This window comes from Phocoena sinus, chromosome 8 (genome assembly GCF_008692025.1).
Source record: "Phocoena sinus isolate mPhoSin1 chromosome 8, mPhoSin1.pri, whole genome shotgun sequence".
NCBI lineage: Eukaryota > Metazoa > Chordata > Mammalia > Artiodactyla > Phocoenidae > Phocoena > Phocoena sinus.
Window position 1 is genome coordinate 62996495 of NC_045770.1, and position 243793 is coordinate 63240287.

The 243793-nt window shown below is 41.9% G+C and overlaps 1 protein-coding gene across 5 annotated transcripts; it reads right to left on the minus strand.

The window, feature by feature from the left end:
- Nucleotides 1-69774: 69774 nt before the first annotated feature.
- Nucleotides 69775-240475, minus strand: STK33 (serine/threonine kinase 33). 5 transcript variants are annotated; one of them, XM_032641443.1, is made up of 13 exons: nt 146626-146864; nt 145430-145543; nt 144297-144320; nt 141563-141676; nt 138833-138937; nt 133984-134122; nt 131639-131727; nt 129676-129760; nt 119278-119353; nt 115110-115222; nt 114569-114654; nt 87266-87460; nt 69775-70588 (listed from the first exon to the last, which is right to left on the minus strand). In XM_032641443.1, the coding sequence occupies exons 1-13, from the start codon at nt 146848-146850 to the stop codon at nt 70370-70372; spliced, it is 1584 nt and encodes a 527-aa protein (XP_032497334.1). In that variant the 5' UTR covers nt 146851-146864; the 3' UTR covers nt 69775-70369. The 5 variants fall into 5 exon arrangements, with proteins under 5 accessions (XP_032497334.1, XP_032497335.1, XP_032497336.1 ...); XM_032641444.1 differs by lacking the exon at nt 144297-144320; XM_032641448.1 differs by lacking the exons at nt 69775-70588; nt 144297-144320 and adding an exon at nt 240376-240475 and having other exon boundaries at nt 86611-87460; nt 146626-147016.
- Nucleotides 240476-243793: the final 3318 nt, after the last annotated feature.

Sequence of the window (243793 nt, forward strand, 5' to 3'; positions counted from 1 at the left end):
TGACACTTCATAACCGTGTGCAAATAAGCATTCTTAAAGTGCTCGGCTCAATTAACCATTGTTGCGAAGGCCGGTCTGCTCCTGGTGCGCCAGAATCCACCCGACTGGGGCGCAAGTTTGGAGGGGAAAAATCTAAAATCGGGAGGGCGCAGGGGATGGGGAGGGCCAGGAGCCACAGCTGTGCTTTCCAGATCGTCCTGTGTCACTGGAGACAACACAGGTGGGTTCCTCTCTGTTCCCAACAGAGTTTAGGGCGGCCCTCTCGGCCAGAGAGGGGAGAAAGGTGAGGGTGGGGAGCCGCTTGGGAAGAATAAACCTCGAATATTGTACGCCTCTGATGCCTTCTCTCAGACGGCATTCTAGACAGGATTTCCTCTTCTTGAGATGGCTAAGGTCACCGTTATGTTTGAAAGTGGGATATCTAGATGCACTCAGAGGCTCTGAGGGCTGTTAGTCCTTGCACAGAACGCCCCAGCGCCATGGTTTCTGAGCCCTGTGTGTACGGTGTGGATGTGTACGGTGTGGATGTGTACGGTGTGTGTAGCCGCCAGGGTGTCTGTCCCTAGCATCTTCACTTCTTGCGCTAGGTGCAAGGTGACAGCCCCTGGGCTCCCAGGTACTGTGAAACAAACCAGGGGTCCCAGAGCAATGTGTTCACCAGGCTTGTCAGCCTGCACAGAGATTAGGGCTGGGACCGTGGCCAGAGAAACGTCTCGGTCCCCAGCAGCACAGAGGAAGCGCGACATGTAATGAAAAGTAGTAGCCCAGCACTGAAAGTGGAAAACGGTATTGATTTTCCAGTGCTTGGTTGCTCAGGGGAGCTCATCAGGTACAACCTCCCAGGCGTCCACCACCCTAGAGGGGTCTGTGGCGCCCCCTGCCTGCCTTGCTTCTCCACTCCACAGAGGCCAGCTCCCCAGCCCAGACTTTGCAAACCCCGTGAAATGCCTTGTCCTCTGTCTCAGGGGTTCAGCTCAGACAGTGGAAGGACAGGTGACAGTGAGCAGAAAAGGCCTGGGAGGACACAGCTCTCAGCTCTGGGAAGTGTGACCAGAGGGCAGGCCACTACCCACAGGCCAGGCTGTGGCCCTGGCTTTAGATCCCTACCTTCACCAATCACTGTGGCGTCCAGGCACTCAGGTGAGTGCCCAGCATTGGAGCCTGTCCTTACACAGATCGAGAGCCATGTAAAGGAAAAGCAAGCTCTACCCTGGAGTGAGAAGCAAGGAATAGAGGCAGAAACTACAGTGAGTGGCCCTGGATACAAGGCCGATGCAGCCCCACAGGCTCATACCCCTAAGCAGGGGTTACCAACTGAGAAGGTGATATAGTGCAGCTGTTAAGAGTGGGGTGTTTGGAGTCATCCAGGCTTGGACTGGCATCCTGGCTCCTTCATTCGCCAAGTATGTGAACCCAGACAAATTATTTAACTTTCTTCAGCCTCAGTCGTCCCATCTACTGAGAATGGGGATTATAGTTGTCTCCTTAAGGGTTTAACGTGAGGACACCATCAGATAAAGCAAGTAAAGCACTTGGCACGTGTTTGGCTCTATAGTGTTCCAGATTATTAGCTAAAACAACAGCAACAATAAATATCAAGGATTTAGGGTAGGGCTGAGGCTCACACCTGTTCCCCACCCTGCCTGGTTTTTGCTTCACCAGTGGTACCACCATCCCCTCATTGCCTGATGCAGAAACCTTGGAGTCATCCTAGACTCTTCCCTTGTACCCCATGCTAATTAGTCACCCAGTCCTGCCCATTCCATTTTCTGGACACCCCTCCATTCTCGTGGCCTCCTCGCCCATCCAGGCCCCGTGATTTCTCTCCTGGATGACTGCGGTAGCTCCAGACTGGCCTCCCCAAATCCACTCTTGCCCTTTCCACTGCATTTGATGCCCAAAGTCTGAAGCAAATCAGGATTCTATCACACTCTGATTTTCCGGCTTCAGTGGTTCCTCTTTATTCTGTACTTGCTTACCTTCCCTTCTATCTCCCCCAGGGGGCCAGTGAGCTCCTCCAGGGAAGAACCCTTGGATTTTAAACCACTGTAACCCCAGTGCCTATCCCAGTGCTTGGAATGAAACAGGCTCGTGGAATGATTGTTGAGTGAATACATGAATGTATACCTCCCCAGGCCCATCTCTACTGATGTTTGAAGTCAACACTTTGGACCAGCATCTGACCACAATGTGTTAGAGTCATGAAGCAGTGGCCTTTTGTGGGTGGGGTGGGCATTGAGGAGTAGGGTGATTGGGGCAGAGCTGCAGAGGTGGGAGAGGCAGAGGAAGAAGAAATAGTGCACAGGGGTGAGATCGTGAAGAGCCTGGGATATCTGGTAAGGGTTATGCACTTTACTTTGTAGGCAATGGGGGAGCCGTGGACAGTTTCAGGCAGTTCAAAGGCATGCTTTGATTTCTGTCTTAGAAAGGTTGCTCTGGATTGGGGGCATGTGGAGCAGAAACAGGAAGACCAGACAGGATCAGGGTGGTGATGGTAGTGGAGAATGGGAACCAGATTCAAGAGGCACTAAAGAGGTAAAATCAATAGACCTTGGTGACTTTGTGTTTGAAGGAAAAGAGAAAGAGAAGTGGGGGGCCTAGTAGGAGAATTACCCGGCAGCTGTGCGACGGTTAGTGTCACTCACCAGGACGCTGAATATGGGAGGAGAGGGCCGTTTGGACCAGGGATTGTTGGGGGTAGAAGGTGATGGGATAAATTTTGAATGTGGGACATCACGTGAAGATGATGGAATCTCTTGGCTATGAGGGTCTGGAGCCCAGGAGACAGCTCAGTGCTTTAGACAGAGGTGAGGGGTCCTCAGTGTACAGCTCAACAGTGGAAGAAAGTCAGGGACAGGCCAGATTGTAAGGAGGTGTGTTTAATGAGAGGAGAAGTCCTGGGGAACACTGACATCTAGGAGGTCACTGGAGGAAGAAGAGAGAGAAGGGAGTGAGGACGAGCAGCCAGAGAGGAAGGAAGGGTCAGGGAAGATGAGAGGAAAAGAATTCATGGAAGTGTGGTCAGCCGTGTGGCCCACAGAACCTTGACAAGAAGGGAGGAAGTTCATGATGCCTCGGGCGGGATGCCAGAGGGGATGAAATACTTAAATTTTTTTGGTGTGTGTAATGATTGAGGAGACTTGCATATATATAGTTACCTATTGATTTTAATTTATATCGGCCTCCTTTCTAAAACAATTTAAGACAGCTGAGGAAAATGTGACCTTATTTAGAGCAAGGGAAGGACATATAAGTGTGGCCAGGCCCACGTCTTCCATGATCACCTCAGAGAAAGGCCTGCACTGAAATGCCCCCTTGGTTAGTCATGAGGGTCTGAGTCATGAGGACGAAATCAGTTACATGAGGTCAAGGTGAGGTCAAGACGTGAAGTCAGGGACGGGTCACTTTGGTGTGGGAGGCGAGGTCACGGTCAGATGAAAACAGTGACGGGGAGAGGACTGGAGGGTCGGGGTGTTGAGGGAGTGAGATCTGGGCGCATGAAATCCCGGTGGGAACAGGGTGCGGTCAGAATCGCCCACTGAGGGAGTGAGGCCAGGGTGGGATCAGGCCAGTGGGACATCAGCAGGAGCATAGGGGCGTGGTCACTCTGGGTGGTGACAACGACGACGATGAGAGCCGTCCTGTCCCTGTGCCCACCCCCAAGTATGTGCATAGGCACACGTTTGGGTACTATGTGTGCCCAGAGCACATGGCCTGCATGTGTGCACATGTGTGACGTGCCCTTTTTGAGCGTATGTGTGTGCTCACTTGTGGGCGTGGCACATGAGTGCATATTCTGTACAGTGTATCTGTGGTTATGTTATGTTTTCTAAAAGCACACAACGGACTGAGGATTATAATCAGAAACTAGATACAAATCCCTCAAAGCTATGGCCAAGGGGCTTCCCTGGTGGTGCGGTGGTTGAGAGTCTGCCTGCCGATGCAGAGGACACGGGTTCGTGCCCCGGTCCGGGAAGATTCCACGTGCCACGGAGCCGCTGGGTCCGTGAGCCATGGCCGCTGAGCCTGCGCGTCCGGAGCCTGTGCTCCACAACGGGAGAGGCCACAGCAGTGAGAGGCCCGTGTACCGCAAAAAAAAAAAAAAAAAAAAAGCTATGGCCAAACATCCCATGCTATTTCCTGATAACTTCTCAAGGCTGAAGAGCTTTGGAAGCCATGTGGAGAAAGAAGAGCTCTGGTCCTTGTTGGCCTCAGGAGGATGCATTCCCAGTTGGTGGAAATAGGGTGGGGGGCAACTGGTAAAGCAGGGGTCCCCAGCCCCTGGGCCGCACAGCGGGAGGTGAGCGGCGGGCAACCGAGCGAAGCTTCATCTGCCGTTCCCCACCGCTCGCATTACCGCCTGAACCAGCCCCCGCCCCAAGGTCCATGGAAAAACTGTCTTCCATGAAACTGGTCCCTGGCGCCAAAAAGATTGGGGACCACCGTGGTAAAGAACTGACCCCCCTGAGTCTGGAATGTTCCCACCCTGCAGCTCTCATGCCCTGGCAGCTAACCTCACTGAGCCCAAACTCTTCCCCCACCTATGTCAGCACTGGAGTGAATGTCACTGTCCCCAGTCCATCCTATGACAGCAGTCACAGTGACCTTATTAAGATGGAATCAAGTCACTAGAGTGTCTGAACCCTTCAGTGGCTCCCCATCACCCACAGAGTAAAGTGCAAAACCCTTACCAGAACATTCCAGGCCCTTCATGATCCAGCCCCTGCCCACCTATTCTTCTGCTTCTGCCTCCCCAACGCCCACCCCATTCCCAGCAGGCCACTGCTTCATGCCTCCCAGGCTGTGTCACCAGATGCAGGTTGAAAAAGCTGGCTTCAAATACCAGTAGACAATGGGGCCAGGAGTGGCCTCAGGTGGACCTTCCTTCTTTCCTTCCCTCTTTCTTTAATTCGACAAATATTTATTAGTTGCTTCTAGGCCCTGAAGATATAGAAATGAGTAGACAGTGATCTTTGGGGGCTGGTTAACCTTCAAACGAGAGCGTTAGCGAGGCTGTAACTGAACATAATAGATGCTCAATAAATATGTATTAAATAAATAAGTGAACAAATGTAATAAGTACCACAATAGGTTATCGCAGGATAAAGCACAAGGAGAGAAAAGAAAAGAAGCCTCTTTACCTCTTCCTGGAGATAGGAAAGACTTCACGAGGCCAGTGACGAGCTAGATGAACTCGGAAGTGTTGACTCAGAGCTTGCAGGTGGCGCTGGGAAGGGCGCTGAGCACAGGCACAGGCAAAGGCTGGAGAACAGAAAAGGGCCACAGAGTGTAAGTAGATTGACACAACCAGGGCACAGGTGCAGTGGCAACAGGCGGGGCTGGGGAGGAAGCGGGCTCTGGTCACAGAAGGCCAGTAAGCAAGGACTCCCTCCTGGAGTTGAAGGGGACTCTTCCAACTAGTCAGGAGGGAAATGACTGTGCAGGAGACCTGGTGAAGAGGCATTTGGATGTGGATCCGTGGGACCTGGCTGTTGAACAGACAGCTGTGTCCTGGATGTAGTGGCCCAGGCTCAGAAGGGCCTCATGCTTGGGGTTTAATGCTCTGTGGTTGCTGCCTTGGAATTCTTCTAATTTTATCTATGAATCTGTGTTTTGTGTGTGAAGGCTACTGGGACAGTGGCGCATGTGCCAGGGGCTTGGAGCACAGTCTAGCTTTGACCCCCTCCCGGGGACGAGCTCTGGACCTGCTCCCTACCCCTGGCGCCCCAGGCGGGAGCCGTCACAACCTAAGCCTTCACTACTCTGTGCTGTGATTCAGGGCAAAAGTCCCGAGTGTGGGCTCCACGGAGGGAGTAAGAGGCGGAGGCGCGAACCTCTCCTCACGTCCCAGGTGACTGGGCCTCTGGCCCTGACGCCACACCTCCAGGGACTGGGTGCACACTGCCTCCTGGGGTAGCTGTGAGAATGCCACTCATCAGACCAGCACCACCATCCTCCTGCCTGTAGCTCCTCCCCCCAGGGGCTAACTGGGTCCTCTGAAGCCTCTCTGGGTTTGAATAATCCTCTCACACTCACTAGAGCTCAAAAGCCTCCTCTTGAGACTTAGCATGCTCCAGGTCAACACCCTTCCCGGTTCCGGCCCCTCAGACCCCCTCAAACAGTCACTCCAACAGCAGCCAGGCCTGGGATGGAAGACACAGGGTCCTGCAGCCTGCAAGAGCCAATTACTAAATATGCAGGAATTCTGCAAGTCAGTTGTTAAACTGTCGGTAGCTTAAAATCTGCCATCGAGGAAACTGGCAAACACTACGAATCAGGGCCTGTTTTTCCCTTGGAGAGCAGTTTACTAACTCACCACAGCCCGGAGGCCTGATTCCCAGGGGCCAAGTGTTTGGAAAGGCCTAGGGTGATTCCTAGTATGTGTGCGTGTGTGTGTGTGTGTACATATGTGCATGTGTGTGTTTGCTCTTGTGCGTGTCTCTATAGGAGTTTACATGTGCATACGTGGGTGTGTGTGTCCTTCTGTATGTTTCAGCACAGGGACTGGCAGTGTGGGTTCTCTGACAACCAAAACCGTCCATGTAGCAAGAGTTTCCCACTGTAGGGGAAATGTCCCCCAGAGATCCAGCAAGAGGCTCCACTCTACGACCATGCAGGCTCTCCTGCCTGACCCCAGGGGCCTCAGGTCCCCACCTGAATTGTATAGTAAAGGGCTGGGGATTCTGTGCACATAAGCGCCTTAGCAGCCCCAGAATCCCTGCACCTGGTGTAGCTCTGTTCAAAAACTGTTCTGTTTCCTTTGGCTGTTTATATTTCATTTTAATATTGATAGAAAACAATATTTGGTCCCTTTGGAAAGTCTTAAGTCTGAAACAGTTAAAAACAAAATAAAACAAAACAACAAACTACTAGAAGTTAGTTAGGAGATAATCTTTAGCTTGTCATGCAAAGTTATGCTCATACCAAATCCAGAGAAGACCAGTGAGAAGGAAGAACTGGAAGGACATGGTACTATGGGCAACTCCAGCCTGATGAGGAGAAAGACAGTGTATGAAATGAGCTCAGTGTACTACCAGGGCTGGGGCTCAGCTCAGCCAGGCACTGGTAGAAGAAGGTGGGACTGTTTCTCTCAGTCAACAGAGGTCATGAGGCAGACCTGGGTGCACCTCAAATGGGAAGGCTGACAATTAAGTAACACTGCCATGTCTCCGTGCTGGCCAGGCACAGAAGGTACTCAATCAGTGTTTTTTATTGTTCTTTTATATGGGGGGGGGGTGTCTTTCTTTCTCCTTCCTCCCTCCCTTCTCTCTCTCTCTCTCTCTCTCTCTCTCTCTCTCTCTCTCTCGCTTTCTTTCACATGACGACTGAATATGTCTGCATACCCTTCACCTCCTGGTCACTGGTTGGAGCCCAGAATGTGAAGATAATCATTCAGGCCCCTTTCCCATCTTCCCTGAAGTTCTGAGAGGGAAGGACTATGTTGCTATGTCCCCAAAGGAAAGAAGCCAAGAAAGGAATCTACCTGCACAATGGATGACCAAGAGGGTTAGGACCTCAGGCCAGGACCCTCTCACTCTCTAGTTTTAACTGGCCCCTCCTTCTGGGGAACTCTCAGAAAGGTACCTTATAAAGTTTCTCAGCCCTTCTGGCCACAGCAGCTGTCCTCAGTAGCACTTGGAGGAACTTGGCTGTGTCCCCACTCACTCCCTGACCATCCCAGGCATTTCAGCCACATTCAGCTGGCTGTACCCACTGATGGGAGCCCCTCAGGAGGAGTCCCTGGGAACCACAAACTAGAGGCTCAGCTTCCTGGTGCCTAGGTGGCTGCCCCCTGGTAGAATTCTGGGGGTTCTCCCAGATGCCTCAGAATAGGGGGTAGGGGAGTGGCAATTAAGACATTTAACTTGAGTTCTGTTATCTGCTTTGCATAATAGCCTTGTTTGTACAAAAGATTTTGTTTGAAGAAAGGGTTCAGCTACTTTTTAAGAATTGCAAATCATTGTTCTAGGAGTAGCAATTTCATTAGGTAGGTTTGTTAATAACCTTTAGGGGATTCCACATGGGGGTGGAGGGCTTGTGTGTATTTTGTAAAAGATTCTCTGGGGCCCTGATTTGCCCTGTGTGAGAACCAGTAGCCTAGCGGGTCAGAGAAGGTCAAGCTGGGCGGGTCCCACAGATCATGTCCTTTCTGTGTCCTCACACCATCGTCCTCTGACTGGATGCGGGCCTGATGCCTGCCTGCCTGTCTTGTGCTTATCTGGGCGCTGTTTTGGTGGCCTGGGCAGGCCTTCCTATGACTGCAGCCTCAGTGGGTCGTGCTGGAGAGAGGAGGTTGGACCACCCTCCACCCCATCCTCCCTGCCCTCGGGTGTGCCTCTCAGAGGCTGAAGGAGAGACAAGGGGGCTCCCTTCAACCCAGGGGACAGGGAGTCGTCCCCCATGGCTGGGGCCACGGAGATTCCTCAGGACAAGGGAGGGGACCATTGCAGAGGGTGACTCGGCCCCTGGATTCCCCACCTTCCCCCATCTACCCTCTCAGTGCTTTGGGAGTTGGAACCTAATGGAAGGGGTTACTTAAGAGAAAGAGGGAAAGGGGGCCTGCCCTGGAGGAAGCTGTGCCTAAGGTTGGTCCTGGGACTTGGAATTGGAACGCTGAGGGGCAGGGGGGTGGGGTGGAACCAGACAGGAGGTCCTGGTCCTGAAACTGTCCCCCCTCCCGGGGCCTGCAGGCTTTACCGGCCCCTGCCTACCCACAGACTACCATCCCCAGGCCCCTTCTTTCAGCTCCCCTTGCCTGACTGTCCCAGTTTGGGCCCACGATCTTCTCCCCCTCCACCCTCTGTCCTCTCTGCAGACCCAGCCTCTCACTCCTGGGCTGACACAGGGGCTCCTGCCCTGTTCTCCCTCTATTCCTGCGCAGGTCTCTGCACCTGCCCTGGTGAGCCTGTGCCAGCAGCCCGGGGCCTCTAGGGGGCAGCAGAGAGAGGATGAACAGGCTGAGCGGCCAAAGAGCCCTGTTCCAGATGCATTTCTGTCTCTGAACTGCTGCGTGCCTTGGGACAATCCACTGACCTCTCTGGGCCTCCGTTTCTACATTGGCTTTTCTGAGGAGATGACTCACAGGCCCCTTCCTATCGGGTATTCTGCTGTGGTTAAGCCGCTGCAGAGAATCTAAGGAGGAGGTGGAGAAGGGAGTGTTCAGGCTGTCAGGAAGGAGTGTAGGAGGCTAAGCGGTGGGGAGGCCCCAGCAGGTGTGTGTGCCTCCACTCATTACCCCCCAACCCGAGGACAGCAGACCAGAGGCTACAGACAGGCCAGGAAAGCACGGTGGGGGAGCATGGTGGCTGGGGACCTAGCTCTAGGCACGGGGCCCTAAGAACCAGAGACTGCTCTGTGCCTGGAGGAACCCAGCACCCCCGCGGCCTCGCGGGTCCACGAATTGCCCCTCCCTCTGCCACCCCTGCCCGGGTTTTCTCAGCTCTGATTGTAGGACTAATAGATTTGTGATTTCTCTTTGTGAAGAAATACAACCCCAGTGCACCAGGCTGGGGAGGTCCCTAGCCCACCCAGATGCCCAGAATCCCACGTGCCCCACCTTCCCTGGGGAGGGCTGGAGTTTGGGCTTGGCGGCAGCTTGGCCGGCCCTGCCCAGGAAGGGCTGGGAAGTCAAGGAGGCTGGAGGGGCCTGTACCCGGCTCTGGCCTCTGCCAAGCTGCACTGGGGAGGCCCAGAGGGGTTTATTTGGATTTTTTAATTATCATATTTACTTTTTTTCTCCTCATGAAAAAGTTTTAATATACACAGTAAATTAAGCTCAGAAAAAAAGGAGGGGGGCACATTTCATCTTTAATCTATTTACTTCTGAATATTTAACATACAATTCTGGCACCAATCACCAAATTTAACTGGAAAATTACTCACTAATCTGTTTGCTTATTTGGAATAATTGGGTCGGCTGCCAGCGCGAGGATTTCCCCCCGTTTAATATCTCAGTTAGTAGTCCAATTTCAGCTTGGCGGCATAATTACTCTGACAGAGCTGTAGCCATGGGGCCTGTGAGTGGGGCTGCTTTTAAACCGTAAATTATGAAGGATTAGCATTTATGAATTTTAAATCAGGGCTGGGGTAGGAGACACTAAAGCTGCTTAATGCTGGGGAACAGCAGCCTTCACTCAGCAGCAGAAGCCGTAACCCTTCCGCTCCCAGGACGGGCCGCAGGATGTGGGAGCCTGGGACGTGGCAGGTGGTGACCCAGAAGGTGTGGGAACACAAAGGACACAGGGGTGGGGGACGCTGCCACAGTGATGGAACCCCCAGGAGTTAGAAAACCTGGGGTGATGTGAGCAAGGGCTTTGGCCTCTCCCCCTGCCCCACCCCGGTCCATAGGGTGCAGTCTCCCCCCCTGGTTAGTAACAGTTCACTTCCCCCCTGCCCTAGAGGAAGCGCAGAGCAATGACCTAACTAGGAGTTGAGGTCACTCCCTTCAGCCCCCTGCCTGCACGCAGGAAGGGTCCCTGCTGCTCTTAAGCATCCCCATCTGGCCGTGAGCCAGTCTGACTCAGCATCCTTTGGCTCTAAGTGTGACTTCCTGGTGTACCCAGCTCTGGCCAGCTGCAGAATGGCTGCCAAGGTTTCCCCAGGTATGTCACTCTCAGTTCTCCCCTTCCCTCCCCTCTTCCTCCATCCGCACCCCACCCTCTGGCACACGATGGCCTTAGACCCGCCTTTGAAAACATATGAACTTGGGTTTGAAACACAGCTATGCTCTTTACAAGCTGTGTGACCATGGACAAGTAACTTAACCTTTCTGAGTCTCCATCTTATTCATCAGTTAAATGGAGACAGTAATTCCTACCTTACAGGGCTGCTGGAGACTTTTATTAGATACTGTGGGTGAAGTGCCAGGCACAGTGCCCGGCACACGGCAGGTGTTTTTTCTGTCAGCTCCATGCTCCTTGGGCTCTCCCCAAACCTGAGTCAATGCCCTGCATCCACTGCCCTCTCCCTGTGTCTCATCTCTCACAGCACAGGGAAATCTCAGCCTCTGGTCACTCAACCTGCCCTCATGGTAGATGCCAGGGATGGATCTCAGGACTCTACTGGACTCCAGGCATCAGTGGTCACTAGAGCACAGACTCTGGGGCCACGCTGGCTGGATTTGAACTCTTACTCTATCATTCACTAGCTTGGTGACCTTGACCAAGTTATTTAGCCTCTCTATGCCTCAGTTTTCCTAACCTGCAAAATGGGAATCATAACAATAGTGTCTCATCGTAGTACTGTTAAGATTTGGTAAGTTAATGTACGGCATTCAGAATCATGCCTGCCACACAGTAAACACTAGCTGTGCTGGTTATTATTTATTATTCGTATGAGGAAGATGACTGTGGCCCTCTCTGTGGAACTTGAGGGTCCAGGTTGACCTCCCTTGAGCCTGAGGGATCTTTAGGTAGCCTACAAAAATAGGAGGAAAAGAGGCAGGATCTGAGTGGGCAGGACCAGGCTACCTGGCACCTCATTGAGGACCAGTCTGGAGCACATGTCTCTGAGATAAGCAGTCCCTACAGTGGCCAGACCTCCACCTGTCCCATCTACGGGTGATGGGATCTTCCCATGACCTGCAGCTCTGGAAGAACCTCCTGATGTGCCTGATGGGGCAGATTTCTGGGGTAGAGGCCAGCAGTGTGGGCAGCAGAGGCCGGAGGGGCAGGAATGAGACCATAGGGGCACATCAGCCCAGAGAGACCCTCTGCATGGGTCAGCCCTCTTTCCCAAGCTGACCAAGATCTCTGTCCTCTGGGTCCCCAGGCCTGGGCTAGACCAGGTCAGTGGGTGGCCAGGGAAGGAAGAGTGGGGGTGACTCCAGGCATTCCAGCCTGCAGGGTGAGCAGGTCAGGCTGAGCCCAGAGCCTCACTCTAGGCCTCCAGGGCTAACCTGTAGGCCCAGCCCTTCCCACTGCCCCTCACCAGCTTCAACGACAGTCTGTCCTAGCTCATCACGTCCACCGTGTGACAGCTGCCAGTGCCTTAATGTGAGTCCTCCAGCAGTTCACTTCCCCTTCGGGGACCTGATTTTGCACATCTGAAAGAAGAACAGGAGGGTCTTGCCCGCCTAGGGGTCTATGATTCAAGTTCATAGCCTGTTATCTCAGCAGAATGGACACAGCGTGCCATTCACCTGTTCTCTGCAGAGCAGGTCCCACAGCCCACCCACAAGTCCAGGCTGGGTGCACTTTGGCTTCATGTGACATACTGGATGGATGCGGCAGCCCAACACCATCCATGACCCTAGGCTTAATGACAGACCAAGCCGCAGCCTCAGCTCCCGGGTGCAGGCTAGCCATGGGAGTTCCCGGGGAAATGCTGCAGCCCAGCGGGGGCTCACGGGCCCTCACGTGGTATTAATGCTCTTTTTAAAAATGCCCTGAATGATAATTTTGCTTTGGCAAATAAATCCTGAAGTGCCCCCCCCACTCCTTGTACCTCCATATACCCCACGCCACCACCCTCAGCCACCTGGCCCTTGAGGACTATGACTTGTGGGAGGAGTAAAGGGGGAAGGAAACCCGCCAGGGCTGCCTCTGCTCGTGCAGCTGAGGGAGGGCTGCATTCCCAGGGGACCCACAGGACTTCTAGTGCGGCTGGTCTGCCTGCACGCTGGGATGCTTGATGGAGGGGAAGGGCCCGGTTTGTCGAGTCCTTGCTGAGCTTTGTGATAACTCATTATATTTCTTTCTTTACAAATTGGCCCATTAGTACTCCTGAATTGAACGGAATTCTAACGCCAGGAGCCTCCCAGCCTGGGCTGAGCCTGGGCCAGGAATTACCTGCGGCACGAAGGCCTGCATTCTGGGGAGGAAGCCTGGGACGGATGTCTGGAGCGGGCCCTACATTCTGCAAGGGAAGTGGGTTTGTTTTCTTTAAACTCTAGAGAATGAAAGAGTTCTAACCAAGCCCTGCTGGATTTAAATAGCAAGATCTGCCTCACTGCTCACTGGCTTTCAAGCTGGGGGCTCTGATCCCTGTTTGAGGGGTTAAACTCTAACCCCATTAAGCCATTTATGGAAAGCTGACCACCAGGGAGGGAGGCGGCCCCTCTTCCTGCAGCCTCCCTAAACCCCACAGATTCTGAAATTGGTTGTCACTGTCAGTCTGAGGATTCTAAACAAGTAGGCACTAATCCCCTCTGTTAAGGAGATACTTATTTTGTCTGAAAAACTTCAAAGAGCCCATGACAGACACTCAAAATCAAAATTAGCATATTCCAATGCAGATTTAAACAATAATAACTTACAGTTCTGCTCAGCAGAGGAGGAGAGGGGAAGTGCTTGGCCGGGAGGCTGGGGGAGGCAGTGGGGGCAGTGACTTTCATCTGCCTACCCTCAGGAGCTCTGGGGATCTGCCCCTGCTGGCTGAGATGCTGAAGCCCCCTCCCCAAAGGGGCAAAGGCTAGGCCGTAGCCTGGGCCCTCCAGGGTGGGCAGGAAGTGGCAAACCCCAAGGATTGTGCAGATGAGAAGTTCACATCTCAGGGAGGGAGGCAGCATCCGGGGCCATCAGCTACCAGTGCTGCAGCTAGAGCCAGGCAGTCGGACCCAGGTGGGCCTCGGGTCTGCCTGCCTGAGGCCTCAATGGTGCTCGCGGCTCACAGGACTAGTAGGAGTGCAGAGAGGCTGACAGGTGTCCTGAGGCAGCTCAGCGGCAGAGTGTGGAGCCCCACGGTCTTGCCAACGTACCTGTCCATGTTACGGCCATGTCTGGAGCCACTGCAGGGTCCTAACGTTCCCTCCAGTCCCAGCAGCCTCTTTTCTGGAACCTGGTGAGCCCCCTGCCACCCCCAGGCCTGACCTCTCCCTTTGCTGGACTAGTGCCCCCAGCCCAGCCTCACCCTGGCCTGTCCCACCCCACAACCCAGCCTACCCCAGAAGGTCTCCCTCATCAGAGTCATTCTGGCATTTCCATCTCTCAAGGGACCCTCCTGTTCCAGATTCCAGATTCCAGATTCCCAGGCCAGGAGGAGGCCCCCATCTCCAGACAGGGGGCTCTTCTCTCCCAGTCTCTATAGCCCCTTTCTTTCTGAAGTCCCTTAGGTGCCTGCAGGACCTCCTGGGCCCCTCTCAGCTCCTGGACCAAATCCCCCACTTCCTCTATTGGCTCCTGCTTGGCCTTCCCAGGAAGCCAGGGGTCAGGACCTAACCTTCCCGCTCCCCTTAGCCAGGCTGCCCTAAGCCTGTTTGGTGTCATCCCCTCCAGGGAGGACCTCACACCTCAAAGACTGTTAATGGAAGATCCTGGACTCTCAGTCTTCCCCCGCCTCCCCCAGTTCACACTGCTTTTCTGCATCACCCCCAAGTTCTATCCATCACCTGCCCAGTCCCCACTAAGCACTGTGCCCCATTCCAAGGCTGATCTGGAACCAGATTCTGTCCATTCACTCAAACTCTCCTTCAACGTGTAGACCTGCTCTGTGCCTGGTCCCATGTGAGTGCTGGAGCACAGGGACCGGACTCTGTTCTTGGGGTGCTTCCAGCCAAATAGGAATGCTGGTCCATCACAGTACAGACGGATCAGAGAACTCCATCTGCGGGGCTCCCTGAGGAGGTGCCAATGAGCTTCAATAGGAAGTCACCAGGTGGGCAAAAGAGCAAAGGGCCTTCTAGGAGGTGGAGAGGCCAGGGAAGCCTGGGAACCAGGCAGAACCCCGACTCTAAGCCCAGTACCCCTTCCTGATCCGTAGTCCGGGTCCCCAGGCCCTTCGTGAAGACCATGAGGTCCTGGTCGCCTGTTCTAGTAACAGTACTGCACAGTACGTGAACCTCAGAGAGAGAAAGAAGGAAGTGCCCATGACACCCTGGGCCACCAATGAGAGAGACCCCTTGAAAGCACTGCCTCATCCATGACAATGGTCCCTGGCTTCTGGTACTAGAAAAGCCTGAAGGAGATATCCAAAAGGCCCAGCTTTGGGCAATAACTGTTCCCGAGGCAGGCCTGGTCCCTCCTGGCTGCCGGTATTATCCCTGTGAAAACTGGCTCTGTTCAAAGCACTTTCCCACCCATATCTCATCATAGATTTCTAGAACATTCATGCTCAGAACCCACATAGACTGGTGTTGTCCGATAGAAATACACTGCAAGCCACATACATGATTTTTAAAGTTTCTAGTAGTCACACTGAAAAGATTAAACTAATTTAATAATATATTTTCCTTAGCCCCATATTATTATTGGGTTTATGTAACCCAAAACACTATCATTTCAACATGTAATCAGCATAAAATTATTACTGAGGTGTATAATCTTTTACACTGACAGCACATCTCAATTCCAACTAGGCACATTTCAAGTGCTCCATGGCCACAAGCGGCTAGTGGCTACTATACTGGACAGCACAGAGACCAGCCCAGCGTGTCTCCAGAGGAAGAAACTGGGAAGGAGGGGAATGGACTTTGCTATCAACTGAATGTTTGTTGTCTCCCCAAAATTCATATGTTGAAACCATACCCTCAGTGTGACGGTATTAGGAGGTGGGGCCTTTGGGAGGTAATTAGGATTAGATGAGATCACAAGGGTGGAGCCCTCAGGAGTGGGATTAGTGTCCTTATAGGAGACACAAGAGAGCTTGCTTCTTCTCTCTGCTGGCCACCCTGTGAGACGTTGGCAGTCAGCAACCCAGAAGAGGGCCCTCTCCAGAACCCAACCATGCAGGCGCCCAGATCTTGGACTTCCAGACTCCAGAACTGTGAGAAACAAAGTTATTTTGTTTATAAGCCACCCAGTTTATGGTATTCTATTACAGCTAAGGCAGACTTGCTCAGGATCAAACGCAAACCAGGCTGTGGGATGAAGTCCCCTGACTCCAACTTCTGTCCCTCCCACAGTCCTGCTGGACCCTGAGAGGGCCCAGGGCGCTGAAGCAGAAGACACTGGGCTGGGGCTAGAGGCGGGCATCATGTGCTGGGTCTGCTGCTAACCTTCCCCACACATGGCCTTGGGTGGATCAGGAACTGCATTGAACGTGGGGACCTCCTGCTGGCTGTGAAAGGGGGTCAAATGAAGAGGCACCAGAGTGGCAGACATTTCCGGCGCCTGCTCTGTGCCCGGCCCCGTGTGGTGGCTGGGGGCTGTCCTCAACCTGAGGAGCTTGCGGGTGGGGATGGGACAGTGACAGCATAGGTGATGAGGCCCACAACGGGGCAAGCACGGGGCCCTATGGAGGCACTGAGGACAGGGTGTTTGGGAGAGGCAAAACTTGAACTGGGTCTGGGGAGAGGAGCACAGGATCTACCTGGAGGCTGGGACACCACCCCAACGCCCCAGCTTCCTAAGACCCTGGGACCCCAGCTGCCCCTGAAGGGTGAGGAGAGCCCACTCAGGTAGCCCAGCCCTGCCCGTCAGGCAACACCCAGCCTCAGCGGTGGCTGGTGCTGTGACCTCCTCAGGGGAGCCCCGAGGAGTCCGGCCTCGGCCCTTCGCCTTTTCCTTCAGGCATTCCAGACTTCTTTGGGATGAACTGGGTCTGCCCGTGGGCCAAGCTGGAGCCAGAGAGGCGGCCTGAGTCCTGCCTGCCAAAAGCCAGGGAAGCCACCGCCTGCGGGGAGAGCTGAGCTGCCTCCGGGGCTAAGGCTGGGTGGCAGCCCACGGGGCCTGTGGGGCTTGCGGTCTGCAGTCAGGGCCTCGCTGCCTCTTGCCCCCCACCTGGCCACGAAGCCCCAGAGCCGGTAATGAGCACCTCCAGCTCCACGGTGGCTCAGAGGAGGCCTCCCGGCAGCCCGGCCTTGTTCTCATTGTCCCGCTCCAGCCCAAATGCACCAGGCCCAGGCCTCAATCATGATCAATGGGCCGAGGATGTGCTGAAGCGGCACTTTCATCTTTTCTCAAGGCCGGTGTTTGAACTTCTCCGAGCAAGCGGCCTTCCCAAACGGGCTTGTCTTCTAAGAAGGCGGCCAATCTCCTTTCCCTTGCTTCCTAAGCAGGCTGATCCGAGAGTTACTGAGGCACAAAAAAAGAGACGTTCAAAGGCAAATCTAAATTACCGTCCTCTTCAAACTGGTGAAAAGTCTTATTAAGTCACCTGCGTGTGAATCCCGGCCTATTTCTGTCTGCAGACCTTTCTTCCTTTGTGCCACATAAATGGACACATCTTATTGATTTTCTTTCAACCTGGATCACCTCCATCGCTGTGAATATGGGCAGACAAATCCTGCTCCTTCCTTCCTGGTGGGGCTGAGGAAGAATGGGGGTGGCAGCTAGAGCGGCCCCGCACGATGGGGGCCACTGCACCCTCCTCGCCACCCCCTGTGTGCCTTCCCATAGAACTCAGCAGAGTGGCCCGGAGCAGCATTTTCCTGGGGGAGCCGGGGAGGCACGGTGGGCCCGTAGGGAGGCTCTGTGACTACAGCCAGCAGATGGGGCCTCGCCAATCCTTCCTGGGTTGGGAGGACAGCTCCAGGGACGCTTGAACTCACCCCGCGCTGCCCTCAGCCTGTCTTCTCGTGTCCTTGGCCTCCTACTGCTTGTCCTCTGTGACTCCCATCCCCAAACGCTCCCCACTCTGCTCGCTCCATTCCAGCCTTGACCTCTTTGCTGAACAAGCCACACACATGCCCACCTCAGGGCCTTAGCACTGCTGTTCCCACGCCCAGAAGGATCCTCAAGCCTCTTCCCCTCACCGCCTTCAAGTCTCCACTCAAATGTCAACTTCTCAGTGAAACTTTCTCAGGCCACCCCATGTAAAACGGTACCCATCCCCTTAGGCTCCCCAGCACCCTCCCCACTTTACTTTCCTGCATGGCACTTACCATAATTCACACGCTCTATGTTTTACTTGCTTGTGTTGGTTGGTTATCTGCCCTCTCTAAAGTCTAAACTCCATGCCAACAGAGCTGTTTGCCCCTTTGGTTCACTACATTGTCACTGCTACCTAGAACAGTGTTCAGTATACCAACGTGCTCTATAAATGATTGTTCAACGCAGGCCATGCAGGGGCCCAGCGCCAGCACCCCACCTTCTGATCCAGTCCCCAGCCTCCAGAGGACACCACACAGTATGTCCGGACCGCATCCTCACTTCACCATCGTCTCTATTGAAGTGACCTCAGGCTCCCAGACAAAAGTATCCTCCCCCTAGGCCTGCAGCTTGGCCTGGACACTAGCTGGTCAGGCTTTGGTCTCAGGACAGATAGTTTCTAAGCCCATGACCACACCTCTGAGCCCATCAGTCTCCTCCTACTGGGGACAGGCCCCTGTGTGAGGGTATTTCACCCCATCAGATCCAGCTGACCAGGGCAGAACCACAGAAATACTCTGGGTCCTTAGCTGCCCTCCCCAAGCCACTCCCAGAGGACGGATCCTCCTGTGGGGACCCCAGGGCTTCCGCCCATCTCCCTCACTACATCCCTAGGCTGGGCAAGTGGTATACTAATTACTGTACACTACGGTCTGAATGTTTATGTTCCCCCCAAATTCAAATGCAAAAATTTAAATTCCCAAGGTAATTAGGAAGAGGGGACTTTGGGAGGTGATTATAAAATGGGCCCCTCCCTAGCCCATTCCACCACATGAGGACACAGCGAGAAGTTGCAGTCTACAACATGGAAGAGGGCCTACCCTGGAACCTGATCACGTTGGCACCCTGATCTTGGACTCCCAGCCTCCAGAACTGTGAGAAATGCATTTCTATAGTGTGTAAGCCACCCAGTCTGTGGTATTGTGTTCCGTCAGCCCAAAGAGACTAAGATGCTGTATAAACACCCTGGCTGGCCACTGGGAGCCCTGGGGCTGGCCTTGGCTTTGCAGTTACTCTCTGTATGGCCCCGAGGGACTTTCTTCCATCTCCTGACTTGAGTTTCCCCATCTACAATATGGAAGGAGTGATCCAGAGAACCTGAGGACCCCTTTGTAGGTCAGAGCCCTCTCTGGCTCATTCTGGGGAAAATCAGACCCGCCAACTGGAGGTGCTGGGGCTACAGGCAGGGCAAGCCCACCAGCTAGATGGACCTTCTTAGGGCAATTCGCATCTTTGGGCTGCACTGGGCCAGGAGGATGGGTTGAGAGCCTGGGGCAGGGTGGAGCCTTGGGTCTGTAGCAGTGCTCTGGACAGGTCACAGGGCGGTGGTGAGGGACACACGCCAAGTCCTTACTTCATTCCCCTTTGTTCCTGGGCCTCAAATGGGCCACAAGGTCAGGTGGTAGGGCTGTGAGCATCAAAAAGCCACCAAACCTGACCGCAGCCCTCAAGGGGACTTTACTCTGATCAGTTCCTCACGGTAGGGATAGGGGTTCACAGGGTGGTGGCCAGGGGTCCCCCTGGCCCTGGGGTCTCCCCTTCAACGAGCCCGAATATGTTGAACAGAATCCTGGTCACCAGCTCAGTCCTGAGCTTGTCCCTATCACTGACCCTGACCCTGGACCAGGCCCAGCCAAGACCTCCTAGCCCAGTGGCCATGCTACCCTTCAGGCTGCCAGCCTCCTGGCTGAGCTGAGCTGCAGGGAGCATGGCTGTCTCCCTGCATCCACCTCCACCAGATTTCGTCTTGAGGCCATGCAGGTGGCAGCTTTGCCCGCAGTGATACACCCCCCCACCAGGCTCCAGGATGCCCGTGTCTCTCATTAGTCTGTGGACTCTCCCAGTGAGGCCCATCGTGATTCCTCCTGTCTGGTCTGCCTGAGCACGGCCCCTCCCCCATTCTCCCTGCCTCCCCTTGATTGAGGTGTTCTCCTCTCCCTGGGACCCTTGCAGTCACTTCCTAACTGGCCTCCCTGACCCTGACCCTGACCCTAACCCTTGGGCTGCACTGGGCTGGGAGGATGAGTTCTAGCATACAGCCGCCAATAATCTTTCTATAAAACAGTTTGTTCCCATCTCTCTCGGAAACCTTCCATTGCCCCAAGACCCAGATTGGGTGCAAAATTTAAGAATGCACTCGTCCTCTGGTTGTGCAAGTGTAGGGTCAACCTTAAATAGCAATGCCTCCTTAAATCCCTAGGGGCCCTGCTGGACTCACCCAGTCCTAGCCTGGCATTACCCTTAAATCCAGGTAAACTCCAGATTCCTTCTCTAGGTTCAAGGCATCACCACATCCCAGCTCTGGCCCTTTCCTGCCGATTTCCTACCAAACCCCACATGACTGCACCTGTCCACACCAAAGCACCTAGGGCTATTCCCCTCAGTGCCCTCCCACTCTGCGTTTCTGCACATTCCTGATGCATCCTCTCCTTTCCTAGGCCTCTTTTTGTCCTTCTAGGCCTCACTTGGCTGTCACTTTCTCCAGGTAAGCCTTTGACCAGGGCCCCCTTGGGAGCAGAACACAGCACGAACCACATTGAACCACTCAGGCCCATTTTTGGGTCCCTCTCTCTCAATGGGCCGAGTCATCTTTGAGGGCCAGAGCAACATCTGGTTTTTCCCCTTTCCAGCGCAGGGCAGGGCCCAGAGTAAGTTCTCAGTAGGTGTTTGTTGAATGAATGACTGGAGGAATGAAAGAAGAAACCACAGGTCCCCAGGCCCATAAAGGAACCATCCCGAGGAGAAGCCTCACGTATCTGCTTGCTAGAGAGAAGCAGACAGACAGATGGAAACGAGTGAAGCCGAGGAATTCTTTGCGGAAAAGCAGCTCATTTCCAAATGGGAGGCATATAGACCATGGGAAGACAAAATAATTTCTCAAAATTAAACCAAAGGAGGGGTCTGGGGAGCGATGGGGCTCCCAGGGATTTATTAATGCACGCCTCCAAGTGATTCTTCCTCCTGTGATCAAGGCACTGGGTTAGAACTGACTTCCAAATTATATTTAATTGGACAATTATTCAAACTGAAAAACCTGCACAGGAAACGAAGGCGGTCCTTAATAAACACCTTGTCTCCTCAGCCCCAAACAGGCAAGTCGTTTACTGACCCAAGAGGCACAATTTTGTCTTTGGTAAATTTATTTTGAAGTAATTGCCGACTCCGAGAGTAACCATTTTTCAAAGGGAAACTTGGCTCTAGCCAGCAGAATAACAAATTGTTCCGTGACCCGTGTGAAGCCTAATCCCTTTAGAAAGATGTGCGCTTAGAGGGTGGCGGGCCTTGGCGGAGAGGGACGACCCAGCCGCATCACTGCTGTCCCGCCCTGGACAGGTGGGAGCCTCCCAGGCAGACCAGGGTGCACGCACAAGGACCAGCGCAGACTTTCTCTGCAGGAGGGGCTGCGAGGCCTGGGCTGGAGATGGTCACCCGGCCATGGTCCACAAGGTTGGGGAGAGAAGGCTCACACTTCCCCAGCCACCCCTGGGCCCGCCTGGAGCCCGGTGCAGCCCTGATGCTCAAGCCTCCCCCTCGGGGCTCCCCACCCGCCCTCCACATCCCTCCGCATCCCTTCTCCAGACTGTCCTCATCTCCACCCTCCCAGCCCTGCGGGCCCCAGACCTGGCCCCGCCCCCTTCTCTGCACACCTGGTGAGGTTGTGCAAAGCCCTGCACGGTGGATGCACCTTTCACGCAGAAGGTGCACCGCAGGCCAGCCCCCACCTTGTTGAGCAGCTGAGGGCCTTGGGGAACCTGCTTTAATGAATAGGAGTGCATTTATAAATAGCATATCCAAATGCAAATGAGCACCTCCAACAGCACGGAAACTGGCTGGGCTCTGGTCCCTTTCTGTTAAGCAAACACAGTTGATAAAAACTGGGTTCTTTTTTTCAGGAGCGTCATAAAGGGACTTCCCTTGATTTACAAAGGGATTCCAGCTTGGTTTCCTGGAAGATCAAGGTCGCTTCCTTCACATATAGTATAACTCAGGGCCTCCAAACCCATGCTTGGCCTAACAGGGGACTCTACCAGGGATCTTTTTGTTCACTGATGCATCCAAGTGCCCACAACAGTGTCTGCCAGGAGACGGTGTGCAACAAATATTGTTTACAGATATGTAGTCCTAGAGAACCTAACCTGTGGAGAAGCCAAGCACCCCTCCTCAGCGGCCTCTCACAGCCTGTCCTCAGACCTTGAGCAAAGTAGAGCTGACAAGACACCAGAGTTGGAAAGACTCTTTGCGTGTTGTCATTTTTCCTCTTCCCCTTTCTTCCAGTCTGGGAAGCAAGCTCTGAGAGACTTAAGTGTTAGGCCCAACGGCAAAGCCGGTCAGAGGCGGAAGCAGGGCTAGAACCTGGGTCTCCAATTTCCAGAGCCCCATCCCTCCTGGAGTCCAGGCTGCCTCCCAACATCAGCCCGGCCCCATCAGACAGCAAACATCATCAAAAGAGCCCTAGCAGTGAGCAGGCCCCCTGAGAGCACTTTTGGCTACATACCTCTGGTTAACAGGGAAACTGAGGCTCACAGAGTGGGGAGTCTTGCCCCAGGTCACACCTTGAGGGGGCTGTTTCCCAGACTCTTAGACATCAACATGCGGCCTAGGAGTTAGGGCCAGGCACCCCATCACCACCTTGGGTCTTCTTGGGGGTCACAAGGCTTGGGCCCCTCTATCTAGCAAGGCCCCTTTGTCAGAGGACAGGGACCCCATGGGACAGGGAGGCTGCCTCTTTGGCTTCTAATTCCTGGGTCATTCTACTGTCCCCATCCCATTCCAGGCGGCTTTTGGAACACCTAAGGGGGCCGCTCCCACACGGCTCCCGTGGTCTCCCCAAAACCTTCTTTGCTCCTGCCCCTGGGCTCCCAGACCAGCTCCCCCACCACCTGCCCAGTCGCATTCCCCCCACGCCCAGCACTGGCTTCCTTGTGGATTTCAGTGAATGTGGCCTCATCTTCCGCTTAAGGGAGAAGAAACAAATTGTTCAACAATAACAATCTGAGGGCAACAGCTGGAAGAACTGGAGGCATTTTGCTTCGCAAGACCAAAAGCAAAGAGAGTTTCCAGAGCGGGCTGTGTGGGGAAGCAGTTCAATAGTTGGGGGTTCGGAGAGTGGGTCCTGAAATAACCCTTGTCCCTCTTTTAACCAACTGTGTGGCTTCTGAAAGTCACACCATCTCTCACAGACTGTTTCCTTGCCTGGAAAGTGGCACGATAAATAGCACCTAAGTCATTAAATTGTTTGATAATGAGAGCTAACATTTTTTTGAACACTTGCTACCTACCAAGCACTATTCTAAACAAACACTTTACTGTTACTCATTCATTTGATCTGCACGACACAGAAGAAGGTAGTTATTATTTCCCCATTTTACAGATCAGGAAAATGAGCCCCAGAGAGGTTAGGTTACTTGCCCAAGGTCACACAGCTAGTAGGCATTCTTCCAATGGATGTAATAGACTTGGCACGCTGTAAGCACTCAATAAATATTATTATTGCTATCATTAAGACTTGACTTTCTTTGTACCAGTCCAAAGAGCAGAATGAGGGCCACAGGGAGGTCAAGAGAGGAAGTTGTGTGGTAGGGAAAGTGTAATAGAGCAGGGAAGGGGCGGGAGGTGGGGTGGGGAGGCAAGAGCTACCTCTGATACTTCTGATGGGAGCACTGAGGCACATCCCCATGGAAGCATTTTCATCCAAGATTTACATAAGAGCCAAGAAGTATAAGGGGAAAAGGCCTTGAATTTAGACCACATACAATCATTTTCTATGGGCTCCAGGGCCCTGACAGAGAGCAATGGTACTAAGTAAGAGCTCACCCAAAGAAGTGATGGTGGCTGGAATGAGGGCGAGCCCAGCCAGATCAGAGCCCCAGTGGGGATGTGGGGTCTGGCCCTGAAGCTGGGGGAGGAATATAGCTTAGCTGGCCACCCGGGGAGCACGCGTGTGCTGTGCCCTTTATGGAGAAAACCATCACAGACTGAGTCGCTACACTTATACCCTGAAGCCAAGCCACCAGTTGTAGGACCCCTAACTGGACATGGCTGGAGGCGGGGCACCCCTCACTTGGAAAGGGAGGTCTAGAAGACACAGGTTTCATTTCCCATGTGACTGGCAGTAGGGGCAGCAGCAAATGCCTGGCACAATGAGCTCCGAGGTGACAGTAGTGGTGGCTGAGGCAGTGAAATCTTGGCCAGGATTCTGGCTCAGTTGGCTGCCCCTGTGAGTACAAATCATGTGACGTACTTCCAGAAATTCCCCCAAAACACTTGCGAAAGGGAGGTCTACAGACACCTGAACTGGAGTGGGGCCATGGAGATCCAGATGTTTTGCTAAGGCCCGGAACATACAGGGAAGAACTTGCTAACTTCAGAGAGTCTAACAATAAATCCAGCAACCTGAAACGGGAATAAGCTCCCCATCGCTGGGAGTATGCAAATAGAGGGTAAGCCACTGTCTGCCAGAGTTGTTGAGGAGAGGTTTGCAGTCCTGTCCAGAGAGGTGTAAGATGAGCCTTCCTGACTCATCCCACCCAATGCTCTTCTCTCCCAGAGCTTCACTGCTCATGCCTCATCGGGCCCCTGTATGGCCACAGAGCACAAAAAGATGACAGACACAGTGAGCTAACACTTACGCAGGGGAACTGTGTGCTACAACTCTGCAGGTCCTGACCCATTCCTGGCCTCATGACAGATCAGCCAGGTGTCGTGAGCTCCATTTCACAGATGGGGAAACTGAGACCCAGAGAGGCTCAGCATTACACAGCTAGGAAGTGGTGGCACCAGGATCAGACCCAGGTGGCCTGGCCCCAGGTCCACACACTCAGCCCCTTTCCAGGCTGCCTCCCAACACATGGGGCAGTGCCCCTGTGGGTCCTGCATGGCTGGGCTAAGGCCTAGAGACCTGGGTGGGGCCCAGCCTGGAGAGGGGCCCTCTGGAGTGTCCTCTTGGGGCCAAGAAGGCCCTGGGTGTCCTGGCTAGGTGGCCTCTTCCTGTTGGATAAGGGTCTACGGCCCACGGTCAGGCGGGTCTGGGAGGAGTGAGGGTGGGCTCCTTCTGCAGGAGGGTAGCCGAAGGCGAGGCCCGGTGGGGTCTCAACCTCCATGTCGGCGGCCAGCAGAGCTGTAGCCAGGCAGCCGGCCTGTCAGGGCTCTGGGAACCTGTGGCTGCCTCCGCTGTGACTTCTGCCACTGTCTGCAGGAAATCCCTCCGAGTAGGCTGAGCCAGGGGTCTCGTTGGGGGTTATGAAGAAAAGTGACAGTTGCGGAAACAGATGGTTTCTCACCCTGCAACCCAGGAAGGAAAGAATGCCCAGGACCAGAGCAGACGAGGGCAGCTCCGCAGAGGAGCGGCTGAGCCCTGGGCTACGCCTCAAGCAAAGGGAGAAGGGTCGGAGGCCTGGGAACCGGGAAGCACCCTCCCCATCCCAGTTCAGAGGGCTGCTTCCATTTCACGCTCCGGGGGCCCCTGTCCTCACCAAAGCTGGGGGCAAGCCTCGTAACTGGCCTCCCTGTCCCACCCCTACTCCATAATTCCCTCACCCAACAGCCCCTTATTCTCCACTGCCCTAGACTGATTCCAGAACATACTTCTGCCCATGCCTTGACCCTGGTAACAGCCTTCTGGAGGCTTCTTAGCACCCCGAGGGCAGAGCCCAATCCCTCAGCCTGGTCTCATCTCACACCACATCTCTTCTCCCTCCCTGGGTCCCCATCACCTCACGCCCTTACCATTCCCCTAAAGGGCAATCTAATTACCAACTCAAACTCTGCCCTCAGCTTTGAAGGCCCTTCCACTCTCTTGTCCTCCGTGGGAAATTGTATTAGTCCTTCAAAGCCCCAACCCATCGCTCCTTCCATGAAGCCAGTTCCAATCTCCATTTTTCCTCCCTTGAGCTTCCAGACAATAAGTACAAAAGTGACAGCAACCACTTCTATGGCACTGACTCTGTGCCAGCACTATTCCAAAAGCTTTACCCCACTAACTCTTTTCACCCTTACAGCTGTATGAGGTAAATATTATATCAGTCCCATTTCACAGATTAGAAGACTGAGTACAGAATAGGTTAAGTAATGCACCCAGGGTCACACAGCTTGTATGGAGTGGAGCTGATATTCAAACCTCGACAGTCTGGCTCCAGAGTCTTAACCATTATTTGAGACTCATAGGTTTGGGTGTTGGTTATAGGCTTTGTTTCCTTCTAGGGTATGAAGAGGAGTGCTTGGGCCTATGTCTACTTCACTGCAAAGCCCTTTGCCTGAGAGTGGGATTGAATCCCACAGTTGGCTGATGACCTGGCTGGGCAGGGGGCTCTGATCCCCACCCCCAAGACCAAGCTGCATCATCAGGAGCATCCCATAAGGGCAGGTCCCCCCCACCGGGCACCATCTTCAGCCTCCATCCCTCTCTCCCAGCACCTGGCTCTTCACAGCATTTCCCGTGTGTCTCTGGAGCTGCCTGGCAAAGACCCCCCAGTTGGATCCGACAGTCCTCAAATCAGCTCAGGCTCTCTAGCAGAAGGGTCAGTCCAGAAACTTTCCCCTCCAAATCCCTTCACTCTCCCACCTCTACCCTCCACCATGTTCAGCCCCAGACAAGGGTGAGGTTGGAGCCCAAGACAACAGGCATCTCCAAAACTTCCCTAAGAGGCCTTGCAGAGTTCAATTCAAATTCTATTATCCTGCTCTAGTCCTAATTCCAACTATTGACAATCCCAACCTCGTAATCTTAACACCCCTTAGAAAGTTATGGCTAATATTAGTCATAAAACCACTACATCTATGTTACCACTGTTAAAGGCCAGCAACTCTTATGCCAAGAGAAGGTAATGTGCCCAGGGCCTGGCACAGAGAAGATGCCATTAAACTTTAGTCTCCCTTCCTTCCTTCCACAATTATATATTGAGCACCTGCTGTGAGCCAAGGCCTGTGCTGGCTGCTGGGGGAAGTGCTGAAAGCCAGAACACTGATCTTTGCGGTTAACATCCATCCATGGCACGAGGTTTGAGAACACTAGCAGAGGGAAGCCCAGAGAGCTGAGGACGCAGTCCCCCATCTGGAGGTGGGGTGTGTGTGTGTGTGTGTGAGTGAGAGTGAGTGATGGGCAGGGACAGGCAGGAAGGGTCTGTGGGCCAGGCTGAGCAGCTTGGACTCCACCAAGGTGCTCAAGGAAGTGCTCTGTTCTAGGAAGGAAGTGCTCTGTCCTAGGAGGCAGGCAGACCAAGGAGGACAACTAAAATGGTCAGGAGAGAGATAATGGCCACCTCTCCTAGCGAAGTGGCAACCAGGTCGGAGATAAATGACTCTTTGACAGTGTTTAGTAGGTTACAGTTAATTATAGCTTCTAGTTATCGAGCGACAACTGTGTCCTCGGTGTTAGACCTTTGTGCCTTATATCCATTATCTCCATCCTTATAGAAATCCTTCCACCAAGGATTTATCAGCCACACCCTGGCAGAAAGCAGATGGCACCCTCAGACTCAGCGCCATGAGAAGAGTTTTATCAACGGACTGTTTCACAGATGTGAGCAGGGTGAAGGAAAGCTCTAAAGAATGGTGTTGTACCCTAGAGCTTGGAACCATGGGGAGCCATTACCAGCCCAGGTCAGAAAGGAGATGGGGAGGGAGCAGCTACTGGGACCCAGAGAGAGGAGAGCTGTGGGGTGCCACCATGGAGGTGGGCTGCTTCAGCTGGGGGACACAGTGAGCCCGTGGTGACCCTGCAGGAAGGAGAACTAGGAGAAATGTAACAACACATGAAGGCAGACCAGGTGACGAGCCTCCTGGGCATGGGGTGGGAGAGGACAGGCCTAGAGGGCTGGAGCACATGGTCAAGGCCAGAGGGCCTGGGGACTGAATGCAGAGTCAAGGCTGACCCAGTTTCTGGTTGGACGTTAGTGGCAGATGGTGGTGTGATGCTCAGAGACGGAGTCAAAGGGAAAGGAGGGCAGGACCTCTGTGGCGGGAACGCTCCTGCCTCCACCCCGAGGCTCCCACGTGGCCTGCACTGGCTCTGTGGCGTGGAGGACCTGCCTTGTCTTACCCCTGGTCTCCTTCTTTCTAAAACAAAGCACTTAACCAGCTACTTGAAATGGCCTCCTCATGTCCCCCCACCCAGCTCTCATCTTTCTTGCTGCCACAACTCTGGGCTGGCACATGGCACCTGGAGCCATGTTTTAGGGAACATGAGCTATCTGGGGAGAGTAAGGCCCAGCCTCTGGAGTCGGGAAGAACTGAGCTGGGCAGGCACAAAATGGCAGAATTGTATACATTCAGATGTGCAAAAGCACAGACCTTTATTTTCTATGACTCATCTCGCTCTTGCACTTATATTCCCACCGATGCCTGGGAAAGGAGTGGGGGAGATCCTTTAACTCATCAATTAAAGATAGCTCAGCCTTTTCCTGTTTAAAACAGTCTCTTTCAGGTTAACTCAACATCTTTTGCATAAATACTCAGTCTTTCAAAATTCAAGCTCTCAGGACACTCTCCTCTTTCATTATGTCTTCATTCTACTCCCTTCTTGCAAAGACGGCAGCCAACTACAGGGGGCAGCTGGCACCTCTCATGGGGGCACAGGGAAAGGCATTAGGAACCCATGCTGCCCGTTGTGCTCTCTGGTCTCAGACAGTGTGACCAGCTCCTGGTGTTCACTGAGGTGCTGAGTCCTTGAGTCCCATCTTGGCTTCTAGTCATGAAGCCTGTATCAGCCAGTGTAAGCTAGGTTATGCCATGACAACAAACAGCCCCCAAATCTCAGGGACGTATTTCTCACTGTGTTACGTGTCCATCACAAGTCAGCCACGGGCTCTGATCCATATCATCACCGTCCTCCCTCCAGGACTCAGGCTGATGGAGCAGCCACCACCCAGAACATCGTGAATGACGCAGCAGAGGGAAGCTAGGGCTGCGGAGGGTTTCACTTCAGTGGCTAAGTGCTCTGTCCTAGAAGAGGCACTTTTGCTCGTGATGTTTTGACTAGCACTAGACACGTGGTCCCACCATGGAGCCAGGACCTCAGACCTGCCCCATGCCAGGAAGGGGAAAGAAAGAAACTGGAACGCTTAAGACCCCTATCCTGTAGCCTCCAGTACGTGACCAACACCAGACCTACTTGAATGTGCCATCACTCTTCCCAGCATGCCCTCTGTGGGCTGGGAACACAAACTGGCTTTCTCTACCTCCCCCGCCCCCCCATGACAGAGTGCTGGAGGTCCTGTGAGGCTGTCTTTCGGCTTAGTCACCCGGGTACCTTCCTGGGCCATTTTTTTAAAAAAAATGTATGTATGTATTACATTTATTGAAGTATAGTTAATTTACAATATCGTGTTACTTTCAGGTGTACAGCAAAGTAATTCGGTTATACATGTATATGTATACATCTATATTCTTTTCTTCTATTCCTTTCCATTATAGTTTATTACAAGATATTGAATACGGTTCCCTGTGCTATACAGTAAGTCCTTGTTGTTTATCTATTTTATATATGGTAGTGTGTATCTGTTAATCCCATACTCCCAACTTCTCCCTCCCCCCCCTTCCCCTTTGGTAACCATAACTTTGTTCTCTATGCCTGTGAGTGTGTTTCTGTTTTGTAAAGAATTTCATTTGTACTACTTTTTAGATTCCACATATAAGTGATATCACATATTTGGAAAAGACAAAAGCTGCAATTCAAAAAGACACATGCACCCCAGTGTTCATTGCAACACTATTTGCAATAGCCAGGACATGGAAGCAACCTAAGTGCTCATCGGCACATGAATGGGTGAAGATGTGGTGGGGCTTCCCTGGTGGCGCAGTGGCTGAGAATCTGCCTGCTAATGCAGGGGACATGGGTTCGAGCCCTGGTCTGGGAGGATCCCACGTGCCGTGGAGCAACTGGGCCCGTGAGCCACAACTACTGAGCCTGCGCGTCTGGAGCCTGTGCTCCGCAACAAGAGAGGCCGCGATAGTGAGAGGCCCGCGCACCGTGATGAAGAGTGGCCCCCGCTTGCCACAACTAGAGAAAGCCCTCGCACAGAAACGAAGACCCAACACAGCAAAAATAAATAAATTAATAAACTCCTACCCCCAACATCTTCTTAAAAAAAAAAAAAAGTCTCCCCAGCTGTAAACCAGGGACAATAGCGCCTACCTCATAAAGTCACTGCACTCAATAAAAAATATCAGCCTTCTAAAAAAAAATTAAAAAAAGGATGTGGTACATATGTACAACGGAACATTACTCAGCCATAAAAATGAATGAAATAATGTCACGTGCAGCAACATGGGCGGACCTAGAGATTAGCATACATGGAGACTCCCAGCCCCATCTGGGTGACCAACTCCACTTCCCTGGTGCTTACTCTCCAGGAGCAACCAGGGTGTTGACACTTTGCCTCTCTTCCTACTCGCCATTTCAGTGGTGCCCGTCCCTTAACTTCCTCTGCCTGTGGAGGGGAACTTCCTCTGTGTAACATCCTCCAGCCTCCGTCCTCCCCTCCCACACACCAGCTTGGCTTCTCCCTCCTGGCCCTCTGCCCCCTCCTCCACTTCACAGGCTTGTCCTGGGAACACCTACTTCATAAACCACTTGTACACGATTTCTCATCTCAGGGTCCACTGCTGAGAACCCAGCCTGAGACAGCACAGGCCCCATGGCTGTAAGCAGGCACAGGGAAGGCTGAGAGTATCAGCTACTTACTGAGCGCCTACAGTGTGCACGGCCCTTCACGTGCGTGTCTCATTTAATCCTCACAACTGAACTTCCAGCTAGGAGGTATTATTATCCCCATTTTACAGATGAGGAAACGGAAGCTTAGAGCAGTCATGTGACTCGCTGAAGGCCATCTGGCCAGTCCACGGCGGAACGGGATTTGGATCCAAGGCTGTGGGACCCTGTAGTCAACCTCCCTAAAACACACCCCACCCCAGGATGCACAGTGGGTGAACGCAGCCGAGAGTCCCGTGACAAGAGGTAAGGTAGTTAGTGTGAGGGAAGACCAAGATCCTTTTTGGAGGAATTATGGAAGAGCAAAACAGAAAGAGCTCAAAGTGGGGATATGGGTGGAGAGGCAGACCCCAGCCAGCACGTGGGATTGGGAAGGGGCTGGGCTGAGCCAGCCCACGGGCACTAGAAGAAAGAAGCGTCAGACTGCACGCCGCTCCCTCTCCCGCCCACGCCGACACACACGCCCCCACCAGGATACGCAGTGTGGCACGTGAACGCGCTACTGTGACACAGACACGCCAGGGACGCCCGGGGGATTACAGCTCACATGTCACCATTCCCTTGCAGAGACCCTGGTTACACCACGTCACTCTCCTGGTTTCGGCCACCTCCTCTTGTACTAGAACACTCCAAGCATGGCTCCAGCCCCCAGGGAGGAAGGGATAGGCCCACTGGGAGACCCAGGGCAGGAGGGTCTGCTCAGAGAGGGTCCTGGGTTGAGCTTGGAAACACAACCCCTACAGGACATGTTTGGATCTGAATTGGGAGAGGGATTACCCTGATCCAGCCCCTGATGAGGAAGCCAGGGGAATAGCATGGACCTCAGCTGGGCGGTGAGGGTCAGGAGGGGAAGACAGGAGTGGCCCTGTGTTCCCCTCCTGTGACGACGGGACCTGTCACAGAGCAGCTTCTGCCTAAGACCTCGGAGGCCGCAGGAGTGGCTGTAAGTCAAGTGCAGCCAACCCGGGAGTTCAAAGTTCCCCTTCCTAAGATCTGGGGCCAAGCTTCCACCTGAGCTGTGGACAGGGCTTACAGCTAATGGCAGGCGTGGGTGGGTGGCCATGGCTGTGGGCAGGAGAGAGAGAAGAAGGAAGCCCAAGGTCACTGTCCTTTGGAGATGGTGCCGCACCGCCCACACCGGCAGCAATGGAAGTGACTGGGGACCTTCGGTTTCAGGCTTCCATGGCGTCACCAGCCCCTAATACCCTTAGTCTCAGAAAATGGTTGGGGCAGGAAAGGGGACAGGGAAAGGAGAGAGAAAGCACAGAACACTGGGCTAGAAGCAAGAGAAGGAGACTTCTGGGTGTCCCCCGAGGGTGAGCTGGAGTGGACTCTGGGCATGTCATGCCTGGTCTTGGCCTCTGTCTGGGTCCCTAGATGGTACCCCCCAAATGAGGAAATCCTACACCCTGACACGTACATAATCCCAACTGCACCCTCATCCAGGAAAAAATCCTTTCCCCCAAACCGAACTCCAGCTCTATTCCCTAACCTGACCTCTCTCCTAATCTCCCGTGGAAGCCTCTCTTGACCCCTGACCTGAATCCAGCCTTACGTCCAGCCTCCCCTGACTGAGTGCAGACCCAACTGGAAACCTCACTCTTGCTCTGCCCCGACCTTGAACATCCTCCACGAGCCTGCGACCTCGGTCCTGACAGCTCCACGCTTGCCTTGGCCTGTGCACGTCCAGGGACGCAGCTTTGTTACAGTAAGCCCCCTACATACGCAAGAGTTCCATTCCATGCTGAGAGCGCATCTGTAAGTCCAATTTGTTCGTAAATCCAACAAAGTTAACCTAGGTACCCAACCAACACAATTGGCTATACTGTCCTGTACTGTAATAGGTTTATAACACTTTTCACACGCATAATACATAAAAAAGAAACAAAAAATAAAGAAAACATTTTCAATCTTACAGCACAGTACCTTGAAAAGTACAGTACAACAGGTGGCATCCAGGGGCTGGCATCGAGTGAACAGGCAAGAGGAGTTACTGACTGGAGGAGGGAGAGGAAGTGGGAGATGGTAGAGCTGAAGGATCATCCGCAGGGGACTTACTGTAGTTTAAAAGGACCGTGCCCGGCACCTGGCGGCTGCCAGCCTCTGCCCGCCCCACCCTGAGCGCCGCAGGGAACCACCCTAGAGTGGTCGGGGCTCTGAATTTTTCTGGCCATGCCTGCGCGTGACGGATGAGCCCTGCCGTCATCAGCACCACGGGAGGGATTCACCCATTTCCCCGCCTGTCACCTCGTCATACTTTCTAAAGCACAGTAAGCTGACGCCATCTCTCAACATCATTTGACTCCGTCCCGGCCCCAGAGGGCTTCCTTGGGGCCAGGACCTAGAAGGGGTAGCCTGGTGCGATTATTTCGCAGACACGGACAGGCAGGCTGCATCAGCTGTCACACATTCTGCTGGCCTCCTGGACGGATGTCACTCCAGGCCCCCTCTGCCTCAGCCCCAGCACTCCCGGCTCATCTGAGGCCTCCCTGTCACCATGAGCATCCCCATTGCCTTGGAGCGTGAAGGAGGCAGGTGAGGCAGAGACCACCAGGGGTCCCTGTCACACTGTGCCTCCAGCCCCTCAGGAAGGTGACGGAAATCCTAAAATCCTCAGCGGTGCTCAGGGACCTGTCCTCACAGGCAGGAGGGACATAAGCAGCGCCTGCTGTGGCCCCTCTCCCATCGCCTTCCCCACCTGCAACTGTCCCAACAGACTGACCATGAGCTGCCTCTACTGCTGTCACGGGACCCCACAGGCAGTGGGTGGTTAGTGGCTGCATGACCCATTGCAGAGTTGGGTGCTGGTGTGGCGGAAAGTGGTTCAGGAAGAAGCCTGCAGGTAACAGGGAGGAGGGATGCTGTGGCAGAGCCTGACAGGATCACCCCCTGGGACCTGAAAATGTTGAAGGCACAGCCCCCCGGAAGATTGGTGTTTACCACAGACAGAACGCTAGGGTTGCAGCCCAGGGCTCAGAGGCAGAACCCTGCCAGGGGGAGACGGAGAAGCATTTCCAGACCTGGGGCCCCAGCCTGTGGGGTTGTCCGGTGGTATAACTCCCAAGGTGCAAGGTAGGTGCTAGGGTGCCCCCCAGCCGCACTGGGTCCACAGGCTCTCACAGGGCCCTGTGCCTGACCGGACCACGTGCCCCAGCCTGGCACAGTGGGAGGAAAGTAGGGTGTTGACGGGAAGGTTTCTCCTCAATATAAGAAACGACTTCCTAACCATCACAGTATCCAATTTAAAAGAAAATCTAAAAAGAAGACATGACATCAACTCTCTGATTGTTTATGGGCTTTGAAGACTGACTGTAAAACCTCCTCGGTAATTAAGTAGAATGACTCCATTTTGCCACATAAGTATGGTTATTGCTCCTGGGTGGCTGCAGTTAATATAAAAGCAGCTTAAGGAAGCCATCATCAAGGCATAATGAGTTTTTAAATATTAATTCATATGTTAATAACCATTCTAGGTTAAGGGTGAGGTTTTGTGCTGTTAGCTTACTGCCAGGGACCCAGGAATGCCTGCATCCTACCCTACGTAACCTCCACTTCCTGGCGGGACTCCTGGGGGAGCGAGAGCACAGCACAGATCAGAGCCCTGCTTTGTTCATAGCTACGTGACGTGTGATGCCTAATGCCCAGCACAGCGCTCTGAGTGGCCAGAACCCGGAACACGGAGCATCGGCTTCAGTGGGCCCGAGCACTTCCCCAAAACTAAATGTGGCATCAACACCTCCCAAGGAAAGAGAGTGAGGCCCCGGGAGAGGTTCTCAGTCCACTTCTCCTCCCAGGATGTACAATCAGAGGGGATGCTGAGGAGGGGTGGTCGCAGGACCCAGGGCTCATGCCCTGCCTGGGTCAGCGAGATGCCGTGAACTTAAATCAGGGTCCACTAAGGCCATGACCTTGGCCCAGCCGACGTCCTGAGTTCTGACCATGCAAGTTGGCAGAGCCCTCCTTCGGTGGGAGGTCAGTAGTCAGAGGAAGGTCTAGGAAGGGGAAAGTGGAGGGGTGAAGCACCCTGTTTTTATTCTCTCTTGACTTTCTGGTCTACCTAGTGGGGGGCGTGACTGCCTCCTAAGGGAGGGGGCCACAACCAGTAGCCCATTGGTACAGTTCCATTCCCAGCTCACGAAGGCCCCTTGGTCAATACCTACTGGAGGGATTTCCCTGGCGGTCCAGTGGTTAAGACTCTGTGCTTCCACTGCAGGGGGCACGGGTTCGATCCCTGATCTCACATGCCGTGAGGCACGGTGTGGCCAAAAAAAAAAAAAAACCTACGGGAGAGCTGCAGGTCCAGAGGTCTCTGAATAGGTTAGAACAGGACATTAATTGATAATTGAATAACCCAAGGTTGTCCCACACACTTAAGTCAAAATTTCACACACCCTTCTATTTCCCTACCTTAAGTTCTGACCAGCCCCACTGCCCCAGCTAGTTCAACGAAGGGGGCGCCACAGACAGCACAGGCGGCAGCAGAAAAGTCCCCCCAAGTCTGAGCCTCACCTCATCATCAAGTTCTTACAGAGAAACTAACGTCCAAAATGAAATCCCTTTCTATGTGTTAATCCATATTCAAAATTCTCCCTTCCTATCGTTTTCCGGCTGTCTCAGAGAGAGGGGGCCTTCCTCGGAGGCCTGGGGGGTGTTGAGGGTACCTCTTTACCGTTGCAGCCTTGACCAAATTTCTTGGGAGTGGTTTTCAAAGTTATGTAGAGCGAATTCAAACTCTCTCATCTGTGCCATTTTCCCTAAAACTCCTAAAAAACTTCAGCCACAGCCCCAATTCCAGGCCATCTGGAAACAAATGCGGCCACTTCAGCAATAAATAACATTCCCCAAGGTAAGTGAAGTGAAGGTCTGACATTTCTATAGTCAGCCATGGACCACAGCCCATATTAGAGCCCTGGGCTGGGGAGTGAGAGGACAAAGGTCAGCTTTCAACTCCAGCTCTGACCCTGTGCGGCCTTGAGCAAATCAATTCCCCACTGTGGGCCTCAGTTTTCCCCTTCTGCAGAATGGGAATGACAGTCCCACCTCACTTCTTTCCCAGAGCTGTGGGGATAAACCAAGAGGAAGCATTTTGGAACTGTAAAAGGAGATGCAAGATGAGGATGGTCTGTAAATGTAGCCCCTCCTCCCTTCCTTGGTTTTCCTCCATGTGGATCAGCTCCAAGGACATGGTGGCATCAGTGAGGAAAAACCCCTGCCAGGCCCAGCCTGAGCCAACTCCCAGAGGCTTCCCACCCCGCCCCCATCTCCACTCTCACCCTCAGGCCTTATCTCCCTTCCTAATCCACCCCACCCCCCATCTTTGCTTTCCCTGATAGAGTACCCTAAGGCACAGGCTTAAGGATACCTAGTTGTCAGGGTCTGAACCCAAGCACAGAAGCACACCCCTCAGACGCCCCACACCGAACCCAGCCCCGCCCAGGGCAGTGCAGGTTACATCTTGTCAAGGAGCTTTCTCTCCCAGCAATCTGCCCGGGGGGCGTGAAGAAAGTCCTGAATGCTGTGAACACGGGTCTCCCACCTTCTGTCCAGATGGTTTCAAACTTGCTGGGACAGAGGGCTGAGCCCCTTTCTGGGGAGGAGCGGCAGCTGGGCCCATGGAGCAAGGGGAGCACTGCCGAGCAACCCCTGCGTCAATTAGGACCTGATTAGCTGGGAGGGGGCCAGGTGGGCTGCTGGCTGGGCGCCGGCCACTCTGTGGCCGCAGCCTAGCTTCCCTAATTAGAAGCGGAGCCTGGCAGGGCTGGGCAGACTTCACGCCGAGAGAGAGGAGAGCGCCAGGCAAGGCCTGAATGCTTCTGTTTCTGATCTCTTCTTGCAGGAAAAAGAGCAAAGCTGCTGCAAGCTGCTTGCCTTTGGGAGGAGGGGAACGAATGGCAGGTTTAAGCAGGGGCCCCTGTCTGCTAATTGCAGCTCCTGATGCTTGCCTGGGGGCTGCAGAGGCAGGTGTAAGGGTAGGGCTCTCATGCTTTCCCACACAGCCCCTTCCCACTCTGTCCCTGCCAGGTGTTCATGCTCTGAGTCCCTGATGGGCACCCGGGAGAAGATTCCTGAAGGTTGCTGACTCTGAGTTCTACCCCCAAGCTAGGAAGGCCACTGGCATTCTGTATGGGGTGACTGATAACAGGGGAGGTTAATATTCCACATCTGACTACTGAACACCGAAATGCGGCTGGCATGACTGAGGAACCCAATTTGTAATTTTGTTTGAGTTCATTTAAATAGCCACATGGGGTTAGAGGCTACAGCACTGGACAGCACAGATCTAGACTGAAGAGAGGAAAATGTTGCCCAAATTCCTCCCAGGTTGCTTCGGGAACCTGAGGAATGGCATGACTGTCCCCTGACCCCATCTTCTCCAACCGCCAAAGGACTTTCTTTTCTCTCCATGTCAGCCTGGGTCCCTGCCCCAGGAGCTCCAGGCCCTGCTGGCTGGGCTTCCAGGAGCAGTTGAGGATTGAGGTTAGAAGCACAGGCTTTGGGGCCAAACAGACTGGAGTTCAAATCCATCCCTGCTCTGCCACTTACGAACAAACCACCAAGCTTTCCTGAACCTCGATCTCCTCATCTGTAAAATGGGTATCATAAACAATACTAATATCCACTTCGGTTACTGTGAGGATTGAATGAGTTAATACATGTGAAGCTCCAAGACTAGTGCCTAGCGCACAGGAAGCACTCAAATAAGTGGGAGTTTTTGTTGCTATTACCACCACCACAATCATCACTAGTTAGCATGCAAAGCAGCAGCTGGAATTAGAAGGAAGTACTGACAACTACCTTCTGGAGGGAGACCACAGACCTTAAAAACGCAGCTTGTGGGCTTCCCTGGTGGCGCAGTGGTTGAGGGTCCGCCTGCCGATGCGGGGGACATGGGTTCGTGTCACGGTCCGGGAAGATTCCACATGCCGTGGAGCGGCTGGGCCCATGAGCCATGGCCACTGAGCCTGTGGGTTCAGAGCCTGTGTTCCGCAGCGAGAGAGGCCACAGCGGTGAGAGGCCCGCATACTACAAAAAAAGAAAAAGAAAAACGCAGCTTGAGTCACAAGCTTCTCCTTGAGCAACAGAGAGTAAAGGCCATCAGGAAAAAAACCCAAACACCCAATAATGGGGAGAGGGGCCAACACCTCTTGCTAGTTGAGGAAGTGGTCAGAGTATGGATTCAGACCTAACAATTGCTACCACCTGGGTGGGGCTGGGGGCGGGATGCACCAGCTGAATGGGATCTGTCAGATGTTATAGGTACAGTCAGGCCTGAAGCTCACCCCGGTGGGGAGAGAGACAGGACAATGCCCCCAGAAGCCCCCACGTCCACTTTTGACCATGGGCCTAGCGCTCTTCCTGCCCACAGCTGTCCTGGGAGACCTGGGTGGCACTGGACCTTAAAGGGGAGGGTGGGGGAGGAGGAGTGTCTCTTCCCCCTCCCCCGTAGGTGCTCTGAAATGCATGACTGATGTGAGACTCTGCCCCAGGCCACAAGGACAGACGCCAGCTGGTAGTGGTGAGGTTTCCCTGAGAGAGGTGGGTGGGATTTCAGGCGGAGGTTTGCAGAAGACCCCTGGTGGCGCCGTGGCCTTGGAGCTGGGGGAGGCAGATGAGGACTGAAGAGCACCCAGGCATCAACGCCTCCTCTTAGGGTCTGAGGCCTGCGGTGACACGCCTGGGAAATTCTGGAGGAAGTCCTGTTGGCAAGGGCTCTAAACCGCGGCCCCCCCACCTCCATGTGGCACAGCTCTTGTCAGTGCCAGCCCGGGTGTCTGGGGGAGCCTGAAGCCCTCCATCTCCTCTGGCTCCGGGAAAGAGCAACAACAGCTGTCAGGTGGCTGGATCGTTGACCCACCGTTCTGGGCTGGCTGTCGGGGAGAGCCAAGGCCCTGGGTGGCGCTGGGAGTGCCCAGGGACGACCCGCCAGGCCAGGGGAGCACTCTGGAGAGACAGGAGCCCGAGCCCAAGGTGACCCCGAGGGAAAGGAAGCTGTCCCGGGAGGGGGAGGGCGAGCGCGCACAGCTTGATTGCGTTGAACAAAATGAGGGCGGCGCCCCGCCCCCTGGGCACTGCGGAGGTTTGGGCCAGCGGCTCGCTTCTCCCTCCCTCCCACCCACGCCGCCCCCGCCCGCCTCCGGGCAGGGCTGTCATCAGACTCATTGGCTCCCAAGTTCTGAAATGAACTCTGCTCCAAGTAATTACAGCTCTTCAAGTTTCCCGTCCTCTGTTTAAAGAATTCGTCCTCTCGCCCTCAATGCCCCATCAGCTCCCTAATTAGCAGCGCGCGGCGCGATTACACATTCTCCGCAGCTCGCTGGGTCCGGCCCCTAATGAGTGTTTGTGGACAGCTGGGAGCCGGGCCGCCGCCGCCGCCCCGCCGAGCCAGGAGTCAGGGCCCAGGAGCGCGAGCTGTCAGCTCCGTGATGGGGCTGGAGCTGGTCGCAGCCCCGCGGGCCTCCGGGAGGAAAGGCCTTGAAATATAAATGAAGATGAATATTCATATTTGGTTCAATAAGTGCCAACTATTAATATACATGTCTGTCGGGAAGAGGCGGCAGCGCGGAGCCAATTCTGCCGGGCATAATTGGGCTCCTAATTCACAATTAGCCTGGAGCTCCAGGCCTGTGCACCGCAGGAACCCGGGCTCTAACGGTGACAGGGGCAGGGACCGGCCTGCAGGGAAGACCCTGCACACTCCAGGGTGCTTCTGCCCTGAGACCCCTCCCCGCTAGAAGAAGGCAGCCTGCAATCCCCTCCGGGAATCCCACAGGCATTAACGCGAACTGCGATCTTCAGGTGGACCCGAGAGTCACATTTGAACCACACACACTGCTCCTCTGTGAGGCTGTCAGCCCAGAGGGCTCACGCCCAGTCTGTAACCAGAGCTCCACACCAGGAAATGTCTAGAGATGCATGAGAATTGAAGCCAGAAAATTGTAGGGACTCAGCCCAGCATGGCTGTTGTTCACCCTAAAGGCTGGCTTTCTGGGGGTCCAGCCTATGTAGCCAGAGGGACTCCAGGCACCGCCCCACCCAGGCTCCTGGTGTCACTCAGCCTCTCTTCTTCACCCTCTCTCGTTTCCCCAGACTCTGCTCAGATGTCCTCCATTATGACACAGTTGCCACCAGGCCTTCTCTGCATCCTAAAAAATCATAGACCGCCTGCAGGTGGCCGCAGAGCCACGCTGAGCATTACCCTCGCCTGCAAAGTATCCTCAACTCGGAGACAACAGGGAAGAAGACCTCAGGGCCAGGGACTGGGCGGAGTCACAGCCCAGGAGGAGGGCATGTCTGAGCCCTGGGAATGAGCCCACACCAGCGGCAGCTGTGCAGAACCCCTTTGAGCCAATAGCCCATCCTGCCTCCAGCACACTGGTGGGTGGGGTGCCAGGAGGTCCCTGGCTCAGCCCCAGATCTGCTTCAGCCAGGGTCAGGGGCTGAGGTCTGCCACCGGGCTAAGGGCCTGCCTCTGCCCTCCAGCGAAGATCCAAACCTGTCCAGACTCAGCTCCAGTGGGGATGAGAGATGGGCGCTCATCATGCCAGCCTGAGAGTGAATGAAGGAGGGTGGAAGCTTGGACTTTAAGCTTGTCCAGGGACATCCTGGGCAACAACCAGGAACAGGTTGGAACAGTGAGGGGGAGGTGGGAGCTGTGACAAGGCCCTGGGGCAGGCCCCCCAGAAGGTCTGGTATGATCAGGGCCTGGAGCATTGCATCGTCTCAACAGCGTGTGAGGTGGACGCTGCTGTAATCTGCCTTCTACACATGAGAAGGCTGAGGCACAGAGAAGTTAAATAGAGGGAGTAGAGAGGAAGGCTGAGCACAAGCAAAGCCACTCACCAGTCTGATTCCCAAGGTCTGCAAAATGGCAACGCCACATGGAGCCTGCGGGGAAGGGGGTGGTTTCCCATGGCAGGCAAATGAGAATGATTTTAAATGGATTTTCTACTCTTTCTCTTCTTCTTCCTCTTCCTCTTTCCTCCCTTCCCCTCCCTCCCCTGCCCACTCCTTCCCTTTCCTTCCTTTTATGAACAACTTTGCCCCAAAGCCATTAGGTGAGGCCAAGCAAGGTCACTGTCTGCACCGAAGGCCAGGGGAGGCCACAGTGGCCCAGAGCAGGATGCCATGTTGGAGCCTGAGCAGATGAGCCGGACTCCCACGTGAAGGGGAGTGTCTGCCTCGGTGGGTCAGAACACAGGGTGAGGAAGCCACCTGGGAGGGTGCTGCAACAGGGGGAGCCTGATTACATACAGGGTATCAAATGCATAAATATACGGAGGCTAATGGGATCCGTGTTTCACGCTATGGGGGAAGGGAGTTACAAATAAGGAAAGAGAGAAAACTAGAACGATCCTGGGTCGGAGCTGGAGTTGGCGATGGGAACTCACAGTTCTCGGTAGAAACAGATGAGACAGATAGATGATAGATTGACAGATAGAAGCAAAAACAGACATAAACATGATCTGTCAATCAATTGACCTATATTCATCTATTCCTTTGCTCAGTCCACCAGGAGGACCTGGGAACAGTGACACACCAACAGCAAAGAGCATACCTTGCACCCAGTTCTTGAATTCTAAATATAGTTGTCCCCTAAAATGAACCAGGATTTCTTGGAGGAATGCCCGATTCCAGGGCGAGAGCAGGGAAAGTACCAGATGAACCTAGGACATCTTATTGTGCCAAAAAGCCAGTGTACTCAAAAGGAAACAGAAGTCAGCTTGAAGGGGCTCCCATGGGCCAAATCTGGGACAAAATAAATAATGATGGTAGCAGTTTACAGCCCATTGAATAAAGTAGGAAACCATGAATCCATACTGACATAAATGAATAAATGGAAAATTTAATGAGGAATGGGATATTTACATAGTCTCAAAGTACCTTCCCACATAGTTATTAATTACAAAGGGAAAAAGAGTGATTTTGCAATGGAGGAGTCCAGCAGACACCATCTTAAACAAGTGATCAAAGTGAATGTCAGTAATGGAACAAATCAAAACTAGGCACCACCTGATTGGAGACAATGAGAAGAGCCTTACATCACGTCTGTCGTATTTCTGCCAAAAATGCTCCGTCTGAACTGAATCTTGAAAAACGTTGTACAAACCCAAACTGAGGGACATTCTACCAAAGAACTAGCCTGTAGTCTCAAAAGTGACAATGCAAGCAGAGGTTGAGGAACTGTTTCTAGATTGAAGTAGACAAAAGAAATATGACAACTAAATGAGACGTGATCCCCCAAACCTGGATCCTTTTGCTATAAAGAGCATTAGTGGGACAACTGGTGAAGCTTGAGTGGGATCTGAAGACTAAATGGTAGTTAGGTGTTGATGTTAACTTACCGATTTTGCTGGCTGGCTGGTGGTTATGTAGGAGAATGTCCCTCTTGGTAGGAAATGTACTGTAACCCATGGGGATGGGAGGTGATGGGGCATAATGTAAGGAACTTATTTTCAAATGGTTCAGGGAAAAAGACAGTCATGTGTTCTGTAGTTGTCACTTTTCTGTAAAGTTGAGGTTATTTCAAAATAAGAATTAAACTTTATAACAAATGCTGGAGAGGGTGTGGAGAAAAGGGAACCCTCCCACACTGTTGGTGGGAATGTAAATTGGTGCAGCCACTAGGAAAAACAGTATGGACTTTCCTTAAAAAAAGCAAAAACAAAAAATAGAGCTACCATATGATACAGCAATCCCACTCCTGGGCATATATCTGGAGAAAACCATACTTTGAAAATATACTTGCACCCCTATGTTCATAGCAGCACTGTTCACAATAGCCAAGACATGGAAACAACCTAAGTGTCCATTGACAGAGGAATACCTAAAGATGTGGAATATACGTACAATGGAATACTACTCAGCCATAAAAAAGAATGAAATAATGCCATTTGCAGCAACATGGATGGACCTAGAGATTATCATACTAAGTGAAGTAAGTCAGAAAGAGAAAGACAAATACCGTATGATATCACTTACATGTGGAATCTAAAAAATAGGACACAAATGAACTTATCTACAAAACAGAAATAGACTCACAGATAGAACAGACTTGTGGCTGCTGGGTGGGCATGTTGCAGAAGGGAAGGTCTGGGAGTGCGGAGTTAGCAGATGCAAACTAGTATATATAGGATGGATAAACAACAAGGTCCTACTGTATAGCACAGGGAACTATATTCAATCTCCTGTGATACACCATAATGGAAAAGAATATGAAAAAGAATATATAGGCATGTATAACTGAATCACTTTGCTGTACAGCAGAAATAAATGCAACATTGTAAATCAACTATACTTCGGTAAAATAAATTTTTTTAAAAAGAATTAAATTTGAAAAATGTTGGGAAGGTCCTGCTCTGGGCTGAGGCCCAAAGCTGGACGAAACAAGACCACAGTTGCCCATGTTCTAGGGGAGGTGCTAGATGCTCCAGGCAAGGCTTGCCAAGGGGAGGCCCAAATCGGCCCAGGTGCCTCACCCAGTCACTTGCTTCCAGATGGTCGGAGGGAGAAGCCAGAGACCAAAGAAAGATTTGGGAGCCAGGAATTCTCTGGAGAGATCACGTATTGCTGCTTACCTTCCACCTGCCCCAACGGTGGGAAAGGGCTGCCAGGCCATCGAGGGGGTTCTTGAGGGAACATGGCCTGTCCCTTGAGTTTGAGGGCAGGTTTCTGACATCTTCCAGGAAAGTTTGAAGGTCAGAGGTCAGCTGCAGCCATCTGTGCTGCAGAGAGAAGAGAACTCACCACCCCGGGTGGTCCAGGCACGCTGGTGGAGTTTGGCTGGACGAAGGTGAGGGTGTCCCTAGGAGCAAGGGAAAGGTCACAGGGCTCAGCTTTCTTGGAAGAATCCTCCCCAAGGAGACTGCCTGGCGGGGCACAGCACGGTGACTTCAGGAGGTGACTCCAACAGGAAGGGCACACAGAAGCCCAGGGTGGTTGAAAGGACACAGTGAGCTGAGTTCTGAGTGCCCTAAGTCCATGGGTCAAAGTGAGCGCTTACTCAGCACCGGTCCGCAGCCTCCAGGGCTCATTTTGCATGAGAGTCCTGCTCCAGAACCTTAACACAGCCCCTGCCTCCTACACCAGCTTGTTCCAGCTGCTGCTCAGATACAGATGCTTGTAACAGCCAACAACTGCCGTGACCTCACTGTGACAAACCCCTCCAGAAGTGCACGGAGACAGCAACATTTCTTTCCTCTCTCTCAGGTCGACAGGTGAGGTGGGTGGCTACTTCAGGATGCAGACTGGCTGGGCTGGCTGCAGGTCGTTGTTGGCTTTAAGCCCGCTCCTTGGGCCCAGCAGAAGGGGTAACAGCTCCCTAGGCACGTGCTTGTTACCCCATCAAAGGAGACAGGAGGCTGAGCAGAAACACAGGGCCCTGTCGCAGAGCCCACACACTGTCGCTTCCACTGTCCAGACAACTCACAGGATGCGTTAGTCTTCTACTGCTGTGTAACAAACTACCATAAACCCAGCCACCTAAAACAACATCCATTTATTAGCTCGCAGTCTGTAGGTCAGAAGCCAGGCTTGGCGTGACGGGTTCTCTGCTCAGGCTGATATCAGGGTGTGAGCTGACTGTGTTCTCATCTAGAGCCCGGGATCCTCTTCCAAGCTCATTCCTGCTGTTGTGGTTGTAGGATGGTTCCTTGAGCCTATTGAAGTCCCCACTTCCTTGCTGGCTGGCAGCCAGAGCTGTTCTCTGCTTCTGGAGGCCGCCCACATTCCTTGTCACATGGCCTTCTCCATCCTCAATATAGCAACGTTGCAACAAATTCATCTCGCGCTTTGAACCTTTCTGACTTCCCTTTCTGCTGCTGACCAGAGAAACTGCTCTGCTTTTAAAGGGCTCACTTGACTGGGTCAGGCCCACCTGCATAATCTCTGCATTGTAAGATCAGCTGACCTGGGACTTTAATTACCTCTGCAAAATCCCTCCATAGCAGCACCTAGATTCATGTTTCATTGAATAACTCGTGGTCAGGAGACTCGGGGGTTGGAGGGCATCTTTAGAATTCTGCTTAGCACACATGGCCAAGTCCAGCATCTATGGGTGGGAAAACATGCACCTCCCCAGAGAGGCAAGTGAAATGTTACTGAACCATTATCTTATCTATCACGTGTTCCTGAAAAACCTTCTCCAAATCCACTCATCTGACCACTAGACAATCTTCAGCAGTACCTGGGCAGAACCCCACAGAAAGGGAGGGCCCCAGGCCTGTTCCCAAGATGCTCCATCACTGTTCTCTTCCCAGGATGGACTTGGGTGTCTGAGGCCCACGCAGGCCCCGGGACCCTTCTGAACCCCCTTCCTCTGGCCCCCTATCCTGTCTCACTGCGGGCGGTTGTCCAGCCTTCACTTCACCTGGGTGAGCCAGGCCCTCCAGTCCTGACTAGGCCCCTTGATCTCCCAAGACACTCTCCCCATGCTGGGACAGAGGCTGAGGTCCAGTCCCTTCCTCCTGGTCCCCAGGCCATCTGCCTCTCTCCAGCCTTTGCTCTCTGCAGTGCCCTTGAGCACCAGGCTCGTGCAACCTCCAGGCCTTTCATCACGCTGGCTGCCCCTCCTGCTGAGTTTCAGGGCTTTTCCTCTTTGACCCCTTTACCCACATCCTTCCAATCCTTCAAGGCCTAGTTTACTCACTCTTTCAGGAAGCCCTACCAGACTACCCCCTGGCCCCTGTCTTACTCTGCTCCAGGGCTGGGTGGAACTCCTTCTGGAAGGGTCAGGACAGGGTGGGGGGAGCCCTGCCCAGTGGTAGCACAGTTACATATGGGGGTTGTTCCTTGAAAGGGAGTAAGCACCCTAAAATGACGGTGTTGCCCTACGTGATACTCTGCCCTTCACGAGGGGGTGTCCAGCAGGGGCAGCTGCCCCCAAGCCCACACGGCCCCATAACCACCCCCCTCCAGTGTCCCACACCACCCTCTCACATGCCTGCCCGGGCTGCTGTGCTCTCTGTCACACACTCTGGGACCCCCGCCCAGAATGGTTCAGTATTTGGGCTGCCTCTGTTTCCCTAGGTGTGATGTGTTTTTGAAGTGTCTATACCTCCTGGGACTCAGGACCTGGACTCAGTTTGAACAGAGAGGGTGAGCTAGCTCCCTGGGCTCTGGCTCTGACCATTCTCTGGCTGGCAGAGTCTTGGGAAGGGAGGGCCTAGCGGAGCAGCTGAGGGGCCTTGAGCACAAGGTCACAACTTGGCAACCGAAAGCCAGTCGAGCGCCTTCCATCAAGTTTTTAACCAGAAAAATAGTGTGCCCATTTCTCTGTAATACACCTCTGGGCCTTTTTATTATGACTTCATTTCCCCTTGTAATATTGGAACGTCTCTATAATTGTAAAAGTGTAATAGAATTTCATTTGGCGCCCGGAATGCTCCGTGCCATGGCCGCTCATTCAGAGTGAAATAATGATGTCTAATGCCCACACATGGCTCCCCGTGACCTTATTCAATCTTGGGGCTGATCGGGAAATACATTGATTCAATTATACACTCATGACAAATGAACTCAAAGAAAGAGGAAAAAAAGGTCAGCATATATTTGAAAATGTAAATCTTAGCAATGTCTTTGGGGTTCGCCCCAAAAAAAGAAAAAAGCCATTTCAAAATGCCATTTGTGGCTAACAGTGTGGAGTTCCAGGCTCAATCAGTGAGACGCATTGGGTGGCTGAAAAGGCATTAATGGGGTGCTGCTTCTTTAGAGCAGGGATCAGGCCCAAATCCACCGTGAGCAGCTGCTGCCTGCACAACCTCTCCCGGCACTCCCTCTTCCCCCAGAGCCAGACCTCCCTTCCTCCCTCCCTCCTCCCTCCCTTCCTCCCTACTCCCTCTCTCCTCCCTCTCCTTGCTCTCTCCTCCCTCCTCCCTCCCTTCCTCCCTACTCCCTCTCTCCTCTCTCTCTCCTTCTTCCCTCCTCCCTTCCTCTCTCCTCCCTCCTCCCTCCCTCCCTCCCTCCTCCTGCCCTTTCTCCCTCCTCCCTCCCTCCTTTCCTCCTCCCTCCTCCCTCCCTCCTCCCTCCCTTCCTCCCTCCCTCTGGGGAGAGGGTGAGGAGGCAGGGTGGCAGGGTCAAACCACGGGCCATCTGGACAGAGTGAGGGCAGAGAGGGTTCTGGGTGTGCTTGGGCTCCAAGGTGGAGGGTGGTGCCCCCCAGCAGGGCAGCACAGCAGACGAAGAACAACACCCACAGCCAGGTAGTGGTGGACAAGGAGTGCCCAGAGGAAGGAGGAACACCAGGAGAACTGGATCACACGAGTCAGGCAAGGGAAGAGTTTGAAGCAGGGGAAAAAGACCAGTCATATCAAATACTGTCAAATTCTAGAAGATGGAGACACATAAAACTCCAAGGCATTCACAGAATTTCTCCAATCAAAAAAATTTTAAATTACGACTGTCTTACAGCAAAGTACATAAATATGAAGTGTGCAGCTCGATGAGAGTTTTAGAAATTTATATATGCCTGTAACCACCACCCAGATGGACATATGGAACACAGTTGGCCCTCCGTATCCATGGCTTCTGCATCCGCAGATTCAGAATATTTGTGCATTGACAATATTTGGAAAAAATAATTCCAGAAAGTTTCAAAGAGCAAAATTTGAATTTGCCACATGCTGACAACTATTTATATAGCCTTTACATTGTATTTGCAACTACTTACATAGCATTTACATTGTATTAGGTATTATAAGTAATCTAGAGACAATTTAAAGTATACGGGAGAATGTACATAGGTTTTATACAAATACTGCACCATTTTATATAAGGGACTTGAGCACCCTTGGATTTTGGTATCCAAGGGAGGGCCCTGGAACAAATCCCCCACGGATACCGAAGGACGACCGTATTTCCAGCACCCCAGCGGCCTTCCTCATGATTCCTCAGAATTAATAACCCTGCATCCCCCTAGGTAAACACCATTCTGGCTTCTATCCCCATACGTTAGTTTTGCCTGCCTTTGCACTTCTTATAAATGGAATCATAAAGTATGTACTTTTCTGCCACTGGCTTCTTTCCTTCAACGTTGTATCTGTGAGATTCATCCATGCTGTATGTACCGGCAGTCCTTGCTCTGCACAGCAGGACTGTGAAATGAATATGCAGGCTGAAACCATGCAAAGCAATCTTGATGATCAATGGGGAGTATTATGATTGCTCTGTGACTTTTAAAATTTTTCATCAAAACATTAAAAACTCTCTTCCTGTTGGTTATAAATGTATAGGGAAATGAAAAAATAGGAACACTAATATTTAGTAACCTGTCGTTTAAAGCATTAAAAATTAAAGTGTTGTATTTCTTTGTAAAAAAACTTATCAAGAGCCGTTTGAACAGTCCTCGCCTCCTTCTGCTCGCGTTATGTAACTTACAATACAGAGCGAGCGCCTTTTCTGTGCCTTGGCAGACTGTCCTGCTGTTTTCTAAGTCTGGATCAGCTTCCAACGTTGTGCCTTTGTGCTTTCAGTGTGGTGAAATATCTCTGAAAGTTCCTTTAATTCGAAGTTTTGTGTGAGCTTCACTTTCTCTGGGCCATCTTCATCCTTTCAGTCACAATCAGGTTCAAACAGTGGCTATGTCAGCATTCTCATGATCAGCTATTTCTTCTGTAGCTCCACTTAACATCTGAGTCAAATTTCAATTCCATCATTATCGATTTTCATTTCTTTGTTGCACTTTCATCTTTGTGACTAATTCCTTCTTTCACTTAACGCGTTTTGTAAAGTGTTGCGTGTATTTATAATTTGGAGATGAGGAGGCAACACAATGGCACACTTTGCTGTCTGTTCGTGACATAAACAGCAGATGCCCGGTGGCTAGTCACCCACAGACTCCCAAAGAAGTGACACGGCTGGTCACAGATCGTGATTTGCAGACTGAAGACCAGGTAGGGAAGTTTGTATTCTACGCGGTCACAGTTAATATACCATGGTAACTAAAATTTGAACTGTGTTATTGGGAAACTGGTATTATCCAACTAAACTGTGGTAACTGAAATTTGTGCATATTGGAACCGTGTCAAAGGAAGCCTGCTTGTATAAATAGTTGGTTCTTTTTCACTGCTGTGTACTACTCCATTGTATGACTATGCCCCAATCTATTTGTTCCTCTCGCTGTTGATGGACACTTGGGTTGTTTCCAGTTTGCCTCTATTATGAATAAAGCTGCTACGAATATCCTTGCACCTGTCTCTGTCAACATATGAACTCATTTTGGTTGGTTAAAGATTTTTCTACCCAATTATCTCATGTGTCCCCAGGCAAGTCCCCATCCCCACAGAGCTGGGGCATCTGAGCAACATCTGTAAAGAAAGAGGGATCACAGGGTCATAATTGCACTGAGATGGGAGGTCCTTCCCCTCTTCCAGACCCATTTTACAGATAGGAAGATAGACTCTAGATCCAGAGGGACTTGCTTGAGGTCACACAGAGTCAGATCTATGGGGCCCCATTCAACCTGCCCTCCAGGAGGCCTGCCTGCCCTGCCGAGGGCTGCCCTTGAGGGTCAGCCGTCCCAGCTGTGGAGCTAGAGTTTGCCTTATTCTGGGGCTAGTGGGACTCTCTCTATCTCAATGGGAAAATACCTTCATCCCATCCGCATGGGGCTGAGGTCAAATCAGGTGTATGGGGCCGGGAGGCCCAAAATGGGAACCTTACCTTCTCCTGATACCCCAGAAGCTCTCAGTAAAAGCTCAGCCGGCCTGGCTGCCCCATTTAATTTTCATAATTAGCTGACAGCTCATTAGCAACTCATTAGAAGCCCTGAATGCAGTGACAGTAACAAATTCGGTGCAACCAGGCAGTCCGGGGGTGTCCCCAGGGGAGTGACCCAGGCTGGGCTTCAGAGTGGGGGGCTACTGGGAATGAGCTCAGCCACTGTGCCCATGTCTGAATCCTCAGTCTGAATCCTAGTCCTTGGATACCATTAAAATATCCCCTCCCCCAACCACCTGCCCACTGACACTTTCCAGCCCTGCCCCCAGCTTCAGGACCCTTAGCTACCCTCCCCTGCGCTCCTCTCCTGTGAGGACCACATAGGAGAAGGCAGTCTGGCTCCAAGATAGGAAGGGGGACCCCAAAGCTACGAGGGACCCCAGAGAGCCCAGACTCTCTGCCCAACACTGGGCACCAGGCCAAGCCTGGGAGACTCAAGTGCCCCCCGTCCACTCACTGAGTCCTGGGGCGTATGCTCTCTAAACCCTTCTCCACTCGTCCCTCCAGCTCCGGTCGCAGCTCTGTCTGTCGGTCTGTCTCAGACTATCTCCATTCATTCAACATTCACTAGGCACCTATGATTTGCCTGTTCTGGGCTAAGTCTGAAGCAGCTACAAAGCTAGGTTACGTCAAGTCCCTAATAAAGGACTCATGACACAGCGGGAAGGAGAGGAGTAAACAGACATTACAATCCTGTGAGGTAAAGGCTGGATAAAGGCTGGAGTAAAAACTACAGACGCATCAGAAGAGGGGACTCCAGGACCCCAGGGGTTGGACCTGTCAGGGGAGGCTTCCTGGAGGAGGCAGCATCTGAACCAGGAGCAGGAGTTTGCTGCTTGCTCTTCAGACCACCACCTCTGTGCCTTCACCCTTCTCGCTGCAGCCCAGGCCTCCCCTCCTTACGGCTGAGCCCCTCCACCACAGGGTCTCGGACCCACTGAAGGCTCCAGGGGCAGAGGCCAGAGACTGGGGATGGAGCCAGCCCCATGGGAGACAGCTAGAGCCTGGAAGGGGCAAGGAGAGACAGAGTGACTTTTCCTACGGAGGGCATGGGAGAAAGAGAAGAGAAAACGGGGTGGGAGGGGGCGGGAGGAGGGAGGAAAGTCAGAGGGGAAGAGCCCAGGTGGTCCCAGGCTCCCACAGCCCTGTGACCTTGGGCAAGTCGCTTCTCTCCCCTGGATTTCAGTTCTGTCTCCCCACTGCGCTCCAAGGGAACCTTGCAAGGTAGGGCCTCACCATGGCCTGGGTGAGGCCAGGGCTGCCTGGTGTGGCCACCAAAGTTCAGGGCTCTGCACGGCCGGCCTGCCTCCCAATCCTGAGTTCCCAACTCCACCTCAGGGTGGCCATACGTCTGCCACTGGGATCAACGGGAAGCCATTATCATCACCACATCTTAATGACACCAATTAATTCCCCATCTGTGGGTCCCCTGCAGCCTTCAGTGCTGAAGGTTAAAGGGAGGGGCACTGGCTCAGGGTGGCTCTTCTCCAGGATGAGTTACAGGCTGGTCTGTGTGGCATGTGTGTATAAGCATGTGTGTTCATTACCCTTGCGTTGCCTGTGTATAAAGGCAATGTTCATCTTTTACTGGTTTACGTGTGTACACGTGTGCACTCTGTATGTGTGCATTGTCTGTATACAAAATGTTTATGGGTACAAAGTGTAAATCATTATATATGTGCAAAGTACGGTATGTTGTTATGTGTACAAAGTATGTGCATATAAATTATGCCTCTATATTACGTTTGTACATAATGTAACGTTTATCTGTGTGCATTGTGTGTGTATGAAGTTTCTGTGTGTGAGTCCTGTGTTGGTGAACACCAAGAACACAAAGGATTTGCACCTCTGTATCCACTCGGATTGTGTGTAAGGTTGCATTCTGTGTCTGCCTGCCTCACTGTACACGTGCCTGTGAATGTGTGCTTGTACATTCGTGTGCTGACTGTGAGGGGCCCTGGCCAGCAGATTCCCCCTCTGCTGCATGGGCGTGGGGTAGGGGGCAGAGGCTCCTCTCTGCTTCTTTGGGGACTAGGGTTCTGCTCTTGAGCCCAGGGTTCTCAAGGGTAGATCTTCTTGCACTCTGACATGGACCTGATGCTGCCTGAGCTTCGTCTGTGTTTTGAAGGATGAATAGGAGTTCACCAAGTAGTAGAGGAGGGAAGGGGTTCCAGGCTAAATGTTCTAAGTGTGTTACACACATATTCATATAATCTTCACAGCAACCCTATGGAGTGAGCACTATCATTATTTCCATTTTACAGATGTGGAAAATGAGGCAAAGAGATGTTTAGTAGCTTGCCCAAAGACACATAGCTTAAAAGTGGGACAATCAGGATTCGAACAGACACACACTCACACCCACATTGGCACATATACACAATGCTCATGTAGACAAGACTATGGACACACACTCATGATCACACACACATGCTGGGCACACACTTATGCACCTACACACATTGCACACGCCCATATCCAGGCCGTGTCCAGTGTCCCCAGCTGTCCAGAGTGACCCAGACCAGAGCAGAGCTCTAGCTCAGCCCTGGCTTTGCTGGGGTGGGCATCTGAGGGGAGGAAGGCGGTGAGCATGAGATGAAGGAGGACCAGAGGGAGGTGCCTGGGGGTTTTCTCTGCCTTGTAACCCTACCCATGCAGCCCAAGAATGGAGGGCAGGGTCCTCCCCACGCAGCACACCCGAACAAACACACCTGCTTTGCAGATCTCAGCATGGCCTCACTTTCTCCAGCAGCCGTGGGGGAAGAACGCTGCCCACCCTGTCCCTGCCCAAGCCTGTGGAAAGGACTCTCTGGGAAATGGGAACCCCCATCCCACCCAAGCCTCACATGTCCCCAGTCCCCTCAAGGGCCAGCAGCCACCTAGGTTCAAAAAGATAAAAACTAAAGCTGCTGCCTGCCCCGTGCACGATGCTTTCTCTGGCCCAAGGAGGCTCCCTGAGGGCCAGGCTGTCCCTAGCCTGTGCCCTCAAGGTCAAGCAGTGCCCCGGCCGCACCCTCACACCCAGAAGGCCCCGGACAGCTTGCCCTGCCTGCCTGTGCCAGAAAGCCGGCTTGCCATCCCTCCCCTGGGCTCTCTCTCTTCTTAATTAACAGGAAGCCATTGTGAATACTAAAGAAGAAATTAGCACCTGTCAGTCATTTCTGGGTGTTTTTAGATTTCTCAAGCCCTCTTTAATTAACCCCTCCAGTTCCAAAGCCCTGCCCCCCCTTGGAAGGGAGCCCGGCCCCTGCCCTTAAGGACCCCAGGCTAGCTGGTCTTGACTCCCTGTTTAACAGCAGCTTCCCATTCATCTCAGGCCCCCAGTGGGGGCCCGAGCCACCCCAAGATGTCGGGCAGTCAGATCAAGACATGAAATATACATGACTTTTCACCTTCCACTCCACATCCGGGAATTTATGGAAAGGAGCTGATCACACAAATGAGCAACATGTAGAAGGAGCTCCATCACAGAGCTGATTGTCACAACCCAAAGTCACAACTACGTCCATGGGTACAGGATGGCTTTTTATGGGCAAACAGTCCTGTAGACAGTGACACAATAACAGTGACATAAATCGGTAGTTACTGCCATGGAAACTGTCCTTTATACACTGCTTTGGCAAAGCTGTAGGTTACTAAAGTGCGTTGATAACATGACATTTACAGAAAATCTTATTCTTTGAGAGAGAGTGAGAGAAAGGAAGAAGGCTCAAGAGACGGATGTTTTGAAGTTCCCAAAATGTTAACAGATATTATCTCTCAGTGGTGAAATCAGGTTGTTTTTTTTTAATTTCCTTTTTTTCCATTTCTTTGTGGTGAAATATATATTTGAATATGTCTATTTCTATATTTCTATATATACATATATATATTCAAATCATAAAGTCCCGCAGAGGTGCACTGATTTGATGGAGGGCGCTGACTGAAAGGTTGCATGCAGATAGGCGGGCACTCGGGGCCCCAGGGGCGGCTGGTGGGATCTTCTAACTGAAGAGGGCCCGGGAGGAGCCTCCAGAGGGCAGGGGAGCTGAGCAAGTCCTGCCAGAAGAAACTTCTTCATTTGCGTGGAAAGCAAGACTATTTGGGACAGAGGGTGGGGTGGGGGACGGGAGGGGCCTGGAGGAGAGGTCTGGAGCTGGCAAACAGGCCCAGCCTCTCTTTTCCTGTCCCTCCTCTCCCCCACTCCAGCAGGGGAGAGAGTACTGCTGGCTTGTGCAGGGAGGGAAAGCCCGGGGGCTGGAGCTCGCAGGCCTTGGTTCCCATTCTGTTGACCTCAGTTTCTTAATTGGAAAATTCTGAACTCTCAGAGCGTGGAGACTCCTTAGAGGCTGGCCTAGCAAGGCCCCAGGACTTGGGGAGAAGCAGACGGCCCCCTGAACAGCTGAGGGTTTGGGTCAAGCCTGGTCCACCTTGCTCTGGAGGCCTCAAGGGTCATTTAGGCCTTAGAGGCTGGAGCTTTATTTAACCTCAAGGCCAAGCCCGAGGAATGCCATGGGCAGACCAAGCACCCAATCCTGTGTGTCTGTTTTCTTCAATGAGGACTCAGAGCCCTGGGTTGGGGGGGACCCCAAGCAGAGGCAGGTGTCTGTTATCTCTGAGTTTCTGACTGGGGTCCTTCAGCTTTAGGAACAGAATAGCCCACGGGCTCCAGCTGCAGCTGTGGCCAGTGAAGGCAGGAGGAGGCCAGCCCAGGCCACCTGCCCCTCCCATAGGCCAGGTCTGAGTTTGGACTGGCTTGGGGATGCCTGGAGCAGAGTTAAGGGTCGGGAGGGGAGAAAAAACAGCCTATTCAGGCCCAAGTCATGAAAAGCTGAGCGTTTAGACAACTCTCCTCAGTGCTTTCCCCAAGCGAGGCCTTAAGGGAGAAGCACAGGGCAACACCAGGCCAAAATTCTCCATTCTTGAGGCCGAAGTACCACATCCAGACCTTCAAGATGGGACCTCACAGGGGCAAATGCAACATCCTGAATTTCTGGTCAAAAAATTAACTGCTGGAGGCACATGAAAAGATGCTCAACATAGCTAATCATCAGGGAAATGCAGATCAAAGCCACAATGAGATATATCACCTCACACCGGTCAGAATGGCTACCATCAAAAAGAACACAAAAAATGTCGGCAAGGATGTGGAGAAAAGGGAAACCTAGTACACTGTTGGTAGAAATGTAAACTGGTGCAGTCACTGTGGAAAACAGTATGGAAGTTCCTCAAAAAACTAAAAATAGAACTAGCATATGACCCAGCAATTCCACTCCTGGGTATTAAAAAAAAAAAACAACCCAAAACACTAATTCTAAAAGATACGTGCACCCCAATGTTCATAGCAGCATTGTTTATAATTCCCAAGATATAGAAGAAACCTAAGCATCCATGAACAGATAAATGAATAAAGGAGATATATATACACACACAATGGAATACTACTCAGCCACAAAAAAGAATGACATTTTGCCATTGGCAGCAACATGGATGGACTTGGAGGGCATTATGCTAAGTGAAAGAAGTCAGAGAAAGACAAATACTGTATGATATCACATATGTGGAATCTAAAATATACAACAAACTAATTAATAACAAAAAGGAAGCAGACTCACGGATATAGAGGACAAACTCGTGGTTACCAGTGGGGAGAGGGAAGGAGGGAGGGATAAAGTAGGGGGACGGGATTAAGAGGTACAAACTATTAGGTATAAAATAAGCTACAAGGATATATTGCACAACATGGGGAATGTAGCTGATATTTCATAATAACTATAAATGGAGTATAACTTTTAAAATTTGTGAATCATTATATTGTATACCTGTAACTCATAATATTGTAGAGCAACTATACTTCAATAAAAAAAATGAACTGCTGGAGTTGAAGACGGAGGAGACCAGGCAGCTCACATGAAAAACGGGGCTGGAGAAAGACCCTAGAAGCCCCGGGCAAGTGTGCCGTGACCACAGGCATCCAGTGCCAGAGTGCGCCCAGCCACGAGGAGTGGCCGTGAGGTTTGCTTCAGTCCCACTGTTCAGCCATGGCTTCAATGATGGGCTCAGTTTCAAGGACCATATTTTCAGAGGCTTTGACACCCTGGGTGGTCCAGAGTGGGATGAACAGGAGAGTGATGGGTCTGGAGACCATGAACTGGGATGAGGAGAGGAGACAGTGAGAGAAGCAGTGGGGCAGCTTGTTGTGAAACAAAGCCAGGGGCATGGCTGATGTTGTCAGATCTCCGTTGGGCTGACAGGGGCAGAGGATGGACCACGGGGTTGAATTGTGTCCCCCCCACCCCTGAAATTCATGTCCACCTGGAACCTTAGAATGTGACCATATTTGGAAATAGGGAGGGTCTTTGCAGTATAATTAATGAAGGCTCTCTAGATTAAACCGTAGCCCTAAATCCTATAAGAAGAGGAGAGGACACACAGAGTCTCAGGGAGGAGGCCAAGTGAAGAGGGAGGCAGAGATTGGAGTGATGCTGCCACAAGCCAAGAAGCACCAGGAGCCACCAGAAGCCAGAGGGCGCAAGGAAGCATCCTCCTCTAGAGACAGCATGGCCCTACCAACACCTTGATTTGGACTCCTGGCCTCCTGAACCGTGAGAATTCTGTCGTTTTAAGCTACCGGCTTTGTGGTCACTTGCTTCGGCCGCCCTAGGAAACTGATACAGGGAGATGGATGGGAGGAAGATTTTAGAGTAATAAGAAGGCTTTTCTGCCCTGCAAACCGGTTCATCTGTACCAGTTTTCTAGGTTCCACATATATGCATTAGTATATGATATTTGTCTTTCTCTTTCTGACTTACTTCACTCTGTATGACAGTCTCTAGAAATAGAGACACAGATGTAGAGAACAAACGTATGGACACCAAGGGGAAAGTGGCAGGGGAGGTGGCGGTGGTGGGATGAATTGGGAGATTGGGATTGACATGTATACACTAATATGTATAAAATAGATAAGTAATAAGAACCTGCTGTATAAAAAAATAAATTAAATTAAAAAAAAAAAGTCTTTTCTAACAGCTGGAATCACACAGAAAAGCAGATTGCCCTGTAAGGTAATGAGCTCCCTGTTGCCGTAAGGGCTCAGGCCAAGTTCTGTGAACACCATCAGGCCATTGTAGGGGTGGAGGAACCCACTCTGGAAAGGGTGGGGGCTTCTGGTGACCCACATAGGTTAATCAGACCAAGATCTGGTATTTCTGACCTGGGCTGATGCTTGGCCTGGGAAGGAGTGGGTGGGAGTGGGGCAGGGGAAGCTTGCCCCATACTTTGCATTCTCACTACGCCTGGGCTCCAACGCGAGCAGTAGACACCGCGGTCTGTCAGGAAGACCCTTGCCACCCAGTTAGAAACTAGTAGAAATGCAGGCACTCAGAAGAGGGGTCTGGAGACAGTGTGCCTTTCTTTGGTGCCGGGCATTGGGGTTTGAGGCCTGCTCCTCATGCAGCCCGGTCGCTGGCAACCCCACAGGCCTGGGCGAAGGTCAGCCGGTCTTGCGCCCACGGTCTGCACGACTCAGACAGGCGCCATTTCCCCCACTGCCCCAAGCTGCGCTCAGGGTCACCCACTGCAGGCTCTTACGATGGCCTCTCACAGCCAAGAGCACCTCTTCACTTTTAACACCTTCCTCTGGAAAAGGCGCACCAAGATCACATCTAACTGAGCTTGCTCTGGTAACTGCAGAGAGCATGCAGGCCAAGCGGCCAGAGAGGCGGAGACCGTGCCAGACCAGCCTGGGTGCCGGACCCTCCACATGCTCTGGGACCCTCTCACCGGCCAGTCACTCTGGGAGAAGCCCTGCACGGCCCTTGGGAAGATGAGGGCCGGCATGGAGGCAGCCAGGAGGGCTCACCAGGAAACTGAAGGTCAGCGGGAAAGATGGCCCCAGAGCAGGGGGTTTGCACAAGTGCTCTGACAGCGGCAGAGTCTGTGTGTCACTCCCCCCGCCAAGAGCCCCGTAGGCAGGCCCAAGTCTGAGGGCCTCCACTGACCTTGACTGGGCCCTCGGTTTAGATGACTGGGCTCCATGCCGCGTGGTCTCTCATCCTCCAGGAGGCTGATCTGGGCTCGTTCTGATGGGAAGGCAGGGGAGCAAGAGTGTGAATGGACGCACACGAGGCCTCTGGAAGCTTCAGCTCAGAAATGACATGAGTCACCTCCAGCCACATTCGACTGGCTGAAGCACGTCACAGGCCAGCCCGGGCTCAGGGGCAGGGAGATAGACAGTAAAGCCACGCTGCGAGGGTGCGGCTACACGTGGAGAGCCCAGCCACACATGGATGCTGAGAAAGCTTCCCAGGTGATGTTGGTAAGACATCCCTACTGCCACCCTCCTGGGAACCCCGGGGATAAAGGCACAGGGATGGAGGGGGGGCAGTGCCTGGCAGAGGATGGCAGTGACAGTGTGAGGGCCGGGCTGAGGCCAGGCATGGCTGGGAAGAATATGAAGGAAGAAAGGTAGGGAACGGGCAGGGGGTGGGCCTGCCACAAGGAGCCTAGGATGGCCTCAGGTCCGATGGCTCAAAGCATCACCAGGTCACACTGGCTCCACTGCCACTGGGACAGACCCTCTTCGCAGGTGGCTCATCCCAGCGGCAGAGGCCCAGGCAGCAGGAAGTGGGGCCTGGAGCCCCTGGAAAAGCACAACTGTCCTGAGCTGGAAGAGCCCAAGCTGCTTCCCTCCTAGGTACATCCCGGGACTCCTACCTTCCAGCACTGGTTGTCAAGCGGGGCTGTGACTGCAGCCTCGGGAGCTCAGGGTCCTCCTCTTGCCACCAGTCCAAGCGCGCAGGCCCTTTTCTGGCTCTTAGCCACGAATCACATGCATTCCCCTCCTCCCTGTCTTGCTTCACCCCAGGCTTCTTTACCCATGCGAAGCGTTGTAAGCCTTCGAGGTTAATGCTAATACTTATGTGTGCCTCCTGGCTCCCACCTGAGCTCCCAGCTGCCTCACATTTCAGTTACACGGCCTGTGGGAGGGATTCCAGAGCCCTCTCCAAGCTCCCGTGCCTCTCTCTGCCTCTGGGCTCCCACCACCTCTCACTCTGCTCTTGGGTCTACCTGAGCCCACCTCAGGGGCACTCAGAGCACAGAGCCCAGCCCATCTGGCTCCATCCCCACCCCTTGCACTCAGGCACTTTGCAAGTTGGGAGGAGGGGGAGATCAATAGAGGCAGGGGATTGAATTAGTCTGCTTGGGCTACCATAATGAAATAACACAGACCATGTAACCATGTAAAATAAAGAAATTTATTTTCTCACCGTTCTGGAGGCTGGGAAGTCTAAGATCAAGGCCCAGCAGGGTTGGTTCCCAGTGAGGGCCCTCTTCCTGGCTTGCAGACTGTGCCTTCTCACTGTGGCCTCATACAGCAGGGAGAGACAGGGAGTTCTCCTATGTCTCCTCTTATAAGGACCTCCATCCCATTGGATCAGGGCCCACCCGTATGACCTCATTTAACCTAATTACCTCCCTCCAGACCCCACAACCACACACAGTCGCATTAGGGATTGGGGCTTCAATATATGAATTGGGAGGGGGGATACAATTCAGTCCATAACAGGGATGTTGACGCAGAGGTCACGTTACAAATGGAGGGTTTCGACCATCTCGTGCTCCTCTCACTTCCTTTCTCAGAGCGATGGGCGCGCCTCCCCGACCTCGTATCTCCCTCAACACTTCCCCCTGATTCAGGCCTGTCGCTCTCTTCTTCTAGTCAAGGACCCACCAAGCAGTGTTTTGCAAACAAGTGGAGGACTTTCAGTGAATAACATCTTCCCCATCACGTAGCCTAAATGAAATTTCTTAGTGTGTTTCCAGAGTCTGTGAAAGATCCTGATGCCCAGCCCCCCTGAGAGTCCACGGCACCTGAGTGCACTTGCAGGGTCCAAGCTTTCCTGAGTGGTTGTGGTTTTAATTAGCTACAGGCTACTCTTAATTTAGCTTCATCATTATCCATTCAGTTGCTTGTTGGTTAACCCTGCAATGTGTAGGGATACATAGTTGCAAAAACAGGGTTCCCGGCATAAAACTTCCCACTGCCGAGGGCTGGAGGTGGGCATTCACGTTGGTGCAAACATGGAACATTTCCATCCTGTTCCTACCTTGGAGGTACATGTTACTCACCATCCCTCCCCACATTGCTGCACAGAAAGAAACTCATTACTGGTAATGAAACCCTAGAATCTGTATTAGTTGAATAACTAGCAGTGCACCATCAAGGTAAGAATAATAGAACTACTGCATGATTTTCAAGTTCACAGAGAATTGTTTTATAATCTGTTTAAGCTTATATTCATTAATAGTAAATATGCAGTTCATACATGCTGCCAGCAGCCAGTTGTCTGCAACTTACTTACTTGAGAATTCTCTTTGCCTAGAAAATGGAAGCAGGTGGGTGAGCCTTGGGGGGAAATTCAGCTTGGAGAACACAGTCCACTGCCTGGGCACTCGGGCCACTGAAATTTCCAGACTTCCATCAGGACACGTGCACCCCCTTGCTTCCTTCCCGAGCCAGCCACCCAAAAAAGTGTCCAGAGAGGCCCCAGGGGGATGAGCAGGGTCAGTGCTGTGGTTCCAGCCCAGGCATCACTGAGTGATACCCAGCTGGGGCAGGGCTCTTGGGAACGGGAGTCTCGGGCACCTGGGTCCTGGGCAGGTGGGGCAGACAGTGAATGTGAGCCATCTGTGTCTAAGCCTGTCATGTGAGCAGCTCAAACCCGTTCCCCGAGGCAGTGAGGGTCAGAGATCGCACACGAGTGTGTGTGTTTGTGGGGTGTTATGTAAAACCCTTAGCCCGGGCCAGGAGAAGGCAGGAAGTTGAGGCACAGTTGGGAGCTCCTTCCTCCCACCTGGGTGCTTACGTCATCAGCTGGGATCTCTGCAAGTGGACGAGGTCTGCCCTAACGCCTTGTCTGGCAGCCTTGCTTTTCATCTCTTTTAAATGAGCCACATCACGTCTTCTGGCTGCCACACACTGGCTCCTACAGTCCTTGACGTTCCCAACACTCTGCCCGGGTAGGAAAGGCCCCTCCGTGGCAGAATCTGAAGCTGTTCTGCTAGCGTCTGTTCTCTCCTCCTTGGTGTCCCATATCCCTCGGAAGGTGGTCCATTCATCAAAATCAGTGACCTGACTGTGCCCTTTCACACCCTGTAAAATCCTCCATTTTCCTTTAAACATGTCAAAGCCAAAGCAAAACCTGGAAGGTAGAAATGGTGTCCTCGTTAACCCAGAATGACCAATAACTACCCCACAGCCCTCGATTGATGCAGTTGTCCTGCTGCCAAGGTGGGAGCACTGCAGGCCCCTCAATCTGCACAAATCCTCTCTAAAAAACATTCAATCTCATTTTAAATCTCTTAACCCCCAAAGGCGGTGATGGGGACCCGTGCATGATTGATAAAGGGTATTCCAAGAAACCCAGGTCAGCTGAGGGTCTCCTGCTGGCCCCGCCCCCTGAGGGTTAGGCTCCTGCTGCAGCCTCGTAGGGAAGGAGGAGGGAAGCTGCTGGCTGAGGAGATGCTGGAGCCTCTGCCTGCTCTGCCTGCCCTGGATCTGGAAGGTTCGTCCCATGGGAGACATCCTGAATATAGAGTTCTGAGAGACCACCCAGCTCCCAGCTCCCACTTCCAACTGGGACACCTGCCTGGCTTCTAATCCAGTGGCCGCCAAGCAGCCAGAGCAGCCCTTTCACTGAGCCTTGCTGTACGGAGAGGGGCTGGACCACATCCTACCCTTTTCACCCCAAAGATGCCTTTTATTATTTCTTTTATGGACTCTGTGTTTTGAAAGATTTTGTCACCCAAAAACTTCAGGTATGAGTGTGGCCAGAGCCGTTCATCACAGACAGAGATGCTCTCTCCATGACGTTCCTTGACATTTGAAAATAGCCTGCAAATCCCATTACCTGCTTTGGGGCCCAGATAGGAAGCGGAGCTGTTGTGTGTCAGGATTACCTGGGGCGCCCTGAGGCCTGGGAGCGGGGAAGGCCTGAGAGGTCTCTGAGGGCCCTCCCACCGCGTCCCTCTGTGCACAGTGACCCTCCTCCCACAAACTCCACCCCCTCCCCGCCCAGCAGCTCACATCCCACATCCCAGGCACCTCAGCACTCATCACCACCCACATCCACCATCATACAGGCTGAGTCCGCAGCAGGGGCTATATAAGGAGGTGCCCAGGCTGCTCCGTCCCACCATGTCTTGGTGGGACACCTGCGATTTGGGCCTGGCTCTCATCACTTTGGACACATAGCATCTTGCTGGGCCGCTGCTGCCACAGGCCCTGGCTCCCCAGGAGCTGCACAGAAGCTGGGGAAGCAAAAGCCCTGGAGAGAAAAGTGAGGGGCAAGGGCCTCAGAAGTTATGCCCTGGTTTCGAGGGTCACGTCTGAGCCTCTGCTTCAGGCAAAGAGCAGCACGTGAACAAGAACACACGTGAGCAGCCCCAGGAATTTTCACGGAGGTCTGGGGAGGCAATCCTCGGACAAAGACTCAGATTCCTGCTGGTACCAGGGGGGACGGCTCAGAGTCATTTTTTTTTTTTTTAGAGTCATTTAATTTAGGCATAGATGTTCCTGCGTCCCTGTGGCCAGGGAGGGTTGGGGACATTCGGTTATGCAGACACAGAGGACGCCCTGTGCTGGTCCTGTTGGGAGGGCCCGGGACAGGTCCCGTCTGAGGCTGCAAGCCTCTCCTGCCCCACAGTGCCACCCAGTAGTAGGAAGCCACTAATGCATCCTCGGGCAAGCAGCCTTATGATTCAGTTTGCGCCTTCTCCCCTCTCCGTGTAACTCAGTGGGTAAATAGACACTTGAGGAAAGTGAGGCTGTCTTCCCGGCTAATCTCAGGGCTCCGTGCTGCAGACTCAACTCAGGTGCGCTCTCTGTCGCCCCCTGCTGGCAGCCCGCTGGGAAGGGGCTCTTTCGTGGTCACCGACAGTCTGCCACAAGGACATCGATAGGAAAATAAAATGCTTCAGGGACACATCGTCATTAAAGCCTGTCCTAGTAAACTCAAACCAGACTGCCCACAAATCCTTGCTAATAGGAACATGACGGGCCCCAGGGATGGGGGCCCCGTGTCCAGAGGACTGGGGGTGGCAGCCACACTTGGAGGCCTGGGTTCATTTTGGATGGGCCAGAATGAAGGGCCAAGACACATGTCATCTGAGGAGGAGTCCAAGAGAAGTGGAGACATTTAGACTAGAGAAGGCTCACAGGGCTATGGGGATAACTTCAATTCCTAAGGGGCCGTTACGTGGCAGAAGGAACAGACTTTAAATAGTTCCCAGGGGGCAACTAAGGAGCAGGTGTCAGTTAATATGAAGACTCTTCTAGCACTTGTGTGTTTCCACGGTGGAATTCATCTGCCTTGAGACATAGGGGGCCTGTCCATCCCAGGGGCCGTGTCCCCTGAGGCTGCAGGTTGGGATCCCTCCCCTGGGGGAGAGTTGGGCAGAATAAATAGTGCAGATAGTCCATGATTCTGCGAATTTGGGCTTCAGGAAAGTATCTGGTCCATCGTCTTCTCATTTACTGCTGATGGGAGGCTATCGAATGATGATTTAGCTATTGAGGGTGTTACCTATCACTATCCAGATTCGCTTAATCAAGCTATAAGGAGGTGTGGCCACATCCCCTAGGGATACTTCTCCAAATGGCATTCATATCATCCCATTCCATTCTCATCCTTGTTCTTGCCAAAGCACAGTCACTGCCCAGTTCCTGAGTGAGGGACACAGGCTGCTGGGTAACCAAGATGGTGTCTTGATGCCTGGGTCTCCCTTGGGCCCTGGGTTCTGTGACCCCTGCCCAGTGTCCAGAAGCCCTTGTGCAAAAACTCACGATTAACTCTGGGTCTCTCTTCACATGCTTTCTCTCCTCTAGGCCACTTTCGCCTCTCTCCATCCACCTTGATCCACTCCAGACTTTGTCCATCTCAAGCAGCCATCTCCACTTCAAGGTCTGATGGCATCTCAGCTTAGCCCTCTTCGGTCCACTGCCACCCCTGACTCGGTCCTCCTCAGTGAGGGAAACCACCATCAGTCTGGTTACTGAAGCCAGAAGTCACTCTTGACCCCCTGCCCCCTTTTCTTCACCCTTCACATCTACTCATCATTTGATCCCATCAATTCTATCTCCAAAACCTATTTCATATCCACCTACTTCTCTCCATCTTCTCTGCCACCATCTTACTCCATGTCCTCTAACCAATCTCCCACCTCTGGCTCCACTTGCGTCGTTTGTTACAGAGAAGGCACAGAGATCCTTGGATCAGATGCCACTCCCCAGCTGAAAACTTGTTGATGGTTTTCTGCTGTGTCGAGAATAAACCGGTTCCTGCCTGTGGCCCCGGAAGTCGTGCAGCACCTGGCCTCTGCCCCTCCCTCACCCGTGTTGTTCTGGCCTTTGGACCAAGTCCTGGAACCCAACAAGCTCTTCCCCCTTTCCTTCTGCCTAAAGCATTCTTCCCTTTAGCCTTCAAGCATCCTCAGAATTGCTCTCACATAAGGTTTCTGTTCTGTTATTCTCTATTACATTACTCTTTCCTTTACTGCTCTAATCACAATACACAGCTATTCTACTATTTGTATAGGTCTCCATCATCTTTCCCTCCCTCTTCCAAGACTGCAAGCTCGTTAAGGGCAATGACCTTGACAGTCTTTTCCATCATTTTCTGTCCAGTGCCTGTCACAGTGCCCGGCCCATAGTAGATGGTCAATAAACACTTCTTGGATGAAGGACTGAGTCTCTCAATCCAATTCTACTGAGTTCTTCGTGCTGGTGCTGCAGAGCGTGGTGCTGGTCAACATGGAGGAAAAAGGAGACGTGGGCAGTGCTCAGACTGCTCTTCCCCTCCAGGCAAGCAGAGTGTACTGCGGGCAAGACATCCCTGCTGAGATTGAATACGGGGGTGGGGGACCCGACAACGGTTCGTGGTCAGGGACTGTGTTAAAAAAAGAGTCAGCTGAAAGTTGCTATAAAATTCAAGTGGCTGAACGACTAAGTTCTCTACCGATGGGAGGAAGGATGTCAAGCTACAACCAGGTAACTGCTTCTGGAGGGAAAACAACTCTTGTAAAAAATTACCCATTTCAATGGGCTTTGGGATCTTTTCCATTAGAAGCCCTTTCTATCAAAGTTCCAGAACAGCAATGAGGATCTTGTGTAAGAACTCCCTCTCTCCTCCGGGGACCAGCGCCGGCAGCAGACTCAGAGATGGGCGGCGGCTGGCAGGTGGCACCACCCTTAGCTGCTGGGCTTCATTCCAGAGCAGATGTTTGCCTCATCCTGTACCACAGAAGGGGTCCGAGGCTTCAGAAACAGTCTGTGCTCCCTGAAGCAGGGAGCTGTCCGCATGACGAGGAAAATCATCACTCCACCTAGCATTATCTTAAAGTGGTAAGTGATGGCAAATGCTAGAGATACTGGAGAAGGGCGAGGTGGAGAAATGGTCCAGCAGCTGACTTGTGAACTCCATATTTTCACAGCTTCACACACTACCTGATGAAGAAATATGGGAAATCAAAACATTTATAGTGATTCTTAACCCCCACTGCCCTGCGATGGGAATTACAGCACTTGGCGCCTGGTAAGCATCAATCTCTCATGTTCGCACAGACAGGGCGGCTTGCGTGAATTCCTGAGGAGGCAATGGAGCCCCTTTTCTTTCTTCTGTCAAAGACATATTCAAAGGCTTCTAAAGACTGCTCCTGACAATGACCTGTTAGAGCATTTAGAACTTATTTGTATTATGCAAAGTCCTGCAGAGTGCAGCTCTCCCTGGGTGTGGCTGGGTCTTACTCAAATTTATTAGCATGCAAAATAATCCTACTCTGTTCCGAAACCTCAAGGCCCAAACTTCACAAAATTACCTCGATTTTTGCTGGAAGACAGAATGTTCAGGAACCACTTGGCCTTTTGGAACTCTGAGATTGAACTTTACAGCAGTCTCAGGCCTGAACTACAAATGCCTGGAGACACACTTGAGCCTGCTGCCTACGTTCAAATCTTGGTTCTGCTACTTCTTAGCTGTGTGACCTTGGACAAATTTCTCAACCTCTCTGTGCCTTAATTTATTCCTCTTTAGAGACTGTTATAAGGATCAGAAGAATACGTGTAAAGGGCTCAGGATGGTGTCTGGCATATGGCAAGTGCTCTGTAGATGTTGCTGCTATTATTACATTATGACCCTGAAGAGGGGCTTTAGTTAAGAGACAGTGATTGCTTCCACTAATACAGCTCAAAGTCCAGCTAACAAGGGGACTCTGATCTCTAGTAAACTCAGTGTGAACCAGTGCCTGGACCAGGAAATACTGGCTGCTGCCTTGCCCCTGGTCAGACTGGAAATGCTGACTCCTGGGACGGTACAGTTGCCCTGGGGACGGAGACAGCTTTCTGTGCTGATGAGAAGAGTCTCTCCCAAACAACAGGGTGATGTCAGGATCTTGTCTGCAGACCCCGCCGTGGGTGAGAGGGTCAAAGCTGTCTCAGTCCCCCAAGGGCAGGGAGATTTATGTAACCTCTGTATCAATGCCAAGGATATGTCTGGTCTGGAGATGCTGCAAAGTCCACTTAGGAGAAGTTCATACTGGGGGGAGGGGTCCGCACTGCATCTGCGGGTCTGTCCTCTGTGCCAGGCCAGGAACCACTGCATGTTTTGCGGAGAAGGTCCTCTGAGGTCTTCACCTTGAGTTCACTGGGTCCCTCAAAGATGTCTGGGGTGGCAGCAGGCAACCAAGAGGGGAAGGCTCTAAGAGAGCCAGTGGTGACACTGCCATAGCCCTATTAATCTTCCCAGTGTTCCACTGCCTCCCGTGTGTTGCTGCCTGAAGTGAGGCCACTGGGGCAGTGGTGGGAATCCGCATGGCTCCGGCTGAGGGCTGCTCCGGATAATTCAGGGAACAGAGAGAGCTGATTATACCAGCAACTGAGGAAGGCAGCCACAAAAAAGCAAGACAGACACTGCTTATGGTCTTCCTTTGAAGAACAAAAGCAAAGAAAATTGGCTCACCCATGAGAGAATGAAGTGATAACCATGTACTGGGCAGAAGTCACAAGCCTGAGCTGCTCACACAGCAAAGTACAGGATCCTGAAGAATAAAAGCGGACTATGTGAGACCTCTGAATAGCGAAAATTTTTGCTTTAAAATGCTTTGTAAAGTGACGTCAGCACTTGTAGAGAAGAAACAAATGCACAGCCCAGGGAGACGTCTTGTCTTCAGGCTGCCTGTGCTTGCCCTGGAAGCCTCTGCTGAGCCCTGAGTCCACAGCCAGGAGACGGCGAGGGTAGCTCCCGTCCCAGCCTGTAGGTCCTCTTGGCTGTTACAAGTCAAGTGTGGCTTTCTTTTAGGCTCCCAGAGGCCACGGTTGGAATTTAAGACCTAAATTTCAGCCTTCTGGGTCCACACAATCTCAGATCCACCTGGGCAATGCTAGATTTATCTCACTGGGTCTAGGTTCCAAGCTCAGGAATATCTCCCCTGTCACTCCCTCGCTCAAGCCCCAGTGACCACCCAAGGGCATCAGTTTGTTTCAGGAAGAACCCATTTATGCTCTTTGCTCTTCACTTTACTGTCATTTGGTAGGAGATTGGCAACCATAGACAAAGCTGCCCCAGGTCAAAACAATGCAGAACTGACAAGGGTCTCGATCACCTTGGGTGTCAGGAGGAGACAGATGGTACTCACTCAAACGGGGTAGTTGAGAATCTAACAAAGAGGCTACTTGTAAAGGTACCAGAGAGTTTAGGGAAACCCATGAAGGAAGACACAGTCCCCAGGGCAATAGCCCTGGTCTTAGCCTGAAGGGGTGGGGAACATAGCTGTGAGGGAGCGCTGCCGGCAGGAGCTGAGGTCTATAGAAAGAGAATGCAGTGACTTCCCAGTGGCCCAGCACTGGGGGAATCAAGGCCTAGACCTCTCCCCTCCCTGAGTGCCTGTTGGTGTCCCCCACTGACAGAAGCCCAGCGAAGCCAGAGGGCAAAGGAGCCTGTTAATTCACTTCCTGAAAGATCACTTCTCTGAGTGGAGAGGGCAGAGCAGGGCAGAGTGGTTCTGGAGGGGCAGATGGAAAATATCCAGCCCAGGGTCATTTCCCAGAGGCCACAGCTTCTTGGTCTCCAGCCAAGTGCAGCCATTATGGAACACAACTTCCCTGGCCAATTTCAAAGCTCTGCTTACTGCTGGGAATGCATGTTTGAACAAAGCCTTTATTCTCTATTCCAACAGCAGGGCTGGAATTTAAAAAGCTTCATTTTCAAGACTGGCTGCTTTCAATCTTTCTAACCTGGAACTTACATTTTGGAGTCAAATAGAATTATTTAAACAAAGCATTTCAGTGATAAGCACAAAGTGTTTTGAATTTTTTCTCCTTTCCCTCCCTACGCCATGTAACATTCCTACTCAAAATGTCAGGACTATTCTGTGGCCACCTCTTACAACTGGCCTCTCAGCTTCCATTTCCCCAGGTCTTTGTTCTTCAGCCTGTGTCCTCACCCAGGTGTGCTGCTGTCCAGGCCACGAGAGGCCAGTCCTAATGCAGACTGGCCTAGGACAGGGACCTCTCTAATTACCCCAGGAGCACTTTCGTCCTCTGACTCCTGCTTCCGGGTTTGGCAGAACCATGTGTTGTTATCCAACCAGTCTTCCTTATTAATTACACTTTGTTCTCTTTTTGCTCCCCTGACCCCAACCCATTTTCCTGTCTTCTGTGATTTAAGTCCGTCTCTGCCATCCTCTTGTTCTCCTCGGCTGAACTTCTCCCCAGCCCCCGGCCGGCATTTATCTTTTATCATATTCCTACTGCCTTGACCTGTCTGTTACTCAAGTCAGAGTGTTGATTGGCATTTGCATTCCTTGGAAATGACACCTGCTCTGCACTGTCCTGGGCAGACTGTGTCCCTGTGGGTCATAACGAAGCCCAGCCCTCCATGCCGTGGTGCACAGGTGGTGTCAGAGTGATTATCAGTGCCTTGGAGTGGGTCTAGCAGTCACTGAAAACACATCTGAAACAGAAGAGTAACTATTTTCACAGCCATGAAAGTAAATGGAGAAATCAAGGCCACAGATCCCCAGATAGTAAAGAGGTACACAGTTGGAAAACAAAGCTCAGATATGGCCTGGCCCAAGTGTGTTCCATACAAATAAATAACAAATAGAAATAATACGAAAATTCTCTTTAGAAAGAGTGAGCTAAGTCCCGGTCAAAATGATTCTATGTAAATCAAGTGAAGGTCTGCACAGAGGACAGCTAATAGAATGCATTTTCTGGTAGATGGACAGCTGGCCTGGCCTGGTGCTGGGGTGGGAAAAGGTACAGATGTACTAAAAGCTTATAAAATGACTTCACCTTTCACTTAGTTCTGGACCTTTGCTCAAGTTTACTGAGCAGAATCACTAATTTAAGACTGAAGAGGATGGTACAGATGAACCGGTTTGCAAGGCAGAAATAGACACAGATGTAGAGAACAAATGTCTGGACACCAAGGGGGGAAAGTGGGGGGTGTGATGAACTGGGAGATGGGGATTGACATATACACTCTAATAAGTGTAAAAGAGATAACTAATGAGAACCTGCTGTATAGCACAGGGAACTCTTCTTCGCTGTACAGTAGAAACTAACACAACACTGTAAAACAACTATACCCCAAATAAAAAAAACAAAAAGACTGAAGAGAAATGTGGATAGAAATTTGGATACTATTCAATTTAACAAGAGTTCTCCAGTACATGATAGAGAAGAAGGTATCACCATGAAAGTAAGAGCAGTTTTGAACACAGGAACTACCCCATTTTCGGGCCCAGGGGAAGGACAGAATCCAAGCCACTGTCTCGGTTGGCTTTTCTGCCGGGAGACCAGTCACCTCACCTCTGCCTCTGGGAGCACCTCTGGGCAACGTAAATCTCCACTCAGCTGAGGCTGGCTTCTCTGTAGGTGAACAGAATACGCTCCTCAAAGATGGCTCACTAATCCCGGAGAGATGGTTTACGGGCTCCTGGCAGGATTGGGAGTAATAGTCAGGAAGGAGAAAGACCCTGAAGAAGCTTCAACTCCAGTTTTAAAGTAAAGCTGGCAGATGCCCCCGGGGAAGCACCTTGAAGGCACTGAGAAAATACTGGCCAAACTACTCAGCCAGGGGCAACATACGTCAGTGTTATCGCTGACCCATTTGGAGGCTGGACGGTGTCTTCCAAATTTATCACTAGAAGCACATCTACTGCCTTCAGCCATTGAGGGGATTTATGTGCAACTAGTACCTGCTCAGCTGGCCAGGTGTGGGGCATTTTGGAGGCTTAAGTGACAATCCCACGAGGAGCTGGAATGAACCTAGGTTACTTACTTTATAAAGGCAAAAGCAGATGCAAATTGCTTCCTCAGAGTTTGTCTGTGAGGCCAAGGGAAGCATCTCTTCACCCAGTGTGACCTAGAATGACAAAACTATTTGTCCAGCTGCAAAGGAGAGACCTATAATACCAAGAGGAATGATGTACCTTCCCCTGTGTCCAGCCTCATGACCATCCCCAAAGATGTGTGCCTACCTTTGCAGCAGCAGGCCAAGCTCAAAATTTGCTTTTTAGGGCGTAGAGGACCTGATTATAGTCACCTCTTGTTCACGTAAAAATTAACGTGCATGGGTGACATCTGGTTTTTTATTGATTCGATCGATACGTTGGGAATTTAGCAGCGTGTTAATGGCAAACAGTTACAAAATCTATTTTTCTACATTTAAAATAAGATGTCTTAAACAATCTAGAGCAACCTAAAATCACAAGAACACACGTGAATGGCTGAAGCACTTCTGCTGTTACGCTTATAGACAAGTTTATTAGTCATTTCCTAACAAATCTTCTAGTGCAAAGTGCACATAATCATTTGGAACCTCCATTGAGGTTCTGGCTCTCAGTTTCCCCTACAAATAATTGTGCCTAAATGTTAGAATCTGAAGTACAACTGGACAAGTGTGCCCACAGCCTTGCTTTGAGGGCATCCGCTCCTCTGAACAACTCTCGAAAACGCCTTGAGTTGATTTCAGCTGCACAAGCCATCAAGCCTGTTGCTGGCTGTCCTTTAACCCCACTTTGGAGTTGACTGCTTCAATTTTAAAACTGGTGCAAACCCTTGGCAGGGCTCAGAGCGGCTGAAACGCTGAAACCCCGGCATACTATTGTCCTTTTCCCCTCCTAAACCCTCATTGCACTAGAAAGAGCAGCTCTGTTTCTGTACTGTTCAGCGTTGTTTGAGTTTCTTTTTGGTTCTAGGCAGGGCAATGGATTTAGCAGTGCCTTTGGGTGCTGTTCCTTGCCCTGAAGTCGTGGGGGGTTTCTCTATTTCCCCCTTGAGTTCAACTGAAGGGAGTCTGCTAGATATGTAACTTGAGTAACTCATGTCCAAGTCATCCATGTTTTCCTTCTTACTGGGCACAGAAGTATTTTCATAAGCAGTGGGCTAGAAAAAAAAAAAAAAAAGGCCTGGATTAATTTTGCAGACACAAAGCAATCTACATCAATTCAAAGAAGCAAGGCGCTACCAAGTTGTCTAGGGTGTGCAAGTTGGAGCTCTATTCGGATGTGAGATGTAAACTAATCACACTGTGAAACTGTTATTGAATGCCGAAGAAAGCTCCTTTAGCATCTTCAAGAAAACGGAATTGTTTAGTGTCTGGGGTAGAGCAAACTACAGGCACAACTTCAAATCCACTGCCCTGCAAAATGAAAGTAAATACCTGGTACCATTCACACAGGCAAGTCCATCTGGACACAGTTGTAATCATTCACCTTTCCGGGTTTCTAGATGAGCTTCGACACGTGTATGGATTCCCTGACAAGCACATCATGATTATTCTTTCTAACCTGGGTATAAAGTTGCTGCATGTGGCCCACTCCTCACATGCTCACCATTCTCTGCATCGATTCCAGGGACTGGCTTCTAACCCCAGTCACACCACTTGGGCAGGTCTGAAGACCTTTTGTAGTCTTGATGCCTCACTGTTAAATGAGGAAAATGGTACTTGCACATTTACTACATGGGTTTATTATGAGAATGAACTAAGGTGGTGGCCACGAAAGTACTCTGTGAGCTTTAAAGCACGAAGCAAGTAGAAGGAATTTTAACAGGCAATTGTGTTTTCTCAGGTCACTGCACCCCACAGTGGAGGAAACGGTCTCTAATCCTGCTGTTGTGAGGGAAGCAGAGTCCATTTTGACCTTAGACCCATTTTAGAAATGCTCACTTCCCATTAAATGAAGCTGGGCATAGAGTTCTAAAACAGCAGAGAACGTCTCAGGAGACCGGCACAAGCAGGATGGGGGATGAGACACGGAGCTATAGATGCAGCCAGTTCTCATTTACACAGAATGAGCTGGGAAAGGACTCGTAAGTTTAATACTCTGGTTAACTGAAAGCATACACATGAGTTAATAATCAGGTTAACAATTTTCAAAGAATGTGAAAAGATTACATGTAACACAAAACAAATAAACCTGGTGTGTGCGTGTGTTGTTGTTTTTTGATACTCTTGTGATACAAGTGGCCATGTGTTATACACAGTAGCAGTACATATTTGTCCAATGAATAAATGAACTCCCAGGGCTGCAGCAAAACCTCAGGTCATTTATGGATTTTTGGTACCTATATTTCGAGAAAAGAGAAAATTTACCAGATGTTTGCTTACTGCAGACAGTCCTTAAATATGTGCCTCTTCAAACTATCATTCTTGTATGACCTTATAACAGTATATGCTAATTCTTGAGCTGGTAACTTTGCACATTGAAAAATTCATTTGTATAAATTTGGAAATGTAAAAAGGTCCTTTTCTTTATAGATTCATTTTCTCAGGAAAATTTCTGGGTTGTTTCTCTGTGTATTCTTTCAAGAAACAGAAAACAAAATGTGTTAGCCTTCAGTAATACAGGTTGTGTGTTCTCCTTGAAAACTCCTTACGTTTAGCAACAGGGTGAGAGTACAACACCCCCGATGTTCCAGTGTCTGGCTAAAGACAAGCTGCTTTGTTTAGTATAGAACTGGTCCCTAGCTTGGACATTTCAATTCATAAAAATTTAAGTCACTTGACATACAAATCCTTTTAAAAGGTGAATCTAAGTTTAACCTTCTCTCTTTTGACATTTCCACCTCTTGAGTTATCACCTGAGTAGTTGAGGAAATGGTTTTCATCATGTCCACTACAACAAATAATCTATAGAATAGGAATAGAGACTCAGTCACTTTCTTTTTAATGTGTTCATATTCATATCTGGTTTAACATTTCCATTCTTCTTCACTGTTCCATTTGCTAATTAATGTACTTGAGTCATTAAAGTAGACTCAGAAGTTGAAGTCACTGGGAAGAAATACTCAGAAAGTCTCTATGGGCAGGATTAGTGATATAGATATTGTCTTCTTTTTTTCAAAAACACTGAAGGCTCTGATTTCTTCCTGGATAAGATATCTTAAATAATTTGCAGAATCTTCTGGCGCAGTGGAAGGAAAAAGGAAACTAAACTAAACTGTTTGGTTGCTTCAGTGTAGGAACATATTTCTGTTTCATTCTAGAGCAAGATGAGAAAATGATATTACTCAGCCACATTTATCTATTTTATTTACTTATATATAATTTTCAAGTGAATCAGTTTTTAAATAGGCAGTACATCCCCATGATTTAATATTCACAGTGTTCAAAATCTCCTCCTTGCCCCCTAGTTAACTCAGCTCTGCTTCCCACCCAAGACAACGAATACTATCAGTTTACAATGCACATTTCTGAAGAGATTTTATGTAACTTCAAGCGAATATTAGGTGGAACCAAATGGAAGTCGTCATCATTTTTGCAGGTCAAAACAGCCTAATAATGGCAATTTCATATGGTTCATCTAATCCATATATTGACGCACTTTACTCTCACTTTTCTACACAAATGGTAGCCCACTGTAAACACTCTTTTACACCTTGTTGTTTTTTTTTTTTTTGCAGTACGCGGGCCTCTCACTGTTGTGGCCTCTCCCGTTGCGGAGCACAGCCTCCGGACGCGCAGGCTCAGCGGCCATGGCTCACGGGCCTAGCCGCTCCGCGGCATGTGGGATCTTCCCGGACCGGGGTACGAACCCGTGTTCCCTGCATCCGCAGGCGGACTCTCAACCACTGCGCCACCAGGGAAGCCCCTTTGATCTTTTTAAACTAACAATTATCTTGAACATCATTCCATGTCAATACATAAAAGAGTTCTCATTCTTCTTTCAGCTATGCAGTGTTCTCTTGTTTGAATGTACCATAATTTATGTAGCCAGTTCCTTGAGAATGGACATTCAGGTTGTTTCCAATCTTAACTAGTAAAAATAATGCTGCTGTGAATACCCTTGTACTTGTGTCATTGTGTACATGTGTAAATAATATATCTACAGGATATACATTTTAGAAGTAGAACTTCTGAGTTACAAGTTGTATGGATTTGTGATTTTGCAAGACATCACCGTATTGCCTTCTACTGCAGTTGTACCAACTTATACTCTTACCAGCAACATTATGAATACCTATTTTCTTATTTCTTTTTCAGTTTGGTATTTAATACATATTAAAACTAATATAGTCGACCACTTTTTTGTTATTATGAATCTATTTTTTTAATTGAAGTATAGTTAATTTACAATGTGTTACTTTCACATGTATAGCAAAGTGATTCAGTTATACATATATTCTTTTTCAGATTCTTTTCCATTATAGGTTATTACAAGATATGAGTATGGTCCTTGTGCTATACAGTAGGTCCTTGTTGTTTACCTATTTTATACATAGTAGCGTGTATGTGTTAATCCCAAACTCCTAATTTGTCTCTCCCCCTGCTCCAAGTATCCCCTTTGGTAACCCTAAGTTTGTCTTCTATGTCTGTGAGTCTAATTCTGCTTTGTAAATAAGTTCACTTGTATCATTTTTTTAGATTCCACATATAAGTGATATTACATATTTACCTTTCTCTGTCTGACTTACTTCACTTAATATGATAATCTGTAGGTCCATCCATGTTGCTGCAAATGGCATTATTTCATTCTTTTTTTATGGCTGAGTAATATTCCAGTGTGTGTGTGTGTGTGTGTGTGTGTGTGTGTGTGTGTGTGTGTGAACCACATCTTCTTTATCTATTCATCTGTTGATGGACATTTAGGTTGCTTCCACGTCTTGGCTATTTTAAATAGTGCTGCTATGAACATAGGGGTGCATGCATCTCTTCGAATTATGGTTTTCTCTGGATATATGCCCAGCAGTGGCATTACTGGATATGATAGCTCTATTTTTAGTTTTTTAAGGAACCTCCATACTGTTCTCCATAATGGCTGCACCAATTTACATTCCCACAGTGTGGGAGGGTTCCTTTTTATCCACACCCTCTCCAGCATTTATTATTTGTACACTTTTTAATGATGGCCATTCTGACTGGTATGAGGTGATATCTCATTGTAGTTTTGATTTGCATTTCTCTAATAATTATTAGTGATACTGAGTATCTTTTCATGTGTCTTTGGCCAGCTATATGTCTTCTTTGGAGAAATGTCTATTTACGTCTTCCGCCCATTTTTTGATTGGGTTCTTTGGGATTTTTTTTGTATTAAGCTGTATGAGCTGTTTGTATATTTTGGAAATTAATCCCTTGTTGGTAGCATTGTTTGCAAATATTTTTAGTCAACCATATTTTAACTGAGGTTCAAAATCAGCCTAAAACTGGCTGCATGGAAACAAATCACAATGTTCGTTCCTTAACTCCCTGGTAACATCAATGCAAGCCTATTTACCTAAACGCAAATATTTACTGCAAATGCTTAAAAGCTTCTGTGTATATGTGTGTACCTTGTAAAATATTACGTGTGTATGTACTTCACCATTTCTCTTTGCTAATTTGCAGTTTCATTAAGTTTAGGGTGCCATTATTTAGGAATCAGAATCCTAAGAGCTTTCCTAAAGACTGAGTCTCCCTTCTTAAATAGCCCCTCACTAAAACCGTTCTCTGATGCTAATAAAACACGGATGAAGGCTGGCCCACATCATGCCCTTCAGGCCAAGTTACAGCTTTCTTCACCAAGAGCCAAGCCTCTCATCTCCTTGGAATATAAACAGCCAAGGCGAATTCCAACTTCCAGGCTTTTCTCTAGGATTTTTAAAAGGATTTCTTCTGTAAGTGTTAGGCTACCTAAATTTTAAGTTTCTATTTTTCTTCTCTCATAGTTGATGGGATTCTTCAGGGATCTATGCTGTAACTGATGCAATTTTACAGTTTTGTAAGAAATGGAAAGTGAAATTTCCAGAGGAATGGAAAGTGAAATTGCCAAGGCTATAGAAGTTACTAAGATCTTCCAGGTCATGAAAGGCGTATAGAAGGTGATGAGCTCCCATAAGATTGTACAAAGCGGGAGAAAGATGAGAGAGGGATTTCAATATTCAGTTCTAGGGGGAAAGAGTCTATCTAAATGATCATTATCAGACTGTTGGTCATAATTATCAGTCCAAAAGAGGATCTAAAAAACACTGTAGACTGTTTTCCAAGAGAGGATTTAAAAATCATTGTAAACTGTTCTCTAAAGATACTGTTGTAATATACCATTTCACAGTGACCAAGAGAACCTGGCTATCATCAGAAAGCATCTTAAAAATCAAAGAAAAAAATTCTTCTATCCTTATTTATCATGAATAATTCATATCTGAAAAACTGCAACCAGTCCGAATAGATATAAAGGGACCAGAGAAGGTTTACAGACAGGCTACTGATGTGCTAATGGGTGGAGGTTCTTTATGAGAGAGTTCTTCAACCTAAAAATATAAAGAATAAGAGGACATATATACATACATATTTATACACACACACACACACACACACACACACACACACACACATATATATATATAATCACAATTTTTAAATGCAGAAGGGTAAGATTTCAGCACTGTGAAGCTAGACAGCATCTCTGAGTGCTGCAGTCAGGATGGTTACACCAGGGGTTCCCCCAAGCAGCATTTCAGCTGTTCCTCATCTTTGACAGACTCTTACCGTGTGGGACTGCTGAAGAAGAGTCATTCCTACTAGAGGCACAATGATAGAAAAGATGACCTTACAAGGTTCCCTCTGGTTCCATCTTTTTGTAGTTCAGCACCCTGGGCCTGATTTCTCCAGATGATATTATTAATCTTGAAAAGGGGGTTCCATGTGTGCAAGGGGAGATATATAACCAGAAAAAATGGGCTAAATACACATATTTCATTATTCACTGGCATAACTTTAACTTGATGAACTCATCTGGTGATAATGGATGCAAAACCTGTAAGCTCTAGGCATATCTCTGCAAGTTAATACCAGTGCACCATTACTAGAAACTGTTACCATTTCTCTAAATTTTGAGTAAAATACATGCTATTTAAGTCAAGTGGTTTATCACCATAGCAACCATTTCTAGAGTCACACATTCAAATTATAGGCCTGCACAAGGTCCAAGTGACAGAATATTCGGATATAAGTTTTCAGCTATAGTTTTACTTGCAATGGTCACCCACTTTCTTTCACATTCCTGTGGTTTTCGGAAGGAAGAGGAAGGGGAAAAAAAAAGCAAAGGGAAGACAAGAAATTGACTTCCAAACATAGATTTCTTATATAAGCCTACCCATATAAAGAGCAGGGCCTTCTATGGCGTTAATGAAAACAAAATCTAACTTGTAAATTAGAGAAAGATATAAATATCTCTCTTTTCTTTTTAATTAAAGTATAATTTACATACAGTAGAATGTGCAAATCTCAAAAGTATAGTTTGATGAGTTTTGATAATGCATAGAGCTATATAACCAACACCCCAATCAAGAAATAGAACAATTACCCAAGAAGTTCCCTCATGCCACATTCCAGTCAACTCCCTCCCATCCTGGGGCTATAAGTGTTCTGACATTTTTCAACATAAATTACTTTTGTTTTTTCTAAAACTTCATATAAACAAAATAACATACAGTATGTACTCTTTTGTGCCTTGTTTCTTTTGCTTAACATGCTTTTTAAATTTTGTTTTGTTCTGTTTTGTTTTCTGCGGTACGCGGGCCTCTCACTGTCGTGGCCTCTCCCGTTGCGGAGCACAGGCTCCGGACGCGCAGGCTCAGCGGCCATGGCTCACTGGCCCAGCCGCTCCGCGGCCTGTGGGATCTTCCCGGACCGGGGCACGAACCTGTGTCCCCTGCATCGGCAGGCGGACTCTCAACCACTGTGCCACCAGGGAAGCCCCAACATGCTTTTTTTAATTGAAATTTTTATTGAGATAGTTACAGATTCTCATAGTATTATACCATTTATGAGATTCATCTGTGTATTAGTAGTTCATTCCTTTTTACTGTCAAGCAGTATTCCATTGTATGAATATGTCACAATTTGTTTATCCGTTCTTCTATTAATGAATATTTGGGCTGTTCCCAGTTTGGGGCTTTTTTTATATAAAGCTGCTATAAACATATTCTACTAACCCTTTTTTGAACTTACATTTGGGATTGCTGGGTAAATGCTAAGTAAATGCTTAACTTTATAAGCAACTGCCCAAGAGGACTGCACCATTTTGTATTCCCACCAGCAATGTAGGAAAACTCCGGTGGCTCCAATATTTGCTAAAATTTCGAGTTGTCAGTCCTTTTAAATTTTGGGCATTCTAGAAAGATTGTAGTGATATGTCATTGTAACTTTTCCTGATATCATTTGCATTTTCCTGATAACTAATGATGTTGCACTTTTTTTTATATGCTTATTGACTACTTATATATCTTTCTATCTGAAGTGTCTGTTCAAGTCTTATGGCCATTTAAAAAAATTAGTTGTCTTTTTATTATTGAGTTGTAGGAATTGTCTTTATATTCTGGATACAAGTCCTTTGTCGGATATGCTTATTGCAAATATTTTTTCCCTGTCTGTGGCTTGCCTATTTCTTTTCTTAATATGCTTTAGATGAGCTAATATGTTTACTTTTGCTGAAGTCTATTTTATCCATTTTTAAAGGGCTTTCTGTGTTTTAAGAAATCTTTGACTACTCTCTGGTTGGAAGATATTATCGTATGTTTTCTCATAAGAGCTTTATAGTTTAGCTTTTAAACTTTTAAACTAATTTCTGTATACAGTGTAAGCTGGGGGGGGTGTCAAAGTTATTATTTTCCCATATAGATGTACTATTATTCTAGCACCATTTATTGAAAAAACTATCCTTTCTCCATTGAATGGCTTTGAAATATCTGTAAAAAATCAACTGACCTCATAAGTGTAGGTCTCTTTCCAGACTCTCGATTTTGTTTCACTGATCTATTTATCTACTCTTAAACCAATATCACACTGTATTGATTACTGAAGCTACACAGTAAATGTTGAAATGAGATCATATAAGTTCTCCAACTTTGTTCTTTTCATGTTATTTCGGCTGCTCTAGGTCTTACATATTCCCAAATAAATTTTAGAATCAACTTGTCAATTTCTATCAGAAAAGCAAAAGCCCTAGATTTCACTTGGGGTTGCTTTAAAGTTATAAATCAGTTTGGGGAAACATCTTAATAGTATCAAATCTTCCAATCCATGAACATGGTATATCTCTCCATATATGTCAGCCTTCTTCAATTTCACTCAGCAATATGGTGTGGGAGTTGGTATATATATTTCACATATATTTTGTTAGATCTATCACTAATATTTTATGTTTTACAAGTGATATGTTAAGTCGTTTAAAAAGCTTTTGTTTTCCAATTGTTCATTGCTAGTATATAAAAATACAATTCATTGTTTTGTATACAAATCTTGCATCTTGCACTTTAAGTTCTATTTCTGAAGATTCCTGGGGATTTTCTATGTATACAACCATGGCATTTGCAGGTAGCCACAGTTTTATTCTTCCTTTCCAATCTATATAATTTTATTTCTTTTACTTGCCTTGTTGCATTGGCTAAGACCTGTAGTACAATGTTAAAAAAAAAGTAGAAAGGACATCCTTGTCTATCTCCTATCTTCAGTGGAAAAGTGTTCAATATTTCACCATTAAGAATTATATTAGCTTTAGAGGGGTTTTCTTTTCTTTTGGTAAAAATCCCTTAGTATGTAAAAGAAAGTTCCCATCTGTCCCTAATCTGCTGAGGGTTTTTCTCATGCTTGAGTGTTATATTTTATCAAATGGTTTTTTCAAAATTATTGAGATAACTATATGGCTTTTCTCCTTTACTTATTAATATGGTGAGTTACATTGATGGACTTTTGGATGTTAATCCAAACTTACATTCCTGGAATATACTATACACTTGATCATAATGTTATGCCTTCCTTATAAATGAGTTGGGAAATAGTCTCAAGAGTTTGTGTCATAAGCTTTCTCCTCTTTCCTTCTTAAATATTTGGAAGAACTAACCAGTGAAATCATTTGGGACTGGAGTTTTCTACACCAGCAAGTTCTCAGTTACAAATTCAGTTTTTAAAAAATAAGAATAGAACTATTTAAATTTTCTATTTTTGTGTATCTGTTTTGGTGTATTTTAAAGGAATCTGACCATTTCATATAAGTTTTCCAATGTATTAGCATTAAATGATTCATAATATGTTCTTTTAAAAATTATTTCCTTCCTACTATTTTTGTTAGGAGGGTGCTTAATTTGATGTTCTTTTTCTAGCTTATTGAGATGAAAGCTTAGTTCTTATTATTATTGCTACTGTTTTAAACAGTCAACATTATTTTATATTTACTTTTGCCAATGCCCTTCATATTTTCCTACAGTTACTTTCATCTGGGATCATTTTCTTTCACCTTGAAACTTTTCTTTTAGTATTTCTTATAGTAAGATAGGCTGGTAAAAATTCTCTTGTGTTTTACATAGTTGAAAACCTTTTTATTTTTATTTTTGAAGGAAATTATCACCAGATACAGAATTCCAAGTTGGCAGGTTTTTTGTTTTGTATTGTTTTCCATTTAGCAGTTTAACAATATAATTCCTTTGTCTTCTGGCTTCCATTATTTCTGTTGGGCTGTCAAAAGTTGCTCCTTTGATGACAACGTGCGCCCACCCTCTACCCCAGATGCTTTCACAATTCTCTCTCTCTGATCTAAAGAACTAAAGGATGGAATTCAAAGCAACCACAGACACCAAAGAATAGTGAGGGAATTCCTAAAAGGAGATAGCCGGAAAGGGGGAATCCTAAATTCTGCTCAGCTAAAGATAAATGAACCAACCTAAGATTTGAACTGCTGGCTAAGAGGCAATTTTCAGTTTTTATCCAATCAACTAATTGCCTGCTAAAACAGAAAGGTCAACACTTTTCGGAGGAACATAGTCTAAATATTCACCAGATAGGTTTAACAGGAACATGGAGACAACAGAGCAAACAGTAAAACTGAAGACAGATCAACAGAATGTATCCAATTTAAAGAACAGATTGAAAAAAATCAATACAGCCTCAGGGACTTATTCAACAATATCAAATGGTCTAACATACAAGTAATTAAGACTCTCAGAAAAAAATAAGGAAAAAGTAATCACAAGATTTCCTAAACTTAGCAAAAGACAGAAATACAGATTCAAGAAGTTCAGCAAATCCCAAGCAAGATAAATGTGAAGCACATTCCTAGCAACATGTTTGTCAAACTGCTATAAACCAAAGATAGAGAATCTCGAAAACATTCACAGAAAAGTGACACATTACATATACGAAAAGAACATTTCAAATGACCAGTGACCTCTTATCAGAGAATCTGGATTCCAGAAGGCAGAAGAATAACACCTTTAAAGTGTGGACTAAAATTACCTGTCAAACCAGAACTCTGTAAACAGAGAAAGCGTCCTTCAAAAATTAAGACAACCATGAATATGGAATTTTAGCAATATTCTATGCAAGTTCAACAGAGAAAACGTCCTTCAAAAATTAAGACAAAATAAAGACATTTTTAGATAAAAGAAAACGGAGCGAATTCATCACTAGCAGACATGCAATACAAGAAATGCCAAGGAAGTTCATCAGGCTGAAGGGAGATGATACTAAATGGAAGCTCAGATTTTCAGAAAGCAAAGAAGAGCATCAGAAATGGTAAATATCTGGGTAAATATAAAAGACAATTTTCCTTTTAATGTCTTGGAAATACAACTATTTAGGGCAAAAATTAAAACATTGTTTTGTAGGGTTTATAATTACATAGATGTAATACATGTGACAATTATAGCATAAAGGCAGGATAAGAGATGAGTGGAACCAAATTAATACATTTGAAATTGAAGCAATATTTTTTATAACCCAACCCAATGGGTTGGTTCTCCACAGGGGAAAATATACATAGCATATACTAGAAGCTATAATCTCTAAGGGGAGCTGAGCAGAAGCCAGGCTTGGGAGAGCAGGGAAATGATTTGAAAGGATTCACTAATATATCCCTTCAACCATAGACGTCTGGCTAAACCCGTGGTGAAACCTAAGCCTTACACAGGAGATTCTACTGGGACTAGAAGTACAGACAAAAGCCTTATTGTTTACGGAAGCCTATGAATCCAAACTAGCAACGGGAATTGCCAATTGCATTAGATCAAACAACAACAGGTCAAAATTCATGTTAGCACAATGAATAACTAGTACCTGTATTAGTCAGCTATTGCTGCAGCTATGCTACTGTGTTTGGGAGGTCCCCAGGTTCCATTATTCACTAGGAGGACTCACAGAACTCAGCATATAGTTGTACTCATTGCTATGATTTATTATAGTGAAAGGATGCAGAGCACAATTAGCAAAGTGAAAAGACACTTGAGAAGTCCAGTGGAAACCATGTTTAAGCTTCTAAGAGTCCTCTCCCAGGAGTCACATAGGATGCACTTAATTACCCCAGCAACAAGTTATGACAACACATGTGAAATGTTGTCAACCAGGGAAGCTCTAAGAGACTCAGCACCCACGGCTTTTATTGGGAGCTGGTCATGTAGGCAACCTCTGCCTAGCACCTAGCAAAATCCCAGAGTCCCAGAAGAAAAGCAGGTGTTCAGCATAAACCATATTGTTTGCACAGTTTAGGCACAATTAATCATTCTTATCAGTTAATGGTAACCACTGTTCCAAAATCTAAGTTCCCAAAAGCCAGCCAAGGGCCAACCTGGCAAGCAGGCCTTTTCAAGAATAGCAGTTTAGGCCTGCTATGTTAACTCTTTTCTGTACAACTACCTAACAAAGAACTGTAAGAGTCTCAGTATGTTGTAACAATAAACATTAATTTTTGCTTGGTGGTGCTAGGCTAGACTTCAGGCTTTGTACTGGGTTCAAGTCTGTTCACAGATCTTCATAATTCCAGGAACTGTGGCTCCTGCAGTCATGTTCTTCTCACGGCAGGTGGCAGAAATACAAGAGAGCAAGCTAAATCATGCAAACCATTTTAAGGTCTCTGCTTACATCACACCTTTTAACATTTCATTTGCTAAAGTCAGTCATATAGCTAAGATCAACATTAGTGAGGTGAGAAAATATACATCTAGTCTAATAGGGAGAAAAACCACATGGCAAAGGGTATGAATGTACAGATCCCTTACAGAGGTTTTAAATAAATGGGAAAAATAATCCAATCTACCACAGTGCCCTAGGGATCTCACCAAACTCAGAGGGCAAATGAGGTTGGAAGCATCATCTTACCACTTTTGAAAATGATATTTCTTAGTTTGTTCATTAGTTTATTCCCACACCTATGCCCAAAGGAGCCTTAAAGCAGACAAGAAAGAACATGGAATTTTAGTAACATTCTATGCAAGTTCTTTAGCAATATAATAATAAAATTAATAACAGCTAACATTAATGAGTGCTTACTATATGTCAAGAGTGTTACATGCATGATTTCATTTAGTCCTTGGTTGATGTCATTATTTTTCCCATTTTAGATATGAGGAAACAGAGGCCTAGAGACTTGCCCAAGGTCCTAAAGCTAATAAATGGTGAAGCCAGGATTTGAATCTAGGCAGCCTAGATCTGGAGCTTGTGCTTTTAACCAGTAGGATATTTTAAATGGAATGCTTGGGCATATATGCTAGATTACAATGCTTCAATATTGGAGTATAAAAGTATGTCAGAAACATGGAAGCACCACCAAATTTTCGCATGGGCTCAGGGAACTAAGATTTAATATGTTAAGAAAAGAAAATTTTTATCTTACTCAACTAAAATACTAAGAAAACTTGACTTTTTCCTCACAGCAACAGGTCAATATACCACATAGTTCAACCGTTTAATTTCAATCTTATTCAAATTCAAATATTCCTTGACTTTGAAGAACTGCTAATGAATACACTTCATTGATCAAAATAATTTTCAAAGTTTCTAAGCCAGCTTGCCTTTCTACTTTCTAGACTAGATAAAGTATCTGCTACACATACCATCTCCTATGATTCTGTAAAGGCCACGTTTTTTCAGTCAAGAAAAATGATCACAAAAATCTTCCATTTTCACTAAACAAGTATATTCAAGACTGTGTTCAATAAACAATTTAACAACTAAGAAGTTTATCCTTTATGAAGCAAGAATTCTGTAATGCAAATATACTTCTATCACATCCAGAGTTGCTAGTCCCTCCCTCTATGGTTATGGGGGGGGTGCATTTTAATTACAGACATTCATTTCTCTTCAGTTGTTTTCTGAGCTTAATGAACAATGAAAGTACTGTACTACTTATCGGAAATCACTAAGAATCGAACGTCGAAAGGCATGTTCCTGCAATAAGCAATGGTCTGCTAAGTGTCTCATTCGAAGATGAGTAAATGCTGCTGTAAGAATTAAGTCTAGGGTCTGTCTGACAGAATAGATTAAGAACCCATTGTAGGGAATTCAGAGGGTTACCAGTAACACAAAACGTTATCTAGATGTACTCAGCCTGTAAAAAACAAGATATATAAGAGAGAACACTTCTATCTTCAAAAAACACAATTACCTAAAACAGACTAAAGGTTGAAAATGAAAAGAAAAAAAAAGGACATTAACAAATGTCAACTAGTCAAAAATAAGTTTGAAAAAGTGAAGTGTGATACCTTAGTCCAAACATGAAAAATGAGGAGATACACACTGTATTTTTCCATAATGCCCAGGGCATTTGGAACTAAGGAACAGTTACTCAGAGAAAGAGGAAGGTGCTTAGTTCAACTGTTTTGGTTTTTAATAATTCCTCACTTTCTCTGCTGGTTTTTCAAGTGTTTTGCCACTTATCTAAAAAATATGATGACACTGGCTTGTGAGAAATACAAAATCAGGAGCTCTAAGTGGATTTATGAGATTCTTCAGAAGAGAGAACAATGATACAATGTAAAGCAGGAACTGCTGGCAGATTTCCATTTAAAGTAAAGCCAAATTTCAAATATTTTAGTGGAAAAAGAGTCATATACACCTCTTTGATTTCATAAGTATAAATTATTTATCATATCAAATTATCCACATAATCTAATTTTAACAAATAAATTTTTCCTGTGGGAAATATTTCAATATTCATAGAGTGATTTTTTTCTCTTTTTAAAAAATTAATTAATTAATTTTTATATGTGTTGGGTCTTTGCTGCTGTGCTCGGACTTTCTCTAGTTGCAGCGAGCGGGGGCTACTCTTCATTGCGGTGAGTCGGCTTCTCACTGCGGTGGCTTCTCTTGTTGCAGAGCACGGGCTCTAGGCGCATGGGCTCAGTAGTTGTGGCTTGCAGGCTCTAGAGGACAGGCCCGGTAGTTGTGCCACAGGGGCTTAGTTGCTCCACGGCATATGGGATCTTCCCGGACCAGGGCTCGAACCCATGTCCCCTACATTGGCAGGTGGATTCTTAACCACTGAACCACCAGGGAAGCCCTTCATTGAATGATTTTTAATAAAATTAAAATCTCACTCTTAAGAATATTAGTTACTATATGAATCCTGTGTGGACTCAAGACTAAATGGCCTACGCTATTTTCAGTTATCACATTAGGCCTTATACTCTACTATTTACTGTTAATGAAGATTTGAAAAAAATAAAAGAAGTAATTTCTTAACATAAACTCAACTTCAATATAATTAACAAAGTAACATATTTATTCATAAAAATCAGTGAAAAATTTAATATGGATGAGAAGTCTTTCTTTTAAGGGGTAACACTTTTCAGAAAAATTCCCAAATAAGGTAAGGTATTCCTACCAAGATATCACAGCCAAAACCTAAGCGTAGGAAAGTCCCTTAGAGGACACCCAGGGCAAACTCCTACCCATCTTGGAGAAATTCCTGCTACAGCATTTATAACAAGTAGCTTTCCAGAGTCTGCATGAATGCTTCCAATGATTGAAAGGTAGGGCTTACTATCCATGGCCCAGCCTGTGCTATTGCAGGTGAGCTCTGATTGTGGAAAAGTTCTGCTTGTTGATGAGTAGAAATCTATATTCTTAAATTTTCAATCCACTGAGTATAGTTCTAGCATCCACAAGAACCTCAAATTCCAATTCTTCTGTTCCCTAATTGGAAGTAGCTGAGAACAGCATGGCAAGTCCCATCACGCCGTGACTTGCAGGGGGAAGAGGAGGAGGATGGTGGAGACAAGTGACAGAGCAATGAAAAAGGAGATGGAAGACAACCAAACATTTGGTTCACAAGGATATTTTATGTCAGATTCAGTGCCAAACAGAATCCAAGACTACAAAAGACAATGTGCATATGCATGTGTATGTATGGATTTGTGTTTGTGTATATGTGAGTATACAGTAGATGCATGTATGTAATACGTGTAATGTATGTGTATGCATGTGAGTATATATACATGTGTGTATGTATGTGAGTATGTGTATGTATGTGTGCGTGTGCACATGTATATGTGTGTATAAAATGCCAAGTCAGCTAACAGGAAAAGTTTTCAAACTATATATGAGGAAATGCAAATATCGGGTTTTTAGGATATTTTTAACAAGAATATAAAATACACACATCTGCTAAGCACTGCAGGAGTTGTTAACAGACTAGAGAGGATGAAAGGGAGTCAATAAACCTATGTTTATATTATGGTAAAAATATGGTTATTTCAAAATATCTGAATAATTAAATGTCAAGCTTATTATCTAGACATTTGCTATCAAGTAGACAAAGAAGTTCCCGATGAGTAAATAAAAATCAACCAGATCACTCTACTGGGTCTGTTTCTGCAAATTTCTGACAGGATTCTTAGCATGGCACGGTGTGGGCCAGCCACGCTGCACCTTCCTGGCTGTGGGTCAGGATTTACCCTCTCAGTTCCTTTCTCCACTTGCCCGTCTCTAGGCCTCGGAGAACTGAAAGGCAGCAACTCCTCACAAGTCTGGGCTCTCCCGAGGTAAATACAGCCCCCACTGGCAGCATGCTCAATCATTAAAGAAGAGCGAAAATATGCTGATTAGATCTCAAGACAAGAAAGAGAACAAACATACAGACAATTTTCCCTCAAACACAGAAATGAAAGAAAAAAAAGGGTTTGGGTAAATTGTCAGGATATCAATTTAGCAGAACACAATCTAGAATTAATCAAAATGTTACTAAATTTTATTCACCAAAAATGATAAAACTATATTCAGATCTAATAAGGTAAAATAATAAAACTATACAAACAGTTTTAGCTACCATAAAATTGGAAACGACTAACTGGATAATTTAGTAAGTCTTTTTCTAGGTAATACATAAACCCATTCCAAATTGTGTAGCCTGGTAAAATACAAAAATTATTCATCGTGACTCATTAGGCAAAACTGGCACACCACCTGTCTTTGTAAATAAAGTTTCACTGGAACATGGCCATGCTCATTCATTTGTTGCCTATGCCTATTTTCATGCTATAACATCAGAGTTGAGAAGCTGTGACAAAGACTATTATGGCCCACAAAGCCTAAAATATGTACTATCTGTTCCTTTACAGGAAAAATTTGCAGACTCCTGCCCTATATAATCATGGATCCTAAAATAAGCATGTAGGCCACATTGCTCAATCATGATAGTTTCAAGGGAGGAAAGAACTTTACTGTCTTTATCATGCAGGTCTCCTTTGTTACAAACCATTAAAAACCACCAACAAAAAAGAGTTGCAAAAAAATGTTCCAAGTGTTGTGAAGGTATTTTACAGTTTGGAGAAATGGAACAATTGGTTCTTCCTACTTGTTTTGTTGGTTTTTCCTACCTGTTTTCCTTCCTCTTCATCTGAAGAGTTACTGACATGGATACTTCTCCTGGGTTGGTAACCTTTCAACTTTTCTTGAACGGACCAGTTGTTCTTTTGGTCTGTTGTACTTTCCTCATCACTTCCTGGGTTATTTTTCCATTCTTTCATCATTTCTAACACATTGGTTGGTCTCACCGAAGAACGTATATTGCCCTAATGTTAACAATAAATTTTTGGTGTTATAAACAGTTTAGAAAACGGAAGACTCTTACATATTTTAGTAATATAGTCTCACAAATTCAGTAAGTCACATGGAAAAATTATAATGCTGAATAAATAGCAAAACTTTGGATGCCCTTTTGAGCATACTCCTTGTACTGGCACGTCTCAGACCTCTTCACTAATACTTTTACAATATGCCAAAATGTAGGGATGGGAGAATATTCTGGTTTAAAATAATAGTGCAGCATGCTTGTGTGAAAGAACCACTAGTAGGGCAAGTTCCTGGAATCCAAAGACCCCCTTACAGTGCCGTTCCTAGAAAATTAATAGGGAAGCTGAAAGAATGAAAGAAGTTGCCCAAAGTCTACTGGGTCCAACACTAAGGGTAAGCCTATATAACATCAAAATGTCTAGGTAAAAAATCTAAATTCAGTTGATTAGTCCGGTGCCGTGTCCAAGAATACAGATGTTTGACTTGAAAGCTCTTAGTTGACTGGAAGATTTCGATATAATGTGGTCATTTGATTATAATGGATTCCGTGCACTGTTTTAACCCCAGATGTGGCTATACCATACTAAAATTCACCATTTTATATTAACTATATTTTTCTCAAATATAATATTCCATTTAATGCCAAGAAATGCATGAATGCATTCTTAAATGACTCCTGCTAGACTAGGTATGCCTTAAATAGTTTTGCTCCTAACTCAGACTAGTAGAGAAAGTTTGGACAAGAAGTTTGGATCACATTTAGATTAAAACAGGACGTTTAGGTGTGGGAACAACTATGGAGTGATCTAAGTTAATTTGATATGTGGGTGCATTGAAGCATTAAGCAACAGTGATACAGAATAGTATGAGGCCAGGCATCTAAAGGGCAGCCATCTGAGTACACTGTTGAGGATTTGTAGAGTTCAATATATTCGTGGTTAAAGACACAGACAAATATTAAGCATGGAATAATTAAATGAGGATCATTATGCTATTCGTTCCCTGTGGTTCTTCTACGTCATCCTGTTTTAAAAAGGTCTATATTCTTACTACTTTCATAGCATCCTACTTTTGGTTGCACTTCTGCAGCCTCTACCCATTTACTCCCAGAATGCCTTTACTATGCCTTCTGCCAACCCGTAGCCTACATTTCCGTCAAGGCTCAAGTTGACAGTCATCTCCGTCAAGTATCCCAGAACTTCCAAAGATGTTGTCAACTTAAATGAAGCACAGATGAAGTCTCAGAGAGCAAAAAGGAGTTGAAATGGTTTAGAATGGCAGATAGTCTCAGAGCTCTCATCTGAATGAGTTCTGATCTTCAGGGCTCTGTCAACAGCCCTGCCTGACCCCAGTGATTCATCTAGCCTCTATTATAACTTCCTGGCTTCATCATGACCTTGAACACTAACCCACAGTGTCCAGGCTCCTGGAATACTAGTACACACAACTTTGCCTCAACTTAATTCTTTCATTAGAAAACAGAGACAATCTGACATCTATGTCTGTAATCCCGGTCCTCAATTGCTCTTCCCTGATAAACTCTCTACAAGTTAACTCTTTGGATCTAGAGTCATTTCTTCTAGGCACATAGTAGAATTTTGCTTCTCCACCTCTTTTGGAACATGATGACATGACTTGTTTTGACCAGCAAAATGTGATTTGAAATAGTGTGTATCACTTCTGCGTAGAAACTTGAAGAGAGAGCATGTAATTTACATGTTCTCAATTTCTGCCTTAGTAACTATAGAAGCACAGAGATGGAGCCTCCCTCAGCCTGGGTCCCTGAGTGAAGACAAAGTAAAACAGAGCTTGCTTCCCTCCTCCCAGCCAATGTGCAATGGAAGGCATAAACAGCACTGAGATCTGGGGGTCACTTGTTAGCACAGCATAATCTAGCCTGTCCTGATATAGACAGAAGATTAAATATTTACACTCTGTAAGTCACCTCCAAAAAGCTTTATAAAGAGTGAGCCCACTATATAATCAGCATACCCAACAAAGTTGTAATTACTACACAAATCATATGCAATCAGTACCACGTGATAGCCAATTTATTTAGGCAGTCTTTGCTTTGCACAGTCCTGATATGCATGAATTTTACTCAACATGACTTAAATAATATCAGTCCCTCAGCAACACAGTTCAAATTTCAGTCACCATGGTACATTAACTATAATTGCATAAAGTTCAAACTTCACTGCTAGCTCTTCAATCCACGATCACCAGGTAAATTACAGATTTGCATCACAATCAGTGACCAATCACATCACTTCTTTCACAGTCTGTTGGTGATTGGACACTGTGCATCTGCTATTCAGTTCACACACAGACAGCAATGTGTGCAGTTGTGCTGCCTCCTTGTCTCGCAGGGAACTTGCCAACAAAAATGAAACTGCAACAAAGAAATTAAAAGTGATAATACTGGGAGTAAAATTTGAAGCAAATGTAAATGGAGTAATAGAAGAAATAGCTGACCATGGGAATGCTGCCACTGCCACTGTGAGAATCTAGAGGCGCAACCAAAGGAACTTAGTGAAGGCAAACTTATCAACATAAATGAGGAAGGATGAAGATGCTTCAGAGAAAATGACACCCACAAAAAAACTTGACATTTAAAGAATTTTCAGAGATATTCAAGACATTGAAAAGACAAAGGATACAATGTTGGAAGTTGATCCAAACTTGTAAAACAGTATGACAATTCACCAAGGCATAAAAAAGATGCTCCCCTCTGTATGATAAGAAGGCAAGCACTGTTTAAAGTAATCTTGATAAGTTTTTAACCCCAAAATAAGATACTTTAACTCTCAATATTAAATTACAGTGCCAAAAATTTAGCTTTACTTTTATTTCATTCTCTCTCTCTATTTAGAACCAACAGTTAGGGAGTTTTTAATGTTTAACAAAAATTTTAAAGGGCATGGAAAAATCACAGTTTTTCCCATTGATGATTAAAATCATTTTGCACAGCTTCAGTCTGCACTATTTTTATGGCTCTGCACTCCTGTGCAAAGCAAGGATTACCTGTACTATCTTGAATCTGCATTTCTAGCCAGCTTTCAAGTGCTTGGTTCACATATATCAATATATACACACAAAAGCATGGTGACCGACACGCTACGAATGACTCTATTTCTTATTGCAAAGAGACTGGGGAGAAGAGCAAAAGATCTAGAATAGGGTCATTATCCCATCAAAAACGCGCTACCATTTATAAAATTTTAACTATTTGCTTCCTATATTCCCTTGTGATATCAAACAGGGCACAAATGTTGGTATAGATTCCAGACTTTCCCTCTTGTCTGAAGTCCAGCCAATAACTTACCAGACTAGCCCCTTCTTGCCTGCTAACAGTTGGAGGAAGAATTGCATCAGATACTTGGACTGACCAATGAATAAGTGGCCCAGAGCTGTGTGTCATGAGCCTTCTAGGCTCAAGAGAAATTACACATGAACCAACCAAACAAAAATGGGTGGAATTGTTAGGGCAGACACTGGAGATTGTGGAGACACCTCACCACCAGAACAGTAACCTCTTAACTCCCTTTACTGGCTGTGTTAAGAGGGGTCACACCCTGAACTCATCAACCATGAAGCAGCAAATGGCAAGAAGGCAGCAGTAATAGGCTGATAATCTGAGGCTATCATAAGTAGAAAACCAACCTTTTTGTTAATAAATTTCCACTTGTTTAACTAACAGTTTGAGATGACTTCATTTTGAAAAACTGGAAAAATGAACACTCACAGAGGAGAAGCATTGGTCAAATACTAAGATTTGGATCTTAGTAGACAGGTCCTGCAAATAGGAACCCAAACATACATCCTCATCTAACAAAATTTGCCTTTTCAAGGACAGTGCCTATCAGTATTCTGTAAACAATAAGTCTTTTACAAGTATTTTTTAATGAACGAATGAATGATATGTATGAGTTGGGATAAGATAGTATGAAACATAAAATCAGCAAAGCGAAAAGGAAACATTCTGGGTCTTTGACTTATGGTCATCACTTTCTACTTTTCGTAAGTAGCTAGAACTCTTTATTTTGTAATGTTCCGAGGAATAAATTTTTTTAATTAGAAAATTTTTTTATATCTTTATAAAAAAGATATAAAAGGATGCTCAACTTCACAAAATTAATAAAATCCAAATCAAAAACAACGAGTTGGCAATTTTCACCTAATAGATGGACATAAATTTAAGTTTGATAAAACTGTGTTGGTGAGGGTATGGGGAAACAGGCTCTCTCATTTACTTGCTCTTTATGGGAGGATAAATCGGCAATAAACTATCAAAATATGTAATGCACATTCTCACAAACCAGTAATTCAACTTTTAAGAATTTATTTTATAGATATGCTGACACAGTATGCAAACATATACTTACAAGAACATTTGTTGCACCATTGTTTGTAACAGAAAAGACCTGAAACAATTTAAATATTCCATATTCATAGGGGCAAAATAATAGTGTATCCATAGTTTTGGATACATTACTGTTTTTCAAAAAAATAAGCGTATCTTCCCAAAATACATTAGATGAAAAAGAATAGTTTGCATAATATAAACCCATTTGTGAAAGTGAATAATAAAAATATTCAGAATGTATTTGAAAGAATACACAAGAGACTTAACAATGGTTATCTTTAGTAATTGGGAATGAGGGAACAGAGGGAGAAAGTTATTTTTCCTGCCTTGTTTACCATTTAAATCATTTACTAAGGGTAATGGCAACTATTATATGACTAAAAATTAATATAAACTATGTAGGAAAAGAAATAATGTAAGTTGCAGATACTCACAAAGGACTGATAGCACTCAGTAAGATCACCAAACATACACTCATGGGTCTCAGTGAGGCCAAGGTAGCAGCATAGAAAGGTAGTAAGGGCTGCTGAAGTAAGCAACTCTGCACCACTTTAAAATTTTTCCTAACAAAGTCATCTCAGTGATTTAGTTTTCACAAGTACAGCAAATAATGAGAATAGAGAAAATTGGTGTTGATATTCCTATTCTTTAAGAGGAAACAAACTGAGAAATTTAGTAATTTACCCTTATTCCAGAAGTGCATTTCCATTGTCTGCTAAGAATTTCTAGGTAGAGGTGTTGCTGAGCCTTCAATACTGTAATGTATATTTGAAAACTGCTCAAAGAGTTTTTCCCACCACAAGAAAAAAAATTTAAACTATGTGAGGTGATGGATATAGTAACTAACTTTATTGTGGTAATCATTTCACAATATATACATATATTAAATCACTATGTTGCACATCTTAAATTTATACAATGTTATATGTCAAATTATGTCTCAATAAAGCTGGAAAAATAAAAACAAAATATATTCCAAACCAACATTCTTCAAACGGTTATGTGTACACCTCACTGTACACGAAGACTTCTTAAGGGCTGTATGGGCAGGGATGGTTTGCAGGGAGTCAATTTCAAGACCCTCAATTTCCAATGACCTACTCTCTTTCAGAAGTCACCTGCTTGAGCAAGGATCTGCAGTAATTCTTTCCATGTTCTTTTCTTAAGTCAGCTTCTTACAATGCTTGTTATTGTACATATATTTATTTTTATGTGTGTGTGAGAGACAAAAGGCTCATATCTAGAATATACAACAAACTTCTAAAAATCAATAAATTAAAAAAAAAACTAATAGAAAAATGGAGGAAAGACTTGAACAGACTTCATAAAAGAAGATATCCAGAAGGCCAATAAGGATAAGTAAGTAAAAGTGACCACTTTCATTTGTCATTCGGAAATGCAGATTAAAACCACAATGAGATACCATTATATATTTCCAGAGAATCTAAATTAAAAATATTAATAACAAGCACTGGAGAGGATGGGGAGCAAAACTAGAACTCTTACACATTGCTGGTGAGTGGCACAAAGCGAACGGTGGAAAAGGGAACAAAGGAACTTTCTTGTAGGGGGTGGAAATGTTCTGTATTTTGTTCTGGGTGGTAGTTACACAAATGTATAAATTCATAAAAATTCATCAAGCTATACACTTAAAATCTGTGTATTTTACATTAAGTAAATTATATCTTAACAAAACTATGATTAATTTAAAATTAAATTTCATAGATTTGTACATATTATTACATGTAGCTTAATCATTTTCATGGCTGTATAATATTCCATTGTTAGACTATACCACAATTTATTCATTCTCTAGTCAGAGGGAATTTGGGTTGATTCTGGGTTTTTGCTCCTATATACACTTCCACAAACATTATTGTGTATATCTCCATGTGTATATGTGTAAGAGTTCCTCGGGTGTATTATTAGAAGTGAAATTTCTTGGTTATAAAGTATGTGAATGGTTAACTTTAAAAGATAACGTCAATCCCTTTTTCCAAAGTAGTTGTACCAATTAATACTCTCACCAGCAATGATTACACTTAAAAGCTTTTGCATAGCAAAGGAACCATAAACAAAACGAAAAGACAACCCACAGAATGGGAGAAAACATTCGCAAATGAAGCGACCAACAAGGGATTAATCTCCAAAATATACAAACAGCTCATGGAGCTCAATATCAAAAAAACAAACAACCCAATCAAAAAATGGGCAGAACAGGCTTCCCTGGTGGTGCAGTGGTTGAGAGTCCGCCTGCCGATGCAGGGGACACGGGTTCATGCCCCGGTCCGGGAAGATCCCACATGCCGTGGAGCAGCTGGGCCCGTGAGCCATGGCCACTGAGCCTGCGCGTCTGGAGCCTGTGCTCCGCAACGGGAGAGGCCACAAGAGTGAGAGGCCCGCGTGCGGCACAAAAAAAAAAAAAAAAAAAAAAAAAAAAGGGCAGAAGATCTAAACAGACATTTCTCCAAAGAAGACATACAGACTGCCAAGAGTCACATGAAAAGATGCTCAACATCACTAATTATTAGAGAAATGCAAATCAAAACTATAAAGAGATATCACCTCACACTGGTCAGAATGGCCATCATCAAAAAATCTACAAACAATAATGCTTGAGAGGGTGTGGAGAAAACAGAACCCTCCTACACTGTTGGTGGGAATATAAACTGGTATGGCCACTGTGGAGAACGGTATGGAGGTTCCTTAAAAAACTAAAAATAGAACTACCATATGATCCAGCAATCCAACTCCTGGGCACATATCTGGAGAAAACCATAATCCAAAAAGTACATGCACCTCAATGTTCATTGCAGCACAATTTACAATAGCCAAGACCTGGAAGCAACCTAAATGTCTATCAACGGAGGAATGGATAAAGAAGATGTGGCACGTATATAGAATGGAATATTACTCAGCCATAAAATAGAATGAAATAGTGCCATTTGTAGCAACATGGATGGACCTAGAGATTGTCATACTGAGTGAAGTCAGTCAGACAGAGAAAGACAAATATCATATGATAACACATATGTGGAATCTTAAAAAATGGTACAAATGAACTTATTTACAAGACAGAAACAGAGTCACAGATATAGAAAACAAACTCATGGTTACCAAGGGGGAAATGGGGGGGGAGGGATAAATTGGGAGACTGCGATTAACAGTACACACTACTATATATAAAATAGATAACTAATAAGGACCTACTGTATTGCACAGGGAACTCTGCCCAACACTCTGCAATGACCTATATTGGAATAGAATCTAAAAAAGAGTGGATATATGTGTATGTAAAACTCATTCACTTTGCTGTACAGCAAAACTAACGCAACACTGTAAATCAACTATACTCCAATAAAAATTAATTTTAAAAAAAGATACTATTTACCCACATCTATTCCAACATCAGCTACTGTCAGACTTCTTTTTTGCGGTACGCGGGCTTCTCACTGTTGTGGCTTCTCCCGTTGTGGAGCACAGGCTCCAGACGCGCAGGCTCAGTGGCCATGGCTCATGGGCCCAGCCGCTCCGCGGCATGTGGGATCTTCCCGGACTGGGGCACGAACCCGTGTCCCCTGCACTGGCAGGTGGACTCTCAACCACTGAGCCACCAGGGAAGCCCCAGACTTCTTAATTTTTGGTTTATCTCACTGAGGTCTTGGTTTGTATTTCCCCAATCACTAATGCGACTGAACATCTTGTCACGTGTTCATCAGCCAAATGTGGGTCCTCTTCTGTAAAAATGCCTGGCCCTAAAGCAACTATACTCCAATAAAAATTAATTTAAAAAAATGCCTGGCCCTGTCTCTTTGTACATTTTCTACTAGGTTGTTTGTCCACTTTGCATTGATTTGTAAGAATTATTGAGATTTCATGATATTAACCCTTTTTTGGTTTTTTGGGTTACAAAAGCCTTCTCCTAGTTTATAACCTATCCCTAAAGTGTTGTTTTATGAACAGAAGTTCTGAAGATTAATATTAAGTCAAGTTTATTCACCATTTCTTTTACGTTAGTGCCTTTGGTATCTTGCTTATAAAATCCTTTTCTACACAGTCCAAGGTCCAAAAGATTTTCACCTATATTTTCTACTAAACATTAAATATAAATTTTATTATTTAAGTCCTTGATTGATTTGCAGTTGACTTTTGTCTGCAGTGTGAGATAGGAACCCAATTTCTCTCTTTTTTTCATATGGACAACCATTTATTCCAGCTCCAGTTATTGAATAGTCTCTCCTTTTTCCACTGATCTGCCATACTACCACTGTCATAAAAGTTCCAGATATGCATAGATATGTTTCTGCACCTTCTATTTTATTCTACTGGTCAATTTGCTTATTACTGCAAATGATCACACTATGCTAACTAATACAGCTTCATAAGTCTTAATATCTGGTAGAGCAAAACATTCTGAAATGTTTTGGCTATTTTCCACCCTTTAAGCTTCGATACAAATTTTAGGGTCAGGAAAGCTTGTGGAATTTTGATTGGATTTGCATCATGTATGTACATCAACATGAGGAAATCAGTTTTTATGATATTAAGTCTCCTGACCTATGATAATGGTATACCTTTACACTTTTCTTCAATGCTTTCCAATAAAGTTTCATAATTTTCCCCAAATCTTATCTTGAATTTATTTCTAGAAATGATATATTCCTGAATATTATTTTACATCTTCATTTTTTTACATTTTATATTGTTGCTTGCTAGTGAAAAGAAATACAATGTCAATCTCTTTTTTCCAGGTTTATTGAGATATAATTGATATATAACATTGTGTAAGTTTAAAGTGGACAATGTGTTGATTTGATACACTTATATATCGATGAGTATCAACCTTAAATCCAGCTACCTTACTCAGCTCTTCTATTATTTCAAATAGTTTAATAACTTGTATATTACTGCAAATAATAAAAGTTTTCTTTCTGTTTTCCAATTCTCATGACTTTATTTTCCTTGTCTTAAGTTGACTAAGATCAACAGTGTTGGGAAAAACTCTTGAAAGCTGATTTCCTTGACTAGCTCTTTATTTTAAAGAAATGCTTCTCACGTTTCCCATTTAAAACGATATTTGCTGTAAACTTTTATCAGGTTAAGGAAGTTTTCTTCTTTTCCTAATTAAATTATGAATGTATACTGAGTCTTATTACAAGTGTTTCCATTAAATTATCATATGCTTTTTCTCCTTTAATATATTAATGTGTGAATTTATATTTACAGATTTTTTTTTTCCCAAAATTAAACCATCATTGTATTTTTTAGGGAAAATCCAACTAGATCATGATCTTTTTTATAAAAACAGTTGGATCCAACTTGCTAATATGTTGTTTAAGGTTTTACATCTATATTAATAAGTAATATGGATCATTTTCCTTTTTCATAGGTTTGGTTTACAATGGCCTAATTTTGTTATACGAGAGTATACAGAATTAATACTAGACTCAAAATAAATCAGGAAAATTCTCTCTTTGGGGGCACAGGAGGAGAGTTATAAATTTGACATAAAAGTTTGGTAGAATTAACCTGTAAAATCATCTAGGCTTGGTGTTTTCCTGGTGGAAGATTTTAAACTACTGCTTCAATTTCCTTAGTAATTATATAGGACAATTCAAGTTTTCTATTTATTCTTTTTTTTTTAAATTTTTTTTTTTGAGGTGGACCATTTTTAAAAGTCTTTCTTGAATTTGTTACAATATTGTTTCTCTTTCATGTTTTGGTTTTTTGGCCGTGAGGCATGTGGGATCTTAGCTCCCCAACCAGGATTGAACCTGCACCCCCTGCATTGCAAGGCAAAGTCTTAACCACTGGCCCGCCAGGGAAGTCCCTTCTATTTATTCTTGAGACAATTTTATGAAGCTGTATTTTTTGAGGAAAATCTTTTTTATGAAAAGAAATTTTGTCCATTTTTCCTAAGTTTTCAGATTTATTAGTATACAGTTGTTGGTGGTATTCCCTTACCTTTTTAATATTTATCCTTTTAATTTCTGCTTTATCTGTGCCTGTATTCCCTTTTTCCTATTAATACTATTTTTGTCTTCTCTATTTCTTTCTTATTTTTGCCAAAGATTTATCTATTTGTTGGTCTTTTCAAAGAATCAAATGTTGGTCTCATTGATCTTCTCTTTTCTACCTTTCCTTTCCATTTAACTTATTTTCACTCTTACTTAGTTTTATATTTCCTACTACTTTATTTGGGTATATTCTGTTGGGATTTTTTCCTGAGATTTTAAGTTGGATATGTAGTTCCTTTTTTAGCCTTTCTTTTTTTTTTTTTGCGGTATGCAGGCCTCTCACTGTTGTGGCCTCTCCTGTTGCGGAGCACAGGCTCCGGACGCGCAGGCTCAGCGGCCATGGCTCACGGGCCCAGCCGCTCCGCGGCATGTGGGATCTTCCCAGACCCGGGCACAAACCCGTGTCTCCTGCATCAGCAGGCGGACTCTCAACCACTGCGCCACCAGGGAAGCCCTTTTCTTCTTTTTTAATGTGAATACTCCAGGTGATAAGTTTCTGCTGAAACAGACTTTTACTGCATCTCACAGGTTTTGATATGTTGTATTTTTATTACCATTCAGTTCTACAAATTAAAAATTTGTTCTCATTAGTATTTATTCTTTAACCCATGACTTATCTAGAAGCATGTGATTTAATTTCCAAATATATACAGATATTTAATCTTATTGGCATTGACTTTTAACTTAATTGTGTATTGTTAGATAACATAATCTGTGTGAAATTTATTGAGACTTGCTTTCTTCCTGGCCAGTTCAATTTTGGTAAAGGTTCCTTCCACATGTGGTTAAGAAAAATGTATATCCTCTAATAGATGGATGCAGAATTGTATACATGTCCACTAAAATAAGCTTGTTACCTGTGTTGTTAAAATACCCTTGTTTCTGTTTTCATTTGCTTTACATATCAATAATTGAGAGAAGTGCATTAAAATCTCCCACTATGATGGTGAATTTTCCAATTTCTCCATGTAATTTTGTCATTTTTGATGTATATTTTTGAGGTTATCTTATTAGTTGCATACATGTTTAAACTTATATATTTTGCTTGGATTGAACTTTTATCATTATAAAGTGACCTTCATTATCTCTAACGGATTTGTTTGTGGCAAGGTATATTTAACTGATATTAATTCAGTTACTCAGGCTTTTTTTGGTTAGTGTTTGCCTGGTATGTTCTTTTCTATTCTTTTTCTTTCAATATTTGTGTCCTTATGCTTCAAATGTGCTTCTTGTAAATAGCACTTAGCTAGATTTTTTAAAAGTCAACCTGACCTTATGTCTTTTAACAGGTATTTCTTTTTTAAAAATATTATTTTTTTCATGTTTATTTATCTTTTTATTTATTATTTTTGGCTGTGTTGGATCTTAGTTGCGGCATGCGGGATCTTTTGTTGTGGCACGTGGGCTTCTCTCTAGTTGTGGTGCGCAGGTTTTCTCTCTCTAGTTGTGGCACGTGGGCTCAGTAGTTGCGGGACGCGGGTTTAGATGCCCTGCAGCGTGTGGGATTTTAGTCCCCCAACCAGGGATCAAACCCACATCCCCTGCATTTGAAGGTGGATTCTTTACCACTGCACCACCAGGGAAGTCCCTTAACAGGTATTTCTAACTCATTAACTTATTTGAAACTGTTTCTATCATTTAAGTTTATTACTACAACTGTCTCACTCTTTGTATCTTTGTTAATCCTTTATTACTTTGAAAATCCATTGTCTACATCTTCCATTTTAGACCCCTCTTGTGTACCCATGTTCTCTCTCCGTTCTCAACACTTGTCATGTGTATATTATCTCACATTTTAAGTCTGGGTTATTATGAATATACTTTCTCCTCTTCTTCTTTGGTCCTTTTCTCTTTTTTTGGACACCAACACACTTTACTAAGGTATTTGAAGACTCTCGGTACACATAGCTCTTGCAGTATCTACTGGATTTCTTTGACCTCCTATTTAATTACTTCTATCAAGTGTTTTAAATCTAGGACTTGTGTGGCAAACCTGAGGCCTTGTATATTTGAAAATATTTTTATCATTCCCTTTCACTTGAATGACAATTTGGATGGATATAAAATTCTAAGTTTAAAGTTGTTTCCCCTGTAACACATTTAGAATTATTACTCCATTTACACTTGCATCCAATGTTGCTGCTGAAAAGTAAGATGTCAATGTGACTCTTGTTCTTTTTTATATGATATTGCTCTTTCTCTCTGGGAACATTTAGAATTTCCTCTTTGTTTTTGATGTTCTTAAATCTCATTATGTCTATTTTGTCAGTTTTTCCTTCTCTCTCCTATTTGGTAGTCTATCATCTATTTAGAGCTGAAGTCTTTCTTCTTTCTTTAATTCTGACGAATTATCTCTATTATTTTTTAAAAGATTTCCTTCTCTCTCTTTTTACTTTCTTTCCTGAGACTCCTATTATATGCATTTTGTAACTTTTACTTTCAATTCCTTATAGCTTTTCTTTATTTTTTCAATTTGTTGATCTTCACCTGTTCCCTTCTATAAAGTTCTATTAAAGTTCCATAATCTGATCATCTAGTTTTTTTAATTCATTCTTCAGCTGCACCCATTTCACTACTTATCCTATATAACTGTATCTCTATTTTAACTATTATACCTAAATGGTTCTACCTGGTTTTGCTTTATCATTTCTTGCTTCATATTATTAACATCTTCCCTTATCTCTTGTAGCATGTTCATCTTGTTGACTTCTAAATTCTTGAACTGCCTATTCTAAACTCTCCTAATGGTGTGTGAAATGTGACCTGTTAGCTCATACTCCACAGGGAGTACTGGCTCCTCAGGAGGACAGACCAGAACCAGGCCTTCAGCCCCAGGAGCTCAAAATCCCTAGGCACCAAAGATCTGCCCCCACCGAGCAACTCCTCAGTTCAGGGTTTCAACCTTTTCAAACTTCTCCTCCAAGGAGGAACAACCCAAGGAGGAGGCACTTCTAAAAGTATAACCCACCTGTCCTAGGGTGTGGAGGCCAACAGGTAAGTCAATGCCTAAATCCAATTCCCACCCATTTTCCTTAGCTTCTCACTCATGCAGGGCCTCAGTGCTGCTCTGATTTTACTTTCTACTCCTGTGAGAGGACAGGCATCAGCGTCGCGAGGCAAAGGGGAACTTGGGTTGTTTTTGTCTTCCTATTTTACTTCCTTCCCTGGCTGTAACCTCACTCATCATACATGCCAGCTCAGAATATCCCCTTATCTTCCCAGGGGTTTTGCACACTATTCTCTGAATCCTGGTATCATGAGGTTTCTCTCTAAAGTTACTCTAGGTTTAATCTTCAGAGAACATGCAGAAGTCTGTGCTAATTCAGTACCTTGTCAGGAACCAGAGCCTCCTCCAGCTGGCCTTTCACTAGGTGGTTTTTGACATATAACCCAAACAGATTTAAAGAAATGAGTGACACTGCTACATCAAAATTCCTTCTACTTGTTTATAAGGTTCTCAGTGCTTACATCTATGAAAACTGAAAACAATAATACAATTGATGCTGAATACTGTCTCTCTCTAACATTAAGTAACATTCAATCATGGATGGATGGCTATCTGGGGGGAAATGTAGCCCTATCCATCCACTAAACAGATATTTTTCCAATACAATTTGACTTATGTTTGATAATTACTAACAATTATAATTACATTCCCTTGATCAATTATAAACGAATAATTAAAGTCACTCTTAAATAATTTTTAAAAATTTAGAGCCCTAGGGTCACGAGAAATAAAAACAAAAATATAAATATATATTTGAGCTGTTTTTTGCAAAATGAAACAAATGATAGGGTGATTAGTAAAAAGTCTTTCATGCAAAAATATATAATACATTGGGATAAATGCAGTGGAAGAAATGCAATACAAATTCAAAGAAATGAATGAATAATCTAAAGTTTCTTTTTTAAAAAAAATTTTAAAAATTTATTTTTTTATACAGCAGGTTCTTATTAGTTATCCATTTTATACTTATGAGTGTATATATGTCAATCCCAATCTCCCAATTCATCACACCACCCCCCTCCCCGCCACTTTCCCCCCTTGGTGTCCATATGTTTGTTCTCTATGTCTGTGTCTCTATTTCTGCACCGCAAACTGGTTCATCTGTACCATTTTTCTAGGTTCCACATATATGCATTAATATACGATATTTGTTTTTCTCTTTCTGACTTACTTCACTCTGTATGACGGTCTCAAGACCCATCCACATCTTTACAAATGACCCAATTTTGCTCCTTTTTATGGCTGAGTAATATTCCATTGCATATACGTGCCACATCTTCTTTATCCATTCATCTGTCAATGGGCATTTAGGTTGCTTCCATGACCTGGCTATTGTAAATAGTGCTGCAATGAACATTGGGGTGCATATGTCTTTTTGAACTATGGTTTTCTCTGGGTATATGCCCAGTAGTGGGATTGCTGGGTCATATGGTGATTCTATTTTTAGTTTTTTAAGGAACCTCCATACTGTTCTCCATAGAGGCTGTATCGATTTACATTCCCACCAACAGTGCAAGAGGGTTCCCTTTTCTCCACACCCTCTCCAGCATTTGCTGTTTTTAGATTTTCTAATGATGGCCATTCTAATTGGTGATACCTCATCGTAGTTTTGATTTGCATTTCTCTAATAATTAGTGATGCTGAGCATCTTTTCATGTGCTTCCTGGCCATCTGTATGTCTTCTTTGGAGAAATGTCTATTTAGGTCTACTGCCCATTTTTTGACTGGATTGTTTGTTTTTTTGATATTGAGCTGCATGAGCTGCTTATAAATTTTGGAGATTAATCCTTTGTCAGTTGCTTCATTTGCAAATATTTTCTCCCATTCTGAGGGTTGTCTTTTCGTTTTGTTTATTGTTTCCTTTACTGTGCAAAAGCTTTCAAGCTTCATTAGCTCCCGTTTATTTTTATTTCCATTTCTTTAGGAGGTAGGTCAAAAAGGATCTTGCTGTGATTTATGTCATGGAGTGTTCTTCCTATGTTTTCCTCTAAGAGTTTTATAGTGTCTGGCCTTACATTTAGGTCTTCAATCCATTTTGAGTTTATTTTTGTGTATGGTGTTAGGGAGTGTTCTAATTTCATTCCTTTACATGTAGCTGTCCAGTTTTCCCAGCACCACTTATTAAAGAGGCTGTCTTTTCTCCATTGTATATTCCTGCCTCCTTTAAAAAAGATAAGGTGATCATATGTGCGTGGGTTTACCTCTGGGCTTTCTATCCTGTTTCATTGATGTATATTTCTGTTTTTGTGCCAGTACGATACTGTCTTGATTACTGTAGCTTTGTAGTATAGTCTGAAGTCCGGGAGCCTGATTCCTCCAGCTCCATTTTTCTTTCTCAAGCCTGCTTTGGCTCTTTGGGGTCTTTTGTGTCTCCATACAAATTTTAAGATTTTTTGTCCTAGTTCTGTAAAAAATGCCATTGGTAATTTGATAGGGATTGCACTGAATCTGTAGATTGCTTTGGGTAGTACAGTCATTTTCACAATATTGATTCTTCCAATCCAAGAACATGGTATATCTCTCCCTCTGTTTGTATCGTCTTTAATTTCTTTCATCTGTGTCTTATAGTTTTCTGCATACAGGTCCTTTGTCTCCCTAGGTAGGTTAATTCCTAGGTATTTTATTCTTTTTGTTGCAATGGTAAATGGGAGTGTTTCCTTAATTTCTCTTTCAGATTTTTCATCATTAGTATATAGGAATGCAAGATATTTCTGTGCATTAATTCTGTATCCTGTAACTTTACCAAATTCATTGATTAGCTCTAGTAGTTTTCTGGTGGCATCTTTAGGATTCTCTATGTATAGTATCATGTCATCTGCAAACAGTGACAGTTTTACTTCTTCTTTTCCAATGTGTATTCCTTTTTATTTCTTGTTCTTCTCTGATTGCTGTGGTTAGGACTTCCAAAACTATGTTGAATAATAGTGGCGAGAGTGGACATCCTTGCCTTGTTCCTGATCTTAGAGGAAATGCTTTCAGTTTTTCACCATTGAGAATGATGTTTGCTGAGCATATGTCATATATGGCCTTTATTATGTTGAGGTAGGTTCCCTCTACACCCACTTTCTGGAGATTTTTTATCATAAATCGGTGTTGAATTTTGTCAAAAGCTTTTTCTGCATCTGTTGAGATGATCAAGTATGGTTTTTATCCTTCAATTTGTTAATATGGTGTATCACATTGATTGATATGCGTATATTGAAGAATCCTTGCATCCCTGGGATAAATCCCACTTGATCGTGGTGTATGATCCTTTTAATGTGTTGTTGGATACTGTTTGCTAGTATTTTGTTGAGGATTTTTGCATCTATATTCATCAGTGATGTTGGTCTGTAATTTTCTTTTTTCGTAGTATCTTTGTCTGGTTTTGGTATCAGGGTAATGGTGACCTCATAGAATGAGATTGGGAGTGTTCCTTCCTCTGCAATTTTTTGGAAGAGTTTGAGAAGGATGAGTGTTAGCTCTTCTCTAAATGTTTGATACAATTCACCTGTGAAGCCATCTGATCCCGGACTTTGCTTGCTGGAAGATTTAAAATCACAGTTTCAATTTCATTACTTGTGATTGGTCTGTCCATATTTTCTATTTCTTCCCAGTTCAGTCTTGGAAGGTTATAACTTTCTAAGAATTTGTCCATTTCTTCCAGGTTGTCCATTTTATTGGCATAGAGTTGCTTGTAGTAGTCTCTTGGGATGCTTTGCATTTCTGTGGTGTCTGTTGTAACCTCTCCTTTTTCACTTCTAATTTTATTGATTTGAGTCCTCTCCCTCCTTTTCTTGATGAGTCTGGGTAATGGTTTATCAATTTTGTTTACCTTCTCAAAGAACCAGGTTTTAGTTTTATTGATCTTTGCTATTGTTTTCTTTGTTTCTATTTCATTTATTTCTGCTCTGATCTTTATGATTTCTTTCCTTCTGCTAACTTTGGGTTTTGTTTGTTCTTCTTTCTCTAGTTGCTTGAGGTGTAAGGTTAGATTGTTTATTTGAGATTTTTATTGTTTCTTGAGGTAGGCTTGTATTGCTATAAACTTCTCTCTTAGAACTGCTTTTGCTGCACACCATAGGTTTTGGATCGTGTTTTCATTGTCATTTGTCTCTAGGTATTTTTTGATTTCCTCTTTGATTTCTTCAGTGATCTCTTGGTTATTTAGTAACACATTGTTTAGCCTCCATGTGTTTGTATTTTTTCCCTGTAACTGATTTCTAATCTCATAGCGTTGTGGTCAGAAAAGATGCTTGATATGATTTCAATTTTCTTAAATTTACTGAGGCTTGATTTGTAACCCAGGATGTGATCTAACCTGGAGAATGTTCCACGTGCACTTGAGAAGAAAGTGTAATCTTCCATTTCTGGATGCAGTGTCCTATAAATATCAATTAAATCTATCTGGTCTATTGTGTCATTTAAAGCTAGTATTTACTTATTAATTTTCTGTTTCGAAGATCTGTCCATTGGTGTGTGTGAGGTGTCAAAGTCCCCCACTATTACTGTGTTACTGTCGATTTCCTCTTTTATACCTGTTAGCAGTTGCCTTATGTATAGAGGTGTTCCTATGTTGGGTGCATATATATTTATAATTGTTGTATCTTCTTCTTGGATTGATCCCTTGATCATTATGTAGTGTCCTTCCTTGTCTCTTGTAACATTCTTTATTTTAAAGTCTATTTTACCTGATATGAGTATTGCTACTCCACTTTTCTTTTGATTTCCATTTTCCTGGAATATCTTTTTCCATCCCCTCACGTTCAGTCTGCATGTGTCCCTAGGTCTGAAGTGGGTCTCTTGTAGACAGCATACATATGGGTCTTGTTTTTGTATCCATTCAGTGAGCCTGTGGTTTTTAGTTGGAGCATTAAATTCATTCACGTTAAGGTAATTATCCATATGTATGTTCCTGTTACCATTTTCTTAATTGTTATGGGTTTGTTTTTGTTGGCCCTTTTCTTGTGTTTCCCACTGAGGGAAGTTCCTCTAGCATTTGTTGTAGAGCTGGTTTGGTGGTGCTGAATTCTCTTACCTTTTGCTTGTCTGTAAAGCTTTTGATTTCTCTGTCGAATCTGAATGAGATCCTTGCCAGGTAGAGTAATCTTGGTTGTAGGTTCTTCTCTTTCACCACTTTAAATATATCGTGCCTCTCCCTTCTGGCTTGCAGAGTTTCTGCTGAGAAATCAGCTGTTAACGTTATGGGAGTTCCCTTGTATATTATTTGTCATTTTTCCCTTGCTGCTTTCAATAATTTTTCTTTGTCTTTAATTTTTGTCAATTTGATTACTATGGTGTCTCAGCATGTTTCTCCTTGGGTTTATCCTGCCTGGGACTCGCTGTGTTTCCTGGACTTGGGTGGCTATTTCCTTTCCCATGTTAGGGAAGTTTTCAACTATAATCTCTTCAAATATTTTCTCGGGTCCTTTCTCTCTCTCTTCTCCTTCTGGGGCCCCTATAATGCGAATCTTGTTGCGTTTAATGTTGTCCCAGAGGTCTCCTGGGCTGTCTTCATTTCTTTTCATTCTTTTTTCTTTATTCTGTTCTGCAGCAGTGAATTCCACCATTCTGTCTTCCAGGTCACTTATCCGTTCTTCTGCCTCAGTTATTCTGCTATTGATTCCTTCTAGTGTTTTGTTTTTTTTTTAAGACTAGTCCTTTGTTTTATTAATTAATTTATTTATTTTTGCTGTGTTGGGTCTTCTTTTCTGTGCAAGGGCTTTCTCTAGTTGTGGCAAGCGGGGGCCACTCTTCATCATGGTGCGTGGGCCTCTCACTATCGCGGCCTCTCTTGTTGCGGAGCACAGGCTCCAGATGCACAGGCTCAGTAGTTGTGGCTCACGGGCCTAGTTGCTCCGTGGCATGTGGGATCCTCCCAGACCAGGGCTCGAACCCGTGTCCCCTTCATTAGCAGGCAGATCCTGAACCATTGCGCCACCAGGGAAGCCCCCTTCTAGTGTATTTTTCATTTCAGTTCTTGTATTGGTCATCTCTGTTTGTTTGTTCTTTAATTCTTCTAGTTCTTTGTTAAACATTTCTTGCATCTTCTTGATCTTTGCCTCCATTCTTTTTAGGAGGTCCTGGATCATCTTCACTATCATTATTCTGAATTCTTTTTCTGAAAGGTTGCCTATCTCCACTTCATTTAGTTGTTTTTCTGGGGTTTTATCTTGTTCCTTCATCTGTTACATAGCCCTCTGCCTTTTCATCTTGTCTATGTTTCTGTGAATGTGGTTTTTGTTCTACGGGCTGCAGGATTGTAGTTCTTCTTGCTTCTGCTCTCTGCCCTCTGGTGGATGAGGCTACCTAAGAGGCTTGATGGGAGGGACTGGTGGTGGGTAGAGCTGGCTGTTGCTCTGGTGGGCAGAGCTCAGTAAAACTTTAATCCGCTTGTCTGCCGATGGGTGGGGCTGAGTTCCCTCCCTGTTGGTTGTTTGGCCTGAGGCAATCCAGCACTGGAGGCTACAGGCTCTTTGGTGGGGCAAATGGCGGACTCTGGGAGGGCTCACACCAAGGAGTACTTCCCAGAACTTCTGCTTCCAGTGTCCTTGTCCTCATGGTGAGCCACAGCCACACCCCGCCTCTGCAGGAGACCCTCCAACACTAGCAGGTAGGTCTGGTTCAGTCTCCTATGGGGTCACTGCTCCTTCCCCTGGGTCCCGATGAGCACACTACTTTGTGTGTGCCCTCCAAGAGTGGAGTCTCTGTTTCCCCCAGGGAAAAGTCCTGCAATCAAATCCCACTAGCCTTCGGAGTCTGATTCTCTATGAATTCCTCCTCCCGTTGCCAGACCTCCAGGTTGGGAAGCCTGACGTGGGGCTCAGAACCTTCACTCCAGTGGGTGGCCTTCTGTGGTATAAGTGTTCTCCAGTTTGTGATTTGATTTTATTGTCATTGCGCCCCTTTTACCGTCTTATTGTGGCTTCTCCTTTGTCTTTGGATGTGGGGTCTCTTTTTTGGTGAGTTCCAGTGCCTTCCTGTTGAAGACTGTTCAGCAGTTAGTTGTGATTCTGATGCTCTCGCAAGAGGGAGTGAGCGCACATCCTTCTATTCTGCCATCTTGAACCTATCTCTCAACTGCATTTCTAAACACTTCAATTCCTGGCTGTGCCTCCCTGGGAGGATCCTGAGCAAACCCAGGTCCTGTCCACATGTAGCCCCAGGTTGTCCTGAAGCCCAAATCCCAGCAAGTCCTATGGAGACTGAACTCCTGTTGCAAGGACGCTGGCCCTTCGAGTCCCAAAGCGGAGGACCTGGTGGTGCTTGAGGAGACAAAACTCTAAAGTTTCTGTTAAAGGATAATTTGTTCATAAATTTTTTAAATTGGATGAGATGGAGGTGTTATATATGTAAAAAAAGTTAGATTTATTTTTAATTACCAACATTTACAATATATAGGAAATTATATCCCTTGTAATTATTTACATTTATGATGAAAAACTTTTAAGCTCAACCTAAAAATATCTGAAGAGATTCGTTACTTTTCAGTCTTTCTGAAATTATTCAAGCACAGACGTTTGAATATACTGTTCCAAAAAGCACCTCATTCTTCTTCCAATCTACAAAACCAGTAAGTCTTCTATACTTTTGTCTTACCCCATTTTCCTAGTCACCTGAAAAAGTTTTTATTCCTTTTACTCTTTTATCTAACATTTCTTTTTAGTTGAAAAATTGTGTTGATTGTCTTTCTAATGTCTATTTCTCTCCTCTCCTCTGTTCCGTTCTCACTGCCCTCGTTCCAATCTTTATTATCTCACCTGAGTTCTATTTCAGTTCTCCAACTTTACTTGCCACTCTGCAAACCATATCACACATACTGTTGCCAGATTATTCTTCCTGAAGTTCTGTCTGCCCTGGCCAGCAATACATCCACCAACCCACTAACTGATAGAGTTGACCTGTGAAGAATCTTAGACTCTTGCTACTTGTTCCCAACCTGCTCCAATGCCTATCCTGTTCTATCTCCCCATTAAGATCCTGTTTCTGCCCTTCAGCCATGATCTGTGCATAAGGATCCCTCAAATTTATTCCTAGGGCCCTTCTGGCTTCACACTATTTCAGCCAGGATACTGCATTAGAAGAGGAGCTCCCCCCTCAGAATAGCCCACAGACCCCATCCAAGTCCACTCAAATCACTCCACAAGGGTTGAAGGGACAAAGCAGAAAACAAAACTCACATAAGTTCAGCTATGATCTGGTACTTCAGTGCCTTTCAGTAGCAATCCATTGTCAAACAAGTCAAATACAAAGTCTTCTCTATGTAGGCCAAGGTCTAGAGCAAAATAGCCCTAATCTGCCTTTACAGCTTAATTTCCCACTACTTTCCTACAAGTCTTCTATGATTCTAAAAAACCAGAACTACTAATATACTTCATTTTTTCTTTCTCTATATCTTTGTGAAGTTCTTTCTATCTAGAATCCCCTGCCTTACCATAACTCCAACTTTAATTTCTACTTTTACCCATTTATTTAGAGTCAGATCACATATTACCTTCACTTTAAGTGGTTTTTGTAACCCCCTAAAGGGAATAATAGCTCTCTTCTTAAAAACCTAATAGTACTACTACTATACTATATAAATACATGTTTTATATATTAAATATAATATATATTTAATATACATTAATAAGTACAAATATGATATAAATATATAATACATATTTTATAGAATATATATTTTATACAGTATATATTATATATATATATATATATATATATATATATATAAAATATGTATACACACACACACATCATATACTCATTCTCTGCCTGTGTTTTTCTTTTAAACTTTCCACTATGCTTTGGGCAACCTGTAGGAAGGGACTATGCCAGACTCATCCTTGTGTCCTCCACAGCACATAGTAGTTATTCAATAAATATTTGTTTGAATTATTAAGTATATATCAATCACTGAATTTTGAGTAAATGCCCAAGGTTCCTGGTTCATGAGCTTCCAAACATAATTCTTATTTATTAAAAAACCTTCATTAAAGAGGGCCTTCAAAGCGTATTCATATATGTAAGATAATTCAGAATTTAAGAATAAGTAAATATATCAATAGTAAAATAAAGGTAAGAGACTTAATATATTTAGGAAGAAAATATACAGTAGGAAAAAAAATAGGTATTAGAAAAATTACCAATAATTAGTTAGGTATCAGAAAATTCCAATTCTTTTACATAGAGTGTACAGGCTAAAGGTTAAAAGCTAATGACCAAAGCCTAAATAACAGTTTGTGAATTAGTGAACAAGGACCCTGTTCACACATAGGAAAGAGTGTTCTGAAGTTAGACTCCACAGTTCATTACAAGAGCATTTGTAAAGTGTGACTAAAAAGCAAAGTACACTGTAATTTGTGGTAAATCACTCAATGGGAGAGACTGTGTTTTATTCGTCTTTGTACCCACATAGTGCCCGATGAATTAAAATCAAAAGACACTTGTTACAGTCAACATAGACGTTTAAATGACTGTTGTCCCATTTAAAATAAGCCGCCCTGCAAGACTGACGCGCTATAATAATAATTTCCTTCTGTCAAAGAGCTTGCAATTGTTCCCCACTATCTATGGCAGGAAGTTAAAACTCTTTAGCCTGGGACTCAAGTGCCCTCACAATTTTCTTTCCTCTTCTAAAGTCTTATTTCCCACTTCTTTCCTTCAGGCATCTTATTTGTCAGTCAAATTGAACTCCTGATTTCACACTTGCTTGCCTCTGTATCTCTCTGTTCATCTGGTAATTTCTTATGTCATTTATCATTTTCTTCCTTGCTTTGTATCTTATACATAGCTTGTTTTCCTTATCATATTGTAAGTTCCTCATGTCAGAGACCAGGTCCTATATGTCTTTAACTATATTTTATTACCTAGCACAGGGCCTGGCACATGGTAGGCACACACACAAAAAATCTGTTGAAGGAATTACTGAATAATACCAGTAGAGCTCAACTCCGGAAACTACTTTTTGACAAGCCGTAAAAGAAAAATGCTTTTGTTAATTTATGGCAGAGTTCTTAAATATAAGCAGGCATTAAAAATACTGGGAAACTTGTTAAATATGCAAATTCTTGGTGTTAGTTGTTACCAGGGGACTTAATACCAAGGGGCAACCGTAACTATCTTTAATAAGGAATGAAGTCCTGAACCACTGCTGAGAATGAAAAGGGCAAAAAAGAAGAAAAGGATAAAGAGGATAACAGGCACACTCTTGGCAGTGGAAGTCATCATCAAACTCTTCCTTTGTAGTGAAGTCATTATTGGCTGTTTTTCCTTGCATCTGATCTTTGACTTTTTTTTTTTTTAATATCTGGTTTTTTGTTTTGTTTTTTATAAATTTATTTATTTATTTATTTTTGGCTGTGGTGGGTCTTCGTTGCTGTGCACAGGCTTTCTCTAGTTGCAGCAAGCGGGGGCTACTCTTCGTTGCGGTGCGTGGGCTTCTCACCGCGGTTGCTCCTCTTGTTGCAGAGCACGGGCTCTAGGCGTGCGGGTTTCAGTAGTTGTGGCACACGGGCTCAGCAGTTGTGGCTCGCGGGCTCTAGAGTGCGGGCTCAGTAGTTGTGGTGCACGGGCTTAGTTGCTCCGCAGCACGTGGGATCTTCCCAGACCAGGGCTCGAACCCGTGTCCCCTGCATTGGCAGGCGGATTCTCAACCACTGCGCCACCAGGGAAGTCCCGATCTTTGACTTTTTAAATCAGGATGACAATATCTGTTTAAGACCCATTCACTTAAATGTACATAGCGAAGCAATGATTATTTTTCTCAGAATACTTTTCAGATATGTACTGTATTTCAAAATGTACAATATATAGGTAAACCATAGAAACTTTTTATCCCATAAAGCTCTTTGAAAAGAATGTTACTATTTGTTCGGTACTGGAAGATCAGTTCTGCTTATAAAGCAGTAAGGCACTGAGAGAACTAACGTGTTCTCTTTAGATTATTTCAAACAGGATATGAATTACAGGAAGCAAGACTTCAAGTGGTTAAGAAGAAAAGAGTTTTGCCTTTCCGAAGTTTACAAAATGCCAGTATTCTAAACTTCATACACTGAACTCCTTAGGATAGTCTGATATAGTACATGCTATCTGTCACTTCTCTATCCATTTGGCAAAGACTAGATAGAGACAAATGCTACAGAGGCTCAAAAATGGAGACTTCTGGAAAAATGACCAAAGCCAGAAATAAAGTTGTACTAATTAGAAAACAAATAATTAAATGGCCAAACCCGAATGTTGTGTGATGCTGAAAAGAGATAGATTTCTAAAGCATACCATCTGTTTTACAGTTTTTATTTTGCTGTACTGCAAATCTACTCAGTAGTTTTGCAATGATCTAGCTGCTAACTCATTTGCACAATTACTTTAGGCCAGAAATACTTATTGCACAGAATCATTTGAGAGTTCAACACATTCACAGAAGAGGGCAGATATAAACCATTTTTGAGTGAAGACAATTTCTTTAGTCCTTAAAGAAAATGTTATTAAAAAAAAATGATTAGAAATTGCCAAAAGAAAATCAGAATGCTATCACTATAAATTTATGGTATCTAAACCTATCTGGGCCTTCAGGGTCACCATCAACCCCTCTGTTGGCCATTCTAATGAAAACTCATTCTCATCTTGACCCCTCAGCAGCATTTACCTGGGAGCTGACTGCTCCTGCTTTCTCAAACACTCTTCTCACTTAACTTCCTTGGCACCACCCTCCTGACTTTCCTTCTTCCTCATCAGCTATTCCTTTTCAGCCTCCACTGCTAGCTTCTCCTCTTCTAAATGTTGTAGTGTTTAAGGCAGGGTGCTGAGGCCTCTTGTCCTTTCTATCTGTATTTTCTTCCTAACTTATCTCTTCAGCCCAATGGCTTTACATGGCATCTATATACTCAGGAATCACAGATTTATATCTCCAGCTCATTCTTCTCGAGTTCCAGGCTCATACATTCAATGATCTATTTGAAATCTCCACTTGAATGCTACATAGGCATCTCAAAGTTAGCATGTCTCATATGGAACTCTTGACTCACCACTCTTCCCCCAGAAAAAAAAAAAATCTATTTCTCCTACAGTCTTCCACATCTCAGCAAATGGCACTACCATCCAACCAGCTGTTAAAGCAAAATCTAAAAATCATCCTGATACCTCCCTTATCCTTATCTCTTATCTGATCCATCACCAAGCCCTATCAAATATACCTAAAAAATATATTACATTTATTTCTCTTCAACTCTATTGCTACCACCCTGTCCAAGCCACCATCATCTCTCAACATTACTACTGCATTACAAGCACATCATGTATCTGTGGTACCTAACACAGTGTCTAGCAAGTCACAGATGTAAAATAACTTTCTGCATAGATAAATATTACTTAGCAACATTCCTACGTCTCTAAGACAATCTCTAATTTCCATTCTCAGACATTTTCTGACATGCCTACAGATATTCATTTACTGAATCATCTACTCATCCAGCAATTATTTATTATTGTATTAATTGGTATTAGGTTTAACTGCATATTTCACAGTATCTCAAAGATGACAGACATTTGTCTCCTGCTCATATAAAAATGTCTGGAGGTAGGCAGTCAAGGGCTGGCATAGCAGCTCTATATGCTAAGAGCCCTGGTTCCTTGCATCTTGTTGCTCTGCTATCCCGTTTATAAATTCCACTCTATGATCTAATATGGCTACTTAAACTCCACCCATCACAGCTGCATTTCAGTCACTAGGGAAGAAGATGGATGTGAGGAAGGCCATACCCCCTCCATTTAAGGACACTTCCCAGAAATTGCTCCTACCTCCACTTAGATCTCATTGACCAGCACCATAACTAGCAAAGATGGGGAAGAATTAGCAAAGAAGACAAGATAGCAATGTTACCAGCTAAAAGCCAGGATCCTCATTTCCACAGAAGAAAGAGAAAATAAATACTGAGAGGTAGTAGCATCCTCTTCCAAAGTTCCTGTTGTGACCAGGTAATGTTCTGGGTACAGGGATACAAAGATCAGTAAGACATAGGGTCACAAGGGCTTCCCTGGTGGCGCAGTGGTTGAGAGTCCGCCTGCCGATGCAGGGGACACCGGTTCGTGCCCCGGTCCGGGAAGATCCCACAGGCCGCGGAGCGGCTGGGCCCGTGAGCCATGGCCGCTGAGCCTGCGCGTCCGGAGCCTGTGCTCCGCAACGGGAGAGGCCACAACAGTGAGAGGCCCGTGTACCACAAAAAAAAAAAAAAAAAAAAGACATAGGGTCACTGCTCAAGGCATTAGTCCAATGGGGGAAAGCAATATGTAAATGAATAATTACTCAAGATTTCAAGCCAGGCAACAGACACTGTTAGAAGACCTTGGCTTTTCTGAATCCCTGAAGATTCCTTGCATCCAAAGAGTTGAAAGAGAAGTAGATGTTTCCAGTGCTTTACATCACTAAACTATACAGACTGCTTCAATATTCCACAGCTTTAGTAATGGACATTTCTCAGCTCTATTTTACTGGATTTGATACAAAAGAAAAGTTCATTTAAACCTCTATAAACATATATAAACAACTGTGGTAGTAATTTTAACAGTTTGAAAATACCCATTTCAGAAATGTGGCAACACTCAATAATTTTTTTAACTTGTCAGAAGATGAAACTAAATGATTGTTTTAAGAAGACTATATATAAACTACAAGGCCAGATGAGAAGAAATAAGCAATGACAGCATGCCAAAAAGAAAAAAAAGAGGTAATACTGTAACTTACCGTTAACCACTGGTTATCTAGTAGTTCCTTAGCTGTGATTCTATGAGCAGGATCTACTTTCATAAGTTGTTTCAAAACACTTTTAGCTGCAAATAAGGGAAAAATCCTGAAAGTCTTATTTATCTCAACTATAATTAGTACCACACATTTTCCAGTTTATTTAGGATTAGGTCTGTATGATATGAAGGAAACTTCTCAGTTATAAAATAAATATCATCAGTACCAATGGCTAGTATTAAATAAAGTTTAAGGCCTATAGTGAGGTTTTATTGCCTGGATTACCTGGTTTATGGCTTATAGTAAAAAATTAGCTAGATGATCAGCAAATTTCCTCTTCAATTTTTATTATGCATTTTCTGTTTTTGCTGAAAGTTTCAACTATAACAAGCACAGTGAAGATATCACTATTACCACAAGTAGATAGTGTATTTCTACAAGTAAATTCAATGACTAACCAGAGATCTAAAGTATCTGAATTACTGGCTGCCTTTCTTATATTATGTATACTTGCTTTAGTAAATAATAACAAATCTATACTTACCAGAATCACTTATGGAATCCCAGACTGAATCTTTAAAACGTAGTTCTCCCTTTCTTATTAACTCAAAAAGCTTCTCTTCTGACCTTGCCATAAAGGGTGCTTCTCCACATAATCTACAACAAAGACAGTTGTTTTGTTAAGATTTGTAAAAAAATAATCAGAATGAGGCTATTAAAAATTAAGTTTCCACAGGACTTGGAAGTAGTGGTGCTTCATATTTAAGTAAAGGAGAGAAAGAGGTGGGAACTTCTCTGGATGTAGAAATGGAAGCGAAGGGCTTTTGCAAGATCTGTGCTAGGCTCTTGTATACATTGGAACTTCCACATTTGCAAATGACCCAAAGCTCTTCCAGGTGGGGAAACACTAAAGGGTTAAAATACAGAAAGGTGTGTGAGTTTAAGTGCACAGTAATAGTGGTGGATGATAGAGGAGAAACACTTCAACGTGAGCAAAGGTAAGGTAACACCCTAAGGTACATAATTCACATTGGACTTACAGAAAGATAGACAGAGTTATGAGAGTCTAACGAGAGTTATCAGACTCTAATGACCATGTAAGAGTTTTATCTGTGGTAAAATGCTACACGAATGTTAGTGATAGTAAGAATAACCCTGGGGTCTACAGGCTCTGAGTCAAAACCAAAAATCCATTAAAATGGCCACAACTCTTCAAAACTGATACATAAAATGAAGAAAATCTGAATGAGCAAAATCAGTCTGGAAGGGTGAAAGCTGAGTATACGTAACAACCAATATCAGTAAAGCCATGTGTATACAGTAAACATGGGCTTATTTGTAAATTCTGTAGTACGGGGACTATGAGCCCTTAGAATCTTTTAAAGGAAGCACCGTGCTATACTTTACAAAGAGCATGGCAAGCCTATGCTGCAACAGGTGATCTAGTCCAAAACTACAAGAACATGCATAAAAGTTGCAAACGTTGGCCATCATCTTTATCATCAACCCCAACATCTGAGGGCAACCCTGTAGACAACAACCAGATTTTCCCAATGACAACCAGAGAGAAGTTGGATCTGGACTCATCACAGAGGCAACTCTAACTCTGTATGTCTATTCTTCAACTCTCAGGATTATACTTTTCCACTTTACTATGGAAACAGTAAAACGGCAGAAGTCCATTGCACTTCCCAAATGCTGGTCTATTATGTACATAAGTATAATGTATAATGATCTCCAGGTCTCTTAACAGATTTTTACTGATTTTTGTTTTTAGTCATATTTTTCTTAAAGTTCTTAAAAAACCTTTCCCATGAATATTTTTTGAATAAGTCTAAATTTGGTAAATATCTTACATGACAATGATTTTCTGGGGGGGGAGGGGGAGAGCTGTTCTCATCCTAGTAATTTATCAAACTAGGCTGGATAACACAGCTTTTCATTTACCAATAGGTTCTTGTTAAGTGATAAATATTTATTAAATTGTTCTGCAAACTCTCATTTTAATACTTTTTATTTCTCCAGCTCATTCTGACCCTCCTCTCTCTGATCTTACTTGCCTTACTACTGTTTAGTTTTAAAATGCAATAAAAAAAAGCCCAAAAAAATGGTCTTATGGACAATTACAATCTATTATAGCAAGTACAGGCCAGCAAAAGCCTGGCTCGTTGAGTCTGTTAACAACCAGTGATATGCACATTCACCAATTTCTTAGCTGCTCCCACACTGCCTGACTAGCATGCAACTATATAGCTCAAGGGCTACATTTTTAAAATTCCACTTTTTTCTGTCCTTTACAATTTTATTCACACAAAATGTATCTAATGGTTGGTCAATCAGCAGCGTATGAAATTTTATGATAGCAATTTTCTGCACATCCAGAAAAGGGAATCCAAGACATGAAAAATGCCTCTTAAAGCCTTCCGATTATTTTGCTTCATAGGAATCAAAACAGCAAAAGATAGTGCCCATAAAGAGTATTTATGTCAATTTCACCTTGAGAAAGTATGTTATCATTGTCCAATTAAGTAGCAATGAAACAAGGGTAATTGATAAACAAGAAAATAACCCCCCTGGAGAAGGTAATATGTTTGCGCCCTTGTTGAAGGAAATTGTCTGTAAGACCACTGGGCTCAGGCAGATTAATGAATAGGCACTGATTAGCTAAGTAAGAGTCTACTGTAAAGAAAAAAATATGTCATTATTATGATACGCAGTCACACTCAGAAGCAGAAAAATTAAAATTACATCTTTAAGTAGGAGAAAAAAATTTAAGGTATGTAATACGCTATCACTTCCCTTAACACCAAATTCAAACTAAGAAGGCAGCAAATACCACATGAATGGTGTAATAATAGTTCACATGTATTATGTTTGACTTGTGTTGTCCAGGAAGTCGTGAGAGTATAAAACACTAATTTTAAACAGTTGTATTTTTAATTTAAAACTAAGGCTCAGAATTTTAATATGATTCTAATCAGCACAGAACAATGATCAAAAACTTTGTGAATACATTTATACTTTATGCAATCTAAGCAGTGATATGTCAGCTATCTGAGTTACAACTACGATCACAACATCCAATTTCTACTGCCCGTGTATTCCATTTCACAGGACTGTGAAAATATAACTACTGTGATGTCAATATTTAGAAACGATCTGGAAGAGGTAGTGCACAGTGAAATCTTCAATATGACCATAAAACTAATGTTGCATCAACATAAAAATGTTCATATTCACCAACAGGCAGAACAGTGACCACGAACTTTTCAGAACATCTCTTAGACAATTCACTTTAATTCAATTTAACAAACAAATATTGAGCACTGACTACATGTCTACTATTGTACCAGATACCAGGGATGCAAAGATGAATCATATCTCTGTCCTTCATGGAATTTAGAGTAAGAAAAACAGGTACAATACACATAATATAATAATTATATTCCATTATAATCTAGCTTTTAAAAGTGCAATGAGAACACAGAAAAGTGAACAATTTATTCTATCATATTTACACATGTGCAAACTTTCCTGATTAAATATGCTCATTATTTTGTTTTTCTTTCTACATTACTGTTTTACATGCATCTTCGTCTACTGCCTTAAATTCCAAAAAGTATACACATAATGAATGTAGTAACTGCTGGGGTAGAGGAGGACTTAGGGAAATAGAAGTCTTTACTGTGTGAGCTGGACACACCCAGGAAAGAGGTTAGCAGAGAAGAAAAAAGAACATCTAGGCAGAATGAGCTGCATGAGCAAAGACCCAGAAGCATGCGATACAGGGTGCCTGAGTCCTAAGGAGTGGCCTAGAGTGTCCACCAGCACAGGGTAAGTGAATGGGAACACATATGCAGACCAAGATTAGAAAGGCACTCTGGAGCCAGGCAGTGGAAGCTTTGTGTTACGCCATGCGGGGATGCTCTGAGATTTTTCTACAGCAAGGGAGAATTACCAGAGGTTGTTAATCAGGAAAGTAGTACAATCAGATTTGTGATTTAGAAAGACAACTCTGACAACTGTGTGAAGGGTGAACTCGAGGCAGGAGAACCGACAGAAAGACACTGTAATCTTCTAGAAAGGGATCGTAAGGAGAAACGATACAAGTGAAGAGAAATGAAATAATAGGTGAGGACACTTGAAAGGAAAAATACAGGCCATGGGGTTTGACTGAATCTTGAGAGTGAGAAAGAAGAGAGAGCAAGAAAGGCCAACATTTTCAGTAGCATGAAGAGAAGTAGAAACAACAGAATACTCCCTGGACCCTGGGCTGAACCTTTATCTGGTTACTGCCCGCTCCTCACACGTGCCCTGTCCATCAGGTGGCTCTAGTGCCAGGTCCCAGGACCTCCCTCTACCTGATGCTCTATAAGTGAATCTCTTGAGAAAATACAAAGAAGCTTTTGTTTTGTAGCAAAGGATCAGGGAGGTGCTGAGGCAAGTTTTTCATGTGGCTCAGATCATATAGTGCATTGTAGCATTTATAGATCAATGAAAAGAAAGGCTGAAAGTTATAAATTGATTGTATTAAAAAAATACCTAATGGATGCACCTGACAACTAATAAGACACCTTTTAGAATGACTTCCCAACTGTTTCTTTAGTCGCTTTCTTAAAACTATATTGTTTAGTTTTAATTTAAAGTCTATGTAATTCTACTGTTAGGGACCATCCATTCATTTTAAGTTGTACATTTAGCAGGGTACTTACAAAATGTACATTATGACACCTATGCTCCAAATGTCACACTGCTGGCTATAGTCGTGGGCATTGATAACTTCAGGGGCTGCCAAATAAGCAGAAATAAAATAATATTAATAATACAATAAATGACTTTTAATGCTTAAACACAAAGCATGAAAAATGTGCTGATGTGCTGTAATTTATTCCCCCACAGGGAAAAAGAGAACCAACAGCAGATGTTAAGTGAATAATGTATAGGCTTAACAACTGACGTCTCTGTATCCTCACCCCTGCTATTTAGCTTCTAATGGAACAATGGCACACACTGTATAGCTAAATGCACAACTCTTCATCTCTTTCAAATTGTTAAGAAATGATTTTGCAAAGATTGTGTAGTTATAGTAGAAGACAACAATATCTCAGTTCTTTGCCAAAAACAGAATTGAAAACATACCTTAAGTAGATACAATTTAAAACAAGCCCAATAGGTAGAAATCTGGATTTACAGAGAAACTAAGATAAACGGTTATAAATCACTTCAGTAAAATAACGGTAGTAATAATAACATCATAGCACTCCTATGGCAGTATGAATTATCTTCCACATTTTCTAAATGAGAAAACTAAGACAGAGAGCTCCTAGAACATAACTTGATCAAAAAGCCAATTAGTCCCAGGATGATGACTAGGATGCAGGCACTCCTGACTCCCCAACTCTGGGCTACTTACTTACAATGTGTCCACAATAGGGTTCCTTTAAACAATCTTCTCAAAGTAGAACTTTTTTTTTTACTTTGAGGTAGCACATTTTTTAATGATTAGGTTTTTTATAATGGCTGGCTTTCTAAAAAGTCACATATGATATTCCAGGAATATGTCTATTATACTTCTACAGCTAGGTAGCACCACACAGGGCCGACTGTAAGTTATACGTGGATTCACCCCTGCGTCGTTCAAGGGTCAACTGCGTGTATTTGAATAGAACTTTAAAATTTACAAAGTACTTTTGTATAGATGATGTTATTTGTATAAATTATGTTAAGAATCATGTGAGATGGGTATGTAGCCATGACTTACTTTGCCAGCGAGGAAATTAAGGTTCAGGTACCCATATGAAGCGACTCACCTAAAGCAACACTGTTACACAGCGCCTCCCATGTAAAAGGTGTTTTTACTTTAGAAAGCAGCTTCAATCACCCCCCCAACATACACACAGCTTTTATAACTACTAAAAGCAAATGAAATTTCATTTCCTCTGCCTATTGTTAAAGGAACTAAAAAGCAACAACAAAGGAGTTAAAAGGTAAACAGAAGAAAGAGAACAGGCTCAACCGTAATTAACAAATTGAATAATTCTTCTCTAAATCACTGAAAATTAAAATTAATATTTTCCTTTAAGCAATTACTTGTATTCTTTAACTCTACTTAAACTTTTAAAATATGGAATCATTAAAGCTCAAGTTGCTCTATGGCTGCATGTCTACGACAAGGGCAGATTCCGTGATCCGATTCCCTGACAGATCTCCATGTAGGTGCATCACACAGCAGGGGCCCGGAATTTGGAGCCCTCACTCCCTCTTTCGGAGTCACCTTAATTATCAGGGGCAGTTCTACTTGCACTGTCATCGCAGCTCTCACAGGGAGGCAAAGGCCAGACTGGCTGGGCCAAGAAGCCATTTAGGAAGTCAGCAAAGCTCCACAAACCATCTGCCTTCTCTCTTGTTCTCTCACTTGTCTCACAGTGCAGACAACTAATAAGCAGGCATAAAACTCAGGGTGCTTGGATATATTTTCCCCATGTAACTACAGACCAGATGTCTTTTGCCAACAGGAGGATATGAACAGAATCTAAAGTAGCCTCTTCCCAAATAAGATAAAACAATTTAGAAGCTTTATGCATCAAGTAGACAAAGAAACAATGAACTAGGTATACTGCTCAGCCATAAAAATGAATAAACTACTGATATAACAACACGGGTAAGTCTCAAAATCATTACATGGAACAGAAGAAGACAGACACAAAAGAATATATACTTATGATTCAATTTATATAAATTCTAGACAAGCAAAACTAAACTAAGGTAATGGAAATCATCAGTGGTCGCTGGGGTCTGGGTGAGGAATCGACTGAGAGGGACACAAAGGAAATTTCTGGGGTGATGGAAATGTTCTATATATTCACTGGGGTGGTAATTGTACAAGTATAGGTATTTGTCAAAACTCATTAAACTTTACACTTAAAATCTGTGCATTTTATTATATGTAAATTATGTTTCAATAAAGTATATTTTAAAGAAAACTACTAAAAGTACAAAAAGAATCTATCAAAGCCCTGCGCTGGTGAGTGACTTTAATAATTCTCTTAGAAATCAACAGAGGAAGCAAGCAAGATTAAATTAACAATATTGACTGGGTGGCCGAGATGGCAGAGCAGGAAGGCCGTGAACTTCCACAGACACACCAAAATTACCACCACTTACAGAGCAACTGTCTATAGGAATGACCTGAAAACCAGCAGAAAACAATTTCCACAACTAAAGACATAAGTAGGAACTACAAGAAGATGGATAGGAGGGGCGCAGACACAGTAGAGTTAGGACCTACGCTCTCAGATCGGTGAGCCACAGACAGGAGGAATGTCACGGTCTTGAGGTCCTCCCCAGGGAGTGAGGGCTCTTGGTCCCACATCAGGCTCCCCAGCCCAGGGGGTCCTGCACCAGGAATACAAAGCACCCAGAACGTCTCCCTCTGAAAACCAGCAGTGCTTATGTCTGGGAGAGCTGGAGCGCTAGAGCAAACAAGAGACTCCACTCTAAAAGGGCGCACGCAAAATCTCATCCACTCTGAATCCCAGCTCAGAGGCAGCACTTTGAACATGAGTCAGACCCACTTGCTGATCTTGGAAAACCTCCCAGAGAGGGAGGGAGCAACTAGGACTCCCCCTGGGGACTGGCAGCAGCCATTTTGGGGAGTTCATTGTAACACGTGGACACTGGTGCTGGTAAGCACCATTTTGGATGCCTCCCCCTAGCTTATTAGCACCGGGACCTGCCCCACCCACCAGCGGGCACACACCAGCCCCACACCCCCTGGTAGACAGCTGCCAAGACCTGGCCCGCCCACCAGCAGACTTACACCAGCACTAAGGCCCCCATACCATTCAGACGCCATGTGGGAACCCAGCCTTGCCCACCAGCAGGCCAGCAGCAGCCCCATGCAGTTAACCCTGCAGTAAGCCTACCCCACCTTCTAGCAGGCCCAGAGCCACTGGACATGACACAGCCTCAAAGCCAACCAGGCTGGGGGCCAGTCCCACCTACCAGTGTGCTCAGAGTAGTCAGCCCCACCACAGCAGAAGGGTGCATGCAGCCCACATAGGAGTTGCCCCGAGAACATAGAGCTCCAGTGACCAGAGAGGAGCATGCTGCTGGGCCCCACAGGACATCTCCTGTATAAGGCCACTTCTCCAAGATCAGAAAACACAACCAACATACCTGATACATAGAAATAGACACAGAGGATTGGGCAAAATGAAAAATAAAAATGCAAAAAGCACAAACACATTAAGTTTAAATAATATACTACTAAACAACCAGTGGGCCATTGAATAAGTCAAAGAGGAAATAAAAATACCTAAACAGAAATAAAAATGGGAATACAATGATCTAAAATCTGTGGGACACAGCAAAAGTAGTTCTAAGAGGGAAGTTTATGGAGACACAAGCCTTACCTCAGGAAACAAGAAAAACCTCAAATAAACAATCTAGCCTTACCCCTAAAGGAACCAGAAAAAGAAGAACAAACAAAACCCAAAATTAGGAGAAGGAAGAAAAAATAAAGATCAGATTGGAAATAAAAGAAATAGAGACTAAAAAGATATAGAAAAGAACAATGAAACTAAGAGCTAGTTCTTCAGAAAGATAAAATTGATAAACCTTTAGCAAGACTCATCAAGAAACAAGATAGAAGACACAAATAAAATCAGAATGAAAGAGAAGTTACAACCAACACCACAGAAATACAAAGTATCGTAAGACATTACTATGAACAATTATATAACAATCAAATGGACAATTTAGAAGGAACAGATAAATTCCTTGAAATGTACACTCTCCCAAGACTGAATCAGGAAGAAATAGAAAATATGAAGAGACCAATTACCAGTAATAAAATTGTATCAGTAATTTAAAAACTCCCAACAAACAAAAGTCCAAGACCAGATAGCTTCACAGGTAAATTCTATAAAACTCTTAAGAAGAATTAACACCTATCCTTATCAAGCTATTCCAAAAAGCTGAAGAGGAAGGAGGATTTCCAAACTTATTCTACAAGGCCAGTGTCAGCCTGCTATCAAAACCAGGTAAAGATACCACAAAAACGAAAATTATAGGCCAATATCACTGATGAACCAGATGTAAAAAATCCTCAAAAAAATCTTAGCAAACCAAATTCAATAATACATTAAAAGAATCATATACCATGAGTAAGTGATATTTAGTCCAGGCACTCAGGATGGTTCAATATCTTCAAATCAATCAATGTGATACACCACATTAACAAATTGAAGGGTAAAAATCATATGATCATCCTAATAGATGCAGAAAAAGCTTTTGACAAAATTCAACATCCATTTATGACAAAAACTCTCCAGAAAGTGGGTATGAGGGAACATACCTCAATATAATAAAGGCCATAATGGGAAACCCACAGTGAACATCATACTCAATGGTAAAAAGCTGAAAGCATATCCTCTAAGAGCAGGAACAAGACAAGGATGTCCACTCTCACCACTTTTATTCAATATAGTATTGGAAGTCCTAGCCATGGCCATCAGATAAGAAAAAGAAATAAAAGGAATCCACACTGGAAAGGAAGAATTAAAGCCATCACGGTTTGCAGATGACATGATACTGTATACAGAAAATCCTAAAAATGACAACAAAGAACTATTAGAATAAATGAATTCAGTAAAGTTGCAGGATACAGAATTAATATTTAGATATTTATTGCATTGCTATACACTAACAACAAATTATCAGAAAGAGAAATTAAGAAAACAATCCCACATATGGATCAATGGAACAGAATGGTGAGCCCAGAAATAAACCTACACACCTAAAGTCAATTAATCTTTGACAAAGGAGGTAAGAATGTACAATGGAAAGAAGACAGTCTCTTCAACAAGTGGTGTTGGGAAAGTTGGACAGCCACATGTAAACCAACGAAGTTAGAACACACCCTCTCAACATACACAAAAAATAAACTCAAAAGGGCTTAAAGACTCAAATATAAGACATGATACCATAAAACTCCTTGAAGAGAACATAGGCAAGACATTCTCTAACATAAATCATACCAAACTGTTCTTAAGTCAGTCTGCCAAGGCAATAGAAATAAAAGCAAAAATAAACAAATGGGACCTAATCAAGCTTACAAGCTTCTGTACAGCAAAGGAAACCATAAACAAAATGAAAAGATAACCTACAGACTGGGAGAAAATATTTGCAAATGATGCGACCAACAAGGGCTTAATTTCCAAAATATACAAACAGCTCATACAACACAACAACAAAAAAACAAACAACCCAATAAAAAAATGGACAGAAGACCTAAACAGACATTTCTCCAAAGAAGAGAGACAGACGGCCAACAGGCACATGAAAAGATGCTCAACATTCCTGATTATTAGAGAAATGCAAATCAAAACTACAATGAGGTACCACCTCACACAGGTCAGAATGACCATCATTAAAAAGTCTACAAATACAAATAACAAATGCTGGAGAGGGTGTGGAGAAAAAGGAACCCTCCTACACTGTTAATGGGAATGTAAATTGGTGCAGCCACTATGGAAAACAGTATGTAGGTTTCTCAAAAAACTAAAAATAGAGCTGCCATATGATCCAGCAATCCTACTGCCAGGCATATATCTGGACAAAACTCTAATTCAAAAGGCTACATGCACCCCTATGTTCATACTAGCACTATTCACAATAGCAAAGACATGGAAACAACCTAATGTCCATTGACAGATGAATACATAAAGAAGATGTCATACATATATACAATGGAATACTTTGCAGCAGTAAAAAAAAGAATGAAATAATGCCATTTGCAGCAATATGGATGGACTTAGAGACTATCATACTAAGTGAAGTAAGTCAGAAAGAGAAAGACAAATACCATAGGATATCACCTATATGTGGAATCTAAAGTATGACACAAATGAACCTATCTACAAAACAGAAACAGACTCACAGACATAGAGAAGAGACTTGTGGTTTCCAAGAGGGAAGGGGAGTAGGGGAGGGGTGGATTGGGAGCTTGGGGTTAGCAGATGCAAACTATTATATACAGAATGAATAAACAACAAGGTCCTACTGCATAGCACAGGGAACTATATTCAATATCCCATGGTAAACTATAAAGGAAACAATATAAAAAAGAATGTATACATATGTATAACTGAATCACTTTGCTGTACAGCAGAAATTAACACAACACTGTAAATCAACTATACGTCAATTAAAAAAAAAGACAACAATCTCATTTACAATTGCATCAAAAAGAATAAAATACCTAGGAATAAATCTAACTAAAGAGGTAAAAGACCTGTGCTCAGAAAACTACAAGACAATGATGAAAGAAACTGAAGATGACACAAATGGAAAGATATACCATGCTCATGGACTGGAAGAATTAATATTATTTAAATAACCATACTGCTCAAGGCAATCTAGAGATTCAGTGCAATCCCTATCAAAATAACAATTGTATTTTTCACAGACTAGAACAAATAATTCTAAAATTTGTATGGAAACACAAAAGACCCTCCTGAATAGCCAAAATAATATTGAGAAAGAACAGAGCTGGAGATATCATGCTGCTCAATTTCAAACTATAATACAAAGTGACAGTAATCAAAACAGTATGGTACTGGCACAAAAATAGACACATAGATCAATGGAGCACAATAGAGAGCCAGAAATGAACCCACACTTATATGGTCAATTAATCTATGACAAAGGAGGCGAGAATATACAATGGAGAAATGACAGCCTCTTCAATAAATGATGTTGGGGAAACTGGACAGCTGCATGGAAAAGACTCAAAATGGACTAGTTTCTCATACCATATACAATTTAAATAATCTCAAAATTGATAAAAGACTTAAATGTAAGACCTGAAACCATAAACCCCCCTAGAAGAAAACATAGGCAGTACGCTCTTTGACACAGGTCTTAGCAATATTTTTTGGATGTGTCTCCTCAGGCAAGGGAAACAAAAGCAAAAATAAGCAAATCAGACTACAACAAATTAAAAAGCTTTTGCACAGAGAAGGAAACTATCAACAAAGTGAAAAGGCCACCTGCTAAATGGGAAAAGATATTTGCAAATGATATATCTGATAATGGTTAATAACCAAAATATACCAAGAATCATACAACTCAACATCAAAAAACCAAACAACCCGATTTAAAAATGGGCAGAGGACCTGAATAGACATTTTCCAAAGAAGGCATACAGAGGGCCAACAGGCACGTGAAAAGGTGCTCAACATCTCTAACCATCAGGGAAATGCAAATTAAAGCTACAATGAGATACCACCTCCCACCTGTCAGAATGGCTACCACCAAAAAGACAACAAGTAGCAGATGTTGGTGAGGATGTGGAGAAAAGCAAACCCTCATGCACTGGTTGGTAGGAATGGAAATTGGTGCAGCCGTTCTGGAAGATAGTATGAAGATTCTGCAAACAGTTAAAAATAAAACTGCCATACGATCCAGCAATTCCACTTCTGGGTATTTTTCTGGAAATATAACCCAAAAAACAAAAAACCAAGAATTTGAAAAGATGTCTGCACCCCTATGTTCAATGCAGCATTATGTACAATAGCCAAGATATGGAAGCAACCTAAGTGCCCATTGATAGACGAAAGGATAAAGAAGATGTGGTTTACATACACAATAGAATACTACTCAGCCATAAAAAATTCAATCTTGCCATTTTCAACAACATGGATGGTTCCTGAGGTTATTATGCCAAGTGAAATAAGCTAGAAAGAGAAAGACAAATACTGTATGATCTTACTTATATGTGGAATCTAAAAAACAAAACAAACGAACAATATAATACAAAATGGACACAGGTTCATAGATATAGAGAACAAATGGGTGGTTGCCAGGGGGGTGGGGGGGTTAAATTTTCTAGGTGGTTGGGATGTGTTTGGTGCTCATGTGAATGTGTGTTAATTTATCTCGCCTTTTGGTTTTTCTGTCTAGCTTTCTTCATTATACTAGGTAATTGTGACTTAAAGGTTTCCAACTTTTAGGAGTTTTCTCTGTGATTGAACACAGGATTCATTTTTGCAAATGTTACACTGGATATTTTGAAATCTTCTGAAAAACATAAATTATCAAAATGACTCAAGAAGATGTGAAAAACTTGAATAACCTAATATAAATTAATAATAGAAACTTTATCCCCCAAAGGGTATCAGGACCAAAAAATTTTAAGGGGAAATTTCATCAAATAATTAATGAACAGGTAATTTCTATTGCTTAAGTGGTTCATGAGCATACAAAAAGTGAAAATATTTTATTTTTAAAATGAGGATATTATAACCCTAACATCAAAAAAGACAAGGGCAGCTGAAAGAAAGAAAGCTACACTCAAAGTTCCTAAATAAAGTGGTGACAAATTGAATATGGCAGTACATTAAATCAAGTGGGGTTTAATCCAAAAGTACAACGATGGTTCAACATTTTAAAAATCTATTAATGTAATTATTTCATTAATAAATTTAAAGAGAAAAAATATATGATCATCTCAATAGGTACAGATTTGAATAGACATTTCATCAGAGAAGATATATGAATGACTAATAAGTACATGAAAAGATACTCAACATCATTGGTCATTAAGGTAATGCAAATTAAAAATCACAATGAGATACTACTTCATAACCACTAGAATGGCTATAATTAAAAAGATAGATAATATAAAGAGTTAGCAAGGATGTGAAGAAACTGGAACTCTCATACATTGCTAGTGCAAAGGAAAATATTAGAGCCACTCTGGAAAATTGTTTGGCAGTTTCTTACAAAGTATAAACATAAATAATATATGACCCAGCAATTTCACTCCTTGGTAGCTACCCAAGGAAAATGAAACCACATGTCCACAAAAAAAAACTTGTACACGAGGGACTTCCCTGGTGGCACAGTGGTTAAGAATCTGCCTGCCAATGCAGGGGTCATGGGTTCGAGCCCTGGTCCGGGAAAATCCCACATGCCATGGAGCAACTAAGCCCATGCGCCACAACTACTGAGCCTGTTCTCTAGAGCCTGCGAGCCACAACTATTGAGTCCACGAGCCACAACTACTGAAGCCCGCACGCCTAGAGCCCGTGCCCTGCAACAAGAGAAGACAACGCAATGAGAAGCCTGCGCACCGCAACGAAGAGAAGCCCCCCTCGCCGCAACTAGAGAAAGCCTGTGCACAGCAACAAAGACCCAACATAGCCAAAAACAAATAAAATAAAATAAATTTTATGAAAAGCTTAAAAAAAAAACAACTTGTACACGAATGTCCATAGCAGGATTATTCATAATAGCTCCAAACTGGAAACAATCCACATGCCCATCAGCTAATAAATATATAAACAACATACAACGGACAACTGTTCAGTAATATAAAGAAACAGACTGCAACAGGGATGTACCTCAAAAACATCATGCTATGTGAAAGAAGCCAGGCGTATAAGCCTACATATTGCATGATCCCATGTATATGAAATGTCCAGAAACAGCCAATCTAGAGAGATAAGGATTAGTGGTTACCTGGGGTTGGGATGGGAATGAGATTGAGTGCAAACGGGCATGAGGCAACTTTTGGGGGTAGAACTGTTCTAAAACTGGATTGTGGTGATGTTGCACAACTCTGTGAATGTATGAAAAAAATCACTGAATGGTACACTTTTATGGTATTTAAATTATACTTCAGGAAAGCTGTTAAAAATCACATTTAGAAAAATGGGCAACTTGGTTTATAAAATATATTTAATCAGTACTCTATGAAAAACCACTGGATGGCAATGAAATTGGATAAAAAATGGAAAGAAGCAAAACATACTCATGATTTTAGCATGAATTAATAAAACAATAATTAAGTTTGGGTGTATGATTACCTAAGAGACATAAACAGCTATAAGAAGAGCCCAGAGAAATAATGAAAACTATAATCTTTGAAGATAAGAACTATGAGAAATCTGCTAAAACAACTAAAATTATTTGACCTAAGAAAAGGTTAGCTTGCTCAGGGCCATTAAGTCATGACGTGAAATTGAACTGCTCAAGTTTTAATCCATACTAGTTGTTCTACTTTTTCATATAGAAAAAAAATCATTTTAAGTCTACTAACTTACCCATATAGATAGGTGTCCCACATGTGGTCTGCAGCATGGCTTCACTCCTTCCTTGCTTCTTCACCGCTAAACCAAAATCAGTCACCTACAAGAAGAAACTCGTACGGAGTTACCTGTGTTCCAGTCCCAGAATTCACTCATTCTGCAAATAGGACTTTCACCGCATTGTATTGCATTTAATTCAGGGATTCTTGAGGACGGAGGGGCTTTACTTGTATTGCTAATAAGGACCTTGCTTCCCCTCCCCACCCACCCGTCCTTCTGAAGAAGAAACTTGGTAAAGAGAAGCTTGGTTTGTCGAATCTTGAGAAAACACCCATGATGTTATTGTTCATTCCTTCTAATTAAATTCACCAGTTCAACACAGGAAGTTGTTCTTGCAAGAAGGCATTTAACTTTTTTTCAAATAAAAAAGTTATTTTCATAACGTTCTTTCACTGTAAAATACATTCTGGCCTTAGTAAGTTTATCATCTATTTTTCTGATGCTCAAGCTATGTTCCAGTTTAAAGTGCTGTTATAAATGCAAATCATTATCCTTGTCAGCACTCAAGGAAACTCCCCCCTTTAATAACTATTTACAAAACATTATCTCTAGTAAATGCTATCTTTTCTTTACTATTATTTCCTTTGTGTTTCTAGAGTATACTAATTTAAAAAATTATTACACTATTAAAAACTACGAGAAGCAAATTGACAGGAAAAAAACCACAATATAGCTACAAATACACAGGAGGCCTACTGCTGCAACTGCAGGCTTTCTGCTCAGTCCTAAATCTTGGTCATTAAACATTTGGTTATTAAATATTCAGTACGTGCCCTTGGTTTTGTCTCCCAAGTTGGAACAGCCTTGGGCTGAAAGCAGAAAAACAGGCACATTTATTGATCACACAATCAAAGATAGGCTTTTGGTCCACAGACACTGAATGGAAAGTTTCCAGTACCGCATGGAGTAAGAAAATATTCCTATCAACAATGTAATATCACTATTTTTCTAAAGAGATTAATAAATTTCTCCAGGACTGTTCACAATGATCCTACTTGGAGCATTAAGATACATATCTTCCTCTACAGAAAATTTATACAGATATCAAATATATAAAAGCTTTCATGATCCAATTCAGTTCTTTGCAGAGCATTTATTCCTTTATGCACCAAATATTAATTGAGCACATACTATGCTTCAGGCACTACTCCAGGTACCAACAGTGAATGAGACACACAGAATTCCTGTTCTCGTAGAGTTTACAGTGGAAATATTTAAGAACATTTACTTTACTTGGGTAAAACAACAATGCTGTTAAACTATTTAAATGCAACAGAGCAAGTTATTCACAGACAACATTTTATTCCTAAATTAACACATTCATATATTTTGAAAGCAGCCACTTTTAAAGTGCTAAGTAATAAATAATGTATCCTATCATTTATTTGACATTAAGGAACACTTAATTTGAATAAAGTCTTCAAGAATAAATAGTTGGCACATTAATTTTTCTTAGGACATAAATATTAATACCCAAATTATTAAGTTTGGGTATTTTTAAATGAGAAATACATACTTTATTTTTAAATGAGAAATACAGACTTTAGCATTAATTTAGTATCAAAGGCACAGCCAAGGTGCACTTTTTCTCTAGATCTGTAACACATTTACATCAAATTACCGGGCATAATTTTGAAATTAATTAGAATTCAGAGCATCTGTTTGTTTGCTATTAACTAATGATTTAGAACTATCAAAATGAATATGTACTTTAGAAAAATTCAATAGCACCACTTAACTTGTAAAATTATTCTTGTCAGTCACAACCTCTTTTGTGAAATTTTAATTTTTTTAGCACAAGCTCTTAGTTTTGGCTGTTTAAAAGCTTTCAAAATGTATCTAAAAAGAGGATGTACTTTGCCACTTCACTATCAAACTGTTTATAGGCAAATAATTACGACCATTTCTAGTATCTTACCTTTATGTTTAAGTTCATTTCATCATTAGCATCAATAAAGCTGCTTTTAACCATTATGTTTTCCAGTTTTAGATCTCTATGCACTATACCTACCAAGAAAATAAACAACAAATCAAATGAAATGGATAATGAAAAAATAGAGAGGACACAAATAGAACAAATAAATATACTTGACCAGTTAACATCCACTGTTGAAAAATTTGAGGAGGGCCAGGTGTAACCCTGCCCTCTTCTATTCCCTGATATTCAGATCCCTTTTCTCCATGTTTCTAACCTTAAGGAGCCATTTTCTTTGGCTCCTTCACCTCTCCCCAATCCCCTGCTGCTCCAACTGGCCGCTCTTCATGACAAGTGGCCTGGTAAGTGTGGAAGAGGATCCTATCCAAGGTTAGGTATTCCCTGGAGGAGGGAGACACGTGTACTTACAAGCCTGGGAAGGTTTCCCATGCCCTTCGCTCTTCAAATAGAGGATTACTTCTTTACTTCTATGTGTATGTTATTGCCAGTATGAACATTTAACATACTGCAACCTGGCAACACGTATACAAACTACACTTACTTCAGTATATTTTTCTACAACATCAGTACCACTTTCCTACTCTATACATCAAAATTAAAAACAAAAACCCCTGAGACACAAAATCTCCAGTTGAACATGTCAGAGCTCAGGTAGGACTTTTATGTACATGCAAATACTCTCATGTACCAAATATTTCCTTTGCAAATAACTGATTCAGTTCATATCCATAGCAATCATTTCCCTAAACTTAAAAAGTTATAGGCATAATTTCTGGAAAAATGAAGCTGAATGAGCCCTGGACTGGCAATTATACCTAATTATTTACAGTTCCCTTACACAGTTCCAGCCTGTGTTGGAATTTTTATTGTTTCTATTGTTCTCCTTATCTCTTCTTACATAAATACCACAAAATTTTAATATTAATTTATCTTTATGTTTTAGTAGTTGGCAGGGCAAGTCTCTCTGCTGCCTCTGCTGTTCTTCTTTTTCATTGTTTTCTTTACTAGTCTCACCCATTTCAAAATAATTTTATCAAGTTCCATGAAAAATCCTGTTAAGATTTAGTTGAAATTATACTGAATTTACAGCTTAATGTGGGAGAATCGACATTAGCATAATATTAAGCCTTTGGTTTCCTGCCCTTGCAAAAATTGTTGCCCTCTGCCTGGAAAGCCCTCCCTTTTTCGTCTGAGTTTGTATTCCTCAGCTCAAGTTTTGCTTCCTCTGTGAATTCTTCCCTGACTTTCCAAACCAAATGAGGCACTTAATATACCTATGCTCCTTGCACTTTATATGGCTTTCAGAAATTATCATGTTGCATTACAGCTTGTTTTCTGTACTCCATCTCCCATCTGCCTCTCAATTTTCTTGAGGGGCAGGTGCCTTGTCTTTTAACTTCTGTAACTCTAGAACTAACCACAATGCTGTAGGTGCTCAAGAAATATCTGCTGAATGAACCCCTGGGTTCCAGTACCGGCTCTGCCACACCTAACCATGGCACTTCACCTCTCTGGAACAAAGCTTTTTCTCACCTATAAAATGAAAAGTTTCTAAAGTCACATGTAAGCCAAACTAACACTGAAGAAAAAAAAGCAGGAGCACGAGGAAAAACAGTAGCAATAACACCAAAGAACAGTAAAGCAATTAGAAGAATTATGGATTTAAATGGATTTAAAATGTGGATTTTAAAGTAGTGAAACGATTCCCATATGGTACTATACTGGGGGATATGTATCTTTATACATTTGTCAAAATCCATAGAATTTTGGATTCTATGGATCCAAACTATGGATTTCGGGTGACAATGATGTGTCAATGTAGGTTCATCAACTGTAGTAAATGTACCACTCTGATGCGGGATGCTGATAACGGGGCAGGATGTGCATGCACGGGCAGAGGTATCTGGGACTCTCTGTAACTTCTCAATTTTGCTGTGAACCTAAAACTGCTCTAATAATTAATCTAAAATTTTTTAAATGCCTAGAATATATAGATTTTAAACATTATTAATATATGTGTTTTTAGAAATTTCACTTTTATTATTGATTTTCTATTTTTGATTTGATAATATTAGCTTCTTTTCAAACTGTTCTGTAGAAACATTCATAATTTCATCTTGTCTGTGTACAATGTAATTGCATACCTGCCTTGCTTCTAATTAAAATATATCTATAAAGTTAAAAAGGAAAATTTTTTTTAATTTTTAAAAGAAAATCTTCCATATTAGTAGGCATTATTTCTGTGACTATGAACCCTGAATACAATTGCCCTTAAACAAAAGTGGTATCTGCGCTCATGGAGTCAGTGAGCTGGATCCTCTTCTTACCCTTATTGTGAAGATAGGCTATAGCTGAGGCGAGACTTCGAATGATCCACCTGGTCTCATTCTCTGAGAAATGACCTTTCCTATCCAGAATTTCTTTGAGTTCTCCATCCTCACAAAGCTCCATCACAAGGTACATTTTCTGACATTATAAATTTAAAAAGAGAGACAGAGAGCACAAATTATTTAGCTGAGGATCTTTAAAATGTTATATATGGTATATGTATAGCAGAAATATGGTTACAATCGATCTTTTCTATCAAAACTATTTGTTATCTATCATGTACAAGATACTATGCAGGATACTAGAGGAAAAAGGAAGCATAAGACACATAGTCTTTACCTTCAAGGAGTTCAGAGTTTAGCTATAGTCACAATACCACGCGGTAATGGCTAACAGAAGAGGAATGTCCAAAATGTGATGAGGTTACAGAGGAGGGGAGCCTTTGCCTAAAGAATGCTCACTGAAGAGGCAACATACAGGCACGTCTGGATGACTGAATAGGGATTTATGGGTAGAGAATATGGGCAAGAACAGGCATAGCACATGGCATTTGCAGACTCCAAAGCTCAAAACAGCACTGGTGGGACTTCCCTGGTGGTCCAGTGGTTAAGACTCCGCCCTTCCACTGCAGGTGGCGCGGGTTCTATCCCTGGTCGGGAACTAAGATCCCGCATGCCAGCGCTGCAAGGCTAGGAAAAAAAACAGAAAGAAAGAAACCAGTGCTGGCAGTTAAAGAATAACAAGTATCTCAGTGTTAATAGCACTGGGAGTTTGGTAAGTCAGAGAAGACTGAGATGGTGAGGGGTGAGGCCAGAAAGAACACGTTGGTGTCAGGCTGTAAGGAGTCTTGGATGTCACACAAAGGAGCTGGGATTTTTTTTTTCCCCCCATGTGCAATAAGGAGCCACTGAAGAATTTTTTTTTTTTTTTTTTTTTGCGGTACGCGGGCCTCTCACTGCTATGGCCTCTCCCGTTGCGGAGCACAGGCTCCGGACGCGCAGGCTCAGCGGCCATGGCTCACGGGCCCAGCCGCTCCGCGGCATGTGGGATCTTCCCGGACCGGGGCACGAACCCGTGTCCCCTGCATCGGCAGGCAGACTCTCAACCACTGCGCCACCAGGGAAGCCCGCCACTGAAGATTTTTAAGCTGATGTCTGGAGTGGGGGGAAAGGTATGTGCTACTACCAATTCTGCATTTCTAAATGAACACTCTAACAGTAATGAGGAGCAGAGCTCAACAAACTTTTTTCTGTAAAGGCCAGATCCAGGCAGTAAATATTTTTGGCTTTGAGGAACATACAACCTCTTGCAACCACTCAACTCTGCTGTTACAGCATAAAAGCATCCATAAACAATACAACAAAACTTTATTTATGGACTTTGAAATTTAGCTTCATATAATTTTAACATGTCATGAAATTTTACTCTTTTACGTTTTTTCCAACCATTTAAAAATGTAAAAAACCTGGCTTATGGGCCATAAAAAAACAGGCCACATGCCACTGGCTCACATGCTGTGTAAGCTGACCTCTGATTATAAGAGGGTAGATGTGAGGCACAGAATGGAGAAAAGAAGGAAGAAGAAAAAGATGTGAAAATACCCGGAGGGAGAAATAGTGGGACTTAGTGACTAATTGGGTATAAATCGTAAAAAGCCACAAATGAAATGCCTCTTCCACATTTGCTGTTTCTGTGCATACATATTAATATTAAGATCACCTTAGGTATTCCGATCGCCAAGTCATCTATTAAGTCAAAAAGATTCACAGTCAACTAAAATGCGTGTCTTTTTCATACCTATGCTATTCAGACACAGACTACCCTCCATGTTTCCATTCTATCCTATACCACATTTTCACTGCTGTTTTTGAGATTCTGGAATCTGATCCTATTCTATTACCACTACTAGTGCAACTTCTGTGTTCAGTCAGCAAGCACGAATACAGGAGGACAAGGCTAACAACCTTTCTTCCTATAGTCAAAATTCTGACTCACTCAATCTCAAGATGTTTAGAATTTCAAAAGTAACTACAGAATGCTGCAAAGTCTAACACATAAATAAGCTTTTGAACTAGGCCGTAGTTTTTCCACTGACAACACCGTAGGATCATGAAATGAAATGGTAAGTAAACTATTTGGAAGGCAAAGTTATATTAGCAGTGCTTACAATATAAATTGATGTCATTTAAAAATATGTACGTTGATAAAAGTTATATCAACAGAAGTTTTTTACAACTCTTTATACAATTATTAAAAGTAATTGTGTAGAACATTTGGACTCACAAGAAACCATACATAGTCAAACTGCATGATCAGCATTACTATCTTAGCCTAACCCTTCAGGTAGCAATTTCCATTCATCCTTAAGATGGCTTCAACGGAAGGTCTAGGCATTTGTGTGAGTTGGGAAGATGGGGAGTCAGATGTGACCTGTGTGAATCAAGGGCAAACAATACATAAAAAAGACAATCACAGATGATGGTTTCTTTGGCCTTCAAATGATTCTAGATTTGGACTCCCACTTGTGCCCAACGTGAAATAACAGATCAGACTTACCCTCCCTCCTGAAACAACTTAAGAAATGGACAAAGTACATAAAATAACAATTTTCAGACATTAGACATCAGACAGCCTAGGGCAGTGATTCCTGAGAGAAGCGAAACCTATGAGACCAGCCCTGTGATTATCCTAGCTTACTGTCTGGAGAGTTTCCAAGCCACAGAGAAGGGAAAAGGAATCCAAACAGAGCCCAGCAGTCTACATGAACTGAGGAGGTGGTGCTGGGAGTCCCTGAAGGCCAAGACAACTGAAGTTCACAGAGAAGATTACCAAAGAGGAGAAATCTATGGAGAGAAGGCTCTATAGATTTGCAGACAGCCCCCCTCGACTCTTCAGCAAAGTACCAACTAGCACATATGTATGAGGAAACTACCCAAAGTTGGGAGAAGAACCATGTGAAAAGATCAGAAGAAACAATCACTGGCGCTTACACATGGCCAGGAAGGGTTTGTATTCCCATTAGCCAGAGTGGAAAATCTCATTATTCATGGGGTAGAATACTCAAAAGGGTGTTCCCTCATTAGTCTGGAAAAATTAGCCCTAGACCAAAGGCTGCTCTGGTGCCACCTAACAAAGCTTAAAGCAAGCTTGAAAAGTATCAAACTATTTCCGATAACTTAACTATGTCCCAGAATAAAGCTCAAAAATAGTTGTAAGAGTATTAAAAATAGCCAGCACCCAATCAAAAATTAACAGGCATCTAAAGAAGCAGGCATATAATGAAGGGGAAAAAATCAATCAATTAAAACTGACCTAGAAATGGCACATATGATAGAATTAAGAGAAAAGGACATTAAAGGTTATTGTAACTACATTTAAGGAGGAGGAAATAGTGAGCATGTTAAGTAGAAACATGGAAGATAGAAAAATGATCCAAAGCAAATTTCCATTGGAAGGGATAAACAGCGCATACGATGTTACAGAAAAAGAGATTACTGAATCTGAAGATATCACAATAGAAACTCAGCGAAACTAAACAGGGAGAGAAAAAAGATTGGAAAAAAAATGAATAGAGCATCAGTGAGCTTTGTACAATGTCAGGCAATCTCATGTGTACTTGAGGTCCTAAAAGTAGGAGAAGGCAGAAAAAATATTTGAAGAAATAATGGCCAAGATGTTCCTTAATTTGATGAAAGCCATAAGCTCACAGATTCAAGAAGCTCCATGAACCCCAAGCCAGGATACATGAAGACAACTATACCAAGGCACAACATAATGAAACTGGTTAAAACTGATGAAAAAGAGCAAAACTATTCTAAGCAGATTTGAGGATAAAATAAGTCACAACTCTAAAACTGAAAAGGTAGAGAAGCCTTCTGGCACCACTGCCATATACTGCTCCCATAAAAGGTAACTGTGGTCTCTAACATTTATCAAGCACTTCTAATGAATCAAGCATAACGCATAACGCAAGTTGACTATTGCTATTGCTGCCTTAGAGACTGTCAAAGGAAACAGAGAACAATAGCTAACAGTCGATGAGATGTATGCTTTATATTCGCTTTCCCGTTTAATCCTTCAACAACCAAGTGAGTTTGATACTATCATTAAACCAATCTTACAGATGAGGAAACTTAAGTATAGAGAGGTTGAGTAACTTGTCCATGGTCTCAGAGCTAATAAGTGTTGGAGCCAGGATTATATTGCATAGGCAATCTGATCCCAGAGTCCACGTGCGTAACCACTGTATCATACTGCCTCCGAGCAGAGAAATACCCAAGCCCACGTGCATAAACAACTTGAAGGCAGAATGGCAAATAACCCAGGCTTCAGAACAACTCTAAATGGAAATTACAAGCATTGAAAGACAAGAATGAAAACATCTAGGAAAGAAGGAAGATTAAACATATTAGTTTAAGACACAGATGACAAAATATCTTCTACATAGTGCCAAATATGCCCATACCAACTCTACTATGAAGCTAGACTTGCAAAATTATGACAATATGCCAAGAGACTCTAATGGAGAACCAAGGACCAAAGCAAAAAGAAAGACACTTCTAAGGAAGCTCTGGTCACAAACGGGTTATATCTGAGGTTGTTTCAATTTTAAACATTTGTTTTCAACATGCCACCAGAAATTTCACTAAAAACGTCAATCTAATCATCAGACACCTAACTATAAAACCAACAATAAAAAGTCCTCCAGAATGCTCTCATCAATCTCCAGTGACAGACTCATGCCAAGGACATGAGCCACTGTGTCCCCAAAGGATTACTTCCCAAGGGAATGATGTTCATTTTGTAATAATAACAATTTTCAAAATGCAGCACCTGACAAAGCTTTACCTTAGGCGTCTCAAATACTTGTTCTAGATGTATAATGTGTTCGTGTTTCACACTTTTTAGGATGGTCACTTCCCGTTCAAGTAACTTCACAGCAGAGCTTCCAGCCTTCAATGATGAGGAAACATAGATTTCACATATGAATTTCATTACTGCATACCTCAATATAAAAGTTAAAGTTATTTAATATTTTTCCTACATTTTCTTTAGAAGTTCCTTTTTCAAAAGATAACATGCAACTTACTTATGTGTTAAGATTAAAGTATGCCCCATCTTATCCTTTGTCCAATTTTAAGAGATATATAATTTGGCCTCAAACCACATGTTTCTTGGACTGTTTCTATAAATTAGCTACAACATGGTCTCTATGATGTCACAAAATTATTGCAATTTTTAATAGCCTTTTTGGAATTTCCTTCAAAATCGTATTGATCCTTTCATGTCAGCACAATAAAAACAAAATCTACTTTCCCGGGACATCAATTAGAAAACGGATATAAAGCATCTGTCTCATTGTTTTTGTTTTATTGTTGTTTTGTTTTGATTATATTTATATACATATCAAAAGAAACAACAGGCAGTGAGACTCTACACTTGGCCCTGCATTATATTACTTCCTAGTCCCCCAGCCTCAAAAATTTGACAGAGAGAGAAAGAGGAGAGAGAGCACACTCGATCAAGATGGAGATGGAGATTTTGCCTTCAGACCAACCTAACTCCAATTTATCTCCTTACATGTAACCCTTAACCACACCTGACCAGGCCTTCATTCAGGATATAAGTAACTGTCTACAATGTCATCTAAGAAATTCCAGAAGGGCTTTCTCCACCCTAACCACCACTACTACCATCCCAGTCATCACCCCTCTTGATATCTAAATTACCATCATTATTCAAGGATAAACATTGTCCTCATTCACATGAAAATATCCCTGAAAGGGATAATAAAGTTCTTATTCCTCCCTCCTTACCCCTAACCCCTGCCCCCGCCAAGTTTGGGAGAGACATAATAGTTCCTGAAGGACTGGAAAGGGATTGATCATAAGGCAAATTTTACCTAGTTAAAATTTTTCCTAGTGTCATCCCTGCTTCCAATTACCTTTACCCTTCAACCATTACCATCTCAGGAGGGATAGGAAACTGCCCACCCTCTGTGTCTCACCCATGGAGGATGAAAGTCACAGTTTAAGGTTATCCTAGAGGGTCAAGAGAAATAGTGATTGTGAGGAGTGAATTCCTATACAGACTAGATATGGAGAGTTATCACAATATCCATCTCAATCCTCTTCCTACCTCCCTCCACAAATGATTTGACCTGTATATAATGCAGTAATATACTGTCCAATTCATATATTGACTATATAACTTTTACTTAGTGTCCTGAAAACTCTCAGCATCAATAGGTATGTGCAAGATTATGAATTCCTAAAGTTGCAAGCAGGCATCCTGACTATATAACCCTAAAACCCAACCCCTAACCCAATCTGGGATAGGAGCAAAGCAAAGGAAATAACATCCCATTTAGTTTTTTTTTTTATAAATGTATTTACTTAATTTATTTATTTTTGGCTGGGTTGGGTCTTCATTGCTGTGCGCAGGCTTTCTCTAGTAGTGGCGAGCAGGGGCTACTCTTTGTTGTGGTGCGTGGGCTTCTCATTGCGGTGGCTTCTCTTGTTGTGGAGCACGGGCTCTAGGCGTGTGGGCTTCAGTAGTTGCGGCACGTGGGCTCAGTGGTCGTGGCTCACGGGCTCTAGAGCACAGGCTCCGTAGTTGTGGTGCACGGGCTTAGTTTCTCTGCGGCATGTGGGATCTTCCCGGACCAGGGATAGAACCCGTGTCCCCTGCATTGGCAGGCAGATTCTCAACCACTGTGCCGCCAGGGAAGCCCCGACAATTCATTTAGTTAATTCTAAAGATTTCTAGAAGGGCTCTGGATCTCCCTTTATTAAGATTTAATGTTACTGTACTAAACTTTAGGGGGAAATGGTATATAATTTCCTATGGCTTGTTTTAAAGAATACATAAAACCTACTATTTCCTTTTGTAAGTGTAATATTTATCATCGCAAATCCAAGGGGAAAACACCTAATGTTGTCTTTTGTTTTTCCTCGGGCATAGAAAGTGTTTTAAAGTTGATGAAACGATCAGATATAAAGCTTGAGGACTTAGATTCTCCCTTAAAAAGAAGCCCAGTTGTTCTTCACTCCAATGAAATCTAGTGAGACATACAGTGATTACAAGTAAACAGTACAGAAGAGAGTTGGGGGAAAAGTGGTTCAAACTGAAAGAGTAGGTAGGATGAATAAACAGAGTTAGCTCCCAATGAGGAAACAGGGAATCAAAGGAAAGGCAAAGATAGGGACAAAGTATATCAGAACCACATCAGGAGAGACTACCGGGACCCATTTCTCACTAAGACATCGCTAGCCCACAGCCCTACATCTACACATACTGATGATCAGCCCTCACCTTCAGCTCACTCTGGTAAACTTTACCTATATTTGGTTATGCTGGTTATGTTAGGTAATCCTTTCACTTGCTTTTTAGTACCTGTCTACTTGAGTTTAAGAACTGGTCCCATCCCAGAAGGCTAGAGAAATATCCACATTTCTCCAGGGGAACAGCCTAGGCCCTGGCCCTCAGGGTCAGCTGTGTTAGTGTGAAAAGCTGTACTGCCTACCCCACCCTGCACTGGCACTGTGCCCTCAGTAGGACGCTGCCGATATGCCTTACCTTTTCTTTGCTCACTTTTTTAATTGCCCACTTAGTTTCTGTCTCCTTGTCAATAGCTTCAATGACCATTCCAAAGCTCCCTTTTCCCAGTATTCTTCCAAAGGTATAGATTTCCTGGATAGAAAACATGAGTTCCTTTGTCTCTCTCTGCCATTCATCAGGATTACAAATAAACATATAATACTGACAGATATCCACCCAAGGGAAGAGTGATTCTGCTCCAGGGTAAAATCAAATAGAAGACGCCCCATATTTGCTTCAATATTAATAAACACATCTTAATTAAACAAAAATAAGTTTTGATGAATTGTATTAAATATCCTTTAGAGGAAAACCATAAAAATCCTTACAAAGATATGTAAAAAACTTCAAAAGCATAAAAAATGAACCTCTTATAAACTACAATATTAATGAAATGTCTTCATAAGAAAAAGGAGGAATGGAACATTCATACATGCAAATATATATGTGTGTGTATAAGATACATTCAACCAAAAAATTATCACCAAACTCTGAGAGCTACACTATAAAATCAGCACATATTAACCACTGAACAACTGCTCTCCTGTTTACCAAGTAACCCTTTTTCTTTATCTTCACTGTTTCTATTTAAAAAATCACTTTTGTTGTTTTAGGAAAAGGAATATATGACCAAAATATCAATATAAATCAGCACTGTAAAAAAATAAAAACCTTCCACAGTAACATTGTCCAGACCAAGGATCCTTCTGCTTATCGTTTACTCCTGCTTACAAAGACAGAATGCGTGGGTCTTGACAATACCAGCATTCCACTTCATGTCCTAAAATAACAAGCACGTAACTCATTTACACTTTCATTTCTTGTGAATTTGGTTGCAGGGAGTCAGTCTCCTTGATCTGAATCAACTCCAGGGCAGTAGCAAGAGTTTCTCGACCCATAATGCACAGGGACTAGAACAGGAGAGAACACCTGAGCTAATGCTGCTCGGGGAAGCCTCTGTTGGGTTAGCCAGCCAAAGCCTGCCTTAGAGATGCCACGTTCCCTCTGCGTGACTACTTTCATCTTCACCATGCAACAGGTAAGTTACTGCTAGACTTTATGTTTTCTACTGCTTACATTCCTTTCTTAACTTTTGTAAAAGAAGATCCGTATCCAACTAATTACTTACCTCCTTATGAAGGGCTTCTCTGCCTAACTCTGCACCATGGTAATTGTTCATTTGACTTCCTTCAACATGTATGCATTGGTCCTCAAACACTATTATTACTCTCTTGCTTACAAACACTTTGGCTCATTCTTTTCCTTCCAAGATGGTCTAGAAACACCTTATGAAGCTGTTTCTTTTGTATCCTTTAAAAAGCCTGCCTGAAACCTTGTAGGCAAAATATTCATGCTTAGTGCATGGGAGGAAAAGGGAGAAGGAAGAAGGGAAGGGAGGGGAGAGAAGGGGAAGGAAGGAAGAAAGGAAAGAAGGAAAGGGAAAGAAAAAAGAGACAGAGGGAGGGAAGGGGAGAGACAGAAAGGAAAAGAAGAGAAGAGAAGAGAGGAGAAGAAAAGGAAAAGAAAAGAAAAATGTTCAGCTTCAACATGTTAGATTTTCCTTGGATATTTCCTTGTGATACATACTTTGGGGGCTACAAAGATGAATAAAACATAATTACTGTTTTCTCATAATTTGTAGTCTACTCAAAAAGACAAGATTATTACTTAAGTCATAAAATCTTAAGTTAAAAAAAAATACAAAATGACACTGGGGCCAGAGACCAGAGCTAAAATACTGGGAGAATAAGGGAAAACGTTATGAAAGACATGGCTTCTGAGATAGGCATGTGAGGGAACAAAGGCAAAAAAAAATAACTGAGAATATTTTTCTATAATCCAATCACAGCAAGGAAGGCATTTCAAAGGAACAGCAGTGCAAATGTGGAATGAATGAGTGAGCTGATAAATGAACTGAATCAATAAATCAATCTAGTCAGCAAGCCAGCCAGTCAGGAACCTTCTATACATATGCATATTTGAGAGAAGTGAGAGACTGGGTACATGGAGTTGAACCCTGGAGAAGGAGCTCCAGATCTGAGGTCTTGAATGTTGTGAATGGTGACTCCCACTCAGGCAGGGCACGTCCTGTCCAGGCGATTGTCCTCAGGACACTGCCTTCTGATGACTTATAATTACTTTGGCTTTTCCCTCTTCCCATTACCACTTGATAGTGAGAATCAAAGTCAAAAAACTAAGATGATTAAAATAAGACAAAACATTTTATTATATGTACCTGCAACTCCCAACTATACACTATGTAAAATGAGTTAAATCTCCACTTAAACCTTTTATTCCCACAGAACAAAATAATCTCAATAATCCCTAACCACTTCCCCAACTTTTCTTGTCCTTTAAAAATTAACCTCTCATTTCATCTCTAGACATATAGAACCACAATTTGGACACAGTATTTTAATACTGTTTATAGGATTTTTTAAATGAAGAATGGGTAGAAAAATAGTCCAACTGCCCAACTAGTTGTTTATAAATTAATCTTTTTCTTCAACTAACTGCTTTGGCATCATTACATAGTGATGACAATAAGGAGAAAATGACTTCTTGTTTGTAATAATTTTAAGAGGATGCTATTACAATAGTAACGTAGATCTCTTTTTATTGACATATAAGAAGTCCATGATATAGTATAGAGTGTGAAAGCATGCATGATATGATCTCATTACGAAAAATCTGTATATGTGGAGGTGCTTACATTGATGTCTAGAAAGTTGTTCATCTAAATATTAAGAATAGTTATCATTAGGTAGTAGAACTTTGGATGACTGTAGCTTCCTTTTTTATACTCTTCTGAAATGTTTGATATCTTTAAAATGAGCCTGTCTACTTAATAGGGGAAGAGAAACTTCCACTATACCATTTAATGTTATTTCTTAAAAATATGTGTATATTTGAAATATTTTACAATTTAAACCAGGAAAAAAACAAAAACAAAAAATAGGGTAAGACTTATACATGCCTAGAAAAATGAAGTAAAGACAATAAATGTCAAAATTGGTTATGTCCGGCTCATGATTTTTATCTTCTTCACTTTTCTATCTATGTTTTCCTAATTTTTCAAAACACATACATTTTGCTTTTATAAAAGCTCTTATGTATGGTTAAATTTAAAACTCAGTAAATTTGTGGATTTTTTTAAAATTCAGGTCTTTTGTTTACAGGGGAAGATTTAAACTTTTCAGGTCAGAAGTTCTCAGAAAGTTTTTCTGATCTCTTCAAGTAAATTGCCAAATATTTCTTAAAGTAATTTTTTAAAGTTATTTAACATTAACACAATTTTCTTCTTGTTGCAGTTCCTTTAATCTGGTGTTAAAGGAACACATTTTAATTTCTAAAATGGTACTAAAATTTAAGTCATATTTGTATATAAGAATTAGAATCCTGGGAAGAATAATATTGGTATTCACTCAGTCACAGGCTGGAAAAATATGGAGGGGTCCATGAGGGAAATTCTAGCCTCACTACTGGTCATCAAAGAAGTGAACAGCCAAACCATCTAAGTCACCTGGTCTCTGTCTGCATCTTGAATAGGTCTATACAAAGACTCCACAACTGCCCTCAGCAATGGGCAAGACCTGGAGACCAAAATGTTCTCATTTTGTCTAATAAAAATGCTCTCCACTTTAATTATTAAAGTCCATTTGCACCTCTATGAACAGAAAAAATAATTAAACTGCATTTTCTTTAGTAAAGACTTTGACATACTTAAAAATGGTAAGTTTCCTCTTTCCTTTCCTTAGAGACTTACTTTTAAATCATTTTTGCCATTAACACTGACTTAGAAGAAACTGGAAAATTTCTAGTAGCTTCAGTTTGCTCTCTATATACCTGAATAGCAGCTCCATTGTCCATCCTTATGTGAGGAACTTTTCCTTCTGTAAAGCTGCCTCGACCCCACTGTTGTTGAGATGATTTTCTCTCTACATTTGAGGTTTTTGAGGGCTTGGACCAAAAAGAAATTTTAACATTAACTTTAAGATATAATAATCTGACAAATCTTTATAGTGTGTCAAGATATTTATTGTGTACAAGATACTTTACTGTTTTTTTCAAATTCTAAGGCCTATATAATTCATTCACTCATTAGGCTAAAAGAGGCCTTAAGAAATTATTCAATCTAATCTCCTCTATCCAGGCAAGTCTACATGATGACTTGCATAGAAGATAAATCAGGACTTAAAACCTTTAACATCACAAAAGAAGGCAACTTCACAGCTTTCTCAATCACCCTTGTTTCAAGACATAACAGTCATCTCAAACCATCTGTGTATAGGTTATACACAAAAAATTACTGGCCAGACATTCACAAAATATGCTTTGAATGAAGATAACATAGCAATAATTCACTCAGAGACACCTATATGGCAAAAACTATACCATAATACAAATCAGAAATAACAGTTTAGGGTGAAAATGTGAAAAAGGTACAAACTTGAGGGCTGAGAACCTAACTTTTCTTAAACTTACTGCTCTCTGTCTCCAAAGTTGTGCTATATCAATGACAATCTTCCATAGTGCCTCTCCTCTATAAAGGCGAATATACCAAAACCTGTCCAACTGGGTAGTCATAGATTGTAACTAATGCAAGTCAATTTTGTAAGGTATACTTGATATTCCATCTAGATAACCAGGAACTGTCTTAAGTTAATAACCACCCTATATTTAACCACAACCATAAATCTCATTCTGCATCAGTTGAAGAAAATGCCCCCAAATTCAGATTGAATTCAATTTGAAAACCAATTCATTTCCATATAAACCATTTTTAACAAAAGAAGCTGGAATAACATTCTGAATTATTCATAATCCTGAGAAATCATTAATTTGGGCAGTCGTTGGAAAGAGCGTAAAAGAAATTACCAACCAACTTTTCTCACCTCTTATGTAAGAAAGAAATGTTACTTTAATAGTTAAGAAGGCAATGAATTGGCTGACAAGGGTCCATGGGATATGGATGAATCTAGGGATGGGATCAGGGAATGGGACATCCACTTGTGTTGAGATGTACAATCTTCAATATTTACCAAATCTTTTCCAGAGGTAGTATCTTTGCTGGCTTGTCTCTCTTTTTTTCTCTCTGGTGAAACTGTAAATTCTGAACTACCAACGCTCGATGTCTGTGACATTTCCACCACTGACACTGGAGAAAGCTTTGTTTTACAAGAACATACACAAAGCACATTCTTCTGAGAAGCAGATGAACAGTTGGGGCATTTTGTGGATTTTTTACCACAGCTGTTATTAGCCATTTGCTGAACGCTTCAACAAAAGCAACTTGAAAGAAAGATGTTTCCACTGTTTGAGGAAAACAACCAGACCAAAAAGGATAAGGTAAGCTGATGACGAAAACTGTAACTTCCAAGTGGTGAGGTCCTTAGGTTAATGATGCACTAGACTTACAGTCACACATGAGAGCTGCAGGAAGAAAAGAAATCACCATTTAGAAAATTCTTTCTTATCCAATCACCCTCCTAGAAATCAAAGAAAAACTAGCAACTAGCACCAAAAGCATCCTGCCTATACATGAAAGTTAGTATTTACAACAAAATTAGAACATATTTCTAAAAACCAATACATTCTCACCTTCCAAAATTGAATTCTTGAACTCCAGACATTTTATTTTCTTAAGAGTCAAAAGAATCACCCTCTGTACAGAATCATAAAACTGTTAAAAAAGCATGGTCTAAGGAAATTTGGTGGGTTGATACCAATTTTCTTAATGAATTAGAATAGAATAGATATATACAAGAGTATTTTGCATAGATCCTTGGTAAGTTTTGTGAAACTTGAAAAAAATTATAGATATGAATGTACAGAATGTGCGTGTGTGCGTGTGTGTACACTTGGTCACAGCTTAAAATGTATTTCTTAGTGTGGGTTGTGGTAAAAAGAAAAGACTTTAAAATACTGATATAAAACGTACACTACTGTGGTTTCAGAAGTTAATAAGCCTTAGTCTACTTATTACCAGAGCAAAGCCATATCACACACTTTACAAAGGAGGAGATAATTTGATTTTATAAAACTATCTAATTCTAAAAGTTCAAAGGCAATATTAGAAGTATCCTCATTTTTATTCTCAAACAGAAAAATAGGAACGAGTGGGTACTATTTTCCCCTGAGTGAAGAGCAGGTACGCCCATCATTCTACCTAACTAGAGTTACTGCAGCTGTATGGTGGCAAGTCAGAGAGATGTGAGCTGAGGAAGGAGGGGGATGTGTTCTGCAGCACATGAAAGAGAATACTTTGAGAAACTTCCAGAAGGAACTGGGAGTACATCGTTATGGTTTTGTGCCATCCTACTTCAGGTATTACTTAAAAGTGTATTTTGAAGTCATAGATTGATACGGCTGGGGTATATGGACTATACCTTTGTTCTTTGTACTGGAATAAACTTGACCAGAATAGGAGTTAAGATATCTTTATTTCATTAAAGAAACATATTTCTAGTTTTAATTGTCTAAGACTGATTTTCTAATCAGAAACAAGGGCTAATGTTGATCAAATCTTTATCTATTGCGATTACCATATTTTTTCTTATTAGATCTTTTGATATGCTGTATTGTATTAAAAGCTTTCCTAATATTAAAGCATTCTTACATTTATAGTATGAACCCTACATGATCATGATGGATGATTCTTTCAATGTGCTGAAAAGTTGAAATGTTTGTATCTTGACTTTTCACAGTTATATTCATAAGTTAAACTGGTCTATAATTTTCCTTTTCACTCATCTTTGTCAGGTTTTGATACAAGATTCTGGCAGCTTTATAAAATAAATTGGGTATCCTTCCATCTCGCAATGCTTTGTAACAATCTGTATAGCATGGGAATCTACAGGAAAATCTCCCAGGCCCTTAGGACTTTATGAAAGATATTGCTAGTAGTTTATCCAATGTTTATTCCCCCACTCTTCGTTATTAACAGAATCCTGATTTTTGTCTGGGACAGCAGTATGCTAATTAAAATCCTCCATTTCCTAGCATCCCTTGCAGCTTGCAGATGGCCATGTGACTTTTGACCATGAACCTTACAGAATGAAACCAAAGTTGTACTTAAAAGAAAACTTTATTAAAAACAGAAAAAAAACTTTATTAAAAACATCAAAAAATAGTTATCTTTTTCTTAGCTCTGTTCAGAAAGCATTTCCTTTAGTTTTTCTCTCAATTTCTCACTAAGTCATACTGTCACTGTATCACTGACATTGACACAGACTGCTGAGTACTTTTTTTTTATACTGTCCATTTTATTATTTTTTAACATCTTTATTGGAGTCTAATTGCTTCACAATGTTGTGCTACTTTCCACTGCACAACAAAGTCAATCAGCCATATGTATGCATGCATCCCCATATCCCCTCCCCCTTGCGTCTCCCTCCCACCCTCCCTATCCCACCCCTCCAGGTGGCCACAAAGCACCGAGCTGATCTCCCTGTGCTATGCAGCTGCTTCCCACTAGACATCTATTTTACATTTGGTAGCGTATATATATCAATGCTACTTTCTCACTTCGTCCCAACTTAAACTTCCCCTTCCCCGTGTCCTCAAGTCCATTCTCTACATCAGCATCTTTATCCCTGGCCTGTGCCCCTGGATTCATCAGAACTTTTTTTTTTTTTCTGATTCCATATATATGTGTTAGCATATGGTATTTGTTTTTCTATTTCTGACTTACTTCACTCTGTATGACAGACTCTACGTCCATCCACCTCACTACAAATAACTCAATGTTGTTTATTTTTATGGCTGAATAATATTCCATTGTATATATGTGCCCCATCTTCTTCATCCATTCATCTGTGAATGGACGCTTAAGTTGCTTCCACGTCCTGGTTATTGTAAATAGTGCTGCAATGAACACTGTGGTAAATGACTCTTTTTCAATTATGCCCAGGGTATATGCCCAGTAGTGGGATTGCTGGGTCATATGGTAGTTCTTTTTTTAGTTTTTTAAGGAACCTCCATATTGTTCTCCATAGCAGCTGTATCAATTTACATTCCCACCAACACCGCAAGAGGGTTCCCTTTTCTCCACACCCTCTCCATCATTTATTGTTTGTAAATTTTGGGATAATGGCCATTCTGACTGGTGTGAGGTGATACTTCATTGTAGTTTTCATTTGCATTTCTCTAATGATTAGTGATGTTGAGCATCCTTTCATGTGTTTGCTGGCAATCTGTATATCTTCTTTAGAGAAACATCTATTTAGGGCTGTTGCCCATTTTTGGACTGGGTTGCTTGTTTTTTGATACTGAGCTGCATGAGCTGCTTGTATATTTTGGAGATTAATCCTTTGTCAGTTGCTTCGTCTGCAAATATTTTCTCCCATTCTGAGGGTTGTCTTTTGGTCTTGTTTATGGTTTCCTTTGCTGTGCAAAAGCTTTTAAGTTTCATTAGATCCCATTTGTTATTTTTGCTTTTATTTCCATTTCTCTAGGAGGTGGGTCAAAAAGGATCTTCCTGTGATTTATGTCATAGAGTGTTCTGCCTATGCTTTCCTGTAATAGTTTTAGAGTGTCTGGCCTTACATTTAGGTCTTTAACCCATTTTGAGTTTATTTATTTTACACCCCCCACCCCCGCCGCTTCCCCCCTTGGTGTCCATATGTTTGTTCTCTACATCTGTGTCTCAATTTCTGCCCTGCAAACCAGTTCATCTGTACCATTCTTCTGGGTTCCACATATATGCATTAATATACGATATTTGTTTTTCTATTTCTGACTTACTTCGCTCTGTATGACAGTCTCTACATTCATCCACGTCTCTACAAATGATGCAATTTTGTTCCTTTATATGGCTGAGTAATACTCCATTGTATATATGTGCCATATCTTCTTTATACATTTGTCTGTTGATGGGAATTTAGGTTGCTTCCATAACCTATATTGTAAATAGTGCTGCAATGAACACTGGGGTGCATGTGTCATTTTGAATTGTGGTTTTCTCTGGGTATATGCCCAGTAGTGGGATTGCTGGGTCATATGGTAATTCTATTTTTAGTTTTTTAAGGAACCTCCATACTGTTCTCCATAGTGACTGTATCAATTGACATTCCCACCAACAGTGCAAGAGGGTTCCCTTTTCTCCACATCCTCTCCAGCATTTGTTGTTTGTAGATTATCTGATGATGCCCATTCTAACTGATGTGAGGTGATACCTCATTGTAGTTTTGATTTGCATTTCTCTAATGGTTAGTGATGTTGAGCAGCTTTTCATGTGCTTCTTGGCCATCTGTATGTCTTCTTTGGAGAAATGTCTATTTAGGTCTTCTACCCATTTTTGGATTGGGTTGTTTGTTTTATTAATATTGAGCTGCATGAGCTGTTTATATATTTTGGAGATTAATCCTTTGTTGATTTCTTTGCAAATATCTTCTCCCATTCTGAGGGTTGTCTTTTCGTCTTGTTTGTAGTTTCCTTTGCTTTGCAAAAGCTTTTAAGTTTCATTAGGTCCCATTTGTTTATTTTTGTTTTTACTTCCATTAGTCTAGGAGGTGGATCAAAAAAGATCTTGCTATGATTTATGTCAAAAAGTATTCTTCCCATGTTTTCCTCTAAGAGTTTTATAGTGTCTGGCCTTACATTTAGGTCTTCAATCCATTTTGAGTTTATTTTTGTGTATGGTGTTAGGGAGTGTTCTAATTTAATTCTTTTAAATGTAGCTGTCCAGTTTTCCCAGCACCACTTGAAGAGACTGTCTTTTCTCCATTGTATAACCTTGACTCCTTTGTCATAGATTAGTTGACCACAGGTGCATGGGTTTATCTCTGGGCTTTCTATCCTGTTCCATCAATCTATATTTCTGTTTTTGCGCCAGCACCTTGTCTTGATTACTGTAGCTTTATAGTATAGTCTGAAGTCAGGGAGTCTGATTCCTCCAGCTGTTTATTTCCCTGGTTTGGCTATGTGGGGTCTTTTGTGTCTCCATACAAATTTTAAGATTTTTTGTCCTAGTTCTGTAAAAAAATGCCATTGGTAATTTGATAGGGATTACATTGAATCTGTAGATTGCCTTGGGTAGTATAGTCATTTTCACAATATTGATTCTTCCAATCCAAGAACATGGTATATCTCTCCATCTGTTTGTATCATCTTCAATTTCTTTCATCAGTGTCTTATAGTTTCCTGCATACAGGTCTTTTGTCTCCCTAGGCAGGTTAATTCTTAGGTATTTTATTCTTTTTGTTGCAGTGGTAAATGGCAGTGTTTCCTTAATTTCTCTTTCAGATTTTTCATCATTAGTGTATAGGAATGCAAGAGATTTCTGTGCATTAATTTTGTATGCTGAAACTTCACTGAATTCATTGATTAGCTCTAGTAGTTTTCTGGTGGCATCTTTAGGATTCTCTATGCATACTATCGTGTCATCTGCAAACGGTGACAGTTTTACTTCTTCTTTTCTGATTTGGATTCCTTTTAGTTCTTTTTCTTCTCTGACTGCTGTGGCTAAAACTTCCAAAACTATGTTGAATAATAGTGGTGAGAGTGGGCAACCTTGTCTTGTTGCTGGTCTAAGAAGAAATGGTTTCAGTTTTTCACCATTGAGAATGATGTTAGCTGTGGGTGTGTCATATATGACCTTTATTATGTTCAGGTAGGTTCCCTCTGTGCCTACTTTCTGGAGAGTTTTTATCATAAATGGGTGTTGAATTTTGTCAAAAGCTTTTTCTGCATCTATTGAGATGATCATATGGTTTTTATCCTTCAATTTGTTAATAAGGTGTATTACATTGATTGATTTGTATACACTGAAGAATCCTTGCATTCCTGGGATAAACTCCACCTGGTCATGTGTATGATCCTTTTAATGTGCTGTTGGATTCTGTTTGCTACTATTTTGTTCAGGATTTTCACATCTATGTTCATCAGTGATATTGGCCTGAGGTTTTCTTTTCTTGTGACATCTTTGTCTGGTTTTGGTATCAGGGTGATGGTGGTCTCATAGAATGAGTTTGGGATTTTTCCTCCCTCTACTATATTTTGGAAGTGTTTGAGAAGGATAGGTGTTAGTTCTTCTCTAAATGTTTGATAGAATTCGCCTGTGAAGCCATCTGGTCCTGGGCTTTTGTTTGTTGGAAGATTTTTAATCACAGTCTCAATTTCAGTGCTTGTGATTGTTTATATTTTCTATTTCTTCCTGGTTCAGTCTCGGAAGGTAGTGCTTTTCTAAGAATTTGTCCATTTCTTCCAGGTTGTCCATTTTATTGGCATATAGTTGCTTGTAGTAATCTCTCATGATCCTTTGTATTTCTGCAGTGTCAGTTGTTACTTCTCCTTTTTCATTTCTAATTCTGTTGATTTGATTCTTCTCCCTTTTTTTCTTGGTGAGTCGGGGTAATGGTTTATCAATTTTGTTTATATTCTCAAAGAACCAGCTTTTAGTTTTATTGATCCTTGCTATTGTTTCCTTCATTTCTTTTTCATTTATTTCTGATCTGATGTTTAAGATTTCTTTCCTTCTGCTAACTTTGGGGATTTTTTGTTCTTTCTCTAATTGCTTTAGGTGTAAATTTGGGTTGTTTATTTGAGATTTTTCTTGTTTCTTGAGGTAGGCTTGTATTGCTATAAACTTCCCTCTTAGAACAGCTTTTGCTGCATCCCACAGGTTTTGGGTTGTCATGTTTTCATTGTCATTTGTTTCTAGGTATTTTTTTATTTCTTCAGTGATCTCTTGGTTATTTAGTAGTGTATTGTTTAGCTTCCATGTGTTTGTATGGTTTACAGATTTTTTCCTGTAATTGATATCTAGTCTCATAGCATTGTGGTCGGAAAAGATACTTGATACGATTTCAATTTTCTTAAATTTACCAAGGCTTGATTTGTGACGCAAGTTATTATCTTCCCTGGAGAATGTTCCATGAGCACTTGAGAAGAAAGTGTATTTTGTTGTTTTTGGAAGGAATGTCCTATAAATATGAATTAAGTCCATCTTGTTTAACGTGTCATTTAAAGTTTGTGTTTCCTTATTTATTTTCATTTTGAATGATCTGTCTATTGGTGAAAGTGGGGTGTTAAACTCCCCTACTATGATTGTGTTACTGTCAATTTCCCCTTTTATGGCTGTTAACATTTGCCTTATATATTGAGGTGTTCCTATGTTGGGTGGAAAAATATTTACAATTGTTATATCTTCTTCTTGGATTGATCCCTTGATCATTATGTAGTGTCCTTCTTTGTCTCTTGTAACATTTTTTTTTTTTTTTTTTGTGGTACGCGGGCCTCTCACGTTGCGGAGCACAGGCTCCGGACGCACAGGCCCAGCGGCCATGGCTCATGGGCCCAGCCACTCCACAGCACATGGGAACCTCCCAGACCAGGGCATGAACCCGCGTCCCCCACATCGGCAGGCGGACCCTCAACCACTGTGCCACCAAGGAAGCCCTCTTGTAACATTCTTTACTTTAAAGTCTATTTTATCAGACATGAGTATTGCTACTCAAGCTTTCTTTTTTTTTTTTTTTTTTTTTGCGGTACACAGGCCTCTCACTGTCGTGGCCTCTCCTGTTGTGGAGCACAGGCTCCAGACGCGCAGGCTCAGCAGCCATGGGTCACGGGCCTAGCCGCTCCATGGCATGCAGGATCTTCCCGGACTGGGGCACGAACCCGTGTCCCATGCATCAGCAGGCAGACTGTCAACCACTGCGCCATCAGGGAAGCCCTAGAGCTTTCTTTTGATTTCCATTTGCATGGAATATCTTTTTCCAACCCCTCACTTTCAGTCTGTATGTGTCCCTAGGTCTGAAGTGGGTCTCTTGTAGACAGCATATATATGGGTCTTGTTTTTGTATCCATTCAGCCAGTCTATGTCTTTTGGTTGGAGCATTTAATCCATTTACATTTAAGGTAATTATTGATATGTATGTTGCTATTACCATTTTCTGAATTGTTTTGGGTTTGTTTTTGTAGGTCTTTTCCTTCTCTTGTGTTTCCTGCCTAGAGAAGTTCCTTTAGCATTTGTTGTAGAGCTGGTTTGGTGGTGCTGAATTCTCTTAACTTTCGCTTGTTTGTAAAGGTTTTAATTTCTCCATCAAATCTGAATGAGATCCTTGCTGGGTAGAATAATCTTGATTGTAGGTTCTTCCCTTTCCTCACTTTAAATATGTCCTGCCACTCCCTTCTGGCTTGCAGAGTTTTTGCTGAAAAATCAGCTGTTAATCTTATGGGGTTTCCCTTGTATGTTATTTATTGCTTTTCCTTTGCTGCTTTTAATATTTTTTCTTGTATTTAACTTTTGATAGTTTGATTATATGTATCTCGGCATGTTTCTCTTTGGGTTTACCCTGTATGGGACTTTCTGCACTTCCTGGACTTCACTGAGTATTTCCTTTCCCATGTTAAGGCGGTTTTCGACTATAATCTCTTCAAATATTTTCTCAGACTCTTTCTTTTTCTCTTCTTCTCCTGGGACCCCTATAATTCGAATTATGGTGTGTTTAATGTCATCTCAGAGGTCTCTGAGACTGCCCTCAATTCTTTTCATTCTTTTTTCTATATTCTGCTCCCTGGCAGTTATTTCTACCATTTTATCTTCCAGCTCACTTATCCATTCTTCTGCCTCAGTTTTTCTGTTATTGATTCCTTCTAGAATTTTTTTTTTTTTCGGTACGCGGGCCTCTCACTGTTGTGGCCTCTCCCGTCGTGGAGCACAGGCTCCGGATGTGCAGGCCCAGCTGCCATGGCTCACGGGCCCAGCCGCTCCGCGGCATGTGGGATCCTTCCGGACCAGGGCACGAACCCATGTCCCCTGCATCAGCAGGTGGACTCTCAACCACTGCGCCACCAGGGAAGCCCCCTTCTAGAATATTTTTAATTTCAGTTACTGTGCTGTTCATCACTGTTTGTTTGCTCTTTAGTTCTTCTAGATCCTTGTTAATTGTTTCTTTTATTTTCTCCACTGTTTCCGAGATTTTGGATCACCTTTACTATCATTATTCTGAATTCTTTTTCAGGTAGGTTGCCTCTTTCATCTTCATTTATTTGGTCTTGTAGGCATTACCTTGCTCCTTCATCTGTAACATATTTTTTTGTCATTTATTTTTTTTGATGGGTGGGCCTGTATCCCTGCCTTACTGGTTGTTTGGCCTGAGCCACCCAGAACTGGAGTTTGCAGGCAGTTGGATAGAGCTGGGTCTTGGTGCTGAGATTAGGACCTCTGGGAGGCCTCACTCCAATTAATATTCCCTGGGGTCTGAGGTTCTCTGTTAGTCCAGCAGTTTGGACTCAGAGCCCCCACCATAGGAGCTCGGGTCCAACCTCCGGCCTGGGAACCAAGACCCCGCAAGCTGCGTGGCGCAGAGAAAAAAGAAAAAAAAAAAAGAAAAGAAAAGAAAAAAAGGAGCAGTACAATATCAAAGAGTAAAAAACAAAATAAAAGTTGAAAGATAAAGAATATATTAAGAAAAGTAAAAGTATAATTGAAACAACTGCAACAAGGTAAAATAAAACCACAACAGAAAAAAGAAAAGAAAAAGGGGGGCGGGGAGTGGGGGAACAAGCCAAAAGGAGAGAACAATAACAAAGTATAATGAATAAAATAAAATTATAAAAATAAAAATTTATTAGGAAAAATAAAAATATAAATGAATCAACAACAATGAATCAAGATAAAACAGAACCCCAATCTAAGAGGAAAATAGAAAGAAAAACAAAGTCTTGGCTACGGGGGTGGAGTTTAGGCCGGGGGGTGGAACTTAGGCAGGGGCAGTGTTTAGGGTGGGGTGGGACCTAGGCCGGGGTGGGGTGGGGGGGTTTGATATATGAGCTTGGGGCGGCGCCTAGGCTCAGGACCCACGCAGCCAAAAAGGCCTTGGGGGCAGGGCCTAGGTGGGGCAACACTGAAGCATGGAGCCGGGCCCCCTGCCTTGGACCTGCGAGGAAGGGGAGAGGCAGCATGTGGAAAGGAGGGCCTCTGGAGTGTGGAGTTCCGGAGTTTGGAGGTAGGGCCCTGGGTGAGGGCGTAGGGGCGGGGCTTGGGCTCTGCACGGCAGGAGGGAGGCTCTGAGGGCAGAGGACTGGGCCCGGGAGCCCAACAGGCTCCCCGGTGCCTAAGTGGACAGGGAAAGCACTGGCCCGTTCCCTTCCGTTCCTCTGCGCCCCTCCTGCACCGTCTCCCCCTGGGTCTCCCCCTACTTCACTGGGCCCCTAACCGTGGGTGGGTCCCGCTGGCCATAGGAACTCCTCCCTCCCCCAGCCGCCCCTCAGGGGTGCTGTCCCAGAGGTCCGTCCTTTACTTTTGCTCCCCCTTCACTCCCTCCCACTCCCTTAGGACGCGTGTGGCTGAAGGGGGCCTAGGTGGTCAGGGGAAACCTGGCCACGTTCCCTTTTGATCCTCTGCCCTCCCAGTGGTTACCCAATTTCCCCCTTCGGGCGTGGGATCCCTTCCCCTCCCCCAGCCGCCCCTCAGGGGCGCCAGTCCCATCCCGCCCCCACTTCTCCTCCCCCTTCACTCCCCCCACACCCCACATCCTACCCGGTCACTGGGGTTTCCTCCTGTCCCCTTAGGTGTCCGTGGTACCCCACTGGTGCCTGGTAGGTGCCCTACTTGTGAGGAGACGCAAATTCCTTATCCTCCTAATATGTCATCTTGACTCCGCCCTCTGACGAGTACTTTCTTGCTTCAGTTTCTGACATATCCATTGCCCTAGAAGTATTTGGTAGCTATATTCAGAAAGCTTAGGCGTTCCTGGTACTCACTGACAAGCTACATTTCTACTCTCCAACTTACTATTACATTTGCCAACATAATGTTCTACTCTCTTACCCCAGCAGTTCTAAAACAATAGGTTGAATAGCTGCATGCAAAATTTCTTGACAAGGATTGGATTTCGAATTTAATTTCTTTTTGGCTGGCTGAATTCCAATTATTTTAGCTTAAAAACCAAAATAGAACAAACGTTTACTCACATTTCTTTCTTTTTCATTTATGAATTTATCTGAAAGATCTGTTACTAAAATAAATCTACCGTCTAGCAGGCCAAATGATGTCATTCATGTTTTAGGGGCATAAAATGAATCAGGTATTTCAAACCTAGCATATCTTTATGTAAACACAAAGATGAATAGCTCTTCTTCTATAGAATCATGGAATTACATTTAAACAGGACTTTTGATATAAAAAATATATCAGAAAACCAAAGAAACTTCTAACATAATAGTGTTTCTTTGTGTCTCCAAAGACTGGACATGCATAGGTATTAAACATATGCAAATAAATAAAATAAGGTCAGATCATGTCAATGCTTAACTAACATGTGAGCTCTCCTTTGGCTAAGGTTTTCATTTTATTTTCAGGAGTAAGACAAGTCAATGGAACAACTCTGATATGGAAACTCTCTGGGCTTTCATTTAAGCATAAAAAGGTCTCTTATGCACTGGCCCTCTAAGATACACTTACAGTAATTTCCTCAAGAAAATGAACACAAGAATGGTTTTATGAGATACAACTAGCTACAATTTTCTTCCCCAAAAGCAATTTTTTAGTTTTCTTTGCTAAGACTGTGTCTACAAGGAACCTAACAGTCAGTCAATTCAGTAAAAAATGTGTTCTATTCAAGTGAAGAAAAAAACCTTATGGATTGTCTGACAATGCAGACCAAGCAGAATGACTGTATATTCACTTTTCAACTACTTGTTTTCATAACATGCTTACAGAACCTAAAGAGGGCCCAAATGAGCTTTCTAGATCATAGTGTTATTAATTTTAAATGAGACCAGCACTTGTTTACTATTTCCATTAAGGTCATGATTAGGGAAACTGGTCTGTGTTGTCTTATGAAAGGATCTACAGTATGTTTAAATTTTACATTATTTCAGACATTTAAAAAATGTTTAACAGCTAATGCATGCTATCAGTTTTTAAATTTTAATTTGCATAAGGCTCCTCACTGATTAAGCTCTAATCTGAAGGGACAATCTTAAATGTGGTCCCCACGCTGACAGTTTAAGGTAAGAACAGAGATTTTACCAAGAAAGTTTGGCTTAAAGAGGCTGGAGAGGGCTTCCCTGGTGGCGCAGTGGTTGAGAGTTCGCCTGCCGATGCAGGGGACATGGATTCGTGCCCCGGGCTGGGAAGATCCCACATGCCGCGAAGCGGCTGGGCCCGTGAGCCATGGCCGTTGAGCCTGCGCGTCCGGAGCCTGTGCTCCACAACGGGAGAGGCCACAACAGTGAGAGGCCCACATACCGCAAAAAAAAAAAAAAAAGGAGGCTGGAGAGACCCTCTCCCTGATTCTTTCCTGTTATTATCCAGTGTCTTTTCCCAATGTATTGATACATTATAAGGAACCTGAAGTCAGGGACACTTATACCAGCTCAAAATTATCCTTGTACATAATAGACACTCAACGAAAATTTCTGAGTGTTCATTTTGTGGGGAAGAGCCAGAATCACAAATCACTTAGGCAGAAAAATAGGCAGGTGTACAGAAGAGTTATCAAAGAAAGGAGGGGGTCATGTGGAGGAGGAAAAACTCGAAGGGAATGTCAGGGCTCCCTTCATAGATGTGAAGAGGGTTAGGCACAGGAATTAGAGTTCTGCACGATTCAGAGCCTGCGTGCAAATTTAAGGCTGATACAAAGGACTTCCTAACATTTAGAACTGTCCAAGATAAAAGGAAAGACTATCTCCATCACTACAAGTGTCCAGGTAGAGGTTGGAAGGTCAGCTAGCAAGAAACCATAGATGATATTTAAGCATAGACTAGGATGTCTTGAGGTTCCTAGTCCTAAAAATCTACGAAGATGAATCACTCCTTCTAATTATCAACTGAGGTGGAGGGAGCAGACATTTAAAGGAACCGACGTGATAGTTGACCTCACCTCTACTGCGGAGGTTTCAATTTTATAATGGGGATCCCGCTTTCCTGCCGCAGAGCAGGCCAAACTGGTTACAGCCCCAAAACTCACCTCGGCCAATCTGAATTTCACCTTTAACAGAGCAGCGCAGCCGAGCTCTACCACAGGCGCAGGGTAATAGTGAGGAAGAGGAAGGGGATGAGGCGCCAGGCTGGAGGAGTAGTGCTCGGCTAGAAAGGAAAAAGCTAAATTAAGTGAGAAAGAAAAGACACTGTAAGAAAACAGAAGTAAGTCTATCTTCCCACTCATTAAATCAGAGGATAATAGGTGAAGAGTGAGTAAATGGGCCCACATGTAGCTAAGGCAGCCAGAAAACACAACATTGCCAAGAAACTCTAGGAGAGAAGAAGAACCACTCAGAGAACTGTGGCATGAACACTCAGCAGTGCTCCATCCAGGAGGCTTAAAAGAAAATACTCCTCTTTTCCCACTTTACTGAGGAAAAATTGATAAATAAAAATTTAAGGTACTTAAAATACACAACATGATAATTTGATAAACGTATATACTATGAAAGGATTCCCCCTCATCAAATTAATTAACACATTCACCATCTCATGCATTAGATACAAACTTTCAGTTATAAGATGAAAAAGGTCCAAGGATCTAATATATAACATGGTGACTACTGTTAACACTGTATTTATTACATAATTGAAATTTTCTAAGAGACTAGAATTTAAATGTTCTCACGCACAAAAGGAATCTTAATCCAATTAGCAACAGATCAATAAGTTTAAGAATTTGATGGCAAATCTGAAAGTTATGCTAGCTTCATTTATCAAGCACCAATTAATAATTCTGGATTAATAAGATCTATTAATGTAAAACCGTGTGGCCAGAGATCTTTCTTGTATGTCAAATATTCGCAGGAGTATTGAAAGAGAGGAACTGTCCAAAGCCAGCAACTTCCATGAAACTAGTTAGTTAGCTCAGCAAAGTGTGATATAATGCTCCAACCCAGATGTTTCATACCATATGAGAAAAGGCATTCTGACCCCCAAGGTCATTGCAAATACTGGGAACACAATTTAGAGGTATCCAGGCAACCTTCGTCTTGTGGCCAGATGTCTGAAAACTTGACAACTCCAAAGAGTCGGCAACAAAACACCAACAACAGATTCCATGATCCCCGTTTTGAAGTTTCTGTATAAGTAATATTAATTTAAGAAAACAGAAAACAAGAAAAGATACTTCTCTTAACTGTGAGCCCCTCCAGGGCAGGAAGTATGTTCTATTCACCTTGTCGTCTTGTATCCAGTAAAGGCCTCCACTATTAAATAAGGATTACTGATTGAAAATCATTCACTGATTGATAGAAACAGTATTTTCGAACCTACAAACATAATATGCAATATAATTGCCTAGAGTAAGAGAGCCAGTGGTTTATCATGTAAATAAATAATATCCTTGAGGAAGTCTCCTGGCCAAAAAACTGCACTACAGCCCAACCCTCACTCTATCTTGAAGCTCTCATTCTAGAGCAAAACACCAAGACCCCCATGCCAAGCCTGACCCCAATCCTGTACTCTAAATTTCCACCTACTTCTGAAAGTTTCCCTATCAGACAAGATGTTATAACTACACTCCCAAACTTATGTTCTATTCCAGACTTTTGGTTTTCAGGAATCTCAAAGGATGCATAGACACAAATATTTATTTCAGTGATAAACCATATTGTCAAACTCTAAGGGTTTCTGCTCAGTCTCCAACAACTACAGGCCTTGGTCATAAACCTTATAATTACTCAGATCCTCATATTCAACAAAAGGTCACTATTTTTGGCAGATGATGTAACCAGCAATAACTGGTTCATGTCTCTTTCATGTAAAACATGCATGTCATAGCCAAGACCAAAAAAAATCACGTGATATATATGTTAACTTTCTCAGGCTCCCTAGTCAAACCACCTCAAGTAAGGATACTTATTTTTGGAAAGAGCCTGTTTTCTTCACTCCTAATGATGAGCCATTTATCTGCAGCACACAAACCCCAGACTTACAGCCAGAACAAAAGCATTTAGAGTGTCATATCTCAGGTGTCAATGTGGCATGCCTGTTAATTACAGCAAGACAGGAAAGACAGGGGAAATAAGACCTAAAAGGCACTTACTGGCAAGAGTTCTGTACGACTGGCCAAGAAGAGTGTCCAGAAGGCAGTAATGAGTTAAGCAAAGAGCACAAGAGGTCGAAGTAGAACAGACCAACTAAGAATCCAGCCATCTAACCGTGTATGTATGTATCCAGCAAACATTTTCTGAATACCTGTTATATACCAAGGATTGTATTGGGTGCTGGGAATAAAGAGATTATCAAGAAATGGGCCTTACTAATAATGATTATGATAAAGATAATGATCAGCATATACAAAGTACAAAAGTGATATAAAAGAGGAAGTAACCAGGGAAGTAATATAATCAGGTGGGAAACAAAATTTTAGAATGATAGAGATCAGGATTCAAATCCCACCTCTACTAACTAGCTCTGTACAAATCGGGATATGTAAAGAGGAGTTAATAGTAACTATCTTAAATGATAATTGTGAGGACTAACTACAAAACATTTGTAAAGTGCCTAGAACTTTGCCTGGTACATATTATTGCTTTAAAAATCAGTATCCCTCACTTGCTGAGGGAACGGTCACAAGTTTCATGGGATAAGTGATATTCAAACTAAGTCTCTTTTTTCGTTCTTTTTTTATTGAGGTATAGTTGATTTACAATTACTATAATTAGTTTTTATAATTATATTAGTTTCAGGTACATAATGATTCAAAAATTTTTATAGATTACACTCCACTTACACTTAAGATAAAATATTGCCTATATTTCCTGTGCACTACAATATATCCTTATAGCTTATTTTATACATAGTAGTTTGAACCTCTTAATACCCTAACTATATCTTGTCCCTCCCCTCTTCCTTCTATATCTGTAAGTCTCTTTGTTTTGTTATATTCATTCATTTGTTTTATTTTTTAGATTCCACATATAAGTGATAAAATACTGTTATCTGTCTTTCTCTGTCTGGCTTTTTTCACTAAGCATAATACCCTCCAGGTCCATCCATGTTGTTGCAAATGGCAAAATTTTCATTTTTTATGGCTGAGTAGTATTCCACTGTATATATGTGTCACATCTTCTTTATCCATTCATCTGTTGATGGACACTTAGTTTGCCTCCATACTTTGGCTCTTATAAATAATGCTGCTACAAACATTGGGGTACATATATCTTTTCAAATTAGTATTTTCATTTTCTTTGGATATATACCCAAGAGTGGAATCACTGGATCATATGGTAGCTCTAGTTTTAGTTTTCTGAGGAACTTCCATACTGTTTTTCATAGTGGCTGCACCAATTTACATTCCCACCAACAATGTACAAGGATTTGCTTTTCTCCAAAACCTCATCAGCATTTATTATTTGTGGCTTTTTTGATGACAGCCATTCTGACAGGTGTAAGCCATTCTGACAGGTGTAAGGTGATACCTGATTTGCATTTCTCTGATGATTAGTGATGCTGAGCATCTTTTCATGTATCTGTTGGTCATCTGTATGTCTTCTTTAGATAACTGTCTATTCAGGCCTTCTGCCCATCTTTTAATCAGATTCTTTTTTTAAAAAATTTATTTATTTATTTTTGGCTGCGTTGGGTCTTCATTGCTGCGTGTGGGCTTTCTCTAGTTGCGACGAGCAGGGGCTACTCTTTGTTGCGGTGCTCAGGCTTCTCATTGCGGTGGCTTCTCTTGTTATGGAGCACAGGCTCTAGGCACGCGGGCTTCAGTAGTTGTGGCGCACAGGTTCAGTAGCTGTGGCTCGTGGGCTCTAGAGTGCAGGCTCAGTAGTTGTGGCACACAGGTCCAGTTGCTCCATGGCATGTGGGATTTTCCCGGGCCAGGACTCGAACCCATGTCCCCTGCATTGGCAGGATTCCTAACCACTGCGCCACCAGCGAAGCCCTGTTTTTTAGATATTGAGTTGTATGAGCTGCTTGTATATTTTGGATATTAACCCATTATTAGTCATATCATTTACAAATATTTTCTCCCATTCAGTAGATTGTCTTTTTGTTTTGTCAGTGGTTTCCTTTGCTGTGCAAAAGCTTTTAAATTTAATTAGGTCCCATTTGTTTATTTTTGCTTTTGTTTTCTTTGTCTTAGCAGACAGATTTTTAAAAAATGTTGCTACAATTTATGTCAGAGTGTTCTGCCTATGTTTTCTTCTAGGAGTTTTATGGTTTTCAGTCTTAACATTTAGATTTTTAATCCATTTTGAATTTATTTTTGTATATGGTGTGAGAAAATGTTCTCACTTCATTATTTTCCATGTAGCTGTCCTGTTATCCGAGCACCACTTATTGAAGAGACTGTCTTTTCTCTATTGTATATTCTTGCCTCCTTTGTCACAGATTAATTGACCATAGCGTGGGGGTTTATTTCTGGGCTGTTTATTCTGTTCCGTTGATCTATGTGTTTGTTTTTGTGCCAGTACCATACTGTTTTGATGACTATAGGTTTGTAGTATAGTCTGAAGTCAGGGAGCATGATACTTCCACCTCTATTCTTCTTTCTCAAGATTATTTTGGCTACTTGGGGTCTTTTTTGTTTCCATATAAATTTTTAAATTATTTGTTTTAGTTCTGTGAAAAATGTCATTGGTATTTTGATAGGGATTGCACTGGATCTCTAGATTGTCTTGGGCAGTATGGTCATTTTAACAAAATTAATTCTTCCAATCCATGAGCATAATATTTCTTTCCATCTATTCGTATTGTTTTCAATTTTTCATCAGTGTCTCATAATTTTCCAAGAACAGCTCTTTTACCTCTTTAGATAGGTTGATTCCTAGGTATTTTATTATTTTTGATGTGATGGTAAATGGAACTGTTTCCCTAATTTCTCTTTCTGATAGTTCGTTCTTAGTGTATAGAAATGCAACAGATTTCTAATATATTAATTTTGGATCCTACAACTTTACCAAATTCATTGATGAGCTCTAGTAATTCTTTTGGTGGCATCTTCAGGGTTTTCTGTGTATAGTATCATGACATCTGCAAACAGTGGCAGCTTTGCTTCTTCCTTTCCAATTTGGATTCCTTTTATTTCTTTTCCTTGTCTGATTGCTATGACTAGGACTTCCAATACTATGTTGAATAAAAGTAGCAAGAGTAGACATCCTTGCCTTGTTCCCAACTTTACAGGAAATGCTTTCAGGTTTTCACCATTGAGTATGATGTTAGCTGTGGACTTATCCTACATGGCCTTTATTATGTTGAAGCATGTTCCCTCTACACCCACTTTCTGGAGAATTTTTATCATAAATGAATGTTGAATTTTGTCCTTTTTCTTCATCTATTAAACTAAGTCTTAAAGAATGAGTTGGAGTTCACTTGGTGAACAAGTCAAGGAAAGGCTCTCTAGACAGGGACACCAGCACATGCAAGGGCCCAGAACCTATGGTTCAAGAAGAGTGGAAGAAGGTGATTTCCATTTAAAGGCAAGAACAATGGGAGAGAGAAAGCCAGGTCTGTGCTAAGATAAGAAGAGGGAAGAAGCACTTCCAGGAAGTATCAGGGTTAACAAGAGCGTCTTCACTGAAGAATAGTGGCTCCACTAGGCACAAAAGACAGATGAAGGAGCGTGAAACATGAGGTTCTCGTTCTGAGAGAGCTGCCAGAAGGAAAGGGCTGCTGCAAGTAGTTTTAGGTGAGACTTCCAACCCTGACACTAATTAGCCACAGATTTGGAGTGAAGAGAGAGTAGCCACCAAACTGCCAATACTAAGTCCTCCAGCAAGCATTTGCAGCTTAGGCATGGAAGGGACAGAGGGCTTCAATGTATGCTGAAAATATAAACTGTAAAGTTCTAAAGTATGCAGAATAAGACCTAGACAGTACAATCAATCCAAATCTACTGCCATGTGAACAAATTAGAATTTAGTGACAAATTAACTACAGTCAGTGTTTCAATGTGATGGAAATACATGGCTTATTTCTAATTAGTTCCAGAATAACAAAAAATACCAAGGGAACCTTCCCACTATAACTTCCACAGAAAAAGAAAAATATTAAGTTATTTATTTTATATACACACGCATACACCCCTACTCCAAATTCAGCACTACTGCAAACAAAGCTACATCAGTCCCAAAAAACAGAACAGCAGTGTTCTACCATTTGGGTATAAAGACCCCAAATTTCTAAACAATTTATGAGCATTTAAATCTCAGAAGTCTTCTCAGACAATGGTTCCATTTTACACGTACAGAATATTTTAAATGAAATTTGTTTGCCCTTGGTAGTCAGAAAGAACCTGAGCTTTACCATTAGACCAAGGTTCAGATTCCTCATCAGTGACTTAACCTATGTGGTCTCACCTTCCTTATATGCAAAGTATATAGACGGTGTCTATATACCTACATGGCAGAATCGTTATAAGGATAGGATACAATGTATGTAAAATCCTGATACACTGTAAGCTTTTAATAAGTGGAGGTTTTTATGATTATTATGAAACTCTGCCAAAACCCAATAGCAATAGATGGTAGCATCAGAAAATTATTTTATCAGCCATAATCTCTCAATCTAATGCTCCAAATATTGTTCTACATGGTTTCCAAGATACAAATTGCCATCAAATCAGCTCATAGCTAGCTTAGAATATAACCTCATGGGAGCCTGCTCTAGATATATGCAGTTGAGTTGTAGAGGGAATGGCTTGCTAGATTAGCCTACAGGCAGCTTGTTAAATGTTAAATTCTGAATGCTACAGGCACTCAAATATCACATTTATAAGAATTTTATTTTTAAAATATGTAGTGCTGAATATCAAGAACGTTTTAGCCTAGCCAAGACCACAGCCTCTCAAAATATTACTACTCTGTGTTATACCTTAGCAAGTGATCAAGAAGGAATAATATATAATTGGTTAGGTTTTCAGAGAAAAAAAGAGGTGTCTGTATCCACAGATTTATTTACTTGGTGAGTTTCCCAAACACTGCAATGGAACTGTAAAAACAATGTGATTAAAATCGATAGAGCACATCATTTGCTGATACCGTTGCCCAAGAAAAGGCAATAAGCCTTAGGCATGTTATTACTAGATTACACAATTTCACTGACAGGTTCAAGATTTTTAAAAGCAACTGAGAATACAGAGTATTTCTTTTTTGGAGCCAAGGGATTTTTTTGTCTTCAATTAAAAGAAAATCATCATTTCTCTCTTTTTTTTATCATGAAGATTTTAAATGTCCTCTATAACATTAAAAAAATAATATTAATATTAAATTTTCATTTATTTCCAAAAATAAAAATAGATTGATGATCCTGATTAAAATTAAACTGAAAGCTACTTTTATTTAACAATACCATATCCAACCACACATCCATTTCACAAATATTAGAATAGTTCAGGGAATAGTGGTTATAGGAGGATTATTATTTCTTCAAAGTCCATGCAGAAGAATATGAACGTCCAAATATATGAATTTCCAAACCTCTTCTGCAAAAATGATCAATGACTCTTTTTTCAGGTCTTAGTGATGAAATGACAAACTTTAAAACAGGCCTTCAAATTCAAAGAATGCTACATTTCAAAGTATGCTTTTTAATCAGATAGCAAAAGTTAGTCATGTAGACATAAATTCATTTGGTAAAAAGTGACCAAATAAAACTGAACCTAAAATCAGTAAGACTTTTACTCTAGTCAGATGTTCTACTATACTACAAACAGAAAATTGCAAAAGTTTTTGATTGCTTTATAATGAAAATTCCAAAGTAGAAACATTCTTCTGTAGCATGGGAAAGCTGATGGTATCAACTATGTAACTTTATCCTTATGATTAAAAAAAAAAAAAAGTTGACCTGAAATGTTGAGATAATTTTAATCATGAATCCTGATAGGATATACAGTGCTAGGCTCACAGAAATAAATTGACCAGGCATTAGGTCTACATTTACTAGCTTTTACCAAGTGAACAGTAAAGTCTATTCAGGGGAGCTTAGGTCTTAGACTTATACCAGATGTAGATAATTTTAAGAAGAAAATCTACAAAACACCACATACTTTCTTGTCACTGAAGTGCATACATATATAAAAGCTTTATGTTCTAAGGTACATTAAAAGATGCTCAGTATTGCTAATTATTAAGAAATGCAAATCAAAACTACAATAAGGTATCACCTCACTCTGGTCCAAATGGCCATCATCAAAAACTCTACAAATAACAAATGCTGGAGAGGGTGTGGAGAAAAGGGATCCCTTGTACACTGCTGGTGGGAATGTAAATTGGTGCAGCCACTATGAAAAACAGTATGGAGGTTCCTTAAAAAATTAAAAATAGAGCTACTATATGATCCAGCTATCCCATTCCTGGGCATATATCCAGAAAAGATGAAAACTCTAATTCAAAAAGATATATATACTCCAATATTCATAGCAGCACTAGTTACAATAGCCAAGACATGGAAGTAACCTAATGTCCATCGACAGGTGAATGAGTAAAGAAGATGTGGTATATATACAATGGAATATTACTCAGCCATAAAAAGAATGAAATATTGCCATTTGCAGCAACATGGATGGACCTAGAGAAAATATCATACTGAGTGAAGTCAGACAGAGAAAGACAAATATTATACCACTTAAATGTGGAATCTAAAAAATAATACAAATGAATTTATTTACAAAACAGAATCAGACTCAAAGACATAGAAAACAAACTTATGTTTACTTAAGGGGAAAGAGGGTGGGGAGGAATATGGGATTAACAGACACACACTTCCATATAAAGAATTGATAAAAAAAAAAGGATTTACTGTATAACACAGGGAACTATACTCAGTATCTTGTATTAACCTATTATGGAAAAGAATCTGAATATATATATATATATATATATATATTCATATCAGAATCACTTTGCTGTACACCTGAAACTAATACAACATTGTACGTCAACTATATTTCAATTTTTTAAAAAAGCTCTATGTTCTAAATAGCTATTGGAATAGATAGCTTTATTAACTGAATAATACAATTTTCCCTAGTTCCTCTCTCTCCCTTGGTCTCCACATTCAACAATTCTATTTCCAAAATACTTCTCAAATCGATCTGACTTTCTCCATTCCAAATGTCTACATCAATATTATCTCTTGCCTGGAATACTGCAAGAGCTTCCTAACTGGTCACTCTGATTCCAAGTCAACCCTCTCATGCAAAGCATTCTCCATACGCTAGTCAAGATACTTTTTCTAATATGCAAAACTCATCATGTTTCTTCCCAACAAAAACCGCTTCAGTGTGATATGGCCCCAGTTTACCTCTTCAGGCTTAACTGATTCTACTTCCTCAATGTAAAGTTTTCCAACATACAGAACTTCTTTCATTTCCTGCAATTCTATGCTTTCTCTAGGCTTTCCTACATGCACTCTCAGCCTGGAATACTCTTTCCCATTCTTCCCTTCATTGTTAAAATTTCTGCTCTACCTGCAGATCTCAGCTTAGACATCATCTCCTTTGAAATTTTCTTGATGTCTTGAGTCTCAGTTGAGTGTATGCCTCTCCTTTGTGCATGTACTTGCTCTAGCATACTCGGAACTGTATGTGTCTGTGTCCCTCCCTATACCCAAAGTTCCCTGAAAGCAGGGATGGTGTCTATATTGCTAGCTATTGTCTCCCCAGTGAAGGAGTGACAAAAAGAAATGCGTTTTTTAGAAAGCATGTTCTACCTGCAGTATAGAAAATGTATGAAAGGCGGAACAAGACTGGAGACATAGAGACAAGAAAGTATTACAATAGTTTAAGCAAGACAGAAATGTGGTCCTAATTAGGAAAGCAGCATCAGGGATGGGGAAAATAGATTCTACAGATATTCAGGAAGTAGAGTGATCGAACTTGGTAACTGATCACCTATGACCATGCTAAGAGACAAAGTCAAAGAGGACACTGAAGTGGAGATGTCTAAGAGGCAGTGGTTACATAAGTCCAAAGATAAAAAGGAATCCGGATTTAAAACTTGGAGTTACGAGTTATGTCATAGAAGAGGCAACTGAAATCACAGGTATAGGTGAGATCACCCAGGAAGGATGTGTGGAATGGAAACATAAGAGAGTCAAGGACAGAACTTTCAGAAACATCAAATTCTAAAGGATAATCAGAGGAAGAGAGTCCACTGAACAATGGAAAAGAGTATCCACAGAGGCAGAAAAGAGGGTATTTAATGAAGGAAAGACTGACAAAAGCCAGGTGGCTCAAAACTTTCAAGGAAGATGAGAGCTGGAAAGTTTTATTTTAAAATTAAGTTATGGGGTATTGTTGGCAAAAATGGCAGATTAGGGACCTCCAAAATTTTGTTCATCCATAAAAGCAATGAAAAAGCTGACAAAATTATTAGAATAAACTATTCCAGAGCTCTGGAAATTAACCAAAGCCTTGCAGCAACACAGGAAGCATTTATTTTTAAGTCAATAAATAGTTGTATCTCAGGAAGAACAAGAAGCTTTGTGACATTTTAACTTCCCTTACTCCCATCCCCCATTCTCATCTCTGCAATAGTCTTGAAAAAGTAATAGCCCACATTCCTGGTACAGCCTAGTAGTCACTGGGTAGAGCAGAATGGAGCTGGAGCCCTTTCAAATCCTCATTCCCAAAGAACTGTCATTATTTGACCTTTCTGATGGTTCCCTGGAAGACCCCACTTATAAGTCAGTCTGTAATTGACCTGACTCAGAACTCACCTAGTATAAAAAAGCCTTCTCCTAAGGGGCATTTGTTGAAAACAGTTACAAGCAAGTGTTCTAACTTCACAGCTGCCTGAGGAAGTAGTTACTACTTGGAGCAACAATAGACTAACCAAAAAGCTTAAAAGAAACAGCTGAGAAATATTCACCCATAGGGGCTTTGAAAAGCTTCAACACAGAAGAGGGTGTGGAGAAAAGGGAACCCTCTTGCACCATTGGTGGGAATGTAAATTGATATAGCCACTATGGAGAACAGTATGGAGGTTCCTTAAGAAACTAAAAATAGAACTACCCTATGACCCAGCAATCCCACTACTGATATACCCAGAGAAAACCATAATTCAAAAAGATACACGCGGGCTTCCCTGGTGGCGCAGTGGTTGAGAGTCCGCCTGCCAATGCAGGGGACACAGGTTCGTGCCCCGGTCTGGGAAGATCCCACATGCCACGGAGCGGCTAGGCCTGTGAACCATGGCCGCTGAGCCTGCACGTCCGGAGCCTGTGCTCTGCAACTGGAGAGGCCACAACAGTGAGAGGCCCGCATACCGCAAAAAAAAAAAAAAAAAAAGATACACGCACCCCAATGTTCACTGCAGCACTATTTACGATAGCCAGGACATGGAAGCAACCTAAATGTCCATCAACAGAGGAATGGATAAAGAAGATGTGGTACGTATATACAATGGAATATTACTCAGCCATAAACGGAACAAAATTAGGTCATTTGTAGAGACATGGATGAACCCAGAGACTGTCATACAGAGTGAAGTAAGTCATAAAGAGAAAAACAAATACCATATATTCCACAGATATATGTGGAATCTAGAAAAATGGTATAGATGATCCTATCTGCAAAGCAGAAACAGAGACACAGACATTCAAAGGTATGGATACCAAGGGGGAAGGGGAGTGGGATGAATTGGGATGAATTCATTTTGCTGTACAGTAGAAACTAACACAACATTGTAAAGCAAATATACTCCAATAAAAATTAATTTTAAAAAGAGAAAAGAAAAGCTCCAGCATAGTCTTGGGAATCTAGGAGACCACACACACACATAGGTCTGTACACATGGAAAAGGAAAACTTGAGAAGCCCCTAAGCTCTCATCTCTGTCTGACCTTGAGGCTCTGCACAAGCAGGAAGTGAAGGTTAAGACAGAGCTGTCATACACCTTGCTAAGTGTTGAAGGTGCACCCCAACACGCACATAGAGCTCCTCAGCAAAGACTGGTGATTTGTTGGTCACTCTTCCAATCACTAGCTCACCACTCAGCTAAACAAGTAGAGACATCAGTGGCCACACAAAGCAAACAATACAGACTTCACATAATTAGTTCAGAAAAGTCACTAAACAAACAACTACTACAACAACAACCAATAGAAAAAAAAAAAAAAAACCCGGGGATGGGAGAGTATCTGATTTCCAAAGTTGCCACATTATTTAAAATGTCCAGTTTTCAACAAAAAATTATGAGCCATGCAAAAAGAAACAAACACACAAAAAACCCAAGAAAGTATGGCCATATAGAAGAACAAAAGCACTTAATAGAAACTGGCCCTGAGGAGGCCCAGATGCTACTACACAAAGACTTTAAATGAGCTAATTTAAATATGTTCAGGGCTTCCCTGGTGGCACAATGGTTAAGAATCTGCCTGCCAATGCAGGGGATACGGGTTCGAGCCCTGGTCCGGGAAGATCCCACATGCTGCAGAGCAACTAAGCCCATGCGCCACAACTACTGAGCTTGTGCTCTAGAGCCCACAAGCCACAACTACCAAAGCCCACATGTCACAACTACTGAAGCCCACGTGCCTAGAGCCCATGATCCTCAACAAGAGAGGCCCCAGCGCGCTGCAACTAGAGAAAGCACATGTGTGGCAACGAAGACCCAATGCAGCCAAAAATAAATAAATAAAATAAATAAATAAATATGTTCAAAGAGCTGCAAGAAACCATGTCTAATGAACTAAAAGAAAGTATGTGGTTATCTCCCCAAATAGAGATTATCAATAGAGATATATAAATTATTTTTTTAAAAAATCAAACAAATTCTGGAATTGAAAAGTACAATAATTGAAATGAATATTTCATGAGAGATGCTCAATAGCAGATTTGAGCAGACAGAAGAAAAACAATAAACTTGAAGATACATGTCAATGAAGATTATCTAGTTTGAGAAACAAAAGTAAAAACAATAAAGAAAAATAAACACAGTCTCAAAAACCTGTGGAGATACCATCAACTGTACTAATATAAGCATAACGGGAGTCTCAGAAGAAGGGGAGAAACAGAAATGGGAAGAAAGAATACTTGAGGAAACAATGGCCAGAAACTTCCAATTTGATGAAAAACATTAATCGCCACATCTAGAAGCTCAAAAAACTCCAAGGAGGATAAACTCAAAGAGATCCACACCTTGACATATATTAGCCAGACTGTCAAAAGACAAAGAGAATTTTGAAAGCAGCAAAAGAGAAGTGACTTACCACATTCAAGAAATGTTCAGTAAGATTAACAGCTGTATTCTCATTAGAAACAGAGTGAAGGAAATGGAATGACATATTCAAAGTTCTGAAGAAAAAAAAAACCTGTCAATCAAAAATTCTAAATCCAGCAAAAACTACCCTTCAAAAATGAAGTGAGTAGCCTAAGGCCAGAATTATATTGATAACAAAACAGTCAGAGACATCACATAAGTGCACACACACACACAACTAGAGATCAATATTCCTTATGATTGATGATAAATGCAAAAACCCTCAACAGAATACCAGCAGCATGTACCACCAAAATACTGAATCAAGCAGCATATGAAAAGGATCACACAATACTATGAGAGGAGGTTGATCTCAGGAATACAAGGTTGGTTCAACATATAAAGTCAACGTAATACACCATATTTATAAAATCCAGGGAAAATAAACACATGATCTTCTCAATACCTGCAGCAAAAACATTTAACAAAATCCAACACTCTCTCAAGATAAAAACATTCAACAAACTAGGAACAGAAGGGAACTTTTTCAAACTGACAAAGGGCATCTACAAAAAACCCATAGCTAACATCATAGTTACTGGTGAAAGACTGAAAGCTTTTCCCCCAAGATGAGAAAAAAGTCAAGGATGCCTACTCTCACCACTTCTATTTAACACTGTACTGGAGGTTCTAGCCTGGAGAGCACTAAACATGAAAATAAAATAAAAAGCATCTAGATTGGAAGGGAAACTGGAAAAGATTACCTCTATTTGCAAATGACATGATCCTGTAAATAGAACATTCTAAGGAATACACACACACGCGCACACACAAGCTAATAAACAAGGTTAGCAAGGCTGCAGGATACAAGATCAATATACATAAATCAGTTGTATTTTTATACACTAGAAATGAAAAATTAGAAAATAAAATTAAGAAAATGATTTAATCCAATAATATCAAAAAACAAGAGTAGGGGCTTCCCTGGTGGTGCAGTGGTTGAGAATCTGCCTGCTAATGCAGGGGACACAGGTTTGAGCCCTGGTCTGGGAAGATCCCACATGCTGCGGAGCAACTGGGCCCATGAGCCACAATTACTGAGCCTGCGCGTCTGGAGCCTGTGCTCCACAACAAGAAAGGCCACGATAGTGAGAAGCCCGCGCACCGCGATGAAGAGTGGCCCCCACCTGCCACAACTAGAGAAAACCCTCACACAGAAACGAAGACCCAACACAGCCATAAATTAATTAATTAATTAAAGAAAAACAAGAGTAAATAAGTACAAGACCTGTACACTGAAAACATAAAACTTTGTTATAAGAACTTAAAGAAAAAAATGAAAAGACACTTTGACTTCATGTGTTGGAAAACCTAGTATTGTTAAGATGGCAATACAACTCAAATTGATCTACCAATTCAATGCAATCACTATCCATTTCCAAGTGTCCTTTTTTTCTGCAGAAATTGACAGTCCTAAAATTCATATAGAAATGCAAGGGACCCAGAATAGACATAATAATATTGGAAAAAAGATCCCTTCAATATAAAAGGAAATAACATGGAATATTTACATATAATTTCAATGCAAGGCAGAAAACAAACGTATAAAGCACAAGATGGAAAGAACAAGCTCTTCCAACTTGGGTAATCAAAAACTAATTTATCAAAGAAGATATACAAATGCCGATAAGCACATGAACAGATGCTCAATTTCTTTAGTCATTATTGTGATGCAAGTGAAAACCACAATGAGGGACTTCCCTGGCAGTCCAGTGGTTAAAGCTCCGTGCTTCCAATGCAGTGGCTGCGGGTTCAATCCCTGGTTGGGGAACTAAGATCCTGCATGCTGTGTGGCACAGCCAAATAAAAAAAAAAGGAAAAAGAAAACCACAGTAAGATACTAACTCACACTCACCAGGATGGCTACAGTTAAACAAATAAACAAAACCAGAAAATAAGTGTTGGAGAGAATGTGGAGTAACTGGAATGCAAAATGGCATCGCTGGTGGGAATGTACAATGGTGTAGCCATGGAAAACAATTTGGTAGTTCCTCCAAAGTTAAACAAAGGGTTACCATATGACCCAGCAATTCCTAGGTATAGACCCAAGAGAATATGAAAACATATTACACAAAAACATATACACAACTGAATAGAGCAGCATTATTCACAGCACCAAAAAAGTTAGAAACAATCCAAATGTCTATCAACTGATGAATGGATAAACAAAATGTGGTATGTGATATACATATAATTTATATATATTTATAAAATTCAGCCACTAATATATGTACAATGTGGGTTAACCTTGAAAATATTATGCTAAGTAAAAGAAGCCAGATTCAAAAGGCCACATATTGAATGACTCTATTGACATGAAATGTCCAGAATAGGCAAATCCATAGAGACAGAAAGTAGATTAGTGTATGTCAAAACCTAGGGGGAGGGGAAAGGGTGACGATGCGAAGTGACTGTCAATGGGTCTGAGGTTTCTTTTTTGGGGAGAAGAAAATGTTCTCAAATTAGAAGGTAGTGGTGGTTGTACAACCATGGAGTAGTACACTTTAAATTAAAGTGGTAAATTTTTAAAAAATTAAATTGTCCCTGAAAATTTGCCAAGATTAACTTAAGTAAATTGATGGGGGCAGACTAAATATGAATTTTTCTTGAAAGGCAAGGCATTTGACCACTTATCTCAAGCTTTGTCCACACAGCATCAAATATTAATTGAAAAGTAGGGGAATTCCCTGGTGGTCCAGTGGTAAAGAATCTGCCTTACAATGCAGGGGGCATGGGTTTGATCCCTGGTCAGGGAACTAAGATCCCACGTGCCACGGGGCAACTAAGCCCATGCACCACAGCTACTGAGCTCACCTGCTTCAACTAGAGAGCCTGCATGCCGCAAACTACAGAGCCCATGCACCCTGGAGCCTGCGTGCCACAACTAAAGAAGAGAAAACTCTCATGCCACAACTGAGAGAAGCCCGCATGCCGCCAGGAAGAATCTGCGCACCACAAAGAAGATCCTGCGTGCCTCAATGAAGATCCTGCGTGCCGCAACTAAGACCCAACACAGCCAAAAATAATTTAAATAAATAAATAAATCTTTAAAAGAAAAAAAAAAAAAAAAGCAGGAATTCAGTCTATCTTACAGCTTTACCTAATTTCAGGGCCCAGTCATACCTATGTGAGGTCTTCTGTCTAGCAGCCCTGCCCAAAGAGCGAGCCTTACTGAGCAAAATTCCCTAGGCCAACTAGCCCTCTAGCTTAGCGCTCTGCCCTTGAACAGTGCAGTGTTCTTTCCATTACACCATGGACTGCCTAGGTTCAAGTCCTGGCCACTTACTAAATCTGTGATTTAAATCTACTTTTGTGCTTTAGTTTCTTCATTAGTAAATTGGGATAACAAAGCATCTTCCATAGGTTATGATGAGGATTAAATGAATTAACCCACGTAAAATGTTTACACTAGTACCTAATAAATTGTAAGCACTCAACACACGTTGTGGGGTAATGGAACAGGGAATGAGTCTAAATCATGACCAAACCGCTCACGTTATGCCCCAAAGATTCTTTGATAAGTTCTATGGTAAAGGTAAAGGTAAAGGTAACAGTGAAGGAGGAAAGATAGTACATATCCATGTCAAACTCATTTGACCTGATCCACAATAGCAAATATATTTTTACATTATGACCCAGTACACACACATACACACACACACATGTATATATACAGTGAAATTAATGTTTAATAAAAATACCCTTAGAATTTATAGTACACTCTACTTGTTATTCTTGTCTATTCTATTCCCAATTTTTAAAAAACCTTGTCACAGCACCCTACTATCACTCCACTAAATTGATTTTACTACCCAGTAAAATTTGGTCCAAAGTTTGACCAAATTGTTATTGAAAAATATGAATATGGACATGTGACCAACTAACTTTAACACAAAGAAGAATGAATTAAGTGCCCAGTTAAGGTTGCTATTGTGGGAACACAGAAGAAGTTAGTAATTTTGACTGGGCCACCCAGGATCCACTGCATACAACTACGGACACAAATGGAAACTCAAACAATAGGAATTAAGGATTGGTCATAGTTAATCTCCCTTACACTACTATTTTCCCAGTCTGGGTGGAAAACAAGCTGCTAAAATATTCGATACACTAACTAATGGCAAAGCTTAGACATAAACTTGAGAGCTGTTATCTGATTTGTCAATTAGATAATGTTGTTTCTCTTGTCCCTTTACTCTCATCCTCTGGGATGAACACCCAACCCCATGGAGTCCCCAATGCCCAGTCACTAGTCCACTCACTGTCCAAAGCACCTGCCTTTGCCCCTATCCAGATTTCCAAGGTGCCCAGGTGCTCTCCAGTCCCCAGTTTTGCCTCAAGTCTGCCACACAGTTTCCCCACTTCCCCACTACTATATGGCATTGGTAAGCAGTATCAAAACTTAGCCAAAATCTGTTCTATATGCTTTGGAGAGGCAAAAGGAGAGGTACTAATTTACCACATATGCAATTTCCATCTGCAATGAATGGGTAAATTACTGCTTAATCCATTGATCTTGCCATATCCAGATGCTGAAAGAACTATCAAGTATCTAAAGATTTTGAGTTTCACAGATGAATAGGCTTCCCAGAATTCAGCTTTGTATGTACTATATGTACTATGTAGTATATTTTGATTATATCCAGAAAATAATTTTGCTCTAACAGGATAGTCTATATAATTTTTTTAAAAAGTTACCGTGGTAAATTTGTAGGACCACTACTAAAATCACTTTACTATTATCACAATGGCAGTTATATCTATTTATTCAATCATTTATTTAATAATGTTGGTCAAGTTCTACTATGTGCAAGGAATTATGGGCCCTATATAGGAAACAAAATAGTGAAGTCCTGGATCCTTTCAATCTAAAAGGAAATATCAATAATACGGCATATGTACAAATAGTTTCAGTGCAAGGCACAAAACAAAAGTATAAAATACAAGATGGAAAGAGCAAGCTTTTTCAACGTGGGTAATCAAAAACTAATTTATCAATTCCAAATTATGGTTTACCAAAGTTTAGATCACGTTTAACTAGTAACAGTTTATATACCCTTGAAATAAGAAAACAAAATGTCTGAACAGGGCAATTCAGCAAAAATATGACTTATGATGTGGGAAAGCATTTCAGTCCAAGGCAATAGGAAAGAATATCCATTTCACTCCAGAAGAGGGCAGAAGTTTCTACACAGGAGGTCAGGAAATGTGGAGAAAAGATTCCTCCCTAAATAGGAGCTTAAAATGAATGAGCATCAAGACCCCAACCAAGTTTACTATTTACTACAACATATTCAAATATTAAATGGCATGAACTGATCTACACTAAGTATAATTCCTATTTAAAGGATAAGGGTTTAGTTATTAAATCTTATCTTTTGGGGGAAATCTATAAGAAGAGACATTTTTAATGAAAAACTTCCATGTAAACTGTAGTTGATTTCCATTCTTTGTATGTGTAGGAATATTTCATTCCAAAATTTTCAATGAAATCAACACTCCAAGCAGAAGAGGTAAGCCATAAAAATACACACAAATACAATAGGGGTAGAGTTAAAATAAGCATATTATTTATTAAGCATTTTCCATTAGGTCCTGAGGCTGGTGAAAGTAGGGGCTGAAAAGGTGTGCTACATCCCTCCTGCTCCCTAGGATGGAAGAAAGCCTTTGCATCCAAGGAGACAAGACTGTGGGTAGCATCATGGTACCTTGAAATGGAATGGGAATGTATAATAATCAGCACTAAACAAAGAATAAAAAGCTAATCATAGTCTGAAACAAGTATTACTAAACTATTTTGTTTTTTAGAGCAACTTAGGTTTGAGAAGGTCAGGCCTGAGGAGACAGCAGAAGGAAAAGCATTTAAAGCACTTATGTGGGGAATCAGGAAGTAAAAGCACCCTAAAGTAAAAAGCAAACTTACTGGTAAAGGAAGAAGAGAGGGTCTTGGTGTGGAAAATAGTTAGAATTTTATTTTCTTATAGTAGTAGAGAAATATGTACTTATTATATATGTTGGAAAAATGAAAGACCCTCCCTCCCCACCAAGAAAAAAACTTAACTATTTGGAAATTTAGAAATATTTTCCAAAATGCTTTGATAAAACGAAAATCAAAACTGAAATACAAACTCTCAAGAAAACTGTGAAGAGGAAAATGTTTCCTACCAAACTTACAAGGAACAGTGAAGGTTATACTCAGAAGAAATCTGATGGCTTCAAATGTATTTCTTATACAAGACGAAAAATGAAAAAGAAAATTAACCTAGTGCTCATGTTTAGCAACTAGGAAAAGAACAATTAAATAAACAGAAAGTAGGAAGAAAAGATGAAAAAGGGTAAAGCTTCAATTAATGAAACAAATATCTCAAATAGTAGAATGAATAAATCTAAAGACTGATTCTTTGACATGATTAATAGAATAAATAAAATTAAAGAAAATTGAGAGCAAAAATAAATATATAAGATTCAACTTGATCATGGTGTATGATCCCTTTTATGTGTTACTGGATTCAGTCTGCTAATATTTTTTTTTTTTTTTTTCTTTTTTTATGCTGTACGCGGGCCTCTCACTGTTGTGGCCTCTCCCGTTGCGGAGCACAGACTCCGGACGCGCAGGCTCAGCGGCCATGGCTCACGGGCCCAGCCGCTCCGCGGCATGTGGGATCCTCCCGGACCGGGGCACGAACCCGCGTCCCCTGCATCGGCAGGCGGACTCTCAACCACTGCGCCACCAGGGAAGCCCTGCTAATATTTTGCTGAGGACTTTTGCAACTATATTAATCAAAAATACTGGCCTGTAATTTTCTTTTTTGGTAGTATCTTTGTCTGGTTTTGGTATCAGGGTGATGGTGGCTTCACAGAATGACTTTGGATGTGTTCCTTCCTCTTCAGTCTTTTGGAAGAGTTTGAGAAAGATAGGTATAAGTTCTTCTTTGTATGTTTGGCAGAATTCCCCCGTGAAGCCATCTGGTCCTGGACTCTTGTTTGCAGGGAGGTTTTTTTTTATTATTATTACAGATTCTATTTCACTTCTAGTGATTGGTCTGTTCAGATTATGTTTCTTCTTGGTTCAGTTTTGGCAGGCTGTATGTTTCCAGAAATTTGTCCATTTTCTTCTACATTGTCCATTTTGTTGGTATATAACTGTTCATAATATTTTCTTATGGTATTTTGTATTTCTGTGATATTGGTTGTTATTTCTCCTCTTTCATTTCTTATTTTGTTTATTTGGGTCCTCTCTTCTTCTTGGTGAGCTCGGCCAGAGGTTTGTCAATTTTGCTTATCCTTTCAAAAAAATAGTTCTTGGTTTTATTGAGTTTTTCTATTTTTTTAATCTTTATTTTATTTATTTCCTCTCTGATCTTTATTATTTTCTTCCTTCTGCTGACTTTAGGTTTTGTTTGCTCATCTCAATAGATGCATAAAAAGCATCTGATAAAATTAACCATCCATTCATGATAAAAACTCTTGCCAAAATGTGTATAGAGGGAACATATCTCAACATGATAAAAGCCATTTATGACAAACCCACAGCCAACATAACACTCAACGGTGAAAAGCTGAAAGCCTTCCCACTAAATTCTGGAACAAGACAAGGATGCCCACTCTTACAACTTCTATTCAACATGGTATTGGGAGTCCCAGCCACAGCAATCAGACAAGAAAAAGAAATAAAAGGTATCCAAATCGGAATAGAAGAGGTAAAATTGTCCTTATATGCAGATGACATGATACTCTATACAGAAGAACCTAAAGACTCCACACAAAAAGTATTAGAACTGATAAATGAATTCAGCAAGGTAGCAAGATACAAGATTAATAAACAGAAGTCTGTTGCATTTCTTTATACTAACAATGAAATATCAGAAAGAGAAAGTAAAAAAAAAATCCCACTTAAAATCACATTAAAAAAAATACCTAGGAATAAACCTAACCAAGGAGGTGAAAGACTTATATGCAGAGAACTAAACATTGATAAAGGAAATCAAAGATGATTCAAGGAAATGGAAAGATATCCCATGTTCTTGGATTAGAATAATTAATATAGTTAAAATGGCCATACTATCCAAAGCAATCTACAGATTTAATGTGATCCCTATCAAATGAAAATTTTCACAGAACTAGAACAAATAATCCTAAAATTTATATGGAATGATAAAAGACCCAGAATTTCCAGAGCAATCCTGATGAAAAAGAACAAAGCTGGAGGCATAATGCTTCTGAACTTCAGATAATACTACAAAGCTACAGTAATCAAAACAGCATGGTATCAGCACAAAAACAGACATATAGATTAATGGAACAGAATAGAGAGCCCAGAAATAAACCCACACACCTACATCAATTAATCTTCAACAAAGGATGCAAGAATATACAATGGAGATAACACAGTGGTGTTCAGAAAACTGGACAGCTGCATGTAAATCAATGAAGTTAGAACACTCCCTCACACCATACACAAAAATAAACTCAAAACGGCTTAAGGACTTAAATATAAGACATGACACCATAAAACTCCTAGAAGAGAACATAAGCAAAACATTCTCTGACATAAATAGTAGCAACGTTTTGTTAGGTCAGTCTCCCAAGGCAATAGAAATAAAAGCAAAAATAAACAAATGGGATCTAATCAAACTTATAAACTTGGAAACCATTAACAAAATGAAAAGATAACTTATGGACTGGGAGAAAATATTTGCAAATGATATGACCAACAAGGGCTTAATTTCTAAAATATACAAACAGCTCATACAACACAACAACAAAAAAACAAACAACCCAATAAAAAAATGGACGGAAGACCTAAATAGACATTTCTCCAAAGAAGAGAGACAGATGGCCAACAGGCACATGAAAAGATGCTCAACATCACTAATTATTAGAGAAATGCAAATCAAAACTACAATGAGGTACCACCTCACTCCAGTCCGAATGGCCATCATCAGAAAGTCTACAAATAACAAATGCTGGAGAGAGTGTGGAGTAAAGGGAACCCTCCTACACTGTTAGTGGGAAGGTAAATTGGTGCAGCCACTATGGAAAACAGTATAGAGGCTCCTTAAAAAAACTAAAAACAGAGTTGCCATATGATCCAGCAATCCCATTCCTGGGCATATATCTGGAAAAGATGAAAGCTCTAATTCAAAAAGATACATACATCCCAATGTTCAAAGCATAACTATTTATAATAGTCAAGACATAGAAGCAACCTAGGTGTCCATCAACAGATGAACTGATAAAGATGTGGCATATATATATATATATATATATATATATATATACACACACACATACATACAATGGAATGTTGCTCAGCCATAAAAAAGCATGAAATAACACCATTTGTAGCAACATGGATGGACCTAGAGATTATCATACAAAGTGAAGTAAGTCAGACAGAGAAAGACAAACATTACTGTATATGATATCACTTATATGTGGAATCTAAAAAATAGTACAAATGAACTTACTTACAGAACAGAAACAGACTCACAGGCATAGAAAACAAACTTATGGTTACCAAAGGGGAAGGTGGGGAGGGATAAATTGGGAGTATGGGATTAACAATGCATGCTACCATATATAAAACAGGGTAAACAACAAGGACCTACTGTATAGCTCAGGGAACTATATTCAATATCTAATAATAAACTATAATGGACAAGAATCAGAAAAAGAAAAAATATACATATAAAAGATTCAGAGTATAAAAGAAATCATAAGCACAGATGAGAAAGCCATTAAGATAATTATAAAACAATAGTACTTGCAATTCTATGGTAATTTTCCTAGTTACAATTACTGCATAACAAACTACCCCAAAATTAGTGGCTTAAAACAACAGTTATTTTATTATGCTCACAGATTTTATCAGTCAGGAAGTCAAGGAGGGCTCATCTAGGCTAGAGTCTCTCATGTGACTGTACTGAGACACCAGCTGGTTTGCAGTCCTCTGAAGGTTCAATTAGACTGTGTCCAGGATGGCTTACTCAGCTGGCTGGCAATAGATGCTGGCTGATAGCTGGGAGCTTACACATGGCCTCTCCAGTATGGTAGGCTCAGAGCAATCAGACTTTTTACATGGCAGCAGACTGCTCCCAGAGTGAACATCCCTGAGAAATGGATAAAAGCTGCATGGTCTTTTCTGAACCAGCCTTGGAAGTTACCTAGTATCACTTCCACCATACTCTATTGGTTGAAGTAATCATAAGCCTGCCTAAATCCAAAGGGAGTGAACATAAATCCATGTCTTGATAGGAATGTCAAAAAAAATTGCAGAAATGTTTTAAAACCATCACAGCAACAAATCTGAATGCTAGAGGAAATCAATAAGTCCGGAGCAAAACATGAATTCCCAGTCATGACCCAAGAAGAAGTAGAAAGCTTGAACAGATCAAATGCCATAGAAAAGACAGGAAAAGGGATTAAAGATCAGCCATTAATTAAATGCATCAGGTAGTTTCACACTTGAGTTATATGTAACTTTTAAAGAGAGAAGTGCCATGTTATTTAAACTAGAGGATCTCAAACTTTAGTGAGCACCAGAATCACCTTATCAACTGGTAAACATGCAGATGCCTGGGCACCATTGCCAGAGATTCTGATTCACTTAAGTCTAGAGTATGGAACAAGGATCTGCATTTCCAACAGGTGATGTTGATACCATTTTTCCACAGATAAATTTTGAGTAGGAGTGATTTAAACCAGTTAGCAAACTATGGCTTGTTGACCAAATGTGACCCACTGCCTGTTTTTATAAATAAAGTTTTACTGGAATACAGCCATGCTCATTCATTTACACATTGTTTATGTCTACTTTTGCACTACAGTGAGAACTGAATAGGTGCAATAGAGACTGACCCACAAAGCCTAAAATATCTACTATCTGGCCCTTTGCCAAAAAAGTTTGCTAACCCTTGCCTAAACCACTGTATTATTCTACCTCATTATATTTTCCCTTTGCCAAACTTCAGCAGACTTTTGGTATCTTCTGTTGATACTAAAGGTTAAGGTGCAAAACAAATACAACAAATAGCTTTCATGTCACATGCATTCAGTTCACCACCTGGATCACCACGTTGAAGAGGATGTGAAACTGTCCAAGCTCGGTGAGGAAGAATGTTGTGATTGATTAGAGATGTCTTCCATGGGCATCTACTTGCTGAGCCTGATTATAAAGTATACAAGTTTTAAGAATCTTCTAAAAAGACTGTTGGATATAATGCACACATTTTTAACTACACCATTAACAATGTATCAGATTTTGTTCCAACTGCTGTGGAAGTTATTGTAATAGTATTAAATATTTCACATTCATAAAAAAGTGAAGAAATAAAATCATTTTGTGATTTTATTAGACTGTAATACAGACCAATTTTGTCATTTTTGTACACAAGATTTCTGAGATTGATGTCTGCTCTTGAAAGAATACTAATACTGTTTCAAATGCTATGAGCCTGTATTTTATCAGTTGAAAAATGTTCCCGTTATTAAGATACCTTTCAAAGATCCTCTCAACTTTGGGGGTGATTTTCGCACATTAACACCATTTTCCCATGATGTTATTTCTAAAATAGTGACCCAGAACATACCAATAAGGGAAATGACATTTTAAGATTTGCATATTTACATTATTATTTTAAAGGAAAATGTGTATTTTTTTTGTTCTAGGCAAAAGAAAAACTGTACAAGAAAATATATGTGTATGCTTGTTGTTCTAGGCAGGAAAAAAAATTGCAGATGAAAATTTCCAGTGTGGGCAAGAAACAGTTAAATACTAAACCCCAATAAAGCAGGTAGTAAGCAGGGCTGCCATGAAGCCCAAGGATGGTGGCACAGGAGAACTAACCACAGAGCAGAGGTCCTAGAGGAACAAGGCAAGGGTAACCAGGCATACCCAGACGTGAGTTTTTCTTACCACTGTATTATTCCTTGTATTAACAAAGCTTGGCCCACAGAAAAAAACTCAATAAACATTTGTGGCAGGAAGGACAGAACGCATGAAAGGTGAAAGGGAGAGAGGGCAGAAGTTCACACAACAAAGCTGTGGCTCCATTCGAATTACCAGATGGTGGTTATAAAGAACAGTTGGGGAAAGTAACTGGTAATAAGTAAGTTTCTCCACTAAAAATGAAGACGGCCGGGTAATCAGCCTCCAGTTGCTAAGGGTGTGATGTGCTAAGATCCTAGCGAAGCAGCTGCTCTGCAAAGGACACAATGGCTCCTGACATATCAGAAGCAAGTGTTTGTCTTTCCAGTTCCTGTGCACTGACTCTACATACTATAAAGACAAGTATATACCCAGGAAGAATAAGGATCCTCTGAGACTTTTAACCTTGATATGCAAGAGGAAGTCTTATTTATTATGTGGGGTCTCCGGTCTACAACACTGTATTAACAATACCTAGCAAGATAAAGCGAGGAAGGGCAGAAGGTCTACTGTGTAGTTGATGATATTTGGTATGCTGGGTGAAATGTATCAGCAAAACTAGATAACTCCAAATTTTATATGGCATAGAAGTTTTTAGAACTGGGAAGTCCATGTATATGCCTAAAGACTGTGAATCTCCTGCAAATGTATACAAAACATGTGTATGTGCATTTTTCTGAGAAAAGAGTCCAATACTTTTTTTTTTTTTTTTTGCGGTACACAGGCCTCTCACTGTTGTGGCCTCTCCCGTTGTGGAGCACAGGCTCCAGACGCGCAGGCTCAGCGGCCATGGCTCACGGGCCCAGCCACTCCTCGGCATGTAGGATCCTCCCGGACCAGGGCACGAACCCGTGTCCCCTGCATTGGCAGGTGGACTCTCAACCACTGTGCCACCAGGGAAGCCCAGAGTCCAATACTTTTATCAGAGTGCCAAAAGGTCCACAATCTACCATACCCCCTTCCCAAAAATATTAAGAATCACAACTGCAGTGATTCACAAACTAGATAATTTGTGGGACACAACATTCTAAAATTAAATATAAAAGAATATATGAGAGTATAACACTTGTCATAAAGGTATTATTTCTTCAAACTTGCTTCAGGTGTGTGTGTGTGTATAGCAAGGTAAATTTTTTCACACTGAGGTCTGGGTCAAAATGTTTGAAAGCCACTGCTCTAAGGCATGAGAAATGTATATACACAACTCTGTAACATATTAAATCATCATCCATTGAAAACAATTAGGTGATCTGTGGTTCCAGTGGGTATTCTACTGTTTTGAGTGACACATGATCCACCAAAACAAAATTACTATTATTAGAGAACTGCAATCTGCAATATTCAGAAATGAAAGTATATCTTACACGGTCCTATTGATCTTAAGGAGACCAAGGACTACAAAGAGGGTGCCTTTGAAAGGACCCTGCACACTGGGTATTTCTGAGAAAACGTGAAAAACTGAATTAAGTGTTTAGGAATGAGAAAAGTGCAAATATTTTCCCTGGGATGACAGAATCCTCTAAGCATCTCAGAAATATATCAGGGAAGGGAAGAGTATGGAAATTCATCCCTAAACCTGGTACAGCAATGAGATCTAGAAAAATTACTATTCTTTTATACAAAAGAGTATGGTAAATTTGCCATGACAGCTTGGGTTTGGGGATGTCACTTTAGTCCCAATTACCAGTAACTGGTACTGTCCGCTATTCTCTTCTAAGCCTCAATACAAGAAACATAAATGGTCCAGGTATTGAATTACTTGGCTTATTGTCTAAAATACTAGTAAAGCAATTTGTAGATCTGAGTTGTCCCAATCAATGCAAAAATTTCAAAAGTATCACTAGGTTCTGCACAGCCAGACCACTACCTTCCTCAATCTACAAAAGACTAAAAGTTACCCCTCTCAGATAGGTTCTGGCTTGTGGTTCAAGCATACCTGAAATCAAAAGTGAAGTACCATACTGAGATACTCCATCCCTCTTCCCCTGCTTACCTCCCAGAATGCTTGGAGCCAGGCTTATATCTCCTGGGCAGGAGACTAGAGCCAGTGAGGAATCACTGGAGAAACTGCCTGATATACGTGAAAAGGTGCACAGGTACTGACATACTGGGATTCTTCCCTTAATCCCAGCAGCCCCCAGGAAAAGAGCTTAGATCATTACCAGGTCACCTTTACTAGTTGACACAGAGCTTGTGATGCAATTTTAATACCTCATTCTTAAATAGGAAAACATACACAAAGATAGCTAGACATTTTATGAAAGTCTCAAATGTGAAAGAGAACAAAACAAATGGAGGAAAAGGAACTCAAAAAAAAACAGAGAGCAGGCCAGGAGCAAAATTATACCATATATAAAAAAAATCCTCTGAGAGTTAAAAGATATCGTATCCATGAAATAAGAAGCTACAATAAAAGAACATTCAGAAACCAGCAGGAGTCCTTCAAATCTAAAAAGTTTATTTTAAAAATTAAATAAAGGAGTTAGAAGATAAATTTGGAAAATGTCTTAGAAAACATACCAAAATGACAAAAAGATGGAAATGGGAGTGAATAGATGAGAAAATTAAGGATCAGTCCAGGAGGTCCAACATTTGAATAATAAGAGTTCAAGCAAAAAAGAATATAGAAAATGAAAGAGAAGAAATTATCAAAGAAATAATACATATAAACCTTCCCAGGAGTAAAGAACATGAATTTCCAAATTGAAAGAGCCCACAGATTTCACAGAAAAATTAATGAAAAATGATCCACATCAATAACCATAAAATTTCTTGGAGGCTTCCCTGGTGGCGCAGTGGTTAAGAATCCGCCTGCCCTTGCAGGGAACACGAGTTCCAGCCCTGGTCCGGGAAGATCCCACATGCCGCGGAGCAACTAAGCCCACGTGCCACAACTACTGAGCCTGTGCTCTAGAGCCCGCAAGCCACAACTACTGAGTCCGCGTGCTGCAAACACTGAAACCCACGCACCTAGAGCCCATGCTCCACAACAAGAGAAGCCACTGCAATGAGAACCTCGCGCACCGCAATGAAGAGCAGCCCCCGCTCGCCACAACTACAGAAAGCCCACATGCAGCAACGAAGACCCAACACAGCCAAAAATAAAAAATAAATAAATTTTTTAAAATAATAATAATCATAAAATTTCAGAAAACCAAGAATAAAGAGAAAAAAGATTGGTGAGGTACCTTCACAATGTGGGGGGAGGGGTCAGGCTGATACCACCTGAACCTATTGATTAGCATTAGTCTCACTGAAGGTGGGAAAACCAGACACTACATGTCTGATGATGTGATGCAAAGCTTAAGATGTGAGACAACAGAAAATATACAGCACCACTTATGAAGTATTATTGTTTAATAATTGAACTAGAACTTAAGCATAAATCTAAATACTAGTGAGTTTTTTTAAATTTCAATTGTTGTATTTTTGAGTACTAAAATATCACTTGGTTATTCTTATATCTGCCATTTCTAGGCTGAGATGTTCTATCAAGGGAAATAGTAAGGGTGAATCTTGTCATTTTAGCAGTCATAAGTATATTTTTATAGAGTACTTTGTTGCCACTAACTAAAGAAAAAAGCCAATAGCAAGAATTTTTGGAAAAACAAAGCTCAAGAACACAGGCAATTTCCCACGAATTTTGCAGAGTGACCCAAACCGACAAGATGTGTCCTGCACTAATGTCTGGTGTTCAACAAATGATGAATGAATGAATGAATGAACACACATGTATGCATATCTCTACAGATGTTGAAAGAGGAGCAGAATGTCTACCCCTTTTAAAAGGTGCTACGTATGGTCACCTTATGTTTGATAAAGGAGGCAAGAATATACAATGGAGAAAAGACAGCCTCTTCAATAAGTGGTGCTGGGAAAACTGGACAGCTACATGTAAAAGAATGAAATTAGAACACTCCCTAACGCCATACACAAAAATAAACTCAAAATGGATTAAAGACCTAAATGCAAGGCCAGACACTATAAAACTCTTAGAGGAAAACATAGGCAGAACACTCTATGACACAAATCACAGCAAGATCCTTTTTGACCCACCTCCTAGAGAAATGGAAATAAAAACAAAAATAAACAGATGGGACCTAATGAAACTTAAGAGCTTTTGCACAGCAAAGGAAACCATAAACAAGATGAAAAGACAATCCTCAGAATGGGAGAAACTATTTGCAAATGAAGCAACTGACAAAGGATTAATCTCCAAAATCTACAAGCAGCTCATGCAGCTCAATATCAAAAAAACAAACAACCCAATCCAAAAATGGGCAGAAGACCTAAACAGACATTTCTCCAAAGAAGATATACAGATTGCCAACAAACACATGAAAGGATGCTCAACATCACCAATCATTAGAGAAATGCAAATCAAAACTACCATGAGGTATCACCTCACACAAGTCAGAATGGCCATCATCAAAAAATCTACAAACAATAAATGCTAGAGAGGGTGTGGAGAAAAGGGAACCCTCTTGCACTGTTGGTGGGAATGTAAATTGATACAGCCGCTATGGAGAACAGTATGGAGTTTCCTTAAGAAAACTAAAAATAGAACTACCATATGACCCAGCAATCCCACTACTGGGCATATACCCTGAGAAAACCATAATTCAAAAAGAGTCATGTACCACCATGTTCATTGCAGCTCTATTTACCACAGCCAGGACATGGAAGCAACCTGAGTGTCCATCAACAGATGAATGGATAAAGAAGATGCGGCACATATATACAATGGAATATTACTCAGCCATAAAAAGAAACAAAATTGAGTTATCTGTAGTGAGGTGGATGGACCTAGAGTCTGTCGTACAGAGTGAAGTCAGTCAGAAAGAGAAAAACAAATACTGTATGCTAACACATATATATGGAACCTAAAAAAAATTAAAAAGGTTCTGATGAACCTAGGGGCAGGACAGGAATAAAGACGCAGATATAGAGAATGGACTTGAGGACACGGGGAGTGGGAAGGGTAAGCTAGGACAAAATGAGAGAGTGGCATTGACATATATACACTACCAAATGTAAAATAGCTAGTGGGAAGCAGCTGCATCGCACCTGGAGATCAGCTCGGTGTTTTGTGACCACCTAGGGGGGTGGGATAGGGAGGATGGGAGGGAGACACAAGAGGGAGGGGATATGGAGATATATGTATACATATAGCCGATTCACTTTGTTATAAAACAGAAACTAACACAAAATTGTAAAGTAATTATACTCCAATAAAGATGTTAAAAAAATAAAAAAGATGCTAAAGAGGGGAGCAACTAAAGCTATAACTCCTAACAGGAAGCCTCTAAAAGTTAGGGGTCAGGAACTGTCTCAGGTGATAATGATAGGACAATGAACCACTACTGGCCAATTAGCCATTCTGACAACAGGAAGGTATATAAAAGCTAAGAGAAATGTTTCCAAATATACTGATGATATAAACTGGTATGATTGAGTTTAAGAGTTGTCCAGGGACTTCCCTGGTGGCGCAGTGGTTAAGAATCCGCCAGCCAATGCAGGGGACACGGGCTTGAGCCCTGGTCCGGGAAGGTCCCACGTGCTGTGGAGCAACTAAGCCCGTGCGCCACAACTACTGAGCCTGCACTCTGGAGCCTGCAAGCCACAACTACTGAAGCCCGCGCACCACAACAAAGAGTAGCCTCCGCTCACGGCAACTAGAGAAAGCCCGCAGGCAGCGATGAAGACCCAACACAGCCAAAAATAAATAATAAATAAAGTAAATAAATTAAAAAAAAAAAAAGAGTTGTCCAAAATCTGTTCTCCCTTTGATGTTCAGCCATATCCAAGAAATGTCAGATCTAGCCAGAAGGATTTCACTACTGAATGATATGGCAAGTTCACAAAAAAGGCATTCTTATATTGATATCAAGCTCAGTCCTCCAGGGGCTTAATGATAATCTCTGGACACTATGCTGCATCTCAAAAATTTTTCTTTCAGTGGAGGTGATGGACCTCTCTGTCCCAGTCTAATGAGGACATTAATAATCATTTGGGAAACAGGGTGTCAGTGAATAAGGTGGACTAAGACAGCTAGCCAATATGGTGGAGATTAAAAAGTGACTTGGAGACTCACCAAACCAAACTCTCAGCAAAAACGGGTTACATTCCACAAACAGGCGAGGATATTTTCACTTTTAGCCTAAGCAATGGAGCACCCATAAAACATCAGTACCAGTAAGGGCAAACTACCCTAGGTTTGGATTACAACAGGACAGCAAAAGATCTGAAGAATCTACCTGCAATTGTTTCTTTGTCCCCTAGCAACTCATGCAATAATTACTTGACATTAATACAGTCACGTGATTTATTTGGCACTTAACTAACATGAATATGTATAAAACAACTCGGGGAGGTTACCGTATCTCTTTTATAGCTAACTCATAACTAAAGTAATACACAAACAAAGGCTAATATAAATTTTAAGCTTCTATAGATTAATAAAGAATATTTGATATATCATCCTTCAGTGAGCCATAAACTAAAGATTATATGATCAATGTAGGTTCTAAACAACGTTTACAATGGAAAATAGACAAAGCAAATCAAGGCCCCTAAAGAATTCAATTCAGCTTTATACCTTTAAGATAGGACTGGGATTCAATTATATCAATTACTTGAGAAATGTGTACATTTTTCAATGAGCATATTATTTTAAAACTAACCTAATTTACTAATGAAAGAACAAGAGGCTTTTCATCTCTCCTTTTCCATAGAGGGTTTTTTCTTAACTAGTTTTCAGTTTCTTGACTCAGTAGTGTAATACAATTTTACATTTCCTGCTTTATCTGCTGAAGCAAGATGACTCACTAGCTATTGTCCAGATAGATTTTCATTTCACCCAGTCCGTAGTTTTATACAAAGTGAATTTCCTAACTTCAGAGAACTTAACAACTATTCCCAATGAGAAACTCTTTAGGCAATGCCAGGAACCCCATGCAACCCCATGAAAGAAATTCTGCTCAACTACAGTATGAACAACTCCTTACTAAATAGCTTTTTTCACAAACTTCAGTGCATTAGGTATGTTCCATGCATATCTTTCTATCATTGTATATTTTGAAATAAAAAAATATATAAAATGATACAGCCCTAAGTCAGTTGCTCTTTTACTTTCCATTTGTTTCAAATGTTTCACAACTTAAGTCTGTGATATTACAATCCCCTCCAGAAGACTTAAATAGTATTAAAATACTGCTTTCAATTTAAAGGGCTAAATATCTGGAAAATTAAGGTCACAATGTTAGAGAGTCTAATGGAGTATGGATTTCTGCTTGAAGTACTTCAACCAGAAACCTCAGCAATCTTAAATCTGTCTCTCCTGGATATAATAAGTTTTAAAGCTTTGAATGAAGTTTCGGAATATGTTTCACATCTCTCATAACTTTAGAAAAGGATGCTGCAGAGAAGCGAAGAGAACAGTTTCTACAATAATAGAATTTTTATGCAGGACCAATAAGCTACAGAGCCTTTAAAACAAAAGATGAATAGGATCATTTTTAAAGGAGGAAAATAACAAGCATTAGAAGGTTTCTTTGTAAGAATTTGTTTGTAGGTACAAAGTACTTTTTAAAAGATCAAGAAATAGTAGATTATTTGATCCCAGGTGTCATAAATCCTATGGAATCATGATTAAATCAACTGTTAATTTTAAAATATATGGTTTTTATTTCAGTTATTTCTATAGGTAATACGGCTAGTTTCATATTCCATTATAAAACCTAAGTCATTTTTCCAGATAGGGCACTACCTGGGAAGTATTGAAAGACCAAATCACATGAAACATGTACAACATTTGAAATAGGGAAACAATGCAAAATACATTTCAAAAAATTTGCTTTTAAAATGTTCATTTAGAATAGTGGTTCTCAACCAGAGGTGATTTTGCCTTCCTGGGGACACCTGGCAATACCTGGGGATATTTTTAGTTGTCACAACTAGGGGAGTGCTACTGGCATCTAGAGGTTAGAAGCCAAGGATGCTGCTAAACACCTGCAATGCATGGGACAGGTCCACAACAAAGAATTATCCAGCCCCAAATGGCATTAGTGCCAAGGCTGAGAAACCTTGACCTAAAACAATACCAAGGACACTATCAAATGTGCTTGAACAATGAACAAATATTTGCTGAATGCATGAATGAATCTTAATAAGCAAAATTACTTCATTTCTACTTTTTATAGCTTCTTATTATCTCTACCAATCTGATTCTGCCTAATACAGACTCTATTTCTATTCTCAAGATCTTTAGCTACTCATTCATCAGATTCCCCTGTGATGTCAAATATGATGAAATGAAGCCACACGTCTATCGAGGATCTTGCCGTGTGATATGGTTCCAAGGGAATCCCAAACAGGGACACTATATTGACCATTTAATTGTCATTCAAATTAGCAGATGAAAACATTTTCAAATGTTTTCAGTGATTAAGAGCTCAAAAATACATAGTTTTTAACTACGGGAATTAAAACACTATTATTTTATTTGGCCACATTTGTTGATAAACCAAGGTATTTCAAATTTATATTTCAAGACTAAACAATTAAAACAAATAGTCTTCAGCAAAAACTCATCGTGTGAACAGTGTAACTAGGAAAGGTTAAAAGGCCCATATGATCTTCCTAAATAGTAATTCACAATTCCCAGGTCAAAACAATCTTAAAGAAAAATTTTAAACTCTAGGGTCCCCAATTTAATCTAATATGAAAACTGCATCCAGAGAGGAAATCAGATTTTTTAAGTTTTTTTAATCCAGATTTATATGTATCCTTAACTGGTATTTATTTAGAGATTTCTTTTTATTAACAAATACCTAGAATCATGATTGTATCTGAAAAGAAGAAGTACAGATTTTTTTTTCCTTGTAACTTAAAAAATTTTTGTTTTACTACACACATAATAATTTTGTAAGAAAAGTAAATGATATAGTCAAAGAAAAAGAGCCTTTGATAATTCACATACACGCCTCAATTTATATAGAATCATATTATTCAAGGGTTAAATTTTAAGAATAGAGTTAGGGCTTCCCTGGTGGCGCAGTGGTTGAGAGTCCGCCTGCTGATGCAGGGGACACGGGTTCGTGCCCCGGTCCGGGAGGATCCCACGTTCCGCGGAGCGGCTGGGCTCGTGAGCCATGGCCGCTGAGCCTGCGCATCCGGAGCCTGTCCTCCGCAACGGGAGAGGCCACAACAGTGAGAGGCCCGCGTACCGCAAAAATAAAATAAAATAAAACTACCTAATTTGGAAACTTTAAAAAAAAAAAAAAAGAATAGAGTTAATCATAAAGATATGAAATTTCTAAATGATTTCTTTTTAGTGAATGTGCCACTTATATAAGGGGGAGAAGTGAATAAAACTGAAAGAGACTTATAAAGAAATGCTTCTAGCCAAAACAATAATGTTAAATGAATTACAAATACTAAATCAATCATAAATATTTACACATTATTCTGCAACTATACTTTGTTTTACTTGTCATTGGAGACAAATGTTTCTATGAGAAATCCTGTATATTTAAATATTGCCTGAGATAATGTTATTTCAAAAAAAAAAGCCCAAGAATTACATCAACTAAAGCCATGACATGGTCCTATAGTCATAGATTGAAGAGCAGTCTAAAAGCTGTTCAAATGTTTATTCAGACAGAAATAAAGGGCACAGCTTCTCAAAGGGAAATGGCTTTTAATAAAAGCTTATAAACAGAAAGTTGTCCACCAGAGGTATAGGTCCAAATGAACCAATGAAAAAGGAAATTCTATGTGGGATTATTCCAAACTCATTTAAAGTCACATGCACTTGGAAAACCCAAAACAATCAAAATAAGTACAATTATCTAGCCATGCTTTCAAATCTATTTCTCCCCGCTGGGTACCAACAACTGGAGAGGGTGTTCATTTGTTCTTTTCGTTCTTTTTTACAGCTAAATGAGCATGCAAACCTTCAAAAGAGTGGCAAAAATGGAAATGACAGCACCATTTATGAATCTAAAATAATCTCTGTGAATCAGTGTCAGTGAAATGGGCAAAAAGACATATAAACATCCCAAGTGAGTAGTATCTCTGTAAGAAAATCAGAATTTGGGATGACCAACGTTACAAAGGATTTTTGTATATATCAATCCCTTGAAGCATTTGTTTAGAGGCCACTAACAACTGTCTAAGAGCAATCTAGCAACCAACAACTAACTCATAAATCCCTTCCAAAATTTTTTATTTAGACCCTACCATATGCACAGGACTCTGTTAGGCACAGTGAGAGAAGCAAAGACTTGTCCATCACAGACTGGCCTCAAGAAGCTTACAAGTCTAGTGGGGAAGATAAGACATGACTAGAAAGAACTTCAAAACAAAATAAAAAGGGTGACGTGCTTAAAGAGCAGTAAAAATAAAGTGTCTTAAGAAGTCAGAAGAAAAAGAAGTGACTTCCAGCTGGGGTGATCAGAGAAGACATTAAGATTAGGTGCTAACATCTGTGATAGGCCTGTAACTATACATGTGATTTGGACCATATCAGAAGGAGGTAAACATTGTAAGGGAACAGAAACAATACAAGTGAAGGTGGACCTATGAGAAAGCATCCATGCTCATCCAGAAATTCTACTGGCTAACAGAGAGTACTGCAGAAAGAGGAGTAGTTAAAGATGCAGTAGGACATCGAGACTAGGACCAGTTTTTGGGAGGGCTGAGAAGTCTGAACTTTGTTGGGTAACTGGGAAGCTGGTGAAGACTTCTGAGCAGGAAAAAGCATCATCAAAGTTGTGCTTTAGAAAAATCAATCTAGCTGTAATTGATGTAACTGAACATCAATCAAATGTAGACGATATAACACAGTGAATATAATGTAAGCCTGCAGGAATTCAGGAATTCATTTATAAAAATGTAATTTATATGCATCTTTTCAGTAACACAGCCCTATAAACTGTCTTGCTCATAGACTAGTACCTAATTATGTAAGCATCTAAAAAGGTCGTAAGTACTATAAAATGATATCACAAAACCTCTTGCCTCTGCCTGGAAAGCCTTCCACCCCCTTTCCCTTCCCGTAAACTCCTTATCCTGTAGGTCTAGTTTAAATGTCACTTCCTCAGAAAGGCCTTTTTTAATCACTTATCCAAATTAGGTCTCCCTGTTTTTTCTCTTTCTACGGAATTTGTACTTTTTCCACATAGCATTTATCACAATTTATATATTTTGGTCAGTAATTGATTAAAATCTCTCTCTCCCACTAGATTGTGAAAGGAAGGACAGTACTATTTTTGCTCATCATCATATTCTCCAGAGCCTAAAACAATATAACACAAGGTAGGCATCTAACAGATATTTGGTCTATGAAGAATGAATGAATGAAAAAGAACAGATTTTAAGGTCACTACTGTAATGCCCTTCTTTGCTAAATGTGCTATTGGCCAAGACACTTTCTTTCAAAGGGAAAATTTAAAGAAATCTTAAATTTCAACTTAGAAGAATGCGAAATTCCTATCTTCTAAAACCAGAATAAAATTTCTGTCTTCTAAAATCAGAATAAAAGTCTATACTTCTATAAGGAAAACCTTAAACCAGTTATTCAAACCAGAATATACATTTCTACTTCTTATATCCTTACAGAAATAATTAATAAAGCAACTACTAAATGAACTGGAATAAGGAACAGAATCTGAGTACAAAGTAAGCATTATAAGTCATGTAAAAAAGGTGATCATATACTTGAGGTGACTCCTTGATCCATGCATATCACGTCAGAACCTCAAAGAGAACTTCAGCATTCAATAGGAAAGATTTTATGCTAACCTAAATAATCACTGGAGTAGATAAAACCCTCAAAAAAAGATGGCTAAGCTTCTTCACAAATAATTCATTTCCACATTAATAAATACGTGGCTTTGAATCACATGCTACTTGTACCTTTGATCTCCAGGCCATAAACATGGTATAATGTTTTCTTCATATAATAATAAACTCATAGAAGATTAGCAATGTAATGAACCTTGAGTCACAGAGGTCTAGAGAAGTCCAAAGGAGTTCAACATGTGGCATTTGGGACCTAATGACAAGACGCAGCCCTTATAAAACTTTAGAAAAATCATCCAATTCATTAGTATACGTGAACTAGGAAGGCCTAACCAACTATCAGTAAGGAACTAAAGAAGTTGGCTGAACTCTGGAAATGCTGAGCTAACTTGGTACAATGGAGTACCTAGAACAAAGGGAAAGCATGATTTCCATCATTCTTTTGGGGCTCTTTGTGCAACTAAATTTTGCAAACCAGATGCACTATCCAAACTTAAAATGAAAAAAAGATCAGCAGAGACTTGTTCAAGGAGGTAGTTTTGCTATAAAGAGACACCTGCATTCCCCAAAATCACTACACTATGTAAAAATCACAGAATAGAAAACATAGGCCTTACAGAGAAAATGCAGTTAGGGATACAACACTCAAAAATTTTGTCAGAGACATACACACACAAGATAGGAACCCAATTCAAATGGTAGCATAGTTTCACTCACGTTAAATGGTTAGGAAAATACATAAATATGGCAACCTATCTTGAAAAAGACCTGAAGTTTGTTTGTGGATGTGAAGATTTGAAAGGTTGTAGCTTGTGAATTAATTGTTAAGTGGTGGAAAGAAGGTTATCTGAAATCACAGGGAAAGGTGTAATGCCAGCTGTGGGTGGGTGTGGCCCATAGCACACAGTGAACTGAGGGAGCTGGTAGATATTCCAGGTGTGTGTACCTGTGTCCATTTTGTGTATTCCTATATGGCTCGGTTCAACTGGGTGCAATATTCTGTGTTCACCTGGTGCTTCTTGCTAACAAAAATCATACATAAGCAAACATGAAATCCACTTATGCTCAAATTGCTTCCTAATATATCAATCGTGTTGCAACAAATTCAAGTTTTCAAAACAAGCATTAATAGCAGAACTGACTTTATGGGTATTTAAAATCAAACAACCAGTGCCAACTTGATACTGCAATCATTTCCCCATTGCTCAAATGTCTTGAGCTCACAACATTTTGAAGAATCACAGAGTCTCTGATAGAAAAAAGTCACAATCCCTAAATAGATCTGTATAAATCATATGGCCAAACTCTAGAAAACGCTGGAGTCTGCTTGGCTCCATGAAAGTACAACCTTCTTCATAAAATCGCTGCCTTTAAAGCAATAAGTATATAGTGACATAAAATCTAAACATCACTGGTAAATAGAGCATTTGATCAAATCTAGTTTTTACTCAGAAATTAGGATCTTCTTTTCCTGTCATCATCACTATTATCATTAGCACACCTTCTCACGTTTTTCTCTCGGCCTTCAGCAGTCACTACTATGATAACCAAGGCACAAAAGCCAACACATTGGCATAGTTCACAAACCTTAACAACAGCACTGTTCTTGTCCCTGGTGCTCGTTTCTAGGTTGGTATCATAACAATTGTCATGTAGTGAAAATAGTATCTGTGAACAGATACCATTTCACTTTGTTTTAATCAGGAAAACCCAACCTCTAGGAGGAATGTCTGAGCCTCTACTTACAGCATTTATAAAGCATTATCTATTCCACAGGCTTGTGAGCATCAAGAGCACTCAGGTCACTGCTTTATAAAAATCAGGGGCTTACTTAATTTTCATTAAATAAATGTTAGTTGAACTTACTTGATTTGTTTTGCTATTTATCCAAAATAATTTTAGTCCCAAAATATTAAATTCCAGTTTCAAAAGCAACATAGTCACCAGTCACCACTAGTCAAAAGATTATTTTTGTTTGTTTTTAATTACTATAAAATTAGAAGATGATTGCTGTAAAAAAAAATTGGAAGAGTCAGGAGTGTACCAAAAGTCCACAGCATCTCCATTCCTCACTTGAGAAAGAACTAATTTTAATGGTTCTCATGTAATATTCTAGAAATTTTCTATGCATATATGTAAGAATTACATATTATTTTTAGCAAATAAGATCATACTATACTCTCATATAACTTACTTTTCCCCTAAATACTATAGCCCAGCCATTTTTCCATTATCAGTAATATATATATACAACTTTCGTTTTAGTGGCTATATAATATTCCAAGGTATATAAGCACCTAAAATTATTTAACAAACTCATATCAATAGTCAAGTAAATTGTTCCCACATTGTTTCTATTATAAGCAATGCTATAAAACAACATCTTATTACATACATCTTTGTACTCTAGGATAAATATATTTGTAGAATATATTCTTAGAAGAAGAACTGCAGAGATAAAATATATGAACATTTATAATTTTGATAAATGCCCAATTGTCTTCAAGAAAGGATATGAGAATGCCTATTTTATGACATCCTTTTCACCACTAGATATTTTCAGTTTTTCACCTTTGTCAAATCAATAAATGAAAAATGGCATCGCATTTTCATTTCTACCTCTTTAATTATAAGTGAGACTAAGTACCTTCTCAAATTTTTAATATTTTTATTTTTCTGTAAAATGTTTGTTCATATCGATTACCCACTTTTATACGAGGTTGCTCATATTTTCTTGTTGACTTAGCAGTGATCCCTGAATATTAACAACATCAATCCTTCTTCTGTCAAATATTTTGCAATTATTCTTCCCCACTTGTACATTTGTTCATTGATTCTTATCATGGTGATTTTGCCATGCAAAGGCCCTTACTTTTTATGAAGTCAAATTATTAATCTTTTCCTTAATCGTCTCTGGGTTTAGAGTTATACTTAAGAAGACCTCTGTCCTAAGATTATACAACTATTTTGCCCGTATTTTCTCCTTAAAATAATTAATAAGTGATTTTTATTGAATGCTTACTCAGGGCCAGGTACTGTTCTAAGCACTTCGTGTACATTATAGCATTTAACCCTCACAACAAGCTTAGCAGGTGGGTAGTGTCATTACCATCATGATACAGATGAAGGTTCTGTGACTACAGATGAGGTTTAAACTTATCTGAGGTTACACAGCTGGTATGTGGCAGTGTCAAGAGTTCAACTCAGACCAGTAAATTCATCAACTTTAAGCTATATCTACTGATTTTCTCTGTCTCTCCACTAAGAAAAATGAGTTCACATACACATACCTTTACCTCTTCTTTCTTCCCCACATTTATTATTTAATTCCTTTTTTCATTAATAATTGTACAGCCTTTACATTTACTTCTGTTTTCATAATATGCAGTTATTTAGATTTGACTTAGTTCCATATTTAAAGTTCCATATTTAAATGGATTCCACATACCCTGCCAATCCTTTAATAGATCTGCTTCTCCACTCCCAAGTTCTTTTTCCTTATTTATCACTTAACAGACTAATTTTATTCATGAGGCAGTTTGTTGGGAACTAGATCCTTGAATGGTTGAAAATATCATTTGTTACCTTTATACATAAACCACTGCTTGACTAGGTATCAAGTCTGCCCACATGTATCCCACCAAGCTCTAGAGACATTGCTCCACTGCCTCCTGGCTTTAACTGCTACCATGATATCTGAGGCCAATCTGATTTCCCCCCTTTTGAGTAACTTGCTCTTTCTGCCTGTAAGCCTGTAAGATCCTTTTCTTAACCTTGTAATACACTAACTTTACTATTATATACTTACTTGGTATTGATCATCCTGTCTCAGTTTTTCTTGGAACTGTGTGCCCTTTGGATCTACAAATTACAAATTTCCTTCGTCTCTGAAAGTTTTTTTCCTCCATTATACACCTAAATATTTTCTGTCCGTTTGTTCTGCTCTCTTTATTAGGCACACCAATAATGCATATGTTGGATCCTCTCTGCCTATCTTTATTATCTGTATTATATTAGAAATTTTAGTTGCAAGCCTATGGGAGAAGATTAACTTGAAGTAGCCTAAATAAAAGGAATTACTGAAATGACACTAGAGTACCTCATATAACTCCAAAGAGCAGGTGGCCCTCAGGGATAACTAGAACCACAGACCTGAACACCACCACCACCAGGCCTATTTATCTACCAGGAATGTCTCAGCTTTTATTTCTTCTTCTACGTGTTAACTTGGCTCTTACCACCACAGACAGACCCGCTTCCTTCACGAGGCAGGAAACATGGCCAACAGCTCCAAAGTCTCACATCCCATGATTCTCACTAGTGAGTGACTGCCCTGCTTTCCTCAATCCCAACTGTTAAAAATCTTATGTTCCTTTCAAATTACTTAAGTGACTACAGATGTATTTTTCCAGAATTTCTGTTTCCCAAAATAATTCTGAATCTGAAATGTACGCTTAGAGAAAAGCAGTTTAGCCCCCTTTGGTTTGCTAATTTATTGCTTATTCATTTCTGTTCATTTGATTCTGGTCAACTTCTACAAAGCTCACTGTCATTTCTTCCCCCTCGCTTCGTTATACCTTAGAAGTCAAGCATAAAAGGGCACCATTCCCTTAGCCTTATTTCTCCCTCTATTCTAAGATATGGAACTGGCTCCCTTGAGGAGTTTCCAATTTTTCACATGGCCTGCCCCAAAGTGTAAACCTCAAAGGATAGGGCACTCAGGGCCCTCCACTGACTTTCTGAATTTTTAGAAGTAATAGTTACTATTAAAATTCTACTTTGGAAACTTTACAATCCATTCACTCATCAAACATGCATGGAATGTTAACTATGTGCAAGACACTTTGAGAGGCGCTAAAGATACATCAGTGAAGAAAGCAGAAACAGTTCTTCCCTGTAACTATCCCTTGTAAATAGTTACAGTGAGGAAGACAAACACCTAAACAAATAACCACAAGGGTAATAGATCAATAAGTGAGTAAAAAGGTGGTTGTTAAAGCAGAAATTAAATAGAGGGCCCAAGAGTTATGGATTAAGTTATTTAGCTAGAAATTCTCCAGGACTTCCCCGGTGGTCCAGTGGTTAAGAATCTGCCTTCCATATACAGATTGCCAACAAACACATGAAAGGATGCTCAACATCACTAATCATTAGAGAAATGCAAATCAAAACTACCATGAGGTATCACCTCACACAAGTCAGAATGGCCATCATCAAAAAATCTACAAACAATAAATGCTAGAGAGGGTGTGGAGAAAAGGGAACCCTCTTGCACTGTTGGTGGGAATGTAAATTGACACTGTCACTATGGAGAACAGTATGGAGGTTCCTCAAAAAACTGAAAATAGAATTACCATATGACCCAGCAATCCTACTACTGGGCATATACCCTGAGAAAACCATAATTCAAAAAGAGTCATGTACCACCATGTTCATTGCAGCTCTATTTACAACAGCCAGGACACGGAAGCAACCTGAGTGTCCATCGACAGATGAATGGATAAAGAAGATGCGGCACATATATACAATGGAATATTACTCAGCCATAAAAAGAAACAAAACTGAGTTATCTGTAGTGAGGTGGATGAACCTAGAGTCTGTCATACAGAGTGAAGTCAGTCAGAAAGAGAAAAACAAATACTGTATGCTAACATGTATATATGGAATCTAAAAAAAAACAAAAAAAAAGGGTTCTGAAGAACCTAGAGGCAGGACAGGAATAAAGATGCAGACGTACAGAATGGACTTGAGGACACGGGGAGTAGGAAGGGTAAGCTGGGATGAAGTGAGAGAGTGGCATGGACATATATACTCTACCAAATGTAAAATAGATAGCTACTGGGAAGCAGCCGCATAGCACAGGGAGATCATCTTTGTGATCTGTGACCACCTAGAGGGGTGGGATAAGGAGGGTGGGAGGGAGATGCAAGAGGGAGGAGATATGGGGATATATGTATATGTATAGCTGATTCACTTTGTTATACAGCAGAAACTTACACACCATTGTAAAGCAATTATATTCCAATAAAGATGTTAAAAAAAAAAGAATCATAAAAAAAAAAAAAAAGAAAGAATCCACCTTCCAATGCAGGGGATGCAGGTTCGATCCCTGGTAGGGGAACTAAGATCCCACATGCCGTGGGGCAACTAAGCCCACGTGCTGCAACTACAGAGCCCACACACCCTGGAGCCCGCGCACCACAACTAGAGAGAAGCCCGCACACTGCAACGAAAGATCCCGTGTGTCGCAACTAAGACCCAATGCAGCCAAAAATAAATAAATAAATAAATATTAAAAAATGAAAGAAAGAAAGAAACTTCCTGCGTTGCTTCTCAGTATGGGGAGAGTCAAAAGCCTCCTTGTGGCTAATTTTCTTTTGTGATGTCACGTAAGTTGCCTCCCTTAGTGACAGATTGCAAGATGAGGACGTACCCTATAACTGGGTATAATAGGACCTTTCTTGGGGGGTCCAACTTAAAAATAACTACCTTTTTTCTTGGTGTGCAAAACCCACTGGCCTTCTGGGAGTATTCCTTGGTATTCAAAGTTAGGGAAAACTGTTGGGATAAACCTGACATGGCACTTACCAAAGTCTTATGTCAAGAAGGGATGCAAATGTCACCAAAAGAGTACTTGCTAGGCAGGAGCTGTCTGAGTTGGTGACCCAAGCTCAAGCCAGCCCAAGGGTTTATGGAGGAAAGGTGACTCTAGCCCCGCCTATAATCACCATGATACAAGATTATGCTCAGAGGAACAATGGGTAAACGAATGTAAACTAATGATACATTCTACAACCTGAGCAGGTCACCACAGTGCAGTACATAATTGTGCAGGACCATCTTCAACATCAACAGTCTTTTTTAGCAACAGCTATATTGCACTTACCAGATTTCCAGTTCACTCCCCAACTGTTACGTGAACCTTTAGGTTCTTAGACAACACACAAAGTGAAGGGAGAGTCCTCAAAAGGGAGATACTGACCTTTCTGGCAATAAAAGCATGTAGAAGATAATGCAATTAACTTAATAATTAAAAGAGACTTGACTACATTGGGATTTCTCCGAAAGAGTGACACTTGAGCAGAGATCTGAAGAACAACGAGCAGTTATCTCGTTGTAAAGAATACATTCCAAAAGAAGGATCAGGAAGAAACCTGGAAGATCTGAGGAAATTAAAGAGGGTCAGTATGGCTGGACTGCGAAGAAGGGCTACGCTGTTGATAGCCAAAGATGGTGAGGTTGGCAAGGGGCTGTCTCCTATAGGGCTTTGTAATCTACCTTAAGTATTTGAGGCTTTATCCTAAGAGCAATGCAAGGTAATAATTAAGCTTTAAGAGTGACATGACCAGATTTGTATTTGTAAAACATGACTTTAGTTGTAGGATGTAAGAGAACAAGAGTGGAAACGAGTAGGAAAGCCAGTTGGGAAGTTATCTGAGGAAGAATGGGTGGGTGCAGGTGCAAGTAGGTTTATAGATTTAGTTGTAGGGAATTCCCATCAAATGTCTTCCTTCTCTATGATATAGCAAGTAGAAGGGAGAGTTGACTTTGGGCATTCATAGGATTCAAGGGATGAGTAAACTCAACCCCAAAAGTCTCTTGGAAAAAGCAGACACTCTGGCCTTACAGAATTCTGCTAAAGGCTTAGAAGGGAATTCTGGCACTTATGGATTTAGTGTTACATTATACTGCTAGGTTAAGGATTCTGTATTATTTTGTCAAAATAAATCAAAGTTTTACCCAAGAGATTAAAAGCTATATAAAGAAAGGAACTTTCCATTTGCTTGCCCTTGTACAGCAAGTGGAGGTACTCTTCCTAAGTATCACCTTCAAGCAACTTCAGATGAAAAGAGTGAGAGAACTTAGGAAATACTTTCACAGTTGACCATAGACAGACCCTGGCTAGACCATAAGAAAAGAGGGCCTTATTAAAAGCATTCTTAGCTGATGGTCCTTTCACCATTTACCAGTCACTTAGGTCAAAAAACAAAAGATAAATGCTATTCCCCAGGTCTAGTGCCACCATCAACATGGAGGAAATGATGAAAGCCCTAGATTATAGGGGAAATTCAGCAACGGTGCCTTTGGGAGAAGAAAGCTGACATTCTGTCCTCATCCCTTCAAAAACATATCCCAAGCAGAAAGAGATCTAGGATCAAAGCTATCTTTAAAAGACTAAAAGGTCTCAGAAGCACTGCTGCCTGCAGGTGTAAAAATAAAGTGACAAAAGTATACTGACAGACCAAATTAGTGATCCCTAAACTTCCTTTTAGGTTGGCCCACTACTCTTCTTATTAAGACTCTAGAAAGTCCTTGAGAGGGCACCTCCAGGAGTGTCATTTGTGAAAAACCAAGGCAACAGAAAGAACACCTAGTAAGATAATTAGTGGATTTTAGGAGAGGGAAAAAAAAAACAACAAAGTAGTGAGAAGTACAAAGGATAGATTCTCCACCATCTAATCACTGCCACATAAAGAATATAGGTTTTACTGTGATTTACAGGCAAAGGTTAAAAAACTTCACATTTTTAACAAAAATATCCCCACCCCCATCTCCCTGGAAGTTATAACCCTCTACTTTTGTTGTAATTGGGGTTTACCTGTGGGGTTAATTTCCCACTGGAAGTAAGCCTATGAGCATCCCTACACTGCAGGCAGCATAAAACTGGGGCAGAAAAAAAAAAATACCTTCTGCATCAGGAAGCAGAGTTTCATAGCTGGAGTCACAAAGCCCTGGGTTCAAATCCCAGTTCTACTATTTACAAGCTATATGTCTCCGGGCAGGTTACTGAAACTCTTTGAGCCTCAGCCATCTTGTTTGTATAATAAGATTATTATAAAGAGAACATGAGACATAAAGTGCCTTAGCACAGTATCTGACACACAATAGTACACAATAAGGGAAAGGTACTGTTAGAATTAGAAATCATAAATCCTAACCTCCATGTTCTTTTGTTCTTCTCTGCTGCCTTTGAAGAAGTCTTTGGTCTCAGATGCAACTTGTCTACCTGGAACCCCAATATCCTGTCTGCTTCTGCCTATTTATCTCTATCTACAGGACTCTGTTGTCCCTCACTCTACCAACAATCCCTGGACTTAACTTATTACCTATCCAGACCTATAAACTCTGCTGACTCGCCTCTGCTGTGTATTCCCTCCCCGGCCTCCTCTTCTGCATGTTGCCTTTCATTTCCACTGTGACAAATCTGAAGTCAAGTCAGATTGTTTCCATTACTTTGAAGGCTGCCTGAAAGGCTTTATTTAACCTACAGGAGCCAGAACCATTAACTTACATATAACTAACATCATTGATCAACTGATAAATCACTCTGTACGCAGGACCACACTAAACTCCCAAAATAACTATATTTGATCCCTCCAAAATATGACTCTCCCCTTTTACAATCACAGAAGTTGCCACAAAATGTTGCTTCTAAATGAAGACTCTTGGTTTCTGCATCTTAACTCAATACCTTAACTATTTTGAAAACTAGAAAGATGAGAAACAAAAGTCTCTAGGCTACTTAAAAAAAAAATCTTAGACCAATATTGCTTTAAAATTACCAGAGAGTGTCTATTAGGGAACATTAAATAATTTCACTATCTCATTACTCTCAGGTTATAGTGTAAGTCCTTGATTGAATTAAATGAATCAAGAAAAGGAATTTGGAGTACTAGTAACCCAAGTTTGGTTTAATGTTTAATGTGTGGTTAGTTTAGAGGCAGTAAAGAAAGGTCAAGGTCATTAGCCTTTTCTATGCTGGATATCATCTCACAGGACATCTTGATTAAATTCTGCAAATACAATCTATTGAGTCAATACTGGGTCTTGTAATAGTCATGTATGCTTTTACTACTACAAAGATGACTCTTTGATTATATTTATAATTCAAAAATTACTCTATCGCCCAAGTCTCTTTCACAGTATAATTCTTTAACTTAGTATACTTGAAATTTTGTACTTCCAAGAACAGAAAGTATTGATAGATAATATACATAAAAAACTAGGTGATAGACTGCCCTCCAGTGGAAAGTAAAGAAATTACTGAAGATGCTTCTTTGACAGAGCTCTAATACAGAGTTACAGCTGTCTAAATTATGACATTATTTAAACGATGTTTAAAACACTGAATAAAATTTACTTGGGATTTATTAATCAATTCAAGCTATGCAGAATAGAATAGACTAAAAGCAGAGACTGGTTCATAGCTCATCTCTGTTACTTTCTAGCTGTGTAATGTTTGTCTCAGTTTCCTCACCTGTAAAATGGGAAAAATAATATTACCTACCTCATAGGGCTGACATGAGGAGTAAAGGAGTCAACATATGAAAAGTATATAGAACATTGTGCTACAAAGTTAAGTGATATAAAATTATTGGTCATTATTAGCTGTAGCTATTATAGGAGGGATTATGGCTGGAGGCAAATCATAATTTCAGAGGATATGAAGAAAAGTGAAAGAGTCCTGGTAGGAACACACTTCTTTAGGGATTAGGCTGTAACATACTAGTAGAGCATCAGCTCAGTTTGTCCTCCCATTTGCAGAAATGCATGAGCTATGCCTGTATATAACAGAACACAGGGGGAACTCAGAAGCAAGTGAACTGTATGTGGATAACATTTTGTGGGAAATACGGGGAAGTTTTTCTGTTGTCCCAATGCAAACACGAGGAATAATACCACATACTCTTTTAAACCAAAAACACTTGCAGCTTCAGCCCACCTGGATCTTTCAGGCCTCGGGCTCCTTCTGTACCTAATGTCTACGGCACATACAATTAGTACCTTGCTGCGCACTAACCATTAAGTCTCAGATTCTCTGAGTCACACATGTAGCACTTTTCTACAATCAGTTTATTCACTGATCGGGCATGTATTACAGAATTCTAACTTTTAAAAATAATATTCCGCTGCATCTAGAACAACATATCTAATTAACGACTAAAACGTGACTTCCTACAAAGTTAATGATATAATTTCCACCTCTTTTTCCAAGGAAAGCCCAAATCAGTAATTATTTTCAGCTGAAAATAATGCCCATAAAATTGAAAAATGATCTATAATTTCCAGGTACTTCTTTACCACAAATAATTGTCACCCAGAGCAAAATGGCTTGTTTTTCTCATAAAACAATATGATCACTCTAATAAAATCAATATAGTTCTTAGTTATTTCCATCACTGCCCTGAGGTGCCCTAATTCATTTAATTCAAATTTTTTATTCTGTGAACACTCCAAATTCAAATTAAAAGTTGCAATTCAGTTATTCAATACAAACACGAACCCATTAAAATGACATAAAAGTTCCTCTAAGATCTTATTCATAACATTTCCATGTATTTACTGCAAGCGAGTAAAAAGGACCAATGTATGTAACCGGAGTAATAAACTGCAGATATTGTCTTATATATGTAAAACTGCAACTCAGAAATAATTACAAAAATGAATACTACAATATGGTTAGGTAAATTCTAGAAAATTTCACACCTACTGTAATATAATTCTCTCTGTAATTTAAAGTCACTAAGAAATGTAACACTATTAAAGCATATAATATTTGAAGATAATTGCAAAAAATAGGCTGTTTGAAGTTTTTGGAAAATTCAAGTTTATTTGGAAATATAAAAGCAATAAAGCTACTCCATTACAGTATTTGATATTTCACTAAGCACAGTGCCATAAAAATTGTGTCCCTGATACCTGTCTAGAATATATAATGTAGCAGAAGGAAGATCAATTCTTATACTACAGAGGAAAAAACTCATTCTCTTACATATCCTTTGTAGACATACTTAATCAATGATGTGCCTGCTGTGTTGTCTTATTTTTCTTGTACTAAGAAAAACACTTGCATTTCTTAAGACTGAAACAGTAACAATACAGTTCTACCAAAGACGCCAAAACACACAAGGCAACTATGTACCCAAAGACCTAAAGAAAAGTATTTATTAGTATAAGTTTCCTTTTTAGAAATTAAAAGATTTTAAAGTTCAAATAGAACAAAGCCCAGTTCTCCTAAAGAATATTTTCTAGAGAAGGCCCACAGGATGACTTCTAAGAAACATTACAAGGCATAGACTTACCAAGGTTTGTTCTGTGAGTCTCAGCCTTGCTGCACATTCTATAGAAATTGGCAGACGGATTCCAGAATGTATTTGTAAAGACAAAGGTCCCAGAAAAGTCAAAACAATCTTGAAAAAGAAAAAAGCTGGCTTCAAGACTTGATATAAAGCGACAGTAGTCAAGACACTGTGGTATTGGGGTAAGGATAGACAAACTGATGGAACAGAACAGAGGTCAACTAATTTTCAACGAGAGTGGCAAAGTAACTCAATGAATTAGAAAAATCTTTTCAACAAATGGTGCTGAAACAACTGCATATCCATATGAAAAAAAATTTTAACTTCAATTCCTATCTTCCACAACATACAAACATTAACTTGAAATGGATGATACGCATAAATGCGAAAGTTGAAACTAAAAAGCTTTTAGAAGAAAATAAAGAATGTTTTCATGACTTTCAGATAAGTTAAAGATTTCTTAGAAAGAATATAGAAAACATTAATAATAAAAGAAAAATTGATAAATTAGACTTCATCAAAATTAAAAATTTCTGCTCCTCAAAAAACACCAATAAGAAAATGAACACGCAAGCCACGGACTGGGAGAAAATATTTATAACACATATATTTAACAAAGGACTTATATCCAGAATTATAAAGAGCTCCTACAACTCAATTATAAAAAACATAAATAACCCATCACAAAAATGGACAAAAAACCAATACCTTACAAAGGATATATGAACGGCCAATAAGCATATGAAAAAATTCACAAAATCATTAGTCATTAGATGGATGAAAGTGAAAACCACAATGAGATATTCCTACACACCCTTCAGAAAAGTTAAAATTAAAAAGACTAACAAAACCAAATACTGGGGAGGATGTGGAACAACAATAACCTTCTCATGTTGCTGCTGAGAATATAAAATGGTACAATCACTTTAGGAAACACTTTGACACTTTCTTATAAAGTTAAACATACATCTAGCCTATGAACAATAAATTCAATCTGGTACATCCTAGGTATACACCAAAGAAAAATAAAAACATATGTCCACAAAAAGCCTTACACAAATATGTCCTCAGCAGTTTTATTTGTGATGGCCAAAGACTGCACACACCCAAATGTCTACCAACAGGTGAATGGGTAAATAGATTGCGGTACATCCATACAATGGAATACTGCCCAGCAATAAGAAGGAATAAATGATTGATACAGACAACAACATGGATGAATATCAAAGTAAATACACTGAGCAAGAGAAGGCAGACCCAAAAAAAGCATACTATATGATTCCAATTACAAAAAGTTCTAGAAGATGCAAATTAATCTTTAGTGACAAAAAATGATCAGGGGTTGCCTAGAAATGGGGATTTGGCATAGAGAGGCAGGAAGAAGGTGTTAAAAGGGGCATGAGGGAACTTTTGAGAGTGATGGGTATGTTTATTATCTTGATTGTGGTGATGGTTTCACAGGTGTACACATATATCAAAGTTAATCAAATTGTACACTTTAAGCACATACAATTTATTGTATGTCACTTATATATCAATAAAGCTGTTAAAAATACACGCACACATAAGCACACACTGGAGATTTCTACTTCCAGTCAACATGGAATAACAGGTGACATATTTACCCTTTTGCCTTAAACTGCTAGAAAACTGGACAAAATATGTGATACAACAGTTTTCAGATATCACACAACAGACAACACAGGGTTGTGTTAGCTGGGAGAAAGAAAAAAACACAGTGAGTTCTACAATTGCACCAGCTTACTGCCTAGAAGCAGTTTCCAGAATGCAGTACAAGGAGGAGGAACCTCCACTGCCCCCCAACCAAAAAAAAAAAAGCCCAGCAGTCCAACTCAGTTGTAGGAGGAAAACTCACAAAAAGAGAGCTCCAGAGATTTACAGAAAGGTGCATGTTAGCTCTCTGGCTAAGAGCTGACATGCACATGTGTGAGACCCAAACTACCCAATATAGATAAAGATGGAAGACTTTATGCTATGTGAAATAAACCAGATACAAAAGGACAAACATTGTATGATTCTACTTACATGAAATACCTAAAACAGGCAAATTCATAGAGACAGGAAGTAGATTAGAGGTTAGCAGAGACTGGGGGAGGAGAAAATGGGAAGTTATTGCTTAGTAGTTACAGAGTTTCTTTGGGGTGATAAAGTTTTGGAACCACATGGCAGTGACAGTTGCACAATATTATAAATATAATTAATGCCATTTAATTGTATGCTTAAAATGACAACTTTTATGTCATATGTATTTTACCACAATAAAAAATTAATTTTTTAGGGCTTCTCTGGTGGCGCAGTGGTTGAGAGTCCGCCTGCCGATGCAGGGGACGCGGGTTCGTGCCCCGGTCTGGGAAGATCCCACATGCCGCGGAGCGGCTGGGCCCGTGAGCCGTGGCCGCTGAGCCTGCGCGTCTGGAGCCTGTGCTCCGCAACGGGAGAGGCCACGGAAGTGAGAGGCCCGCGTTCCGCAAAAGAAAAAAAAAAATTAATTTTTAAAAAACCCTACCCAAGGCTGAGGCAGTGGCTGGGGTTGGGGGATCGAGGGGAGAGGCAGCCTTGAGAAGAAAAAGCAGAACAACTCCCAGAGTTCATACGGGATTGGGAGCAGTTCCCGTCCACCCCAGCCAGAATGGAGAGACCTCAAAATACACAGAGCAGCAAAGAGAATTCTCAGAAGGGGCTCATCTTAGTAATAGAGACCAATCAGCCCTACACTAAATTTAGGCTGCTCTGGACTTCCCTAATTAAGCTTAAACGTAAGTCTCAAAAGGCTTCAGCTGACTCCAAGCAACTTAACTGCATACCAGAACAAAATCCAACACTGTGCAAGGAAGTCAACTAAATCCATCAACCAACAGCATGAAAGTCACAATGTCTGCCGTCCAATTAAAAACTGGCAGGCATGCAAAGATTCAGGAAAATGTGGCCCCAAAATGCAGAGATCATAGAACTAGCAGACAAGAATGTTAAAATAGCTGTTATAAATATGCTGCACATGTTTAAAAGGATAGAGAAATACATGAACATGACTAAGAGAGAAATGGAAGATACTGTTTAAATGATCCAAATGGAATCTCTACAGATACAAAAATACAAGAAATGAAAAATAGGGTGGATAGGATTAACAGCAGATTAGATACTTACAAAGGAAAAATCAGTTAATTTGAAGACACAGAAAAAGGAACTATCCAAAATGAAGCACAGAGAGGGGAAAAAAAAAGGCCACAAAAAAACAAAGCTTCAGTGATCTGTGGGACAATATCAAGCATCTAGTATACATATAAATGGAGTATCAAAAGGAGGGCAGAAAAATAAATAATTGCTGAAATTTTCCCAAACATGATGAAAACTATACACCACAGAACCAAGAAATTCAACAAACTCCAAACTGAATGCCAGCTTTTTCAAAATAAAACAGATAAAAAGAAAAAACTGATATATTAACTTCACCAAAATTTTTAAAATTTTGCTCTGTGAAAGACCCTGTTAAGGATTAAAAAGACAAATTACAGACTAGGAGAAACTATTTTTGCAAATCACATATCTGACAAGGACTTGTGTTTAGAATACATAAGAGCTCTCAAAACTCAACATGAAAAAAAATCCAACTAGAAAATAGGAAAAACACGAGTAGACATTTCACCAAAGAAGGTACACAAATGGCAAATAAGAACATGAAAAGATGATCAACATTATCAGCCGTTAGGGAAATACAAATTAAAATCATGAGATATTACCAATCAGAATGGCTAAAATAAAAAACAGTGACAATACCAAATACTGGCGAGAATGTGGAAAAAGTAGACCACTCATACAGTGCTGGCTACTAATATAGCCACTCTGGAATATAGCTTGGCAGTTTTTTTAAAAACTAAAAATGGACTTACCATACAACACAGCAATTGAACTCTTGGGCATTTATCCCAAAGTAATGATAAATTATGTTCACATAGAAACTTGTACATGAATGTTCATAGCAGCTTTATTAGTACCAGTCAAAAACTGGAAACCACCCAAATGCCCTTCAATGGGTGAACCATTAAACATCCATACCAGGGAATACAACTCAGCAATAAAAAGGAAACAAACCTCAAGGGAATTATGCTGAGTGAAAAAAGCCAACCTCAAAATGTAACATACTTTATGATTCTATGTTTATAACATTCTTGAAATAACAAAATTATAGAACAAATTAGTGGTTGTCAGGGGTTACAGAGCGGGAGAGGTGGGTATGGCTATAAAGGAGTAGCACAAGGGAGCCTTATGGTGGTGGTATAGTTCAGTATCTCGACTGTAGTGATGGTTACACAAAACTACCCATGTGACAAAAATGTCTACAGAACCATACACACACACACACCCCCAATAAATGTACAGAAATTTCCTGGTATTGATACTATACTACAGTTATAAGATGTTAATATTGGAGGAGGATGGGTAAAAAGTGCATAGGAACTCCCTGTACGTTTCTTTGCAACTTCCTATAAATCTATTACATGGGAGGGAGATATTACAGAGACTAACTCAATCTAAAGAGTTAGCCAATCAGTAACAAACCAACATTTGCAGATGGTGGAGAAAACGTTTGTAGGATGGTGTACCAGAGGGCAGCAAGCAGAAACCAGGCATGTGAGATAGAGAGGATGAAGAGAGAGCTCTAAGAGGAGGACTGAAGGGGAGCTAAAAACAAACAGCAGTAGCTTCCTAATCCTTCTCAATTCTCTATCGGCATTTAACCAATGCCTGGCAAATTCATACTAGTGATCATAATTTGCATGGACAACAGAAGAACAGTCTATATTCTGAAGTGATCTCTCTCATTCAAAGCAAGAATTACAAGCAACAATCAAGAAAGTATGTTCCTAGGCTTTTAAGCTTTCTTTTTTTTTTTTTTAGTACTTTCCAAATTATTTGATGTCCATGAAACCATCTGATGTTACTAAAGGAAATAAACCTGGAATCCATTTTCCAATTATAGATAAAACTCTTATGATACATTAGTATATGACTAAATGTATGCCACAAATTGGTGTTATTTCAACTGCTTGATATGTGAATAAAACAGATATTAACTTTCTCATACTGAATAATAATAGCTAACATTTATTAAACATCTCTTATGTGACGGGAACTGGTCTAAATACTTTTGGAACACAGTCTCACTTAATTCTTATAACAATTCTATAAAATAAGCTCTAATGTTATTCCCATTTTACAGATTATGAAAACAAGATATAGAGAGGTTAGGTAATTTGCACAAAGCCACAGAGCTAATAAATGATAGAGACAGGCTTCAATCCCAGGAAATCTGCCGCCAGACCAAACTCTTAAGAGTAATTCGATAAAATGAAGCCAGTGCTAGATGTTCTAGAATTCTATCAATTCACAAAAGACCATTGGATGACTTTAAACAACCCTGAATAGGATTTGAAAGAACTGCTCTACCTCCCTGAGATTTAATGTTCCAAACAAATCATTGGTGACTAAATTATCATAAAATGATTCAAACATTTCAGCAATGTACACCTAAACTCAGGCAGAGTCAGGGCACCAGAACAAATGAAAATTTATCATCAAAGTAAAAAAACAAAACAAAACATGGGCTTAGAATATATGTTTTCAGACTCATGAAATGCACTTCATACCATAACAGCATTTTATATACAGGTACCACTCTGGGCACTGGAAACATGAAGTGGAAAACACAAATAAGGTCCCTACTCTCATGGAGCTTATATTTTAAGAGGGTAAAAAGGGAGAGAAAGACAAATAAGTAAACAATAAAATGAAAAGAGGACAATGAGATCAAGAGTAACTTGGGGGCCACTTTAGTTTGAATAATCAAAATAGTCTCTCTGAAAAGGTGATAGTTAAGTGAAAAGCTGAATTAAAAGCATTTTTTAATGTGTCAACTACACAGATTTAGTAACTCAGCATTTTAGTATACGAAAACTATAATTTATGCCCAGGGAAAGTAATCTACCTAGAAAACATTAAAGTGATTATTTTCCTATCAAAGAGAACCTTAGAACATCTACCAACGTAGAAGCAGACATTAAGAATCCTTTGCCCTTTTTCTTGTAGCGGTTCTTATTTTCAGACATCATGCATATGTAGGGAGAAAAATAATAAGGGACTTGTATATAACATTCTTGAAGTGACAATATTATAGAGACTAGATTAGTGGTTGCCAGGGGTTGGGCGAGGAGTTTAGAAAATATGCATTTTTTATATGAGGCATCTGTAATCTCAAATTGTGACCTAACTGTAAATGTACTTTAACCTTCATCATTTTCAAACCAGGACTCAGAAAATAAACTTATACAGTTAAAAGTAAGCAAGTCAAATGCACTAAGTAAATAGTGGCAACAAGAATTTCAAGTTTCCTGTATTTTGAAATTAAATAATGCTAATAATACATTTTTTGGGGGGAATACATTCTTGAAACTAGAAATTAAAGAGGATAATTTAATTTTAAAGTGAAAATGTTTTCCAATTTTCAAAAGTAAAAGCTATTATTCTACATTCTTTTTTTTTAACATCTTTATCGGAGTATAATTGCTTTACAGTGTTGTGTTATAGTTTCTGCTGTATAACAAAGTGAATCAGCTATAAGCATAAATACATCCCCATATCCCCTCCCTCTTGAGTCTGCCTCCCACCCTCCTTATCCCACACCTTTAGCGGTCGCAAAGCACTGAGCCGATCTCCCTGTGCCATGCAGCTGCTTCCCACTAGCTAGCTATTTTACATTTGGTAGTGTATATATGTCAGTGCCACTCTCTCACTTCGTCCCAGCTTACCCTTCCCACTCCCCGGGTCCTCAAGTCCATTCTCTACATCTGTGTGTTTATTCCTGTCCTGCCCCTAGGTTCATCAGAACCTTTTTTTTTTTTTAGATTCCATGTATATGTGTTAGCATATGATATTTGCTTTTCTCTTTCTGATTTACTTCACTCTGTATGACAGACTCTAGGTCCATCCACCTCACTACAAATAACTCAATTTTGTTTCTTTTTATGGCTGAGTGATATGCCATTGTATATATGTGCCACATCTTCTTTATCCATTCATCTGTCAATGGACACTGAGGTTGCTTCCATGTCCTGGCTATTGTAAATAGTGCTGCAATGAACACTGTGGTACATGACTCTTTTTGAATTATGGATTTCTCAGGGTATATGCCCAGTAGTGGGATTGCTGGGTCATATGGTAGTTCTATTTTCAGTTCTCTGAGGAACCTCCACACTGTTCTCCATAGTGGCTGTATCAATTTACATTCCCACAAACAGTGCAAGAGGGTTCCCTTTTCCCCACACCCTCTCCAGCATTTACTGTTTGTAGATTCTTTGATGATGGCCATTCTGACCGGTGTGAGGTGATACCTCATGGTAGTTTTGATTTGCATTTCTCTAATGATTAGTGATGTTGAGCATCTTTTAATGTGTTTGTTGGCAATCTGTATATCTTCTTTGGAGAAATATCTGTTTAGGTCTTCTGTCCATTTTTGGATTGGGTAGTTTCTTTTTTGATATTGAGCTGCATGAGCTGCTTGTATATTTTGGAGATTAGTCCTTTGTCAGTTGATTCATTTGCAAATATTTGCTCCCAGTCTGTGGGTTGTCTCTTCACCTTTTTATGGTTTCCTTTGCTGTGCAAAAGCTTTGAAGTTTCATTAGGTCCCATTTGTTTATTTTTGTTTTTATTTCCATTTCTCTAGGAGGTGGGCCAAAAAGGATATTGCTGTGATTTATGTCACAGAGTGTTCTGCCTATATTTTCCTCTAAGAGTTTTATACTGTCTGGCCTTACATTTAGGTCTTTAATCCAATTTGAGTTTATTTTTGTGTAGTGTTAGGAAGTGTTCTAATTTCATTCTTTTACATGTACGCTGTCCAGTTTTCCCAGCAACACTTATTGAAGAGGATGCCTTTTCTCCATTGTATACTCTTGCCTCCTTTATCAAAGATAAGGTGACCATATGTGCCTGGGTTTATCCCTGGGCTTTCTATCCTGTTCCATTGATCTATATTTCTGTTTTTGTGTCAGTACCATACTGTCTTGATTACTGTAGCTTTGTAGTATAGTCGGAAGTCCAGGAGCCTGATTCCTCCAGCTCCATTTTTCCTTCCCAAGATTGTTTCGGCTATTCGGGGTCTTTTGTGTTTCCATACAAATTGTGCAATTTTTTGTTCTACTTCTGTGAAAAATGCCATTGGTAGTTTGATAGGGATTGCACTGAATCTGTAGATAGCTTTGGGTAGTTTAGTCATTTTCACAATGTTGACTCTTCCAATCCAAGATCATAGTATATCTCTCTATCTGTTTGTATCATCTTTAATTTCTTTCATCAGTGTCTTATAGTTTTCAGCATTCAGGTCTTTTGTCTCCTTAGGTAGGTTTATTCCTAGGTATTTTATTCTTTTTGTTGCAATGGCAAATGGGAGTGTTTCCTTAATTTCCCTTTCAGATTTTTCTTCATTAGTGCATAGGAATGCAAGAGATTTCTGTGCATTAATTTTGTATCCTGCTACTCTACCAAATTCATTGATTAGCTCTAGTAGTTTTCTGGTAGCATATTTAGGATTTCCTACATATAGTATCATATCACCTGCAAACAGTGACAGTTTTACTTTTTTTCCAATTTGGATTCCTTTTATTTCTTTTTCTTCTCTGATTGCTATGGCTAAAACTTCCAAAACTATGTTGAGTACTAGTGGTGAGAGTGGGCAACCTTGTCTTATTCCTGATCTTAGAGGAAATGGTTTCAGTTTTTCACCACTGAGAATGATGTTGGCTGTGGGTTTGTCATATTTATTATGTTGAGGTAGGTCCCCTCTACACCTACTTTCTGGAGAGTCTTTATCATAAATGGGTGTTGAATTTTTTCAAAAGCTTTTTATGCATCTAATGGGATGATCATATGGTTTTTATCCTTCAATTTGTTAATATGGTGTATCACATTGATTGATTTGCGTATATTGAAGAATCCTTGCATCCCTGGGATAAACCCCACTTGATCATGATGTACGAACCTTTTAATGTGCTGTTGGATTCTGTTTGCTAGTATTTTGTTGAGGATTTTCACATCTATGTTCATCAGAGATATTGGCCTATAGTTTTCGATTTTGTGACATCTTTGTCTGGTTTTGGTATCAGGGTGATGGTGGCCTTGTAGAATGAGATGGGGAATATTCCTCCCTCTGCTACATTTTGGAAGAGTTTGAGAAAGATAGGTGTTAGCCCTTCTCTAAATGTTTGATAGAATTCGCCTGTGAAGACATCTGGTCCTGGGCTTTTGTTTGTTGGAAGATTTTTTTGTTTTTTGTTTTTTGTTTTGTGGTACGTGGGCCTCTCACTGCTGTGGCCTCTCCCATTGCGGAGCACAGACTCCGGACGCGCAGGCTCAGCGGCCATGGCTCACGGGCCCAGCTGCTCCGCTGTGGTCAGAAAAGATACTTGATACGATTTCAGTTTTCTTAAATTTGCCAAGGCTTGATTTGTGACCCAACATATGATCTATCCTGGAGAATGTTCCATGAGCACTTGAGAAGAAAGTGTATTCTGTTGTTTTTGGATGGAATGTCCTATAAATATCAATTGAGTCCATCTTGTTTAATGTGTCATTTAAAGCTTGTGTTTCCTTCTTTATTTTCATTTTGGATGATCTGTCCATTGGTGAAAGGGGGTGTTAAAGTCTCCTACTATTATTGTGTTACTGTCAACTTCCCCTTTTATGGCTGTTAGCATTTGCCTTATGTATTGACGTGCTCCTATGTTGGGTGCATAAATATTTACAATTGTTATATCTTCTTCTTGGATTGACCCCTTGATCATTATGTAGTGTCCTTCTTTATCTCTTGTAATAGTCTTTATTTTAAAGTCTATTTTATATGATATGAGAATTGCTACTCCAGCTTTCTTTTGATTTCCATTTGCATGGAATATGTTTTTTCATCTCCTCACTTTCACTCTGTATGTGTCCCTAGGTCTGAAATGGGTCTCTTGTAGACAGCATATGTATGGGTCTTGTTTTTGCATCCATTCAGCCAGTCTGTGTCTTTTGGTTGGAGCATTTAATCCATTTACATTTAAGTGAATTACCAATATGTATATTCCTATTACCATTTTCTGAATTGTTTTGGGTTTGTTTTTGTAGGTCTTTTTCTTCTCTTGTGTTTTCTGCCTAGAGAAGTTCCTTTAGCATTTGTTGTAAAGCTGGTTGGTGGTGCTGAATTCTCTTAGCTTTTGCTTCTCTGTAAAGGTTTTAATTTCTCCATCGAATCTGAATGAGATCCTTGCTGCGTAGAGTAATCTTGGTTGTAGGTTTTTCCCTTTCATCACTTTAAATATGTCCTGCCACTCCCTTCTGGCTTGCAGAGTTTCTGCTGAAAAATCAGCTGTTAACCTTATTGGGATTCCCTTGTATGTTATTTGTTGCTTTTCCCTTGCTGCTTTTAATATTTTTTCTTTGTATTTAATTTTTGATAGTTTGATTAATATGTGTCTCAGCATGTTTCTCTTTGGGTTTATCCTTTATGGTACTCTGTGCTTCCTGGACTTGATTGACTATTTCCTTTCCCATGTTAGGGAAGTTTTTGACTATAATCTCTTCAAATATTTTCTCAGAACCTTTCTTTTTCTATTCTTCTTCTGGGACCCCTACAGTTTGAATGTTGGTGTGTTTAATGTTGTCCCAGAGGTCTGTGAGACTGTCCTCAATTCTTTTCATTCTTTTTTCTTTATTCTGCTCCCTGGCAGTTATTTCCACCATTTTATCTTCCAGCTCACTTATCCATTCTTCTGCCTCAGTTATTCTGTTATTGATTCCTTCTAGAGTATTTTTAATTTCAGTAATTGTGTTGTTCATCACTGTTTGTTTGCTCTTTGATTCTTCCAGCTCCTTGTTAAATATTTCTTGTATTTTCTCCATTCTGTTTCCAAGATTTTGGATCATCTTTACTATCGTTACTCTGAATTCTTTTTCAGGTAGGTTGCCTATTTCATCTTCATTTATTTGGTCTTGTAGGTTTTTTGCCTTGCTCCTTCAACTGTAACATATTTTTTTGTCATTTCATTTTTTTTTTTTTTTTGATGGATGGTCCAGCCCTGGAGTTTGCATGCAGTTGGATAGAGCTGGGTCTTGGTGCTGAGATGAGGACCTCCAGGAGGCTCACTCCAATTGATATTCCCCGGGGTCTGAGGTTCTTTGTTAGCCCAGCAGTTTGGACTCAGAGCTCCCACCACAGGAGCACAGGTCCAACCTCTGGCCTGGGAACCAAGATCCCACATGTTTCGTGGAGTGGTAAAAAAAAAAAAAAAGAAAGTAAGAAAAAAGAAAGGAGCAGTACAATATTAAAGAATAAAAAACAAAATAAAATTAGAAAGATAAAAAATGTATTAGGAAAAATAAAACTATAATTGAAACAACTGCAACAAGGTAAAATAAAACCATAGCAGAAAAAAGAAAAAAAAGGGGGGGGAGGGGCAACAAGCCAAAAGGAGAGATCACTAACAAAGTATAAAGAACAAAATAAAATTAGACGGGTGCTTTGTGACCACCTAGAGGGGTGGGATAGGGAGGGTGGGAGGGAAACACAAGAGGGAGGAGATATGGGGATGTATGTATATGTATAGCTGATTCACTTTGTTATAAAGCAGAAACTAACACACCATTGTAAAGCAATTATACTCCAATAAAGATGTTAAAAAATGAAATAAAATAAAATAAGAAAAATAAAAGATTTATTAGGAAAAATAAAAATATAAAAGGATCAACAACAATGAATCAATAATGTAAAACAGAACCCCAATCTAAAAGAGGAAAAATAAAATAAAGCCTTGGCTATAGGGGCAGGGTTTAGGCGGGGGTGGAACTTAGGCAGGGGTGGGGTTTAGGGTGGGTTGGGACCTAGGCAGGTGGGGGCTGACGTTTGAGGGTGGGGTGGGGCCTAGCCAGGGCGACATTCAAGAGTGGGGCAGGACCTCTGCTTACAACCTGCCCTGAAGGGGAGAGGCAGTACTTGTTCCAGAGTTTAGAGGTAGGGCCCTGGGTAGCTGGGGGGGCGGGGCTTGGGCTCTGCACGCCAGGAGGGAGTCTCCGAGGGCAGAGGATTAGGCCTGGGAGCCCAACAGGCTCCCCGGTGCCTAAGTGGACGGGGAAAGCACTGGCCCGTTCCCTTCCGTTCCTTCATGCCCCTGCCCCGCCCCCGCCCCGTCTCCCCCAGGGTCTCACCCGTTGCCGCCGGACCCCTAACCATGGGTGTGTCCCGCTGGGTGTAGGAACTCCTCCCCTCCCCCAGCCGGCCCTCAGGGGTGCCGTCCCAGAGGTCCGGACTTTACTTTTGCTTCCCCTTCCCTCCCTCTGACTCCCTCAGGACCCGCCTGGGTGGAGGGGGCCTAGGTGGGCAGAGGATCAGGCCTGGCATCTCAATAGGTTCCTGGGGGTCCAAGTGGGCAGGGGAAACCTGGCCACGCTCCCTTTTGATCCTCTGCCCTCCCCAGGGTCCCTAATTTCCCTCTTTGGGCATGGGATCCTTTCCCCTCCCCCAGCCTCCCCTCAGGGGCGCCAGTCCCGTCTGCCTCCACTTCTCCTCCCCCTTCACTCCCCCCATACCCCATGTCCTACCTGGTCGCTGGGGGTTCCTCCCGTCCCCTCAGGTGTCTGTGGTCCCCCACTGGTGCCTGGTAGGTGCCCTAGTTGTGAGAAGACTAGAATTCCGCCTTTTAAAAAATTACTGGGAAAAAAACAGAAATTAAATAAGCCTAGAATCTCCTTTAAAAGAAAAAAAAAAAGAATCCGACCACACCATTTTGGCAAATTTATGAGAAACAATCAAAGCAGAATGTACCATGCAGGATAACTTTAAATAACTAATCAACTATTTTTATATAATACAAATCACTATCATCCATTACCACTCCTTGATTAACAATAAATGACCAAGAACAAAAGAACAGACTGCTGTAGCATCACCTGAAACTACTTAATCAGAGAGACTCAGAGAAGTATGATCCCATTGGTGGAATAATACTCAGATCCAACTCCTACTGTGCTACTGAACATTCAGTATTCCTGAGCAAGCTATTTAACCTCTGCACCTCAATCTTCTGAGCTGTAAAGTGAGAATCATCATAGCTGCCAATTCATAAACAGGGATGCTGAAGCTTAATGTAAGATGCTGCATCTAAGCTACCACAACCCAACAGATTCCAGCAGTTCTTGCTCAAGCAAAACTTCCAAAAGTGCCAAAGTGAACCCCAAACTCTTACTGCTTTCCATTTTATCTCCAAATACGTGGATGAACATCATGAGAAGTTGAATATTATCACTAGAACATTTAAAAACCAACGCCTGACTCAGAGACATAGTAACTTTATAACAATAGCTGATTTAATGGTTATTTTATAAATGTATTCATTTGTTATATCAGACTAAATATAAATATAAGCATTCCACAGAAGTGTCACAACCCATAAAAGAATGAAATAGTAATAAGATATATTGTATCACATCATAAAATTTGTTAATTCTTATTTTGTTTCTTCCTTCTCTAGCAAAGAGAATGTGCAGAACATACAAAGTGAGAGGTGAAGATGCAGACAGATTAAAAAAAAGGGTATAGCCACTCTAGGCTCCCCTGAACTATACGCTAAAGAAAAGCTGCAGGTGTAACCTCAGAGCCAATATTGATAGACTTTGAAAAAGTGTGGGAAATAAGAGAAGTCCTTAGATATTGACAGTCAAGTGTTATAAAAATGAGCATATCTGATCATTTCACCTTTACATACCAAGGAACACAGGTCATACACTGCTGGAAAACCTAAGTATCAAATCAATTAGCCATCTCTGGTCTAATCACACTTTCAGGGAGGACAGTTGGCTATGCCAAGAACTCAGATGTGTCAGAACAGAAGCTGTGGGACAGGAAGATTCATTTAGAAAATGCAGGAGGACAGGAGCCCAAAAAATCTAGTACAGAGTTAACAGAGAGTACTATAATAGCTTATATGATACAACTACAAAAATATGATAGCATCACTCTGTTACATGCAATAATTATCTATGAAACACAATACAAATAAACTAAGTTATATTTCTGGATAAGAGATTTTAATTTTTTCAACAATTAAAGTGACTTTAGTCTGCATTCTAAAGTTCATTAACTATAGATTCTAGAGCTAATAGCTAAGAAACAGAAAGCAGCCAGAAAGAAAAATCAACAAAGATATTACAATGCATAATTAATAAATTAGAATATTACAGAGCAAATCAAACTCAGTCTTGCCTCTAATTTCAAAAATCTATATGACTTTTCACAAACTTCATTTATTATTTACTATTTATCATGCGCTACAAGCAGAATAATCTTAGATATGTTTCCTGATTCTACCATGTCACCCTCCTTAAACTTGTTTATCTGGGCATATAAATATATTTCTATACTCTTCATGATTATTTTAAAATATCTAGTACCACTCCTGAAAAATAGTAATTGCCTACTCAGTAACAGAAAAATAAAAGTACTGTGTAATATTATTGTTTCTCTTCATAGTCACTTTTTTTTAGGGGGGGCTGCTCTGGGTCTTTGTTGCTGCGTGCGGGCTTTCTCTAGTTGTGGCGAGCGGGGGCTACTCTTTGTTGCAGTGCACGAGCTTCTCATTGCAGTTGCAGTGCGCAACTCTTTGTTGCAGTGTGTGAGCTTCTCATCTGCTCTTGTTGCAGAGCACGGGCTCTAGGTGCACAGGCTTCAGTTGTTGTGGCACTCAGGCTCTGTAGTTGCGGCTTGCAGGCTCTAGAGTACAGGCTCAGTAGTTGTAGTGCACTGGCTTAGTTGCTCTGCAGCATGTGGGATCTTCCTGGACCAGGGCTTGAACCGGTGTCCCTTGCATTGGCAGGCGGATTCTTAACCACTGCACCACCAGTGAAGTCCCCTAGTCACTTTCTATTCTACCAGTGCAGAAGCTATGAAGATGTGAGTATGTATTCCACTTGCACGCCTCTCCATCTGACAGCTCTGCAGGTCTTTCCACACAAGCTTACTTTAGTTCTCTTCATTTCACATATGGATCTTTAAAATTCCCTTTTGCCCATTTTCTGGATACACTCAATGGCAACAGACCCATTACAGCCATTTTTATATGGCAAATTTCTTGAACAAGAATCATACCATAATCCTACCATAATCATAAAGGTCAAATGCATCAGTGCTTCTCCAGGGAAGTCTTTCCATGCAGTAATGAGCCACTTTTCTTTAGGAATCAAAGTTTCACTCTGTTGAGTAAATGACTGCTCACATGCAGACGTTTCTCACTCTAAGTCAGTCAACTATGCCATAACCTTCTCTTTTCTCATGTTTTTTGAAATCTGCAAGCTTTTACATATATATGATTGCAGTGCTTGATGTAGAGCCCTGCTGATGGAAAAGCACTCACTTATTTGTTGATTTATCATACACCTGTACTTCGAATTTTAAAAACTTCCATGTTAGTAATAAATAGAGCTCTTCCTATAGTGAATTTCACCGTATTCAGAGCAATCCCTTCGGTTCTTGTTTGTCAGGCACAGGGGACTCACACGTGTACAAAATAACCTAAATTCAAAGTTATTTATTATAGCATTGCTAGCAAAATATTGGAAACATTCAAATGCCCTTTGATAAAGCACTGGTGGTACATCCATACAGTGGAATACTATGCAACAATTGAAAAATGAAAAGGTATAAAAGAGGGGTGAAATTATATTTATATATAATATACTAAATGTTATTATATATGTGTATTTTATATATTTAATTTATACAGACTCATACACCTCTGAAAGGATAGTCATTGTAGGGAAATAAGTGTCAAGAGGACAGGGACAAAAGGAAGACTTTTTCACTATATACCCTTCTATTTTTAAATTATGTACCAAACACAATTATTATCTATTCAAAAAATAATTAAACTTTAAAAGAATATATAGTGTGGTAGTTACACGCAGAGGCTCTGTAGATAAAAAGACCTGAGTTTAAGTCCCAGCTCTACCATTAACTAGTGTGTGACCTTAGGCAAGTTCTCCAAGCCCCAGTTTCCTCATCTGTAAAATGGGGGTAATGACAGTTACTGTGAGAATCAGAGCAAATCAAGTATATAAATCACTTAGCACAGTTCCTGGAAACTATTATTATTCAATGTTCTATTTAAATGATACTGTAGACTTGAAAGTCACAAAGATCATCAATCATTTTTTCTCTTATTCTCGGTGAGCAAATTTTGTTAGTTCCTCTTTCAAAAAGATACAGCATCCAACCATTTATGTCCATTGTATAACCACTAGAGATTGGCCCAGACACTGAAGTATTAGCTAAAGACTTTGAATTTCATAAGAAAGTCAGTTAGAAGCCCCTGCACATTTGCCACTATATGCAGACATATCCATATAATCTCTACTCTACTAAATACCAAATGCCATCAATTTATATCTGTATTCCCACTTTACTGTTTATAAAGTATTTTCAAACACTTTAGCTCAATTCCTGGAATTGCATCTTGGAAACAGAAGGTCCATTAAAGGACATTCTAATTTTTCAACAACTATGAAACAAGCAGAGCAGGCATTTTTGTTCCTCTTTTGTAGATAAACATTTTTAGTTGAAGAGTAACCTATTAAATATGAATTTAAATGATTTTTAAATAATAAATTAATTAAATGAAAGCCGAAGAAGAGGAGTGACGTGCCAAAGGCCACATGCTTTACAAGAAAAAAAAAAAAAAGCCTAGATTTCAGATCTCATTTCAGCACTCATTTCACCTACAGTCTTGACAGGAAGTGTGTCTCTTACCAGGACGTCATCAAGCATACTGTTCTTCCCTTACCTAGAAGGCTCTTACCTATGCCAACCAAGACTTTGTTCACAGAAGCTTCCCTGGATCTGGTAGCCCCAGGTCTCTGAATTCTATCTACTGCCATAGCAAACAACTTAGGCCCACACTGATTATATCTACGGGGATGACCTACAAGCACCTCAAATTCAACATGTTCACAGCAGTAACATATTCACGGCAGTAACTACCTTGCCTCGTTCCTCCACCCTCAACCCTTGCCTGGACTTGCTCTTCCACCTCCACCTCCTGGGACCCCTAGTTCAGTGAATTGTCCCACCGTCACCCACATGGGAAACCATACATCTAAGAGTGATGCTACTCTCCTCCCTCTCCCTAAATCCACCAATCCTGCTTCTACCTCTATCTATAGAATGAATCCGCTTCTCTTCAGAATGGATGTAGAGCAGGAGAAGAGAGAGAACTGGAGAAGAGGGCCCATGCCTAGTCCCCCAGACTTCCAGGACTGGAGAGCAGTGACTGAGAGGTCTGACCCAGGCACCAAAATAGCATGGTTCTAATCCCAGCTTAGGCACTTACCAGCTCTCTGACCTTGGGCATATTACTGAACTTATGTCTCATTTTTCTCATCTGTCCAGTTGAGAAAATACTAGTCGCTATCTCATAGGATCATTATAAAGTGCAAAAGAATTAATATAAAGTGCTTAGAATAATGTCTGGTATACTTTATAGTATACACTACTATTTCCAACATGACTATTTCCAACAGAAGCATGTTTTTTTTTTAATGTCATAAGATATTTGTTCCACAGTGGTGTAAAATCCAAAAGTTTTTCATCAAGACAGAAAATCAAAACATAGTCCAATGTCCAATCAATCTGAGTCTCCATCCCACTTAAAGTTTTAGTCATGTTGTGCCTATGGCTATTTCCCTACTGTACAACTGCAATACCTCTTACCTAGATTACTATACCAGCCTCCAATTAATTGATCTCTTTATCTCTAGCCCTCTCCAATATATTCTCCAAATTGCAGCCAAAATGATTTTTCTAAAATGTGTATGCCATTCTCCTACTTAAAGCCCTTCAATCACTCTCTATTACTTTGAATTAAAGTCTAGATTTTTTTTAACATGGCTTAAAGAGCCCAATATGATATGTGTGATATGGTCTCAAGCTTCATTCTTATCTACCTTCCCACCCCGCCATCTAGGCTCCCGTCATCACTTTTTCCATTCCTAAAATTCTCTCAGGTCCCACACCTCTCAGGTCCAGGATTTTAGATATATTATGTCCTCTGCTTGAAACACCATGCCCCATCACTCTACCTCTTACCTGGATAATTGCTACCTACCCTTCAGTCTTAATTTAGATGCTGCTTCATCCAAAAAACACATCTCCTGGCCCCCGAATCTGGATTAGGTGCCCTTCCTATGATTCAAGCAGTACCATATACTTCCCCTATCAGAGCATTTTTCTCAACTGCCTATTTGCTTATCTATATTCCCCCATCAAACTATAAGCTGTACAAAGGTAGAGACCACATCTTTTTTTTTTTTTTTTTTTTTTTTTTTTATGCGTTACGCGGGCCTCTCACTGTTGTGGCCTCTCCCGTTGCGGAGGACAGGCTCCGGACGCGCAGGCTCAGCGGCCATGGCTCACGGGCCCAGCCGCTCCGCGGCATGTGGGATCCTCCCAGACCGGGGCACGAACCCGTGTCCCCTGCATCGGCAGGCGGACTCTCAACCACTGCGCCACCAGGGAAGCCCCACATCTTTTTTTTAATCCCAATGCTTACCACAATGCCTGCCACATGGCAGGTGCTTCATTAAATATCTGTTGAATAAATTAATATCACAAATGGGGCTTCAGCAGGTTCATGAATATTTTGCAAACAACATTAAGTGGAAGGATTTTTTTAAACTAAAGTAAATCAAGTAAATAAAATACTAATAAATACAGAAGTTGAAAGTCTTACAGAGACACTCAATATGACATAGAATCTAATCATTATGGCTGTCCAGTGACCAGGTCAGAATCTTTGGGAAACAGCAAAAGAGACCTCCCTGAAGAATATAGGTAGAAATAGTTTCCAGTAATACAGAGGCAAGAAATCATGAGCAACAATACATCTCCTGCTAAGCCTCTGGAAACCAAAAAAAAAAAAAAAAAAAAAAAAAAATCTATCATAGAAAATCTTTTAAAAATACAAAATACATGCTTCAATCTCCTGGCCAACTGTCAGTTCTACCACACTGAACTAAAAAATCAATGCCTAAAATCCATGCAGATTAAACACACTGACAAGTAAAAAGTTAATAAATATTCAATCTCACCTCTACCTTAACAGTCAATTTTCAATTCTCTTATTTTTCCCACCGCCATACACAAAGAAAGCTTCTCCATCCTCTGTACCTGGTAGCAATTTATACACAGGTCTGGTATTACTTTTATCACACTCTATCGTATTACTTAAGTACCTCTCCTCCACCAGACTCTCAGGAAGACAGAGGTGGTATCATTAATTCATCATTGTATCTTTAAGGCTATCACTGCACATAGTAGGTTTTTGGTGTTTGTGGAAAGGAGAAAAAGGAAGGAAGAGAAAGGGAGAGAAAGAGCCAATCTATTTATTCAAGTATGTCAAAAGGTAGTAGTTGAAGTGGTAGAGAACTCCCACAGATGTAAGGAAAAGAAGCCTGAAAGAAGTTAAATTTCCAGAAGTTAACATGAAGATAATTCAGTGAACTTTAATATTAATTAATAACAGAAATAAGGACTACTCATTCTCATCCAATGGCAGCCTACAAGAAAGCTTACAGAGTAAGGAGCTCCATGTAGACTTCTTTGTGTAGCCTATGTAGACGCACAGAGCTCCCCCCCCCCCCCGCAAAAAAAAAGGAGGAAAAGGAGGGGGGAAGAGCAGAAATGGGAAGAGAAAAATAAAAAAATTGTTCCATGCCCCACTCGGTGTCTAAGAAGTCAAAGCGATTCAAACATTTCAAAAATGGTTGTCCATGACCAATATTATTAATATTTTGAGAAAGATGCATGAGGATGTCTTACTATTGGGGGAGAGAAAAATGTTGGATATTCTCAACAGAAATTCATTGTCATATTTTCACTTAGCGACATGACTCTAAAATGTTCAAACATGAAGTGAAAAATTCATTTGTTCAGTGTTTGTAACAGATACTCAAATATTTGAAAAATCATTATTCCAACATTAAATATCACTATTTACATTACACAGTATGCAGGCTGGAGTTAGAAGAAAAGACTATCATGTGGAAGATTTGCTTTTAACAGAGTCAGACAATCTGTTCATTCCCCAAGATGCCAAGAATTTACCTCGCTCCCCAATAAACTTAAAGACATTCCCCATATACTCTAATACCAATAGCCCGGGCTGTGTAAGAGTTCGTGGAAGAGAGATGTAATCTGCTACCATCACATATGCAATGAAAAGTACAAAAGAATTCTAAAAGTCCTATAAAACTTGTATCTTTCCCACCAGGGAAATTCTCCCAGCACAGTGACTTTCTTTTTCATAATACCAAATCAAAGCTTTAACAGCATCCACGTTGTGCTTAGGTTCAGCCCAGAAAACAGACTTCTCTAAAGACTTTGGAAAAGAAACCCAACACTTAGATGGAGCCTTATCACTTCAGAAGAAGGTCTATTCCGAAAGAGAACCATCTGTCCCTGAAGGCTGAGCTCATTCCAAAGAGAAGATATGTAACTTCCCCTTTTTTATTAATTTATTGGCATGATAACTCACATCAATTTAAAGGCAGTTCATCCACAATGAGCAAACTGTTTGAAAGCTAAATGCATTAAACCTTCTTTCACGGGGCCTGTAAGTATTTTTTGAAATCTTAGTGGTTTGCACTTAATACTTTATTTTAAAATCAGTTTAATCATTTCCGAAAACCAGTATTTCTTCAGGAAGATGGATTTCATTTTACCTCCATATCTATTACCCCAGGTCAGAACTGCGATGAATTGTGATTCCATTTGAAACCACTAATACTGCACTCAAAAATCCAATCAGTAAGGGAGTCTGAAAACACAGTTTTCCAAAATGACGATAGTGCTCCTACTTCCTATTCTTAAATGTCTAAGACACTAATTGAATGTCCATACTATTTCATTTATAGATCTTGCTCAAATACTCTCAAAATAACATCACCAGTTTTTAATTCCCACTTCCACAAAAGCTCTTTTCTTTGGCTTTATTTTGAAGACTTAACAACTGTATTTTTTAAATCAGTTTGATAAATAAATGTTCAAAAAACAAAATGTTCTTATGAGACTCAGAAGTCTCTACAGCATATAGCTTGGTATGCTTTATAACAGTAGGAACAGAGGACAAAACTATGAAGGTATAGTAACACTCAATTATACAAAACAGATGTATGAATATGTGTATAAGTATACATGTGCATGAGATATATATCCACTTTGTGAATTATCTACAAAAGCAATTTAATGTCAGGCAGCTTTTATCCACCATGTCTTCTTGGCTACGGTATGATCATGAATCTAAAATCAATCATATAAATCACTAAAGCAAAACCTAGAATGGAGAAGTAGCCATGGCATAGTATCAGGCAATCACAGAATCCTGGAATTGGAAAGAACATCAAAGGACATCTGATACAGCATGGAATTTCTTTCATAGAGCTAATGGATGCTGACATGGACACTGTTATAAGTTTTCCAATGACAGGGAGCCCATTCTTTACTTTCCCCAAGAAGCTCATTTCATCAGACTCCAGTGACAGGATGTTTCTCCTCATATCAAGCCAAAATTATCTCCCTATAACTCCTCCTGTCAGGTGGTACCTAGTCTGTTCTTACAGATATTCCTAGTCCATCTTTAACAGGTCTCTGTGTTCTAGATATGAAGGAAATGAACATGTTCCCCCTGGTCATATTTCCTAGAGGCTAGGCATCTTTTCTACATCCCCAATACCCTAAGCTGTCCTTCACATCATTTAAAGACCCTTAACCATCCCAGGCCCTTCAGTCTCCTCTTGGTGAAATTCAATTTGCCAGTATCTCTATTAAAAAACGGCATCTAGAACTAAAAATCATACTCCACAAATTATTACCAACATTTATTCACTAGGAAATAGATATTTGGGAAAGAGTCAAACCAAAGAACCCTCTGCTTCCTAGGGAGCAAGTCTTAACGTATACAATGGAAATGGCTAGATAAACAGAAAATATAAATCAATGCTATCCAAAAACAGTGATGAGAAAAGTGGGGGGGGGGGTTTAAAATAGAGTGTCATCAAGCTATTCATTCTGAAAGAAATTAAACCACACTATGTGCTAGTCCACAACCTAAATTACCTGAGAACTGGTAATGCTAAAGTAATATGACCAAAACTTTCTAAATTTGCAATAAGCACGGTTATATATAGTCATAGCCTTTAAAATAAATTACTTTTAATCTCATCTAAAGAATCAAATGAAATCAAAATACTGGATGTAATTAAGACTGTTTAGTTTCCCTGGAGATTATACGAATCAGACATGTTAACCATTCTAGGAATGAAACATTTGATACAATTAAGAAAATCCTATTGAAAAAATTAGTCTGTAAAACAGAGATAATATGGGGCTAAGGAATGGCTTATTAATTACTCATTCAATTCTGAGTATAATAAATACAGCTATTACCATTTCAATTCACTAGTGGCTGAGCTCAGAAAGCTAAAACACTGCCACTCAATCTGCCTCCAGAATCTATTGATCTAATCAGTATAGTCACTGCCTGCTTCATTTATTGAATCGCAGAATTATTTTAGGCTGAAAGGAATTTAGATGAAAAAAAAAAATGCTAGTAAGAAGGAGGACCAAAATTAAAGACCAAAATCTGGTACCTTGTCTTCTATACTTGAACAACCCTTCAAATACTTGAAAGAAGCTGTCATACCCTCCCTTCCCGCCCTAACCAATCTTCTTTCCAAGGCCAGTTCCTTCAATGACTTATAATATAGGGAGGATCTCAGAACAAAGTCCTATATAAGTGACCTCTGGAAATTCAGACATGTTCTTTCATGTCTGACAGGCCAGCTCAGACTGTCTTGAGGGGATAAATGAGTGGCTATCGGGAGGAGGCTGCCCCCAACAAGATGAAGCCTCTTGAGCCCCACTCTTCAACCCCTCAGTTACTCTGCATAAGGCAAGCAAGAGGGACCTGAGAGACACAGCCCTGGAGCAGAGCCAATCAGTAAGTGACTATGGAAGAAGATCAGAAGAGAGGCTATGACTATGCCAACATCAGAAACACCAGGGGACAGCATCTCCAGTTCGGGGGCCTTCCCCTATACCTGGCCTTTCTCCAATAGCGCTCTCTCCACTAGGTCTCAGCCAACCTAATGGGTCTTTCCTGTTTCTGACTAAGCCCTGGGGCAAACAGGACAGAGACTCCTCCAGAGAGTATATAGCCACAGAGGGAGCTCTCCATGAGGATAAATTCATAATCCCAAAGTAGACAGGCAAGTAACCTAGGATGATATTAAAGTGGCAGGATGCTATAACAAGAGAAGCAGGATGGCAAAAGCCCAAAATATTAGATGCTTGGGGGAAATGCTAAAGACAAAAGACAAAGAAAAGGAATTTTTTTTTTTTTTTTCTTTACGCGGGCCTCTCACTGTTGTGGCCTCTCCCGTTGCAGAGCACAGGCTCTGGACGCGCAGGCTCAGCGGCCATGGCTCACGGGCCCAGCCGCTCCGCGGCATGTGGGATCTTCCCGGACCGGGGCACGAACCCATGTCCCCTGCATCGGCAGGCGGACTCTCAACCACTGCGCCACCAGGGAAGCCCAGAAAAGGAATTTTTTAAGCTAGGCTTAACATAAGAAGAATAAAGCCAAGACAGTTGTTAATTCTTAACTACAAATTATGCTTCTGTCTTCTCCATCCAAACTGACCTCAAATCTCAGCCCAGCATAACAGGCTCTTTGTAAAGATGGGCACTGCTGGCCTGTCAGTCATTGTCTTCTACTATTCCCCTGGATATCAGCTTCCTTAAAGACATACACTCTTCCCCACCTCCAGGCTTTTGGGCCTGCTGTTCATCCGGCCTCAGATTCCTTTCCCCTTCTGCTCATCCTCCCCTGACTGCCCCAAGCAGACCAGGGAGTACTCTCCTCCAGCTCCGATAGCACCGATTCATGTGTCTCTTCCAGCACCTCCCATGGGATATGATTATTTCTTGGTTTGCTTCCCTCCAAAACAGACTGTGAGCTCTCAAAGACTTTATCTTCATATTCCAAGAAGCTAGCATAGTCTGGCTCTTAATTTAGTAAGTGAATGAATCAAATGTAGGGAAGTAGGGTAAGTAAGGTGACAATCACGTGCCAGGCTTTGTCTCATGTATGTCTTTTATCTCTTCTCTACTGACTAGTGACAGACACACAGAGAACAGTGCCTGAAACACACGAAGTGACCAATGAAAACCAACTGAATAAATCAAGTGAATAAACATGAAAAGGGCTTTGACGGATTCAGCAAAGTGATACAGTCATGAGTATGAAGGTCCCTTCCAGTGCTAAGATTCTAAGGAGTTTTTAAAAACTGTACTTATACAAATTTCCCAGAAGATTTGGAAAAGAGAAAAGGGAAACTAGCATTTACTGAGGAGCTACAAATTTGTTAGGTACTTTATATATGATATTTGATTTGCTTTTCATAATAATCCTGGGAAATTGGGATTATAATCCCCATTTTACAGATAAAGAAACCAAAGATAGAGATGCAGAGACAAAATTTGAACTCAGGTGAGCCTGACCCCAATCCTAATCTTTTCCCACACTGCACACATGAATCCCTGGGAGAAACACAACTCTCCCTTCCCTATCACTCCATTCCAAGGAAAAGGAGTTCTGAAACAAGCCAAGGCTCAATCAGGTCATGATTCCAGAGGGTAGAGCTTTCAATGGGAAGTATGAAGAGGTGAAAAAGCTCTACCTTCCCTTGAGAATACCCCTCTTTTCCTTGTCGAAAGGTTCACAACTCTCCCCATGTTCCTCCCATGAGTCTGGAAGGAAAATTGTAGGACCTCTCCAGCTTATAAAGGGCCTCTCCAATGCCTCTTTTACTCTTCCCGTTCCCCAACAGGTCAAGTGGCAATCAAGTTATAATTCAGAGAAATGATGGCAAGGAGAGAGCTATGTGGGTCTACTTGAGAGGCCTTAGATTAGAGGGGGAAGCAGCCCTGAAGCTTACACATCCCCTACAAGCCTATTCACCAAGTTATAAGCCTACATACAAATGGTAACCAAAGTCCTAACTAGCAATACAGGTATTTCTTTGCCTAGAATGTCTTCTGTGTAGGATGGTGGCATCTAACTGAGGTGACAAGGAATCAGCCAAATTTTGTTTCCCCAAAACATGACTCACAAGTTGACTTAAACAAATAACGTGAGGTGTACAACAAATGGTCCTGGGACAACTGGTTATCCTCATGCAAAAGAATTAATTCGGACACCTACATCACACATATACAAAAATTAACTCAAAATGGATCAAGGCCTAAATACTAGAGCTAAAACCACAAAACTCTTAGGAAAAAAACATACGAGTAAATCTGACCTTAAATTAGGCAATAGTTTTTTAGATATGTCATCTAAAGCCAAACGACCAAAGTAAAAACAGATATACTGAACTTCATAAAATTAAAACTTTTGTTCCTCAAAGGACACTACCAGGGATTTTCCTAGCAGTCTAGTGGTTAAGACTCCGTGCTTCCATTACAAGGCGCATGGGTTCAATCCCTGGTCGGGAAACTAAGATCCCATGTGCCACAGGGCAAGGAGGCCAAAAAAAAAAAAGACCCTACCAAGCAAGCAAAAAGACAACCTACAGAATGGGAGGAAATGTCTGCACATCATATGTCTGATAAGGGTCTAATATCCAGAACATATAAAGAACTCTTCCAACTCAAGAATAAAAAGAGAATCCAAGTTTAAAAAATAAAGGAGTTAAATAGATACTTCTCCAAAGAAGATATACAAATGGCCAAAGATGTTCAACATCATTAGTCATCAGGAAAATGCAAATCAAAAGTATAATGAGGTACCACTTCACACCTACTCAGATGGCTATAATCAAAATGATAGACAATAACAAAGGGTTGGGGATGGTATGGAAAGACTCCTCATACATTACTGATGGGAATGGTGCAACCACTTTGTAGAACAGTTTGGCAGTCTTCAAAAAGTCACACACAGAGTTACTGTATGACCAGCAATTCTACTCCTAGATATATACTCAAGAGAAATGAAAAGATATGTTCACACAAAAACTTACACACAAATATTCATAGCGGCATCATTCATAACAGCAAAAAACAAAAAGAAGAAACAACCAAAATTGCCATCTACTGAGGAATGGATAAAAACAATGTGGTATATCCATATGATAGAATTTTATTTGTTTACAGAAAAGAATGAAGGACTAATACATACTACAACAGAAATGATTCTTGAAAACATCATGCTAAGTGAAAGAAGCCAAATGCAAAAGGGCCCATACTGTATGATTCCATTTATATAAAATGTCCATAATAATAGGCAAATCCATAGGGAAAGAAAGTAGGTTAGTGTTTGCCAGGGGCTGGGGGAGGGGAGAATGAAGAATGACTGCTAACGGATGTGGGATTTCTTTTTTTGGGGCAATGAAACATTCTAGAATTAGATAGTGGTGATGATTGCAAAACCTTGTGATATGCTGAAAACTTAATTTTACACTTTAAAAGGATGAATTATATGGTATATTAATTATATCTCAATAAAAAAAGGTGAGCTGCAAGTATAAAAATGAGCTAAGTGTACACATTATAACATGTACCATCAAAGAGATAAAACAGAAAAGCAATTAAGTTAACTTGAAAATCACTGCTGGACATTGGTGTTTACTTTCATAATAACAAATATGAGAAGTATTGCATTTTCTTGCCATAAACTGCACACCAACATAAAGAAGATTGGGAGGAAAGATTAATTTGATTCCATGAAAAACGTCCAAGGATAAATATTTGCTTTCTTCCCAATATCTCAGCTGGTTGTAAGCTGAGCTCCCTGGAGCAGATATAAGAGCCTCTATGTTAGATTTGCTGACAGCAAACAGACTTGAAAGAATTCAAGTATAAGAAACTGAGCCTCAGACGCGCTGCCTTTGGTAAATGGTAAATGGATTCTCTCCCAGCAAGCTCTGTCACTGCAGACAAGCATTCCACCATGATAACGACAAAGTAACAGAGTAGAACTTTCAATTACCAGCATCTCAACCTTAGAGACTGGATGAACATCTTCCATAAGGCTTTTCTCAGATTCTCTGAATGAATGTGTGAGTCCAAATGACCAGTTTTTCCAGGTGAACACAGTTCATGTCAAGAATATTGAATCACAAGCAAACTTTGTACACATACAATGTAAAAGTAAAAACATAAGACAATATTCTAGAACTATGCCTGGAACATCGTAGGCACCCAATAAATACTTGTTGAATAACATTTATATAGTTAATAATATTTACTACATAATTTAGATCAAATACTAAGGCAAACAGTAGCAGTATTTCTAAATCAACTTATCTTCATTAATAAAGTTGGTTTTTTCTTGCTTTATTCCTGATGTTATACCACACCCTTATTGAGAGTCAAACTGAAAAGTCAATGGTTATTAAGAAAGATAATTAGTCTACCATAAGTAGAAAGGATATTCTGATTCATTCTAAAAGTTACTGCCTCTCATCTTACAAACCTTCCTGAAATAAAACAACTTTGGGTTAATAAAACTGCAGAAATTTGTGAGGAGGTTAATCTTTCATGCACCCTAAGATTTATTTTAGTTAATAAACTAAGAAAAAGATATACTGATACAGTTTAATAATAAGTTGTTTACTCTTCACATTCTGGAACCCTAAGACAGATCAAGCAAAACACAATTCACCTCGTTGATCCCTAATGGAGCTCAGTAGGAAGGGAAATTCTTTCTGAAGCACATATTAAAGCAAAGCACACTAACTTACCAATGCCTAGAAGGTCAGCAATTAATTCTACATTACATTTTCCCTTTTTTAAGCCTCTTTTAAAAACAGGGAAATAATTTCTCAGAATCTAACAACTGTGGGTGCTTGAAATACTATATAGAATCATCAGATGGGTAAAAGAAGTAGAAAATCTCTTCAGAGATCATATCTTTTCCTCTTTCAGGACACTTCTGAAAGTCTCTAAGGATACCATTCTACAAGTTCACGATCTATGACAGACTGTCAGGAAAAGTCTTCGTCAGTTTCTTTTACAGCAGTATAAGCTCTTTTCTTCTATCTTCAAGGAGACATAAAGATGACAAGAGTATCACCTTTTACATCATCATCTTTTAGGTTTTTTATTGGAAATCACACTACTCAATTCTCTCTCACTTTCATTAACTCTTCCTTGATTTGCTGACATCACAAAATAACATTTTTAAAGAAAATGTAGTTTATTAACTGGTCTCTGCATGAAAAAGACTTTCTAAGCATAAAAAGCAATGAATCAAAAAAGAAAAGGTTAACAAGTAAACAACATAAAATTGTTTTAATTTCTATAAATGAAAAGCCATCATAAATTAAAAGAAAAGGCAACTGTAGGAGAAATGCCCCAATATGACAAGCAAGGGATAATATCCTTACTCTATAAAAAGTTCACACAAATCAGCGTCTGGCCAAGACAAGTGCCCCCTACCCCGTCCCGCATTCCCCTCCTCATCCATACAAGAAATTGCTAGGTCCCTACAAAAAAAAAAGAGGTTACAGCTTCTTTCTCCCAGCTTTCAGGATCACTGTGCCTTTCTTCTGCCTTAGTCCTTTGCCTCCTACCCGGATGCCCTTTTTCTTCTCAGCCCTGTTAGCCAGGAGGTTCAGATAAACAGCCTGATCTTGATTTCAGATTTTCCCCAAGATCCAGCCTCTGAAACACTGCTTTCTACATTGCTCTGTAACCTGCAGGCAAGTAACAACTCACCCCAGGCTCCAGGGATACCTTATCCAACTAATTCCAGCCAAAGCCCAACATACTGGCTTCTGCCTGCGCTAGGGAAGCAGAAATCAAAACAATTAAACAATTAAGAAAAAAACTGAGACTCCAATATAAATATCATCAAAGAGCTTGCGCAGGCAATCTAATAGCTAATAAGATTTTTAATGCTTTAACACATTAATAATGGAAGATGTGAGTTAAAATGAGGTACTATTTTTAATCTGTGAAATTTGCAAAGATTTTTTAAAAAATAATAATGCTAACACAGGTGTCATAAAACTGATAGCAGGATGGTAAACTGGTATACTCTTTCTAATGGTGGCAGCATGTGTGAAGAGCATTCCTCTGCCCTTTGACCCTGCAATGTCATTTTTAGGAATTGATCTTCAGTAATCAAAAATCTAGTCAAAAGATTTAAGTATAAAGATATTCATCTCTACATTTTTGTACGTGAAATGTAACTATCCAACAGTAAGTAAACTGCAAATAAATTATGCTTTGTCCACGGTGTGGATTATTATGGAGCCAATAAAAATGATATAGTAAGAGCTGACTATTCTATAGCACTGATTAAGGACCACTGACTGTCCTAAGCAGTTAACATGTATTCAGTCATTCACTCCTCCAACAACATAAATGGAAACTGTGAGGTATGTAGGTGTTAGTATCATCTCCATTTCACAGTTGAGAAATTAGAGGCACAGAGAAGTTATGTAATTGGTTCAAGGTTACACTGGCACAGACTCACATGCCCTTTTCTGAAATTCTAAAATCCAAAAAGCTCTGAACACCACGTGTTCTCATAAATTTGTGGCAAATTCATTTGTTGGCAAAACCTGACCTGAACTGAAGCAAAAGTATGTATAGTCTTTACTTACCCCACTTTGAGTGAAGTTATCTTGCTAAAGAAAACTTAATGCATTTGATTACAGAGTGCTGCCCCAGACCGCACTAGAAGGGATGCAGTTTATACACCATGTTGTCTTTCTATAATCTGAAAAATTCTGAATTTTAAAGTACCAGATAGCCCTGTGAGTTTCATATAAGGAATTGTGGCAGACCTGAAATTCAAATCTATGCATCTGCTTGGCTCTGGAGTCTGTGCTCTTAACCACCATGGTTATTTGGAGAGTCTGTTTAATGGCATGGGGAAATTCTTATAATTAAAATATTTAAGTATTTATTAACTACATACTATGTGTCAGACACACAGACAAAATTAAAATTGGGACAATGCTACTAAGGACAGATAACTGGTGTCAGAAGAGCCTATACCCTAAGGGGGCTTGTCCTAGACAGACTGGTCAGTGGCAGTTTTCCTGAGGAACCATCTGATCTGAGAAGTGAAGAATGAGCACGAGTTAACGAGAAGAGGGAAGAGCATACCTGGAAGGAGAAGAGCATGCGCAAAGGCCCGTAGTAGGAGGGAAAATGGAGACACAGGATTCAGAGTCAGTGTAACTGGAGCACAGAGAACCAGGAGAGCCTAGTGTAAGACAAGGCTAGAGAGGAGGTAGATGCTACAGGACCTTATAGGTGGAGTAACCATTTGCCCCAGTTTGCCTTAGGAACAGTCCCAGTGTAAATAATAGCACTCTCTTTTACTCTCAAAGGTATCCTGGTCTATATGATAAAATATATGGCCATCCAATTTATCGGCCACATTAAAGAGTCGTACTTTTATCCTAAGAGCGATAAGAAATCCTGATGGATTTTAAGCGGCAGGGGGGCAGAAGAAGGGTATCATAATGAAATTTTAATTTTCAAAAGATTAGCCTTGCTACAGGGCAAAGAACAGACAAGAATACTGAAAGGATAGGGTGAATACCTTTAGACCAGTTTGGAGGCTACAACAGGAGACCAGGCAAGAGACAATGGCAGCTTGGTCCAGGGTGATAGTGGTAGAGACAGAAAGAAGTGGATGGAATTGAGTTTGGTTTGAACGTAAAATAAACAGACCCTGATGATGATTTCCACACAGAAAGAGTGTCCAAGACTTCTGGCTTGCAAACTAAATGGATGGTGCTATGATTCACTAGAGATTTACATGAGCTAGAAATTTAAATATGTGAGGCTGTAATTTGAAGCGGGGGAGCCTGTAAGAGTGTCTAAAACAAGAAAAGTTTAGGTTCAAAACTTGCTGATGTTTATTTCCACTGGCAGAGCCCTCTTCCGATGCATGACCCCATTTTCTGGTTGAATACTGGAGCTGTTTGGTGGTTAGACAAAAGAGAAGGTCCCCCTTGCCTGGTGATATGGGACAGGAGGAATCAAACCACGTGCAGCATGTAAACACCCGTTACAACTAAACCCCAAGTGCTTGATATTTACTGTTCACAAAGCAGTCTCACATACAGGCTCCTTGGAGCCCACACTTGGTGAGAAAATGTGGTCTGCATTTACGGATGAGGAAACTGAGGTGGAGCGCTTAAATTACCTGTCTACACAGAGGCTGCTCTTATGCCATACTATCTCCTCAAACGTGCCATCCCCTGTGTGCGAGCAACAACACTAAGTGCTGTAAGAACTACCAAATAATGAGGTCCTACTAGGTGCCGGGCTCTAGGAAATTAAAAAGAGAGAGAGAAAGGAAAAACAAAAAAAAACGCAACTTCAGAACTTTTAAGGATGTGTTACACTTACCCTAGAGTAAATTCGCTTTAAATTTCAAAAAGGTTCACGTCCCAAGGTGGGGTCGAGGTGAGAAGGTCGGGCAGCCAGGGACCACCCCAAACACCGACTCAGGGGGAAATGAGGTCCCAACGTCTGGGCCCCGGGAAACACTAGGAAGGGACGGCGGGGCCCACTGGCCGACTGGTCAACGGAGGCCCAGCTGCCCGTTTGCCTGAGCGTTGCCATAGCAACGGCCAGGTCGGCTTTACCCCGGAGCCTCCCGCCCACTTCCGCGGGGTCCGCCCTGCGCCGCAACGCCAGGGGCCACTCACCCAGGCCGTCGGGCGGGCTGGCTCCCAACTGGCGCGCACACTCCGCGCTGGTGGTCGCCAAGTCCGGAATTCCGCACCTGGAGAAACTTTTCGGCCGGCGGGGCAGCCTTACGGAGGTGGACGGGGGCCGCGTTGGGACAAAGCGCGTCGGCTTGGCGCGAAGCACTTCTCCCCGCGGCGGGGCCGGCGAGGAGGGTTCTCCCAGGTGCGTTCGGAGGCGTTCCCGCGAGCAGCTCTTCTTAGCGATGGACCTGAGAAGCCTGTCTCGGGGACAGAGAAGCAGACCTGTTACACTTTCTAACAGTCATATCACACTACTGAGGTGACGTCCAGGCTAGTATTCTGGCTCAGGCCCGAGGCCTCGTGGTCCAGCTGGTTGGAGCTGGGGTTGTAAGCCTCGCACTGCGTTGGGTTCCGAGCTGGCCTTTAGTAAGGGAAATGAGTATCAGTGCTGGGGGGAAGGCCCCCGGAGTGCAGGGTGTTTGTCCCCACGGAGGCGCTGAGAAGGCTTGAGAGATCAAATGACAATTACCAGGAATATGTTTTAGCCACAAATCTCTGTGGAACCATCTGAATGCGTGCCCCCCTGCAATAGAGGCTAGAAATGCGGGCTCCAGCTGTATGCTGATGTATTTCTGACCTGAACTAGGAATGGCTTCTGTGGACATGGGTCTTGCTCTCTAGCAGCTGCCGCGGGGGTGGGGGGACGAGGGGTGGGCTCAACTCTCCAGATACCAGCCTAATTATTCAGGCAGATGTCCTCTAAAATTTATTTGATTAATAGCCAAGAACTTGGTACAGCAGGTCGATTCATTTTATTGTTTAGAGGTAGAAGTCCACCTTTGGCAACGGGTTCCTCCTGTCAGCTTCATCTGAAAACTCATAATGGCCGTGGTAAGCAACCGGTAACTTCAGTTTTGCAAATTTTCCGAACACAAAAATAATCCCCACCATGTCCTGTACTCTAGAACTTTGGGGTATTGGCCAGACTTTGTTTTGAAGAAGTACAGAACTGTTGTCTAACAAGGGTCTGGAATAGCCTGCAAGAATTTTCTGTCTCTCTCCCCCAACTCTGCCTCTATCCAAGCATGAGTGTTAGTGCCACAATGTCCAACAAAAGAAGATAAACTCTACCATCTGCTTCATTGAGCTGTGAAGTGTGTGGATCTGCCTTTAGTCAGCAGCTATGTAGTCTTACACTCCACAGCCTTACCAAGAAATAACTCTGAACTGTCCACTTTCTCATGCCTGTGAAAAGCCTGGTGGAGAGAAACTACAGTTCCGGAGAATTGTTTGAAAGGCATGCAGATGACCCCCTCCTCTACATAGTCTCTGGGTCAACTGAGTTCCAAACCTGCTACATATCAGAGACATCCGGGGAGTTCTATTTGTTTTGTTTTGTGTTTAAATACAGATTCACAGGACACGCTTCCAGAAATTCTGATTAAGTAAATCTCATGAAACCAATTTTAAAAGATCTTCATATGAGCTTGATACAAAGCTAGATTGGGAACCACTGGGCTATGTTTTATCCTGAATTAAGCCAGACCATCAAAAAGCTGTTTGTACCACTTTTTTTCACCCTTACAAAATTGTCTCTACCAAGTCATGCTTTACCCTTATGCCATCTGCTTATATTGAGATGCTATTAAAAAAAGATATGCATGACACCTCTGAATTTACTGGAGGGATTATTTTAAGAATGATGTTTTTTACATCCCAGTAGCAGAATCCTACCATATTGCCCAGCCCAGGGTTTTTCAAGTTTTTTGGACGATAATCCACCAAAAGAAATATGTTTTACATTATCACCCAGTACACAGGTACCTACACATTTAATAACTAAAACAAGTCTTATAAAATATTACCCATTCCACATGCATTTTATCGCTTTTTAATGCTGGCTTCCACCCGTTAAATGATTTATTGACCCCTACATGAGTTGCAAGTTGCATTTTAAAATCAGCAGTATAGGGACTTCCCTGGCGATCCAGTGGTTAAGACTTCGCCTTCCAGTGCAGGGGGTGCGGGTTTGCTCCCTGGTCGGGGAGGTAAGATCCCACATGCCTTGCGGCCAAAAAGACCAAAACATAAAACAGAAGCAATATTGTAACAAAGTCAATAAAGACTTTAAAAATGGTCCACATCAAAAAAAAAAATCTAAAAAATTAAAATAAAAATATAAAATCAGCAGTATAGCCAGATATCTTTTTCTGGAAACTAGCCCTAATCCTCAGACAAACTAGGCCACCTGTCCACAGTCTATTGCTCCAATAGCAGTACCAGAGCCAACCCAATCACATCTTTCTCCCAGGAATTTGGAGTTAGGACTGAGAGATTTTAGTTTTTCTAAATCTAGGTAGCTAACATAGAAACATAGAATGCTGTAATATTGAAAGTCAGAAGCTATCCACAGACATGCCTTCCCATCATGTGGCCTGGAGAAATGCAGAAAACCAAGTTGCAGGAAAAATGTGAAAAGAACAGGAAGGATGAAAGAGATTCACAAAGAGGAGAGAAGAGACCAAAAGTGTTGTGACAGCTTTCCATCCCTGATCATTTTATTTCTTGAAATGAGCTGCATTCCTGCCTTTGAATTCCATGTAATATTCCAGATCTTTACAATAAGATGCACTCTTTTGCTTATGCTGGTTCAAATGGTTGTTTCTGTTATTGCAACCAAGATGAATCTAATTATATTGGTTTTATATGGCTTTTGTAACAAATTACCACAAACTTGGTGATTAAACAATGCAAGTGTATTATCTGGCAGTTCTATAAGTCAGAAGTCTGACACAGGACTCACTGGACTAAAATCAGTGTCAGTAGAGGAGAATCTGTTTCCTTGCCTTTTCCAGTTTCTAGAGGTTACCTACATCCCTTGGGTTCATGGCCCTTTTCCTCCATCTTCAAAGGCAGCAATGTTGCATCTTTCAGACCGTGCTTCTGAGGTTACATCTCCCTCTGATTCTAGCTAGGAAGGTTCTTAGCTTTTAAGGACCCAAATGATTTAGATTGGGTCCACCCAGAAATTCCAGAATAATCTCCCCATCCCAAGGTCCTTAGCTTAATCACCTCTGCAAAGTGCTTTTTGCACAGAAAGTAACATTCACAGCTTCCAGGAATTGGGACATGGACATCTGGGGGAAATGTGGGGGTGGATCCACACTAACATACAATCACTCTATGCCTTAATGTATTTCAGTCCTGAGTGTCAGGGAAAAAAATGTTTTTCTCCTTGAAAAGCTGATTTCCTTATAAAGAAAGAAAACCATGAAATTGATCACTTTTCCCTTTTCACCTTCGCTTCTAGGAAGACAGGAACCAAATTTGCAGCTCAACATTAATAGTTTTGTCAAACTCTACTGCTTGCATATCAGTGTTACAACTTTCTTCTGTTCTCTCTCTCTTCCCTCAT

Excerpts from the sequence above, each read along its gene's own strand:
- STK33 (XM_032641443.1), bottom strand. The coding sequence starts at position 146,850 with ATGGCTAATAACAGCTGTGGTAAAAAATCCACAAAATGCCCCAACTGT. Across the intron at positions 138,938-141,562 it reads AAAAAGTGAGCAAAGAAAAG|GCTGGAAGCTCTGCTGTGAA; the intron begins GTAAGGCATATC and ends TCATCATTGAAG. Across the intron at positions 87,461-114,568 it reads TAGATAACCAGTGGTTAACG|GGCAATATACGTTCTTCGGT; the intron begins GTAAGTTACAGT and ends TGTTAACATTAG.